This window comes from Lissotriton helveticus, chromosome 3_1 (genome assembly GCF_964261635.1).
Source record: "Lissotriton helveticus chromosome 3_1, aLisHel1.1, whole genome shotgun sequence".
NCBI lineage: Eukaryota > Metazoa > Chordata > Amphibia > Caudata > Salamandridae > Lissotriton > Lissotriton helveticus.
In genome coordinates this window covers 1,297,171,905-1,297,460,262 of record NC_136061.1, presented here as the reverse complement: position 1 = coordinate 1,297,460,262, position 288,358 = coordinate 1,297,171,905, and the positions used below count along the sequence as shown (strand labels likewise).

At 44.1% G+C, this 288,358-nt stretch overlaps 1 protein-coding gene across 1 annotated transcript; it reads right to left on the bottom strand.

The window, feature by feature from the left end:
• Nucleotides 1–92,421: 92,421 nt before the first annotated feature.
• Nucleotides 92,422–247,238, bottom strand: LOC144824244 (uncharacterized). The gene is made up of 5 exons (XM_078683387.1): nucleotides 247,150–247,238; nucleotides 188,697–188,806; nucleotides 167,351–167,466; nucleotides 119,587–119,697; nucleotides 92,422–92,433 (listed from the first exon to the last, which is right to left on the bottom strand). The coding sequence occupies exons 2-5, from the start codon at nucleotides 188,773–188,775 to the stop codon at nucleotides 92,422–92,424; spliced, it is 318 nt and encodes a 105-aa protein (XP_078539513.1). The 5' UTR covers nucleotides 188,776–188,806; nucleotides 247,150–247,238.
• Nucleotides 247,239–288,358: the final 41,120 nt, after the last annotated feature.

Below are 288,358 nucleotides of genomic sequence, written 5' to 3'. Positions count from 1 at the left end.
GTTTCTGGCTATCAGCCTTCATCAGCCTGGATAGCTTGACTCCAGTGGTGTGGAGAGCCTGGGACTCACGTCTGAGCATACCCAGCACACTCGGGGTGAAAATTGCAAAAAACACAGTTGATGGTCAGAATGTAGAACAATGTCATACATTCACCCCAGTACAGAGATCTGGGCGTAAATCCATCATTGTTTTGCACTCCACACCACCCTGGGTTAGACACTGGCTATATGCAAATCAGCTCTGACCCTGTGCCTCATGGGAACAGTCCAGTCCGAACTACCAAGCCATGTCTTTCCCAGACCGGAATCAAGCATCCAAGGACCGGTTTCTGGCTATCAGCCTTCATCAGCCTGGATAGCTTGACTCCAGTGGTGTGGAGAGCCTGGGACTCACGTCTGAGCATACCCAGCACACTCGGGGTGAAAATTGCAAAAAACACAGTTGATGGACAGAATGTAGAACAATGTCATACATTCACCCCAGTACAGAGATCTGGGCCTAAATCCATCATTTGTTTGCACTCCACACCACCCTGGGTTAGACACTGGCTATATGCAAATCAGCTCTGACCCTGTGCCTCATGGGAACAGTCCAGTCTGAACTACCAAGCCATGTCTTTCCCAGACCGGAATCAAGCATCCAAGGACCGGTTTCTGGCTATCAGCCTTCATCAGCCTGGATAGCTTGACTCCAGTGGTGTGGAGAGCCTGGGACTCACGTCTGAGCATACCCAGCACACTCGGGGTGAAAATTGCAAAAAACACAGTTGATGGTCAGAATGTAGAACAATGTCATACAATCACCCCAGTACAAAGATCTGGGCGTAAATCCATCATTGTTTTGCACTCCACACCACCCTGGGTTAGACACTGGCTATATGCAAATCAGCTCTGACCCTGTGCCTCATGGGAACAGTCCAGTCCGAACTACCAAGCCATGTCTTTCCCAGACCGGAATCAAGCATCCAAGGACCGGTTTCTGGCTATCAGCCTTCATCAGCCTGGATAGCTTGACTCCAGCGGTGTGGAGAGCCTGGGACTCACGTCTGAGCATACCCAGCACACTCGGGGTGAAAATTGCAAAAAACACAGTTGATAGACAGAATGTAGAACAATGTCATACATTCTCCCCAGTACAGAGATCTGGGCCTAAATCCATCATTTTTTTGAACTCCACACCACCTTGGGTTAGACACTGGCTATATGCAAATCAGCTCTGACCCTGTGCCTCATGAGAACAGTCCAGTCCGAACTACCAAGCCATGTCTTTCCCAGACCGGAATCAAGCATCCAAGGACCGGTTTCTGGCTATCAGCCTTCATCAGCCTGGATAGCTTGACTCCAGTGGTGTGGAGAACCTGGGACTCACGTCTGAGCATACCCAGCACACTCGGGGTGAAAATTGCAAAAAACACAGTTGATGGTCAGAATGTAGAACAATGTCATACATTCACCCCAGTACAGAGATCTGGGCGTAAATCCATCATTGTTTTGCACTCCACACCACCCTGGGTTAGACACTGGCTATATGCAAATCAGCTCTGACCCTGTGCCTCATGGGAACAGTCCAGTCCGAACTACCAAGCCATGTCTTTCCCAGACCGGAATCAAGCATCCAAGGACCGGTTTCTGGCTATCAGCCTTCATCAGCCTGGATAGCTTGACTCCAGTGGTGTGGAGAGCCTGGGACTCACGTCTGAGCATACCCAGCACACTCGGGGTGAAAATTGCAAAAAACACAGTTGATGGTCAGAATGTAGAACAATGTCATACATTCACCCCAGTACAGAGATCTGGGCCTAAATCCATCATTTTTTTGCACTCCACACCACCCTGGGTTAGACACTGGCTATATGCAAATCAGCTCTGACCCTGTGCCTCATGGGAACAGTCCAGTCCGAACTACCAAGCCATGTCTTTCCCAGACCGGAATCAAGCATCCAAGGACCAGTTTCTGGCTATCAGCCTTCATCAGCCTGGATAGCTTGACTCCAGTGGTGTGGAGAGCCTGGGACTCACGTCTGAGCATACCCAGCACACTCGGGGTGAAAATTGCAAAAAACACAGTTGATGGACAGAATGTAGAACAATGTCATACATTCACCCCAGTACAGAGATCTGGGCCTAAATCCATCATTGTTTTGCACTCCACACCACCCTGGGTTAGACACTGGCTATATGCAAATCAGCTCTGACCCTGTGCCTCATGGGAACAGTCCAGTCCGAACTACCAAGCCATGTCTTTCCCAGACCGGAATCAAGCATCCAAGGACCGGTTTCTGGCTATCAGCCTTCATCAGCCTGGATAGCTTGACTCCAGTGGTGTGGAGAGCCTGGGACTCACGTCTGAGCATACCCAGCACACTCGGGGTGAAAATTGCAAAAAACACAGTTGATGGTCAGAATGTAGAACAATGTCATACATTCACCCCAGTACAGAGATCTGGGCGTAAATCCATCATTGTTTTGCACTCCACACCACCCTGGGTTAGACACTGGCTATATGCAAATCAGCTCTGACCCTGTGCCTCATGGGAACAGTCCAGTCCGAACTACCAAGCCATGTCTTTCCCAGACCGGAATCAAGCATCCAAGGACCGGTTTCTGGCTATCAGCCTTCATCAGCCTGGATAGCTTGACTCCAGTGGTGTGGAGAACCTGGGACTCACGTCTGAGCATACCCAGCACACTCGGGGTGAAAATTGCAAAAAACACAGTTGATGGTCAGAATGTAGAACAATGTCATACATTCACCCCAGTACAGAGATCTGGGCGTAAATCCATCATTGTTTTGCACTCCACACCACCCTGGGTTAGACACGGGCTATATGCAAATCAGCTCTGACCCTGTGCCTCATGGGAACAGTCCAGTCCGAACTACCAAGCCATGTCTTTCCCAGACCGGAATCAAGCATCCAAGGACCGGTTTCTGGCTATCAGCCTTCATCAGCCTGGATCGCTTGACTCCAGTGGTGTGGAGAGCCTGGGACTCACGTCTGAGCATACCCAGCACACTCGGGGTGAAAATTGCAAAAAACACAGTTGATGGACAGAATGTAGAACAATGTCATACATTCACCCCAGTACAGAGATCTGGGCCTAAATCCATCATTTGTTTGCACTCCACACCACCCTGGGTTAGACACTGGCTATATGCAAATCAGCTCTGACCCTGTGCCTCATGGGAACAGTCCAGTCCGAACTACCAAGCCATGTCTTTCCCAGACCGGAATCAAGCATCCAAGGACCGGTTTCTGGCTATCTGCCTTCATCAGCCTGGATAGCTTGACTCCAGTGGTGTGGAGAGCCTGGGACTCACGTCTGAGCATACCCAGCACACTCGGGGTGAAAATTGCAAAAAACACAGTTGATGGACAGAATGTAGAACAATGTCATACATTCACCCCAGTACAGAGATCTGGGCCTAAATCCATCATTTTTGTGCACTCCACATCACCCTGGGTTAGACACTGGCTATATGCAAATCAGCTCTGACCCTGTGCCTCATGGGAACAGTCCAGTCCGAACTACCAAGCCATGTCTTTCCCAGACCGGAATCAAGCATCCAAGGACCGGTTTCTGGCTATCAGCCTTCATCAGCCTGGATAGCTTGACTCCAGTGGTGTGGAGAGCCTGGGACTCACGTCTGAGCATACCCAGCACACTCGGGGTGAAAATTGCAAAAAACACAGTTGATGGACAGAATGTAGAACAATGGCATACATTCACCCCAGTACAGAGATCTGGGCCTAAATCCATCATTGTTTTGCACTCCACGCCACCCTGGGTTAGACACTGGCTATATGCAAATCAGCTCTGACCCTATGCCACATGGGAACAGTCCAGTCCGAACTACCAAGCCATGTCTTTCCCAGACCGGAATCAAGCATCCAAGGAACGGTTTCTGGCTATCAGCCTTCATCAGCCTGGATAGCTTGACTCCAGTGGTGTGGAGAGCCTGGGACTCACGTCTGAGCATACCCAGCACACTCGGGGTGAAAATTGCAAAAAACACAGTTGATGGACAGAATGTAGAACAATGTCATACATTCACCCCAGTACAGAGATCTGGGCCTAAATCCATCATTTTTTTGCACTCCACACCACCCTGGGTTAGACACTGGCTATATGCAAATCAGCTCTGACCCTGTGCCTCATGGGAACAGTCCAGTCCGAACTACCAAGCCATGTCTTTCCCAGACCGGAATCAAGCATCCAAGGACCGGTTTCTGGCTATCAGCCTTCATCAGCCTGGATAGCTTGACTCCAGTGGTGTGGAGAGCCTGGGACTCACGTCTGAGCATACCCAGCACACTCGGGGTGAAAATTGCAAAAAACACAGTTGATGGACAGAATGTAGAACAATGTCATACATTCACCCCAGTACAGAGATCTGGGCCTAAATCCATCATTTTTGTGCACTCCACACCACCCTGGGTTAGACACTGGCTATATGCAAATCAGCTCTGACCCTGTGCCTCATGGGAACAGTCCAGTCCGAACTACCAAGCCATGTCTTTCCCAGACCGGAATCAAGCATCCAAGGACCGGTTTCTGGCTATCAGCCTTCATCAGCCTGGATAGCTTGACTCCAGTGGTGTGGAGAGCCTGGGACTCACGTCTGAGCATACCCAGCACACTCGGGGTGAAAATTGCAAAAAACACAGTTGATGGACAGAATGTAGAACAATGTCATACATTAACCCCAGTACAGAGATCTGGGCCTAAATCCATCATTGTTTTGCACTCCACACCACCCTGGGTTAGACACTGGCTATATGCAAATCAGCTCTGACCCTGTGCCACATGGGAACAGTCCAGTCCGAACTACCAAGCCATGTCTTTCCCAGACCGGAATCAAGCATCCAAGGACCGGTTTCTGGCTATCAGCCTTCATCAGCCTGGATAGCTTGACTCCAGTGGTGTGGAGAGCCTGGGACTCACGTCTGAGCATACCCAGCACACTCGGGGTGAAAATTGCAAAAAACACAGTTGATGGTCAGAATGTAGAACAATGTCATACATTCACCCCAGTACAGAGATCTGGGCCTAAATCCATCATTTTTTTGCACTCCACACCACCCTGGGTTAGACACTGGCTATATGCAAATCAGCTCTGACCCTGTGCCTCATGGGAACAGTCCAGTCCGAACTACCAAGCCATGTCTTTCCCAGACCGGAATCAAGCATCCAAGGACCAGTTTCTGGCTATCAGCCTTCATCAGCCTGGATAGCTTGACTCCAGTGGTGTGGAGAGCCTGGGACTCACGTCTGAGCATACCCAGCACACTCGGGGTGAAAATTGCAAAAAACACAGTTGATGGACAGAATGTAGAACAATGTCATACATTCACCCCAGTACAGAGATCTGGGCCTAAATCCATCATTTTTTTGCACTCCACACCACCCTGGGTTAGACACTGGCTATATGCAAATCAGCTCTGACCCTGTGCCTCATGGGAACAGTCCAGTCCGAACTACCAAGCCATGTCTTTCCCAGACCGGAATCAAGCATCCAAGGACCGGTTTCTGGCTATCAGCCTTTATCAGCCTGGATAGCTTGACTCCAGTGGTGTGGAGAGCCTCGGACTCACGCTTGAGCATACCCAGCACACTCGGGGTGAAAATTGCAAAAAACCCAGTTGATGGACAGAATGTAGAACAATGTCATACATTCACCCCAGTACAGAGATCTGGGCCTAAATCCATCATTTTTGTGCACTCCACACCACCCTGGGTTAGACACTGGCTATATGCAAATCAGCTCTGACCCTGTGCCTCATGGGAACAGTCCAGTCCGAACTACCAAGCCATGTCTTTCCCAGACCGGAATCAAGCATCCAAGGACCGGTTTCTGGCTATCAGCCTTCATCAGCCTGGATAGCTTGACTCCAGTGGTGTGGAGAGCCTGGGACTCACGTCTGAGCATACCCAGCACACTCGGGGTGAAAATTGCAAAAAACACAGTTGATGGACAGAATGTAGAACAATGTCATACATTCACCCCAGTACAGAGATCTGGGCCTAAATCCATCATTGTTTTGCACTCCACACCACCCTGGGTTAGACACTGGCTATATGCAAATCAGCTCTGACCCTGTGCCACATGGGAACAGTCCAGTCCGAACTACCAAGCCATGTCTTTCCCAGACCGGAATCAAGCATCCAAGGACCGGTGTCTGGCTATCAGCCTTCATCAGCCTGGATAGCTTGACTCCAGTGGTGTGGAGAGCCTGGGACTCACGTCTGAGCATACCCAGCACACTCGGGGTGAAAATTGCAAAAAACACAGTTGATGGTCAGAATGTAGAACAATGTCATACATTCACCCCAGTACAGAGATCTGGGCCTAAATCCATCATTTTTTTGCACTCCACACCACCCTGGGTTAGACACTGGCTATATGCAAATCAGCTCTGACCCTGTGCCTCATGGGAACAGTCCAGTCCGAACTACCAAGCCATGTCTTTCCCAGACCGGAATCAAGCATCCAAGGACCAGTTTCTGGCTATCAGCCTTCATCAGCCTGGATAGCTTGACTCCAGTGGTGTGGAGAGCCTGGGACTCACGTCTGAGCATACCCAGCACACTCGGGGTGAAAATTGCAAAAAACACAGTTGATGGACAGAATGTAGAACAATGTCATACATTCACCCCAGTACAGAGATCTGGGCCTAAATCCATCATTGTTTTGCACTCCACACCACCCTGGGTTAGACACTGGCTATATGCAAATCAGCTCTGACCCTGTGCCTCATGGGAACAGTCCAGTCCGAACTACCAAGCCATGTCTTTCCCAGACCGGAATCAAGCATCCAAGGACCGGTTTCTGGCTATCAGCCTTCATCAGCCTGGATAGCTTGACTCCAGTGGTGTGGAGAGCCTGGGACTCACGTCTGAGCATACCCAGCACACTCGGGGTGAAAATTGCAAAAAACACAGTTGATGGTCAGAATGTAGAACAATGTCATACATTCACCCCAGTACAGAGATCTGGGCGTAAATCCATCATTGTTTTGCACTCCACACCACCATGGGTTAGACACTGGCTATATGCAAATCAGCTCTGACCCTGTGCCTCATGGGAACAGTCCAGTCCGAACTACCAAGCCATGTCTTTCCCAGACCGGAATCAAGCATCCAAGGACCGGTTTCCGGCTATCAGCCTTCATCAGCCTGGATAGCTTGACTCCAGTGGTGTGGAGAGCCTGGGACTCACGTCTGAGCATACCCAGCACACTCGGGGTGAAAATTGCAAAAAACACAGTTGATGGACAGAATGTAGAACAATTTCATACATTCACCCCAGTACAGAGATCTGGGCCTAAATCCATCATTTGTTTGCACTCCACACCACCCTGGGTTAGACACTGGCTATATGCAAATCAGCTCTGACCCTGTGCCTCATGGGAACAGTCCAGTCCGAACTACCAAGCCATGTCTTTCCCAGACCGGAATCAAGCATCCAAGGACCGGTTTCTGGCTATCAGCCTTCATCAGCCTGGATAGCTTGACTCCAGTGGTGTGGAGAGCCTGGGACTCACGTCTGAGCATACCCAGCACACTCGGGGTGAAAATTGCAAAAAACACAGTTGATGGTCAGAATGTAGAACAATGTCATACATTCACCCCAGTACAGAGATCTGGGCGTAAATCCATCATTGTTTTGCACTCCACACCACCCTGGGTTAGACACTGGCTATATGCAAATCAGCTCTGACCCTGTGCCTCATGGGAACAGTCCAGTCCGAACTACCAAGCCATGTCTTTCCCAGACCGGAATCAAGCATCCAAGGACCGGTTTCTGGCTATCAGCCTTCATCAGCCTGGATAGCTTGACTCCAGTGGTGTGGAGGGCCAGACGTGAGTCCCAGGCTCTCCACACCACTGGAGTCAAGCTATCCAGGCTGATGAAGGCTGATAGCCAGAAACCGGTCCTTGGATGCTTGATTCCGGTCTGGGAAAGACATGGCTTGGTAGTTCGGACTGGACTGTTCCCATGAGGCACAGGGTCAGAGCTGATTTGCATATAGCCAGTGTCTAACCCAGGGTGGTGTGGAGTGCAAAAAAATGATGGATTTAGGCCCAGATCTCTGTACTGGGGTGAATGTATGACATTGTTCTACATTCTGTCCATCAACTGTGTTTTTTGCAATTTTCACCCCGAGTGGGCTGGGTATGCTCAGACGTGAGTCCCAGGCCCTCCACACCACTGGAGTCAAGCTATCCAGGCTGATGAAGGCTGATAGCCAGAAACCGGTCCTTGGATGCTTGATTCCGGTCTGGGAAAGACATGGCTTGGTAGTTCGGACTGGACTGTTCCCATGAGGCACAGGGTCAGAGCTGATTTGCATATAGCCAGTGTCTAACCCAGGGTGGTGTGGAGTGCAAAAAAACGATGTATTTAGGCCCAGATCCTTGTACTGGGGTGAATGTATGACATTGTTCTACATTCTGTCCATCAACTGTGTTTTTTGCAATTTTCACCCCGAGTGGGCTGGGTATGCTCAGACGTGAGTCCCAGGCCCTCCACACCACTGGAGTCAAGCTATCCAGGCTGATGAAGGCTGATAGCCAGAAACCGGTCCTTGGATGCTTGATTCCGGTCTGGGGAAGACATGGCTTGGTAGTTCGGACTGTACTGTTCCCATGAGGCACAGGGTCAGAGCTGATTTACATATAGCCAGTGTCTAACCCAGGGTGGTGTGGAGTGCAAAAAAACGATGGATTTAGGCCCAGATCCTTGTACTGGGGTGAATGTATGACATTGTTCTACATTCTGTCCATCAACTGTGTTTTTTGCAATTTTCACCCCGAGTGGGCTGGGTATGCTCAGACGTGAGTCCCAGGCCCTCCACACCACTGGAGTCAAGCTATCCAGGCTGATGAAGGCTGATAGCCAGAAACCGGTCCTTGGATGCTTGATTCCGGTCTGGGAAAGACATGGCTTGGTAGTTCGGACTGGACTGTTCCCATGAGGCACAGGGTCAGAGCTGATTTGCATATAGCCAGTGTCTAACCCAGGGTGGTGTGGAGTGCAAAAAAATGATGGATTTAGGCCCAGATCCTTGAACTGGGGTGAATGTATGACATTGTTCTACATTCTGTCCATCAACTGTGTTTTTTGCAATTTTCACCCCGAGTGGGCTGGGTATGCTCAGACGTGAGTCCCAGGCCCTCCACACCACTGGAGTCAAGCTATCCAGGCTGATGAAGGCTGATAGCCAGAAACCGGTCCTTGGATGCTTGATTCCGGTCTGGGAAAGACATGGCTTGGTAGTTCGGACTGGACTGTTCCCATGAGGCACAGGGTCAGAGCTGATTTGCATATAGCCAGTGTCTAACCCAGGGCGGTGTGGAGTGCAAAAAAACGATGGATTTAGGCCCAGATCCTTGTACTGGGGTGAATGTATGACATTGTTCTACATTCTGTCCGTCAACTGAGTTTTTTGCAATTTTCACCCCGAGTGGGCTGGATATGCTCAGACGTGAGTCCCAGGCCCTCCACACCACTGGAGTCAAGCTATCCAGGCTGATGAAGGCTGATAGCCAGAAACCGGTCCTTGAATGCTTGATTCCGGTCTGGGAAAGACATGGCTTGGTAGTTCGGACTGGACTGTTCCCATGAGGCACAGGGTCAGAGCTGATTTGCATATAGCCAGTGTCTAACTTAGGGTGGTGTGGAGTGCAAAGAAACGATGGATTTAGGCCCAGATCCTTGTACTGGGGTGAATGTATGACATTGTTCTACATTCTGTCCATCAACTGTGTTTTTTGCAATTTTCACCCCGAGTGGGCTGGGTATGCTCAGACGTGAGTCCCAGGCCCTCCACACCACTGGAGTCAAGCTATCCAGGCTGATGAAGGCTGATAGCCAGAAACCGGTCCTTGGATGCTTGATTCCGGTCTGGGAAAGACATGGCTTGGTAGTTCGGACTGGACTGTTCCCATGAGGCACAGGGTCAGAGCTGATTTGCATATAGCCAGTGTCTAACCCAGGGTGGTGTGGAGTGCAAAAAAACGATGGATTTAGGCCCAGATCCTTGTACTGGGGTGAATGTATGACATTGTTCTACATTCTGTCCATCAACTGTGTTTTTTGCAATTAAATTCATATTCAGCTTAGAATGATGACACTGACACATGATGGTTGAGGGATGAGGGAGAAGGGATGGCTAATGAGGGTGATCGAAGAGGAGTGATGATTCAGGAAATAACAAATGAGGAAAAGCGGATAATTGATGAGGATATCTTAAAAATGATGCTGTACAATTCTGTCTTTTTTTGTTTCTGACGGGTCAGTCCTTTGCAACCTTTAGATGTGCAGTCATAGGTTTAAACCTGCAGGGGATGCAGTCACATGGTTGCCCCCTGCCTGGCATTTGTATGTTATATGTACTCACAATATGGATACATGTGTACATGGTTTGTAGGCAGTTGTATGTTTACACGCATCACAGCTGCCAGACTGATATTTGGCATGCAGAGATTTGATAGTGCCTATGTGCAACTGGTAACGTGGGCTCCCAGTTAAGAAAAGATGTTGGTTGAAGGCTCTCTGCATCTGCCACAAAGCCATTTATCCAGCATCTCGAACCAATTCCATCTCTGGCATGCTTAAAAGGCACCCCTCTTCTAGACGCTGCGCTCGGCTCCGCCAGAAGATGACAACACACAACTGCCCACAAGAGTGAAGAAAACACACAACTTTCTCAGCAAACGAAAATAATTCTTCCTCTAGTCGAAATAAAACATAAATATCTCCTGAGCAGGTAAAAGCAAGACTGCCTGCTCAGCAGGTGATAGTACATAAATGCGCTCTCATCAGGTTAAAAACACGAATGCCTACTCAGCAGCAGAAAACACCCTACAGTCCCAGTAACAAGTAAAAGAATATGATTACCTCCTCAAAAGGAGAGAACATAGGGGCATATTACCAAGCAATAGCGATAATTATCGCTATTGCTTGGTTAGAGACAAAAATTTACCGCTGAGCTGCGGCGATTTTTATCGCAGATAAACCTTGGTATTACCAAGTTTTATCGCAAATGCGATAAAAATCGGCCGCGATGCATGAATATCGCTGAAAAGTCAGCGATATTCATGCATTACCGAGCTAATGCTCTTAGCTATGTTATCCACCTCCCTTTGGATAACATGGCTAAGAACTGCTCAGGGCAGGTGTTAGCTTTTTTAGATATTCACGCTTAGCGCAAATATCTCCAAAAGTTGGTAATAGGAGATAGCGTTGTTAGCGACTGTTTCCAGTCGCTAACATCTTGGCACGCCCACTTTGCATGTCATTAGTGATAAATATCACTGACATGCAAAGTGGGGCCCAAGATGGTCGCTATCTCCTACTAGCTGTCGCTAACTGGTGTTAGCGACAGCTAGGTAATAGGGAGATAATTTTATCTCCGCTTTCTTGGCTTTTAAAGCCAAAAAAGCAGAGATAAACCCCCTTGATAATATGCCCCATAGATCTGCCTTTCCAGCATGACAAACGCACCGACATGCCCACCAGTACCAGCATGTGGATAACCATAAGCAGACCATAGAGGTGACTTCTGTCTTAGCAAGTAAAAACCTCACTAAGCCTTCACCAAATGGAAAATAACCTCCAGCTCAGGAAGCGAAATGGCATTAATGGCTTCTCAGCAGGTGATACATGCTGCTAGTGTACAGTAGGTAAAACTCAAAACTGCCTCCCCAGTCTCAGCATAAGATAGGCAGGGAGACCAACATACAATGCATTGCAATAGTCCAACCTGATGAGAATCAAGGCTTGTATTAAGAGCTGCTGGAGTATTGAGGAAGGAATGGATGAATCTATAATTTTTTTATGATCAAAAATACAAGTGGCCATTAGCTTTTCATATGGTGTACATATTAAAGTTTCCAGGTAGTAGTTGCCAATTTAGGGCACTCCCCTTATGCCTGGGGCCACCGCAGGGGGCACCAATCTTAAGGATTACCGAAAATCAGCACCTCTGTCTTGTCTGAGATGATCTGCGTGCCATCAGCATAGCCATAAAATTAGAACTTAGACTAGGTGATCTGATACGCTTATGGAGCAACATATATATTAAAGAGAGTTGGACTGAGAACAGATCCCTGAGAGATTCCACAGGGCGTACCTTTAAAATCTGCATGGAATAAAGCCCTCTGAACAGCCTGTGTTCAATTTTACAATAAAGGATTCAAACCATCTTAGAGCGTTGTCCCCCAAACCAATAACGTTTAATGGTTCTAGCAGGACAGCATGTGAGATCTTGTCAAAGGCTGACAACAGATCAAGGACGCGTAGAGACTCAGGGCTCCCTGCTTCAAGATCATACAGATGTCACTGACTGCAGCCACTAGCACTGTTTCTGGGCTAAATGAGGGCCTGAAACTGGACTGAAATGCATTAAGGACACTGTTTTCCTCAATATGAGAAATGAGCTGTGTATTCATCCAAATATTTAAAATGTTAATACAAAAATGAAGAATGGAAATAGGATAGTTGGAAGAGATATTAGGTTCTTAAGTATCCTTTTTGAAGAGTGGGTTACTAAAGTTGTTTTACAAAAGGAGGGAACAATACCATTCGCCAGGGAGTTATTACAGATTGTGATCTCACCAGGCAGTTATTATAGAGCGTGACGCATTTCACCTTTTCAGAAGTCAGTCGTGTTTTGTCTGAAAAGGAAATTGAAAGCCTTTTAGCCTGTTGAGGAGGTAATTTGGTATTTTCACTTACTGATGAGGAAGTTGTGTGTTCCTCTTCGAAGGCAGCGGTTATATTGTTATCCCTCAACATCTGAGTCATCCTGTGTTTTTCTTGCTAAGGTGGCAGTCATGTTCAACCTGCTTCATGGCAGCTAGGACTTCACTCTTGCAGAGGAAGCATTCTGGGGTTTGTCATGCTAAAGAAAATGGGATTACAGGGCAATTACTTTTCACCTAGTAAAAATCAGGCCTGTAGTGATCACCTGTGTAGGTGGCAGTTGTGTGTTTTCACCTAATGTGGGAAGAAGAGTTGTAATTTGCCAAATAATTGGCATTTGTGTGATTTTTCCTATTGAGGGGGTAATATTGTATTTGGCAATACTGTGGAGGCAGACGTCAGTTTTCAGCTGTTGAGGGAGCAGATGTTGTTTTTAGGTCTCGCCCTCGAGACCTATTGTTGCCGAGATGCTTCTCAAGGGAGACAAACCAGGGCACTCGCAGCAATTCGGGTTTGTGGACGCGCACGTCCAGCCCGGCGCCGTGCACATCTCCTGTCCCACATTCACACAGCGCCTCTCGCCTCTCTCAATCACGCGCGCAGCCACACTCACGCATGCACACACATACGCACACACTCCCCTCCTTACCTCACCTCACTTCTAAAGTTCCCTTCTATACCCCCTTCCGTTGAATTAAGAAAACTTTTCATCTCTTCCAAAGAGCTCTACTGTGAACTTAATAGTGCCCTCCCATCTGCCCTTGCAAAGTGCCCTGCCTGCTCAAGTCCCAAGCGTTGGTTGTCTTCCTCAGGGTGAAGCAGTGCAATGGTTTAACTTGGTCCTGAAAAAGAGCCAAGAAATAGGATTTTTCCTATGTCCTACCTCGGCGCTGGGCACTGCGTGTGTGCGTGCGCTCCGCCCCTCCTGGCGTTGGGTTCCTTTCTGTGCGTGCACCGCCCACGTGGTGGGGGCTGCCTCCCAGTGTGCGCGCCGCTGCTCCCTCGCTCAGTGTCTCGCGGTGGTTTGGTCCACTCTGTACCCTCTATTCTCCACTCCCCTGAAGGACTAGAAGTGCAGGAGGTAGAGCTTCCTAGATGCTTGCTCAGCAGCTATATAAGACCATCGATATGGCGCCTCCAAAGCATCCCCAAAAGGCATTCTGATAGCTTCCACCTTCCCTACAAGAATTCCCCTGTTCACACGCGCACACACATCGGTGCTGGGGGCGCTTACCTTAGCATGGCCTCTTCTTTCTCCTCCTCCTGCTTCTGCCGGTCCATGACTGCCATGATGATGCTGCGCTCCTCCTCGGTCAGGTGGCTCAGGTCAGGGATCTCGGGGGCCGGGCGCGGGCCCTAAACCAAGGGGCCCCCAGGGACGAAGACATACTGAGCGCGGCTGCCTCCGCCCTCCCCCAGTGGGAGCTCTGCTCAGGACGCTGGGCTCCCGCTGTGTGGCATCTCTGCCGGGCTGCCTGTCGCCCCTACGCTCATACTGACCCGCCGAGCACAGCCTCTAGGAACGGTAGCCCCTGAAAGTGGGGCACTGGTATAGCCCAGTTCGAGGCCGCGGTGGCTATCCCTTGGCCATCCCTTGGCCTTTAGGGTGCGAGCGGTGGGTTGTGATGCTGTGCGGGGATACTGGCTATGCCGCTTTTCGCATGGGCACCGCCTCCAGCCGCTGCCTCTCAATGGGATCCACCAGCAGCAGCGTTCCATCCGCCCGCCCCACCGGCTCTGACTCGAGACCGCGGCTTTACCGCGCGTGCCAGTTGAACGTTGTCACCCTCACAGAGATAGCGCGCGCGCCGTGTAAGGCAGCCACGGAACGCGAGTTCACGCGCCTTGAATTACAACTGTTCTCGGGCGGGGCAGTGACCTTGCTGCTTTTGTTTATTATTATCACCAAGCATTATGGGGAACCCTGTGTACTTTGTTGAACCCTGTGTAGTACAAGGAGTGTGAGGCTGTGTTTCTGCAGGTCACCATCAACTTCAAACCTTCTCTTAAACTCTGCAAACCCAGGGGAGCGCATCTCCACTTCACAAACATCAAGGCACCAACCAAAACAAGAGACATAGCTTCCAATTCCAGGTATGAACAGTCATGCAAAAAAGTCCAGAATTCACCATTGCCTGACCCACTAAGCATCTCACCATCAAATCACACCTGCTCAATTACCATGCATCCATGGCATATTCTCGCTGCAGCCACGCACACCTCCCTTCTCCCATACACTCATACGTCTCACTCTTTACCAGTAGATAGCACAAGAAAACCTGACAGGTGCCTAATCAAAAGGGTTGTGACCTATTTACCACGAGAGGGAAATTGCGCTCCTATTTCCACAAGTGGTCACAAATCTTGGAGTTGGCACAACAATCCCAGCAGAAGCCTCATTTGTTCGACCCACAGTCTCACATGCTTCTGCTCAATGTTTGCTGAATCTACCATTGACAGCGCTTATCACATGCAATTCGGGGCTTTTCATCAGAGTTGGACTCTTCACTGTATGGGTATTGCCAACATGTCACAAGGATTCACAACCTTAACTATGATAGCAGCTTTAGCTATTTAGTCCTCAGTGACTCCTGGCTAACCACATCTGGTTCTATACTCTCAGCGCTACCACTTTTTAACTAGAATATCGTAAAAAAATATAGAAAAAAAGCTTAATCTTACCCAGTTCAGCTGAAAGATGATGCACAGTTTACATGACACCTTCTGGTAAAATCTGTCACCTGTAAGTCAGTCTATATTCCTTCAACGAAAACGCATTAACCTTTTACCTCTAACCCTGGCAGCCTAGCAGATGATCTCATTCTGCTGTCCCTGCTCAGCAAACTCATCACCTGACCTGACACACAAGAGGCAAACAAAGATATGACAGCACCTTTAGATTTACTCAAGTGGTCAATACGTTCACCAGTGAAGTGGAAGGGCCCTGACATCTTAGAATTCCAGATACCCAATCTTCGCCTCTGGGACTGGCAGCTCTTCGCATGGTCTGTCCATGTCCTCGTTTTCAACATTCATGGTGCACGCGGCAATGAGGCCAACCCTAACTCTGTGAGGCCCGCCTCACTGTGGGCCAAGAGGAAAATACCATCAATGCTGATGCTCTCATGCAAAACGTCTCCAGCCTTAAATTTCACCAAATCCCAAGTGCACACCTTTGCATCTCCGAGACCAAATATAAAATGGTATACACGCAGCGTTGCCCACATTGTTCAATTAATGATACAGAAGGTCAAATTGTCCAATACTCTCAAAAATAGGTCATTAAAAATTGCAACTTACAGAACGATCTCAGTGGCAATACTGGAAATAAAGCAGTTTGGATGGTGTAAAAAACACAAATTACCTCACCCACTGCAGTTGCTGTATGCTTACACTCAGTCCTTCATCTCTGACACTAGCGATCCCTCCCAAAATATGCAGCAAAATAATTTTATTTCTCACAACAATCATCCTCTTCAGTACCCCAACAGTACCAATAAATTCCGCTTGAACCATTCTTCAGCCTCATGTTTGTCATATTCTTAACCAGTCTTGGGTCAATCTGCATCGGGCTCTGAAGCTTTTAGGGGAGGGTTCCAGAGACAAAGCCCTGGTACGGTAGGCAACTAGTAGATTGCACAAGACCACACCTAAGCTATAAGATGGATACTGCTTCATTAGCCCTGGTTCACTGGTCCAAAGAAAGAGGTCCTATTCCTAGGCCCTGCTTATAATTGAGATCCTTCTCCTGGGTCCTGATGACCCTTCCTTCCAATTTTATCTATTGACTTTGGGTTGGCTTCATCCCACTCCATCAAAAAAACAACTCAATCTCTGAGTCTTGTTCTAACCGTAGGATTTACAAAAGCGCCAATTCATTGATAGTGACTCTATTTCATTGCCGACTTTGTGTTTACTCTTTTCGGAATTTTCGACTCCAGTTCCTCTTTAAACCTGCATACTACTAAAGCAAAATATTTCCTTTTTTTACCGTTGGATGAGGTTGGTTTTACAAAAGCGACTGTTCATTGCTGGTGACTCAGGTAAGGGACATTTTTGGTGATAACAAAGATGTCTTAAATGTTACACTATAGTATGTTTAAAAAATACTTGTAAGCGCGATTTAAAATTTCTTGGTGTACGACGCTGCTCATCGCTCACAGGCATGTGCTGCAGTACCTCCTGCTCCTGCTTATTAATCTACTAGGTCTGTACTTTTCACTGTAAACAGCTAGTATTTTTCTTGTCTCTCTCACTACCTTATAATTGTTGCTCCGTACAAACATTGTCACTCAGCACCACCACATTATCACTCAGCGCTACCCCAGCATCACTAAGCACCACTACATTTTCACTCAGCACCAGCACATTATCACTCAGCACCACCACAGCACCACTCAGCACCACCACAGCATCACTCAGCACCACCACATTATCACTCAGCACCACTCAGCACCACCACACCACCACAGCACCACCACAGTACCACTCCGCACCACCACAGCATCACTCAGCACCATCACAGCACCACTCAGCACCACCACAGCATCACTCATCTCACTCTGCAGCACCACAGCATCACTCAGGGGCCACCAACATCACTATGCGCTACCACAGCATCACTGAACGCCACAGCATTACTCGTCGCCACCACAACATCACTCTGCGCCATCACAGCATCAATCTGTGCAACCATTCAACAACAACTAGTTCAAATATGTTCTCTCAATGTTTCAAGCTTTATTACAAATGTCACAGAAAGATGTTAAAATTTCACTTCTGTTCTTGGATTTTCGTCACAATAAAATACACTGAACACAATCTTCACAAACGTTATTTACAAAAGTTTAAGCTATTGCTATTATAAATTACAATAACTTTTATTTAAGTATTAATTATTTAAAAAAATTAAAAGCCATTGTTATTTGTAATATCAATACATCTAAGTCACGTAAATACAACACATATTGCATTACAAATGCTATAGGTGTCACATTTACGAAAGTTAAAACTATTGGCATTGTAAATGACAAAGCTATTAATTTAACTATTTTCAAAACCAATACAGAAATAAAAAAAATTGCCATTTACAATACCAATAGCTCAAACTTTCCTAATGCGAGACCTATTGCATTTCCAATGCTTGTTCACGATGGTGTGGTGGCGATAGGGGCTTTGCCTTATATGCAAGGCAGTGTTAAGCCACTTAACGTGCCTTAACGCTGCCTTGTAAATAAGGCACCCTTTTACACTATACTTAGCATAAAAGGGGAGGGCAATGGGTGTTGCAGCGGGCGTTCCACTGCACCACCCATAGATTTTGACGCTGTCCCATTTTTACAAGGTTGGCATAAATATGGGGCAGCGGCAAAACTAAGAACAGGGGAAACCTGGTTTTACCCTGATGCAACGAGGAGAAATGTTTAATTTCTCCTCGCTTTTACTATTTCTATTTGTGCTGCGTTGTGCAGCACACATAGAACTAGCAAAACGTCATTGATTGTTTATCTGCAGGAAGCTGTCTCTTACTGCATATAAACAATACTCTTTTTTAAATGATGTTTTGTAACTTCTATGTGTGCTGCATTAAGCAACACACATAGAAGTTTCAAAACACCATTTAAAGATTGTTTATGTGCAGGAAGGGAGACCTTCCTGCACATAAATAATCTTCCCCTACAATGCAGGCAGCATTTAGCGCCAGCGCATGGGGAAATGCAGGGCTGCACCATATTGTTGTAAATATGGGGCAGCCTTGTGTTTCAGAAGTGACTTCTATTGTAAATATGCCCCTTAGTTTTCTCTGGCAGTGAGCCATGAGTCAATTGTTCTTGAATCCGCAATATAAAGTTTCCATTTAAGGCATTGCTATACTGCACCATTGTGGAGAAACTAAAAAAAGAAGGATGAAAGAAGGAGAGAAGCATAGAAATATGAAGAGGATAAAAAACCTATAAGACACGTATTAGGTTAAGAAGATCTCGCCAGTATGACTTGCACCAAAAGAAAATGTTTTAACAAGTTATGATTTCTAACAGTGAGATTGTATCTACATCAACTTGGCCACTGAGGCTGGCGAAAAACAGGACTGTGTTCTATGGGGTGAATTTCAAACTGAAGGGTTGAGACTTGAGGAGTCTGAAAATGCAAATATTCTAAAGCGTCTTTTTCTCTTTCCAAACATTCTTCTACAGCACAATGCAGGTGTTACTAGGTACAAGAAAACTTCTACTTTAATTACATCATTCACATTTCGGGTGCAATTGGGCAACGCGTTGTTTAGGGCCTCCCGAGAATTAGAATCCATCTTCTCAACCAAGTCGGCGAAGAAACAGGAGAGCTGTCCCAGACTAGAATAAAATATTAATATCACACTTTGAACCATCCATAGTTATTTCAAAGAGAAACACTTTAAAAGATTCTTCAACCGTCATGGAGTATGATTGGACAATGATTCGTAGTGAGAGGCAGTGTTTAATTTCAGCCTGTGGTTGCAGATGGGGCCCACCAGCACTTATTTGTTTGGGGACCAGAACTTATTTTTCCTCAAAAGAATTTGATCCAGAGCAGGATACAGAAAAACACAATAGATAGAAAGAAGTAAGGAGACAAAGACTGAAAAAGGGTGAGAGTGAGTGTAAGAAGTAGGAAGTGTCTCGTAGTGGATTAAAGAGGCATGAGGAGGTATCGATATTACTCACCTGGCAGTTCGCTATTTCAACCTTTGATAGTGCTGGCCGTGGGCTTCTGAGCAAAACTTTGTGACCTGTTACTTAATCTTCTGCAATTTAACCCCTTCGGCGCTCATGACGAGCCCAGCTCGTCATGAGCATAACGTGCCCTACGCTGATGACCAGCTGGGCTCGTCATGTAACGCGGGGTTTTTAAAATCGCAGCGCGCAGCGGGAAAACCGCTAGCGCGCATGCGGTTAAGCACTGGTGAGGGGGGCCCGCGATCATACACCAACACTTCTCAGTACCTAGCCATGTGTATGTAAAAGGTCTTAGGGCCTTATTCAGAGAGTTACATTTACATGTATAGATTTTCTCACATGTAAATAATCTGCACCTAGTTGGAAGTCTACCGTTTTTGGCTAGTTACTATTTTTCAGTGTAGATTTTCTCCTTAGTGCAAACTTACATGTTGAAATCACGAGGTGGTGACATGTAAGACAGAATTAAAGCTGTTTTCCCACCGACTCGAAACGGGAGAGTCCCACCGACTGAGTGTGATGCATCTAGATGTTTCCAGAGACGATTTGGTTGGACTATCATTGACTTCTATGGGCACCTATGTTCCTAACTGCATCATAATCTGGCTCTCGGTCGGGAAGACACATTTCCATTCCGATTCTGGAGGACCAAATGCCGTTAGGAGGTCTTCCTAACCGCAAATGTAGTGCCAGATTCTGATCTTGCCCGAAAGGGCTCCTTACGGCATCCGTCAGGAGCGAGTCCAAGTCGCGAGTGTGATTTCCAACCGACTCATACTGCCGTACGAGCGAACTAGTACGATATGAATATCGCCTCACGCTCCGGCCGATTCTTACCCATCAGCAAAGCCCTCCAGATGACTACAACATGGTAGACGGTGAACAGACATAATATCGACTTTTTAATTTCGAAGTAAAGAAATATTATGTTGTGAATATCGAAGGGACAGAATATCGACATCAAGAATATTGGTGACCAGAATATCGACCTGAAGGTAAGACATATTGTTTTTGTTAATATTAAAGTCAGTAATATCGTTTGCAAAAATATCGTTGTTAATAATATCAATGTTTATGTTAGTGTTATGTATTTTAGTATATATTTTACATGTATGTGTTTCACATGTTTTGTATTTTTTTTAATATATGTATTACATTTTTCAAAGTTAGTAATTTTTTTTTTAAGTAAATTTTGCGTTTTAGTGCCGTAGAGGGTTGCGGGTTTATAGCAGAATAGGGTAGGAAGTTATTTAATTATAGTAAATTAAATAATACATTTTGGAAATTAATAATTATTTTTTATTAAATTTATCATTTTAGTTCCGTAGTGGGTTTTATTTATTTCTGGAGTTTTCTATAGCGCTAGCCAGACCCGGAGGTATCGGAGCGCTTTACAACATTGATGTGAACAGATTACATTGTTATAAACAGATTGTAACAACAGGAGTGCTCAGGTAAATAGTGAGTCCACGGTCTAAGGGGGTTCGGAAATCCGTTTTGATGTAGTTTCAAGTCTTTTGTTCTGTGGTCGGGAGTTAAAGAGGATCCGTTTTTACTTTGTGAGGATTTGATTGAGGAAGAGCGTTTTGAACTGGCTCTTGAAGGCTCTGTAGGAAGAGTTTGTCCTAATGTGTATGGGAATGGCATTCCAGATTTTGGGTGCATTTCCGGTGAAGGATCTAGATAGAGTCTTTTGTTTGCAGGTTTTCGGAGGGATGAGAAGCAGAGAGTTAGTGCTTCTGAGGTTTCTTGTCTGTCCTGCTTTCTTGAGTTTGGCAGCTAGATAGGTGGGTTTGCCAGTATGTAGAGCTTTGTGTGTGAGGCAGGCGGTTCTGAAATTAGCTCGCATTTCTACTGAGAGCCACTTGAGTTCAGTTAGCGCGGGAGTGAGGTGTTCATATTTCTTCACCCCCGACACCATTCTGGCTGCTGCATTTAGTGTTGTTCTAAGTGGAGCCAGGTGTAGTTTAGCTGTGCCTGTGAGGGTGGCGATCCCGTAGTCTAATCTGGGTAGGACAAGGGATTGCCTGGCTTGTTTGAAGTCCGTTGGTGGGATGAAGGGTTTGAATTTACTTAGTAGCTTTAGGTTGAAGAAGGCACCTTTAGCGGTGCTCTTGATGTGTTTAATCATATCCAAGTTGGGGTCCAGAGTGATACCCAATGACTTCACTGAGTCTGCTGGGATGAGAGTGCAGTCTAGAGCATCAATAGCCTTTAACCATTCCGTGATCTGCGGGGTCTTTTCCTTGCTGGCTAGGAGAAGAATTTCCGTTTTGTTTTGATTTAGTTTCAGATGGTTGCAGGATAGCCACTCTTGTACTTCTCTTAGGGTGATGTTTAGTCTTTGCATGTCTGCTAGGGAGGAGGTTTCTAGGTATATCTGGGTGTTGTCGGCATAGAGATGGAATGGAATGTTGGCTTTTTTAAGGATGATGGTGAGTGGCTACATGTAGATATTGAATAGTGCGGGTGATAGCACTGACCCTTGGGGGACACCTCTAGTTATAGGGTGTAGGTCGGACGTGAAGTTTCCTATTTTTATTCTTTGAGATCGGTTTTGTAGGAAGGAGGCGAACCACTGTGCAACCACTGCTTTGGCACCTACCCTATCTTTGAGAGTGTTGATGAGTAGTTTGTGGTCGATCGTGTCAAAGGCCGCCGAAAGGTCCAGGAGTATGAGTAGGCAACAGCGGTTTTTGTCTAGTGATTTGTGCATGTCATCTATGACATTAAGGATGGCAGTCTCTGTGCTACATCCTTTCCTGAAGCCTGATTGGTGTGGGTCGAGGAGGTTGTTGAAGTCCATGTGTTGGGTGAGTTGACGGAGAACACATTTTTCTAGTAATTGTGCTAGGAAAGGAAGATTGGAAACAGGTCTGTAGTTGCTAAGATCGTTGAGGTCAACACCAGCCTTTTTTATTAGAGGTGTTACCTGGCCTATTTTGAGGCAGTCAGGTATGCTTCCTGTTTCCAGGGAGCTGTTAATGATCCTGGTCCAGGTGGGGGCTAAGGAGTGTTTGAGTTGTTTTGCCAGTTGCGCGGGGATGGGGTCTTCAAGGTGCGATGAGGGTTTGGATCCGGTGGTTAGTTCAGTAATTTCAGTTACAGTGGTGGGAGTGAAGGTTAGCCAATTGTAGGTAGGTTGGCTGGGTGGGTTTGCATCATCTTTACTGAGTAGCGGGCCGGTCTTTGATGGAGGTGGATGGGCCGTTAGTGAGAGCTCAATCTTTAGAATTTTATCATTGAAGAAGTTAGCAAATTTGTTGCAAAGCTCTTTGGAGGCCGGAATAGCAGCCAGAGTTGGTTTAGATGTTTGTTGTCTGATAATGTTGAAGAGTTCTTTGGGGCGGTTTTTTGCATTGTTCAGTGCGTTGCAGAAGAAGGAGGATTTCTCGTGCGCGATGTGCTTGTTATACATCCTACGTTTTGTTTTGAGTAGTTCGAGGTGAGTTGACGAGGGGTTATTGTGCCAGAGTCTTTCAGATGCTCTTAGCTGTCTTCTTTCCACGTTTAGTTCAGAGTTGAACCACGATCTCGATGGGAGGGTCTTGCTCTTTTTTTGTTTCAAGGGTGCTAATTTGTCCAACATGTCGGTTAGGGCCTCGTTATATTGGGTGGTAAGTTCTATAGTGGACCTTTCTTCTTCATTGGGGGAAGAGTGGGTTCAGACTTTCTTCTAGTTCTTCCAAGGGGATCTGTCTCAGGTTTCTTGTCCAATGGAAGTGATCATTACTTTTAGGAGTTTGATGTGGTTTTTGATTGATGTGAAAGAGGATGAGATGATGATCTGACCAGTCAACTGGGAGGGTACGAATGATGGTGATTGCATCCTCATGGGCAATGATGGCATCTAGGATTGAACCTTTGTCGTGGGTTTGTTCAGTGCAGTGTTGAATCAAGTTGTTGTTGTGGAGGAGATCGTTTAATGTTTGTATTAGAGGGTTGTTTGTCTCATTCCAGTGAAGGTTTAGGTCTCCTAGTATCAGGTTTTTCTCATTTGAGAGTGAGCAGTGCAAGATCAGGTCAGCCAGCTGTTCACCAAAAATAGTGTTGTTTCCTGGTGGTCTGTAGATAAGGTGACAGTGAAGTCTCTTGTTGTCAGACATTTTGATGTTGACTGACAGGTAATCCAGATTATTATATTTGAGGGAGTCTATTTCTGTTATAGAGATGTTCTTTTTAAATATGATTGCCGTCCCTCCACCTCTTTGGTTGTTCCTGTCCTGGTTGAGGATAGAGAATCCTGGGGGTACAAGCATGTCGAAGATAGGTGGGGAGGTTTCATTCAGCCAGGTTTCAGTGATGAACAGGATGTCTAAGTCATGTGTTAAGATGGTTTCTGACAGTTCAGTTGAGTGTTTATTCGCAGATCTGCAGTTGATGAGCATGCAGTTGGCCATTTTCTTGTTGTTTAGCTCTAAGCTTGGGGGGGCCCTAGGAATGTTAATGAGGTGCGCTGGATGTCTCAATAATTTTGAGGTTGTGGTTTTTCTCCCAAGACCGATAATTACTGGGATCATAGTACTTGTGAGGGAGGTTGGCTTTGCTTTATAGGATTCAGTAAGGTCCCTTGCTTCTAGCATGGACATTACAGCGCTCGTTCTCTTGGGTCTGTGTGGATGGTTACTAAGGGGGGTTGTCTTTCAACTCAGTCGTGAATTTATGTGGTGGGGTCTAAGTTTGTTGAGGGGGCTAGGGAGTGGAAGGGGTAGGCCTTTAATAGAGGGGAAGTTAAGTTTAGATAAGATTCTGTTAACATTTTGGGTCACTGTTCCTAGCTGGAGTTCTAGTCGAGCCAATCTTTGGGTTATGCTCAAGGAAGGAGGGGTGGGGGGGGTTGAGGCTTTGTGTGTCCTGCGTCCGATCCTTAGTTGTTGGAGGGAGATTTGTTATGGTAGGTGGAGAAAGCGAATCAGTGAGGGAGTTCTTCTCTCTGTCTGTGATCTTATTGTAGTTTATGGGGGTAGTCACTGGTATCAGTGGACTTACTGGGTTTAGAGTGGGCAGGGCATTCAGGACAGTTAGCAGTGGGTCAGTTTCTTTGGTTACTGGGAGGGGGTAAGGGGAGACCCTTGTGCTGGAGAGGGGTTGGGGTGTATTTTCTGGTGAGAGTCTAGAGGTGGATGAGCATAAGCGGGATGAATGTTGCGAGCTCAGGAAGGCGTTGAGGTGAATGGGGGAGCTAGGGGGCGGTAGGTTGGCGGTACCCGCAGGGGGGGGGTTGATAGTGTGCAAGGGATGGGAGGTTATTGTTATGTGTGTGGTTGGAGGCTCGGGAGTCTTTCGTGTTGGTCTGAGGTGAATGGGTGAGGGCAAGGCGTAAAGTGGGGAAGAGTGAGTCAAAGGCCTCTAGGTTGTCGTTGTTGGCTTGGATCAGGATCGTGCCATTGTTGTAGGTTTATAGGGGAATAGGGTGGGAAGTAATTTAATTATAATTAAGTAATTATTAATTTCTATTTTTTAGTATTGATAATTAATTTATTTTTAATAAATTATTAATTGGTCATTTAGTTTTCTTAATTGATTATTTGCTAATGATGTTAATTTAGTTTAGGAGCGGGTTGTGGGTTTATAGGGTAATGGGGGAAGTAAATTATTGATAATAAAGTAATTATAACGTTTTATTTATTGGTATTGATTAATTTATTGTTAATTAATTATTAATCGTTAATTCATTTTTAGTGATTGATTAATTGATAATTATATTAATTCTGTTAATATTTGGGGGAGCGGGTGTGGGTTTATAGGGGAATGGGGTGTGAAGTAAATTAATTATAATAAAGTAATTATTAATTTGTATTTATTGGAATTGATAATTAATTTATTGTTAATTAATTAATAATTGGTAATTATTTTTTATTAATTGTTTATTATATTAATTGTGATAATTTGTTTTAGGAGTGGGTTATGGGTTAATGGGGGATCCATCTCCCTGCTTCCGTTCCCAGCGAAAGTCATTGAAAATACTGTCAACACCCAGCTCACTCGCTACCTAGAAGGTAACAACATCTTGGACCCATCCCAGACGACATCAGAATGCTCCTCGACAATGGCGAAACAGCTGCCCTCATCCTCCTGGACCTCTCCGCCGCTTTCGACACCGTCTGCCACCACACCCTCAGCGCACACCTCTTCGCCGCAGGCATCCGAGATAAGGCCCTGGACTGGACCACCTCCTTCCTCACCGACAGAACCCAGAGAGTCCTCCTCCTCCCGTTCCAATCCGGAACCACTAAGACCATCTGCAGCATCCCTCGGGGATCCTCCCTTAGCCCGACGCTATTCAACGTCTACATGGCTCCCCTCGCAAGCATCGCCAGACTACACAATCTCAAGATAATCTCCTATGCCGACGACCGCCAGGTGATCCACTCCTTCACCAAGGACCCCCTCACCGTCATATCCAAACTGCACCAGGGCATAAAGGCTGTCGCCGCCTGGATGGAGGCAAGCCGGCTCAAGCTGACCATGGACAAGACGGAGATCCTCATCCTGGGGCCCAACCTCTGGGTGTGGGACAACTCCTGGTGGCCCCCCTCCCTGGGAGCCCCCCCCACACTGACCAACCACGCACGCAACCTGGGAATCATACTCGACTCTACGCTCAGCATGACCAACCAAGTCAACGCCGTCTCCTCCGCATGCTTCCACACCCTCCATAGGCTCTGCAAGATCTACAAATGGATCCTGACGAACACTCGGAAAACAGTCACCCACGCCCTCATCAGCACCCGACTCGACTACGGAAACGCTCTCTACCTCGGAGCCCCAACCAAACTCATCAACAGAGAATGCAGAACGCCTCTGCACGCCTGATCCACGACGTCCCTCACAGAAACCACATCACCCCCCACCTGAGAGACCTGCACTGGCTCCCCGTCAACAAAAGGATCACCTTCAAACTCATGATCCACGCACACAAAGCACTACACAAGACTGGCCCCGCCTACCTCAACAGCAGACTATCCTTCTACGCACCCAACAGGAATCTCCGCTCCGCCGACCTGTCCCTGGCCACCGTCCCGCGCATCCACAGAACCACCTCTGGAGGCAGATCCTTCTCCCACCGTGCCGCCAAGACCTGGAACGCCCTCCCCCTCCACCTACACCAAACTGCAGACCTCCTGGCGTTCAGAAGACTGCTCAAGACCTGGCTCTTTGACCACTAGCTTCTTCTCCCCCCCACCAGCGCGCGTGTGTAGCGCGCTATACAAATTTCTTGATTGATTGATTGATTGTAAGTCATTTAATTTTATTGAAATAAATATGAATTTTATTTTATTGGTATTCATAATTATTGTATTGTTAAATAATTATTAATTGGTTATTTAATGAAAAAAATAATGATTGACAAACATGTTAATTTGAACTCTCTGCTATCCAACACTTTCCCTACAGTTGCACTCTCTGTAGTGGGAATAGTCATATTAACCCTTTCGCTATCCAACACTTTCTCTACTGTTGCACTCAGTGGAGTGGGAATAGTAATTTTTACCCCTACGCTGTCCAACACTTTCCCTACTGTTGCACTCTCTGGAGTGGGAATAGTAATTTTAACCTCTACACTATCCAACACTTTTCCTACTGTTGCACTGTCTGGAGTGGGAATAGTAATTTTAACCCCTTCGCTATCCAACACTTTCCCTACTGTTGCACTCTCTGAGTTGGAATAGTAATTTTTACCCCTACGCTATCCAACACTTTTCCTATTGTTGCTCTCTCAGAGTGGGAATAGTAATTTTTACCCCTACGCTATCCAACACTTTCCGTACTGTTACACTATCTGTAGTGGGAATAGTTATTTTAGTCTCTACATTATCCAACACTTTCCCTACTGTTGCACTCACTGGAGTGGGAATAGTAATTTTTACCCCTACGCTATCCAACACTTTCCCTACTGTTACAATCTCTGGAGTGGGAATAGTAATTGTATGCCCTCCGCGATCCAATATTTCATCTACTGTTTTTGTTAATGTAGTGTATAATTTATTTTAAAAAGATAAAAAATATTGTAATTTCTTTATTGTTATATACATTTTTATATTTTTATTTATATTATTGTTGTAGTGTGTATATGTATTTATAATGTATCAAATGTTTTAAACAATTATACGTTAAAATAATTATTTATGAAGATTATTAAGTAAGTATATATATTATATTATATTTTATATGTATATGTTTAATTTATTTTTACAATATGTGGTCGATTCCGATTCGGGAAACAAATCCTTACGACGATTCGTATTCGTAGCCGTTTCCGTCCGAATCGTACGAATCCATCTGAATTGCGTAGTATGATCCGTTGTGAGCAAATACGTACGAATCATTGTGAACTGTACGAAAATGAAGGGTAAATCCGTACGACATCGACCCGCACAGTGAACAGTATGATTCGTAAAAATGCCGTACGACCCGCCAAGTACGATCTGGACCGGGTAATCAGTACACGATTCGTACAGTAAACGTCGCGTATGAGCAATTTGTACAGAAGGCAACACTATCACATATGCACCGTACCCCTAAAACAAGGGGTGTATGCATGGGGTGTATGCACCGTACACATACGACCTTGGGGTGTACGAACTGTACCCCTATGGTCCGTACACCTACGATAATGGGGTGTATGCACGGGGACATACGCACTGAACCCCTGAAATCCAGGGGTGAACGCACCGTACCCCGATGCACCGTACCCCTGCAGTCATGGGGTTTACGCACCGTACCCGGGGGGTCCGTTTCATATGCATTTGGAGGCGAAATCTGCTTTTACGGATGTTTTAAGCTCCCGTAGAAAAAGAGTCATACCGAGTGTTGTCAATCAACCCCATATGTATTAGTTATCATTTTTTAACATTTTAAAATATTTTGTACTATGTTTCTTTTAATTACTTGTATTATTTACTTTATTTTACATTTTTTTTAACATTTAAAAAAAACAAATATTTTTACCTATATTTTTTACATCAATATTTTTTTCCCGATATTGTTGTACTTACCATGATGGAGATAGGACTTTGATATTCTGCACATCGATATTCTTGTGTCGATATTTCTGTACTTCGATATTCTGACTGTCGATATTCTGTCAGTGATCCAAGGCACTCGTGCAGCGCTATGGGTCCAATTTTTGAGTGACCAAGTACGATGCGTGCATCGAGCAGCCGAAGCGACTCTGAGCCTCTGACTCGAAAAAGCTTTGGGAAGGGATTTTTGGGGACCGTAGCGGGCCCCCCCTTTACCCGTAGCCCTATGACCCAGTCGCAGGAGGACCCAAGGGTCCCCTTACACATGCATGTATGGTGCAGGGAGCACTGACGTGTCCCCACGACAGGTGGCACCCTTTTGTGCGGCGTACTTTTTTCTCAAGGTAAGCCTCTGTACGCAACGTACAACAGGCTACCGTTGTCTTCAATGGGGCTTCAAGAGACCCGAGTCCGTTAGCACGTACTTGCATGGTACTTGGGCGTTCAGAGCCCAGGAGCACGAGTCGTTCAGAAAGCTCTATGGGAATGAATGAATGAAACACAACTTATAACGCGCAACTTTGCCCAACGGGCGTCAAGGCGCCTAATCAAACATAGTCCAGAGTCAGAGAGCATGCTACTGATAGGCCTCGATGAAGAGCCGCGTTTTTAAGGCTTTCTTAAAAAGGGCCATAAAGGGTTGAGCTTTTAACTTGGAGGGGAGGTCATTCCACAGTTTGGGGGCCATAGAGGAGAAGGCCCTTCCACCCCATCTGACTCTGTTTGTTCGAGGGACAGATAGGAGATTCTTGGAGGCAGAACGAAGGCTTCTGCTAGGAGTGTAAGGGAAAAAAGGGAGCCAATAGCTCCTGAGCCTCTGCCTGATAGAGCACTGAAAACCAGGCATAGAATTTTGAAAGTGATCCTAAGGTGGATCGGGAGCCAGTGCAGACTCTTCCTGGCGAGAGTGGCAGAGGAGGTGTTAGGGACGCCCAGGACAAATTTGGCAGCCGCGTTCTGAACGGTCTGGAGGCGTAGAATAAGGTTCTTATTTATGTCTGCATACAGTCCGTTGCAGTAATCCAGCCGTGATGCCACTAGGGCAACCACAGTCTGTTTACGGGCTTGGGGGATGAGATAATGGGCTATTTTCCTAAGAATCTTAATGACTCCCCAACAGGTGGACACAGTTCGGTTAACCTGCTGCGTCATGGCCAGTGACGTATCGATAATCACGCCCAGGTTGCGGGCTGATTTTACTGGCACAGGACATGCTCCCAAGGAGGGGGCCACCCGTCATTGGACTATATGTCTTGATCTTTGCCAAAGATCAGGACCTCGGTTTTCTCTCCGTTCAGCTTCAGTGAGTTTAAAATCATCCATTCGGAGACTGCCTGCATGCAGTTCCTGAAGCTGAACGCGGAGGTACTCACCGAGTGGGAGAGGGACACCATGATCTGAGTGTCATCGGTGTATGACACCTCCTCCATCCCGTGCGATCTTACTAACCTGGCAAGTGGGGCCACATAGATGTTAAAAAGGGTCAGACTCAAGGCCGACCCCTGTGGAACCCCACATTGCACAGGCTTAGCAGCGGAGAGGAACTCTCCTAGCTTGACCCTCTGCTCTCTTTGGCTGGGGAAAGAGGACAGGAGGCTCAATGCTGGGCCCTCCACCCCTATCTCCTTTAGCCGAGCTGTTAGAGTCAAAGGAGACAGGGTGTTAAAAGCTGCAGTCAGGTCGAGTAAGACCAGCAAAATAGTCTGGCCTCGGTCAACCTTAGATCGAATGTTGTCGACCACTACAGTGAGTGCTATGGAACTTTCGGAAACCGTGCTGAGATTGATCCAAAAACCCGGAGACCTCAAGAAAGGAAGTCAAATGCTGATTGAGATGGAATTCAAGCATTTTAGCTGGGGCAGGCAGCAGCGATATTGGTCGAAAGTTTTTGAGGGTTTCAGGATCCAGAGTCGGTTTTTGAAGTAGCGGCTTGACTATGGCCTTTTTCCAGACAGCTGGGAAAATGCCCTGAGTCATGGCACAATTCATTATCCCCAAAATAGGGGGCAACAGGGTTTCCCTACATTCTTTCAAGATCTTCAAAGGGCAGGGATCCAGTGGCGAGCCTGACTTGGTTCTATTTAGGAGAGAATCTAATTGCTCAAGGGTAAGGGGAGGGAAGTCGGACAGGATCTTCGAGGGAACTTTTCCCCAACGTTCTAAGGTAGGTTGAGTCGGGAAAGGAAGAGGGCTCATTAGGGCTCTCTGTGCTTCAAGGGTAAGATAGATGTCCGCAATTTTAGTGTGGAAGAACTGCGCGATCCTGTGGCACAACTCTTGGGAACCTATGATGGGATCGGGAGTTTGTAGAGAGCACAGAGAGTCAACAATTTTAAATAAATCCCTAGAGGAAGTAAGGGACGTTGTGAGCTTAGAAAAGTAGGCCTGTTTTTATTTGATGACCCTTGTCTTGTAGTCTACAAGCAGAAGCTTATGTCTTTCTCGATCTTTGGGGTTCCAGGTTGTCCGCCATAACCTCTCCTGTCTCCTACAGCTCTGCCTTAAGAGCCTAAGAGGCTCAGTAAACTAGGGGGCTGATGGTTTCCACCTAGCTGAATAGCGATAGGAGGCAGGTGCCAAAAGATCTACTGCTCTGGAGATAGAGTTTGCAAGCTCCAGCGCAGCATCGCTGGCATCCTTTGCAGATGAAGTGGTGGTCTGCGCTATGAGGGGAGAGAGAGAGTCGTTCGTGATACCCCTATAATTCAGTTTAAGTTCCTTGTTCGTGAACCCATGGCACAGGGAGGGGGAGGGAGAGAGTTTAAGTTCCAGAGGTACCGCCAGATGATCGACCATACCAGGGGGATGGGAGGGCCCGTAGAGAGTCTGGGGTCATTGGAAAACACCCCGTCTAAGATGTGGCCGGCCAGGTGCGTGGAGCTATTTAGCAGCTGGTGAAGGCCACAGGCGGTCATGAGGTCCACTAAAGAGAGGGTATCCTTCGAGCAGAGATCATCTAAATGAAAATTTAGGTCCCCCATAACCGTAAGGTGGGGTTTGCCAAAAATAGGGTTCTAAAATTTTAAGAAGTTTGTGGCTAAAACTGGATCTGGGGCCAGGGGGTCTATAAATGAGGAGACCGGAAAAAGATGCAGAGGGAGAGGAGGATATAGAGAAGTGAATAGCCTGAAAAAGATCTGATTGAGAGGAGAGAGTTTTAATGCGACAGACAGAAGAGACTTTATAAAGAATCGCCAACCCTCCGCCCCTGCGACCTACTCTATCCAGTCTGTTTAACGCCTAGCCCTCAGGGATGGCGTGCAGGAGGTCCGGACCAGAGGATTCAGATGCCCAGGTTTCAGTGATAAAAACCCATGTGGGGTTCCTGGCTGTAACAAAATCGTGGAACGCGATATTGTTTTTAATCAATGACCTAGCATTGATAAAAAAAACTCTTTCCATGTGAGCGGTAAGCGTAGGAGGTGTTTTGACCATAGTGCGTCTTTTAGGGAAGTGAGAGAGAGAGGGCTCAGTGTAGCTAAAGTAGCAACGACATGTGGGTGAATGAAGGAGAGCTTCCGGGGTGAGACTATGGTGGCAGGGTAGGAAGGAATGTATAAGTGTGACTATATCCCTATAAGCATAGGGCCACGTTACCTGGCTGCCCACCGATGTCGTGGTTTCCTCCCTGTGCAGCCCGTCCTGCAGCCCGTCCTCAGCGCGGACAGGCGCAGACGGGCTTAACTTTGGCGCAACTTCGGCGCATATTCGCTGTGCGCATTCGCTGTGCGCGAATAACGTCATCCCAATTATATGAGTTGGGTCACGTGTCTCGGGTCCCACATGACTGACAGCAGCCAATGGGAGCGGGGACCCGATGTCTGCCGACGTGCCCTCCACACAAGCGGGAGAACCCGTGGTGGAACAGGGCACAGGCAGGGAGGAGTACAGTACAAAAGAAAGTTTAAAGTGCAATAGTATTTCTTTAAAACACGCCGCAAAATAAGACAATTAAAATCGCTATGTGGACGGGCAGTTTAGCAGCAATATGGACGGACAGTTTAGCAGCAATTTCATACAGGCCACCAGAACATATCACTCATGCCCTGGGACACGAACTAACCGAGGCTTCAGGATAGCCCGGTTTTGAAGAGTCAGCTCTCGCGTCCCACCTGACTGACGGCAGCCAATGGGAGGGGGGACCCGATGTCTGCCGACGTGCCCTCCACACAAGCGGGAGAACCCGTGGTGGAACGGGGCACAGGCAGGGAGGAGTACAGTACAAAAGAAAGTTTAAAGTGCAATAGTATTTCTTTAAAACACGCCGCAAAATAAGACAATTAAAATCGCTATGCGGGCGGGCAGTTTATGGGACAGAGTCAGCCATAGGGCTTTCCGAGCGAGATCGGAATCTGGCCAGTAATTGGGCCCTAGGTGGGAATGCTTTTCTAACCGCATCATAATCGGGCCCTAGGAGCTACGTACAAATCTGACCTGGATAAAAGGAAGAGAGAGATGAAAGACAGGTTTGGAATGATCTATTGCAGGCTGCAGAGCTAAATAATAATATCATTTTTTGGAAGACAATAAATCAGCCCTTCCTGAAAGATATAGTGGATCCTAGGGTAGACGTTTTTGTACAACAGGGGGACTGGGCAGAGCATTTTGGCACTAGAAGAGGTAATTAACGCCTTAAATAAATCTGTCAACGGAAAAGCTCTGGTCCCCAACGGGTCCCGATAGATACTTTTAAGACACATGATATTTTGTGAGCCCCCTTGCTAACACAAGTGTGCAATGCTATAGTTAAAGGTTTTCTCCCCGGTACTTGGACAGTAAGTACAATTGTTCCGATATTCAAAAAAGGAGACAGAGGGGACCCAAGATGCTACCGCCCAATATCCTTTCTGGATTCCAGTGCCAAGTTAATGGGTAGAATTCTCTTGGCTAGGCTAGAACAGTGGGTAGAGGAGAAACATATCCTCACTGATACCCAGTATGGGCGCAGGAGGGATGTTGGTTCGATAGACAATGTGTTAAACTACATTTGCTTATCAATAAAGATACAGTTGCAAAAGAAGGACACATTTATCTATGCTTTGCAGACTTAAGCAGTGCGTTTTTATTTGGTAAACCATGAAACGCTATGGGAAACTCTCATGGACATGGGCTCCCCGATGGGTATTATCAGCTACCTGTCACAATTGTATTCCCATCTGACTGCACGGGTACATTATGGCCTGAAAGGGGAATGTACCCCACGATTTAAGGTTGCCCGGTGGATATGACAGGGTTGTGTCTTTGCCCTCTGCTCTTCCCACTCCATATAAATGGAGTGGATGAGATGTTACAGAAAGTGAAGGGTGACGCCTCTATGGTTGAATCCCGCCCAGTTCCAATCCTATTATATACAGCTCCTGATTGAAAATGTTGTCACCCTTATGGAAGATACAGACCTGAGAGTAAATCTACAGAAAGCATTTATCATGGTGAGTGGGAAAGGCAGGGCATAAAAGAGAGCACACCAGATTATGAGAGTAAGACTAGCCGAGACCCATTGCTTCTCATATCAAGGAGTCCAAATTACAGCATCAGGGCGATGGGAAACTAAATTAAACACACCTCAAATTAAATTCCTGAGAGCCATAGAATCCATTTTTAGATTTGCAAGCAAAGTAGGCTATTAGGGAAATACTGTTGTTATATAAAAGTAATACCTGCCAAGTGCTAGTTACGGTGCCCCACTGTGGGGGTGGTGGGAGCAAATTGTGACTCTGCAAACCTTAGAGAATTTGTTTTTAGACCAACTCCTGGCTGTTCCAAAAACCAGCTCATCCTACATTACTCATAAGGAAGTAACAGTTCCTTTTTTAGAGGATGACCTACATGCCAGCCCCGGTCTGTTGTGGTATAACATATGTAGCAAAGTAGGGACAAAGTTTGCCAAGGATATAATATCAGAGTGCCTAACCTTAGACACTTGGGGAAAGATAAGTTGGCTGACCTATATAGAAAGCCACCCAAGAAAAGTGGATAATAGTATTGGAGCTAAAGACACAGTTACATTTTTGTAATATAGTAGGACTGAGGTTAAATCTATACTCACAGGAGTTAGAGAGCTAGAAAGACACATTCTTGTGAGCGCAAAAAATGTGTAGATACCTGTCATGCCCGGTACACGCCGACCTGCAAAACTACCTGGTAATGGTGAAGAACACCCATTATAGGTTCTACTTCACTAGACTGATTTTAGGAACATTTCACCCGAGGGTTACCTTCCCAAAAGTGGAGGAGTGGGCTGACACATTACCAAAATGCCCATGTGATGGTAAAACCAGCCAAAGCACAATATACTTTATCTTGTGCTGTAGCTTATAGGGATCTCAGAAAACAATACCTAGCGCCAATTCATAAAGCCGGTAAAATATATTAATTATCAGGATGCTTTTAATCATTTACCTGCATTAGAATATGTGGTCATTTCTCTTGCCAATATATCATTCATTATATTTGCTCTGAGAAGGAAAAATCTTGCACATTTGGAAGCCTTCTCGAATGAGGCCGCACTAGGAATCTCTTGAAGATGCCTATAGCTATACTCATTATGTGCCTCCTGGCATACTTATTTGGTGGGGCCTTTTCAATTCTATTATACATTATACAGTCTTTAAAACATTGTATTATCTTTTTTAATAGGAATGGTCCTATTTAGAGCAAAGAAATGGATACCTTACGTTGCTCTTGACACAAATATAGTTCGCCTATAAACAATTCATCGGCTGTTTGACTAATGAAATGAGAAAGAGTGAAATATTTTTAAGATGAAACAATCTCAACATTTTTAAAGATTTTTATATTGACATTGTTGCTCTTGACTGTAATGACATTTGATTGATTGATTGAATTGATTTGAACATATGAGGGTCGTGCAAGGCGATTATTACTAATAACATGGCGGACCATTCAGTAGGTTTTTGTTCTTTAGGTAAGAAAAGCCTTCACTGCTACACACTAATGTAATAGATTTCTGTCATTGGGAGCTCACATTGAGGCATGAACCCTTGTTTTGTATTTTTTATTCATTAATTATATCTCTTTTTACTGTGTACTTTTGTAGTTTGCAGTATGTAAACCGAATAAAGAAATTTCACAAAATGATTGATATGTATATATATATATATATATATATATATATATATATATATTACCTACTGGCGGTCGCCAGTAGGTATATATAGTTAGGATTTTTTCTCTATGGGTTTTTTGAAAATTCTATGTCTAATAACTTTGGCGTTTGTGGACGGAATTGGCTGAAATTTTCAGGAAAATGGCACATTTTGTTTCTGAGCAGCCCTTGAAAATTTGGGGGGGGGGGGGTTCGTCAAGGGGGGGCCGAGAAAAAAGGGGGGTCCCAAAACGTGTTTTTAACATTGAGTTTTCCATAGGGCGGTTGGCCTCACTTTTAGCCCGAACGGCTGAATGGATTTGCACGAAACTTGGCAAAATTGTAGGGACTGGTAGCCCGATGTGCCTTTTGTAGGTCTCAATATATGTGCTCCAGTGGATTTTGAGAAATTAACGTTTAAAAAAAGATATATATCTGTAACAGCGGACCAGGCAGCGCTCCGGTTCGCGTACTTTACGCGCAACGGAGCTTTGTGAAGCGAAGCTGATTGGTTCTCCGGCGTCTGTCAACATTCCAAAAAGTCCGTAGCGGCCGCCATCTTGTCTCTCGGTAGGATCGAGAGACAAGAGGAGGTCAAAACAAAGGGGGAAATAACTATAAGGGGGCATAGTAGATCCTCGCTGACCCCCTAGGTTTGATGTGGAGGTTTTAAAAGGGCCCCGCGGGGCAAAAAAAAATAATAATAATAATAATCGAACGGCTGAATGGATTTGCACGAAACTTGGCAAAATATTAGGGACTGGTAGCCCGATGTGCCTTTGCTAGGTCTCAATATATGTGCTCCAGTGGATTTTGAGAAATTAACGTTCAAAAAAAGATATATATCTGTAACAGCGCTCCGCTTCGCGTAACGGAGGTTTGCGAAGCTGATTGGTCATTCTGTCACTGGGCTATAGTTGGGCTACATCTGGCTGATATTTGGGCTACATTTGTTTTTTTGTGTGTCTGGCGGCCATCTTTGGGCTACATTGGGCTACATTGGGCTTCATTGGGCTACATTGGGCTACATTTGGGCTCCAACATATATATAGGCCAATGTAGCCCAATATATATTTTTCAAAGTTAATTTTCGTAAAAACCACTGGAGCATATATCTTGAGACATAGCAAAGGCACATCGGGCTACCAGTCCCTACAATTTTGCCAAGTTTCGTGGAAATCCATTCAGCCGTTCGAGCTAAAAGTGAGTCCAACCGCCCTATGGAAATGAAGGAAATGAATGGGTAATTTTTAATTAGCAAATAGCTAATCGCAAACTAGGAATGGTAAAGAATCGCTATTTATTCCTTAAAGTTCGCTATTTAGGAAATGCAAAAAACTTTGATGATACATATGGCGGTTCATCTCTAACAAGATAAGAAGCATAGGGATACATTTATGATGACTGGCGCATCACCAGGGATGTGTTAGTCATTCTGTGCCGCTGTTCCGTCACCTATGGTGTGCTGCATTTACAATGCGGCGCATCATGGGGCAAAAACAGCACAGATGCGTGATGTATCTGTGCCGTAAAGGTGGCGCATTGCTGGAGTTGTATCGCAAGTGTGATGAAGCTCCAGCAAGGGTCGGGGGTGCCCCTGTCGCAGGGTTTCTGTTCTCACACAGAACTGTGGACAGAGGATTGGAACCTCGGCGAATTAGGGTGTCCCAAAACTCACGTTAGTAATCAAAAACTCCTTAGCAAGCTAGGTACAGTGTCACATTGGATATAACAAACTCTCAATGTTTAGACAATCCAGAATATGAACTTATAGTACCTCAGGATACGTGGAACTCATGAACAGTCGGTCGTTATATATTTCTTAGAAACCAGAACATGGAGTTAAGAAGAACACATGTGTATTTGAAATGTTTATTTACTAATGCCGTCTTCTCAGGCGTAGTATCTTAGATAATAGAAGTACACATATTATCAGTAGCAAAATTACCAGCATAGTTACTAGTACATAAAAAGCGAATGGTGACAGTATGTTAACATGCTGTAAATGAATAAGAGTTAGCAACACTTATAAGCAGCCGCGGGCCGTGGAGGGAGTTACGGTGGGGCAGGGAGGCGGGGAGGGGGAGGGGCAAGGTAGAGAGGGCTCCACCCTGCTTCTCCCCCTCCCCGCCTCCCTGCCTCACCGTAACTCCCTCCACGGCCCGCGGCTGCTTATATCTCACCCTCCCTAATACACATATTATATTATTTGCTAAGAAGGTCTCTTTGTGTTGGTTTAGGGCGTGCCCATACTTTAGTGTCTTAGATTTGAAGGAATCACATCAGCATACACCAGCTCTCTCTTCATGTGAACCGCATCAACTGTTGTGTATGTGTGTTCGGCAAAGCAATATAAAACTCGCCTCATGCCCAGAATTGGCAGAAGTTGCACTTATGTTATGAGTATGAAGTCGTGGAGATCAGACCTCATAACAATTCTGTATCGTGTTGTTCTTGAAACTTTAGCACTCGCTGTACAGATATAGTTTAACAAGCAAAGCAGATAGTAGAGCAATAACATATTATTCTCATGTAAACCACGATGAACTACTAGGTGGAAAGCTAAAGCAACAACTAAGTGTCGTGTGCAGAAGTTGCAAAAAAGGAAAAATGGCGTTTAAACCGGTAATGAGCCCATGCTAACTTAACACGGTGTAAAGATATCCAGGACCTAGATGACACCTCCCCATGATCCGGAAACGAACTGAATAAGATAATAGAAGTGCCATCTCATGAGAGCAGATTGCAAGTTTATATGTGGACGGTCCGCAAGGTAAAGCATTAAAAACTAGGAAAATTTAATGCTAAAGAAAAATAAAACAGCCAAGTACTTTATCGAGTCTTAAGCCAATAGGCAAGGTAAATAATAAAAACTTGACAAATAAGTCAATGAATTGTCAATGAAATGCTAGTACTCAGCATATCAAACATGAAAAAGGTCTATGACATAACTGTGTATGCAAAATAAGCTGCAACAGCCTCCAATAGGAAGTCACCGTCTTCATCCGAAAACAGTTCAGCCATCCAATTTAAAAGCGGAAAAGAACATACGTGCTCTCCCAGCACCGGATCCTCTATCACCATCAGAGGACAGCTCGGTGGGTTTTCAAGAAAGCTCTGTTCCAAGAAAGACTGTGCTGCCGCCAGTAAATTCCAGGGACCAAGTAGTCCATGCATCAATGCCACAGCCATAATCCTTTCGCCAGGACAAACCAACTCGTGAGTAATGATAGGAGTCATCAGCTGATTAAAGTCGACGTCAGGAGAAACCGGTCCGCAGAGACACAAATCAATGGCCCAATCGAAATCACAGGTCAGGCAGTGAAATACAGGCTGGACACAGGTGAAGTAGGAGAATCGAAAAGATAATCCATATGCCGTGCTTAATATCGCCAACGGCATTGTGCCATAATATTCTAGCATGCGATTGCGGAACAGTGTCAGCAGCTGCAGGGTGGGAGGTTGCATAGGAGGGACATCCATATTTAAAAATGTAAAAAAGCACAAGAGCGTCCGCTGGTAATGCAAGTAAAAATGCCAATCCACGAACCGGAGTGGAGAAAATGGAATGAAAGGAAGCAGGGATGACTCCAAAGATTTTCTCAAATGAAGTCACGAGACCACTGGTAACAACTTTAAAAAAGTGCGCCAGGGTCTTTGTGGAGGATGCGTTAAAGATAGTCGGAACCATCTTGCTGAAATTGAAAGGCAAATCTGAATTAAAAGTATTCCTTTTATCGTAACAGTAAGTGAACGGGTTATTTGCTGCAGAAATGTTCTATTTCCTCCCACACATGAACATAGGGAGTTTTCAATCTGGCCACAAATACCAACCTTGGGACAGATTTCAACGGCATGGCAAGAATAAGAGCTCTTTTGTCTCAGAGAGAGGTGGCCTTGAGTTCGGCCCGTGAAACTTTCGTGCTTCACATAGCGAACACCCGTACAGAGGTGCAGACCCTTTTCAATTAACTCAGAACAATCTTCATTATTGAGCATCAAATAACTACCATTTTCCAACAACTTGAACGTGGGGATGATAGCAGGAACTGGCGTGCCTTGCAACACGGAAGCCATATTTGGTCGGTGTTTGTTGCATGAACCGTGTAACTGTATGTGCCTACACATTAGTGAATGATCTGGCGTCTCAGTGCATTCCTCTCCATTCAGATAAACTTCTTGATCATCTTTGAAACATCTGTATGTGTATGGAAGCGACCAGACCTCATGAAGAAAAGCACTACCTAAAGGTTCATAACGACCTATTGGTATATATTTCATACAATTTGAAAACTTATATAAAGCAAAAGGCAGCGTTATTAAACCGTGGATAAGGCACGTTGCCAAAAAACCCGCAATCCTCTGCTGATGATGTCACTGAGCATGTCATGAATGATGTAATATGTGACATCATCAGCAGTGGATTACGGGTAATAGTATCTCTAGTTTACTCCCCTATAGCTGTCTTTCTTTTAACATAAGTGTCTGTTTCCTTCCCTTATACTTACTGTTTTTGGTTCGCTTCTAGTTCGCGTACCGGCGAGCGAACTGGGAAGCGAACTAAGAGAAATAGAGGTTGGCACAGTTCCAAATATTGTACCAATTTTTTAATAACGGGGAGGTAGTTCTGAAAAGAACTTTTTTTTTATTGTTTTTGTTGTTTTATATTTTTTTTATTATTTTTCGGAACATTTTTTTACTTTTTTTGAATTTTTCTGAAGTTTTATATTTTTTTGGGTTTTTCTTGGAGGGGGCAATGAAAACGATTCATTGTAAAGGGCTCAACAGGAGCAACAAAACAAAAAAAGAAGTATTTATTATTTTGGGCGTTTCGTACAAACTTGCATATGATAGTCAATAGCTCTGTTGATCAGAGTGATGCTTTTTTCTCCGTAGGAAATGAATCCATCGCAAAATACGCAGGTGTGTTTTACTTCACCAAATTTCATTTGTATATTTGGCACCATCTCCCTGCCCTCTGGTCCCGTTACTTCCGGTACACCAGATCTTCTGGCCATAATAGGGAGATTATCTAGGTCGTTCCGAAACTGTGCAGCACTGTAGTTGTTAGGATGCCACCTAGTCATATGGCGATGCATTGTGTAGTTTCCGAAACTGTATTTTTTCTCGGTTCCTCTGGACAGTCTATCTTGACATATAAGGCAAGTTACGTATCTTGCATTTACTTTTTTCTGACCTTTGGGAATTTTAAAAAATTGCCAAATGAAGTTTTCTTTCCGGTGAGACGTCCTGGGCTGCTCAGGCAAAAACTGCCTCTCTTCGTGCTCGTCGTCCTGTTCCTCTTCTTCTTCTTCTTGTTGAATTATAACTTGAGCAGGTGGTCCACTCTTCCTTGGATGTGGTGGAGGTGGTGGGGAAGCACCAGCTGAAGCTACTAAAGAAGCCATTGCTCAGTGATCACAAAGGGTCTTTCTCTCACAATGATGAAAGTCAGAGTGAGGAAAGAAGGAGGGATTTTCATCATTTGGGAAAAACAAGAGTTCTCAACCAATCAAAAGTGTTCATTTTAGATTATATGACCTAGTCTTACATCATTAGGAAACCAAAAGTGAAATGAACCAATGAAAAGTGTTATTACCAAGTCACATGACTTGCTGTGTTTACGTTAAGCGCTTTGCAGGGCCTCCCGGTTTGCTTCCAGAAACCTGCGCTTTGCGACTCGCTTCGCGTACCAGTTCGCTAACGTAGCACGTCATATGACGTATCACGCGACAACGTGAAACGTCATGCGGACGGGAGGCGTCACGATGTTGTTTTCTAACGCGGCACTTGCGGTAAAGAAACGTTTACCGGCTCGCGGTCTATTTCGCGGCATCAAGGTCAGCTAACGGGAAGCTTCCCGATTCGCGAAGCGGGAACAAAAAAAAAATATTTAAAAAAAAATTATTCATAAACATATAAAATATATTTTGGGATTTAAAGAAGAATACATTTTACAGCTACAGATATTAGCTGTTAAAAAACCAATGAAATTCACAGAAAAAACCATAGGTTATAGACCATATATAGTTAGGAATTAGCATTTACAAAACCTTGAAAATTCACTGAAAAAACCACAGGTTATAGACCATATATAGTTAGGAATTAGCATTTAGAAAACCTTATTTTACTCACACAAAACCATTGAAATTCCATATATAGTTAGTTGCACTAACTATATATCGTGCACCCGCAATCCACATATTACATCATTCATGACATGGTCAGTGACATCACTGATGACATCACTGATGACATCTCAAATGACATCACTGATGACATCACTGATGACATCTCATTTGACATCAATGACCACATCACTGATGATATCATTCATGTGACAATACAATGCATCTCCTCATATTTTAATATAACCTCTGTTTCACCCAGTGTTAAATACAGAGTATAATTTTTGAAACCATTGACACACCAATTCTAGTTACTACATACGCACTCACTGATTCCTATGTCTACACACACATTCACTCATTCACCCATACAATCATTCATACATACAATCACTCATCTTTACAACACTATCATATGCACTCATACACCTATACAGACACTCACAGTCTGCCACTCATCCATGGAGTTACTCACACACCTAGTCAGTCCTGTAAAGAATCAATGACACTTCCATTTTCTTGTCTATACAGTTAAACATAGAGCACCTTACATTTTCAAACATATACTAACACATGATTGCAAAATCTCTTTTATTACAGCAACAGACGCGTTTCGGCGGAAGTGCCTTTTTCGATGTTACCGGCACTGGTACAAAACACCATGTTTTATTGGCATTCACTATGTAAAAATAAAGGAAGGACATGCGTACCACTTCTAACGTGGGCGCCATTTTATAACATATTGTAATATATAAACAATTATGTGACGATTACTCATTTGAGAGTTGTTTCTGGGTTCAACATTCTGTTATATAATGTAATGAATCCAACATTTTAATGTAAATGTGAAACTTTGCTAATAAAGCCGTGGATCGGCTAATATCCTTCCATAAGTCATCCCAATCATACCATAGATTAGAATAGACTATGACTCGTCATAGATATCAAGAATGCGTGAACATATTGCTATGTAATAATACATGAATTCATCAAAGTGCATGTCAAAAAACAAAAAACATAACATAATGTTACGGTCTCAATTTACCTTCATAGGTTTCTCAATTCATTGCTACTATCTACAAGTTGATTAAGTGAATGACACAGGTCTCCTGTACTGTACTTTTGCCACAATTTTCTTCAACCTATGTGGACTGTCAATTCCTCCCCACAATTTAAACCATACGGGTGTTTAGTATGTAAATCAATTATGTAGCGCGATTCTAGTCTGCGCAGCTTCTTCAATCTATCACCACTCCTGGGACATTGAGCTACGTGGTCCAGACCAAAATATTGCAGTTGATTGCGGTCTCTATTGTGGTTTTCTGCGAAGTGACGCGCAACCGGATATGCCTGGTCATTTTTGTCAATGGCCCGCATGTGTTCTAGCACCCGCATTTTTACTGGGTTAACAGTACTCCCGATGTAACGGAGACCGCACGGGCACAGCAGACAATATACAACGAAGGGTGTTGAGCAGGTGATAAACTTCATTATCTTTTTGTTTTTGATTCCTGCATCAGATATATCATATGTTAACACCCTCCTACTGTTGGCGCAGGCCTTGCATTTGCTGCATGGAAAAAAGCCCATCATCTGTTTAAGCCCACTAGGTTTTCCAGGCAGTTTGTCAAGATGACTTTTGACCAAGATGTCACGCAGAGATCTCGCTCTTTTAAAGGTAACCAATGGTTGAGGTGGAACATCCATGCCAATCGTTGTATCTGTAAGGAGGATAGGCCAGTTTTTACGTAGCATTTTCTTGACATAACTTGCCTCAGCTGAGTAGGGAGTTATCAACCGGAACTTACCCATCTCATCTGTGGCTCTCTTACTGCCAGTGAGCAGCTGCTTTCTATCTATGCCTTTCACTTTGTTTAGTGTAGTGTCAAGGGTAGCTGGATCATAACCCCTGACTTTAAATCTGGCAATGCTTGCAGCAGCAGCTTTGTCAAATTCATGAACCGTTGAACAGTTTCTTTTCAGCCTCAGCAATTCCCCATAGGGAATGCTTTGGATGAGTTTTGGTGGATGGCTGCTGCTGGCAAAGAGTATCGAGTTGCCCGCTGTTGCTTTATGGAACAAGGTGGTTTGTAAAGTCTCCTCCTCAACATAGATCCTCAGGTCCAGGTAGTCCACTGCCACTGGACTAACTGTACCCGAGAATCTAAGATTGATTTGATTGTTGTTGAGGAGATCGATATATCGATTGGCTGACTCTGTATTTCCCTGCCAGATAATGAATAAATCGTCGATATATCGATACCACTTGATGACCCATCCTGAATTAAACTCATCATGGTAGGTTCTGGGCACCCGCTCCTCCCACCAACCAACGAACAAGTTTGCATAGCTGGGGGCAAAGCAGGTGCCCATCGCCGTCCCAGTGAGTTGCCTGTAATGTTGATCTTCAAATAGAAGAATATTGCGTGTAAGGCAAAACTCGATATACTCAATGAGCATGGTGGTGTGTGCTGAGTACCTCAATTGACGTCTTTCTAAAAAAGACATTACTGCTGTTATACCATCCTCGTGCCTTATGCACGTATATAGACTAGCAATGTCTAAAACCATTAGTTGGTAACTAGGGTCCCATTCAATGTTTTCTATTTTGTTCAGAAAGTCTTGGGTGTCCCTAATATAAGAGTCAAGTTGAAGTACCCATACAGATAGAAAGTGGTCAATGAACGTAGACAAATGTTCGGTTAATCCATTCATAGAAGAAACAATGGGCCTGCCAGGCGGATGTTTATCATCTTTGTGTAGTTTGGGTATATGATAAAAAGTTGGTGTGACAGGATTCGAACTTCGTAAAAACAAATTTTCTTCCCGACCTAGCATGTTTTTATTGTACCACTTGGCGATTAGATTGTCATATTCCAAGATGCTGGTCTGATACTCCTTGGCTGTAACCTTCAAGTAACAGTTTGTATTCAGTTGACGAAGTGCTTCCTCACAATATGCTTCCCTTGTTTGTACCACTACATTACCCCCCTTATCGGAGGGTTTGATGATGATTTTGTGGTCTTGTAGTAGTTGTTGTAATGCTTGTTTCTCCATGTGTGTTAGATTATCCGAGCGTAGATGATGTTTGGGTCTCCTTCTGAACTTGAGGAGGTCATTCGTCATCGCATCTGAAAAGATGTCAAAGGCATCAGGTGGCATCTGTGGATTGAACAGGGACTTAGGTTTGAATGGACTTTCTTTACTGTCCTGTTCCACACCTATGTTTACCGCTCTTATTGAAAAATCTTGAATGTCATGTTCTGGTTCACTACCAGTTTCAGATCTTAAGTCCTCCAGGCATTCTATTGCAGGCAGATCTTTCCCAGTAAGGGCGTCAGTGGTAGTCAACCGCATAGTGTTTCCCTTACGTTCTTTTAAGTGTGATCTAGTTTTGAAGTATTTATGGAGCTTAAGCTTTCGCACAAAACTGAATAGATCAATGCGTGCTTGTGTGTACTCTAATCGGTTACTCGGGCAGAATGTGAGTCCCATTGTGAGTATCTTATGCTCTACTTCAGTAAGGGTCCTTTCCGTGAGATTGACTACTGTCAAATTCGACGTCATTATTGCCTGTTCATGTTCTTCTTGCGATTCGTCCAGCTGCGTGTTCGACCTCTTCCGCTGCTTGCCTCCCCCACCTCTGCGGGTTTTTCTGCGCTTCCTTCCGGAGGTTTGTTTTTGCCTCCCCGGAGCCACGACTGTCGTATAACTTTGAATTCATCGTGAAAAGGAGTATATATATATATATTCACAGAAAAAACCATAGGTTATAGACCATATATAGTTAGGAATTAGCATTTACAAAACCTTGAAAATTCACTGAAAAAACCATAGGTTATAGACCATATATAGTTAGGAAATAGCATTTAGAAAACCTTATTTTACTCACACAAAACCATTGAAATTCCATATATAGTTAGTTGCACTAACTATATATCGCGCACCTGCAATCCACTGCTGATGATGTCACATATTACATCATTCATGACATGGTCAGTGACATCACTGATGACATCACTGATGACATCTCAAATGACATCACTGATGACATCACTGATGACATCTCATTTGACATTACTGATCACATCACTGATGACATCATTCATGTGATGATACAATGAACCTCTTCAGACTCTAATATAACCTTAGATACACTCAGTGTAAACAGACACTCACAGACTGTCACTCATCCATGGAGTTACTCACACACCTAGTCAGTCTTGCAAAGAATCAATCACACCTCGATTTCCTCAACTATATAGTTATACACACCTTACTTATTGGAACATATAATAACACATATTTACTCTGTTATACAATCCCTGATACAAGTTCACAATAATCCATACAGCCACTCACACATTCACTGGCTCTTATGCACAGTTATTTATATATGTCAACTATCACATGTACTGTGTTTTACATATGTACTTACTTTGACATGTAGCACTGAGATATCCATTCACTCACCAATACACTCATGCACACATTCAACCGCCCATACAGATGTTTCCACATGCACTTTTGAACCCATACATCTAGTGAATCAACTGCTCACACATCTATGCACAGAGTCATACACCTCCCAGACACCCACACACACACTCAGTCTCCCATACAAATACTTGGGCAACTAATCAATAACCCATATAGTTAGTCATATAGCTAATGATCAACACATGCATCAGATTACAAAACAACAGACACAATGATGCACAATTTAAAACAGTTTAGTCACTAACCCATGCACTCAGTGAGACACATTTAATCACCCACTTATACAGTCAGTCATGCACCTACTAAATCCTTCATCCAGACACTTATACATCCACTCATTCTTCAATATGTAAGACATATTTTAACTTTACAGAAGCATACAGTCACTGGATGTTGTCATCAGTGATGTCATCAGTGATGTCATTTGAGATGTCATCAGTGATGTCATCAGTGATGTCACTGACCATGTCATGAATGATGTAATATGTGACATCATCAGCAGTGGATTGCAGGTGCGCGATATATAGTTAGTGCAACTAACTATATATGGAATTTCAATGTTTTTGTGTGAGTAAAATAAGGTTTTCTAAATGCTATTTCCTAACTATATATGGTCTATAACCTATGGTTTTTTCAGTGAATTTTCAAGGTTTTGTAAATGCTAATTCCTAACTATATATGGTCTATAACCTATGGTTTTTTCTGTAAATTTCATTGGTTTTTTAACAGCTAATATCTGTAGCTGTAAAATGTATTCTTCTTTAAATCCAAAAATATATTTTATATGTTTATGAATATTTTTTTTTTTAAATATTTTTTTTTCTTCGTTCCCGCTTCGCGAATCAGGAAGCTTCCCGTTAGCTGACCTTGATGCCGCGAAATAGACCGCGAGCCGGTAAACGTTTCTTTACCGCAAGTGCCGCGTTAGAAAACAACATCGTGACGCCTCCCGTCCGCATGACGTTCCACGTTGTCGCTTGATACGTCATATGACGTGCTACGTTAGCGAACTGGTACGCGAAGCGAGTGCCAAAGCGCAGGTTTCTGGAAGCAAACAGGGAGGCCCTGCAAAGCGCTTAACGTAAACACAGCAAGTCATGTGACTTGGTAATAACACTTTTCATTGGTTCATTTCACTTTTGGTTTCCTAATGATGTAAGACTAGGTCATATAATCTAAAATGAACACTTTTGATTGGTTGAGAACTCTTGTTTTTCCCAAATGATGAAAATCCCTCCTTCTTTCCTCACTCTGACTTTCATCATTGTGAGAGAAAGACCCTTTGTGATCACTGAGCAATGGCTTCTTTAGTAGCTTCAGCTGGTGCTTCCCCACCACCTCCACCACATCCAAGGAAGAGTGGACCACCTGCTCAAGTTGTAATTCAACAAGAAGAAGAAGAAGAGGAACAGGAGGACGAGCACGAAGAGAGGCAGTTTTTGCCTGAGCAGCCCAAGACGTCTCACCGGAAAGAAAACTTCATTTGGCAATTTTTTTAAATTCCCAAAGGTCAGAAAAAAGTAAATGCAAGATACGTAACTTGCCTTATGTGTCAAGATAGACTGTCCAGAGGGACCGACAAAAAATACAGTTTCGGAAACTACACAATGCATCGCCATATGACTAGGTGGCATCCTAACAACTACAGTGCTGCACAGTTTCGGAACGACCTAGATAATCTCCCTATTATGGCCAGAAGATCTGTTGTACCGGAAGTAACGGGACCAGAGGGCAGGGAGATGGTGCCAAATATACAAATGAGATTTGGTGAAGTAAAACACACCTGCGTATTTTGCGATGGATTCATTTCCTACGGAGAAAGAAGCATCACTCTGATCAACAGAGCTATTGACTATCATATGCAAGTTTGTCCGAAACGCCCAAAATAATAAATACTTCTTTTTTTTGTTTTGTTGCTCCTGTTGAGCCCTTTACAATGAATCGTTTTCATTGCCCCCTCCAAGAAAAACCCAAAAAAATATAAAACTGTTCCGAAAAATTCAAAAACAGTAAAAAAATGTTCAGAAAAATAAAAAAAAAAGTTCTTTTCAGAACTACCTCCCCGTTATTAAAAAATTGGTACAATATTTGGAACTGTGCCAACCTCTATTTCTCTTAGTTTGCTTCCTAGTTCGCTCGCTGGTACGCGAACTGGAAGCGAACCAAAAACAGTAAGTATAAGGGAAGGAAACACACACTTATGTTAAAAGAAAGACAGCTATAGGGGAGTAAACTAGAGATACTATTACCCATAATCCACTACTGATGATGTCACATATTACATCATTCATGACATGCTCAGTGACATCATCAGCAGAGGATTGCGGGTTTTTTGGCAACATGCCTTATCCACGGTTTAATAACGCTGCCTTTTGCTTTATATAAGTTTTCAAATTGTATGAAATATATACCAATAGGTCTTTATGAACCTTTAGGTAGTGCTTTTGTTCATGAGGTCTGGTCGCTTCCATACACATACAGATGTTTCAAAGATGATCAAGAAGTTTATCTGAATGGAGAGGAATGCACTGAGACGCCAGATCATTCACTAATGTGTAGGCACATACAGTTACACGATTCATGCAACAAACACCGACCAAATATGGCTTGCGTGTTGCAAGTCACGCCAGTTCCTGCTATCATCCCCACGTTCAAGTTGTTGGAAAATGGTAGTTATTTGATGCTCAATAATGAAGATTGTTCTGAGTTAATTAAAAGTATTCCTTTTATCGTAACAGTAAGTGAACGGGTTATTTGCTGCAGAAATGTTCTATTTCCTCCCACACATGAACATAGGGAGTTTTCAATCTGGCCACAAATACCAACCTTGGGACACGTTTCAACGGCATGACAAGAATAAGAGCTCTTTTGTCTCAGAGAGAGGTGGCCTTGAGTTCGGCCCGTGAAACTTTCGTACTTCACATAGCGAACACCCGTACACAGGTTTGCCTTTCAATTTCAGCAACATGTTTCCAACTATCTTTAACGCATCCTCCACAAAATCCCTGGCACACTTTTTTAAAGTTGTTACCAGTGGTCTCGTGACTTCATTTGAGAAAATCTTTGGAGTCATCCCTGCTCCCTTTCATTCCATTTTCTCCACTCTGGTTCGTGGATTGCATTTTTACTTGCATTACCAGCGGACGCTCTTGTGCTTTTTTACATTTTTAAATATGGATGTCCCTCCTATGCAACCTCCGACCCTGCAGCTGCTGACACTGTTCCGCAATCGCATGCTAGAATATTATGGCACAATGCCGTTGGCGATATTAAGCACGGCATATGGATTATCTTTTCGGTTCTCCTACTTCACCTGTGTCCAGCCTGTATTTCACTGCCTGACCTGTGATTTCGATTGGGCCATTGATTTGTGTCTCTGCGGACCGGTTTCTCCTGACGTCGACTTTAATCAGCTGATGACTCCTATCATTACTCACGAGTTGATTTGTCCTGGCGAAAGGATTATGGCTGTGGCATTGATGCATGGACTACTTGGTCCCTGGAATTTACTGGCGGCAGCACAGTCTTTCTTGGAACACAGCTTTCTTGAAAACCCACCGAGCTGTCCTCTGATGGTGATAGAGGATCCGGTGCTGGGAGAGCACGTATGTTCTTTTCCGCTTTTAAATTGGATGGCTGAACTGTTTTCGGATGAAGACGGTGACTTCCTATTGGAGGCTGTTGCAGCTTATTTTGCATACACAGTTATGTCATAGACCTTTTTCATGTTTCATATGCTGAGTACTAGCATTTCATTGACAATTCATTGACTTATTTGTCAAGTTTTTATTATTTACCTTGCCTATTGGCTTAAGACTCGATAAAGTACTTGGCTGTTTTATTTTTCTTTAGCATTGAATTTTCCTAGTTTTTAATGCTTTACCTTGCGGACCGTCCACATATAAACTTGCAATCTGCTCTCATGAGATGGCACTTCTATTATCTTATTCAGTTCGTTTCCGGATCATGAGGAGGTGTCATCTAGGTCCTGGATATCTTTACACCGTGTTAAGTTAGCATGGGCTCATTACCGGTTTAAACGCCATTTTTCCTTTTTTGCAACTTCTGCACACGACACTTAGTTGTTGCTTTAGCTTTCCACCTAGTAGTTCATCGTGGTTTACATGAGAATAATATGTTATTGGTCTACTATCTGCTTTACTTGTTAAACTATATCTGTACAGCGAGTGCTAAAGTTTCAAGAACAACACGATACAGAATTGTTATGAGGTCTGATCTCCACGACTTCATACTCATAACATAAGTGCAACTTCTGCCAATTCTGGGCATGAGGCGGGTTTTATATTGCTTTGCCGAACACACATACACAACACTTGATGCGGTTCACATGAAGAGAGAGCTGGTGTATGCTGATGTGATTCCTTCAAATCTAAGACACTAAAGTATGGGCACGCCCTAAACCAACACAAAGAGACCTTCTTAGCAAATAATATAATATGTGTATTAGGGAGGGTGAGATATAAGCAGCCGCGGGCCGTGGAGGGAGTTACGGTGAGGCAGGGAGGCGGGGAGGGGGAGAAGCAGGGTGGAGCCCTCTCTACCTTGCCCCTCCCCCTCCCCGCCTCCCTGCCCCACCGTAACTCCCTCCACGGCCCGCGGCTGCTTATAAGTGTTGCTAACTCTTATTCATTTACAGCATGTTAACATACTGTCACCATTCGCTTTTTATGTACTAGTAACTATGCTGGTAATTTTGCTACTGATAATATGTGTACTTGTATTCTCCACCCTGCTTCTCCCCCTCCCCGCCTCCCTGCCTCACCGTAACTCCCTCCACGGCCCGCGGCTGCTTATAAGTGTTGCTAACTCTTATTCATTTACAGCATGTTAACATACTATCACCATTCACTTTTTATGTACTAGTAACTATGCTGGTAATTTTGCTACTGATAATATGTGTACTTTTATTATCTAAGGTACTACGCCTGAGAAGACGGCATTAGTAAATAAACATTTCAAATACACATGTGTTCTTCTTAACTCCATGTTCTGGTTTCTAAGAAATATATAACGACCGACTGTTCATGAGTTCCACGTATCCTGAGGTACTATAAGTTCATATTCTGGATTGTCTAAACATTGAGAGTTTGTTATATCCAATGTGACACTGTACCTAGCTTGCTAAATAGTTTTTGATTACTAACGTGAGTTTTGGGACACCCTAATTCGCCGAGGTTCCAATCCTCTGTCCACAGTTCTGTGTGAGAACAGAAACCCTGCGACAGGGGCACCCCCGACCCTTGCTGGACCTTCATCACACTTGCGATACAACTCCAGCAATGCGCCACCTTTACGGCACAGATACATCACGCATCTGTGCTGTTTTTGCCCCATGATGCGCCGCATTGTAAATGCAGCACACCATAGGTGACGGAACAGCGGCACAGAATGACTAACACATCCCTGGTGATGCGCCAGTCATCATAAATCTATCCCTATGCTTCTTATCTTGTTAGAGATGAACCGCCATATGTATCATCAAAGTTATTTGCATTTCCTAAATAGCGAACTTTAAGGAATAAATAGCGATTCTTTACCATTCCTAGTTTGCGATGAGCTATTTGCTAATTAGCCGAATGTAGCCCAATGAAGCCCAATGTAGCCCAATGTAGCCCAAAGATGGCCGCCAGACACACAAAAAAACAAATGTAGCCCAAATATCAGCCAGATGTAGCCCAACTATAGCCCAGTGACAGAATGACCAATCAGCTTCGCAAACCTCCGTTACGCGAAGCGGAGCGCTGTTACAGATATATATCTTTTTTTGAACGTTAATTTCTCAAAATCCACTGGAGCACATATATTGAGACCTAGCAAAGGCACATCGGGCTACCAGTCCCTAATATTTTGCCAAGTTTCGTGCAAATCCATTCAGCCGTTCAATTATTATTTTTATTATTTTTTTTTGCCCCGCGGGGCCCTTTTAAAACCTCCACATCAAACCTAGGGGGTCAGCGAGGATCTACTATGCCCCCTTATAGTTATTTCCCCCTTTGTTTTGACCTCCTCTTGTCTCTCGATCCTACCGAGAGACAAGATGGCGGCCGCTACGGACTGTTTGGAATGTTGACAGACGCCGGAGAACCAATCAGCTTCGCTTCACAAAGCTCCGTTGCGCGAAAAGTCCGCGAACCAGAGCGCTAACCGGTCCGCTGTTACAGATATATATCTTTTTTTAAACGTTAATTTCTCAAAATCCACTGGAGCACATATATTGAGACCTACAAAAGGCACATCGGGCTACCAGTCCCTACAATTTTGCCAAGTTTCGTGCAAATCCATTCAGCCGTTCGGGCTAAAAGTGAGGCCAACCGCCCTATGGAAAACTCAATGTTAAAAACACGTTTTGGGACCCCCCTTTTTTCTCGGCCCCCACTGGACGAACCCCCCCCAAATTTTCAAGGGCTGCTCAGAAACAAAATGTGCAATTTTCCTGAAAATTTCAGCCAATTCCGTCCACAAACGCCAAAGTTATTAGACATAGAATTTTCAAAAAACCCATAGAGAAAAAATCCTAACTATATATACCTACTGGCGACCGCCAGTAGGTAATATATATTACCTACTGGCGGTCGCCAGTAGGTAGTTATAGTTAGGATTGTTTTCCATAGGGAAATCGCAACATTCTATTGGGAATAACTTTGGTGCCGGTTGAGGAATCTGCCTGAAATTTTCCTCAAATTTGCCTCGTGGTGCTCCGGTCATTCCCTGGAAGTTTGGGGGGGATTCGTCAAGTGGGGGCTGAGATAAAAGGGGGGTCCAAAAACGTGTTTTCCCAATGTTAATTTCCATAGGGCGGTTGGACTCACTTTTAGCTCGAACGGCTGAATGGATTTCCACCAAACTTGGCAAAATTGTAGGGACTGGTAGCCCGATGTGCCTTTGCTATGTCTCAAGATATGTGCTCCAGTGGATTTTGAATAATTTAGGTTCCAAAAAATATATATATCTATAAGCGCGCCCCGGTACGCGCACCGGGGAGCGCACCCGGCGCGTAACGCGAGTTCGCGAGCGGAAAGCTGATTGGCTCTTGGGTGTCTGTAAACATTCCAAACAGTCCGGAGCGGCCGCCATCTTGTGTCTCGGTAGGATCGAGACACAAGAGGTGGCAAAAACAAAGGGGGAAATGACCATAAGGGGGCAGGGTAGACCCCTCCTGACCCCTAGGTTTGATGTGGGGGCCATTTTCGCGGGGGGAGCGCCCGGGACGCGCACCGGGAAGCGTACCGGGGAGCGTACTTTGGTGAAAAATAGTGACAAAAGTTAGTGTAAAATAATTATTTTGAGTGATCAGAGGTAGGGTAGCTGAGAAAAGAGCTTTTGGGTTCTGTGGCTGATTTAGGTACCTATAAGTACATCCCACACACATCCACATGCACACACCCCACACACACACCCACACACACCTCACACACCCACACCTCCACCCACACCCAAACACCCCACACACCCACACACACACCTTACACACCCACACCCACACACCCCACACACCCACTCACACACCTCCCCCCCACACACACACACACCTTACAGACACACCCCACACATCCCCCACACACCCTCCCCCCCACGCATGGGGAAAACTCAGTGAAACTGTAAAATAATAATTTAAAGTGCTTAGAGGTAGGGTAGCTCTGAATAGAGTTGTTGTGTTGTGTGGGTGTTTAAGTATCAGCATGTAGGTACCAATACAGAGTCTTAAATTCAATGTACACCGTCTCCTCTGTAGATATCTTGCATGTTGTTACAGAAGTTATTGTGGTATATGGAATCCATATCATAGTGTGTCAGGAAAGCAGAAACAGATCCTTTAAGCACTCCTTGAGAAAGCCTATGGGATCATGGGTAGTCTACCCTGCTCCCTTATGATATTTTCAAGTATTACATTTTACTCTCTTGTGAATCTACACAAAATTGGTGGTGATATGGTGCATTAGAGACAGACAGTGAGAGAAAGAAGGCTGTAGATCAAAAAGAGATGTCAAATACACATTCGAGATAATATAGTAGGAGAAAGGAAGTAACTATGAGCAAACTTATTATGTAACACAAAAAAGTTGTATAGTATGCACAGTATACTGTAAGTCTCACTTTATATTATAATCATTTTGGTACTTTTTCATGAATTACATATTAAAAATAATAATGTCTAGAGAAATTTTTAATTATTAAATAACAATGTATTGCTCTGATTTTTCAAAATTTAATAACACTTCCAACATTATATCGTCAGGAATGTCCTCATTTTCAGTCCATGATTCCATTTCTTCCACACAATTAACTAACTCTTCGTCTAGAGACTGATCCATAAAGTCCAAGTCTTCCTCAGGATTGTTTTGAACAACTATTTCGAAAGAAATATTTGCTTCTCCTTCCATTTTCTTGCTGTAAATTGCATTAAAAATAAATATATCAGTAGAGTTAGGGCAGTGTTGGGTTTAAGTTGAGACAGGTACTTCTGAGTTTTTAACAGTGAAGTTATCTTTGGGCAGTGTATGGTATCAAGCAGGAAGTAGAAATATCAAAAAAGTGTATGTGAAGAAGCCTAAGTAATTTCATAATTATACCAGAGAAACCTAACTCAATCCATAAATATAACAGAGAAGCCTATCTCAATCTATAACTATAACAGAGGGACAGTAAATAACTATCAGAAAACGTTTTTACAAATTAACTAAAAGTGCCCCTTACAAATTAACAACTTACCTTATTAAAAGGTGATGAAGATAAATGGAGAAAATTGTTTCAAGATGTACCTCAGGAAGGTGTAGTCAAAATGGCCGTGTTTCCCTCTCATTTTTCATTTATATTCATGTACATAATCAATCAAATGTCAGGAAAAAATAGTAGAAAATTAAAGTAACATTTTAATTGGTTGTAAATCCTAAATCTTCATATGTGTTTTTGTCATGTAATTTACCTCAGGATTTAGACAGGGCTACAGGGCAAATGGCTCAATGGAATTCCACCAAATTTGGGAAAATGGTAGGGACTGGTATGTAGTATGGCCTATTCTATATTTGGTGAACATCTCTACAGAGGTTTTTATGTGAATTAACTTTAAAAAAAATTTGGGAGCGCTTACCGGTGAGCGCCCCGGTACGCGTACCGGTAAGCGCAACGGGAGTCCTCCATTTTGTGTTTCGGTAGATTTGAGACAGAAGATGGAGGACAAACAACGTTGGGAATGGGTATAAGGGGGCACGGTAGGCACCCCCTGACCCCCTAGGTTTTCTGAGGGGGGCTTAGGAGGCCCATATAGGCCAAAAAAACAAAAAATTAATTGTCTCGGGGGGAGCGCCCAGTACGCGTACCGGGGAGCGTACCGGGGAGCGTACTTTGGTGAAAAACAGTGAAAAAAGTTAGAGTAAAATAATCATTTTGAGTGATTAGATCTAGGGTAGCCCTGAAAAGAGCTTTTGGGTTCTGGGGCTCATTTAGGTACCTACAAGTAGGTTCCAATGCACAAACTTAAATTCAGGAGGAATATTCTATTCCCCTCATCTGAGAAGTGCACACCATCTCCTCTGTAGATATCTTGCATGTTGTAACGCAAGTTGTTGTTGTATATTGAACCCATTCCATAGTCTCTCATGTAAGCAGAAACAGATTTATTCACATGTTTCTGTGCTTTTTCAAATTGTGGACAAAATTGGTTGGACCACTTCCATTTCTGTCTTTGGCATATATTGGAATATACCAAGGCAGTTTGTGGAAAAAGTGTCATCAATTGCCCAAAGGTGTCCTTTAAAACCATCTCCAGACCTACCCCAGTCAAAGTGCCTAGGTCATTTCCACCACAGAGCAAAATTATGAGGTCAGGGTGTGGCAGATGGTAAAAGGTTTTCACCAATGGTATCAATTGATGACATCTCAATTCTCTTTGGCCAATCCACTTTATATGCACATTTTGTAAATCAAGGTTGTGAAAATTTCTGATAGCTGCATACCTTTGAGCCCAGTGAATTTAGCTACGTCCAATAATCCAGACAGAGTACATGGTGAGAGGAGGTTCTGGTGCAGTCAGATGAAGTGTAGGAATGAAATGGCAGTTGGAACAGTAGGAGTTTGCAAAAAAAAAAACTGTGGAGTTTCAGTGCTCTTGAATCACAAGCAATGATTGGTGGATTCAGATAGTTGAAAACTGAAAGTTAGGGTGCATCGTTCTGTTCTGTGAAAGAAGTAATTTGAATGGTCAAGAAAAAGTCATTAAAAGAAAGACTGCACCTGATAAGCTGTTGTATTGAGAGGTCAAACATCCTTGCTGAGTTCATTTGCAACATTGTAGAATAAACCTTTAACCCTGAGAGCTCAGTGAGGAGGGAGTTGCTATTGTAACAGGTAGAAAGGGCTGAGGGGGGGAAGGGTGTTGATTTGAAAATAGAGAGGGAAGAGTTTTGATTGGTTACCATGAGGAATATGTGTGTAGAATTAGAGGTTTTCTGTGCCATTCATGGTTGCAGTGCCTGGAGTCATACCTTTTGCTCTGCTAAAGAAATATTGGTGTGTGTATCTGACACTGTTCTCAATCTCCCAAAGCATTTGTAAAGGTGAGTTATGATTCATTCAATATAGATAGAGAGTTCAGATTAAGAAGCACATTGAGCTTCTTTGCTGTTGGTTTGTGTGATGCTTTTTGAAAATGCATGGTATCAATATTTGCAATAGAGAGGAAATGTATTTTGTAAAATAGTGAGTTTTCAGTACTGAAATGGAATGCTTGTACATAGGACCTGCGCTCTGTTTCTAAAATGTTATTCAAAAAACGATTTTGGGGCAAATCAATGGCCTTTACATTTTTGAGAAGGAATAAATAGTGTGTGCATGATTACATAAAAATATTTGAACCTTTCACAATCATGTCACCTGTGTTACCTCAGATTAGGAATCAGACTGAGCTTCTTTGCTGTTGGTTTGTGTCATTTTTTTGGTAATGCTTGGTAGGAATGTTTGCAAGAGAGAGGAAATGTATTTTGTAAAATAGTGAGTTTTCAGTACTGAAATGGAATGCTTGTACATAGGACCTGCACTCTGTTTCTAAAATGTTATTCAAAAAACGATTTTGGGGCAAATCAATGGCTTTTACATTTTTTAGAAGGAATAAATAGTGTGTGCGTGATTACATAAAAATATTTGAACCTTTCACAATCATGTCACCTGTGTTACCTCAGATTAGGAAGCAGACTGAGCTTCTTTGCTGTTGGTTTGTGTCATTTTTTTGATAAAGCTTGCTAGGAATGTTTGCAATAGAGAGGAAATGTATTTTGTAAAATAGTGAGTTTTCAGTACTGAAATGGAATGCTTGTACATAGGACCTGCGCTCTCTTTCTAAAATGTTATTCAAAAAACGATTTTGGGGAAAATCAATGGCTTTTACATTTTTGAGAAGGAATAAATAGTGTGTGCAGGATTACATAAAAATATTTGAACCTTTCACAATCATGTCACCTGTGTTACCTCAGATTAGGAAGCAAACTGAGCTTCTTTGCTGTTGGTTTGTGTCATTTTTTTGGTAATGCTTGGTAGGAATGTTTGCAAGAGAGAGGAAATTTATTTTGTAAAATAGTGAGTTTTCAGTACTGAAATGGAATGATTGTACATAGGACCTGCGCTCTGTTTGTAAAATGTTATTCAAAAATCGATTTTGGGGCAAATCAATGGCTTTTACATATTTGAGAAGGAATAAATAGTGTGTGCATGATTACATACAAACATTTGAACCTTTCACAATCATGTTACCTGTGTTACCTCAGATTAGGAAGCACACTGAGAGCCTTATTTATGAAAACAGCGATGCGTCACTTTTCACTGCGCACTCCTTGTGACACCAATGATGTGTGATATGTAATGTATGACGCATCATGGCGCAAGGACTTACAGATACGTCAGTATTTCTGACGTAGCTGTAAGCGCAAAAGTGACGCATTGCTGGAGTGTGTCACAAAAGTGACGCAGCTGCAGCAATGCGTCCTTTCACATGGGGAAAGCCCCATGTGAAAGGCTTGCGTCAGTCTTACCCCTGCTGTGAGGCAGTCGTAAGATTTTGACGTAACAGCGTCCTAAAATTGACGCAGTGAAATTTCATCGATTTTACTGCGTCACTATTACAAGGCTTTTTGCGGGGGAGCGCCCCCTCTGCATACATTATACCTGACGCAGGTATAATGTAGCGCAGGGGTTTACAAAGTGACGCATCTGCTTAGATGCGTCACTTTGTAAATAGTGCGCAACAGGAAGCGCAAAAGTGACGCATTGCAGGAGTGTGTCACAAAAGTGACGCAACTGCAGCAATGCGTCCTTTCACATGGGGAAAGCCCCATGTGAAAAGGCTTGCATCAGTCTTATGCCTGCTGTGAGGCAGTCGTAAAATTTTGACGTAACAGCGTCCTAAAAGTGACGCAGTGAAATCTCATAGATTTTACTGCGTCACTATTACAAGGCTTTTTGCGGGGGAGCTCCCCCTCTGCATACATTATACCTGACGCAGGTATAATGTAGCGCAGGGGTTTACAAAGTGACGCATCTGCTTAGATGCGTCACTTTGAAAATAGTGCGCAACAGGAGGCATGTTTTACGCTGCCAATGCGTCACAAAAAGTGACGCACTGGCGGCGTAAAAGTGACGCACGGCCTCATAAATGTATATAGGACCTGCACTCTGTTTCTAAAATGTTATTACAAAAACGATTTGGGGGTAAATTAATGGTTTTAACATTTTTGAGAAGGAATAAGTAGTGTGTGCATGAATACATACAAATATTTGAACCTTTCACAATCATGTCACCTGTGTTTCCTCAAATTAGGAAGTGGATTGTGCAGATGAGGTGAGGCATGTCCAGGGGTGCAAAGGAGTTGAGGCCTGTGTCCATGAGTGCAATGGAGAGAACTTACCTCCTCTGAACCTTAGACAAGCAATATCTAATCTGTGCCCCTTGGACAGACCTCAATACATTGAGTATAATTGATGGTAACAGGATGCAGATGAGATAAGGCGTGTCCAGGGGTGTAGATGAACTGAAGCCTGTTTCATGGTGCAGATGTGTTGAGGTCTATTCAGGGTTGCAGATGAGTTGAGGATTATCCAGGGGTGCATATGAAGTGATGCCTGTGTTGAAGAGTGTAGTGGAAGAGAGGTCTGTCCAGGGGTGGAAAGAAGGTGAGGGCTGTATCTAAGAGTGTAGTGGGGGATAGGCTTCATAAAGTCCAGTCCAGTGCACTCTTAGACACCGGTCTGACAACCTATGTTCCCATGGACAGGCCTTACCTCATGTGCACAATTTGCTTACTAATCTGAGGAAACACAGGTGATATGATTGTGAAATGTGCAAATATATTTTTTTAATCATGCAGATACTATCTAATCCTTGTCAATAATGTAAAACCAATTCATGTGCCCGAAATATTTTTTTAGAATTATATTTAAAAAACAGAGATAAGGTCATATGTATAAGCATTATAGTGTTTATATTGTTTGCTTATTGCCATTGTTTTGTTGTTTGGTAATAGTGGTCTATAATGAGTTTTTTATTTTTTTTTGTTTACCACAGATTAAAATCAAGATTTCAATAGTAAGGAAATATGCCCTCAAGGGAAAGGAGACGAAAAGATGCTTAGCGGAAAAAAATCAAAAACAGCAACGGAATTAAAGCAGTCTCCTACAACAAATACTTCAAAAAACAGGAAAAAAGCTCCTGGTAAGATAACTAAGTCTTTCTTACGGAACATATGTAGATCAAAAAAAAATGTTGGACAGAATGTAGAAAAAGGGAAGGAGAGAGCAAATTTGAAGAGGAAGGAGAGATCCCTAAAAAATGTTACTACTGCAGCAGGAGACAATAATATGTATAGGAATAGAAGGCAAAATCAATTTAGGGACATTCGTAAACGAATGTTTCGCAATAGGGTGGTTTTAAATTTGTTAAAGAATATTAAAAAAGGTAAACAGAGATCTGCTTTTTATAAGAAAAAGAAAAGTGTAGAGAAGATTGTTGATCAGGCTTTTGAAGTTAAGAAAAAATTATTTATTTTAATAATCAATAGAATTAGGACACTTAACAAGACAATTGATGTTTTCAAATCAAACAGTAAATGGAAAAGAGTAATTAATCGGACTCATTTTTGTAAAGTTTTTTCCGGAGAATGGATGCACAGTTCAAGTTGTGAGCCATTTTTTAATGAGGAGAGTTACTTCCAGGAGAATGATTTAGTGCATGCAGTTGACACCAGTGGTCGAGCATATGAGGTGAAAGACGGTTGTCCGATTGAAAAAGAGAAACTTTTGCCTAGAGAACCAGAAGAGGTGTTAACTGATGAAGTTTTAGAGAGGCGTACTAAGGGTCCAGTGTACACTTGGAAGTGTAGTAGTATTTGTAGTGTGCGACAGTAATCAATCGATTTGTTTTGTAATTTCTTACGTACGCATAGTAAGAAAACTCTAAAACAGAAAATGAAAATGTTGCAAGACTTAGATCCTTGCAGAGTGAGAGAAAACACAGGTTTGCAAGGGCATTCACTGGCTTGTCTTTCTAGAAAAGTCTGTCAGGGTGCTTTTCATCATTTTAGGATGTTAGCAGTGCATCATAACAAAATGAGGACATTAGTGAGAAGGTTGTATTATGCAAAAAGTCCAGCACTTAAGCTTAAACAATTAAACAGTGCTCTTTTGCATGGAACTTATTTAGATGTGAAGAAGATTTGTGAAGAAATTGAGATTTGTTATATTGGTGAAAAAGAGGACAGTGTAGAAATTGATACAGAAATTCAAGGTAATGTGGAAGACAATGTACAGATTTCAAGTACAGAAAAGTTTGACCAGGAAATTACCAGGTTTAAGGTGAAATCAAGTGAAAGGTCGAATGTTACTTGTGTGTGTTGTCGACGAACTCATTATAAGCATCAAACTAGATTAGTTGATTTATACGTAAAAAGTGAAAAGATAAATAATTACGAGTGGAAGGATTTTGCAACTTATTTGTAGGTGGAGAATTCTTTTGATTTGAGTTCTGATCACCGTATTTGTAAATATTGTTATGATAAATTAAATCAAAACAGAATGCCTGCTAGAGCTGTTCATAATAATCTGGAGTTGGTGGACATTCCTCCTGAATTGATGGATTTAAATACATATGAGTCTATTTTGATCCAATGTGTCCATCCTTTTCAGGCAATTGTTCGCATGGAGCCTAAGATAGGGAAATTGCCTCCTTCAGATTTATAGAGAGGATTAAAGGGAAGAGTTGTTTATTTGCCTCTCAATTTCAAGAAAAATAATTGATACAATTGGTGTAGAGAAAGTGGAAGAGGAACCTCTGGTTATTCTAGTTAATGGGGTTCCGACAAAGAGTAAGAAAATCAGGCAAGATTTAGTGGATGTTAGGAAAGTCAAAAAGGCAACGTTGTATTTGGTCAAAAACAATGAGTACTACAAACATGTATGTGTTGGAGCAGAGGAAACAGCTGCAGATGAAGACAGTGATTGTTCAGCTGGCCAAATTGAAAAAGTTGATGTGTCTAGAAGTGAAGAAATATATGAACATTATACTGTTCATCCTTTGCATTCCAAAGAAGTAATGGGGAATGCAATTGAATTGTTTCAAATGAAAGCAGCAAAAGGAAGTCCCATTAGTGTATGGGAAGAAAGTTTGGAAGCTCGTTCTTTTCCACAGCTATTTCCAACAGGTCGAGGTGGACGATATGACGATCGACCACTTCAAATTCCTGCATCTGAATACCGGACTTTAAGATTATATGCTGAAGATCCAAGGTTTCGTTAATGCATTCCATATTTGTTTCATCTACTGTATGAAAGTGACTTGTCTGGGCTTTCTTCTGCAGTAAATCATATACTGAAAAGTGGAGCACATCTGCAAAATGTTTCAGCGAGGGACTTTATGGAGAAAGTTAATCTGCAAGATAATATATTGGAATCTCATCTAATCAATCTCATGGCATGTCAGCGTGGTACAAACGAGTATTGGTACCGTCGTCATGGGGAATTGAAATGTATGCTAAGAAACTTAGGAACTCCTACATGGTTCCTCACTCTTAGCTGTGCCGAGTATGCATGGGACGACTTACTTCAATTTATACGCGAGGCAAATGCAAATATACAAAATATAGAATTCAAAACACTTGGAGAACTGTGGTATTTGGATCCAGTGAATGTATGCAGATATTTTAATCATAGATTTGAAGCTATGATGTCTTTTATTCCCAACAAAAAAAATCCTCCCCTTGGACAGGTTTTGGATTTCTTTTGGAGAAAGGAGTATCAAGCGAGAGGTGCTCCTCACATACATATGTTGTTGTGGATTAAAGATGCACCCAAATTTGGAACAGATTCGGATGAAACAGTGATGAGTTTCATTGAAGAGTATTCAACATGTGCTGTTCCGAAAACTACAGAGGAAAACAGTTTAAGGCAACAAGTTTTACGCTTTCAATCGCATCGTTGTGGGAAGTATTGTCATCGAAAATTCAGAAACAAGGACAAGTTCTACACAAAATGTCATTTCGGCTTTCCACGATCAGTGATTTCTAAAGGAAGAGTAAATAATTTGATGTCTTCTCTACGACATACTGTGACGAGGAAATCACCCAAAAATACATACAATTTAAAAAGAAACGAAGAATCCAAGTACATCAACGACTACAACCCAGTGATTTTGTCCATGTGGAATGCTAACATGGATATTCAATTCGTTGCTGACAACTCTATTGCTGTGGCTCGATATGTGACGTCTTACATCACAAAAAAAGAAAAGACAGAACTGAAGGAAATGTGGGAGGACATTTCACATGAAAAGAGTCTAAGCAAGAAATTATACAGTTACAGTCTGAAGATGTTGTCGCATCGAGAAATTGGAGCATATGAATGTTCTGATCGATTGTCATCAGCAAGTCTCTATGCCAAATCTAGAACCATCATTTGGGTGAGTCTAGGTCTTGCTGCAACACGAAACCCCGTTTTGAAATCTGTACAACAAATAGAGTATTTGGCGGAGAAAGAACCAGAAAGTACAGATATTTTGAAGACAAACATGTTGGATACATACTATCCAAATAGAAGTCCTCACCTTGAGAACGCTTGTCTCTATGAAGTTCTGCAAAGCTATATTTATAAGAGGAACATCAGAGAAGATATCAATAATGGAATATATGCTGTCATTGGATGTGAAGGATGTATAGTGAAACAGAGAAAAGGTAATTTGATTAATCATCAAAAATTGAGTTGCGAAAATCCAGACAAAAGGGAATTTTACTATTTGGCTCTTTTGCAACTCTTTAAACCATGACGTACAGAAGAGGAACTACTTGGAAATTTTCTCTGTTACGAAGATTCTTTTAATGCAACCAAGGATACCATAGAATGTCCTGTTTTTCCAAATTATCTGCAAATGTTGAACGAAGAAATAGAGCAAGAAGCAACAATTGCTGCAGAGATTGCGAGAGACAGTTCTCAAGACAGTCAGAGTTCTACTTCATTGAGTCAGGATCCACTAGGAGGACCAATTATCCAAAATGAAGCTGCCACTGCCATGGATGAGGTGGAAAGAGCTATGGAACAAGCTCAAGATGATGTAGTTAACTTAGAAGTTTGGTGAAACAACTAAACCTTGAGCAGAAGCAGATATATGACGAAGTCACAGAACAGATTGAACATGGATTCACTCATGAGAAAAAAGAGTGCTCATGTACATCATTTAAGCCTGTCCAACTGTACGTGAGTGGAGAAGCGGGAACTGGAAAAAGTTTTCTGATTAAAGCAATTGCAACTTATCTGCAGAAAAGGACTGAATCACAGCTATCTTGTGTTGTTACAGCTCCAACTGGGCTGGCAGCACATAATATTAAAGGGATTACTCTACATCGTTTACTGATGCTGCCAGTGGAGCATGATAACAAATTGCAATACCACAAGCTATCTGGAGATGCGTGTTCCGAAGTTTCGAGAGTCCTGAAGAAAATGAAACTTCTTATCATTGATGAGGTAAGCATGGTCTCAAATCTAATGCTTGCTTTTGTGCATTTGAGAATGCAAGAAATTCTTAGAACAGAGTATGATGTGTTCTTTGGAGGGAAACGCATCATTGTTTTTGGAGATCTACTGCAGTTGACTCCAGTGAAAGGACAACCAGTGTTTAAAATGGTCACGCATGAAGATACCAGGAAGTGCCTAGGAAGCATTGGAAACATTAATATATGGTTAAATTTCAAATATGCAGAACTACTCCAAAATATGCGGCATGTGACTTGGTGCCGTGAGGAGTTTAAAGTGCTGGGTCAACCGCTGCTGCATCTTTCCATCTCCCTACCTCGCCGCACCCGCTCCGGGGGTGCCGCTTCGTGGTTTGGGGCAGAGGCATTCAGAACCGCCAGAAGGAGCTGAGGTCCGTGGGTTCCTGCTTGAAGGCCGCATCAGGGCTGCGAGCGTTGTTGCAGGGACTCCATCTCCCAGGAGTCCCTGCCCGACCAAGAGCCATCACCTCGTCCGCTCTCCCTGTTGCTCCGCCCACAGCCCACCCGAGGGGATTTTAATCATCAGCCTGCACTCCCTACGTGGGATTACTCTCTGTGACTTGGTGCCGTGAGGAGTTTAAAGTGCTGGGTCAACCGCTGCTGCATCTTTCCATCTCCCTACTTCGCCGCACCCGCTCCGCGGGTGCCGCTTCGTGGTTTGGGGCAGAGGCATTCAGAACTGCCAGAAGGAGCTGAGGTCCGTGGGTTCCTGGTTGAAGGCCGCATCAGGGCTGCGAGCGTTGTTGCAGGGACACCATCTGCCAGGAGTCCCTGCCCGACCAAGAGCCATCACCTGGTCCGCTCTCCCTGTTGCTCCGCCTACAGCCCGTAACCCTCCCTACTTATAGGATTCAGCATCCCGCAGCGCGGGAGCGACGCCGGACGAAGCCCGGGCCAAGGGCGGGCCCGTTTGTGCCCGTTCGTGACCGGGCCTGACCGGACCGGGCCCCCCCTCTTGCATCTGTCATCACTGTTAGCAACTTTAGTGTGGGGAGATGTCCTGTCGTGAAACAAGGAGCAAGTCGTTCTCAGCTGGAGGCAACATAGCTGGAGGTATGGAAAAATTTCTGATCAAAGCCAATACCCTAATCGACACTGAAATAAACGTCCTTGAAAAACGCTTATCTAAGGAACTATCGGCTAGAAAGAGATCTTCCCTTGGAACATTAGCTAACGCCAAAACCCCCGAGCGGCCCACTGACACTATTAATAATGATGCGATTGGCCAAACTATAACACTCAAGGAGGCTAATTTGGGGTCCCTTGACCTGGACATTCTGGTTAATGAAATTCTCCCAGAAATTGATATAGTTCTTGACAATAATGTGTCCACTTCTTCGGAGCCAGAAGTCATCTGTAACAATATGTCAAATGTGGTCAATGAAGGGGCCGCAACCAAACGCAAGAGATCCTACCACACGAAATCGGGTAGAAAGTCTAAATCAGCCAAGCACAAACACGATATCCCCTACCCCACATTAGGCCTAACCCAATTGCTGCCCAGTACGGAGTTAACACTAGAAAACCTGGGAGCTCTTTTTAAATCAATTCTGTTCCCTCTAGAGTCCAAAATGGAACGGATAGAACTCCGACTTGCTAACATCGAGAAATGCACAGATGTCATTTTGGCTAAATCCACCAAGCCCAACACCCAGTGTAACCCCCAAATCACCCCTACTATCCCAGGTCCCGCCTTAGTGAAAGACGCCCTAACCCGCCCTGTCCCCCAACAGGCCTTTCAATCCCCATCCCCATCCATCACAACATTAAAAAAACTCCCCCCTTGCTACCTCCAGGGCCAGTTCAATCTATGGCTAATACTAACGGGGTTACAGCTGATGGCCAAATAGTTTCCTCAGCTCCTGACCAGATAGCCCCTAGACCGCGACGGCCTGATCTGCCGCCTGAGGCCAATCGCTTTACGGTAGTTTTGGCTGGAGCTCCACCGCTGGAAGCCGGGGAAGCTGAGAGTTTTCAATCCCTCAAAAGTAAAGTTGTTAGATGGTTGAATTGGAACAGACCCCTCCCGGCCCACCTTCATAACGAAATCATCATGGGTAGAAGGGTACCCTGGCTGGGTAAAACTAGGAAGTCTATAAATGGGGACTGTATAACGGTCAGCTTTAGAGATCCCAGAACTGTCTCACATATCTATGCAGGCTTTAATAGATCCTTGGATTCCACCATCCAGACGCTACCAGTGTTCTTTTTCTTTCCCCCTAACCATCAGCACCATGACCGAGGTAGAGACGACTGGACCAGGGTTGAGCGGAGGGGCACATATAGAAGATTTAATGCAAGACCGGTTAGGATGCCCCCGGATACCCCATTCTGTGATTTTAACCGGTTCAGCTGTCGAGATGGTTTAGATGGAGTCGACTGACTACCTATGACTCATGCTTCAAGCCCCCTCCTCCCTGGTACTGGTATTAGTTTACAAGAGGCTAAGGGTAATGGTATACCAACAGACTCAGTCTCTATAATGTACCCTACCCCTAACCACTCTGTACTCCGGGATTTAGACCCATATGCTACTCATCTCCCACCAACACCTATGGTTACCCCTAATGAAACTTCACCGTTCACTGAGCCCATTAGCGCTCCTAAGTTTATTGATCATACAACGAGTCTCCCTGGCTTTAAACTTGCTAGCTGGAATATCGCAGGCTGGAGTCGGCAAACGTTGTCGCTGGGTTGGAGTGAATCCCTTTCCCAGTTTGACGTTTTATGCTTACAGGAGACCTGGGTAGCGACTGATATCTTTTATGATGGTTTTGTGTCCTATAATATTCCTGCTCAAAGGTCTAATATGGGCAGGGCTAAAGGTGGGCTTGTAATTCTACTCTCTGTGAATTTCCCTATATGTGTGAAATGGCATTTGACTGTGGGTTTTCATTCACAAATTTTAATTTTGGAATATAAAAGGGTTTATGAAACATTGTTGATCAACCATTATAATAACATCTTTGACGTTACAAACACCTCTGTTGTGGATGAGCTCGATTCAGCAGTGAGGAAAATTTGTAAAGATACTCATAAGATTTATAATATCATTTGGGGTGGGGATTTCAACATCCGTACTTGTCCTCACTCCTTCACCAATGCATGTGGGTTTGACGGGGATAACGGGGAAAACCGGGCACATTTTACTCACACACCCTACGGCGACTCACTTAATTCCCTTATGCTTAGCCATGATTTATTGATTCATTACCCGGCCACAGATAATGAGGGTAATATTATCCCAACTTTTGTAGGTAGGAATACGGCGTCCGTTATTGACCACATACTGGTATCTGCATATATTGCCCCATATTGTTCAGTCCCGACCGTTGTAGACTTTGGTAACAGCGACCATAATGCCATCACTATGTTGACCTCTATTTGGGGGCCACCACCCTGCGATCAGCGCATGATAGTAGAAGATATTATCCCCTGCAGGCAAAATGGTATTCGTATCAAATGGTGTGGAGACAATTGGGGGAAGCTGTTGCATAAAATTGTGGAAGCCGGGTCAGAAATGATATTTAAATGTCTGGACTATGATGCTACCGCCCGGTGCATTATTGCTGATTTTGAGGAACTTGGTATTATAATAAAAAGGTCCCTTACCATCACCAAGGGCATATCTAAGAGGGCTACGGTTGGCTGGTTTGACAGTGCTTGCACTAAATCTCTTCATGAACTCAAGCGCGCACTGTCAAAACAACCCAGAGACAGGGAGGTTATTACACACCTTAGGTCGACCTACAAAAAGCAACTTATCTGTAGAAAAAAAGAGTTAAGGGAGCAAGCCTGGGACAACCTGACAAAAGCAGCAGCCTTGAGTGACAGTAAGCTTTTTTGGAGCACGGTCAATAGTCCCTTCCTCCTTAAGGAAGATTTCCCTACACTTACAGCCCAAGTTAGCGAGGAAAACTGGGTACAATATTTTACAGGAATCTTTGACCCGGTTAGGGGGGCCCATGACATCTCTTTTGCCACCCCTACTAATCCTAAGCTATCCTTGGGGATTACCGTTCAAGAAGTTGAAATTGCCATCAGTAAGAGCAAAGGTGGGAAGGCACCGGGACCAGATGGGGTCCCGGTTGACCTGTATAAAACCAACCAGGCACTTTGGAGTCCACTCCTGACCCAGGTGTTTAATGCATCCGTTAGTGATAGTACACCATCCACATGGTGTGAATCCATAATCCTGCCGATCTACAAGAAGGGAGATAGAGGAGAGGCAAAGAACTACCGCCCTATCTCCCTTCTGGATTCCTCACTTAAAATCATGAGCAGGGTCTTACTAGCACGATTGGAGGAATGGGCTGAGGACAACAAAATTAGTGCGGATTCTCAATTTGGCTTCCGTAAGGGCCTTGGGACAATTGAGCAATGCATCAACCTTGATCTCATTATAGGGAAATATACTAAAGCGAAACAGGGCTCTTTATTCCTTTGTTTCGCTGACCTCTCAAGTGCATTTGACCTGGTGGACCATACTTTGTTATGGTCCACTTTACTTGAAATGGGAGCCCCAACAGCAATAATCTACTTCCTGGCCAGACTTTATAACAAGCTTTCAGCCCAGATTCGCTTTGGCCAGGCAGGGGAATGCACCAACAAGATCAGGGTCAAACCTGGCATAAGGCAAGGCTGTGTGCTGGCCCCGTTACTTTTCTCCCTTTTTATAAACTCTATGGAGTCCGAACTTAAAAGGGTTCAAGCTGATTCCCCGCAGATTGACGGCCATCCAGTCCCGGTACTGCTATATGCCGATGATACGGTCCTTCTCTCAAGAACCCCAAACGGTCTCCAAAATCTTATGAATTACTTTTATGATTTTATCCACGGGTGAAAATTAAAAATTAATAATTCTAAGACCTTCATTATGGCCTGTGGGAAAAAGATGAAACAACTTAAACCATTCAAATTTAAAGAACACAGAATAGAGGTTGTGGATACATTTTGTTATCTAGGTGTAACTTTTAATAGTAGTGGGTCATGGGCATCTGAGATTTTAAATGTGAAGGCCAAGATGGGCAAAAGCTCCTCGGAGTATTTCGTTTTGCCTCAAAGCTGGGCAGTCGCCGCATCCCAGATATGTTAAATATCTACAAGCATAGATGCGCATCCTTTGCCCTATATGGTTCAGGTGTATGGGGACACTGTAACCATGGGGATCTGCAAGTTACAGAGAATCAGTTCCTCAAAAGACTCCTGTGCCTTCCCTCTTCAGTATCCTCCGAACTGATTCATACCGAGGTTGGGTTAGACTATCTGACAGATCTAACGGGCATGAGACCTCTTATGGTTTGGAGGTCAATCTGGGCAAAGGACGAATTAGAATTTACCAGGCGCATTATCCTAGACTGCCTTCGGTTGGATAATGTTCGCAAGATCCCCTGGTTAAAATACAATCTCACGTCCTATAAAGAAACATTTAATCTGGACATTCTTGATGACCCCTTAAGTGCCGTTAATATACCCAAACAGGAGGTTAAAAAAGTTTATTTGGGAACTAAATCTAATCTGCGTAGAGTCCAATGTAGTCATTTTACAACCCATGTTTTTTACCATTCTAACAAGGAGGTTGGCAAGGACATGCCTATGTATTTAAAAGAAATCACCAAACAATCCCACCAGTTTGTTCTCACCAGGCTGAGACTAGGTATTGTCCATAACTTGGTGGCATTCCCATGGATGAAAATACATAGTTCAAGCCCTTGCCCGTGTGATGGTACCACTAAGCAAAGCACGTTGCACTTTATGCTAATTTGTCCATTATACTTGCACATCCGACTATGTTATCTTAAACCTGTTTTTAAGAAATATTATGTGTCCACTACTGCCCATGCCATGAATTTACTATTCGCACTTGACACTTTGGATATCTGCTTTTTTACCGCTACTTTTATTCTAAAAGCTGTTTCCCATAGGAAAAGTCTGTTTTTTTATGTCTGACCTATTTGTAAAAATTCCTCTGTATGGTCGAATATTTGTCTCTAATTGAGTTGTCCCATTTATTGTGACCTATGTTTTTGTTGTGTGTATTTTATCTTGTAACTTTTATCGCTGTATGCTTTTATGATTGTTTATAAATAATCGAATAAAGCTTTGAAATTTGAAATTTGGATGAAGATTATAAAAATATTCTACAAGATGTAAGAATCGGAAAAGTAATTCAGCATGGGAAAGAAACTTTACATGGACGATTAATTTCAAATTTGTACCCAAATGAAAACATTCTTCCAGAGAATATTTTTAAGAAAATTAACGAGAAGAAATCTGGCATATGTTTGATGCCAACTCTGAAAGAATGTTCCATGTTCAACAACAAAATTTTAAAGTTAGAAAATGAAGAGATAGTGAAACTGGAAGCTAGAGATAAAATAGAGCATATGGGAGCAACAATTATTTTGTCTGAAAATTTGAAATCAAAATTGGATTCATTAGAGAAGACTATATCTAAAACTGCTGGTTTTGAAAAGACTCTGAATGTGTGTTTAAATTGTCGTATTATTTTGAGAAGGAATTTAAATGTTGAAAGAGGTCTGGTAAATGGAGCAATGGGTCATGTTGTTGGTTTTGTGAATTACAAAAATAGAGATGGAATTGAAATTTTAAAAATTAAATTTGATGGCATTGACGAAATAGAACAAATTTGTCGTTGTTCAGCTAGGTTTTTGCTTGTGAAAGACTTATATGTTCGCCGAAAACAGTTTCCTATTTGTTTGGCATATGCGGTAACAATTTATAAATCTCAAGGTTTAAGTGTAGATAGTGCTTTGGTGAACATTGGAAGTTCTGTGTTTAAAGAGGGTATGGCATATGTGGCATTATCACGAGTCAGAACTTTATCAAGATTGTACTTGATTGAGTGTGATGAAAGAAAGATTTGTGCTGATCTAGATTGTGTTAAAGAATACAATAGGTTAAGAAGAGAGTATGCTCCACATTTGCCTCAATATCTTCTGTTTGAAAAATGTGTGGTACGCAGAAAAAGAAGAAATGAGAATAATTGCAGTGAGGTAGTAGCAAAAAGACAAAAAGTAGATGAAACTGTAATTGTAAGTAGAAAGAAAAAGGATTCTGTTGAAGATGTTGTTGGATTTCAGTTTGAAAACAGTTCTGGTGTCAACTGCTATGCTAATGTAGTGCTTAATGTTGTTTTTGTTCTTCAAAATTTACAAGAACAGATTGTTGAAAATCGAGATCAAACATTCTGCTGTTTATTGAATTCTGTGTTTGAGAAATGTATCAGTGATAGAGCAAAAATAGAAAGCGTTTCAGAAATTAGAAATCTTCTAGACATATGTTCTGGTCAAAATCAATTTTCACAGATTATTCAGCAGGATTGTCAGGAATTTTTAATGTATATGTTTGATGTTTTGGAAGATGAAGGTGTAGATATAAAAAATCTTTTTAGCCTTTCTTATCAATGGCAGCATGACTGCGACAACTGTAGTTTATCAAGTAGTACTAGAATAGACACTGACAGATTTATATATTTGAGTTTACCAGACTGCAAATCAGTGCCTTTTAATAATCTAGTTAAAGCAGCTGATCACAATATGGTGTGTACCCAATGTAAGTCTGCAATGCTGTCCACATTATTTTTACAAACTTATGGTAAATATGTAATAATAATGTTCCAACGATGTAGACCTGATGGAAGTAAATTGTCAACTTCTATTAAAATTTTGTGGCTTCTCAGTTATCAATTTCAGGAAGAACCTTTGCAACTGTAGCTATTATTTATCATGACGGTCCTTTAACAACATCAGGGCATTACACATGCTATTTAAAAAGTCGTAAAGGTTGGACCCACTGTAATGACACTCATTTGACTTTCAAACAACGTTTGCCTTTTGACTTAAAAAATTCATACCTAGTGTGTTTAGAACCAAAATTTAAGTAAAGGTAATTGGCCTTTGAAGACGGGAGCAGTTAATAAAGGTTAGTTTGCTGTTTAAAATTATATTCTGAGTAAAAGTGATCCAGATAATATAAATAATTGACTTGTCATATAGGTACTGTAAGTGGATCTCATAGTAAGTAATATCAGTATTATACAAAATGATGAACATGAGTGAGTCAGAGATGGTTTTACGAATATTTAAATATTGTGAATATGTTGTATGAGCCTTTCTTTCAGAACATCAGAAAAACTGTACATTCAGAGTTTCTTTTAATTAATTTGAAAATATACTCATACATCTGACACTATTTGGCCTTAAGGAAAAGTAAAGGAATGAGCAAAGAGTCATGACTGAAAAAAAGGAGTATATGAAAATAATGAAAATATTTCAGATGTTCTTGGAGCTTTTCTTCTAGAAAGTCGATGAAATGGATTTTTTAATGAACAGCAGAGTACTTTCCAACGAAAAGGACCTTTATGATATACTATTTGGCCTAAAGGAAAAGTAAGTGAATGAAGGATTAGTGTACATTTGTGATTTTTAAGTTACTAAGGTTTTTTTTAAAACACAATCTTTTAGATTGTGTTTTTTTTCCCGCTGTCATATGATGAGTAGTTTGAACTCACTGTTTTAAGTGAAATTCAATATATTCTGAGAACAGCAAAAATAAACTATGTAACATGTATAGTTTGTATTCTGTAATTTAAATTTAAATTGTATTCCCATTGTCTCACACTCACTTTCCTTTTTCCACTCTTTTTTAGCTCTTTTTACTCACTTATAATGTCTTTCTCTCACTCTCTTTCACCCCCGTTCCTTTACTCCACTTCTTTCACAACCCCTCATTCTCATTTCAACTGTCTGCATCCCCTCTCTCCCTTGCATAACTATTCAGCTTTCAGTCTCTTGGCTTTACTTCCCTTTTCCGTCTTTTCCTCCTTTGCTCTTTTAGTAATTCCTCTTTACTCACTCAGCAGTATTGTCGCACTCTGTCACTATAAATCACCCACTCTCCCTCACTTATCTTTGTTTGCTCCTTTCTTTTGACCTCTTCTCTCTATTTTCCGTTCACTACCTCAATGTCCTCAGTCCCTCACTCTCATTGTGTTATGTTCACTTGTGTTTATCTACCTTCTATCATTTCTATTACAACAACTTCACTGCTCCTCTCTCATCGTTCTTCAACCCATTTCTTTTAGTCCGGTTCCATTACTACCCCTCGTTTCCTATCTTTCAGTGTCCTTCTCTTTACTTTCATCACCGAATCACTTTCTCTCAGTACCACTGCTTTAGTCCTCTTCTCCTCTCTTTCCTTCTTTTGCTCCCTTACTCATTTTTCTTTCCTTACTCATTGCACTCCACTTCACTCAGTCCTTCCCTTAGTCTCTCTGTCTAATAACTTCATCACTCCTTTTCCCTCAATCCTTCTATATTATCCTCTCTCCCTTCATCCCTTCACTCTATGACTCTCCTTCACTTACTGTCAGTTATCTTCCATTCCTCATTCTTCTAAATGCATCCTTAATTAGACTCCTTTCCCTCTCAGTCATTATCTTTTTACTTACTCCTGTTTCCTGATTTAGTTTTGCTAACTCACATTCTTTTAGTATCTTTCTTACCTTCAGTTCATTTTTCTCTTCTTCTCTTCCTTTCTGTCAGTGAATCTATATGCCTTACTCTTAGTAATTTAGTCTCCTTCTATTTCTTTTTCCCTCTTTTTGTCCTTCTACCTTACTTTATTTCCCTTTCTGTGTCTTTCACTCTTACTTTATTTCTAAATACACTGTTATGATTTTTAACCTCTTCATTTGTATCTTTTATTTTAAAATACATATTTTACTAATTATAACTTATTTTTTCTTCTCTCTTTCACAGATACAAAATGTAGTAATGAAATGTAATTACAGTTACATTTATTATATGGAAAGTGAGACTAAAAAATGTAGTTTGTCATCACCCTTTGCTTTAACCTCACTACTGTTTTCTCAACCTACCTCACTCCTGTTTCTTTACTCTGCTTCCCTCACGTATTCATATTCTCCATGTTTACTCCACTTTCCCTATTTCCTCTCCCACATTCAACTTCTTTCAGTCCCCATTCTTTACTTCCCTTACCCTCTGTTCCCTTCCTTTGCTCCCTCACTCATTCTCTTTCCCTTAATCATTTACTTCACTCCTACACACACACCTCCCCCCCAACACACACACACACCTCTGACATACACACCACACACACACCTCACACACACAAACACACTGCCACACACACACTCCTCACACACATACACCCACACATCCCACACACACACACACTCCACACACATACCCCCCACACCCACACACCCCCATACATATCTGACACACCCACACCTCCACCCACACCCAAACACCCCACACATCCACACCCACACACACACCTTACACACCCACACCCCCACCTACACCCACTGACTCCCTATAACTCACCCACACTCCCTCACTTACCTTTCTTTGCTGCTTCACTCAGTCCCTTTCAGTCACTCCTTCCTTTACTCTCTCTCTCTTTTCTCTCTGTCACGCCCCATGTCTTACCCTTATTCACTTTTATCCACCCTCTTTCACCTCTCTTTACTTACACTCACTGCTCTTTTCTCACCCTCCCTCACTGTTGTTCATTTATTCCGGTTTCGTCACTACCCCTCAGTCCCCATTCTTTACTGTCCTTCCTTTTACTTTCAACACCCACTCACATTCTACCAGTATCTCTACTTTAGTTTTTTTCCTCTCTCTTCCCTTGTTTTGCTCCCTTATTCATTTTCCTTTTCTCACTTACACCCTATTACACCTTCTCTGTTTTTTACTATGTAATAAACAATCCCTCTGTGTTGCTCCCTCTACCTCTTTTTCTCTTAACATTACTCTTTCTGTGTTCTTCCCTCATGCTCACTCTTTCTTTATTTTTTTATTTTTTTTATTTTGTTGGTGCACGCCCCGGTGCACGTACCGGTACGCGTACCCTGCAGAAAAAAAGATTGACAGAGATTCTTTAAAAATATAGGTTTATTTTTATAAATTAAAGGTAGTTCTAAAAAGAACTGTTTTTTTATTCTTTTTGTTGTTTTATATTTTTTTTATTGTTTTTTTGAACATTTTTTACTTTTTTTGGCTTTTCTGAACAGTTTTATATTTTTTTGTATTTTTTTATGGGGAGAAACAAAAAACAGGGAATTGTAAATGGCTCAACTGGAGCAAAAAAAAAACAGGAAAAATTAGGGTTTTCTCGGGCACTTATGGTTATCACCAGCAACGATGATAAGTTCTATACTTTGCTCACCATAGCAAAGTGTCTTTCCACAATATTTGCACATGATTTTAAAATCGGCAAACTTGGGTTGAATGGTAGGCATTGTGTCTCTTGCCCCCGGACCCGATGGAGTGGGTTGTTTGGATGTTGAGGGTCTAGATGTTGATGGGGGTAGCTTACTGCAGAGGTCCCTTAACTCTGCATTAGAATAGTTGTTTGGATGCAAACGCATCATGTGGCGAATCATGGTATGATTCCCGAAGGAATATTTTTTGTTAGGGTTCCCCCTGGACAGCTCAGCACCACAAATCCGAAAGTCACCTTTGCAGCTTTGACTTTTTTAAAACCCCTTGGGATTTTGTAGAACTCCCATATAAAGTGCTCTTTGGGTTGTAGGGCTGTTTATCTTCAGGCAGGAAATGCCTTGTCTGTTCCTCCTCTTCATCATCCTCCTCCTCTTCCTCTTGAACACCAATGTAATCTTCTGGTGGTCTTTTTGATGGTGGTGGTGGTGGTGGTGGGGCAGATGCTCCACCAGTTATAGTTAGCTGGAAAATTTACTCGCATAAAACCAATGAAATTCCCACGTTATAGTTAGTTGGACTCACTATAACTTGCGCGTGCAATGCACTGCTGATGACGTCACATATTACATCACTCATGACATGGTCAGTGTCAGTGACATCACTCATGACATCACTGATGACACCATCCTTGTGATACAGTGACAGACCTCCTTTCACTATAATGTAACCCTTAAAACACATATTCAAAAATAGAAACTAAAATTTTCAAAAAAATGGAGATACCCATACCAGTTACAACAACCAATTCAATAATTCCACCATCTATATACACATCCACTGATTGACCAACAGTTCTATATAGTCACTCATACATATACTCACTCATCATATGTAGTGATACACCTATACATCCTGTTACACACTGACAGTCATCCAAAAGATACTCTCACACATACTCACACATTCAAATAAACTGTTGAACATCCATTTATTTGCATATACAGCTATACACACACTACCACCTTACTTCTAGAAACCTTACACATACGTACTCTCTTAAACAATCACTTATAGAAACACATACGTATTTAAACAAGAACTCTTACAATCCCTTACTCTCACACATACTCACTTATATACATCAATATTCACATATATTACATTAAAACATATGTAGTTACTGATAAAGACACTAGTGAGACAGTCATTCAGTCAGTAACACACACATATACACAGTCATCCACCCATACAGTCCTGCACATATGCTGTCTTCAAAACACATACAAAGAGAGAGTCAGTCATTCATGCATCTATGTGCTAAGTAATACCCCCACCAAACCATACAAACACTCATACTGATACTAAGAAAAACATCTAATAAACCATATACATACACATGTAGCTACTCACCAACCCATGCAGTCACTTATACACAAAGTGAAACACTAATACATATATTTAAATATTTAAACATTACTCTCTAATAGATGTATTCACTAAGATACACTTAATAAACCAGTTAACCAATCAATTTAAAAAAACAAAAACATCCATGTAAACACTTATTTAAACATTTATTCTTCCATCAACTTTTACATATACATATATAACACATATTTATTTTTCAGAAAGACACACATTCACTGGATGGTGTCATCAGTGATGTCATGAGTGATGTCACTGACCATGTCATGAGTGATGTAATATGTGACGTCATCAGCAGTGCATTGCACGCGCAAGTTATAGTGAGTCCAACTAACTATAACGTGGGAATTTCATTGGTTTTATGCGAGTAAAATTTCCAACTATATCTGGTGTGAAACCTATGTTTTTTTCAGTGAATTTAATAGGTTTTTTAAATGCTAATTCCTAACTATAACTGGTGAGAAACCTATGGTTTTTTCAGTGAATATATATATATATAAAGTTTATTAGTAGTAAAGTTAGGAAACCTGGGCCCAATTCACAAAAGTAATCTGAGACAAAATCCTAAATTTACAACTTTCGGTATGCACAAAAGGCATTTATGAGTAGCAAAGTTAGGATTCCTAACTTTATTACTCCTAAACCGAGGAAAATCCTAACTTTTTGCCTTTCGGTATTTACAAAAGGCATTTAGGAGTAGCAAAGTTAGGATTTCTAACTTTGCTACTCCTAAATGCCTTTTCTGAATACCAAAAGTTGTATAGTTAGGATTTTCCACAGTTTAGGAGTAGTAACGTTAGTAACCTTAACTTTACTACTCCTAATGCCTTTTGTGAAATACCAAAAGTCTTAAAGTTAGGATTTTGCCTCAGATTACTTTTGTGAATTGGGCCCACAGTTTTTAAACTCTTTAAAATGTTTAGTATAAATGCCCACATGCCTATGAAACCATTTTGACTCTCTGCCGTACCCCACTCATAAGTGAGCAATATTCCATCAGGTGCAGTACTGATAAATGAGCATATAAAAGCAACTCTTGAATTAACTGTTACATCTTTAACTAATTACACCACGGATTTGTACACATTTTGGTTGTGTCTAAAACTGTTCAATCTTTTTTAGAATGCATAGAATGGCTTCCAGGGAAGATTCCTGTCCGAAGAAAACAGACTTGGCAGTATTTTCTTTAATAGGGTTTGGGTTAAAATGTTATGTTATGTTATGTTATGTTACCTATATTTATAACGCGCACAATTACTCTTGAGTGTCCCGGCACAATGCCTGAGGGGGGAAGAAGGAAGCTAACAGGTAAAGAGGTGAGTCTTTAATTTCCGCTTAAAAGCCATGGGATCCTGGATAGATCGCAGGACAAGAGGTTAGGCATTCCAGGCCACTGCTGCCTTCACAGCCAAGGAGCTGTCCCCAAGCCTCTGATACTTAAAACAGGGGACCAGGGCAAGGCGTAAGGACATGGATCGGAGGGCTCGCGAAGGAACATAAAAAGAGAACCGAGTCTGCAGATAGCGAGAACCGAGCCTGTGGAGAGGACGATGAGGCAGGACCAAAGATTTGAATTTAACTCTATCCACCACGGGGAGCCAATGGAGAGAGCGCAGCTGATGGTGAATGCTGCTCCTAGCCGAAGTAACCCAGTAGCAATCTAGCTGCCGCATTCTGGACCACCTGAAGTCTTTTCAACAGGTAGCCTGGCACACCCGCAAAAAGGGCATTGACGTAGTGCAACCATGACAGAATTAGACCACCTGTGACCGTTGTCCTCGCAGCCTGCGGCAAAAGTGGAAAGAATTGTCTAAAGGTTTTAAAAAGGGCAAAGCAGCATCCTGCCAACTTCTTAATGTGTATCGTGAAGTAAAGGCCCTCATCGAACCAAACACCCATATTTTTAACTGGCTTTCCGGAAGAGGAAGGCAGCAAAAGTTTGGCAATCACAGCCGCTCTCGAAAATTGGAAGGAAATTTACCAAATAGCAAGATCTCAGACTTCTGATCATAACAGAAATTGCTCTTAGGAAGGACAACTCTAACCAAGAATATGCCTTTGAAGCAGAATATGCTTGTGTATGAAGAAGGTCAGGCAACTGCTGGTTGTTTCAGCTGAAACAGTTTTTCTTTTTTTTTGTCTGAATGATGGACAAGCTACATTTGAATAGGATTTGTATCCTTGTGGTTCCATGGAGCTTACAAGAAACCACCTAGTCCTCCACATTTTAAATTGTAGTCTTGTTTAATTAAGGGCAATTGTAATTGTTTATTACTTCTATACCGAACATGTGGCATTAGGGAGATGCGGCTGGATTGTGTCACTTCGGAAAGCACGACTAATCTGAAATGTGTATTTCTGCGCTATATGGGGTTCAGTACCGTGGCGGTGGGACTGCCACTGCAACCCATCGATGGCGGTTCCACCACCATCCTTTGAAGCAGTACGACAGCTGGATTCTGATCCTGCGATCAGAGAGCATCAGTGTAGGGACAGACCGCTGATTTTCTGACGGGCTCAAGGAGCCCATCGGGACAGCGGTCAGACCATAATCTCTACAATAGCATGGTGCCTACTCAGGCACTGGTGTAGGGATCACAATGACCATTTCCCTCAGCCTGTACATGGCGGTCCAACTGTCAAGTGCCAACAGACAGAAAGGGACTTTGGAGGTTACTAGCAGGGCCCCCGTGCCCCATTGGTCTCCGCTATGGGGCCAGGTGGGCATATGTGGTGGCCCACCAAACATTCATGGTCACTGTGCTGGGCACCTCATGGTGCCTGGCACACAGTGCATGGATTTTTGAAACATGCCTATTTCTATTGTGGCTTGTGCCACAGGCCATTTCCGGGCCGCTGCACAAGCCGCAATAGAAATAGGTATGTTTTCGACCACCTGCATGGTGGTCAGATCGTGATTAGGCGAGTGGAACCGCTGACTACATGTCAGCCGGTATCTATCCTGCAATGATGGCGGTCAGACGTTCATCGGACTGCCATCATAATAAGGCCCTCTATCTCAAATGGCTCAAAAAATCTAGTTATACCCGCACATTGCTCTGAACGAATTTTCAGTTCTGTGCCTCCAAAGCATTATAATATTGTGTGTAAGGGAAAAAATATATCTCTTCTTCATCCTCCTCCTGCTAGGCTCTGGCACCAGGGCCAGACTGGCCATAACAGGCACCGGGCGTTTCCCCAGTGGGCCGCCAGGGTGAGTGCTCGTTTTGGGCAGCTGGGGGGGCACTTTTGCTAACAGGGGCCAGCAATATAGGCCCCCTGTGACAAAATCTGCCAAAACCGGCCCTAGTACCCACCGCTGCTGCACCCCTTCCACCACCCATCCCAGGTGCCAGCCGAGCAGTTTGCCAAGGCTGGTTTCGGTTCCCAGTCCGGCCCTGATTGGCACATGCACACTGCCTCACTTATGTGGAGATAAATACTCCAGGCAATGTCTTCTCTCACCTGGGGATAACCTTGGAGGAAGTCACATTCACGCCACACTTGCTCAGACCATCAGTGAGAATCTTTGCTTGGGCTGCCGTTAAGCATGGGCGGATCTAGCGGATCTCGCGTACGCGAAATTGCGGATTTACGGATTCGCAATCCGCGAAGATACGCGAACTCTCGCGGATTTGCGGATTTTCCCGTTTTTTGTGTTGGCGCGCGTTCGCGACGATTTTGGGACAATTTCGCAATTGCGAACTTACTTTTCGGCACGCAACGGCCGCGACTATGTTGTTTCTACGTCTGGTTTATCATCACAGGTTCACAGCACCCTCTGTTTCACCACTGCCACCCTCTGGGACACCCATGCCACCCTCTGGTACATCCTCACTGCCACCCATTAGGTTTGTTTATCACTGTAGTTTATGGGGGGTGAAAAAAGCAAGCACACCTCCCCTACTTCAACTGCCATGAATTAATTGGGGGTTGATTAATGTGTCAGTTATTTAGAAAGTTCCAGTCTGGCTGGCACCTGCTTCCTTCCTTATCTGTAATTTGCTTTCTGTTGCAGTGAAATTTTTTTTCACAGGACCTTTATGGTCTACTTGTAGCTATTCTATGAGCCTGCTGTTTGGGTCATAGCAGGGTCATAAAATAGTTGCAAACTCTGGAGGGGCCCCTCAGGAAGCACTACAGTGAATGTTACAAATGTTAAGTTTGAACTTTTGCACCTGCTCATTGCTTTCAGTTTAGCAAAAAACGTTTTTTCTGCAATTTCGCACGTTTTTTGGGGCGCGAATCCGTGCGAGATCGATTTCGGGAGCCGCGAATGCTTGCGAATACACTTATTTTTTTTTGCGACGTGTATGTTCGCGTGCTTTTGCGCGTGTTCGCGAGGCGCTTGTAGCTATACGTTTGCAAAGTTACCCTAGCGGTCGTACACGGGCGCGGCCATCTTGTTTGCGTGACGTAATTCCGTTTCCGGCCGCTATGTGTAATCTCGCAAACTGTGCTGCTCGCTAGTACAATTTCGCGCGTGCTCGCGAGGAAAATCTCGCGCAAACTTACCCACGCGGTTGTGAACGGGCGCGGCCATCTTGTTTCTCATTCATTGCTATGGTTCTGGGCATGCTTTCTGTATCCTCTCTGAATCTCTGCCATCCTTTGCTTGTTTGAAGTTTATTTAATCTATTTTACTTATTATCTATCCCTCTATTTTTCTAGCTGTATATTTTTGTGTTTTCTGCTACTTTTAGTTACTTTTAAACTACTTTTTTAAACTCTTTTCTTTTCTTCTTCACTATTCTATTTCTTCTTTATCATTTAAGTTTATTTCTGCCCAGACCATGGTAAAGGGAGCCGGGAAGCACCCTGAGAAGGGGAAGGGTCCCGCACCCCGTGCCAGGCTCCCGTGCGGGCGTTTGAGGGGGGAGCAAGTGGTGCCGCGGGAGATCTTCAGCGCGGAGGAAGTGGCGGCACTCATCTTCCACGTCCAGCGCCGCCTCCCCAAGACGATCCTGGGAGGCGGCAAGATCGCAACTGGCTATGGCATCCGGGAGCGCCGGAAGCGGTGGGAGAAGGTGTGCCGGGCCATGTATAAGCTCTCTGGGGTCCGGCGCACATATAACCAGGCCACCCACCGCTGGACCGATGTCATGGACCGGGAACGGGACTTGCTGGACGTGCTCGGCGTAGAGGTCCCCGGGCTTGGTGAGTAATAGTAGCTATTCATCACTACTCTGTTTTATCCGGCTCTGTTATTTGCAAATCTTTGTTCTTTACCAAGAGCAATAATGCTGCCGATTACATTGTAGGTACATTATATTTCAAAATCTTCTATGCATTTCAGGTGCACTGCTCTCCTTCTCAGTAGCCTTGCTTGCTACTATGCTTATTTGTTTTGTACATTGTGTTCATTTCATTGGCCTGAGAAATTATGTATGAGTGTAGTGTAAAGATAAGAACTGCGTAATGCTAGACACTAAGGGTCATATTTTCAATTACCGGCGCATCCCTGCAAAGTAGCAGGGATGCGGCAGTAATTGTGTGCCATGCCACCACCACCCATTGGCCCAAAACGTCACAGAAGCCTTACGCATCTGTGCCGTAAAGGCGGCGCATTGCTGGAGTTGCGTGCCAACGATGGCGCAGCTCCAGCAATGCTCTGGGGTACCCTATCTCCCCAATGCTGCATCAAGCCGTACGTCGGCTTCAAGCGCGCAGGGTTTGACTCATGCATCATTGTCTTAAAAGTGACTGATTGACATCTTGTAGATTTCCCTCAGCCACTTTTAGGATTCGTCCCTGCGCAGGTACGCCCTCCCTTGCGCCGGAACGCCCCCTGATGGCGCAGGGCTTTACAACGTGATGCATCGCCCATAATTTCTTTTTTTTTAATATATACGCCGCACCAACACCATGGCGAGTCTATTGTTCTGCCGCAGCGTCACAAAAGTCACGCAACAATGGAGGAAAATGAGCCGCAAGGGACTTCTAAATCAGCCCCAACAGACTGAAGTCCACTCCTTCCTTTAGACACATGGCTATAAGAAGAAATAGTGGTGGTGGTGGGTGGATTGATAGTTTGAGTATTCACTGATCTGCAAGCAGTGTGGTAAATAAATAATTAATTACCTGATCTATTTTTGACTATAATCAATAAACGGTTAGCTCAATAAATAAGAGTCAAGATACGAGGTAGCTAGAGTGTACAGGCTTTAATCAGGCATAAAAGGACTGGAACAGGACAGCCTGCATGGGAATGGGATGGCAGGGCCCGGCAGCTGCCGGGGCAGGATCTGGGAATGCCTAGCAAACTTTAATAACAGTGCACAATATTTATAGTTAAACAAATACATTGTATTCAATACAGTAGGCGTAGCAGTAGGCGGAGTTTGTAGCAGTCGCGAAAGATAAGGCATAAAGTGGGTGTAACAAGAGGTGTGTACAGGGCGTATACATAGACATGTGATACAAACGTAACAGAATATGTCATAAACGGGGCGGAAACATGGAGGGGGCTACCTGAGCAGCTGGGACCTCTAACCTAGTGGTGCGCGCAAACTGACAATGACGTGTTACCAGGAGGACTGGGGGCTATGACTTCTGCGCTAGAAGAGGAGACGAAAGTCTGGAGTGTCAGAGCGACATGTACCTAAAGCCTATCTAGTATCTCGTGTTTAGAGAACATGTTGATAGAATCCAAAAGTTATCCGGGTAAAGGCTAACAGACACTAAGACTGGGGCATGCATTATTCTACATGTAGTGTGTGTGCGAGGAATATTCTATGAATATTAATACAGTATTTCTCTTACATGGAGACATAAAGGCTAGACCATGACGGAAACTATTGATGCGATTCAGTAGCTTAGGAATGCAGAGAAGGAGGGCTGGACTGATAACTAGAAACATAACATACTCTTGGCAGACTGGGAGGCAGAGCCAGGCCGAGCCGGGCACTGCGAGGCATGAAAGTAAGCTAAGGGTCAGGGATACAGGTGGGGGCTGTATCGCTCCTCGAGGAGGGTTCAGGAGACAGAGCTGAATCTGAGTCCGGGCCCTTTTGAGGCCTAGAAACGGGGACAATTCAATGAATTAACGTGCACACTGAGAAAACGTGGCAACGTAGCTTTACATAGGCCTGATATTCGTTGTATTCACGATAACTGGAAACTGGCATACTAGAGATGGACACAACTGTAATTGCGTCTTTAATCGATCAGAAGGGAATGCATGCATATCATTCATGCACATATAACATAAGATGGGGAACACGTAGGCACATACAACATGGCAAAATTTACTTTTCCACATTCCCTCCTTGTGCCCTACGTTTCCATCAGGAAACATCTATATTCATGATACCATCTATCATTTCATATAGCATCATTTGCTCGTCTCGAATTGTCTTGGAACGGGACTTAGGACTAGGAATACAAGAGGTAGCGCACATGCCGCAAATCGCAGGGCCACATTGTATACAGAGGCAGCAACTGAAAATGATCATTACTGCAATACCTAGGAATGACAATACTTTCCATCCCCAGGCAGATATGATACTCCAGAGCCAACCGGACCATGTCCAGGTGCCTGGATTCTGGTGTAACTGATGGGCAATTTTATGAAGTCTGGTTATATCTGAATAAACAGACGGCGCGTTATTAGGAATGAAAATGCAACAACTAGATCCGATGATTCTACATGCTCCTCCTCTATCGGCCAGTATGACGTCAAGAACGAGACGATTTTGGAGCACGACAAATCTCATAGCAGATTGCTCTTCGGTTAAGTTACCTAGAGCAGAAGTAGTCTCATTCACTACTGCTTCAAGGGTTCTGGTTAACCTACGTATTAACTTACTATTCTGGAAAGGGCCTATAAAGAAGAAGAAACCTTTATTAAAGTCTTGATACTGTTCTAGAGTAGTTTCAGTTTGATCGACAATTGGGGACTCGATCTCCCTTTTATGTCTGACGTGTACTAGACGTGTGTTTCTGTGATAATCAGATGGGGCTAGAAAAACTGGTGGCAGTAGGAAGGCAATGTAACATGTTCCATCCCAATCGAGGGGCAGACGAACATATGCGGTCTGACCACAAACAAAATAAGAATGACGTGAGGCTTTGAAAATAGATTTCCCACTGTCACTATACTCGACAGTAGTAGTACAATCACTATGTCCTACATGTGCAGAACCATTCTTTCTGACACATAATTCGCCTTTGACTGGTAGTACTGAAATAGCAGGTAAATCTGGAGTAGTATCGACTGAACATTCAGGACCATAAAATTCGAAGAATAATTACCCAAATCATATACTTCATTTTCTAGATCTAACCCTGTTCTATGGGAGAGACCTTGCTTGTCTGGAAAACATGTTCTATTCAGAAGGGACATATCATTTGAAGATGACGTTAACATGGACCATGCTCCACACGAACCATTATGTGAAAACGGATAAGGAAAGAGTGGCAGAACTCCCTTCGGTGTCTGGAAAGGGGGGAGTCGACCACACACCCAACAATTAGTGGCATTGCTGGTCTGGTGTGAATAGTGTAACATTCTTATAAATGTATTATTTCTCATAGCAAGACGATAGGATAACTCGTGAGGAGGCAGATCACTAAATGTGTGCTCAACTGTGGCATTAGAAAACTTATTTACATGAGAAATTGGAAAACATAAATGTAATGCATAACTTGTGCAGGTAACCATCAAACTTAGAAACAATAGAAAACTTAGAAAAATGATACATCGTATAGAGTTTTGACTAACTCTCTCACTATGGGGGTCTATCTCATACATGTCAGATACCTGTCTAACCGTTTCACCCGAGAGGGACTTAGACAATTAAACTGGCTGACTTATTTTACTAGACCGGAGTTTTAACTTATACTCCTGCTGCGGAGTTTTCTCTAACAGAGGAACTTTCAGTTCGGGATTTAGATTAATGTCTGGTTTAGAGTCTGGTTTCAGGCAGTCTTTAAAAATGGAACAGTCTTTGGAATTGTCATTAAAAGTCTTTTTCCGGACTCCATGAAATTTCTTGATATGCGACAGATGGACCCAACCCTTGCGGCCTTCCAACTTCACGGCCGTGCGGGTGGTCAGAAGGACTAGTCTCGGCTCCTTCCAGCGAGGCTCCAGCGGACTTGAACGATCAAAGTTCCTGACCAGTACTAGGTCACCTGGGATGACCTCATGCGGTTTCACTTCGGTATTATCTGGAAATGCAGCGGCAACCTGTGAACGACAAGAGTGTAGGGCAGACATCAAGGAAGCTAGGTAATCTGTCAACATATTACTGGAAACATCTGTAATACTGCGGGGTCTAGGTGTACCCCACATGTTTGGGGGGCGGCCGAATACGACCTCATAAGGGGACAGACCTGATCTGGAATGTGCAACCATGCGCATAAAGAATAAAGCAACTGGCAGGGCAACTAGCCAGTCTACACCTTTCTCTTTACATGTCTTGGCAATACAGACTTTCAGAGTTTGATTATGTCTCTCTACGAGACCGGCTGCTTCAGGATGGCGTACACAATGGAACTTCCACTGGTACCCTAACAAAAGGGAAACATGCTTCATTAACTCAGATGAGAATGGCTGGCCATTATCAGAATACACGACCCTAGGGAGTCCATAACGGGGGAAGAATTCACGAACCAACTGCTTGGCAGTGGTCGCGGCTGTGTAATCTGGAACTGGATATGCTTCTGTCCACCTGGACAAAGCGCATACAACTACAAGAACATACTTGAAACCTCGACATCGCTCCATCTGGATATAATCCATCTGGAGGACTTCAAAAGGGTGGTCAGGAGGCTGGAATCCACCTTGTTCCACCGGGACACTTTTACCTGGATTGAACTGGCAACATATCATACAGGTACGGACTTTCTGCTTGGCTGCAGCTCGTAAGTGCTTGTTGAACCAAAGGTTCTGTATACTGTCTAACATAGCTTTTTCTCCTAGATGTGCTGGACTATGTGCGGTATTGATAATGACTTGAACCATAGAGTCGGGGAGAAACCATGTGGCTTTTCCCTTCGTCACCCATCCTTGATCTGTCTGGACCCCTCCTTGTTCGGACCATTTCTTGATTTCTTCAGGAGTAGCATGTAACTGTATGTCTATGACATCTTGTGTAGGGTCCTTAACTGTCATACAAGTAGTCGGATCTGGAGTGAGTGTCTGTGTCATGTTAACTGGAATGTCTGGGGTCTGAGCTGTAAGCTTGGCTGTTCGGTCTGCTAGATCATTACCTTGGGAAATAATATCAGTGACTTTCGTATGTGCTTTGCACTTCATGATAGCGATAGCTGTTGGTAAATGTATTGCATCTAACAGAGCTTGAATGAGGAGACCATGCTGAATCTTGGTTCCATGAGAAGTCATGAAACCTCTCTCCTGCCAGAGCACTCCGAAGTCGTGTACAACTCCGAATGCGTAACGTGAATCTGTGTATATATTTACTTTCAGGTTCTTGGCACGTATGCAGGCTTGGGTCAGAGCAACTAGCTCTGCTGCTTGAGCAGACAGGGTGTCAATACGGTGTGTTTCTATAACTTCGGTTTCAGTAGTCACTGCATACGCGGCTACTAGTTCTCCTGTACTAGTTCTCATACATGAACCATCCACATAAAGTGTCAGGTCGGGATTAGGTAATGCAATGTCTGTCAGGTCTTGTCTTGGCTTAGTCATAGTGTTAACTACTTCCACGCAGTCATGTGTGGCAGGATTTGAAGTAACTGACGGTAACAGTGTAGCAGGATTTAAAACGTTGCAGCGTCTGATTTCTATGTGTGGCTGGAACAGTGTCAATTCATAACCTGTTAAAAGTGCAATTGTCAAGTGCTGAGTCTGTGTTCGGTTTAAAAGAACTTCCACGGAATGTGGAACTTGTACTGTCAGGGAGTGTCCTAATACTATGGAATCACTTTGTCTGATAGCTAGAGCTGTGGCTGCAACTGACTTGAGGCACGCAGGCAGAGCCTGGGCTACTGGATCTAGTGTGCTCGAAAAATAAGCACAAGGCTTGTATTGTCCTGCTTGATCTTGTGTGAGAACAGATAATGCAGTACCATTACGTTCTGTGACAAAAAGTGTAAAAGGCTTACTGTAGTTCGGTGTAGCTAGAACAGGTGCTTGGCATAAGGCTTTCTTTAATTCATTAAAACTAAGTGTATGTTCAGATGTCCAAGGGAGAACAGTCGATACGGCTGCCTCCTGTGTCGTTAACTGTATCAGTGGCTTTGCTAGAAATGCATACTGAGGAATCCATTGTCTGCAGTAAGAAGTAAGGCCGATAAAAGCACGTACCTCCTTCTGTGTCTTGGGCTGTGGAAGACTCGCTATTAACTGGATACGGTCTGGTGTCAACTGCCTACCCCACTTGGACAGTAAGTGGCCTAAGTAGATCACTTGCTGGACACAGAATTGAAGCTTCGAAGGGGACACCTTGTGCCCCATCTCGGCCAGGAAATACAGAACTGCAAGTGACGCTCGCTCGCAATCAAGTTCAGAACGGGCTGTGATCAGTAGATCATCGACATACTGGAGCAGGGCAGTGTCAGCTGGCATGTGAATATTGTCTAGTTGTCTCTTAAGTGCTTGACTGTAAATACTAGGACTTTCTGTGAAACCTTGAGGAGCTCGTGTGAATTTATAGCTCCTTCCATTTAAACAAAAACCGAAAAGGTACTGGCTGTCTGGATGAATGGGAACACTGAAAAATGCATTCTTGAGGTCTATTACAGTAAAAAATGTAGCTTCGGAATCAATAGCTGTTAATAGGGATGAAATATCTGGGACTACTGGATACTGAGGTATGATACATTTATTAAGTTCTCGAAGGTCAATCACTAATCGATATACTGGAGGTGCATTTGGATCAGTACGTTTCATGACTGGAATGATAGGAGAATTACATACATTGGAGTCAGTTTCTACGACCACTCCTTGAGCAATAAGCTCGTCAATAATTTTGGATAAGGCTGCTACAGCCTCAGGTGGCAATCTGTACTGTCTGATTCGTGGCAAGACTATACCTTGCTTGAGAGTCACACGATGGGGTGTGATTTGCATAAAACCTACATCAGTTGGACCTTGCGCCCATAAATGCTGTGGTACATTGGACAATCTTGGATCAAAATCTCGTAATACATAGTGACCTTTAAAGTCTCTTAAGAACAAACGGATTCCTTCTGGGGAACAGCAAATAACTGCACCTAATTCTTTTAATGTCTTGATGCCTAACAAATTTTCTGGACATGATTTCGTAAGTAACAAATCAGTAGTTCGGGACAATGGACCAACTTCTAGAGAAACTGGCTTTGAAATCTCGTTTACAATAGGCTTTCCTGAAAATCCAAGGGAAACATTTCTAGAGCCTGAGAGCGGAGCCCCTGGAACCTCGTCATGACTGATAGTAGTCCTACTTGCCCCTGTATCAATCAGAAACTTTCTGTCTTTCCCTAATACTTGACTGTGTACATAGGGACCCTCTTGATCTACAGGTATCTCGATGAGAGGCAAGCCTACCTCCCTCTCTAGGCTGTTTCATGAATACGGTTGATACTCTGGATACTCTGTCTGGGCATACTGGTACATCTGCTGTGTAACATGCTGTGTTGCAGCGATAGGCTGCGGTGCTGGAACTGTCTGTTGTGCATTCTGTGGTGACTGAGAAGTCTGCGAAACTTGTTCTTGTCTAGGCGGACGTGGCCTTTCTTTAGTCTTACCAGTGGCTATGTTGTGTTTCAGAACTGCACACTCGTTTATAAAATGACCTGGCTGTTTACAATAATTGCATGTCCCTTTAACGGGAGCTGCAGGATGACTGGCTTGATTCGGACCCCTCTTCTGACTGTCTTGTGGAACAGATTGTGCAACTAGTACCTTCATTTTCGTGTCTTTCATACGTCTCTTTTCGTGTTCTTGTTCTTCCCTGATTCTATTCTGGTGATATTGGAGCATCTGTAACATCTGTGACGGGGTACTAGCTTGCCAGGTACTTTCGACTTTCAAAACTCGATTTTTAACTTGTGGGCTTGAATTCTCGACTAGTTTAGTAACAAAAAGATGAGGGTATGACTCGCTACCTGTCTTCAAACCACTGTTGATAATGAAACATTTCTCAAATCTAGAATAAAAATCACTAGTATCTTCATCCTGTTTCTGTTTGCATGCTGAGATTGCATCCCAATCTTCCTTTTTCGTGGCTAATAATCTTGGCAAAACCTGAATCAATAACTCGGGCAATTCTTTACATTTGTCCCCAAGACCGGTACCTGGTACTCGTATTTTATCTTCAGCTTCTAGTGCTGTCCAATCAATCTTTTTCTCTCCCACCTCCCATTCTTTTTCCTTGAGTTTTTCATATACCCCTGCGGGCAACAGGACCTTTAACATTTTAATAATATCTGGATACGTGTATTCTCCCATACGGAGCATGTCTTTTAATTCTCGATGGAACCCTGCTGGATCTTTGTCGTGACAGGGAATTAATTTCTTCATCTCTAAGAGTTCCATCTTGGTGATAGGGGTGTAAACAAATACTCGTTGCATTTCACCACCCTCTGTCCTAACTGGGTGTACTTCTCGTAACGGATTCTGTCTATCCATGTAGAATGGTTTACTTTCTGGGGGTGAGACGTGAACAAAATGTGGATTCAGAAACGTTCTATATTTGTGGCGTTGTTCTAGAATGACACTAATTAAATCGGTACCTAAACCTTTCCATTTATACTGGAGTAACTCGTTCAGAACATCATGTAACGGACCTGGATCAGAATGTTGACCCTCATACAGTGTAATGAGGTGCTGGATCATATACATACCCACCAGTCGCTGCTCGGCTGGGGGCAGTTTCAGAAACATTTGTGCCACTATTTCGTCTGGAAAAGTGGTAGAATCAGTAGCCCATCGGACTGCTGATCGGGCTAGTTCTTGTTCATGCATGGTACTAAGTTCACTATAACCGATTCGTAATTTCAGAATGTGATCGGTAGCTTGAAATACTTGCTCTAGAGAACCTTGTTCTGGTGCTGGAGGAGGGAAAACTTTCTTATGTTCTAGGCGTGAATGTCGGTAGGGAAGACTAGACCTACCTACATACGCTATTCTGGTGGGATTCTCGTCTTCTACTTCTTCAGTATCAGTGTTGTCTTCTTTCTCGCTTACTTGTGCTGCTTTACGATTGTCGTGTAACCTTATTATTTCCTTACGAATTTTCTTGTACATACTCTCTATACTACTGAGTGTCTTGTGTCTACCCTCTGCTATATTATCACTCCACCTTGTCAGGACTTTCATTTCGGTCGGATCTTTAGTCGGACAATCTTGTTCCCTTACTAAACAATTAATTAGAAATTTTAATAGCATGAGCTGGGTCTCAGCTTTCCTTAGAGACATGATTTCGCCAATACTTTCTGAATCTTCTCCTGTACGGATGAAACGATATATTCTGTCTAGATCTTCTTTCATATTCGGTAGGGTGTCCAAATACTCGGTCACCCGCCTTACACGCAATGAATATATAACCATATTATCATCGCCTGGGACTGGATCATAACGGCATTCGGTAAGAGCTCGCTTGATATCTGCAACGGACTGGTATTTGGGCGTACGCTGTAACGCACGTTCATGTAACTCGACTAACGTTACACGTTTGTGTGGCGGCGGGGTACCAGGAGGACCTCCTCCCGCGGCCCCTAAACTGGAATCGTCGACTGATACTCTTCGTGCTGGCAGAGTGACCGATGTAGCGGGCACTTGTATTATGGGCTGGACCTGGGGTACCGTAACAGGTGCTGTAACAGGTGCCCCGGTGGCTGGAAGAACAGGAATTACATTATTTACAGGAGCTGGCGGAGCAGGATTTGCATATTCTGGGACTGTGTCGTCCAAATAGGACGAGAGAAAAATATCAGCTGCGGTCGGTTTGTGACGTAGCTTAATCGGAACTAATGGCGGCGGAAAATTACATGGTGCTTCCGGGGTTGCTTTCGGCAAGCCCTCAGCAAGAAGAGGATACATACCCTTAATAAGGGCATTTCTCTGTCTGTCTGACTGTTCGGTTTTAACTCGTTCACCTACTTCGATTAATTCCCTTTCTTGGGCTCTTTCTGAGGATTCTCTACTTAACTCAGACTTTCTGATTTCTTTCTCTGTTCTTTTGTGAGATTCTTTGCGCCATAACTCGATGGCATCTTTCTGGGACTGTCTTGATTTCCTTTTCCATAATGCTTCTTCTACTCGCATGATGCACTCGGCATCCCATGTGCCTGATACAGGCCATCTATACTTTTCTTCTAATTCCTTGGTGTACTCTACCCATAAATCTAGATATAATATGGCACTTATGCCATGCTTGTGATACATAAAATGACCTGGACTGTCCCTAGGCGGGACAGGAACTGCTTCCTCGAGCAGACCTTTTCTAGTTTTTAACTGACGTAACTTCGTGAACAGAGGCATGACTAGGCTAGAGTCTGGACACAAATACAATACACAATAAACACAATAATAACTTGAAAACGAATCATTCATACCACGACATTGAAAACACATGGAATAACATTTAAAATAACAGTTCGGAAAAAATACTACCTGGTATACTGAGAACAGAACACATGAATTTCTCGAGAACAGAACTGACTAGAATTACTAGATGCACTGCTGAAACAGTACGAAACTTACCGGTCTCATAAAGAGACACGTCAGGACCCGCATCCACCTAAGTGGACACTTCGTGTTGGATCTGTGTACCCAAACCCACGGACCAGAGACAAATTACTTGACCCTGTCTAGATACTACCCCAGCAACGGTACTCACCGGGCAGCAAGAACGGAAGGCCTCGGACTGGACTGGACTGCTACGACGACGGACGGACGAACTTCGGACTTCAGTTACAGGTGGGCCTCCGGATACCTCGGACCTTGGACTCTCGGCTTGGGCTCTGGTCGGGACTCGCCGCGTTCCTCCACCGCCTCGTCTGGATGCTGGACCGCAACCTCCGTCTCCTCCGTGGGCCTGAGGGATACTTGAAGCAGAAATATCTGCACGTGCACGGTATGGTTCCGTCACGGCTGCAGAGGATCAGGGGGCCTGCGTGGCTTCTCCGGCGCGTGGGGAAAGGGCAAGTCCCTATTCGGGCGCCATTATGTGCTAAATAAATAATTAATTACCTGATCTATTTTTGACTATAATCAATAAACGGTTAGCTCAATAAATAAGAGTCAAGATACGAGGTAGCTAGAGTGTACAGGCTTTAATCAGGCATAAAAGGACTGGAACAGGACAGCCTGCATGGGAATGGGATGGCAGGGCCCGGCAGCTGCCGGGGCAGGATCTGGGAATGGCTAGCAAACTTTAATAACAGTGCACAATATTTATAGTTAAACAAATACATTGTATTCAATACAGTAGGCGTAGCAGTAGGCGGAGTTTGTAGCAGTCGCGAAAGATAAGGCATAAAGTGGGTGTAACAAGAGGTGTGTACAGGGCGTATACATAGACATGTGATACAAACGTAACAGAATATGTCATAAACGGGGCGGAAACATGGAGGGGGCTACCTGAGCAGCTGGGACCTCTAACCTAGTGGTGCGCGCAAACTGACAATGACGTGTTACCAGGAGGACTGGGGGCTATGACTTCTGCGCTAGAAGAGGAGACGAAAGTCTGGAGTGTCAGAGCGACATGTACCTAAAGCCTATCTAGTATCTCGTGTTTAGAGAACATGTTGATAGAATCCAAAAGTTATCCGGGTAAAGGCTAACAGACACTAAGACTGGGGCATGCATTATTCTACATGTAGTGTGTGTGCGAGGAATATTCTATGAATATTAATACAGTATTTCTCTTACATGGAGACATAAAGGCTAGACCATGACGGAAACTATTGATGCGATTCAGTAGCTTAGGAATGCAGAGAAGGAGGGCTGGACTGATAACTAGAAACATAACATACTCTTGGCAGACTGGGAGGCAGAGCCAGGCCGAGCCGGGCACTGCGAGGCATGAAAGTAAGCTAAGGGTCAGGGATACAGGTGGGGGCTGTATCGCTCCTCGAGGAGGGTTCAGGAGACAGGAGCTGAATCTGAGTCCGGGCCCTTTTGAGGCCTAGAAACGGGGACAATTCAATGAATTAACGTGCACACTGAGAAAACGTGGCAACGTAGCTTTACATAGGCCTGATATTCGTTGTATTCACGATAACTGGAAACTGGCATACTAGAGATGGACACAACTGTAATTGGGTCTTTAATCGATCAGAAGGGAATACATGCATATCATTCATGCACATATAACATAAGATGGGGAACACGTAGGCACATACAACATGGCAAAATTTACTTTTCCACAGCAGGATGGACTTTGTCTGTCACTTCGCGTGCTGCGGACTGCTGCCTGCAGTGCCAGGCCTAGGCAAACCTCTTTAGTAGTCTGTTTATTGAGTTACATAGGAACTTTCTAAGTCAACGGTCCGCAAATCAGGCAATACGAATAACGTAGTATACCACATGAGATAGATCCCGTGGAATAGTTGTCTATTTATTTGCTATTTCTCCAAAAAATGTTGTTATTGTTCTTTTGAAATGGTTGATTTGGTTGACAAATCTCATCCATGTTTTCTGGTCTTTCTTTCTTTCATGTTGTACATCAGCTCCCCCCAAGGGCAAGAGGACACAGGAGGAGGAGGGTGCTGTTCAGGATGCAGGCCAGGATCGGGCAGGCGAGGGCTCCTTTGCTGGCCCCAGTAAGTTTTAATTGTAATAAAGAGTACCTATTTTTTCCTAGCGTTCCTCATTCGATTTTTTCTAAATTGTCTTTGATCTTCTTGTAGACTGGATATAAATTCTTATCCTGGCTCTAATATGACTCCCTGTGGTATTACTAGATTATTCTTATTAGTCTGTCTGTGTAGCTAACTAAGATTGGACATTTGGCAATTCCCTTGGACTCCCATTCTATTCAGCAATAGCTCTATGCACTGTCTCCTTACTGACTAGATAGTGTGGCAGAGTCATTCAGCTCCCGAAGTCACCGATTATTGATCCCCAATGATCTCTAGATTATCGTAGGCAGGACAAGAGAGTACGGAGTCACAGCACAGTCAAGAAGTGTCAGAGGCACTCATGCTTGCAAAAATTCCAAAACCTTTAGCTCATCCACTCTAGTCTGGAGGACCAAAAACCACAGAGTCTATTTAAATTTAAAAGCTTTATTAAAAGTAAACACATTTATTAAAATCTACTTTGTCACAAAACTATTTAACTGAAAACGGAAAAGTGGTTAGTGCTGACGATTAATTGGACACATTTCTTGTGGTCGAGCCGAGCTCTCACCTGGTTTGAACTTGATCCTGGTCGTGTTCTTAGGAGTCAAGCTTCTGTCTGTTAGGAGAAAAAGTGGTGCGTGTTAAAAATAAAAAGCAAGCATTCATCAGTTGTGCATAAAAGTGCAGCAAGACAACAGCCTTTCCTGGAAAAAGGGACATTTTTACTTTGGAGTAGACAGTCACAAATTATTACATTGTATTCTGTTTTTTTAACATTTCTCCTAGACCAAATATTATATAGTAGTGAGTGGTGTATTCTAACATTCTTAAATGTACTTTGTAGGTGTAACATCTGGTGACGGGGCCAGCGCGGAGGTGGCTGTGTTGGGCGAGGACTTGGAGGACTCTGGGGAGGAGGCGGTGCAAGAGCCGGCGGACGGTCCTGTGGGGGTTCAAACGGTGGTGGCGGAAACAGGTAAGCTATATATTCCTTACTTATTGAGATTGAAGACTGCATAGTGTGCTTTCTGCACGGGTGTATTACAAATCAACCAGGTAGTAGCCTCCTCGAAATGTACTTCGACTTAGCTGTGAAGTTTTTGGTGAGAAGAATCCCAATAAGTTCTTAGACGAACGTGATGGATGGGATGAACGAAAAGCGAAAGAAGGGTGTAAGTAAGTGGGACGCGAAATTGTATGATGGCTGGCAAAGAAGAACGATATGTGTTTGCTTGGCCCCCGAGGTGGCTGGGAAGGGAGGAATATGGTATGGTGCATGGCTGGGTCAATGATGAAGCAAGGATGGGTGGAAGGACAGCAGCCTGGGTGGGTGAAACAGAAACTGTATGTGTGCATATACTTTGACTGAATGGATGCCTGGAGCATGGTATTCTCTGACTCTTAGATAGCACATGTGTATCTAGAGAGAGTAGATGGTCGCTGGATGAACTAAGTGTTACCTTGAAGAGCATGTACCACCGCACCCGCACGTCCGTTCCAGTGCAGGGAAGGCAAGGAAAAGAAATTGTAAATGTGTCCAATACTACCATGAATAGTAGCAGTACTTTGTATTGCGTCTGCAATCACAGCATATATCTGGTTATTACGGTGGACACTCCGTACCTCTCTTAATAACTTTAGTTTACTTGTAGTACGTCATTCATGTGTGGGTGTATCACTGTTCACTCAATATTAAGCAAAGCACCTAAAGTCATCCCATATGTCATCAAATACGTCCCATGTGAAGTGATAGATAATCAAATTAGTTAGCTTCTTCATTTTCCTTTTCTAGTACTCATTTGCACTGTAGGGTGAAAGGTAAATTAATTAAGCAGTAGCCCTTGTAACAGAGTATTCTCAGTGCCACCCGTAATAGAAAAGTAATAGCTTCACCACCTGCATGTACTGGACCGGTACAGTAACGCAAGTCTGTCTCACTCATCATGGTGTGCAACTTTTTTTCTCGGGTGCAAGTTCACTGTGCTGTCCATGTCATTCTGCCGGCTTGCATAAGATAACGTACCAATTTTCCTAAACAAGAGAGAAGAAGAAGAATAAGACTGGTGTACTGTCATAGTCGACTGTAATGGAAGTCCATAGTGGTCGTAGAATTTGTTCATTAAACTACCACTAATGTTAGAGCAAGGATGCAGAAGTGGGAGGTTACATAGATACTGTCCTCAATAGTTATGTACTGTGCTTTCAATTTGCTACCTGTGACCCAACTTTCGGCTCAATCACTTTGTGTTATTAATGCTAAGGAGCATTGGTTACAGACTATGTCTTTCTTTCTTCATATAGTTGCTCCTTCCAAATCAACAACACGGAGGGAGCAGGCTAGAATGGCCCGGCAACGGAGGCTGGATGCCACTGTCGCCGAATATCGGCGGCTGGTGGCCCTGGAGGAGGAGGAGGACACGCAGTCGAGCGGTGCAACAACAACAACCTCGACTGGGACCGCTGCATCCTCCTCCGTGACCCCACGGGACGCCAGCATGCGCAGTGCTCCAGCGGGACCGAGCCGGGCTAACAAAGCCAACCGCCACCGCCAAGCAACAGAAACACCAGCTGCCCCCCACAGGAGCTGCAAGGAACGCCAACGCCGCCTACGAGTCCAAATGTCCAACCTGGAGCAGGAGGTCCAGAAGTATAAGAACTTGGTGAAGGGCCTCCGCTCCGAGCTTGCCACCCTCCGCAAGGAGTATGATGCCCATGCCGCAAAATGCACCAGCACCCTCCAGTAGTGGAGTGTCCCTTGCCCTTTTTTTATAGACTTTTGGGGGGTGGGATTTGGGAGTTGGGATCGTTTTGGGACGTTTCAAAGACAATCATTGGGGTTAGGGTGGGTCTTGAGGGAGATTATTTTGTTAGGGCTACATAAATATACATTTTTAAACTTTATCTGACCATACCTGTTTTTTACTGCTTTTCAGTCTGGTGGGTGGGGGACGGGGGTGTAACAGTAACTTTGTTTTCCTGAACAGTCGTAGGACTTTAGTAGTACAACCGTCAATCTCTTGTCTACTCCGAAATAATACTCCATTATACTACCTCCCACCAAACGCTTATCTTACCTGTAATTTGTGTTAGAAATTAGGGCTAGGCCCAGGGCTGGCTCCACGTGAAATGGGGATTAACGTTGTCAATCCTGGGCGGGTGACATTTCCTCATTGCGGTGGTACTAGTGGTGTGACACAGTGGCAGTTGCATGCCTATGGAAAAAAAGAAAACGAAACCTTGTTTGTCCTTACTGTAGCATTACAACAGTTACGGTACGATCGAGAATATAGCAGGTGACAGTACACTAGAACAGTGCCATAATGTAGCCTAACAAATGGTAAAGTATTTGCTTGCAAGTATAACTAGTACTTGCGTTGAATTTATTTGACATTGGCTACTACTACTAGAAGATATAGTACTGAAGCTGAGTAAGTCTAGAAGATATCCTCGTATTCCTTCACCAGCCTGTTGCTATGACCTTATCCTCCCCAGCAAGTGTGTGGAATTATTGATGTCATTTAGTCAGACATCAAGCAAAACCACACAGCCCGGGGGAAGAGGGTTAGGGTTTGGAAAATGGATGGGAATGGGGGTTTCTTTTTGGGTAGGTTTTGTTGAGAGAAGAAAAAAAAAGCAGAGCATGGACAAACAATAATTGAAGATAAAGACAATCTTTGGTTACAAACTAAAGCTAAGCACATGCAGTCACACTCATAGAATAAAACAATGGATACTGTATCTGTATTGCGTATGTTGTTGGAGTTGTCCTGTTGAATTTGGTAAGTAAGTTGCATGCAGCAAACAATTCCTCTTATTGGCGGCACTCCTCCATTCCAGCTGACGCTTCGTCCATCAATGTTCGTGACCACTGACAGAAGACACCCTGTCCACTGCCTGCCTGGCGGATGTTGACTGAAACCCGGCCTGTAATTATTGAACGGAAAACAGGAAGTGCTATTACAATACCACTGATAAATAAATAAAAGGTATGTATGCTGTGTGGTTCAAAAAGTGACACTTTGATTTCCCTAATAGACAGTACAATATTTTTGAAATTGCGTGCTCTGTCTGAGTCACCTTTTTAAGGATAAATAAGTATGGCCAAAATATTATAGCGGATCTTTCCCCTCAAGGTAGGTGTACTGTAAACTGTGTTTTAGAACAAAATTTGACCTTCCCAGCAATGCTCCCACCAAGACCCTTACTAAAGCCAGTCGCAAAAATGTAGAAGAACCCCAATCAGATCTCCAAAAACGATGCCTAGCAGAAAAATGGTTACAAAACATACTTTGAAAGTAACAGTAGGCCCAAATACAGACCGTGGATTGTATTCAAACCACTTGCAAGCAAGAAAAAGTATCCATAGCCAGCATCGCTCCAACAGTGCTCTACAACACCAGAACTGCGTTGCAATAGAACCCCCCGAAACACATGCAATCCTGCTGCTAGGGCTAACCCTAACGAACCCTAACTTACAAAAAGTGCCAAAACTGGTGTTTCCTTATGGATTTTGTCCAAAACCCTTCTATCCGGTATTAGACCTTCCCAGGAATGCCCCAGGCAAGACCCGCCAACCCACCCGAAAAAAACCACCCGACAACACCCCCAAACAGCGAAAAAGCTAAATCTCATACTTACAATATCTCTCCGCCTTCGGTCCAAACGCGGCGCTGTGCAGCTAGGTCATCATCATCAATCATCATAACTCCTGTTTTTCCACCACGGATTTCCTGAAAAGCAAATGCAATCAAGATTAGATTGTCGCAGCAGTGCTTCGACAGAGACCCCGGCCGCAACCCACCCACGAACAGCAGGAAGCCCCCCAAAACGCTACATTGAGCAAGATGACAGAAGAAATAGCAAAAAAAAGGCTGTTCCTTAAGGATTTTGTCCAAAACACTTCTATCCGGTATTAGACCTTCCCAGGAATGCCCCAGGCAAGACCCGCCAACCCACCCGGAAAAAAACACCCTGACAACACCCCCAAACAGCGAAAAAGCTAAATCTCATACTTACAATATCTCTCCGCCTTCGGTCCAAACGCGGCGCTGTACAGCTAGGTCATCATCATCAATCATCATAACTCCTGTTTTTCCACCACGGATTTCCTGAAAAGCAAATGCAATCAAGATTAGATTGTCGCAGCAGTGCTTCGACAGAGACCCCGGCCGCAACCCACCCACGAACAGCAGGAAGCCCCCCAAAACGCTACATTGAGCAAGATGACAGAAGAAATAGCAAAAAAAAGGCTGTTCCTTAAGGATTTTGTCCAAAACACTTCTATCCGGTATTAGACCTTCCCAGGAATGCCCCAGGCAAGACCCGCCAACCCACCCGGAAAAAACCACCCTGACAACACCCCCAAACAGCGAAAAAGCTAAATCTCATACTTACAATATCTCTCCGCCTTCGGTCCAAACGCGGCGCTGTGCAGCTAGGTCATCATCATCAATCATCATAACTCCTGTTTTCCACCACGGATTTCCTGAAAAGCAAATGCAATCAAGATTAGATTGTCGCAGCAGTGCTTCGACAGAGACCCCGGCCGCAACCCACCCACGAACAGCAGGAAGCCCCCCAAAACGCTACATTGAGCAAGATAACAGAAGAAATAGCAAAAAAAAGGCTGTTCCTTAAGGATTTTGTCCAAAACACTTCTATCCGGTATTAGACCTTCCCAGGAATGCCCCAGGCAAGACCCGCCAACCCACCCGGAAAAAAACACCCGACAACACCCCCAAACAGCGAAAAAGCTAAATCTCATACTTACAATATCTCTCGGCCTTCGGTCCAAACGCGCCGCTGTGCAGCTAGGTCATCATCATCAATGATCATAACTCCTGTTTTCCACCACGGATTTCCTGAAAAGCAAATGCAATCAAGATTAGACTGTCGCAGCAGTGCTCCCAGACACCAAAAATCACCCACAAACACCCGGAACCCCGCCAAAGAGCACCCCAAAGGCAAGCAAGTCAGCAAAAACGGCAAGAAATTTCCACCTCATATTTGGTCCAAAACACTTTTGTCCATTATTAGAGCTTCACAGCAATGGGCCCAAATCCGTCAACTCATCCGCAAAGAAGTACAACACCCCCACAAGTGCTGAGTCTTTCTTCATTGGGCGTAATCCAGCACTCTGCTTTGAGGGAAATCGCAGTCTGGAGGAGGAGGATAGAGGAGCATGTTCTTCAGAACTTGTGAACCTGAGGAATGTAGACTGCGGCACCTTCAAATCAATAAGCAAACAAGTGAAGACAGTTCTGATGATGGTCTTGTTTTTGGGATTAGGTGATTAAAGTTTGAATTAAATTAACTGTGCAAAACAAAGAAAGAGAGACACACAGCACACAGGAATAAAAGTGAATAAGGACGAAAAAGAAAGTTCTTGATTGATTGTCTCATTTTCAGGGCTCGGTGTCAGGGAATAAGAACAAGATTTCGTCATCATACTCTGCGAATTCAGGCAGGATGAGGTCAGTGCCACCGAACAGAGAACAAATCCCCTCATCTACGTTGCCGTCCTCCTCGTCTTCATGCGGCGTGCTTTCTCGTACTTTGTAATCTGGTGGTATGAGGTGCTGATTCATCTTGATCATTGTCAGCCGCTCCACATTTTTGGGCGAGAGGCGGCTCCGTTTGGGAGTTACAATGCCTCCAGCAGCACTGAAAACACATTCAGAAGACACACTAGCGAGTGGGCAAGACAAATAGTTTATAGCCAGGTTGGAGAGCTGTGGCCACAATTGTTTTTTGCCATGCCAATACTGCAATGGCTCATCATTAAGAAAGACCTCTGTTGAGTCATTCATACAGTCCTGCACCATCGACTCAAGGTCATCAACGGTTCCTCCACTTTGCTTACTTTTTGCTGTGCCTTTGACATTTTTTCGAGAACCATACCCAAGCAAACTTAGCCAATCCTCCTCAGCAGCCACTGTTAGTGTTGTGTGTGGTGCAGAAGATGATACAGTTGCCGGTGTCTTTAACGGCTGAGAGGTCACTTGTGCCCCAGCCACAGGTGCAGAAGTGGATTCTTGTGACTGGGGATGGCCTGCTGATGCTGCTTCTCCTTCAATAACCTGCCGTTCTTTTTCAAACCTCTTGGCTGACAAGGCTAACCAATGTTTGTACTTTTGAACATCTGCATCAGCAAAAGGAAAGAATGCTTCGCCTGCCAGCGCCTTTTTGTAGCGTGGATCCAGAATAGTAGCACAAATGTAATGCTGTTCTGACTTGATTTTTTGAAGACGTTCATCACCACGTAGGCGCTCTAATAATTTCTCAGACAAAATAAAATGGTCTTTTTTTTTCATCTTTTTCAAACTCAGAAGACACCGCCATCAGTTGGTGCTCCAGCATGCACAACAATGGGATAGCTTTTCCCAAATTACAGTCCTCCTGGCTGACTGCACGCGTGAAGAACTCAAAAGGACGAAGCATGTCTGTCAGGCTTTTAACTATGTCCCATTGCGCCGCACCCAACCGCATGTCCTCCTTCTGAGATGTACCCTCTGTGAAGAAATAGTGATCGAGTACCGTATACTGCTCATACAGACGCTCAAGCATGTAGAAGGTTGAGTTCCAACGTGTTGCCACTCCCTGGATGAGTGCTTTCACTGGCATTTGACGTTCAAGTAGCAGTCTCCTCAGATGCTTCCGGGCCTTAAAAGAATGGCTGAAATGGTTGCACATTTTGCGGCAGGTGGCCATTACCTCGAACGCTGGACTGTGTTTATCACTCAAGAATTTTTGAACTACCAGGTTGATACAGTGCGCCAAACACGGCACTCTAAAATAGTCACCCTGCCACATGGCCTTAACTACATTGGCGTCATTATCCGTGGAAACATAACCAATCTTGCGTTTTTGGGGGGATAGCATTTTCAAGACCTTTTTGTCAAACTCTTCCAAAAGGTTTTCTGCTGTGTGACTTTTCTCCAAGCCAAACATGGCTAGTGTTGCATGTTTCCGAGCAGCTTTGAAAACTTTGTCCGGGTCAACACCTGCGTTTAGCTTTGCTTTAACACCTGAAAAAGAGACCCAGTGTGCAGTGATGCACATGTAATCAGCGCCTGCGCCACTGGTCCACATGTCTGTTGTCAGATGTATTGTGTGAACAGCACTCTTCTGCAAAGCTGCCCCAATCGCCTCCAGCACATCTTCATGTAGTGCTGGAACCGCAACTCTGGCAAAATAGAACCGGCTAGGAACCTTCCATTTAGGGCAGAGCGTTGCCACTAATTCTAGAAAACCTACCGCTTCTACAAAAGAAAAAGGGAGAAGGTCCACAGCTAGCATTTTAGCCAGCTTAGTGTTATACAGACGCGTCAGTGGGTGGTTGCGTTCATATGGCACGTCTGAAGTAAGCATTGTTCTAATGTTGCCCTGGACCAAGCATTTACGGGCTGATAATGACTTCGTTGACCCAATTTTGCTCGCTGGTGAACGTTTGTGCGTTGGTGTCTCACTCGCTCCAACACTCTTAGTGTGCCTCACATTGGGTGTGCTGCTGACAGGGGTACTGGGTGTAAGGGAAGTGTTTGACACGTCTTCTTCCTCCTCGTCATCATCAGATGAAACATCAACGTTTCCTTGAATTTGGCCTTTCTTGATCGCATCTAGGTGCGCAAACCATTTGACAGTGTGCTGTCTCCTAAGATGACCTCTCTGGCCTCCGGTACCATAGTTGGTACCTGGCTTACCACGACTAACTGCAACCTTACAAAGGGTACAAATGGCAAACTTTGGATTTTTTTGACAAACAGTAAAGAAGTCCCAAACTGGGGACTTGAAGTGTCTGTGGGACCTGGAGGAGGCGGCGATACTGGTGGTGGTGGTCATGAAGCTAATGCCAGATGAAGTGGAGGATCTGGATTGCCCAACTTTTGTACGTTTTGCACTTTCACCGCCACTAATTAAGGTCGAGGTTGACGGAGGTCTCTTCTTGCCAGAAAGAAATATGGAAGCGGGACGAGTTGGTGTACTACTTAACTCCAATGATTGTGGTGTTTCCACTGCCTCCTCATCGACAACATCATCATCATCATCACGCTCAGCAGCTCTTCGGGCTAGGGTCAAAATGTCTGTTTGCTGCATGCCCGCTGGGGCTGCAGTGACCTTTATGATGACTGGGTCGTCGTTGGCAGAGTCTTCATCAGCAGCAGTATCCGCCACTTCTTGTTGAGCCTCATCACACTCCATAACTCTGAGACTTTGGACGAGCTTCCTTTTACGCTTAACTACCTTTGTTGGATCATGGTGTGCCTCACTCTCAGACGGCTGTGGTGCTGGTTCCCAAGTTTGATCCGTATCATCAGAAGGAGGTGTGCTTGAAGAAGATGTAGACACCACCCTTGATCTCTTCCTTGCTAGGGGTGTGGAAGACAATGAAGGATCATCAGGAGGAGTGGCTTCCTCAAATGATACCTCGCCTTGATTGTCGATTTCCTGATGTGCCCCTACTTCGGGAGGAACAACTATTGTGGGCACTTGTGACCCTCCATGCACCTCTGCTTGCGCATCTCCTTGCGCTGCCTCTACTTCCACATGTACTTGGGCTTGTACTTGCACATGTGATTGTTGTTGCGGCTGTGGTTGTTCAACACTCGTCAGATGAGCTACAACAACCTGTGTTGATTGAGGGACATTGCTGCTGCTTTCTTGCGATGAGCCAACATCACTGGTCGATGGTGATTGAAGAACTATACTGGCTGCCTCTGCAGCACTCAAGGGCTTGGACTGAAGTTGGCGTGGTGGTGGTGGTGGCACTGAGCCCAATGGAGCGGGGGTGCTGCTGCCAGCTTGGTCCCCAGCAGATCCCGCTGCTGCTGCAGGCATACTTTTTTTTTTACTCCCAAAAAAAGGGGCGGGCGGCACACCAGTGTCCTTGGTAACTTGCTTCTTCTGCTCCTTACTGGCACCTTTCTTGCTAGAGGAGCTACGGGTTACTTTTTTTGGGGCCATCTTCTTCAGAGCAGGTCAGCAGGCAGCAGTTGCACGAGTTGCAGAGGGTTCTGTGTCCAGACGTGACGTCGCGTGACGTTATGCTGCACACACACACCGCTGCAGGACTTCTTCCTGGCACTGGTGGTTCTCTTGAGTCTTCTTGTGCACCTAAAAGCAATGGAAGACAGAGGAACATCAGTTCAGTTATACACCCCACAAAATCGACTAAACACAGAAAAATGAGCACAATCCCATGCCATCCATGATGTTTACATTGAAGACACCCCACAGAAAGACTAGGGACATGCAAGTTTGCAACACTCACTACCCCTGGGCATAATGGATGAAAAGTAGGCAAAATAAGTGCAGGCCTCAGACACTGCCTCTCCTCAAAATGGCCCCTTACACCCCAAGCACATGTTGCCTGTACCAGCCAGCACTCAAGATGGCCACCAGCACCACCCATGTCATGTATTCCTATAGGTTCTGAATCGATCCCCCTATTCCTGACCCTATTCTAGTTAAACAAACCAACAAGTTAACTAGCAGTCAGCCCATGAGGCAGAAAATCCCCATGATGCAGATACCGTTATCTGACGCAGTCACACTACGGCACAGGAACGTGTTATCTGATTAGGTCATAACGCTTGCGATCTAATTAGACAAGCGATATTCCTCCAGCCCCTGATAAGGCATACGGAGTTCTCATAACAAATCAAACCTATGACAACCTGGGCAAAACCCTGCGGCCATTGTTTTGATTTCACCGAGAACTTCAGTAAAAGAATGTGCTAACGAGCAAGTCGTATGACATCCTTATTGACGTATCTATGTCCATCCTTACGTCAATCTCGGCACCTTAAAGGTATAAATATTACCGATCTTGCCCTATGCAAAACACACGCGTGGTGATGAGACGGAGCAGCCATACTTGCCGAAGCCAAGAGCAGAGCAGACCCCGCTGGCAGCAGCCCCGCCTTCCTGACGCGCTGAGAGACGCGCTGCTTTCTCCTGCCGAGAATACAGCACCGGCGTTTCCGGGTAGCCCTCGCAGGGAGCCTGGAATATCGAGACCAGAGAGAGAGATACCATTCCTCATTCATCCTAACTTCCAGGTACAGAACTGAATGACCCCTCACAGAGAATTCTTTAGTTATTCACTTGGCAAAAACAAACTTAACTTAAACTGTAACTTTCTATTCCCGCCCACGTATTAGACTTAGGTCAGGTACACGGGGTTGGCGTATCTAGAAACACCAGTTGAGTACGTTTAGTCAAATGTATATGTGTATGTAATATATTTTATTCATTTTAAAACATCTTATGGCTTAGAAACCATATCAATGTTTTTACAGTATTATTTTATACTATTGCTTTTAATGTATGCACTTTACTTAACTATAAGTATTGCAATAATATCGATCCATTTCTCTTGTATGAGAAAAGAGACTGATCAATAAATAACACCTTTTTATTGAACACGCCCGTCTCTTCCTTTTCTCTACATTCTGATGAGACTAAGAATGCACGTACTGACTGAGCAAAATAAATTGCCTTTTGTTCACACGACTCTCGAGATTTACTCTTGATTAGGGGAGAGCAAAGTTGTCATGTTCTATGGTTGTCTGAAACTAAATCCCTTCTTGTCTAATCAGGGAAGTTAAGTCCTCCTTGAACATTCGAGAAAGTTTCTAGTGAACTCTGAGCTAAGCTGGCAAACCCAAAACTTTAAGTCTAGTATCGACAGTAGTAGACCTAGTTAACGTCTGGCCTAGGCCTTTACTGCTGTAGGTATTATTCCAATGCGCAGAGCCTATTGGGATGATAGGAACTACACTACATGGCGCCCAACGCGTTTGGAAAGGGCGATAAAACTAACGTAAGACATTTAGAGTAACTCAGTCGTGCTTTCTCACTCAGACCCCTTTTCCCACAATACTCCAAAGACGTCTGGAGTGGGTGAAAGGTTATATCCGCCAGACCCCGCAGGAGGGAACTCCTATGTATGGTTCTTGGTACAAGTCAACGTTGAAGGATACACTGTTCCAAAATATTGTGCATCTAATCTTTGTTTCCATAAGAAACCTGATCTGCAAACAAAAGAAATAACCTTCAGGACAGTAAAATGTCAGACAATGAAGAAGAAAGAGAGGCAGTTAGATTAGCAGCTGAACTCGCAGCGGCTGATGCTGCAGCACTAGATGCGGACGGGGATATAATACTCATCCCGGTCATCAAAAGGAGATCTATAACCCTGAAACTTATAGAAAATGGACTGACACCTAGAGGTGGCACAGTCATATTCGTAATTGAGGCACACGAATATCGGCAGACAGAGGTATACTATTCATGGATACATTTTCCAGCAGCAAATGCTGTAACAAAGTACTTCCACTATTACAAAATAGAGGAACCTCCTAATGAGTACACTCCTTTCGAGGAGGTGGAAGTACCACTCAAATTTCAAGAGCATTTGCTCTTATTTGATGGCGCCCTAAAACATAACAATCACATCACCAGGCTCGGTCCTTTAGGTAGACCAGGAGCAACGTGGCCGGTCCTAGCCGGATACACACCACATCCAGACATCAATGGGATGTCTGTAGCAGAGCTGTTAACACAGCTAAAACAATTAATAAAAATTCATAGACAATTAGTTCAGTATGTGATGCGGACTTCAACAATTCAGCCAGCGATTAAACTTCCACAGCTGACCCCTCACCAGGGGAACACAAATAAAATTACACCACAGAACATCCAATCCTGCCTAGGTAAAGTACCGGCTAAACGGGAACAAATACCATTCTGGCTAGCGCAGAAAATTACCCAAATAGAGGCGGTGTTTCCTGACACCACCCCGCTAGAAAAGCACAGGATTCTGACTATCTGTCTCCCAATGGGAATCGCACCACACATAGAGGACTGTGACACTTGGGGTACAGTCTTTGCTTCCATCTACACAAAAACGCACGGTGTTCCATCCATTTCGGTAATACCAGATGTGCTAAAACAAATTCAAGATGAATATGGTCCTGAACCCGCTTTAACTCTTGGTATGAAATTACTGAAAGACTTCAAGCAGGTCTCGGCTATATTACTAGCCAACATAAAAGGTGAAGCAGCAAACGTGGCGATCCGCCAGAGGTTAAAAGAGACAGATATAGCAGACCAACCAGCTGAAATTGCCAGAATCATAGAAAAATCCTATGAAGAACTAGGTAGAGATAGTTTAGGTGGAATACCAGTAAAACCACAACTGACTGAAAGTCCAGAAAAAATATTTTTTAATAATAATTCACCAAAAAAGAACTGGGATGGAAACAAACAATCCAATCCTAAAGAAAAGAAATTCCAGTCCAGAGGAAGGTCTCCTAGGCGAAGAGAGAAATCTCCGAACCAAAGACACAGGTCACCCCAGAGTGACCCCTCTGGGAAAAGATATAACCTTAGAAATAGGGATAATATAAAAAAGCCTGATAGATATCAAGACATTGATACACGTCCCTCTCAATCTTTTCAGACTTCCTCGCAGAAATCGGAAAGAAGAGGATGATCAGAACAAAGAGAAGAGCACACCAAGTCCAAAGACAAGGAACCTGCTCAGCTAAAAAAGAAATTACAATTTCCAAAAAAGAAGGTAGCCAGTATCAAGGTAGTTAACAATACCGAGAATCACACAAGGACACAACTGAAAAACAGAGAGTGGGCTCAGACAATGCTAGACAGCGCAGCAGAAGTGAGCATAGCTCGCAAAGTCCTTATGAATCATCTGGAGACAGTGGACACGAATGAATATCTTCAAGTGGAAACTGCGGACACCAGAGTTAGCAAACCTCACAAGATATACGAGATAACATTACGTATAGAGGGAGATAAGACTAGAAAAATAAGGGGACTATTTTGGGATAATCTCTCCAAGGGCTATGATATCCTTCTAGCTGAAAAAGACTGGCCACCAGAGTTTTTTAGGGAGTGCCCTCATGGCGAAGAAGTAATTATGCCTGCCTGCTCAAATCATATCCCAATTCATAAAAAATATACACTTGCTAGAAAGTGGGCAGTGGCTCTAGCTCCTGCCTTATATAAAAATCATGTAGGATGGGATGAGGATTCTCCTCCTCACAAAATCCAGTTAAAATCACAACCAACTGCACAAAGGCAGTACCCAATTAAGCAAGAAGCTAAAAAACAGGTAAATGAAATACTAGATCAGCTAGAATACCAGGGGGTGATTGAAACTTGCACCTCACAAATGAACAACCCTTTGTTTCCGGTCTCCAAACCAGACAATTCATATCGTCTAGTTTTGGATTACCGACACCTTAACACATGTTGCAAAACTTTTGCAGTGCAAAACTCACATAGTGCTGCACTAATGAATAACATAGTGCGCAAAAAATACAAAACAACATTAGACATCTCTAATGGATTCTTTTGTCAAAACATAGCACCAGAGAGCAGATATTTAACTGCGTTCTCAATAAATGGCACTCAAAAACAATTCTGTCGGTTAGCCCAGGGGTACAAGAACAGCCCGGGGGTATTCTCAGCGAGAGTAACAGAATTACTACAACTATATGATGATGAAGCATTATCTTATGTCGATGACATCTACTTAACTGATGATGACTTGGAGACTCACTTGAAGAGAGTGAACACCATAATACTTGGGTTCGCAGCAGAGGGTTACAAATTCAACTTTAAAAAATCCAGAATTGCCCATCTGACAGTCCTATTCTTAGGATATGAGTTATCAAGTGAAGGCAAAAGCCTGGCTGACAATTTCCTAGAGAAATGTGCCGTACTCCAAGCACCTAGAACACTAAAAAACTTACAGTCGATTCTAGGCTTCCTAAATTTCGGAAGAACATACATTGCAAATTACGCAGAAAGGGTCAAACCCCTTTATGATCTGATAAAACCTGATTTTAAAAGATCCAATTGGACTCAAATACACACAGAAATTTTGAGATCCCTACAAACAGACATGCTAATTAAAACAAAATTAGAAATACGTGATAACACACGCAATCTTGTGATTCGAGTCATCCCAGGGAGATGCGGATTCACATACCTGACCTCTAATGAGGGAGAAAAGGTACCAATTGCATTCAAATCACACTTGTACACAGAAGCTGAACAGAAATTCAGCAACAAAGAAAAAATTGTTCATGCAGTTCAAACCGCAATAGCTAGAAAAAAAGATCAAGCAGACGGTAGACATATCACAGTCAGAACAGCTGAATCAGCCTTTGAGGCATTAACAACACCGTGTAATTTACCAACAACAACATTGAATCCGAGATGGATACAATGGGTGAATTCAATCACAACGGACAAAGTATACTACTACTTTGATCCAGAACTAGAAGAAATGGAAAATCTAGAATATGAAAAAACATACCCTCTGCCAATCGACATTCTGCCTTTACGACATTACGCCTGTGTAATATATACAGACGGATCAGCACAACCCGCAGTGGGGGGTAAGCAAGCTTACAGTGCTGCGTGCGCGATCGTTAAAGGTCGCTGGCACGAAGGAAAATTTAAACCAGCAATCACTAAAACACAATCTTTAGGAGATTGTACAGCTCAGCGAGCTGAACTACTGGCGTTCAAGATGGCGCTTGAAAATACCGATCGAGAATTCCCCACACTCATAGTGTGCGATTCGTATTATTGCGTTCAGTCTTACAATGAATACTTGCAGATCTGGCTTCAGAATGGTTTCAAGGATGCGAAAGGTGGCACAATCAAGCATAAAATGCTCTGGGAACAAGTAGTTCTTTTACAAAAAGAACTACCAAAGACTCACGTGATACATACGCTGAGTCATCAACGTGATGGCGTTCACGTTGCAGGGAATTCATTGGCTGATGAGGCCGCGAAGGCAGCTGTGCAAACGGCTTCCGTAGCTGCCATCACCCGGTCAAAAACAAAAATAGACAGCGAAATATTACAAGCTGTCAGCGCTTCAGAAAAGGATCCGATAGAAACACTCCCGAAAGGCTTTCCAGTAAAATACTCATACATAACTGATGCAAACAATGTTCCTTTTGCTCGAATCCCTGGAGTGGGGGATAGGGCAATTCCAAACATGGAACATAGGTTAGGACTAATAATAGCGGCACATGAAGGGCTTGCTTCTATCCATGCTGGCGTCTCAGCCACAGTATCATTATTAAAACAGAGATACTGGTGGCCACAAATGAGAAGACAAACAAGGAACTATGTTCTAGAATGTGAAATATGTCAAAAAATGAAAGTATCAACGGTGAGACGTCCAGCGCAAACACCCCTTCTAATCTCGGATAAACCATTAGCCTGTGTTTATCTAGATCACTGCGGTCCCTTACAAAGGGACGGTAACTATAAATATATCTTGGTCGCAGTAGATTCATGCACGAGATTCATATGGATGTGGCCCCAGCGAACGGCTGATGCCAGAACTGTTATAAAAGATTTGCGAGTCTTTATCGGCACATACGCAATTGGCATGCTGCATTCGGACCACGGTCCTGCTTTTAGCTCTAGAGCTTATAAGGAGGCCATGGTCAGCATGGGCGTGGCATTGCGGTACTCTTGTCCATTTCACCCTGAGGGGAACGGAATTGTTGAAAGAAAAAACCGTGACATAAAGCAATCTATAACGGCAAAGGTATTAGGTTCGGGAGCTGGGTGGGTCAAACATCTAATAAGTGTCCAACGTAGTCTAAATAACTTGCCAAGAAATTCTCTGAAGGGATTCAGTGCGTACGAATTATTATTTGGAACTAGGATGTTGATCTCTGACATTGATAGTCAGACTTCAGTGGTGAAAGAAAAAAGCTTTGATATCAAAGACCGTTTGGCTATTTTGCAGGACTTAAACAAAACAAGAAAAGACCTGAGCAACATAAAGTTGAAACAACAGCCAACAACCACTGAAGAACCACCACCTGTCCCAGCAAGACCTGTCTGGATTCCAAAAGTCGGGGATCTAGTCAGGGAGAAGATCGCGGTAAAGAAGGAATTTGGGCCTTCTTACAGAAAAGCAGTTCCTGTCTTGTCTGTCAACGGGACAAGATCAGTTGTACTACCGCCACTTGCTGGTAAAAAGGAGAACCGAGTTGTATCCATCGACCTGGTAAAACCACAACATGTGGCCGATAACAAACAGTAGGCCAAGTGGACTCCCAATAAGTAGCAGAACACCAAGGTTTGCTACCAGTACAGAGGTCCTAACAAAGAGGCTCATCACATTCGAAACGCCTACAGAAGAACAACATGGACTATGCAACAATGCAATAGAACTAAGACCTCTGAAATCCCAAATAAAAACATTTAGCAGAGACACACCTATCTATAATGAAGTACCAAACGAAAATGCAAGAAACAGAAATCCTGAAGCAATTGGAACAATTGACAGAACTGCATCCGGCTACTTCATAAACTTCGATGATTTCTCTGAAGGCTTCAGTGAATCAAAGACACAGCCATCATCAAAAACCTTTAAAGATAAAGCTAAAGAACTTTTGAAACAACTGAAAGAAACATATCTGATTTCTCCATGGATTGAATTTTGGGTGGGTTTTGGTGTATTTATCCTCATACTTTGGCTCATCATGATACTAACATTGGGACGCTTCATTGAGGGAAAATATGCTAAAATGGACACAGCAAGTCAGAAAATTAACTTGATCCTCAAACCACACACATCTTCACACGTCGAGAAAAGAGAACTTTCTTCAGCCAACTTCACAGCCAATCCGATACCTGGTGGGGTAGCCTGGGACAACACTGACTATGAAATTTATGGTCCGGTCGAGATCCTGAAATATCCACACCAAATTAAGATCTCCTTGAGTGACTTTGTAAAACCAAACTCATTTGCTGATGATTGGGACTTCGAAAGCATTAATAATATGATGTCTGATTTAGTAATGTCTGCTAAATTTACCAAACATGATTATTTGCAGGGTTCTACCAATTATGATAGTATGTACTGTTATAACCACTATGGTAACCATTTTTTACATAGATCTGCACAACCTAGAAATGTTTTAAATTATAATCAATGGGAACATTGTGCAACACCTCCAAAAGGGAGCTCAAGAACCGTTTACGACAAATATTCATATTTTTCAGGTTTTAACACAAGTAATGCTGAAGCATTTTATTTTAAATTGTCAAATAAGACAGGGACCAAGACCATGATAACCAACACAAAATTGTTATATTCAGACTCATTCTTTGAAAAAATGAATACCTTTGGATTTGATTATTGGGACAAAAATGTTGAATTGAAAAGTGTTTGGGGTACAAAAGAATGGCAAGTACGGGTATAGAAGCTTTGTTTAGAGCCTGCATGATGCCAGAACAAATGATATTTTTAAATGACACTGTTCAACAGACCACCTGTCTTGGCTTAGCCAAAATCAAAGATTTAAATAAACCGTCTATTCCAAAGCCAACAATGTTTAGCAATAACTCTGATACAGATGAAGAGAAAGACGTAAACCATATATTAAACCAAAACAGAACACATCCTGATTGGAAACAGTGGTTGATCTGGCCCACAGATACTAATAACTGTCAAGACAGATTCCTGAACAAAACGCAGGGGTTCAAAATGACCAGGCCAGACCCTAGATATCCTCAAAGACATCACCCAGGGATAATAACCACCTACAGTGTGGGCAAATTATGCCTTCAATGGCTACAAACTTCCACACTGGCAGAAATTAAGCAACACCTAACTTTACTTACTGATGGTGCTGACTTGCGTGATTTCACTATGGGACCACGCAAACAGCGTCAAAAGCGTTTCATAGCAGCCTCTGTATATGCAGCATACAATGAGGCCTGGAAGGTTACTCAAATTGAAACAGCAGAGAGAATACGGGAAATTGACCGTATTAATTTGGAAAAATCACTTTCTGTAGTGGACAATGGGTTAATGACTCTGTCCTCCAGAATTTTTTCTTTGGACAGCATTGTGTCTTTAGCAATCGATATATTATCGCAAGACTTACTGTTATTACAACACGGTCAGTCACAATTGCGTTCTATTGTACAGCTTGGCTGGACGTTACAAAATCTGCGTTCAGGCTATGTGCCTTGGCGTCTAATCAACACAACGTCATTATTCCAAATCTTTAACCTTACTGATAGACAAATCAGTATGGCACAGAAGGGTGCTGATTATACAATCTTGAGCATTGAAAAACTCGAAAGATTACCAGTGACAATGTCAGAACGACCTGTCAGTGAATGGATAATACATGGGATAATAAATATTCCAATCTCAACCTTCAGGTTTCAATACTGCCAAAAATATATACAGGCTGGCATGTACGAGAAATTGGGAAAAGGATACCTTAAAACAACATGGAACCTGCCCTATTCACATGCATGTGTCAGTAATAAAGGACAGAAAGTGTTTCTTAGTGGCAACAATTGTGCGATGTCACTAAGTGGCACACTTCTGTGTAACGGAATTAGTTTGCATGGAGCCTGTGAAGGGAATTCATACAACCTTTCATGTCACCAGCAAGGCGCACCTGCAACAGAAATAGAACCATTCTTTCAAAGACTCTATAATGGGAGTTACATTCTAATTGTAGACCGCAGATGTTGTAGTCTTATGCCCGGGACTCCTTATCTAGTAACTACTACTGCGAAGGTCAAGTGCTGTGGACGCTCGTTGTTCCCCAGCTCCTTCCCAGACAGGGAGGCAAGGGCATGGCCCGATTTGAAAATTACTTCTATTCAAATAGATACTTTAAGCAGAATGAAAACAGTGCTTCTTCAGACGCCTACCAGGTTCTCGTCATCAAAAGAAACGTATGATCTACAAGTCGCAAGGACGACTGCAGAGATACATACATTATTATCAACTAATTCCCCCGTACATTTCGCGGAAATCCTGAATGAAATCTTAAATATTTCTGATACCAATGGGGTCTCGAAGGTATTTAAGACAGTATTTTCGATGGCATTAACACCATTCAAAGCCATACTGGGTATTTTTCCAGATTTCGTCCATTCGATTTTTGGCGGACTTCCCCTGATCTTGGGACTAATTGCAGGAATCCTATTCTTAGTCCTTATTTTTCGTTATGGCAACCCATGTCACAGACAAAACTCTTGCGACAAGGGAAGAAACAATCCTAGCCATTGGATACCGAGACCGGATATCAAAAATCCTGGGACTCTCCCGGCTTAGAGACCTGAACATGACTTGGTTTCTATCATTTCGACCAATGTGGCAAAGATGTGTTTTACCTGTATTAAGGTGTCTGCTATGCGGAGAAGAATGCGTGTTAGACACCTGTCTGACGCTACAATCGGATGCACCGATGGATGCAGAAACATTGTTGAGCCCGATCAAGGTTCATGCTTTGTGCTGCCCTCAAAGGCTACCAATCCTGATGACGGCATTCGTGGAAGCTTCACCACTACGATTGATGGGTAGTGAAGTTCAAGATGAAAGCAGCATCGAACAGGTACGACCTTCTGTCAGCAATGCGAATCAGAATGTCAATGGAGACAATCATGCACAAGAATGCATGATTACACCTATTTCCGAGTTAGTGGAACTTTCCCAGGAAGCTGTTGACAGTTTTTTCGAAAGCCTAAATGATATGATGTTCCCACCCGAACAGAAATAGAGACTTTTGAGCAAGCTCGCACACGGGGTTCCCTGAATTCGGCCTTCAACTTTAAATAATAAAGTCACATGAACTATTTTTCACACCAGTTCACGGACAGCAACTCTTTCAGAAGCCCCAATTCATTTTTTCGGTTTTTCGGGACACTTATCTTCTGCTTAAAGTAAGAAACTATTCCTAAAGAAGTAAGATTTCTATTTTTAGATACTTTATAGACTTTAGCTGCCCGCTGGTATGTTCACAAATATTTTATTCTGTGATGGAATGGTCTCGAAACTTTTTTCTGTATTTAAGAAACCATTTCATGTGTAATTCTCATATACCAAATAAGCAATAATGTATACAAATGCGTGATTACTTTAGCATTATTCAATAGCTTGAGTGCATACAATATATATGTCTGCAAATTTTCTGTATATTTGAAGAATTTCAATTTGCATTTATGTATTTTGGGGTGGTAAGGTATACACACTACTCTATAGTATGTTGTACTATGTTATACTATGCCTAGATTAGTAAATATGTCCATAGTTAGCGTGGAGTGGGTGTCATGTATTCCTATAGGTTCTGAATCGATCCCCCTATTCCTGACCCTATTCTAGTTAAACAAACCAACAAGTTAACTAGCAGTCAGCCCATGAGGCAGAAAATCCCCATGATGCAGATACCGTTATCTGACGCAGTCACACTACGGCACAGGAACGTGTTATCTGATTAGGTCATAACGCTTGCGATCTAATTAGACAAGCGATATTCCTCCAGCCCCTGATAAGGCATACGGAGTTCTCATAACAAATCAAACCTATGACAACCTGGGCAAAACCCTGCGGCCATTGTTTTGATTTCACCGAGAACTTCAGTAAAAGAATGTGCTAACGAGCAAGTCGTATGACATCCTTATTGACGTATCTATGTCCATCCTTACGTCAATCTCGGCACCTTAAAGTTATAAATATTACCGATCTTGCCCTATGCAAAACACACGCGTGGTGACGAGACGGAGCAGCCATACTTGCCGAAGCCAAGAGCAGAGCAGACCCCGCTGGCAGCAGCCCCGCCTTCCTGACGCGCTGAGAGACGCGCTGCTTTCTCCTGCCGAGAATACAGCACCGGCGTTTCCGGGTAGCCCTCGCAGGCAGCCTGGAATATCGAGACCAGAGAGAGAGATACCATTCCTCATTCATCCTAACTTCCAGGTACAGAACTGAATGACCCCTCACAGAGAATTCTTTAGTTATTCACTTGGCAAAAACAAACTTAACTTAAACTGTAACTTTCTATTCCCGCCCACGTATTAGACTTAGGTCAGGTACACGGGGTAGGCGTATCTAGAAACACCAGTTGAGTACGTTTAGTCAAATGTATATGTGTATGTAATATATTTTATTCATTTTAAAACATCTTATGGCTTAGAAACCATATCAATGTTTTTACAGTATTATTTTATACTATTGCTTTTAATGTATGCACTTTACTTAACTATAAGTATTGCAATAATATCGATCCATTTCTCTTGTATGAGAAAAGAGACTGATCAATAAATAACACCTTTTTATTGAACACGCCCGTCTCTTCCTTTTCTCTACATTCTGATGAGACTAAGAATGCACGTACTGACTGAGTAAAATAAATTGCCTTTTGTTCACACGACTCTCGAGATTTACTCTTGATTAGGGGAGAGCAAAGTTGTCATGTTCTATGGTTGTCAGAAACTAAATCCCTTCTTGTCTAATCAGGGAAGTTAAGTCCTCCTTGAACATTCGAGAAAGTTTCTAGTGAACTCTGAGCTAAGCTGGCAAACCCAAAACTTTAAGTCTAGTATCGACAGTAGTAGACCTAGTTAACGTCTGGCCTAGGCCTTTACTGCTGTAGGTATTATTCCAATGCGCAGAGCCTATTGGGATGATAGGAACTACACTACACCCACATGGCCAGTCCACATCAACAGTACACCCCCAAAAAACAGAAAAACAGCCAGAAATCACCACAATCCAATGCCATCCATGATGTTTACATTAAAGAGAGTGAGACCAGACCACACCACAGGCACAATCAATCCATGCACCACCACCCCTGGGCAAAAGGCCACACCAGCAGCCCCCAAAAAACGACAAAAAACAATAAAATAAGCACAATCCCAGCCCATCCATGGCCTCAATTATGTTTAAATTCAAGAAGACACCCCACAGAAAGACTAGGCCCATGCAACACTCACCACCCCTGGGCAAAGGGCCCTACCAGCAGGCCCAAAAAAACGACAAAAAACAATAAAATAAGCACAATCCCAGCCCATCCATGGCCTCAATTATGTTTAAATTAAAGAAGACACCCCACAGAAAGACTAGGCCCATGCAACACTCACCACCCCTGGGCAAAGGGCCCCACCAGCAGGCCCAAAAAAACGACAAAAAACAATCAAATCAGCACAATCCCAGCCCATCCATGGCCTCAATGGTGTTTAAATTCAAGAAGACACCCCTCAGAAACACTAGGCCCATGCAACACTCACTACCCCTGGGCATAATGGATGAAAAGTAGGCAAAATAAGTGCAGGCCTCAGACACTGCCTCTCCTCAAAATGGCCCCTTACACCCCAAGCACATGTTGCCTGTACCAGCCAGCACTCAAGATGGCCACCACCACCACCCACATGGCCAGTCCACACCAACAGTACACCCCCAAAAAACAGAAAAACAGCCAGAAATCACCACAATCCAATGCCATCCATGATGTTTACATTAAAGAGAGTGAGACCACACCACAGGCACACTCAGTCCATGCACCACCACCCATGGGCAAAAGGCCACACCAGCAGCCCCCAAAAAACGACAAAAAACAATAAAATAAGCACAATCCCAGCACATCCATGGCCTCAATTATGTTTAAATTCAAGAAGACACCCCACAGAAAGACTAGGCCCATGCAACACTCACCACCCCTGGGCAAAGGGCCCCACCAGCAGGCCCAAAAAAACGACAAAAAACAATCAAATCAGCACAATCCCAGCCCATCCATGGCCTCAATGGTGTTTAAATTCAAGAAGACACCCCTCAGAAACACTAGGCCCATGCAACACTCACTACCCCTGGGCATAATGGATGAAAAGTAGGCAAAATAAGTGGAGGCCTCAGACACTGCCTCTCCTCAAAATGGCCCCTTACACCCCAAGCACATGTTGCCTGTACCGGCCAGCACTCAAGATGGCCACCACCACCACCCACATGGCCAGTCCACATCAACAGTACACCCCCAAAAAACAGAAAAACAGCCAGAAATCACCACAATCCAATGCCATCCATGATGTTTACATTAAAGAGAGTGAGACCACACCACAGGCACACTCAGTCCATGCACCACCACCCCTGGGCAAAAGGCCACACCAGCAGCCCCCAAAAAACGACAAAAAACAATAAAATAAGCACAATCCCAGCCCATCCATGGCCTCAATTATGTTTAAATTCAAGAAGACACCCCACAGAAAGACTAGGCCCATGCAACACTCACCACCCCTGGGCAAAGGGCCCCACCAGCAGGCCCAAAAAAACGACAAAAATCAGCACAATCCCAGCCCATCCATGGCCTCAATGGTGTTTAAATTCAACAAAACAGTTGTATCATGCACCCCTAACCAACCCTGGTCCTACTGGATACTGTGGCTACCCACAATATAATTTATTTAATGTTCTGAAAAAGTTCCAAAATTTTACTTGCAGCAACTGTAATGCCCCAAACAAACTTACTTGTGAAAGTTGATTTCTAATCCAAAAGTGATCCAAAGACAGTCAAAAAGGCCTCAAATCCAAATATCCAGCAGCACCCACAAAAAGTAATCCTTCCAGCTCCAGATCCAAATGAAAGTGACCAGGAGATGGACAAAGCACTGGGAGGAGCCTGCTGGACAGGAACAGGAAGTTGGAGACTGTGGGGCACTTCCTTCCTCCCCCCCCCCAAAAAATGGACTCCTTGCAAAAAAAAAGGCCATGCAAATGTCAACCTGAGGAGTGATTCTGATAAAAATCATAATTTTCTGAAGGTTTATCCTGTTTGCTGGTGATTTTCTTGTGCAGAATTGAAAAAGCTCTATTTCGCGAGTGCGAGATTGTTCCTTTCCGCCGCAACTACGTGTTACCAATTGCGAACTCTCGCGAGGTGTGCTGTGCAAGGTGGCAAGCCGCGATTACGTATTCGCGGGCGCCAAACTCCCGCGGGATCAAGCAGCAAGATCCAAAATGGCGCGGCACTCGCAAAGAAAAACAACTCGGCAAACGCTAAATGACGGAAAGTGAACGCCGTGCACCACACCGCGCGCCGCAACCAAGCAAAAAATCCGCCGCGAGCGGATTCACGGATTTTCGACAAATTCGCGAGAGTTCGTGGATTGCGAATTTGCCGAAAATCCGAAAAATCCGCGATCGGAGCGGATTTTACGCCCATGCTTAGCTGCCGTTAAATCGTAGAGTCTTTTCCACACAGTGCTGTTGGTTTGGTAAAAGCTGCAGAGCTATGAAAAAACCAACAAGATTAGTTAACAAAAGAGGAATGTCACATTTTTAAACTACAGAGCCCTTTTCTGGTTCTATTCAAAATTATGTAAATGATTTTAGTGCCACAAATTGTGCTCCCCTGCTTTGCGGAGCAGTTTAGTGGAGGGGGGCTGACTTAAATTCAGAAACCTGTAACATAGTTTAATTTCTAGAATTGTGTGTAGAGTACCATAAGTTAGGGAATATGTGCTGCATGTTCTCAGAATGGAAGATCTGGGTGGCCAAAGTCAATGATTAAGAGTCTTAATTAGACTTAGGAGGAATAAGTAGATTACTGTTTTGCTGTAAGAAATTGAGATTTTCATTGAAGGGGTGAATACGCTCCTGAAGCAACAACCACAGTCCTTGTCATGGTGAGTCACTAAAGTCACTAAATGAACCTGTGCTTAACCCTCTTGTGGCTTGGTACAAAAGCAGTCAAGCCTAACTTAGAGGCACTGTGTTAAGTTTTTTATGCAGCCCTAAAACAGTAGTAAAGTGAAACATGACACAAGATATATCCGACACCAATTTAAAAAAACAGGGAACATTTTCGTAAATAGAGGCCAAGACGACAAGACTCCAATCAGTAGAACTGAAGATATGAAATTTAAAGATTTTACGTAAGTATAGCGTGTAAAAGCACAAAGCGCCACTTGCGATCATCTAGTCGTGTTAGACCAGTTGAAAGTCACATGGTAAGGCTGACTGCAATGGAGAGCAAGCAGGATACAGGGACCAGATTAGTCCCACTGAAACAGTTGCTTTCTCAAAGACCAGCGCGCAGAATTTAAAACTTCAGGATTTCTCAGGAGTAACTCAACTGATATCAGCCAAGAGTCCATGACCTGGCGAGATACCTCTTGGGGTTGAGGAACTCCAGCAGAGACTATCAGGGCTCCAGCAGATCCATGCTGGTTCAGATGCATGGCTAGGCAGGGCCAGTTGCAGCAGGTCAACAGAGCAGTTGCAGAGAGGCCACTGGAGCTTGTTTTGTCCCTGTAACTCAGAACTGGAGTTCAGCCAACTGATACTTGAAGTACCTCTGGTAGTCCTAGGATTAAGCTGCAAGGCAGGCCTCAAATCAGCAGGGAATTCCTTTAAGGGTACGGGGCAAGCTTAAAGCAACAGGAGTGACAGTCCTCTGGTAGTAGCATGGTAGATGTCTGAGATACAAAGCAGGTCTCAAGTGGCAGGCAGTCCTTTGAAGTACAAGGCAGTCCTTCTGGGTATCCTTTGCAGATCTAGGAGGGCACTGAAGACTTGATCTGAGAGTCCAATATTTATATCTGGTGCCAGCTTTTGAAGTGAGAGAAACCTCTAAACTCCCCCCACCACATCTGGTTCTGGGATTTCCTTCTTTCACTTGCCCAGGCTCCAAGGAATCTGGGGTGACAATAAACAGATGTCAAGTTCTTTGTGAGTGTGGTGGAGACAGGCCCTTTGAAGTATAAGTGGGGAAGGGTACAGCTCCACCATACGCATCTGTGTGTATGGCCCATCATACCAAGACCTAGTACCCATTTAACTCACTGTCTGAGAGAAATGCAAAAATGCCAGATGCCAACTACACCCAGTCATGTGATCTAGGACACAGGCTGCAAGCACCTAATGGTTTGGACGAGAAAAGGCCAACTTTTTAAAAGTGGCATTCTCACAATTGTATACTCAAATCTGACTGTACAACTAAGGAGAGAATATGCCTTAGCAATTAAAAACAGAAAACACGAGATAAAAACTGACCTCTGGGAGTGTCTAAAAAAAAGTACAGAACTCAAAGACAGTGTTGAGTTCTGGAAAATAGTAAGGTCACCATACCTCACAGGGAAGGAGGATATACCCTCTATTGATGTCGCGATTACCAACACTGAATGGGTAAAACACTACTCAAATGTCTTTTGTTTAAGTCCACCAGATAATATGGAAACAACGGACTTGCTGAAGCAAGTTATCTATCCACTAAACCTGCAGTTTACGCACGACGAGGTACAGAAAGCCTTAAAATCCACTAAATTAGGCAAAGCCCCGGGGCCCGACGGGGTTCCCGTTGACATTTACAAATACGAGGAAGAACTCTGGTCCCCGCTCCTGACAAATGTTTTAAACGCATCCCTAGAAGAAGGGCTGATAAAATCATGGAAGACCTCTATATTAGTCCCAATCTTCAAAAAGGGAGACCGATACTCACCAACTTGTTATAGGCCTATCTCCCTCCTGGACTCTCTCGGGAAGGTCGCTGGTCGGATAGTTCTCGAGAGACTCCAGGAGTGGGCAGTCACAAACAATGTCATATCGGACATACAATATGGTTTCCGCGAAGGTCTAGGCACTGTGGACCAAGCACTAAACCTGACCCTATTGGCAGGAAAATACTTAGAGGCCAAGGGGAGTGCCTTTCACATGGTGTATGTGGACTTATCCGCAGCCTTCGATTGTGTCATACATTCAAGGCTGTGGACGATCCTGTTGAACATGGGAGTAGATCCCCCTATTGTAGATTTCCTACGAGAACTCTATACTGGAACAACAGGCAGAGTGCGATTTGGGACAAAGGGTCAACTGTCAGATAGCTTTCGGGTAGAAAAGGGGGTCAGACAAGGATGCGTACTGGCCCCCTTTCTATTCACCCTCTACACAAATGGCCTTGAGACAGCACTGCTTGAGGGAAGTAGAGACCTCCCCTCTGTCGGTCGTCGGCATATACCCGCGCTGCTATATGCCGACGACGCAGTCATTTTAGCGAGAACATCTGTGGAACTGCAACGAGAACTGGATAGATACTGTGAATTTATGTTGAGCTTGAACTTGTTTTTAAATGTTAAAAAAACTTTTACTATGCATGCGGGGAGGAAAAACATGAAACCTAAAACATTATTTGTGAAAGGGGAAGCTCTGGAAAGAACACCCACTTACCAATACCTGGGAATTGTCATTGACGACAAATTTAAGTGGAAAGCGGCAATCTCGGCGAGAAAACTATCATTTCTGAAAACAACAGCGGCCTTGAGAACATTTGTCCAAAAACTGGGTCACAAGCCACCTCTAGAAACCTTAAAAATTTATAAGGCAAAATGTGTTAGTACTGCTATCTATGGGGCAGGGATATGGGGACACGCAAATGTGACTGACTTACAAAAAATAGAAAATGCCTTCTTAAGATACCTATTGGGGCTGCCGAAAAATTCTTCTACATACGCCTGTCACGAAGAGCTGGGCATAGACCATCTAGAGGACATTATAAGAATACAACCTATAATGCTCTGGAGAAGAATTTGGGTCACTGAACAATGCAATTTAACTAGACTGATTATTCAAGACATTCAAACGCTGGAGCACTATGGGCGGATGAAATGGACAGCCTACGTTAATGCCTTTCTTACAGATATGGGACACAGACATTATTTTACAGATCCATTATCTTTATACAGCATTTCCAAAAAAGATCTGAGGAAAGCATGCTTATCACATTTGCACCAAACACGTCTGCTAAAAGAAATCCATAAATCCTCTGTACAACAAAGTTTATTAGTTCAAACAGTATCATCTATTGAACCTTATTTGCTGTATAACATGACCCCATTTGAAAAACTACTTCTGACACGTTTCAGGTTCAACATGTTCCACTTAATGGTCTGCTTTCCCATACAAAATGATTGGACATCAAAAATGTCATTGTGCCCTTGTGACTCCCAATCAAAGCAGTCGACAATACATACAGTCTTATTTTGTAAATTCTTTGAGGCACCCCGCAGACAATGGCTATTGCCCATATTTAAATATTGGGGCCTACGCCAATGTCGCCCAGCCTATCTGGCGCTACAATATCTAGAAAATGAACTGATAGCAAAAGCAACTGTACGTTTTTTGAAATTTTGCATACGTCATAGGTCTAACCTCTGAAAAATCAAATGTATGAAGAGACTATAAGGGTTGGTACTAAGAGTCTATCCCCTTCTTTTAACGATTTTACAAAATGCATTTTAAACTCATGACTTTTTAATAGTCTTTTTAAACTGAATTAATGTATGAAATGTATTTTTATGAACTTTTATGGTCTTCTTTGCAAAACCGAATAAAGTGACTTTTGATTTGATTTGATTTGACTGTACAACTAAAGAAGATTTTAAATCACAATTCATTAGAGTGTAAATATTAAACTCCTACCTGTTCCCAATCCAAAGTTATCACTTAATAAATGCAATAAGGTAACCCAATGTTATCCAATGGGAGAGACAGGCCATACAGCAGTGAAAAATTAATTTAGGACTTTTTCACTACTAGAACATGTAAAACTGAAAAGTACATGGCCATATTTTTAAATACACTGCACCCTGTCCTTTGAGCTTATGGGCCTACCTTAAGGGTAACTTAGGGGTGTTAAGAAGGAGGGTTTAGGCCTGGCAAAAGGTTTATTTTGCCAGTTCAAACTGAAAGTTTAAAACTGCACTACAAGCTGCAGTAGTAGGCCTGAGACATGTTGTAAGAGGCTACTTTAGTGGGTGACATAATGAGTGCGGCAAGCCCACTAGTCGCATTTAATTTACAGGCCCTAGGTACATCTAGAACAAATTTCCTAGAGACATATTTAAATCAAATGTGCCAATTTTACTATGTTTTTGGGTACAGCACAAGTACTTTGGCACTGGTTAGCAGTGGAAAAGTGCACTGAGTACTAAGGCCAACAAAAACGAATTTCAGAAAACAAATGTGGAAAAGGCGACTGAGTACCCAAACTCAAAATGAACTACTAAACCATTTAGACAGGAGTGCCTGTAAAATAGTGGGTCACAAAGAAATCGAAGTACTGTTAGGTGGGGTGTGTCAGTATTGGGACTACTATGGAAATATCCAGGTCATGAGTAGCAGGTGGTGTTGGCAACGCTCTTCGTAGGCTCACGTACTAAATAAAAGAGAGGTGTTAGCAGCCTGTTTTGAGATGCGATGTCAGGCATGTTTAGTTTCATTTAGAAACTAAGCAGAGTAATAAGCAAATGTTATCCATTTACAAGGGTTGCTTCCAGGGGAAGAAACAAAATGGCACTTTGGAAAACATTGTAGACATCAGTGCAACGATACCGACAAGTGCCCACTTTATCTCACTATCCCTGCAACAGAGGCAGTAAAGTCCCATAGATTTTCATTTTACCAGTGTAGGACTTGACCCTTTTGGGCTAAAGTCACAAAACTTTTTGCTTTCTCCCTAGACCTTTTTTCTGACATGGGGTTGCCACCTTAGATACTTTGGACACTTTGCAACTGCTAAACAATATCAAATTGTAAGTGTTTACTGTATAAAGTAATGGTCATTGGTTGTCCATGATTGGTTTGCCTTACTAGTAAAGTCCATAGTTAAGTGAACTAGGTGTGCCAGGGCTGGTAATGCAAATGCTACTAGTGGGCCTGTAGCACTATTTGTGCAACCCACACAAGTAGCCTTAAAAAGGGAACTCAGGTCTGCCATTGCAGGGACTGCACAAAGTTTGTTAAACTGCCAGGTTGGCCTGTCAAGTACATTCACTTGCCAGACCTTACCCTTCCCTTTCTAGGCACATCAGACACCCCTATGGTAGGTCTAGGGTACCCCCTGGACAGGGTGTAGTGCATGTGAAAGGTAGGACATGTACTAAGGTGTGTGACATGTCCTGAGAGTGAAATAATCTCCATTTCGTCTTTCACTGTTGAAAGGCCATCTTGCCCATAGGAAAGAATGGGACGGTTGTGTAATATGTTTTCCAGCCTATCATCCCAAAGGCTTAAGATGGAAAGGTGAAGTTTAGTAAGCCTGAACTCACAATGTAATAACACATCTTTTTATGTAGGTGTTTTTTTGCATTGTGTCTTCAGAAGCCACTCTTTTAGAAGTGGCTGAGTTTTGTGCTCTGACATGTGCCTGGCTGTGGATTGACTGGATTGGAAGCGATAGGATCAGGGGAATGTCTTGACCCAGGGGAAGAGGTTAGACAGCAACAGGCTGACCTGCATCTAGAGTGTAGGGGAGGAGAAACCCCTAGAGGTGAAGAGGCCTTGGTTGCTGCTATAAAACAATTTGCTCATAGTCTGCTGAGTGATTAAGAATCCAGACCCAGACTAATCAAAGGAAGAAAGGTGTCACTGGCAGGAAGGCACCCAGAACTGGTTTGAACAGGGGTCAGTGCCCCCTGGAGCACAAATACTGCAAAGCCATTGAGGGGTATAACTGTGAGAGTTGAAGCCCCAGAGCTTTGGAGAATGGCTTGAACTAAACTGGAGCTACTTCATGGTCAAGAGGACCCTTGCCAAGGAAGAAACAACTGAAGAGAATGAAGGATAGAACTGACCCTTGTGAGGATTTGTCTTGTTATTGTGTACACCAGAGTAAAGTGAGTCTCAGCGACACTGCACGTGTGATCTTCGTGCAGCATAGCACTTGTGTGAGGAGTGCCCAGTGATTGTGCACCCGGAGTGAAGGAAGACTCAGCGACGCTGTGTGCGTGTGCTTTGTGGCAGCCTGAGAACGTAATTGAAGTGGCCCGGACCGGCAGTCCCAGAGGAGCTGAGTTGCCAGCCCGAGCCGCCATTGCCATTTCACAAACCTGCATTGGAGGCCCAGCCGCTGAATGAAGAGAGGAGAGTGAGTAACATGTGTCGACTCCTGGGGCGGGGTGCGGGGTGCGGGCTTGGAGGGAGACGCTCTCGGCCTCTCTATCATGTTGGCAGCGCGAGCCTTTGATTCGGCTCATATTGTGGCCCCTATTGCCAATGGAGTGGCGGTACAGGGGCCAGAGTGCGTAGCTGCACTTTGGGATTACATCATACTGTGTTGGGGGCAACGGTGAGAGGCTGACTGCAGGTCAGACAGAGAGGTGGAGAGACCATCTAAGGCCCGGTGATCGGGGCCTGAGTGTATTACTCAATATTTCATTTCTGCAGAACGGAGTACCTGACTGTCGTATTACACATTGCATCATTTCTGAATAACGGAGTACCTGATTAGAGTATTATGCATTGCATTATTCCTGCAAAACAAACTACCTGATTAGTGTATGACGCATGGCATTTTTATCTGCATAACGAACTACCTGGTTGTCGTTTGACACATTGCCTTGTTGCTGCATAACGAAGTACCTGATTAGCGTATTGCGCATTGCATTATTCCTGCATAACGAATTACCTGATTAGTGTATACGCATTGCCTTCTTTTTGCAGAATGACATATCTGGTGGTTGTATTACGCATTGCATTATTATATCTTGCAAAGTGCCTGATTGTTGCGTTACGCATTGCATTCTTTTCACTGCAGAGTGTCTGATTGCTATGGAACGCATTACAGTATTTTTACATTGCAAAAGTGCCTGATTCTAGCATTATGAACTGTATGATATGATATTAGGAGTACAGGAGAATGTTTAGAAATGCTCATTGACCTCGCCAGAACTTACAAGGGCAGGCTGGCCTAACAACCGTCCAGGAGAAATATTACACAACCTCATATGTTGGTTTTATATCATGTGGTCTTATCATATATCTTTTTACATAAAGTTTAAACTCGTTTTATAAAACTGGTGTGGAGTCTCTTTGTGGTGTCATTATTGGATTATTGTGAGATTGGTTGCAAATACTTTACACATTTGCCTTGACGATAAGCCTGGCTGCTTTTGCCAAGCTACCGAGGGGGTGAGCGGAGCTATCTAAAAAGGTGACCTTCCTTTCCCTGACGTTGGAACACGGGTCCCTACTTGGCCTAAGGTACCTACCTCAGCCAACCAGGGATCCCAGGTGTAACAACCAGTAAAACCACTGTTTCTTTCTGCAGCCTGGGAGAAACCTTATGACGTCACACAGGTCAATGAGATACGTCCTACTCCTACAAAAACAATACAGTGTTCCTTAATCTTGGTGCACACCAGGCTGAAGAACTGGAAAAAACACTTTTAAACTAGCGACTTTTTCAGCTTTTAAACTGTGTCTAATAGATTTTTTGAGCAGGAGGAGCTGTCATCTCTAAATTAATGAAATACTCTCATACAGCAAGCCTTTAGCCTATAGAAACTGATGTGCCATTAGATTAGGTAGTAGCTGCACTAAAAGGGCAATCTACTAAACACGAGACTCCGTTGGTAGTGTTTAAACTAGGGAGCTACTCATCTCTCTTCGGTTGATAACAAAGTGGGCAACAACTCCATTTTATTAATATCCGATCCAAATATGTCAAATCCCTCGAAATCTGCAGTACCCAACTAATTACAAACATGCCTGTCTGCCAACAATATTGAGCTCGGAACGGAAAGTATGGAGAATGGAACTGCTTAGGAGAAGGGCTGAAATCTTTTCTCAGAATCCCTTCAAGATAACAAGGTTCGAGGAACCATCCAGGCAACCGGTGAAAGAGTTGTTGAAGGTTATATGTAACACAATGAAATGCCCAGACAGGAACCTATAGTTGGCAGATGGATGCAACCCTCCAGACACTGGACAACACTAGAAAGGCCAGCATTTGTCCATTACCCAGCAAGTGTCCGAATTAAAAAATATGATTTAGGAAAAACTGAAGAATTTTTAGATCTTTAAAACTGGTGGTCAAACACCAACGGAATTTGGGAAAGCAGTATCCAGTGGCGTTGCTGAATATCTAACATGTAAAAGTGAGTTTTCCCTAACAACTCAATTTTTGAAGAGTCGTCGTTTAACAAGTAGGCAGAGCTCAGAATTGCCCAATAAAACAGTCAACTTTAACGGTAGTTTTGCCCTTGGGTATTTACGTTTTCACTCCTTTGGATGTAATGGAGAAAGATGTCCTGGGATATGCCATTTTGAAAATGGCATAACCCTTGACCTGCCTAGAAATGATCAAAAGCTACAACTTAACAAAGGCCATGACGGTGTACACCTAGCAGAAGGAAACTGCTGGAAGTTGTCAGTAATGGAGAACAGCGTGAACTCAGCTGGTAAAAGTAACACAACTTTTAACAGCGCTATAATCCCCAGGCCACCACTGGAAGACCAATGCTTAACTCTGCGGTGGCGGAGAGATGGAAGTGCACATGTTCCGTTGGGCCTTTCTCAGGTGCAACGGAGGGGATTAAAGAAAGGCAATTACATTGTATTATCTTTATAGATCTGGGGCAGAATTCGTTTTTTTTTAAATCAGGATCGACTGTAAAATTGTTAGGCCTCCTTTTCTCGTTGACATATTTATCATTTGCTGATAGCAGCTGTGAGGTATTCTTGAAGGACACCCTACAAAAATTGTTTCCGGTGACTATCGTTGTATTGTTTTAAATGGAAATAGCAAAGCCAATTGGGAAAGCAGTAAATACTATTTGGGGGATAAAACAAAACCCAACGCCACCAAATACATCCCTTTGCTTTAGTGCTGGTGGTGCAACCTCCAGGTGAGTGTCCATGTAGGAACTGGGCTAGGTACCACGGTCAAAAAGGAATGAATGGGATTATTTCTAACCTCGATTAAGAGCTGCAGTATTAATCAACCCAAAAAGCTGAGCAGGTAAAGATAAAACTACTAACAAGTGAAAATCTGTAGTACCAGCCTGGGTACACAAAATCAACAATTTGACCTTGTTATAAACGACTAGGGATGGCAACTTGGAGCTTTAGCTTACCCAGATGTAAACCCACCAAGTACATATTTAAAAATACGCGTTAATAATAGTCCATCAGCTAATCACATCCCCTTACAACTCTCAAGGTTAGTGAATTCAAATTAATTTTGTGGATTATAGCTGTTTTTACAAAATTAGTGGTGTTTCCAGATTGTAGTCTATGAAGAAGATAATATAATGTGTTTCCAGAAAACGAACGTTTGGCCTTAGAGTTGCTTGTGTTAAACGGGCTATGTTGCTTTAGAGACTCTACCACAGACACAGTTGACAATATCCAGACCTTGGATTCGAAAGCAGAGATTTGGAATCGGTTCTGCAGATGCAAAATGCGGGAGTAGTGAATGGGCGCATTTAGGGTTCACCCACCACTCGCAAAGCAGGAGGCTACTCTTAAACACGCGTTCTTGTGCGATGTTTATAGCCCTGAACTTAATTAAATGTATATCTTCCATTTAGATTATGATTCCTTTTCCGAGAATTTACACCATATTTGCAGATTTACAGGCCCCTTGCGCCACTTTTGCGTCACTTTTCCCATGTTAAAAATGACGCAAAAGTGTCGCAAGGGCCTTGTAAATATTAATCCCCAAAGTGTTTACTATGGTGGTTGGGTAAATCTGTAATGTAATTGGTCGCAATGCGACCGACAGGCGATTGGTGGCTCTGTCTAATGGAGAGAAATAGAGGCCGAGTTGCAATCTTCCTTCTTGATGCAACCATTTCGTTATTTCTTTGAATTCTTGGTAAGCATACATTGAGGCACTTTGCGGTACAATAAGCACTGTGCAACAGGAAGTCGAATAACTTAGAGTTTCATATAGTTTCACAGAATTGGCAATGGCTCCCGAGCTGCGAGAAATCCTGGACCGAATAGGCTTTCAATGAGTGGTGGAGCAGCTACATTTTGGCTCCACCCTTACACGACACATATTTACGTTGATTTGGGCAGATTGCCACTTTTATATTTCATGTGGTCTGACATATGAATAAACAATGAAGTTCCAAATATATTCCTCGAATGTTCCATTGTAGTGTAGCTCCTATTTTCCCAATAGGCTCTGCGCATTGGAATAGTACCTACAGCAGTAAAGGCCTAGACCAGACGTTAACTAGGTCTACTACTGTCGATACTAGACTTAATTTTTGGGTTTGCCAGCTAAGCTCAGAGTTCGCTAGAAACTTTCTCGAATGTTCAAGGAAGGAATTAACTCCCCTGATTAGACAAGAAGGGATTTAGTTTCTGACAACCATAGAACATGACAACTTTGCTCTCCCCTAATCAAGAGTCCATCTCGAGAGTCGTGTGAGCACAAGGCAATTATTTTACTCAGTCAGTACGTGCATTCTTAGTCTCATCAGAATGTAGAGAAAAGGAAGAGACGGGCGTGTTCAATAAAAGATGTTATTTATTGATCAGTCTCTTTTCTCATACATGAGAAATGGATCGATATTATTGCAATACTTATAGTTAAGTAAAGTGCATACATTAAAAGCAATAGTATAAAATAATACTGTAAAAACATTGATATGGTTTCTGAGCCATATGATGTTTAAAATGATTAAAATATATTTACATACACATATACATTTGACTAAACGTACTCAACTGGTGTTTCTAAATACGCCTACCCCGTGTACCTGACCTAAGTCTAATGCGTGGGCGGGAATAGAAAGTTACAGTTTAAGTTAAGTTTGTTTTTGCCAAGTGAATAACTAAAGAATTCTCTGTGAGGGGTTATTCAGTTCTGTACCTGGAATTTAGGATGGATGAGGAATAGTATCTCTTTCTCTGCTCTCGATATTCCAGGCTGCCTGCGAGGGCTGCCCGAAAGCGCCGGTGCTGGGTCTCTCGGCTTGAGATAGCAGCGCATCTCTCAGCGCGTCAGGAAGGCGGGGCTGCTGCCAGCGGGGTCTGCTTCTGCTCTCGGCTTCGGCAAGTATGGCTGCTCCGTCTTGTCACCACGCGTGTGTTTGCATAGGGCAAGATCGGCAATATTTATACCTTAAAGGTGCCGAGATTGACGTAAGGATGGACATAGATACGTCAATAAAGATGTCATACGACTTGCTCGTTAGCACATTCTTTACTAAAGTTCTCTGTGAAATCAAAACAATGGCCGCACGGATTATCCAGGTTGTCATAGGTTTGATTTGTTATGAGAACGTCGTATGCCTTATCAGGGGCTGGAGGAATGTCGCTTGTCTAATTAGATCTCAAGCGTTATGACCTAATCAGATAACACGTTCCTGTGCCGTAGTGTGACTGCGTCAGATAACGGTATCTGCATCATGGGGGCTTTTCTTGCCTCATGGGCTGGCTGTTAGTTAACTTGATAGTTAGTTTAACCAGAATAGGGTCAGGAATAGGGGGATCGATTCAGAACCTATAGAAATACACGACACCCACTCCACGCTAACTATGGTCATATCTACTAATCTATGCATAGTATAACATAGTACAACATACTATAGAGTATAGTGTATACCTTACCACCCCAAAATACATAAATGCATTTCGAAATTTTCAAATATACTGAAAAATTGCAGTCATATATATTGTATGCACTTAAGCTATGAATTAAATGCAAAAGTAAACACGCATTTTTATGCATTATTGCTTATTGGTATATGAGAAATACACATGAAATGGCTCTTAATATAGCTATACAGAAAGGAAGTTCGAGACCATCTCATCACATAATAAAATATTTGTGAACATCCCAGCGGGCAACTAAAGTTTTATAAAGTATCTAAAAATAGAAATCTTAGTTCTCTAGGAATAGTTTCTTACTTTAAGCAGAAGTTAAGTGTCCCGAAAAATTTGTGAAAAATAATTTGGGGCTGCTAAAAAATTGTTGTCCGTGAACTGGTGGGAAGAATTGTTCATGTGACTTTATTTTTAAAGTTGAAGGCCGAATTCAGGGAACGCCGTGTGCGAGCTTGCTCAAAAGTCTCTATTTCTGTTCTGGAGAGAACATCATATCATTCAGGCTTTCGAAAAAACTGTCAACAGCTTCATGGGAAAGTTCCACTAAGTCGGAAATAGGGGTAACCATGCATTCATGCGCATGATTGTCTGCATTGACATTCTGATTCGCATTGCTGACAGAAGGTCGTACCTGTTCGATGCTGCTTTCATCTTGAACTTCACTACTCTTCAATCGCAGTGGTGAAGATTCCAGGAATGCCGTCATCAGGATTGGCAGCCTTTGAGGGCAGCACAAAGCGTGAACCTTGGTAGGAACCAACAGTGTATCTGCATCCACTGGCGCATCCGATTGTAGCGTCAGACAGGTGTCTAACACGCATTCTTCTCCGCATAGCAGACACCTTAGTACAGGTAAAACACACCTTTGCCACATTGGTCGAAATGATAGAAACCAAGTCATGTTCAGGTCTCTAAGCCGGGAGAGTCCCAGGATTTTTGATATCCGGTCCCGGTATCCAATGGCTAGGATCGTCTCTTCCATTGTCGCGAGAGTTTGATCTGTGACATGGGTTGCCATAACGAAAAATAAGGACTAGGAATAGGATTCCTGCAATTAGTCCCAGGATCAGGGGAAATCCGCCAAAAATCGAATGGACGAAATCTGGAAAAATACCCAGTATGGCTTTGAATGGTGTTAATGCCATCGAAAATACTGTCTTAAATACCCCTGAGATCCCATTGGTATCAGAAATATTTAAGATTTCGCTCAGGATTTCCGCGAAATGTACGGGGGAATTAGTTGATAATAATGTATGTATCTCTGCAGTCGTCCTTGCGACTTGTAGATCATACGTTTCTTTTGATGACGTGAGCCTTGTAGGCGTCTGAAGAAGCACTGTTTTCATTCTGCTTAAAGTATCTATTCGAATAGAAGTAATTTTCAAACTGGGCCATGCCCTTGCCTCCCTGTCTGGAAAGGAGCTGGGGAATAAAGAACGTCCACAGCACTTGACCTTCGCCGTTGTAGTTAATAGATAAGGAGTCCCGGGCATAAGACTGCAACATCTGCGGTCTACAATAAGAATGTAACTCCCATTATAGAGTCTTTGAAAGAATGGTTCTATTTCAGTTGCAGGTGCGCCTTGCTGGTGACATGAAAGGTTGTATGAATTCCCTTCACAGGCTCCATGCAAACTAATTCCGTTACACAGAAGCGTGCCGCTTAGTGACATAGCACAATTGTTGCCACCAAGAAACACTTTCTGTCCTTTATTACTGACACATGCATGTGAATAGGGCAGATTCCAAGTTGTTTTAAGGTACCCCTTTCCCAATTTCTCGTACATGCCAGCCTGTATATATTTTTGGCAGTATTGAAACCTGAAGGTTGAGATTGGAATATTTATGATTCCGTGGATTATCCATTCACTGACAGGTCGTTCTGACATTGTCATTGGTAATCTTTCTAGTTTTTCAATGCTCAAGATTGTATAATCAGCACCCTTTTGTGCCATACCGATTTGTCTATCAGTAAGGTTAAAGATTTGGAATAGTGACGTTGTGTTGATTAAACGCCAAGGCACATAGCCTGAACGCAGATTTTGTAACGTCCAGCCAAGCTGTACAATGGAACGCAATTGTGACTGACCATGTTGTAATAATAGTAAGTCTTGCGATAATATATTGATTGCTGAAGACACAATGCTGTCCAATGAAAAAATTCTGGAGGACAGAGTCATTAACCCATTGTCCACTACAGATAGTGATTTTTCCAAATTAATACGGTCAATTTCCCGTATTCTTTCTGCTGTCTCAATTTGAGTAACCTTCCAGGCCTCATTGTATGCTGCATATACAGAGGCTGCTATGAAACGCTTTTGACGCTGTTTGCGTGGTCCCAGTATGAAATCACGCAAGTCAGCACCATCAGTAAGTAAAGTTAGGTGTTGCTTAATTTCAGGCAGTGTGGAAGTTTGTAGCCATTGAAGGCATAATTTGCCCACACTGTAGGTTGTTATTATCCCTGGGTGATGTCTTTGGGGATATCTAGGGTCTGGCCTGGTCATTTTGAAACCCTGTGTTTTATTCAGGAATCTATCTTGACAGTAATTTGTATCTGTGGGCCAGATCAACCATTGTTTCCAATCAGGATGTGTTCTGTTTTGGTTTATTATATGGTTTACGTCTATTTCTTCATCTGTATCAGAACTATTGCTAAATATTGTTGGCTTTGGAATAGACGGTTTAATTAAATCTTTGATTTTGGCTAAGCCAAGACAGGTGGTTTGTTGAACAGTGTCATTTAAAAATATTATTTGTTCTGGGATCATGCAGGCTCTAAACAAAGCTTCTATACCCTGTACTTGCCATTCTTTTGTACCCCAAACACTTTTCAGATCAACATTTTTGTCCCAATAATCAAATCCAAAAGTATTCATTTTTTCAAAGAATGAATCTGAATATATCAATTTTGTGTTGGTTATCATGGTTTTCATCCCTGTCTTGTTTGACAATTTAAAATAAAATGTTTCAGCATTACTTATGTTAAAACCTGAAAAATATGAATATTTGTCGTAAACGGTTCTTGAGCTCCCTTTTGGAGGTGTAGCACAATGTTCCCATTGATTGTAATTCAAAACATTTCTAGGTTGTGCAGATTTATGTAAAAAATGTTTACCATAATGGTTATAGCAATACATACTATCATAATTTGTAGAACCTTGCAAATAATCATGTTTTGTAAATTTAGCAGACATTACTAAGTCAGACATCATGTTGTTAATACTTTCGAAGTCCCAATCATCAGCAAATGAGTTTGGTTTTGCAAAGTCACTCAAGGAGATCTTGATTTGGTGTGGATATTTCAGGATCTCGACCGGACCATAAATTTCATAGTCAGTGTTGTCCCAGGCTACCCCACCAGGTATAGGATTGGCTGTGAAGTTGGCTGAAGAAAGTTCTCTTTTCTCGACGTGTGAAGATGTGTGTGGTTTGAGGACCAAGTTGATGTTCTGACTTGCTGTGTCCATTTTAGCATATTTTCCCTCAATGAAGCGTCCCAAAGTAAATACCATGATGAGCCAAAGTATGAGGATAAATGCACCAAAACCCACCCAAAATTCAATCCATGGAGAAACCAGATATGTTTCTTTCAGTTGTTTCAAAAGTTCCTTCGCTTTGTCTTTAAAGGATTTTGATGATGGCTGTGTCTTTGATTCACTGAAGCCGTCAGAGGAATCATCGAAGTTGATGAAGTAACCGGATGCAGTTCTGTCAATTGTTCCAATTGGTTCAGGATTTCTGTTTTTTGCATTTTCACTTGGTACTTCATTGTAGATTGGTGTGTCTCTGCTAAATATCTTTATTTGGGTTTTCAGAGGTCTGAGTTCTATTGCATTGTTGCATAGTCCTTCTTGTTCTTCTGCAGGCGTTTCGAATGTGATGAGCCTTTTTGATAGGACCTCTGTACTGGTAGCAAACCTTGGTGTACTATTACTTATTGGGAGTCCACTTGGCCTACTGTTTGTTATCGGCCACATGTTGTGGTTTTACCAGGTCGATGGATACAACTCGGTTCTCCTTTTTTTATCAGCAAGTGGCGGTAGTACAACTGATCTTGTCCCGTTGACAGACAAGACAGGAACTGCTTTTCTGTAGGAAGGCCCAAATTCCTTCTTTACCGCGATCTTTTCCCTGACTAGATCCCCGACTTTTGGAATCCAGACAGGTCTTGCTGGGACAGGTGGTGATTCTTCAGTGGTCGTTGGCTGTTGTTTCAACTGTATGTTGCTCAGGTCTTTTCTTGTTTTGTTTAAGTCCTGCAAAATAGCCAAACGGTCTTTGACATCAAAGGTTTTTTCTATTACCACTGAAGTCTGACTATCAAGGTCAGAGATCAACATCCTAGTTCCGAATAATAATTCGTACGGACTGAATCCCTTCAGAGAATTTCTTGGCAAGTTATTTAGACTACGTTGGACACTTATTAGATGTTTGACCCACCCAGCTCCCGAACCTAATACCCTTGCCGTTATAGATTGCTTTATGTCACGGTTTTTTCTTTCAACAATTCCGTTCCCCTCAGGGTGAAATGGACAAGAGTACCGCAATTGCACGCCCATGCTGACCATGGCCTCCTTATAAGCCCAAGAGCTAAAAGCAGGACCATTGTCCGAATGCAGCATGCCAATTGCGTATGTGCCGATAAAGACTCGCAAATCTTTTATAACAGTTCTGGCGTCAGCCGTTCGCTGGGGCCACATCCATATGAATCTCGTGCATGAGTCCACTGCGACCAAGATATATTTATAGTTACCATCCCTTTGTAAGGGACCGCAGTGGTCTAGGTAAACACAGGCTAATGGTTTATCCGAGATTAGAAGGGGCGTCTGCGCTGGACGTCTCACCGTTGATACTTTCATTTTTTGACATATTTCACATGCTAGAACATAGTTCCTCGTTTGTCTTCTCATTTGTGGCCACCAGTATCTCTGTTTTAATAATGATACTGTGGCTGAGACGCCAGCATGGATAGAAGCAAGCCCTTCGTGTGCCGCTATTATTAGTCCTAACCTATTTTCCATGTTTGGAATTGCCCTATCCCCCACTCCAGGGATTCGAGCAAAAGGAACATTGTTTGCATCAGTTATGTATGAGTATTTTACTGGAAAGCCTTTAGGGAGTGGTTCTATCGAATCCTTTTCTGAAGCGCTGACAGCTTGTAATATTTCGCTGTCTATTTTTGTTTTTGACCTGGTGACGACAGCTACGGAAGCCGTTTGTACAGCTGCCTTCGCGGCCTCATCAGCCAATGAATTCCCTGCAACGTGAACGCCATCACGTTGATGACTCAGTGTATGTATCACGTGAGTCTTTGGTAGTTCTTTTTGTAAAAGAGCTACTTGTTCCCAGAGCATTTTATGCTTGATTGTGCCACCTTTCGCATCCTTGAAACCGTTCTGAAGCCAGATCTGCAAGTATTCATTATAAGATTGAACGCAATAATACGAATCGCACACTATGAGTGTGGGGAATTCTCGATTGCTATTTTCAAGCGCCATCTTGAATGCTAGTAGTTCAGCTCGCTGAGCTGTACAATCTCCTAGGGATTGTGTTTTAGTGAGGGTTGGTTTAAATTTCCCTTCGTGCCAACGACCTTTAACAATCGCGCACGCAGCACTGTAAGCTTGTTTACCCCCTACTGCGGGTTGTGCTGATCCGTCTGTATATATTATACAGCCGTAGTGATCTAGAGGCAGAATTTCGGTTGGCGGAGGACATTCAAATTCATATTGGAGAAATTCTTGTGTTTTTAAATAAGGATCAAATTCGTACACCACGTCTGTTGCAGCAAGAGAGTTAGCCCATTGTATCCATCTTGGATGGAGTGCTTTAGCATTTGGAATGCTTGCCTTCGTTACCGCCTCTAAGGCTGGTATTGGTGTCACGATTATTATTCGTTTACCTTGTGCCAGGGCTCGTTCTTTTGCTATAGCTGTCTGTGTTGCTGTAAGAATTTTTTCCGTTGGGCTAAATTTCATTTCAGCCTTAGTGTACAAGTGTGATTTGAATGCAATTGGTACCTTTTCTCCTTCATTAGAGGTCAGGTATGTGAATCCGCATCTCCCTGGGATGACTCGGATCACAAGGTTGCGTGTGTTATCACGTGTTTCTAATTTTGTTTTAATTAGCATGTCTGTTTGTAAGGATCTCAAAATTTCTGTGTGTGTTTGAGTCCAATTGGATCTTTTAAAGTCTGGTTTAATTAGATCATAAAGGGGTTTGACCCTTTCTGCGTAATTTGCAATGTATGTTCTTCCGAAATTTAGGAAACCTAGAATTGACTGTAGGTTTTTTAGTGTTTTAGGAGCTTGGATTACGGCACATTTCTCTAGGAAATTGTCAGCCAGGCTTTTGCCTTCACTTGATAACTCATATCCTAAGAATAGGACCGTCAGATGGGCAATTCTGGACTTTTTAAAGTTGAATTTGTAACCCTCTGCAGCGAACCCAAGTATTATGGTGTTCACCCTTTTCAAGTGAGTCTCCAAGTCATCATCTGTTAAGTAAATGTCATCGACATAAGATAATGCTTCATCATCATATAGTTGTAGTAATTCTGTTACTCTCGCTGAGAATACCCCCGGGCTGTTCTTGTACCCCTGGGCTAACCGACAGAATTGCTTTTGAGTGCCATTTACTGAGAATGCAGTTAAATATCTGCTCTCTGGTGCTATGTTTTGACAAAAGAATCCATTGGAGATGTCCAAGGTTGTTTTGTATTTTTTGGTCACTATGTTATTCATTAGTGCAGCACTGTGTGAGTTTTGCACTGCAAAGGTTTTGCAACATGTGTTAAGGTGTCGGTAATCCAAAACTAGACGATATGAATTGTCTGGTTTGGAGACCGGAAACAAAGGATTGTTCATTTGTGAGGTGCAAGTTTCAATCACCCCCTGGTATTCTAGCTGATCTAGTATTTCATTTACCTGTTTTTTAGCTTCTTGCTTAATTGGGTACTGCCTTTGTGCAGTAGGTTGTGATTTTAACTGGATTTTGTGAGGAGGAGAATCCTCATCCCATCCTACATGATTTTTATATAAAGCAGGTGCTAAGGCCACTGCCCACTTTCTAGCAAGTGTGTATTTTTTATGAATCGGTATTTGATTCGAGAAGGCAGGCATAATTACTTCTTCGCCATGAGGGCACTCCCTGACAAACTCTGGTGGCCAGTCTTTTTCAGCTAGAAGGATGTCATAGCCTTTGGAGAGGTTATCCCAAAATAGTCCCCTAATTTTCCTAGTCTTATCTCCCTCTATACGTAATGTTATCTCGTATATCTTGTGGGGCTTGCTAACTCTGGTGTCTGCAGTTTCCACTTGAAGGTATTCATTCGTGTCCACTGTCTCCAGATGATTCATAAGGACTTTGCAAGCTATGCTCACCTCTGCTGCGCTGTCTAGCATTGTCTGAGCCCATTCTCCGTTTTTCAGTTGTGTCCTCAGTATTCTCGGCATTTTTAACTACCTTGATACTGGCTACCTTCTTTTTTGGAAATTGTAATTTCTTTTTTAGCTGAGCAGGTTCCTTGTCTTTGGACTTGGCGTGCTCTTCTGATCGTCCTCTTCTTTCCGATTTCTGCGAGGAATTCTGAAAAGATTGAGAGGGACGTGTATCAATGTCTTGATATCTATCAGGTTTTTTAATATTATCCCTATTTCTAAGGTTATATCTATTCCCCGAGGGGTCACTCTGCGGTGACCTCTGTCTTTGGTTTGGAGATTTCTCTCTTCGCCTAGGAGACCTTCCTCGGGACTGGAATTTCTTTTCTTTAGGATTGGATTGTTTGTTTCCATCCCAGTTCTTTTTTGGTGAATTATTATTATTAAAAAATATTTTTTCTGGACTTGTAGTCAGTTGCGGTTTTACTGGTATTCCACCTAGACTATCTCTGCCTAGTTCTTCATAGGATTTTTCTATGATTCTGGCAATTTCAGCTGGTTGGTCTGCTATATCTGTCTCTTTTAACCTCTGGCGGATCGCCACATTTGCTGCTTCACCTTTTATGTTGGCTAGTAATATAGCCGAGACCTGCTTGAAGTCTTTCAGTAATTTCATACCAAGAGTTAAAGCAGGTTCTGGACCGTATTCATCTTGAATTTGTTTTAGCACATCTGGTATTACCGAAATGGATGGAACACCGTGCGTTTTTGTGTAGATGGAAGCAAAGACTGTACCCCAAGTGTCACAGTCCTCAATGTGTGGTGCGATTCCCATTGGGAGACATATAGTCAGAATCCTGTGTTTTTCTAATGGGGTGGTGTCAGGAAACACCGCCTCTATTTGGGTAATTTTCTGTGCCAACCAGAATGGTATCTGTTCCCGTTTAGCTGGAACTTTACCTAGGCAGGATTGGATGTTCTGTGGTGTAATTTTATTTGTGTTCCCCTGGTGAGGGGTCAGCTGTGGAAGTTTAATCGCTGGCTGAATTGTTGAAGTCCGCATTACATACTGAACTAATTGTCTATGAATTTTGAGTAGTTGTTTTAGCTGTATTAACAGCTCTGCTGCAGGCATTCTTTCGATGTCTGGATGTGGTGTGTATCCGGCTAAGACCGGCCACGTTGCTCCTGGTCTACCTAAAGGACCGAGCCTGGTAATGTGATTGTTATGTTTTAGGGCGCCATCAAATAAGAGCAAATGCTCTTGGAATTTGAGTGGTACTTCCACCTCCTCGAAAGGAGTGTACGTTTCAGGAGGTTCCTCTACTTTGTAATAGTGGAAGTACTTTGTTACAGCATTTGCTGCCGGAAAATGTATCCATGAATAGTATACCTCTGTCTGCCGATATTCGTGTGCCTCAATTACGAATATGACTGTGCCACCTCTAGGTGTCAGTCCATTTTCTATAAGTTTTAAGGTTATAGATCTCCTTTTAATGACCGGAATGAGTATTATATCCGCGTCTGCTGCTTGCATGGTAGCATCAGCATCTGCGAGTTCAGTTGCTAATCTAACTGCCTCTCTTTCTTCTTCATTTTCTGACATTTTACTGTCCTGAAAGTTATTTTGTTTGTTTGCAGATCAGGTTTCTTTATGGAACAAAGATTAGATGCACAATATTTTGGAACTGTTTATCCTTCAACGTTGACTTGACCAAGAACCATACATAGGAGTTCCCTCCTGCGAGGTTATTGGAGGATATAACCTTTCACCCACTCCAGACGTCTTTGGAGTATTCGGGAAAAGGGGTCTGAGTGAGAAAGCACGACTGAGTTACTCTAAATGTCTTACGTTAGTTTTATCGCCCTTTCCAAACGCGTTGGGCGCCATGTAGTGTAGCTCCTATTTTCCCAATAGGCTCTGCGCATTGGAATAGTACCTACAGCAGTAAAGGCCTAGACCAGACGTTAACTAGGTCTACTACTGTCGATACTAGACTTAATTTTTGGGTTTGCCAGCTAAGCTCAGAGTTCGCTAGAAACTTTCTCGAATGTTCAAGGAAGGAATTAACTCCCCTGATTAGACAAGAAGGGATTTAGTTTCTGACAACCATAGAACATGACAACTTTGCTCTCCCCTAATCAAGAGTCAATCTCGAGAGTCGTGTGAGCACAAGGCAATTATTTTACTCAGTCAGTACGTGCATTCTTAGTCTCATCAGAATGTAGAGAAAAGGAAGAGACGGGCGTGTTCAATAAAAGATGTTATTTATTGATCAGTCTCTTTTCTCATACATGAGAAATGGATCGATATTATTGCAATACTTATAGTTAAGTAAAGTGCATACATTAAAAGCAATAGTATAAAATAATACTGTAAAAACATTGATATGGTTTCTGAGCCATATGATGTTTAAAATGATTAAAATATATTTACATACACATATACATTTGACTAAACGTACTCAACTGGTGTTTCTAAATACGCCTACCCCGTGTACCTGACCTAAGTCTAATGCGTGGGCGGGAATAGAAAGTTACAGTTTAAGTTAAGTTTGTTTTTGCCAAGTGAATAACTAAAGAATTCTCTGTGAGGGGTTATTCAGTTCTGTACCTGGAATTTAGGATGGATGAGGAATAGTATCTCTTTCTCTGCTCTCGATATTCCAGGCTGCCTGCGAGGGCTGCCCGAAAGCGCCGGTGCTGGGTCTCTCGGCTTGAGATAGCAGCGCGTCTCTCAGCGCGTCAGGAAGGCGGGGCTGCTGCCAGCGGGGTCTGCTTCTGCTCTCGGCTTCGGCAAGTATGGCTGCTCCGTCTTGTCACCACGCGTGTGTTTGCATAGGGCAAGATCGGCAATATTTATACCTTAAAGGTGCCGAGATTGACGTAAGGATGGACATAGATACGTCAATAAAGATGTCATACGACTTGCTCGTTAGCACATTCTTTACTAAAGTTCTCTGTGAAATCAAAACAATGGCCGCACGGATTATCCAGGTTGTCATAGGTTTGATTTGTTATGAGAACGTCGTATGCCTTATCAGGGGCTGGAGGAATGTCGCTTGTCTAATTAGATCTCAAGCGTTATGACCTAATCAGATAACACGTTCCTGTGCCGTAGTGTGACTGCGTCAGATAACGGTATCTGCATCATGGGGGCTTTTATTGCCTCATGGGCTGGCTGTTAGTTAACTTGATAGTTAGTTTAACCAGAATAGGGTCAGGAATAGGGGGATCGATTCAGAACCTATAGAAATACACGACACCATGACTTGAACATAGAATTATAAAATGGGTGCATACTAATGTTAAACATTTCTAGTGAAAAATGTACTTCTCGTTCATAGCTATACAAATGTTTCAAAAGGTAACACACAGTTCGATGTAACCATGTTTTTCAATCCACATAATATTCATTTATTGGTGTTAGTTGTAATCATATGTATCAAATGCATTTTAACTGCTGTGCTAACTTAGCATAACTAGGGGAATTAGGTTTTTGAGCTCAGTGTTTAAACTTTCACTGGGAATTGTTTTGCTTGCATGTTCTCTCCTCTGCAGGTGCAGATACAAGGCTTTATGAATTAGTAAAAAGGCAGTGTTTATTTGTAGCCATGGTAAGGTACAGGAAGGAACCTTTGGCGAGAAGGAGACATGCTAAGGAAGCTAGACACGAGTTCTCATGGCAGAGAAAGGTTGCTCAAGGTCGATCAAATGTACCCAATGGAAGGTATTGAAGAAGAGCTGAATGTTTCCAATTTCTACTGAGGAGGGTGGAAATATACTGGAGATGATGATGTTGGTACAATACTTTGTGTGTTAATAGGTGGAGCATTGTTAGTAGGAGAGCAGAGACCCTTAGGATTTCACGAGGTGCAGATCTCTTTGCTATTCTTCTCACTGTATGTCTTCATTCTACACTTTCTTTAGACTTGGAGTACTTTTACAAAAGACTCCATATTGGTGACACCTGTCCTTGTTTTCCTTAGATTAATTAGAATTTTCATATTTAGTTTAGAGTATGATAAGTTAGATATCTTTAGATCCATTAATGACTAGGATGGAGGATCGAATCTTGCAGGTCAATCTTCAGATCCTCTTCCTAATCTTCTGCATAGCCGCCACTGAGTTTCTGGTGTGCTTTTTATTGTTTAGGTTGAATTTCATCAGGAGATTCGGAATTATTCTTTTGATACTATAGTTTTATAATATGTTTCTGGGACTCATCTATATCAGTTTTTTCTGAGTTTGTAATAAAACCCTTTAACTTCATCTAGTAGTCCTGGCTTTATTGCATGACTACCTTTGTTCATGTGGTACGATAATTAAAGATGATGCTAACTTCCTCTTACCTCTCTAGCAACTAATAAAAGATCTACCAACCAAAGGAACAGAAATCAACAGGCTCAGAGATTTCTCATTGGTGTTATTTGAGAAGGAAATTATTTGCACACCCTTTTCTTTGTTCGGTATTTTGAGAAGGTCTGTTTTACGTGCAGCTGTTTTGATGCCGATCGTTGGTTTGCTCTAACCTTAAAACGGTGATAGGCAGAATCCATCAACCTATAGACTTATAGCTCTTTCAAATTCCAATTGCAAATTATTTGCTAGACTACTTTTAAATACTTTAAAAAACATATGTAATGGTCACCAGACTGATCCCCTTTGAGCAAAATGGCTTTGGAAAGGTTCCCACCTGAACTTCCATCAGCCCACCAGACACCTCCGCTCTGCCTCACTTTCTTTAACCCTCAACTCATGCATCCGACATAGATGATGCAGAGGTTGCTCCTTCTCCTACCTAGCAACGACGACATGGCAGAGGTTACCCTTTCATCTAAGGACCTCGCCATCTCTTGCAGATTTCCGAAAGCCCCTGAAGACCAGGCTATTCAGACAATGAACTGGACCCTGCGAGTGCCTGGATACCCTAATGGGTGACAAGTAACAAAAGTAATTGATTGATTGATTTAGTACATGGCAGTGATTTTGGCCTTTATTATGGTGGCTAAGTAGTCAACAGTGCAAAATGATGCAGATTAATGTGCCTTCCATAGCAATGTGGAGGGAATCAGCATTTTCTGCATGTTTAAAGTTGAGTTTTCACTTTTTCTGGGCTATTAGGTAGTATGAGGATTTTGTGTACTGTGACACTTCTGGTAAGTGATGATGTGTGCATGCTCTAGCTGTCAAATGTTAGTGTTAAAATTGGTTTCACCAATTTGGTTTATTTAACTTTCCAGCAAGGCTATAGTAAATGTGCAGAAAATGCAGTAACTTCATAGAAGATGAACGCCATATTGTGGGCTATTGTCATATTTAAACCACCAAACAACTGAAAATAGTATCTGGGAGTCGAATAGGCCAAACCAGAATCTACTTTGAAAACAACCAAAAAACATATTGTGTAGTAATTGTAGTGACGTGACTATGTGTCTTGCTGTGCACTAATTCTCCTTTTTAAACCACCAACATATATAACAAACATATATGACCATTAAAAGCACTGTAAAGACAGATTAAAAGGAAAAGTGCTTTCACCATGTTAGGAAACCTGCTTTAAATAATCACTCCTAAAAGTGTGCCTTGTAAGCGGACAGGACAGGAGGCTTATTATATAAAATGTGGCACACTACAAATTTGAATAGAGTGCTCTCAAAGTGACTGAATGCCCAGATCAAACTGTTTTCACAGAGTAGGTTTAGGATACATTCTTCAGGGACATGCCCAGGTACAATTAAAGTCCTTAATTCATATTACTGGCTGGGTAAATACAGGGAAAATGAATCAAAGTAATTTGCCACTCAGTTATAAGCATCTTATTTAATAGTGAAAGCTGATGTTTCATGATAACTTCAGTGGAAACATGCTGAGTAAAAATTTATTTTTTCTGCCTGAACAAGTACTGGCTCAAGACCAATTTTATCATTCATCTCACCTCATGAAGCTCAACATTATTTCCAGGTTGGAGTTAACAATCCTGTTTTTAGATAAGAAAAGCCGGGTGTCTGGGCTCAGGAAGGCACTGATATGGTTAATAAGTGGCCACTAAGCAGGAATCAGCACTCTGAGAGGAAGAGAAGGACAGGTGGCAGAACGAAGGGGAGCTTTAATATTATCTCTTGTTAGCTTCAGATGCCAAATGCTGTAGACAGTATCTGTTACTTTTCATGCCCAGGGCCCTCCTGGACCATCATGCACCGAACCCAACCAGAGACAGAACAGTTTGAACCCTGAGTCATGTAAGGTTAACTCATCTAAATAGGGGCATGGTTATAGGAAAGCAAAGACTGTCCTGGTTCAAGGAGGGGTTAGCCATTTTGGATTTATGGTTTTGGGTAATTTTTAAAGTAAAGCATAAATTAAGCACTGCACAAGGAGGTGTGTAAAGTGAGAGAAAGAAAACATAACCGGGTGGGCAAAATTCAATAATTTTTTTTTAAAAATCAATGGGTTGTGCACAAGGGAAGACTGATATCTTACCACCACTGCTTCAGAACATTCCTGGATCTCAGGAGAGCACACCTGAAGAAGGCCGTGCTTGAAAGATTAAGATTTAAGGACTACAGAGTCCTGCTGACACCCAGGGGTGAAACTGTTCTCAATGGGCCAGAATACAGTACTTGTATTTGGCTGCTACAGGGAAACAAAAAGTACCCCTGACTCCAAGGCAGCCCAGCTGACCACAGAAGACTGGACCCTGCTGGAACTCTGTCTGGCAGTAAGCATGGGCGTAAAATCCGTTACGCTCGCGGATTTTTCGTATTTTCGGTAAATCCGCAATCCGCGAACTCTCGCGGATGTGGCGAAAATACGCAAATCCGTGCGAAGCGGATTTTTTGCTTGTGTTCGCACTGCTCGCGGGCCGCGGCGCGGGCAGCAACAATCTCGCACTCGCGAAAGTACAAAAATTACAATTGGGGAGGGGTGAAGGAAGTGGCCTAGTCTCCAACTTCCTGTTCCTGTCCAGCAAGCTCCTCCCATAGGGGTGGTGTGAAGGAAGTGCCCCAGTCTCCAACTTCCTGTTCCTGTCCAGCAAGCTCCTCCCATTGCTTAGTCCATTTCCTAGCCACTTTGATTTCGATCTTGACTGGGAAGGATTACTTTTTGTGGATGCTGCTGGATATTTGGATTTGAGGCCTTTTGGATTACTTTTGGATTCGAAATTTTATTTCACAAGGAAGTAAGTTGATGTTGTTTGTTTGTGGTAATTTTTGTGTGTGTTGCTTGTTTTTCGACTTTTTGGGGGGGAAAATCTGCAAGTTCGCGAGCTGAGGATTTTTTTGCTTGTGTTCGCACTGCTCGCGTCCCGCGCAGCAACAATCTCGCACTCGCGAAATTGTAAAAATTACAATTCTGCACATGAATTGAAAACCACCAGGCTTAGTTATGAGTGCATGCCTGCATGCATGTAGAACTGTTTTGTTGAATTTTATTTTTAACATGATTCTGGCCAGGGCATGGATGGCATTGGATTGTGGTGATTTTTGTGTGTTTTACGACTTTTTGGGGTGGTGTTGGGGGCTTGTTATGTGGGTGGGGGCCATTTTATTGCCTGGTCCCGTGTGGGTGGGGGTCTATGGGCCATTTTTAAGCCAGTTTGTGTGCTTTGTGCCATAGGCCTGCACCCAGTGTGCTCTGATTTCATCCATTATGGCCAGGGGGCCCAGAATCGGTCTGTTCGCGGATTTTGCTGGTTTTTCGGCACGTTCGCGCCGTGAAGCAACAATCTCGCACTCGCGAAATTGTAAAAATTGCAATTTTGCACCAGAAAACCACCAGCAGGCAGCATAAGCCTTCTGAAACTTGATGGATGGCATTGGATTGTGGTGATTTGATTTGTGTTGTGTTTTTTGACTTTTTGGAGTAGGGGTTGGGAGCTGGCTATGTTGGTGGTGGCCATTTTGAGGCATGGTCCTGGCCATGTGGATGGGGGTCAAGCGGCCATTTTGAAGGCAGGCAGTGAGCTTTGTGCCATAGGCCTGCACCCATTTTGCCTTGCTTTCACCCATTGTGCCCAGGGGGAGTCAGTGGTACATGAAACTATAACCCTCTCTGTGTGTGCTCTCTTGGATCAATGTTAAATTCCTGTTTCCCAAAAATTTAGCAATTCTTAATTTTGAAATTTCCATATTGTGTGGTGTGCACGAGTGTATTCATAAATGCCTACTTGCAAACTAATTATTGAAGTGCTACATATGCAACATATATTTACTGATGTTCCTCTGTCTTCGTTTGCTTGTAGGTGCATAAAGTCAATAAATCCGCATCATCGTTGAGCATCAGTGCCAGGAAGAAGTCCTGCTGCGGCCTGTTGTTCCGACATCTGAAGAAGATGGCTCCAAAAAGAGGTGCCCGTAGGTCCTCTAGCAAGAAAGATGTCTCTACTAAGGAGAAGAAGAAGAAGCAAGTGGCACCACTTACCAAGGAGACTGGTGGCACCACCACTAAATTTTTGTGGGGAAAACAAAGGCCCCCCATGAGTGCTGCACAGGTAGCCTGTTTAATGGTTAAATCACCAACGACCAGTGATGTTGGCTCATCGCAAGAAAGTAGCAGCACACCATCAACACAGGTTGTAACTCATCTCACAAGTACTATTCAACAACCAAAGCCGCAACAACAACTGTATGGGCTACTAGTACAAGCACAAGTACATGCGCAAGGAGCTGTCCGAGAAGGAGCTGTCCGAGAAGGAGCTGTCCGAGAAGGAGAAGGCCGAGAAGGAGAAGGCCGAGAAGGAGAGGTCCATGGAGAGTTGCAAGTAGCGATCAATGAAGAGGCCCATGTAGCGGCGCATGGAGCGGTGCAAGTGCCCACAATGGTTGTTCTTCCAGAAGTAGGGGCACAGGAGGAAATTGACTTTGGAGCCGGGGTATCATGTCAGGAAGACGAAGGCACTCCTCCTGATGATTCATTTTCTCCCAGCTCCCCACCAAAGAAAAGATCAAGGAGTGTGTGTAGAAGTTCCTCTTCAAGCCCCGCTCCATCAGATGATGATCTGGATCTAGATTGGCAACCATCTCCGACGTCTGAGAGGGAGGCACACCATGAGCTGCGAAAGGTATCAAATGTTAAAAGGAAGGGCCCCGGAAAGCTCATACCTATGGATCCGAACGTCGGACTTGATGAAGTGGTTCATTCTGATGTTGATGAACAGGATGACAGCAATGACCTAGTCATCACACACGTCATTCCAGCCACACCGGCCATGCAGCAGACAGACATTTATACCCTATCCCGACGTCAGGCTGAGCGTGACCCTGGCGACGTGCCACTGGTAGCACCACCAATGCAGTCAAGTAGTACAACAAGTTCAACAAAACCTACAGCTCCCATATTTTCTCCCCAGAGGGGGACTCCATCCAGCTCGACTCCCTCAAGTAGGGTTGCTGAAATAATTGCACAACCCAGTAGATGTCTGCAAGGCTCATCCACCACTGCTTCATCTGGCATTGGCAGTATCATCTCGTGCGCCAAAACCAGAGGTTTCAAGTCCCCAGTTTGGAACTTTTTTAGTGTCCATGCAAAGTATGATAACATAGCCGTTTGTTGCATTTGTAAGACTAGCGTTAGCCGTGGTAAGACTGGTACCAACTATGGAACCGGAGGCCAGATAGGTCATCTTGAAAGAAGGCACGCTGTCGAATGGTTTGCGCACCTAGCAAACATCAAGGGAAAGCAATCCCAAAGGGCAAGTGGCCAAAATATACCCATACTAGGTGTTTCATCTGAAGATGACGGGGAGGTAGAAGAAGCGTCAGACATGTGTCCGGTTGCACCCAGTACCCCTGGCAGCACCACACCCTCCGGAACACATAGGAGGCACACTGAGAGTCTGGGAGACACACCAATGCGGAAAATGTCAACACTGATCATAAGTGGGTCGAAGAAGGCATCAGCATCATCCCGTAAATTTGTCCAGCACACCATTTCAGCCATGTTCTCCTCAGATGTGCAATTTCAACGCAACCACCCAATTGTACGCCTGTATAACACTAAGCTGGCTAAAATGCTAGCGGTGGACCTTCTCCCTTTTTCGTTTGTCGAAGGTGTGGGTTTCCTTGAACTCGTGGCAACACTGGCCCCTAAATGGAAGGTTCCTAGCCGTTTCTATTTTGCCAGGGTTGCTGTTCCAGCACTATATAAAGAGGTGCTTGAGTTGGTTGGGGCAGCTTTGCAGAAGAGTGCAGTTCACACGATACACCTGACAACAGACATGTGGACCAGTTGCCAAGCCCTTGATTACATGTGCATCACTGTACACTGGGTCTCCTTTTCAGGGGTTGCACAACAGATAAATGCAGGTGGTGACTTGGTCGAGATTTTTAAGGGTGCTCGTAAACATGCAACATTAGCCATGTTTGGCATGGAGAAAAGTCATACTGCAGCCAACATTTTGGATGACTTTAACAAAAAGGTCTCGCAATGGCTGCCCCCAAGAAAATGCAAGGTCGGTTATGTTTCTACTGATAATGGCAGCAATGTAGTTAGGGCCATGGAGGACGGTTTCTATTTCAGAGTGCCGTGTTTGGCGCACTGTATGAACCTTGTCGTGCAAAAGTTCTTGAAAAAAGAACTTGCAGTCGACAAAATACTGACCATCTGCAGAAGAATATGCACACATTTTAACCATTCGTTTAAGGCCCGGAAGGAGCTGAGGCGCAAGCAAAATGAACGTAGTATGCCAGTGAAAGCACTTATCCAGGAGGTGGCAACACGTTGGAACTCAACCTTCTACATGCTTGAGCGTCTGCATGAGCTGTTTCCAGTAGTCAATGAGTATTTCTACAACCTGGGTGGTGATACGACAGAAATGATGCTAGCGGTGGAGCAATGGCAGCTAGTTAAAAGCCTGACAGACATGCTTCGTCCTTCTGAGGTCTTCACGCGTGACGTCAGCAGGGAGGACTGTTCTTTGAGCAAAGCTATCCCATTGTTGCTGAAGCTCGAGCACCAAGTCAAGGTGGTGTCTTCACAATTAAAAGATGCTGGAAAGAATGAAGCATATGAGTTGGCGCAGAGATTATTACAACGCCTAGTTAGCAATAAACGGCTTGTAAATATCAAGAAACAACAGCACTACATTTGTGCTACTATTCTGGATCCACGTTACAAAAAGCCATTGTTTGGCAAAGTAATAATTCCTTTTGAAACATCAGATGTTACAGAGTACAAAGGTTGGCTAGCTCAGTCAGCCATTCGTTTTGAAAGAGAGCGGAAGGAAACTGTAGGAGAAGACAGTACTACTAGTGAATCAGCAGGCCATCAGGCGTCCCAAAAAAGCACTTCTGCATCTGTGCCTCTGGCAGAAGTGAGTGACTTTTCCACTAAGCCGTTAACCACACCAGCAACCGTATCATCTGCACCAGGCCCAGGCGATATGTCTGAAGCGGATTGGCTAAGTGAGCTAGGGTTTCCTTGTCCCAGAAAGGACACAGAAGTGCAAAGTACAGGAATGCGGGAGGACATTCTTTCAATGGTGCAGGCCTATCTGGATGACTCCACAGCGGTCAATATTACTGAGGACCCATTGGCGTATTGGCATGGGAAAAGAAAAATATGGCGAGAGCTCACCAACCTGGCTATCAATTACTTGTCTTGCCCACTCGCAAGCGTGTCTTCAGAACGTGTTTTTAGTTCTGTTGGTGGCATTGTGACTTGCAAAAGGTCCCGCCTCTTGCCCGCAAATGTGGAGCGGCTTACCGTGATAAAGATGAACCAGCACTTCATACCACCAGATTACAAAGTACGAGAATGCACGAAGGAAGAAGAGGACACCGACCTACCTGAGGAAAGTTCTCCTCAGTTACCAGAAGTACAACCGACTGATGAATTAGCAGAGTATGAGGACGAGTTCTGCTTCCCTGACAGCGAGTTCTGAAAATGAGTCAATGACTCATTAACTGTAAATTTAGTCCTCCTTATTCACTTTTATTCCTGTGTGTCTGTCTTTCTTTGTTTAGCAAGTGCTTCATCACATTCACAACAAAACTGTAATCACCCCATCACAAGCAACAACAAGCCCATCAGCAGAACTGTCTTGATTTTGATGCCGCAGCATTCCTCATGTTCACAACAGTTAGTTGACAAGAACTCAGTCCTGGTCGTCTATCCTCCTCCTCCACTCATCCTATCCATTTCCCGTAATGCTGATGCCTGGATTCTGCACAATGAAGAAACTTACGTTGAGTCCTCTAAAGAGGGACTGGAAGTAGTGAGTCCTCATTTAAATACATTTTGCTAAGTGTGACTTTTTTTCCCCGATTTGCATTTTTGGCTGTTTGGGGGTGTCAACTGTCAAACTTGTTTGCGCTTGGGTTTACGGGTCTTGGCTGCAGAACGCTTTAGGACTCTGTGAATTCCAGGTGGAGCCAGCCCTCAAACACAAATTACAGGTAAGATAAGCGTTTGGATGGGAGGTAATATAATGGAGTGTTCGGAGAGGCGAGAGAGTGACAGTGGTACTAGTAGTAAAGTCCTAGGGCTCTTGAATTAACAAACTCTGTGACAGACATTTACTTTGGAAAACATTTGGCCTATTGCACGTGAACGTTTAGGCGTTATTATTGCTCGCTTGCCTGTCTTAGGGGTGCTGTCTGTGGGGCTTCTAGGTTTTTGTGGTGTGTGAGCACCGCTGCCACATTTCTAATGTTGATTGCTTTTGTTTTGCAGAAAATCCACGCCGGGAAACTCCAGTTGTGGCCCTGCTGCAGAACGCTTTAGGACTCTGTGAATTCCAGGTGGAGCCAGCCCTCAAACACAAATTACAGGTAAGATAAGCGTTTGGATGGGAGGTAGTATAATGGAGTGTTCGGAGAGGCGAGAGAGTGACAGTGGTACTAGTAGTAAAGTCCTAGGGCTCTTGAATTAACAAACTCTGTGACAGGCATTTACTTTGGAAAACATTTGGCCTATTGCACGTGAACCAACACGATGACAGTGTTCAGTTAAATGAACTTACTGCAAAACCACCACCCACCAAGCTCAAAAGTAGTAAAAAAACAGGTATGCTCAGATAAAGTTTGAAAAAGTATATTTATATCCCTAACAAAATAATCTCCCGCAAGACCCTCCCTAACCCCAACAAATAAATAGTCCTTCAAAAGTCCCCAAAAAACCCAACTCCCAATTCCCACCCCCCAAAAGTCTCTAAAAAAGGGGCAAGGGACACTCTAGGGATGCAAGCTGTTAAGTTTGGCCTCCAGGGCATCATGCCTTAGGGCCAGGGCATCATACTTCTCCTGGAGGGTGGCGTGATCTAGGCGGAGGCCCTCCACCACATTCTGATACTCGTTCCATTTCTGGACCTCCGCCTCTAGGTCGGACACTCTGCGGAGTGCACGGCGCAAGCGAGCCTTAACAGTACTGTGAGGTGCAGCCTTTGCTGCTCGGCGGTGGCGTCTTCCAGCACGGCTCCGGTTCGCTGGAGCACTGCGCTTACCGGCAGAACATGGGGTCACGGAGGAGGATGTAGATGTTAGATTTGATGCACTGGAGTGCGTGTCGTCCCCCTCCAGTTCCACCAGCCGCCGATATTCGGCAACAGTTGCTTCCAGCCTCCGTTGCCGGGCCAGTACAGCCAGCATACTCCTCGTCGGTTTTGAGGTTTTAGTATTGCCAACTATATGAAGAAAGAAAGACATAATATGTAACCAATGCTCTTTAAGAATATGATTAACACAAAATAATTCAGCAGGAAGTTGTGTCAAAGTACAACTAGCAACTAGCCAGCGCAGTACAAAACTATTCAGGCCAGTATCATGGGCGTCCGCAGGGAGGGGCAAGGGGGGGCGCTTGAATCACCATTTCCCTTCCCACAACTCACTTGTATCCTTGGTTTGATGCTCTTTCATATTAAAGAGATCTGGCAGAAGCCCAGGCGATATGTCTGTTTCCCTCTCTCTCTCTCTCTCTCTGTCTCCCTCTTTATGTCTCCCTGTGTCTCCCTCTACCTCGCTGTCTCTCTCTCTCTCTGTCTCCCTCCCTCACCCTCCCTCTGGCTCCCTCCCTCTCTCTCTCTCCTTCTGTCTTCCTCTCTCTCTGTCTCTGCCTCTATCTGTCTGTCGGTCCCAGCCTGCTGTAATTACCATATTGTAATTTGTCACTGGGCCACCACTGGATACACATCATATCCTATCTAAGAGTCAGATAGTACCATGATCCAGCTTACCTGTACTCGCCACCGCCACTGTCTCCTTCCTCACAGTCTGTATTTCTTGGTCCGACTCCTCTAGCGCCGCCTCCTCCCCAGAGTGATCCTCGGACTCAGAGTCAATGATCACCACCACATCCGAGCTGGCCCCGCCACCAGATGTTCCACCTACAAAGTAGATTTAAGAATGTTAGATTACACCACTCACTAGTATTTGGTCTATGAATGAAAAAATGTGAAAACAACAGAAAAATTAATTGACTGTCTACTCTAGTCTAAAGTAAAAATGTCCCTCCTTCCAGGGAAGGCTGTTGTCTTGCTTCATTTTTTTGTCACAATTGTTAAATGCTTGCTTAATTTTAACACACACCATTTTTCTCTGAACAGACAGAAACTGGACTTCTAAGGACAAGAGCAACATCAACTTCAAACCAGGTGAAAGCTCGGCTCGACCACAAGAAATGTGTTCCATTACTCATCAACTCAGCACCAAGCACTTTTCCATTTCCAACTAACTTTATTTTAATATATGTGTTTACTTAAACTTTTAATAAAGCTTTTAAACTTGAATAGACTCTGTGGTTTTTGGTCCTCCAGACTAGAGTGACTGAGAGAAAACTTTTGCAATTTTTGCAAGGAGGAGTCCGTGCTGCTGACACTACCAGGTTTATTTATACAGTGTGCCAAACACGCCACTCTGAAATAATATTACTCTGGTCTTTGGTGTCCATAGTTCGGTTTGTGGAGAATTGTCCCTGCAACAGTAGGATTATTGATTTTGCTCCTATCTAAACACTATTTCGAAACAATTAAATTAGGAACGCTTGGACAACAATAGGTCCTCTATATTTAAATGAAAACTTACTGGGGCCAGCAAAGGAGCACTCGCCGCCCTGGCCTGCATCCTCCTCCTTTGGAGCCACTGCATCTGATTTTTCGGTCCGCTTGCCCCTGGGCGGACCTGACGTACAACATGAAAGAATTAACAGAAAACATTGATGATTGCTGCTTGCCGATGTCCTTGTCAACCAAATCAAACATTTAGAAAGAACAAGAACCAACTATTTCATCCAAAATGAGGGCTACAAAGGAAGGACTGCACCTGAGCCTCTACTCTAGGGGCAGATTTACAAGCCCCTTGCAGCTCTTTTGCTCCATTCTTGCGTCAATTTTGTGACGCAGCGCCACAACAAGAGAGGCGCCATGGTGTGGCGTATATTAACAACGTGACGCATATGGGAGATGCATCCCATTCTAAAGCCCTGCGCCATTAGGGAGCGTTCCAGCGCAAGGGAGGGCGTTCCTGCGCAGGAACACATGCTAAAAGTGGCTATGGGGAATATATAAAATTTCAATCAGTCATTTAGGACAATGATGCGTCACTGAAACCCTGCGCCTGCATGAAGCAGACTTACCGCTTGACGCAGCATTGCTGGAGCTGCGCCATCGTTGCAACGCAACTCCATCAATGAGCCGCCTTTACGGCACCGATGCGTAACGCTTCGGTGACGTTTTGGGACCATGGTGTGCAGCATTGTAAATACGGCGCACCATGGGTGGTGCTGGCGTGCCGCACACTTTGCAGGGATGCACAGGTAATTGCTAATCTGACACTTAGGGGCATACTTACGAGGTCTGAGCTGGACACCTCCAGATGTGCACCAGAACAAATGCGTAACGCAAAACTAACCTTGCGTCACGGCAGATGCGCCGCTATTACAATGCGGCAAACCCTGGCGCAAGGGTAGGCAGATCGTGACGCATCTCGTGACGAAAGAGGGGCGCATCTCTAGAGTCGCGTCGCGGGCGTGATGCAACTATAGCAATGCTCAGGGCTGCCCAATACTCAACATACCGCATCAGTCCTTACGCCTGCTTCAAGCAAGCAGGCATAAAGAATTGACATATGTTATGTTATGTTATGTTAATTAAAATTTATTAAGCGCGCATACGCCCAAAGGCTTCTTGGCGCTGGAAAGAGATAAAAAACATAACAAGGGTGGATCAAACGAAAGTCTCTATTTCAGATATGCCTGTGTGAATAAATGCGTTTTGAATGCCTTTCTAAATGCAAGAAAATCCTTGCACTGCCTAAGAGCTGGCGGCAAAGAATTCCACAGGGTTGCTGCTAAAAAATGAAAACTACTGCCTCCCTGTCGTTTCTTCTTAAAGCGAGGTACCTCAAGTAGGTCTTTGTGGGCTGACCTCAAGCTGCGTGAAGGAACGTATCTGCCAATCAGCTGTTTAATAAAGGAAGGGCCCTTCCCTTGCAGAGCCTTAAAAATAATGCAGCCAGCTTTGAATTCGGCTCTTTGAGCCACAGGAAGCCAATGCAGGGTCTCTAAACCAGATTTGATCGAGACCCATTTGGGAACGTTACAAATCAGTCTCGCGGCTTGGTTCTGCAGGTACTGCAGTCTTCTAAGTTGGCCTATAGGTAGGCCTAGATAGAGACTGTTGGAAAAATCAATATGGGAAAGGATTAGGGCCATGACTACCTGGATTAGGGCAGAGTGGGTGAGGAGGTGTGCGATTTTCCTGATTTTTCTCAATTGGAAAAAACCAGAAGAAACCACCGTACCGATCTGAGATTTTAAGGAGAGGTCCTCACTAATAGTTACCCCAAAGCTCTTTACTGTTTGTGATTTCTTTGGGGGAAGGCCCATGTCCATGGGCCAAAAATTAGGGCTCCAACCGATTTCACTCTTACCGGGCAGAATCAGCTCGGTTTTCCCCGGATTTAATTTAAGATGATTTAGAGACATCCAATTCTGGATTAGGGTCATGGTTACTTGAAAATCCTCCACAGCATTTGGGGAATTGAGTGTGAAGACTAACTGCAGGTCATCTGCATAATTGTATACAGTGACTTTGTGTTTACTTAAAGCAAAAAGAAGGGGCCGCATATACAAATTAAATAATAAAGGGGACAGGGAGGAGCCTTGAGGGACCCCGCAGAAGGAATTAAGTTTAGGAGCTGAAAAAGATCCAAGACAGACAGACTGGGTGCGTTCAAATAAGAACGATTTCAACCAAGCCAAGGCAGAATCTCTAAGGCCTGCCTGTTCGACACGGTTGACCAGAATAGCAGCGTCGCGGAAGTGCCTGCGTTAAATCTTGTAGATTTCACGCAGGCACTTTTGCGAGGCGCACAGCTGCCTGACCGCCACCCCCCCCCCCCTTGCGTGGGAACGCACCCATTGTGGCGCAGGCCCAGGCCTTCACGTGGCGCATCTCCTTAGATGGATCACATTGTACATGACTCGCAGGGATGCGCCACGTTTACGTCGCTGTGCGTCAGGTAAGGCAGCGTAAACGTGGAACAAGGGGCTTGTAAATCTGCCCCTTTGTGTCTAGCATTACGCAGTTCTGTAAAATACACTCATACATTACTCAGCCCAATTAAATGAACACAAAATAGAAAACAAATAAGCAGTGGCACCGCCACAGAGAAGGAGAACAGTGCACCTGAAATGCACAGAAGATTTTGAAATATTAATTTACCTCTCTTATCAATGTAATCAGCAGCATTATTGCTCTTTGTAAAAAAATTAAAGCAAACATTTGCAATATAACACAGTCACACAGAGCAGGAGAAAAAACAGAGTAGTGAGTGATGAAAAAATTGCTACTACTACTCACCAAGCCCGGGGACCTCCACTCCCAGCACATCTAGCAGGTCACGCTCTCGGTCCAGGATATCGGTCCAGCGGTGGGTGACTTGATTGTAGGTGCGCTGGACCCCCGTGATCTTAAAAAGGGCCCGGCACACCTGCCCCCACCGCTTCCGACGCTCCTGGCTGTTGGTGTAACCAGCAGCGATCCTGCCGCCTGCCGCAATGGTCCTGGGGAGACGGCGCTGCACATAAAAAACAAGTGCGCCCACCTCCTCAGGGCTGAAGATCTCCCGGGGCACCACCATTTCCGCCCTCAAGCGACCACACGGGAGCCGGGCACGGGCTGCGGTGCCCGTCTTGGGCAGCTTGACAGCTGTCTTGACCATGTTCTGGGCAGGTGTTAGCAGTAAAGAAGAGACAAAATGAAAAAGAATAAGAGTAGGGAAGAAGGAAATAAAAGTTTAAAAAAGTAGTTGAAAAGTAAACAAAAGTAGCCTAAAACACAAAAATATAGATCTAGAAAAATAGAGGGATAGAAAATAAGTTAAATAGATCAAAAAAATATTAAAACAAGCAAAGGATGGCAGAGATATACAGAGGATAGAAACACCATACCCAGACACATAGGAATGAATGAAAAACAAGATGGCGGCCCGATCACGTGCGCGTAAGTAAGTTCGCACGCGATTTCTCTCGCGAACTCGTGCGAACTTGCATTCGCAAGGCGCTCATTGCGCGAGATTACACATAGCGGGCGGAAACGGAAATACGTCACGCAAACAAAATGGCGACGCCCATACTCAACCTTGGGGTAACTCGCACGAGTTCGCGGCTTCCACGGTCGAGTTCGCACGACGCCGCGCCTCGCGAATAGGGCGAAATTACCTAAAAACCAGTTTTGCAAAAGCAAAACCAACGAGCAGGTGCAAAAGTTCGAGCTCATCATTTGTAACCATTTACCTGTAGTGCTTCCTGAAGGGGCCCTCCAGAATCCGGTTGCCTACTTGCAACTATTGTGTGACCCTGCTCTGACAGTCACAGAATAGTTACAAGTATGCCATTGCATCCTGTTATTGCAACAAAAAGGAAAGGGAGCAGACAAGCAGGTGCCATCCTTCATTAATGTCAGTTGGGGCAGGGCAGGTGGTGTTGTTTGCAAAACTTAGTGCAGGTGTGCTTGGCTTTGCCACAATAATGTACACTCACTAGTCAATCAGAGGGTGCTGTGATGACACCGAGGGTGGCATGGGTGTGCCAGCCAGAGGGTGGCATGGGTGAACCAGAGTGCCAGTGTTGACAGAGGATGGCAGTGCTTTGCTTTGCCCCAATAATGTACACTGGTGAACCAGAGGGTGCTGTGATGACACAGAGGGTGACATGGGTGAGCCAGAGGGTGGCATGGGTGACCAAAGAGAGTGCCAGTGGTGACAGAGGGTGGCAGTGATGAAGAAAGCCTTGCAAACAGGCTGGGCACGTAGAAACAACAAGTTCGCAAAACTGGCGACCCGACAAGTAAGTTCGCAATTTGCGAAATTGTACAAAACCCTCGCGAACTTGCAGAAACCCGTGCGAACACACCCCCCAAAAAAATCCGCAAATCCGCGAGAATTCGCGGATTTTGCGTATTTTCGCAATCCGCAAATACGCAAATACGCAAATTCGCGGATTGCGAATCCGCAAAATCCGCCCATGCTTATCTGGCAGAAGCCTGCCATAAACTCAAGCGGGCTGCAGAAGTGACCAAAAATAACTTTATCAGGAGTTGGAGAAATATGGGATTTAGAAATATTTTTCTAAATCCAGAGACCGGGGCAAAGTGCAAAGACTTTCCATGGGCGGGCCACAAAGGCAGGCAAATATAACAAGTCCTCCCCACTCTAAGTTTAATACTATGTTAAAAACTGATTCTGCTGCACTAAATCGCAAAGTTATCCAGCCTCAAGGGACTTTGCCTGGCTACAGCATCAAGTCTTGCCCCATTGATGGATTTTGAGAACCGAAATAGTGACTGAGTCAGAAGGTAGAATGCTCGAACAGGTTGAAGTGGCAATCTATTCAAGTGGGAAAGCAACCTAAGTGGCTGCAAAATTCAATTTTATTCTGCATGATTTCGGCACTAAACTAGCAGCTTCATTGGAAGCTTGATGATGACTTAGTAACTGTGAGGAAGCCTAACCGACTTCAGCCATGGATCTTGCCTCACTCAAAGGCAGTCTTTAAACTCAAGGAAAAGATTGAGGGCCAGATGTAGGTAAATTTATTTTACCACCTCTTAAATACCGAATCATACCGATTCGGTATTTAAGAAGTGGTAAAATATAAGTACCGAGATGTAGGTAAATACAGATGTGCATTTACCGAATCGGTAAAATTCGGTATTTACCGATTCGGTAAATACCGACCGGTAAATGCCCATTCATTCTTATGTCAATAAAGAGAGGGGGTCCCAGTAGCCATGGAACGTAAAAACACACAAATGTAAAATAATCAAGGAAACATACATTGAAACCACATTGTTTACCGGTCAGTCCGGTAGGGGAGCTCGCACGAGGCGGTCTCCGGGCTTAGAATGAATCAGTCTACGATCGCGGGCTCGCGTCTGAAGACTGATTCATTCTAAGCCCGGAGACCGCCTCGTGCGAGCTCCCCTACCGGACTGACCCCGGTACTCCGCGCCTCTGTGACTTCACATTGCAAACGGAGACGGATTAATTCTAAGTCCGACAGCCACTGTTGAGTTATCTGACTGCCTCATCCTTTTATCCTTGTCGGATTCGTCTCACGTACGACAGCGGGTTAGAATTGCACCCTGAAGACATCCTCAACCCCAAGCTCTATCCGGCACCACCTCACCACGGTTGGTGCATTAACGGTTATGTGTCCCCCAGTCCTGATGAAGACCCCCCAGCAAGATAACCATTGATATCTGCATCTCTGAGGGTCGAAACGTCGACATCCACTTCCGTGTGTCATCTCCAATCCCCACTGTCTACATTTATTGGATAACCTGGAGGATGACTTTGTCGAATTTGCTCATGAACATTTTGTGTCTTAAATGTTTTTTTGTACATAGTGTGTAACTTTGTCAAACGATTGACAATTGTTGATTTTACTGTCACTACTGAATCGCCACTTCTTTCCTCACCAATTCCTCACTTTCACTACACCGTCCTATCCCCTCTCCCTCCTTGGGGCACCACCGAAACGAGTGTTCTATTATTGTATTTGTTTATCCTTGCATATTCGTTAAGCATTCCCATTGTGAAGTAAACAATGTGGTTTCAATGTATGTTTCCTTGATTATTTTACATTTGTGTGTTTTTACGTTCCATGGCTACTGGGACCCCCTCTCTTTATTGACTTAACTACCCAGGTCCCCGTACCTTCTAATGGGTAAAACCCCCCCTATTAACAATTTCCATTCATTCTTATGGGCTTTGAAGCCCATAGGAATGATTGGGCATTTACCGGTCGGTATTTACCGAGTCGGTAAATACCGAATTTCACAAGGGTGCAGGGGGTGTCACTTTGACACCCTCTAGCACCCCCAAAACGGGTTCAGGTGCCATGTGGCAGGCATACCTGCCCTAAGGGCAGGTCTGCCTGTCATATGGCACAGGTGTGCATGCACACATGTGCATGCACACCTGAATCGGTATTTTACCATCAACTTGTATTTGATGGTAAAATACCGATTTTGTAGGGCTTGTGGGACTCAGAAGAGTCCCACCTACATCTCGATTTTACCGATTCTGTAAAAATACCGGTCGGTAAATTTACCGACCGGTATATTTACAGATTCGGTAAAATTACCGAAATGGCCTGTTTTCGGGCACCTACATCTCAAAAGCCAAATACCGGTCGGTAACGGCCGAATTCGGCCGTTACCGACCGGTATTTGGCTACCTACATCTGGCCCTAAGGGCCTAATTACATGTTTGGCTGTCCAACCACCCAAGAACAGTGTCCACATCCGCCAGTAGAACACCACTCTGGCAGTCATCCGACTACCGTATAGCGAGTTGAACCTGGTGTTGGCAGTGCGGATGCGTAGCTATTGCGTTGGAGAAAGCAATGTTTCCTCTAATTTATTTCCTCTGTGTGTGGCAATGTAATGTCTCTGTGCACTACAATGAGGCAATGTGCGCCCACAAACTGGCCATGCATGCAAGAGTTACCTGTATTTTCACTTTAGGCCAAACAGGCATGTACTCACATGTTTCTTTATTGGCATTTGTAATGCCAAACAGGTTTATAAACTCACATTGTGTGTTACTCCTTCTGTGATCCAGCTATTCCCTGGTATTCATGCTGTATGAGAGGTGGAACTATGCAAGACTGGAAATTCAGAGGGACGGTTTAGCCAAATCCGATCCTTTAGAATATCCCACAGGAAAGGATGCAGCAAGTGGCATAGTGTCACAAGAAACTTGTCACAAGTCAATTGGATCACAATTGGGTTGTCAGAAAATGTTAGGTCCTGGCCCTCCACAACACCGGACCAACAAACCTGAACATCCGCCTCTCCTTCCACACATGCAAAAGACACCTCCATTCAGCAGACCTCTCTCTGGCCACTATTCCACGCATCTGCAAGACCAAAACGGGAGGAACATCTTTCTCCTACCTTCCAGCCAAGACCTGGAACAACCTCCACCTCTGGCAAGCCCCCACACGGTCCCAGTTCAGGAAGCACCTCAAGACCTGGCTCTTCGGTTTACCCCAGCACTTAATGGAGCTGCCCCCCTAGTGCCTTGAGACCCTCGCTGGTGAGTATTTGCGCTTTACCAATCCTGATTGATTGATTGAATTATTAAGGAAAGCATGATCAAATAACCCAGCACTTAAAAAGTTATAAAAGCAAAGGACTAAGCTAAATCTAAGGGAGCGATAAATGTGGGGAAGGTCTGTCAGAGGCATATATTCACACTTTTTAATGTGTAATGCGCAGTGTGAAGGTTGGAGACAGCTCTGAATGGAAGATTCTGCTTATGATATCATAGGGGAGGGCAGGGAGCCTTGAGTAAATATTACTTTTCAAGTCACTTCTGCTCTCAAATCTACAACAAGCATCTGATCACCACTCCCCTGCAAGGAAAACTAAGAAAAAAAGGGTCATGGACAAAGGCTGAGTACTCTTTCCCTTGACAGATGGAAACCTATGCAGAGCTAATCCATGTGACTCAATGTGATGCCTTTGCGGACTGTCAGTTGATGTTTACTCGGCCGTCACAATGATGACTATTGTCTTCTAACAGGAGTGTCATAGGACCTTAAGTATTATTGATCTGCAACAGAATAAGCAAGCTACTGCTCTTGTACACTTGCTTCTCCAAAAGTATCTACATTGAGAGGTCAAGGTTTATTTAAAGTAGTGGCGGTAGGTCTGGAACTCAGCGTAATTATGCAATAAAACGAATGTCCATTCTGAATAAGTTCATTGATATAACAGTATGTCTTTATAAATATATAGGAACATGATGGCCTTCCTTAAGATGATGCACGGTGACACAAACCACACAATTCTAGCACTTTCTGCATCTGCCAAAAGACCCTAAATACTTTTATAGCACTTACATGTCAGGTACTACAATTCAAATACACTAGGTGTCTTTGGAAAATCAAATCGTAAGAGAAAGATTAGTGAGTTTTTGCCTACCTTTTCAGGTCTTTGGTCCTCCAAATTTTTGCTATGTATGTATTTCCCTAAACCCCTCCCCAACCCACCCTAACCCCCCTCACTCCTCCCTAAAACCCTCCAATTTAGCAGTAAGGATGCCCCATTTTCCATCCACTCTCCTGGCCCCTCCCATATGTACAACTTAGGGCCTGATTACTATCTCAGACAGAAAGCCTTCCAAACGACTCGGAACTGTCGAGCTTTCTGAATAACTCGTGCTCCGGGAGTCCGTGCGACCGATTCTGATGTGTCCGTATAATGACGGAGTTGGTTCGCTCCGACGCCCCTTGAACTTAATGGGAGCCCCTTTACAAAACGCTTTCACAGGCTCCCATTGCAAAAAATGGGTGGGTGGAGAAAAGCATGTCCCCTGTGGCAGGCACCCCATGTTGCCCATCACATTGTGGATGCATGGAAAGGGGGGACCCATGGGTACCCCCCTGCTACTGATTTGGAGGGCGCCGGGTGAAGGGGGGCCTGCCATGGCCCCGCAAAATTTGTCCTGGCAAAACCAAGTCGGAATTGTGCATCGTACTTGCTCATTCAGATGTCGGCTCCATTGCGTGGCACGATTCAGCTGCGAACGAGTCACACGACAGGAACGGGTTCAGAACTGATTCAGTCTGCTTGAATGAGATCTTCGCATTGTACTTGGTGGTTCGGGGGACGATTCAGTCGGAAACATAGCTTCCGAATCTGAATTGCTTCTTTCGAGATTGTAATCAGCCCCTTAGTGGTAAAGTTAGATATGTGTGGATCTCCCCTAAAGGAAAGATAGGCAAGGTGGAGTTTTACACTAAGAGGTTTACTAACCTTTAAACACATTTCATATATAAGTAACACAATAAATGTAGAAATAATATTAAACTCTTTATATCAAATGTATTAATTAACATAAAATTCATATACATGTAAATAAAAACAAAAAACTATTGACTAATTTACATAATTACTATTCAATAAAATAATTATCAGTCAATAAATAGTTATTATTCAACTATTAATTCATTAACTACCCACCCTATACCCCTGCAAATCTAGCAGCCCCCAGCTAAAATTTCATTTACAGAATAAGTATTCCATAGTTAACATATTTTAAATCAATTAATAATTAGTAAACAAATTATTTATTAATTAATTACCCAGCCTAGAACACTACAAACCTCGCAGCCCCCAACTAAAATATTATTAAAATAAACACATATTCCATAATTTTAATATGTAAAATTAAATAGCTAAATTCCAAATTATTATAAAATATTACTTAATTAACTTGCTGCCATATACCCTTACAAGTCAGATTATCACAACTAAAATATCAGTAAAATATATCAGTATTCAATATTTTACATGATTACAAACTCAATAAATAATTAATAAAAAGTTATTACTAAATTGTCAATTAATTATATACTTTACGTTCTACCCTAGATACCTGCAAACCTAGCAGCCTGCAACTAAATTATAAGGCGGTGGTCCAGAATACTGCGGCCAGATTAATTCTTGATGCTCCCCCCAGGTCCTCTTCACGCCCCCTTCTGCATAAACTCCATTGGCTGCCCATCCGCCAGCGAACTGAGTTTAAAGTGTGTTGTGTAATCCACAGATGTCTTCATGGATCTGGCCCTAAATATCTGGCTGAATTGTTTCGGCTGTATATTCCGACCCGTTCATTGCGCTCCAGCAACCAATTATTGCTGCAGGTCCCTCGTATTAAGAAGGCAAGACAAGGGGGTCGTGCCCTGTCCTGTAAGGGCCCTACTCTGTGGAACAGTCTGCCCCTCATTTTAAGACAAACCACTAACTTTTATGCCTTCAAGAAATCCCTGAAGACTCATCTGTTTCTGGCTGTGTAAGATCTAAGGCACTCTATGACTATGACTATGATTTCGATCTGGCATCTTGGAAGATCATAAGCGCGGAGACACCCTTCAGGGTCGATTCCTGCGCTATAGAAGAACATAAAATAAAATAAAATAAATAAATAAAGGCAAATAAATAAGTATTCCATAAAATTACATAATTAAAATCAAAGAGTGCAGCAGAGAGGTGTAAATCTGAACTTTAAGAAGTGCAGCCTTATTACTCTGGATGATCATAACCTAATTCACAGTTCTGCTATCAAATTGAGAATAATTTAAAGGACAGTGAACAAAATGTTTTGATATTTTGTAATATCCATGGTAGAGTATTTTATAAAAATATTAAACAGCCTCTCACTCATGGCCATAAGATCTTAATTCATAAATATGGATAAAACATGTTATATCAACTTATAATAACATATGAGTAATCATATACATATCTGCTTAAAACACTACCAAAACATTTCCATTTTTGCCCATTAACACACATTTTGAACTTACTACCATTTGTATTTTGCTGCTGTAGACGATGCGCCTGATTTACAAACTGCACTTTGTAGTACTTTTTGTAGTACTGGAAAACATACTACAAAATGCTGTGCACAAACTATTTGCAGAGTTTATGCCTCGACTCAGGAGTGTCTGCACAAATAAGTAAATGCTTTAGTAGTAAATGTAGGTGGGATTGTAGAGAGTGGGTGGGTAAGGGGGCTGACTTACTCCAAAGGGGAATAGATAGGGACATCACCCACCCACACAAGAGTAAGCCAACTGCTGTACTCAGGGTAGTGGAGACATGTAACTTACACTTTTATAGTAAATTTACACTTGAGTTTGTGAATACTGAAAGCAATAAAAGTACTGTAAATTACTCAAACGTGCAAGTTACCTTTGTGAATCAACCCCATATATTTAATCGGCGGTTCAAGTAAACATAGCCTTGTTTCGAATCTGGTGTAGACAAGTGAGAAGGCATGCATTTAGCTAGGTCAGCTTTTTAGCAAACCCTACTACATGTCCTTCTCAAGGACTTTTCACATTCTTCTTAGAAGATGAACTAGGCACCTGCTTGAGTTTCTGTTTGATCACATGTGATATCCTTTATTTACTCCCTTATTGCAATTGCATAAAAGGAGGTGAAAAATAAAGCAATGTAGCTTTGTATACACAGACAGAGCTGCGCTGGTCCTTTGTTTAGCAAAGTTGCACTTTGACTAGCTTTGTGGTTTAAAACAATTTTGGCATTAGACATGTTTTTCACTTCTGAGGGTTTCCTCAAGGGTGTTTTCTTTCTCAATATTAGGAATACTGCTGTTGAGCTGTGATAATCCCCCAATTTTCCAAGCTAGTAATAGAAGTAGTTGTCCATTCATCCACCTGATCATGCTGTTGCAAGACATCCACCATCATGTCTGGTCAAAGCAGTCTACAGTCACCTGATTCTACATTCCCTCACACTTAGGGGCTCATTACGATATCGAGCAGAACCTTTCTGCCCGACAACGTCTCGGATTCAGGATCCAACTGACTCATGGTCTGCGGTTCCACCCTACCAATTATGAGTTAACTGAACACCGTTCTGTCAGAGTACCATTGTTCCCTATGGGAGCCCATGTTCCACCTGACAACACAGGCTGTTATGAGAAAATGGGGTGTGTGCCGAAAACCCTGCACCCTGTCCCGGACACCACATTGTGCCTGACTCACAGTGCAGGGATTTACAGGGGGTCCCTTAGCTACCCCCTTGGCCCTCAACCAGGGTACACAGGATGAAATGGGCCTGCTAGGGGCCCCCAAAATCACTTTCCGACAGCCTCTACAAGTTGGACAGGCCAACTAGGAAAGGCTGTTGGAAATTGACATCGTAATCAGTCGGTCGGAAACGCTGTTCGTAGAGGTGCACAATGCGGTTCCGACAGACACAAATACTCCAAGAGATAGTCGGAACTGATTTGGAATAGTGGTTTTACTTTCCGAACATCGTAATCGTTCAGGCAGATTATAAAGCGACCCAGTCATTCAGAAGGGTTCCGATGCGGTCTAGGAAATTCTGACTGTCGGGCAGAGGTTTTCCGACTGCCGTCGTAATGAGGCCCTACGTCTCTTAATCCATACACTCCCAGGGTCAGGTCTAAAGTAATCCTGGACACCCATCAACATATACTTAAAAATATGGTCACATTTACCAAACAGCATCATGCCCTGTCCAACCTCAACCATGGTCCATTGCAATTATTGTCTATTTACCCATCTCATTGCAAACTTGCCCACATCAGAACGTGTTTGGCTCTGCTCGCCTCTCCTCTCAAGATAGCAACAAACATCCGAATTCTTAATGATCCCCCTCGGGCATACAACACAAATCTCATGTTTCCTTTACTACTGCTCTACTCTCACCATTTTTCACCTTTGTATACAATTTTTAATTCTATCCTAAACTTCGCTATATTGTGTTTTTTCATACCCTGCATTGGAAAAACTCCTTCCAAGGTCTTAAACCCCTGTTCTGCGTCTAACGATGCTTGTCTCCCTCCAGCCTTTAATATTCGAGTTCCCTACTTATCTTTCTGGTTCCGACATTCTCATAAACCTTATTTTTTCTGCTCATACTCTACTGATCTTCTAGCAGAATGTTTGTTTGTTTACCTGCTTACATATACTATCACTGCAGCACCATATTTAATTTGAACATTTAATCCAATTGGTGGAATTGGATAATATAGTTATTAGAAAAACAAGTATTTCTAAAAGAAAATTCCACGTTGGAAATAAGGCTTTCCAGTGGCATGGTGACATCTTGTCCTCCCATCTGATCTACACGTATATGTATTTAAATGATACTCACTGAGCTCTTTTCCATACTTGCTACAGTCGACAAAGTGGATATCGGAGCCTGAAGCATGAAGCGGTCCAGAAAGGTTAGGGCATCAGATGTGATCCAGGAAGCCTTGGCATCTTTCCCTGTGTACAATCAAAATATAGATATTGTAAAAGTAAGAACAGATACGATATAAGAAAAGATATAAGACCTCGGATCACCTTTGCAGCTACCTAAATGCGACATGGCCTGATATTATTTATTACTTTGCTGGTTCCTAGCTGGACGGCTCTCAAAAGTAAAGGCTAAGTACTTCTATTTTCCACGCAGAGGAATCTGAAAATCAATTATATTAAGTTGAAGTTGATATCCTATTAGACCTACTATTGGGGTCAAAGAGGATAGCAGTTTTCACTTAAAATCACAGTTTTCAACTTTCTAGGAAACCAGGAAACATCACAGTTGATTCAAGAAAGACAACGTTTTTTGGGCAGTATGACACATTTCCTGTTGGTCTGAGGCTAAGTTGCCACTGCTTGCCTGCACAGTTTTTAAGGAATGCTTTAACTTTGCTCTGCACGACCCAGGAAGGTCAACTCAAAGCCTTAAAAAATGTATTCAGGTCTCCCTTTAAGATATTTTTCATCCTGACGCGAAACTGATTCTCTAGAGTAAGAACAAAAATGTAATGAACATGGTGACCGACTTGTCTTGTTTAAGCTCATGAGATATCCTGACATGTGAACATGAAACTCTGATGTGATTCAGATGTTCCTGGAATAATACTTCACACAAAGGGGGCCACAGGAAGGCCACAAAAAAGTTTTTATATGTGCTGGATTGTGCAGTTTACATAAAACATCAAATCGCCATGAATGTTTGTTTAAGTGCAGGATGGTGTCCCTCCTGCACATGAACAATCACTACACAAATGATGATTTGCAACTTCTATGTGTGCTGCACAATGCAGCACACATAGGAGTTACAAATCACCAAAAGTGATTGTTTATGTGCAGGAAGGCACACCTTACTGCATATAAACAACAATTCCGTCAATGCAGGTACCCTTGCACTATGGTGTAAGCATGCCTGTGTTGGCACTAGGCAGCCAAATGTAGCACCGGTGCTAGGGAAAATCAGGAGTGCGCAGTATTAAGGGAGCGGCATCAAATGGCTAATCGTGGGTTCACTGAGAAAGTTGTGGCTAAATATCATAAGAATAGAGTCTACCAGTATGAGTATGACGAGAAAATAGGACGCGTATTTGCCCATCAGATAGCAGATAAAAAGGCGCCGAATATCATTCAATGCAACACAGGAGACAATGAAGTCGTACATAAGTGTCTGCAGCTCATCGCTGATCAATTTGCCACTTTCTATCAAAGGATTTATAGCAAACCAGGTATTATCGAAGGTCAGGTTATAGCCAACTATTTGGCCGAGAGCCAGATCCCCGGTTAAATTGCATACACTCTTACGTACTAGCTGCAAAGGTGGAGATAGGCGAAGTGGAGGCAGCAGTGAGTAACAGCATCAGGGAAAGCTGCTGGGGATGATAGTATCCCCCTGGAACTGTATGAAGTATTCATAGCTATTCTAGCCCCTGAATCCCTGGAACTGACAAACTACATATACAGTGGTGGGGAAGCTCCAGTATCACGGGGAGTGATGAATATAGCAGTTTTTTCTTAAGAAGGGTAAATCACCGGAAGACAGAGGGTCCTACCGTCCAATTTCCTTGATAAACGCAGATGCAAAGATATTTTCAAAAATTTGTCTGGCCACTTTTATGCATGAGTTGTCTCTAAACAACAAAATGGGTTTGTGCCTGGAAGAGACACAATGGTGCATTTCAATACTGCCATCTCTTCCTTTGATGTTGCTGGTAAAATACAAGAACGAATAGGAATGATAATGCAAGACACATGGAAGGCCTTCGATAGAGTCACCTGGGAGGCACTCTTGGTGACCATGGGAGCGTTCAGCATTGGTGACCAGTATATAGCCCTATTGCAGAAGTTATATACCAAGCCAAGGGTCAAAATTGTCTCAGATGGTAAAGTCTCCTCTTTATTTTCCATATTTAGGGGGACGCAACAGGGATGTCCGTTATCCCCGTTATTGTTTGCTCTCTACATTGAACCATATATTAAAGATTTGCTACTGAACAAGGACATACAGCCATTAATGCTGCATGGGGTCGAGTTTATAATAACTAATATGTGTAGATGATTTTGCTCTATATGCCACCAACCCATGTACTGCGACGAACTGTAGCTCTAAGGAGGCAGAAGCATTTGGGGTGTAATCCGGATACAAGTTAAATCTATGGAAAATGCAAACAATCCTGATCTATGAAATGTCTACTCCATCTACGGCAGTTATGGGAGTTACTGATACTGCCACCTACTTGGAGGTTCGCTTTAGCAGCAGAGTGGAAAGTATAGTCACCCTCAATTACGAGCCACTACTAAAGTTAATCAGTGCCAAGCTACGGCAATGGCACCGACTTCCTCTGAGTATATGGGGTAGATGTAATATCATAAAAATGAATATTCTACCCAAGTTTCTTAATATGTTTTGCTCCATACCATTGTGGGTACCAGATGTGTTTTTTGGGGTGACATGAAGGAGCTATAGGGATTTTTTATGGGGTTACAGGAAAGCCAGACGGGCCATTAGGTATTTGAAATTGCCATATGAGCAGGGTGGACTCAAACTGCAGGATTTTAAACTTTATTTTTGGGCTGCATTATTTGGCCGAATTCAGGGCTTATTGAATGGGGATAACTTGAGGGAGTGCCCAGCTGGTTATCAATTAGCATTAGGACCAGATATCAGATATGCAATGCATAAGCTTACAGATCCTAATTATTTCAAAATGGTAAGATTTAAGGTGATTCGAGATGTGGATCAAGTCTGGCGTGAAATATGTATTAAGTTTTCTTTGCAATTGCATTTCTTTTCATTCACGCAATTACTCTATTGTGGGGTGATCCAATTCTCTCGAATATCTTTCATGACAATGTGGAGCGAGTCTGGGGAGATAAAGGGCTACAAAAGCTGGGCCATTCATATGATAGTCAGGGTGTACGATCCTTTGCTGCATTACAGGAAACATTTGGTCTACCTCAAAAATCCCTTTTTAAATATCTTCAGGTCAGGGACTATCTTATTCACAAATACGAATTAAATAACTACCAGGAGATTTCCGGGGTTTATACATTACTCTATCAATATTCAAAATGTGGCATAGGTACATTTTATCGGGAGCTTATGTCGCATGGCGAAGATGATAGCGCACTGATAGTGACAAAATGGAGCCTGCGATTAGCAACTACAATAACAGGATTAGAATTACAAAAGGCACGGGAAACACTCGATCAAGCAATAGTTTCTGGGAACCTCAAACTGCAACAATTTAAAACGATATATATATGCTTTATTATACACCGGAACGTATTTCCAAATGGACACCCTCTACGAATTCACCACGTGTACATTGCCCACAATGTAATCTCTATGCCGCAGACATGGTACATATGTTAATTGGATGTCCAACCTTTAAAGAATTTTGGGATAGTATATTCCGATTGCTATCCACACAGATGGGGCTGAACTTTAGCTTAAATAACAAAGCGATATTAATTGGTGTACAGAGTGGGGACAATCACAGTCTTAAATCTCTGACATCAATCATCACAGCTAGTGCGCATTTATGCATTGCGAGGGCATGGGTGGAGGTAATACCACCTAGAGTTGCTGAATTTTGGTCAGTATTCCGACAAACGTATGAGTGTGAAATGGCAATAGCTAAGGCACATGGACCCATGCGATTTATGAAAGTGATTAAGATATGGTCCAAACATCAATGGATGTAAGTTATCCATAATACAAAGGCTTGAGTATGGTACTGTTATTAGCATTGCGAATACCTATTTTCGTCTCTCTCTTTGGCACAGGTGTCTTTTTTTGTGTGTGTTTTTTTCTTGACCTTTTCTCTGGTTTATCTATTGTTAATTATAGAAAGTGATGAGTTGACTTAATCCTGTAAGATGTCAAGATCCCTCTGACACAGATAAAATAAAAAAAGAGATTCATTTGATGCTATGCAGGGGTAACTCTCACCTCATTCATCGAGGTGATATGCGTTTTAAAAAAAGAATCTTCATTTCTCATAGATAAACAAGAAAATTCCACGAGGCAAGATGGCGGCCGCTGCAGTGGCTGTGTGAGTAGGCTGTGGACTACCCCGTTGTAACCTCTCACCTGTGGCCGATTTCGCCCGTCCAGGAGCGGTTGCTGGCTGTTGCCGTGTCATGATTCATGGTGGCTGACATTTGAGGTGCTTTCTGTGCGGAATAAGTTTTGGTGAGAGTCTTGAGCGGAGAGGCTCCTCAGCGTCGGTGGAAAACAGCGTCTTCGGCGGCTTCGCTGGCTCAGCAGAGACTTGGAGGCAGAGCCGCGGAGTGAGTACCGGAAAAGTGTGGAGTGGAGCGGAGCGGAAAGCGTGTGGAGCTGAGTGGAGGGCTGAATCCCGGCTGATCCTTGGGCCGATTTTCAGGCTTTTTTTGGATTTCAAACCTGGATACTGACTTGATTGGAATCAGGGATGGAGCTGGGAAATGGCTCCTAAAGGTAGAGGGGCTAAAACCCGCGGTGCTGCGGCAAATAGTTCATCCTCGACCTCTGTCCCCCGGTGGACTTGACCAGTGGGGCGGGTACTCCTAAGGCCACCCCAAATCTAAAAGATGGTGCCAAAGGGACACCGGCTCGAAGTGAGGGAGAGAATATGTGGGGATCTGTGGTACAGTCTGTGGCTGTGGGTTTGGCGGATATAGCTGGGGGTAGCGACCCTGGCGCTGCGGGTCCAGAGAATGGATCTCTCCGATCACCAAGAAATGGGCAACAAGATATCTCCAAAAAAGACTGTGTAGTGCCTGCTATCTTCCATAAAAAAGTGGCACCTAGTGGCAAGGTGGGGGTCCTAGCCCAAGTTAATCAAGTAAGTCCATCCTTGAATCAAGCAGAGACACTTAATGGTTTGGAGGGTAAGAGAGCCCCTGGTTCGTTGATGGTATCAAGCGAAGTTGCTATGGAGGACGCTGCTGCTGCTAGTACTATATCAAGTAATATGGAGGGGTCATCAATTGCAGACAATGTGGATACTGTTGTCTTAGAAGGGCTGGATATGGGCAACAATGGCCCCAGTGTACAGGAAAAGATGAGCGATGCAGATTCTGCTGGGTCTGGTGGAAAATTTTACTCCATGTCGGACCACTCGACTGTCTCTGGAAATGTTTCAGAGAATGATAACGATGAGAATTGCAATGACAGCCTGAGTGTAGCCGGGGGCCGGGGGGATGAGATAGACTCACACTTAGGTGAGGATGATTCCTCTCTGGAGCAATCTGCAAACCAAGCGACTGTGAAGAAAATACAAGAACATGGGGAACATGATATGAGGATACCTCTGGTCCAGCCTATCTTGGACAGTACACCTGGTATATACTCTGCCCAGTCAAAATCTGCTGTTGGTAACCCTGGTGAGGCCGCTGGTGAGAAACGCTAAACACAATTTATGAAATTATAACGGCCCACAGGGAAGAGACAAAGGCAGAAGGCTTACGCACACAGGGGGCTGTGTGTAAATTACAAAACCCGGTCCGTCGCATTGTAAAATCTTTCGCTGAAATACCTACAAGGGTCGTGGAGGCAGAAGAACGTATTTCCGGGGTAGAAGATTCATTGGGCAAACAACAGTCGACCATCACAGAGCTACAAAAGACTAGAGTGGACATTGATTGGAAGATTACAGATATGGAAAATAGATTAAGACGTAATAATCTCCGTATTTTGGGTGTGCCCGAAAAGCTGGAGGGTGAAGATGTGAGACAATTTGTGGTGGAAATGTTTAAAGAGGCCTTCCCTGATTTAAAAGGCTGGAATTGGGAGGCGGAGGTTATTCGGGTACATAGATTCCCCTTTGTTATACGTACAAGAGTGGGTGGGTCTTCTGGAAAGGTACAGCCTCGCGCAATTCTAATTTGTTTGAACAACTGTTTGTGCGAAGCATTATACGATCTTGCAAGGTCCGATACGCGTCGGTCAGGAAAGGGCTGAGAATTTTTTGTGCGCCCTGATTTTTGCCCTGCTACAGTACAGCAAAGGTGGAGATTATGGCAACTAATAACAGCTTTTCAGGATAAGGGAGGGCAGGCCTTTTTACTAAATCCCGCGAAGTTAAAAGTTATCTTTAAAGGAAATACTAAATACTTTACATTAGAGCTAGCCGCACAAGAATATTTGAAGACAATGACAAACGAGTAAGCGACAGTACAGAACAAGTTAGAGCATCTCTTGTGACTAGTTAATAGGCCAGTTGTTCTTTTCTCTGGGGGGTATCTTATTTTACAGCATGTTGTTAATATGTGTGCAATATTATGATATGTACGAAATGTAGTGGCGTATAGCATTCATGATGTAGTACATACAGTATAGTAGCTGTCAGGTTTTTCTTTTCTTTGGGAATATGAAGTGCTAGGTGTAAGGTGCTGTAATTAATTTAGATAATTAGCTGGCAATATAAAGAAAAAAGGAGGAAAAAAAAAACATGTGGGCACTAGAGATGAAGTGTTTTTGTGACGGGTGGGCCACGGTGAGGGTTATGGGGGGGGCAGCTCACAAACACTCCCCATTACTGAGGACATGGTCCTTGCGCCTCGTTTTGGGTGGGGGGGATCACTCGGGTTTGGGTGTGGGCTGGGGTGGAGTAGGTGGGGGGAGGGGTGGGAGGGGTCTGGGGAGAAAAAGAAAAATAAGTCAAGAGTAATTTTTTTTGATTAAGCAACAGGTGAATGTGGCACAGGGACAAAATGTATGGAGCATAGATGACGGATAAAGGTATCAGACTTGGCTCTGTGAATGTTAGGGGCCTAAACCATCTTAATAAAAGGCAGCGTGTGGCAAGTGAGCTGAAGATGCTTCAGTGTGACTTAATGTGTCGTCAGGAGGCTCATATAGCATGGGCCAAGAGAAAAGTGTTAGCAGAGCTGGGGTATATAAGTTTTGATATGTACTGAACAATCAATTACATCAAGGGGGGTAGTAATTTTGGCAAAAAAAACAGATGGTCAGCTCTGGTAGGACATTAGCTGATAAATATGGAAGATGGGCCATAGCTGAGTGTATTTTTGGAACATCAAACTTTATAATATGTTCTATCTATGGCTCAAATTTTGATGAGACAGCGGTTTTAGAGCTACTTAATGTTGAGCTGGCGCTATGGCCAAAACCACTTATAATTTGCGGTGATTTTAATATCCATCTTGCACCTAACTCTGTTGGCAATTGGAATTATAGGTACATTGGCAGAAAGCCAAAAGTATACAAGTCTCTTGTTGAAGCGCATGGCCTGGTCGATGTCTGGGCTATTTTAAGGGGAGAAAACCAAGGGTACACTTTTTACTCATGCCCGCATCAAAAACTTGTGAGGCTGGATTATTTTTTTGCTCCGGCTCATCCTTTGAAGGATGCCAAGATACAAGTGTATCCAAGGGTTACTTCAGACCATGGCCCCCTTGTATTGACTCTGGCTAGCGTTCAAATAGCCTATAAGCCACGTTGCTTTTCATTTGATAGGAAATTATTATTAGATGAAAAGTTAATTAATCATATGAATAAATGGATTGAAGATTTCTTTCGGATCAACCGTGGGAGTGCAGCTGTAGGATATGTGTGGGACGCTTTTAAAGCGGCCTTTAGGGGTGAAGTTATTAGCTATGGCCTGTATAGGCAAAAGCAACTTAGGAGTATTTTGCAGGAATTGTATCACGCACTGAGGCATGCAGAAGAAAAGCTTATGGGGGCTATACATGATGGTGTAAATATCGGATATTTTGTAACGGAAGTTGCTAGGTGCAAGGCCAAAGTAAATCTGTATTGGAGTCAAGAGGCAGCTAAAAAGCATTTAGTGAATCAACAATTGAACTATGAATATGGAGAGGCAAGTGGTCATTGTCTGGCACAAAAGGTGAGAGTTAAGGAAGCAGCTCAGAAAATTAGTGCAGTTTGTGATTCGAGGGAGAATCGGGTAGAAACTGAGGCGGGGAAACTAGAGGTTTTTAAAGACTTTTATGAAGTGTTATATTCTGGAGTAGAATATGATCAGCAAAAGTCTGAGCCCCTGTTACAGCGTTTTTGTGAGCAGAATTTAGATGAGTTGGAGGCGGAGAAGCTAGAAGCACCCATAACTAGGGGTGAATTAGAAAAGGCCATAAATGAATTAGCAAACGGGAAGGCTGCAGGGCCGGATAAAATTCCGCTGCAGGTGTATAAAACTTTTTTTGGTGTCATGCAGGAAGATTTGCTAGAAATATGTAGAGAGGCTCAGGCGGGCTCATCCCCGGCAAGTTGGGATGAGGCTAACATCGTTGTCTATGCAAAAAAAGATAGGCCTCCGGAGATCCCGGCCTCATATCGCCCCATATCTCTTTTCAATGTGGATGGCAAAATATATTAAAAAATCCTAGCGACTAGACTTGCGGAGGTAGTAACACCACTGGTATCAATTCGACAACATGGTTTTATACCTAAGCGGGGAACAACTAATCACGTCAACAGAGTGATAACACTTTTGGATTACGCGAACTGTTTAGCCTTATTTTATTAGATGCTGAGAAGGCTTTTGATCGAGTTTCTTGGCGGTTTCTGTGGGCGGTGATGCGGCGACGGGGGTTCAAACAGCATTTTCTTTCTGCAGTACAAACACTTTACCGCAAGCCAGTTGCTAGGATTTGTATAATGGGTCTTGAGTCCTAACCATTTTTAATCACGCGTGACACAAGACAGGGGTGTCCTTGCTCCCCTTTATTGTTTTCCCTTTATATTGATCCTTTTTTATGTTGGAAGATAGTCCCAGGATAACTTCAGTCAGATTGCAGCAAGATCCATTTCGTGTCCTTGCCTATGCTGATGACGTGGTACAAAAGGGGGTGGTGATGGACGGAGCATCTGAATCAATCAAACACTCACACCCAGTCAAAAGATCTGGGTTTAATCCATCACCGTTCTTTAGCCCACTCTGCCACCCCAGTTCAGACATGGCTATATGCAAATCAGTCTGACCCTGTGCCTCATGGGAACAGTCCAGCCCGAACTGCCAAGCCATGCCTTCCCTGGACCGGAAACAAGCTTCCGAGGACCGGTTTCTGGCATTCCAGCCGTCTTCAGCCCGGCTTGCTTGAATCCAGTGGCAAAGTGAGCAAGGGACTCACGTCTGAGCATACCCTGCCACACTTATGGCGGCCAAAAGCGGTACAAACGGGGGTGGTGATGGACAGAGCATCTGAATCAATCAAACACTCACACCCAGTCAAAAGATCTGGGTTTAATCCATCACCGTTCTTTAGCCCACTCTGCCACTCCAGTTCAGACATGGCTATATGCAAATCAGTCTGACCCTGTGCCTCATGGGAACAGTCCAGCCCGAACTGCCAAGCCATGCCTTCCCTGGACCGGAAACAAGCTTCCAAGGACCGGTTTCTGGCATTCCAGCCGTCTTCAGCCCGGCTTGCTTGAATCCAGTGGCAAAGTGAGCAAGGGACTCACGTCTGAGCATACCCTGCCACACTTATGGCGGCCAAAAGCAGTACAAAAGGGGGTGGTGATGGACAGAGCATCTGAATCAATCAAACACTCACACCCAGTCAAAAGATCTGGGTTTAATCCATCACCGTTCTTTAGCCCACTCTGCCACCCCAGTTCAGACATGGCTATATGCAAATCAGTCTGACCCTGTGCCTCAGACTGCTGATGACGTAGCAGTAGTAACAACAAATCCAGCAATGGCTATGCCTGAAATAGAGCAATTGGCGATACAGCACGGGGCGGCATCTGGTTACAAACTGAACTCTACAAAGACGCAAATCTTATGTACTAACGTACATGCATTTGTTGACCAACGGGTAGTGGAGGAAGTGGTTTATTTGGGGATTAGGATCCGGGTTTGTCTAAAGGCATTGGTTGAATCTAATTGGGGGCAGCTGGTATTAGAGACTCGCAAACAATTGGATCGTTGTGAATACCTCCATTTGACTATGGTGGGAAGATGCAATGTTCTTAAAATGTTGATCTTGCCTAGAATATTATATTTTTTTAGGGCAGTGCCTTTAGAGATCCCGTGAAGTAGTCTTGCTCAGTTCCAATCGATATGCGGCATATTTGTATGGGCTCAGGGCAAAGCACGCAGAGCAATGTGGTATATGGTCCAACCCAGGGAACAAAGGGGCTGGGCTGTCCCAGATTTTACGTTGTACTATTACGCATGTATGATGCCGCATATGAATATACTTTTGACTGGTGCTGAACCAGCAACTAGGGCGGAATCCCCCTCCATTTATCAAATGTTGCTAGGCAGTGATGCCAAAAACCGACTGTTCATTAACGTGGACGGGAGTTACTATAAGCGCACTCGGTTCAAGGTTATTATTGCTGCTTACAAAGTTTGGACGGTGGTTAAAAAAAGTATGGGGTGGAGAAGATATCTTGGTATAAGCCATTAACAATAACTACTCTTTTTCCATCAGTATTCTGGAACCGGATGATGTGTAAATGGAGGGACAAAGGGGTGTGTACAGTTACCCCCAGATGCATCAAGCACCCATTTTGCTATTCCTTATTAGCGAAAAATAAGGATTCACTAATAAGGAATAGCAAAATGCTATGCATGAAGAAATCACAAAAAATTAGCGATTTCTTAAAATGTCTTAATTGCGACTCGCAAATTGCGAGTCGCAATTAAGGAATACCTCCCCATTTATTCCTATGGGCCTAGAGGCCCATAGGAATGAATGGGATGACAATCTCAATTTGTGATTCTCAATTAGAGAATCGCAAATTGAGATTGCAATTTCAAGGGTGCCAGGGTGTCAAAAGGACACCCTGTTGCACCCCTGAAATCTGCATATGGGTACATTTTGCACACACACATGCCCTAAGGGCATGTCTGTGTGTAAAATGGAACTTTGAAAAATGCACATTAGTGCATTTTTCAAAGTTTTTGCAAATTACCATGAAGTTGAACTTCATGGTAATTTGCGCCCCCTATTAGCGAGATCGCAATTTTTTTTAACTTTAATGCATTGCATTTAAGGAATCTCAATTTGAGATTCCTTAAATGCAATAGCAATTTAAGTAATCGCAATTTTGCGATTTCTTAACTTGCGATTTTTGCATTTGGGATGATGCATCCCAAAAGCAAAAATACCGGTCGCAAAGGGGCAGATTCTGAGAATCTGCCCCTTTGCGAGCGGTTTTTAGCTTCATGCATCTGGGCCTTAGTGATTTATTTTTGTTAAATGACATGAAATCTTTCGATCAATTAAGTGATCAATTTCATTTACCTCGGGCTGACTTCTTTAAATATCTACAAATTTGTGATTACTTTTTAAAAGCCCGATGGAGAATTCAAGCTAATCCTCTTGTTGAGGCAGTCAGGAAAGGTTCACGGATCAGCACACTGTATATTTTAATGTTGGATACATTAGATAATGACTTGGAATCTCAAAATCATAAATGGGACAACCGATTGGGCTGTCAGGGTATCCAACGGGAGACTTCCTTATAGCTGGCTGGCCGATTATTCATGTCAGCAAATCTGCATGCCCAACATTTTAAAACACTGTTCAATTTATATTACACGCCAGCCAAATTGTCCGAGTGGGGTTGTGTAAATGGGACCAAGTGCTTTCGCTGTGGGACCAAAGCTGCTGATATTGTACATGTTTTTTATTCGTGTAGGCACTTAACCATGTTTATAGGACATATAGAGAAATTTTCGGCTGAGATTCTGGGGGTATGTTGGACTTGGCCTTTTCCCCCCAAAATTTTTCGCTTTTGACCCCCTAATCTGGATTGTCTCCCCCATGGGATTAAACCTGTATAGGCCATGAGTGGTGTGAGACCCCTTTTGAAAAATGTAATTACCTGACATAATGTGAGCACTTGTAAAATCCCCCATTTTAAAACTGCACCCCCATTTTGAAAATGTACCTGACTGAAATGTATTGTTTTTAAAATGGATGCCATGGCCATGGGTTTTGCCACTGGACTGACATAGGTCAGCGGTCTAGATAATATTACCCAGCTACCCCTAGTTTTGGAGGGAAAGCCTGGCACCCAGGGTGCTCACCCCCTCCCCTAGAACCAGTTTAGGCTAGATGTGCCAACATTCTAGAAGGTCCTGGCACTGCCTGGGAGGAGGGTATAAATAGGGTGAAGTGTCACCAGAGAGTCAGTCAGCGCTGGGACAAAGAAGAGAGGGGACCTGCTGTGAGGTGCTACCGCCACATGGGCCTGTGAGCTGGGCCCTGCACCCCTATGACCCCCCCCTCTGCTGTCCCCATGGGCCCCTGACCAGGGAGGGCCCCTACCCAGGTCCCTGACACTGTGGGGACCGGGAATTCCGTCAGCGTTGCGCGGAAGAAGCGCCAAGGAGGTGAGGAGTGTGCCCCTGAGGCTGATGATTGGGACTGTCTGTACTCCTAAACGCTATAAATCTAAAGCGCCGTGCTGAACCCAGGGTTGCTGACCTGCCTCAGATAATTTGCCCCTGGAGCGCCTAGCAAGCACTGTGGGAAGAGAAGCACTGGGGCTGTGTGGCCTGAGGAACTGTAGTGAGACTGTCCACCCCCCCATGGGAATTTGTGGCCCTGGACTGTGAAAGAGCTGTGCTGTGCCCCTTTGAGGCCCCAGGGTCCTGGGAGCTGTGGTCCTGAACTGCCTCAACTGCCTTCAAGCGCTCTCAGGCCGTGCCCCCTGATAAGCGCTGTTCTGTACAAGCCTGCTGTGACTCCAGAGACCATGGTTGTGCCTCCGAGCGCTGGGTGTCCTTGAGGGCTATTCTGGCCAAGCGCTGCTGGCCTCTAGGAGCTGTGTGTGACCTGAAAGCGGTGCCCCTTCGAAGCGCTGCTGTTTCCCACTCACCGCCGCAGCCCCGTGAAGCTCTGGGTCCGAAGCGCTGTTGTCTGCCCCGGCGGCCCCCGGTACCAGGAGAGGGCCGCCGCCGTGGTGTCAAGGGCCGCGCCCGGCCCGATTGCGTGGAGTCTTCCGCGGTGGCCCCTGGAGCCCTGAGGAGACCGCCGCGCGTTCCAAGCAGGCCGCACTAGGCCTGAAGCCATCGCGACCTCCACCACGTGACGGGGGCGCCGGCCGCGTCACCGGCCCGCCCCCGCCAACGCCGCACAAGGATTGGACCCCGCGGCTACATCTCTGGAGGCTGCAGCTGATAGGCGGGTGCAGTCGTGCCTTTCCCCAAGCTGGGCCCTGATTGGTCCTTGGCCTGCCGGAGCTTGAGAAGGCCGGTATCGTCGACGAGTGGACCCTGGAGAGAGGGCACGGCCCCCGTCTGGTCCTCAGCCCCGATCTTGCCCAAAAGCCAACGCAAGGGCCCCGGAGGGCCGAAGACAAAAAGGTAATCCCCAGGGGAGGAGGGCGGAAGGCCGGAGAAGGCCTCGAGTTCGCCCCTCCCCCGGGAGAAACTGTGGCTGGGTCCCGTTGGCCCTACTTAGCCAAAGAAAGACCTGAAAGTGGGTAGAACATGGGCAAAAGCCTTTAGTGATGGTCTGGCCATAAAGCTAACCCCTGGCTGGGGGATGGTTCTTCATAGACTACCGCTAGGCCCCGTTTAATGAAGGGTGTGCCTATTTGATGAAATGTTCTACTGATTGGGTTACTGTTATTAAATGCAACGTTTATTCCAGCCTGACCAGTAATGAAATGTTTACCCCCATTTAATGACTGGCTGATTCCTGCAGCTAGGAAATATTGTTGGCTGTGTAGTGCAGCGTTTGTTCTCCTAATGGGATGACACCTGAATGCTAAGGGATTATGACAGCACAAGGTTACATGATTTTCACTAAAGTGTTTAGGCCTGCCTGAAGGAAGCTGTTTACTCAGGCCCTGCAGTTATCTGTGGTTACTGTTTTTATGCTAAAGATGTCCTGCCCTAAGCTGGCCTGACGATTGATTCTAGGCCCCTGCTCATACCCCGAGGTTGTTGGTAGAGGGAGCCTAGCTAATCCCTTACAGGTGTTCCTGAGCTTTAAGGAGGGCCTCTACCTGATGTTAATGCTAGGCGATGTATGTTCCGCCTGATGTTTGATACACCTAGCCAGGTGACATGCCTAATGAAATGCCATAGTTACCTGTGCCAGATGGTCCCTGAGGTTAGGCATGGCTTTTAGGTTACTGTTTATACGGTTATGGTGAGGCCACTTTCCTACCTAATGGTTAATCGCATGCTTTTGTGCCTGTTATTACAGGTGCTCCTATTTATGAGGTACTATGTTGCCCTGATGTTTTCTTTTACAGGGGTTGGGTTGGCGTGATTGTGCATGATATAAATATCTATGCTAAGGTGGTATTTTGCATTTACAGCCTTCCCTGTAGGATGAGAGTCTGAGTTGGCCCCGCCAGATTGGGCTCCAGATCTAATGACATTTTTAACCCATCCTTTTTCCCTTACAGCATGGACTTTGGACTCAACCCTTTTTATCCCATGTAAATAATCCCCCTCTGAAGTACTGGGCTCTGGTGCCAGTTGGTGCCGTGTTATGATGACACTGTTGATGCATTTTTGCCTTGCAGGTTGGAGATACTAAACTGCTTAATTTTCCAACTCAAACTGGTGTCCTGCCTCTTTTGTGGTGTGCCTGGTGTGTTGACTGAGGGTACTGCGTGAGTGCTTCACATGTCCTCCAAGTTTGGCCTGCCCGCTTGATGCCATGCTACCCCCTTTGAGACTTGGGCAACCCCCATTTCCAACATTTGGTGGCAGAGCGGTGGGATAGGACTTGTGTTTGCGCAGTACCACAGCGGCCACAGGTTACACCACAGGTAGAGCCTTGTGGTGGGGATTATTGCTGTTTGGCTGAATATTGTTTTTTGATTGCTTCCTCCTGAAGAGTATTCTGAATTGTCCCCTTGTTCCACTGGGAGGGTGTGTCCCGGGTGTACCTCGCCACGATGGGGTTGATTTACCAGGAAGTGGAACTGATGGAGTACACCGAACAGGAGGTGATAGACTTCCTCCTGGAGAGAGGGATACCCCCAGTAGGGAACATTAGGAGGAATTTGTTTCTCTATGAGGCCCTCAAGAGGGGAGAGCCCTTAGAGGTTAATGGGGACTTGTCTGACTACCCCCCCGAAGTGTTGAAGGGTCAGTGGGTTAGAGACCAGAGTGAGGGCTCCCCATCCAGAACCCTGGGAGGTAAATGCTCCGATGAGGAGGAGGAAGAGTCTAGCAGGGCAGAGACGCCAGTAGCTGTGGAGGACACCGGAGATAGGGAGTCTCGCACTGGGTCCAGTCCCGGGGGCACTGCCCCATCCCTTTCCCTGTCCCCAGAAGAGTGGGTAGATAGGAGGGAGGAAAGGGAGTATCAGCTGGCGCTGGCAAAGCTCAGGCATGCCGAGGGCTTAGCGCAGCTGAGGGTAGAAGAGCAGCGACTAGAGACTGAAAAAGTCCTAGCGCTGGAGAGGATGGCAGAGGCAGAGAGGGCCTTCGCCAGAGAGAGATCAGCTCAGGTGGGTAGGTTGTCCCCTGAGAGTGGTTTCAGGAGTCTGGATTCACCGAAGAGGGTGGGATCCAGTGGTGGCAGCGAGTGTAGGTCCAGTGCAAGGAGTCCCACTCCCGAAGCCCAAGAGACTGTGCCTGATTCCCCGGAAGAGGAGGACGGGTTAGTGTTTAGGGGCAGGGGAAAGCTGTCCCATCAGTCCTGGGGAGAGTTTGAGGAGGAGTGTTGGACTGTACTGGAGGATTGGGTGGTGAGGAGAGCAGTGGAGGATTGGGAAGGGCTGTGCCATGCCGTTATCCGGGAGCACATGCTGAGGAGTTGTTTCCCAAGACTGCGTCACCATCTGTTGCGGTGCGGGTTCTCAGACCCCAGGGAACTTGCACGGGAGGCAGACCTCTGGGTAAGTGCCAGAGCGTCTGGGAAGACATTGGGGAGTGATCCAGAAAGGAGAGGTGCAGGGATCTTCCGACCCAGCGTGGCGGGAGAGGTGAGAAGCCCAGCTAGGTCCCAGGATAGTGGGCGGGTTGTAGGGCCTCACATCCCATCTAAAGGAGGGAGTGAGACGGGGAGGTGTCCCGAGATGCCCCAACTGCAGTCACAGGGACTGGAGAGTTCTTTTAGGGAACCCCAGGTTGGGAGTCTAGGCTGTCCCGGTGTGCCTTCTCGTGGAAAGGATCCCCTCATGTCAGGAGGACCCGGAGCATCATTAATTGGAGCTCCAGTGGTTCGGGGGTTTGACCAGTCACAGGGTTTAGATCCTGGACTGGGGTTCCAGGTTAAGGGGTTGCCTGACCTGGAGGGTGGGGTACCTGTAATTCAGGTCCCTACCAATTTGACTCCTAGGGGTACTACTCCCAGTGGGAGGGTGCGGAACTCTGGGAGGGGGTGCAGAGGGAGGAAGGTCTCTTCTCTGTCACCAGCTCAGCCACAGGGCGCAGATCCTGGGTTGGGTGGCCAGGGACAGGGTTTGCCTGCCCTGGTGGGAGGGACCTCTGTAACCAGAGTCCCCCCGGAGGTGACTCCCAGGGGTACTACTCCAGTTAGGAGGGTGCGGGACTCTGGGAGGGGGTGCAGGGAGAGGGAGGACTCGCCCCTGTCACCGGTTCAGCCTGTGGGTTTCGGCTCCAGGTTGGGGAGAGAGTTGTGTGAGGGTGTCCCCCAGCGTAGGAGATGGAGGAACCCTAGGAGGAGAAGTAGGGGGAGGAGAGCCTCGCCCCTAAGGGCTGGTCAGTCTGAGGGTGTAGACCCCAGATGGGTGGACCAGTGGCAGTTTGGAGAGAAGAGAGTGGTCCAAGGGAATTACAAGCCTGAGGCTAGAGCCTCCCACTCTAGGAAGGAGAGACATCCCACTAGGGAACACCAGTGGGGTGGTGATGTTGGTGAAAGGAGGGATGCGAAAAAGAACCATTGGGTTCCAGAGTGGAGGAGAGACTGCAGGTGCTCCTGTAGTTGCAGGCCTGCGTCCACCTTTTTCCGCCCCAAGCAGGGAAGCCCATCAAGGCATTGATATGTCTACCCTGGCTTTTGGCTGGGGGGGAGTCGTGTTGGACTTGGCCTTTTCCCCCCAAAATTTTTCGCTTTTGACCCCCTAATCTGGATTGTCTCCCCCATGGGATTAAACCTGTATAGGCCATGAGTGGTGTGAGACCCCTTTTGAAAAATGTAATTACCTGACATAATGTGAGCACTTGTAAAATCCCCCATTTTAAAACTGCACCCCCATTTTGAAAATGTACCTGACTGAAATGTATTGTTTTTAAAATGGATGCCATGGCCATGGGTTTTGCCACTGGACTGACATAGGTCAGCGGTCTAGATAATATTACCCAGCTACCCCTAGTTTTGGAGGGAAAGCCTGGCACCCAGGGTGCTCACCCCCTCCCCTAGAACCAGTTTAGGCTAGATGTGCCAACATTCTAGAAGGTCCTGGCACTGCCTGGGAGGAGGGTATAAATAGGGTGAAGTGTCACCAGAGAGTCAGTCAGCGCTGGGACAAAGAAGAGAGGGGACCTGCTGTGAGGTGCTACCGCCACATGGGCCTGTGAGCTGGGCCCTGCACCCCTATGACCCCCCCCTCTGCTGTCCCCATGGGCCCCTGACCAGGGAGGGCCCCTACCCAGGTCCCTGACACTGTGGGGACCGGGAATTCCGTCAGCGTTGCGCGGAAGAAGCGCCAAGGAGGTGAGGAGTGTGCCCCTGAGGCTGATGATTGGGACTGTCTGTACTCCTAAACGCTATAAATCTAAAGCGCCGTGCTGAACCCAGGGTTGCTGACCTGCCTCAGATAATTTGCCCCTGGAGCGCCTAGCAAGCACTGTGGGAAGAGAAGCACTGGGGCTGTGTGGCCTGAGGAACTGTAGTGAGACTGTCCACCCCCCCATGGGAATTTGTGGCCCTGGACTGTGAAAGAGCTGTGCTGTGCCCCTTTGAGGCCCCAGGGTCCTGGGAGCTGTGGTCCTGAACTGCCTCAACTGCCTTCAAGCGCTCTCAGGCCGTGCCCCCTGATAAGCGCTGTTCTGTACAAGCCTGCTGTGACTCCAGAGACCATGGTTGTGCCTCCGAGCGCTGGGTGTCCTTGAGGGCTATTCTGGCCAAGCGCTGCTGGCCTCTAGGAGCTGTGTGTGACCTGAAAGCGGTGCCCCTTCGAAGCGCTGCTGTTTCCCACTCACCGCCGCAGCCCCGTGAAGCTCTGGGTCCGAAGCGCTGTTGTCTGCCCCGGCGGCCCCCGGTACCAGGAGAGGGCCGCCGCCGTGGTGTCAAGGGCCGCGCCCGGCCCGATTGCGTGGAGTCTTCCGCGGTGGCCCCTGGAGCCCTGAGGAGACCGCCGCGCGTTCCAAGCAGGCCGCACTAGGCCTGAAGCCATCGCGACCTCCACCACGTGACGGGGGCGCCGGCCGCGTCACCGGCCCGCCCCCGCCAACGCCGCACAAGGATTGGACCCCGCGGCTACATCTCTGGAGGCTGCAGCTGATAGGCGGGTGCAGTCGTGCCTTTCCCCAAGCTGGGCCCTGATTGGTCCTTGGCCTGCCGGAGCTTGAGAAGGCCGGTATCGTCGACGAGTGGACCCTGGAGAGAGGGCACGGCCCCCGTCTGGTCCTCAGCCCCGATCTTGCCCAAAAGCCAACGCAAGGGCCCCGGAGGGCCGAAGACAAAAAGGTAATCCCCAGGGGAGGAGGGCGGAAGGCCGGAGAAGGCCTCGAGTTCGCCCCTCCCCCGGGAGAAACTGTGGCTGGGTCCCGTTGGCCCTACTTAGCCAAAGAAAGACCTGAAAGTGGGTAGAACATGGGCAAAAGCCTTTAGTGATGGTCTGGCCATAAAGCTAACCCCTGGCTGGGGGATGGTTCTTCATAGACTACCGCTAGGCCCCGTTTAATGAAGGGTGTGCCTATTTGATGAAATGTTCTACTGATTGGGTTACTGTTATTAAATGCAACGTTTATTCCAGCCTGACCAGTAATGAAATGTTTACCCCCATTTAATGACTGGCTGATTCCTGCAGCTAGGAAATATTGTTGGCTGTGTAGTGCAGCGTTTGTTCTCCTAATGGGATGACACCTGAATGCTAAGGGATTATGACAGCACAAGGTTACATGATTTTCACTAAAGTGTTTAGGCCTGCCTGAAGGAAGCTGTTTACTCAGGCCCTGCAGTTATCTGTGGTTACTGTTTTTATGCTAAAGATGTCCTGCCCTAAGCTGGCCTGACGATTGATTCTAGGCCCCTGCTCATACCCCGAGGTTGTTGGTAGAGGGAGCCTAGCTAATCCCTTACAGGTGTTCCTGAGCTTTAAGGAGGGCCTCTACCTGATGTTAATGCTAGGCGATGTATGTTCCGCCTGATGTTTGATACACCTAGCCAGGTGACATGCCTAATGAAATGCCATAGTTACCTGTGCCAGATGGTCCCTGAGGTTAGGCATGGCTTTTAGGTTACTGTTTATACGGTTATGGTGAGGCCACTTTCCTACCTAATGGTTAATCGCATGCTTTTGTGCCTGTTATTACAGGTGCTCCTATTTATGAGGTACTATGTTGCCCTGATGTTTTCTTTTACAGGGGTTGGGTTGGCGTGATTGTGCATGATATAAATATCTATGCTAAGGTGGTATTTTGCATTTACAGCCTTCCCTGTAGGATGAGAGTCTGAGTTGGCCCCGCCAGATTGGGCTCCAGATCTAATGACATTTTTAACCCATCCTTTTTCCCTTACAGCATGGACTTTGGACTCAACCCTTTTTATCCCATGTAAATAATCCCCCTCTGAAGTACTGGGCTCTGGTGCCAGTTGGTGCCGTGTTATGATGACACTGTTGATGCATTTTTGCCTTGCAGGTTGGAGATACTAAACTGCTTAATTTTCCAACTCAAACTGGTGTCCTGCCTCTTTTGTGGTGTGCCTGGTGTGTTGACTGAGGGTACTGCGTGAGTGCTTCACATGTCCTCCAAGTTTGGCCTGCCCGCTTGATGCCATGCTACCCCCTTTGAGACTTGGGCAACCCCCATTTCCAACAGGGTACCTATACAATTATCTGCCACTCAGGTTCTATTGGGGGTTGAAAAGGGATCGACAGTTGAAACTTTACCCATACATTCTGTATATTTGATTTTTCTAGCTACTGCTGTTGCAAGGCTTTGTATCGCATCAATGTGGCTACAAAAGGACCCCCCATCTTTTGAGTTATGGAGGGCAAGATTTCTATCAACTTTTAATTTGGAATATAGCCTTTATGCTGTGAAAGGCAGACGAAAAAGGAAACAAGGTCGCCAGATTTGGGGGGCAGTTATGAATTATATGGAGGTATAAAAGTATTGCCTTGTGTTTTCATTATATTTCTCTCTTTTCGTTAGAATGTTTGTATTTTTGTTTGTCAGACAGTGGCAGCTATAATAAGATCAATTATGATTAGCTATGTAACTATAGTCTTTGGATAGCTGGGACTAATGTGTAATATTGATATGTAATACTGTTTTTTTTCTCTCTTCTCTGCCTTCACTGTGAACTACTTTTTCCTTGAGAGAAATAATGTCATCTCATTTGTTAAATTTATTAAATTAATGAATATATTGTACTCATTGACTTTAATAAAAACAATTTAAAAAAAGATAAATAAGAAAAATCTAAGAAACAAAACACAGTTATCGGTCTTGGTTTCACTGATACATCATTTGAATGCATCAAATGTGCTAGGGATTTCCTCAACATCTAGGTGATATTCGCTGCAGAGATCAAACATTATCTTGGCTTTGAGAACAAAGTCTGCTTGCAATCATAGAGAAAAGTTTTTTATTGAGACCAAAGATTGTATGGACATGCAGAATAAACCTCAGATGAAATGTTTTTGAATCTGACTAGTAATTAGACAGCACAACGATATACCTCCTTTCATGGTCTGAACCAAGATACCCATTTCTTGTAGAACATTGAAATATAAAGTTCAAATCTAACTTTTCTGTAAACAGTTTCCAAAACGCTACTCTATGCAAGACCAGTATATTAGGATCTAACTATCGACCATACTCTAAATGTATGAATCTCTTCCCTTAATACTGTTGCCTTAAGTCCAGATAATGCTAATTATATAATTATAATGGCAGATAATTGCCCCATGGTCTTTCTCTTTCTGTACATTCTAATTTTACATTCATCTCAGTATCAGAAGTGCATTGAAGCTTTTGGATTAGTGTTTGAAAGCTCGGGAAGATCACATCTCATTGTAGCAAGGAGCACCTTTGTGGAGGGTCAATAGCTTACATGCTTACTCCGTCACTCATCTTCTATATAGATATCCGGACTCTTCTTACCCTTGCTGTCTGCCGAGGACTTCACAGTGTGGATCGTTTCAATCCATTTGAAAATGGCAACCCTGGATCCTGGGTTCATTTTGTCATAGATGGGGACAATCAATTTCACCCTGCGCAGAAAAGACATTCTTATTCTTGGTCAAGCTAGAGTGAAATACAAATCACCTTCTCTAAAGTAAAAATACAATGTTTGTGGCGGAGCTTGTGAGCCATTCACCCTGATGAGTCTAGACCAGATGGCATGGAGAGAACAGTGCACTCTGCGTCAACCTCACAGACTTTCTAAAGTGTTTATACTAGTTCAAAACAAAGATACTACACATTACTATGAAATTACTCATCACTGCTAATGAAGACTGTCCAATATCACTATCAATCACAAGCTAATGCCAACCCTCCAATATAATCCTTGATATGGACATAAAAGTAGAAAGAACATTATATCCAATTGTTTGTCCATTGACACACTAGAACATTATGTCCAATTGTTTGTCCATTGACACACTAGTAAGTAGGTAGTAAAATGTAGTGCCTACTCACTAGATGAAAAATTGTGACCACACAAGAGTCCATATAATGGGAAAAAGTTACTATTGTCCCTTGATATGCTACTGAACCACCGAGACCTGTATGTTTTCAGTCAAATCATTCACCCTATTCATATCTGTGTTTTCTAGTGATGTCTATTGTTGGATCAGGCCCTATTTTGCAGAATCACCTCCAGATGTTTACTGTCTGCTGCTGAACCCATTTTTTTTGGTATTAGGACCCTGCAAATCAGTGCCAAACTGCTTGTGCTCTCTCCTTAAAATATGGTACAATTGGCATATACCTGATTGGATCATTTAAATAACGTGTAAGTCCCTAGTAAAGGGCACTACATGTACCCTGGGCCTGTAAATTAATTGGTACAAGTGGGCAGCAACACTCGTGCCACCCAATAAAGTAGCCTTTTAAATCATGTCTCAGGCCTTCCGCTGCAGTCTGTAGTGAATTTTAAACTGTGATTTCAATCAGACAAAATAAGCCTTTTGCCAGGCCTAAGCCTTCCTGTTTAGTACTTATAAGTCACAATTAAGATAGGCTCTAAAGTCTCATAGAGAACGGTGCATTGTGTTTTGAAACGTAGGGTATGTGTAGTTACATTTTACATGTCCTAGAAAAGGAAAACTCCTAAGGTCATGTTTCCAAGTTGTAAGGCTTATCTCTCCCATTAACTAACACTGAGTCACCTTATTACATTTAATAAGTGCTAACTTCAGATAGGGAGCAGAGAGAGATATGCTGTGTATAGTCAAATTACTTGCAATTAAAAAGCCCCTCAAATGATAATTTCGGATTTCTAAAAATGCCACATTCAGAAAGTTACAGAAAAACGGGAATATCTAGCTGACTATTTATTGTGCTGTCAACTATTTAACAGACTGAGACTAAAATCACAAATAAGATGGTCTACATCATTTAATTATTATTTTTTTTCCAAAGATTCTAATGCATTTAAGAACTACACAGAATAGGGATGGACAACACTTCATTTTTTACATAATGTGAAAATTAGGCTAAAAAATAGATCAAAACAAAAAATACAGTTATAACTCAATCAGTAAGTGATTTCACAGGATAACAATTCACAAGTGACAACTAAAGTGAAAACATCAAAATTGAAACACATATAAATAATTATATATTATATATACTACCAGTCAAAAAAAAAGAGAGAGCAATAATGTGGTAACCTATATACTCAGCAACACTGTTTCAATGGAACACATTCGGAATACCATCCAAGGGGGGTATTTACATTTCATGCAATCGAGGGTATAACATTTGGAAAAGGTTTCTCCCTCAATTGCTATACTATTTAAAACACTAGCTAATCCCCTGTTGGTTAAAGTTCTACCAACATGTTTCAAAACCCTATCTATTTTTGCCATGCGGATTAAAGGACAGCTGTTTGAGAAATAAACATAATTACTGCACGCACGTCATGCGCTTGAAAACCGGCTACATTAATTCATCTATGCCGTCGGGTGTAGGTTTCCTAATGTGCACTACTCACTTGCGAAAACTAAACAATTGTTAAAATCACGGCTGACACAGAGAGAAGTTTCTCCACTGCAGCCCGGAAAAAGAAAGAAAATAATGAATGTTTAAGCACTTGTGCCTTTCAAACAACAAAACCTGCCTAATCCAATACTCCCCAAACTCTACCCACATTATCAAGAGCCACAAGCCTATGGTCAACAACGTGAAAAATTGGGCCCTCAACGATCCTGATGTGATTTCTAGAAACAACAACAGAATCCGGTCACTGCCCTGAGAAGAATCCCTTAAAATAGAAAGGGTTTCGAAACGCGTCGGCATAACTTTAACCAACAGGGGATCTGCTAGCGTTTTAAATAGTATAGTAATTGAGGGAAAACGTTTTCCAAACTTTATATCCTCGATTGCATGACATGTAAATACCGTCGTTGGATGCTATCCTGAATGTGTTCCATTGAAACAGTGTTGACGGGTATATGGGTTACCTCATTATTGTTCTCTCTTTTTTTTGACTGGTAGTAGCTGTAGCTGTATAATTGATTTGTATGTGTTTCAGTTTTGATGTTTTCACTTTAGTTGTCATTTGTGAATTGTTATCCTGTGAAATCACTTACTGATTGAGTTATAGTTAGGGCTCCCGGTTTTATGGAATTTTTTTAACATTTCCGTCTGTATTCATCCATATTTATTTTTATGTCATTTTCTCTGTATATATCCACATTTATTTTTGTCTCAAGCAAAAAAAAGATGTTGCAGCTAGTATTTTTCCACATTTATTTAACCCCTTGCGTGCTCGTGACGGAACCGTTCCTTCATGAGCCTCGGGTGGGCTGTGCTGGTGACGGAACGGTTCCGTCACAGCCCGTTCGCTGCGCCTGCGCGAATTCCGCGCCTGCGCTGAGCGTTCTATTAGGCGGAGCGGTTCCGTCACGAGTACGGGAACGCCGCGCGGCCCCCCTCCCCCTTAGCACTGCAGCGGAATAGCCGCCGCAGCTAAGGGGTTAAATAGCCATGCACACGGTTGTTATAGTTTAGCTATATTTTTATATGTGCCAAATTAGGTAAACACAATACTGTCATCTGAAAACTTTGCCGTTGTAATACAAGTCACAGTGGTGTCACAGATTACTTGCAGTAATATTAGTGAGCTGCTGCAGTGTTACAATATTGAAAACACTGTCACTAGCCATGATTATTAGATGTAAACACAATTTGAATTTAGACGAGTGCACCTGTGCACTTTCAGTGACCTGGCCAAAGAGGCATCAAAGAGCTGTCTACTTTTGTGATAAATTACAGATATTGGATGCCTCGTTTTCCTTATTGTCAGTTCCATGCTCCTCCCTGCAGCATGCTCTGTGTTGCGAGTTGACTATCCACAGCTGACCACCTTTTAAGCAGCAAGCTCTTATTTCAGAAATAAATTAATGACCCTTGAATTAGTCATGCCGGGCACTATTTCCCTCACATTTCTGAGGCCTAAAATATCTGAGAGAGCACAAATCTGAAAAATGTAGAAGTGCACCATATTTACAAGCACGTTGTATTAGTCTAGTATATAATATACAAGAGTGTCAAACTTATATGGAGAAAATATATACATGAGTGTTTAATTAGAATAGAGATACATATATCAGTGTGGAAAACTAATGTAGAGATTTGTAGAAATGTTAGAATGATGTTGGAATCTCATGTTATGGGGCTGTGTGAAAAAGAAATGTAATTCTGCAAACCATGGAAATGTGTAGGCCACATGGCATTTCACAAGAAACGAAAGATGCTGTTACACTTTTAGGTAACTTGGATTCTAATGTCATTTTACTATAGAGTATTGTTAATCATAGAATTGAAGTTATGTTTTAAATAGATGTGTTACATTATAGTAATGTGTGTTAGTTAGAATACTGTTTAAACATAGAAATTAAATGTGCATATTGCAGAGGCCCGTTTCATGTAATTCTAGTAGGCCTGAATAGATAAAGTCGCTTCTTTGATCTGCATGTGCTCGTTAAGGAGAGGTCGCACAGAGCACGAATGTAAAGCCTGTTCAAAAATAGTTTACGACCTAAGCTATGGTGGAGGCCGGAATTTGGGGCCTACCGAGAAAGTGTCTGTTTGCAGGTGCGAGGGGGCCTTTATCAGAAAGTGATGAATGGACTCTTGTTCAAGAGAGCCCGGCACATGCCTGTAGGAGTCTTCAGGAATTTTAGGGGGTACCGTCTCGCTGGAGAAGAAGCCTGGGAAGCAAGGTCAACTTTAACGAAGGGCCCAGAAGAGGATCAGACTGGAATTTGCCGCCAGAATCGATACCACGTGAGAGGCGTCTCCAGGGGCGTTCCTATTGGAAATGTGATTTTGTATTAGGGAAAGCACCCCGGGGTGGAGATAGGGCAGATGATCTGAGGAACCTAAGAGAGCGGATGGGTAGGCAGATAGAGAACTGCAAGACTTCGACTTTGAGACAAAGACTAAGGGAAGTGTGTGATCTTCTTTGGAAGTCACCACTGCTGACACCTTTTTAGGTAAAGATCTTGTTAAGTAGGGATGTCACTTAGTCTAGTGTAGGGACAGCCTAACCTGAACTTTTCTTTTCTGTAAATGACTCTCAAGTTGCAACTCATAGCGATTCTTGCAACTCTCATGGTATTCGAGATATTTTTGATAATTTCCTTTTGCCGATTAAGAGCATTTAGAGAATTTCTTTTTATATTGATACCCGTATATCTTTTGAATCTTATTCTGAGATGTTTGTATCTCCAGATATTTTTGGCTTTATAATAAACTCTTAAACCTTTTCCAATGGTAAGTGGTTCTTTAGAGTGGTGTAAGTTCTTTCTTGATTAACCTAGTAGTGGATTGCCTTTTACTCAATGACAGGTACCAACGATTCAGTCGACCTGAGCTGGGATCTGGTAAGGTAACAATAGACCAGAAATCCTGCGTCAGCAGTTGGTAGCAGAGTGAGGATGGTTATCTTCTTGAGGAGGGTAATCTAGGCTAGGTTAGTTTACCCCAAGGTCCCTAGAGTTCGAGAGGTGGCCTGCCGAAGAAGGCACTGACGGAGAGAGAAAAGCAGCAGTTTCGGACGAGAGTGAGTATAAAAAGGGTCATGCGTGAACAGATTGCGGTGTTTTGTGTTGTATTTGTATTGTAATGTCTTGCGGAGTTGAATGCCTGTAGTGTGATTGTGAGAAGGTTGTGAGCGCGCGCAACCTGGTAAAATCTTAAGTTCGGGGTAGAGCTTAAGTGGTTCGGGTGTATCGAACATCCAGAGTAATTGTCGACCAGAGTAAGGAGGTCATGAGGTACCATTGACCGCCGCAGGACCGAGATAGGGGGAGTGTAAGAGTGAGTGTGTGAGTAACGGACGCTGGTCTAAAGTTACTGTGTGTAAGTAACCTATCAGAGAAGGCGATTGTCTGGACGTAAACGGAAAGACATTTCGTCAGTTAAGGTGACAATTACAGTTAGACTGTGGACGGACAGTCAAAGAAAAGTGATCGCTTGGACGGAAGTAATCATTTTTTGGAGTATGAATGGGACGCACGCTTGAACGCGGAGACGAGCTGAGAAAGGAGGGGAACTGCTGCAAAGGGGGACGAGTGATGTCGGCAAGAGCCGCGCTGAGATAGGGCGGTTAGTGAGGAGCCGCGACGTGATAGGGCGGTTGGTGTGACGTCGGCAAGAGCCGCGCTGAGATTGGGCGGCTGGTGTGACATCAGTGAAAAGCCGCGTTCTGATAGGGCAGTTAGCAAGAACCGTGCTGAGATTGATGGATTGTCATCAGGAAGTAAACAGACGCGGAGAAAATTAGAAATTCTGTAGGTTTTGAACATGAAGTGTTTTAAATGTTTGAGAGGGATTTTTAAGAGAAAAAGAAGGGACTCTTATTATGGGCAAGAGGCACCGCCAGAGGGTACACCAGCTTACTATATGGCAACGAATGTTGGCTTGCATACAATACTATGGATTGGGGAATGGAGTAAGATCTCGGAAGGGAATAAGGAACTGACGTTTCCTAAGTATGGAACGTTCAGGTTAGAGGGGTTACATCGGCTGAAATCAATTATGTCCTCATTGAATCCTCCGCCTAGGCCAACACAGTTTGAGGCCCTTAATGCGTGGCTTAGGGCGGCACACGACAGAAATCTGAACAGGCGCCAAGAAAGGTTGAAGCGATCAGTAAGGGCAGTGCGAGATGCCCAATGGGATGCGGACGCCAAGAGATGGAAGGTACAGGCTATTGAGGTGGATAAGTTATACCCAGTGAGAGAGGTGACAGGAGAACAGAGGCTCATGGAAGAGGATGAGGAGAGCGAGTCGGAGGACAACTTGATAAATAGGTTGTTGATAGATAGACCGCCTCCGAACGTTGGGAGAATGGAGGATGGGGGACTCGCAAGGGATGATGGGCCTGCCATAGAGGGGTATGTACCACTCCCTATATCAGAGTGGACACCTACCAAAGGTGAAGAGACACCCCAGCCTAGTACAGTACAGGGTGTAGTCGGAAGGTTTGTGGTGCAGAAGGTACCGGAAACAGAGAGGGTTGAGTCCTATGGGTTGCCAGACGCTCTACAAGTACCCGTTACCATAGGTCCTATAGTATCGATTTACAACCCCGAGAGAGACAGAGAGGAAGAACAGCGGAGGTTAGATAGAGAGAGAGCTGAAATGGAAAGGAGAAATAATACGACAAATGCCTGGAGGCAATTGCCAGGACCAGTGACGTGGAGCACCCCATTCGATTCAGCAGTGGGTCCCGCAGAAGAACAGGGGGGTCAGAAAGGACCGATGGACCTGAGGGGACCACGGCCGAAATCCTTTAAGGAGCTGAGAGCTGACTTGAGAGAATGGGATGGGTCCACAGAAGCACCAGCCCACAGGTCAAGAACAGAGGCTGATTGGGGAAGTCGAGGCAATGGAACATTGTCTCACTGCGGGGCTAGCGCCAGTAGTCAGGAGTGGGATGGTAACAGTCCGGAGAGTAGAGGAGTTATACGTCATACTGACGGTGGAAATGAGCAAGAGAGACGTGAGAGAAGTACAGGATGTGGAGAGACGTCCCGTCTCATAACCAGTGAGGGAGACAGAAGGACACAAGAATACAGGGATAGATTTAGATGTACTCACCATGCACCTAATGATAATGTACAGCACTGGAGTCGTGGGAGCATGGGGAACAGTGAAGGATCTTGCCATGGGTCGAGAGATCAAAGACCACCGGCAAATGATGAAGAAAGGGGGAATGACGGAATGTCTTACCATGCATATAGGGAAACCATGCAGAATGGGACTTGTGGGATTATGAGAAATGGGAAAGTGTTTCACCATACGCCCAGAGAGGATGGAACTGCATGGGACCTGGAGAGATGGGAACATGGGAGGACTCCCCATAACTCGCCTGAGCCTAGACGTAGGACTCGGAGCTGGGATGGGAGAGATGTGAATGGACCCCCTAGAGCTAGCATACTGAAAGCTGCAGTAAAGGCCAAAAGACTCGATGTCACTAGCTTAAAATCTGACCTGGATGAGATAATAGATGGGACGTTGCCTTTAGAAAGGATTGACCTGTACGAACAAGATGAGTTACTGTTTATAGCAAAAGATATTACCAGAAAGGCAAGAGCAATACATGAGAAACTGTCTGGACTGGCAGACAAGTATACGGTAGACTTGTCCAGAACAAGGACATTACAGAGTAACCATAGGTTGCAGTATTCAGACCAAGACTTGGATGAGAAGAGAACTACAGGATTAAAGACACACATAAGGGAACTGATAGCGGGAATAAGAGTGTGGAGAGATCTGGACAAATGGGAAGAGAGGTGGTCCAAAAGGGGTACTGTCAGGCGGAGCACGAGTGCGATGTCTCCGGAAGGAAGGGTAATGCAGATGGAGGCATTTCCTTTGAGAGAAATATCGAATGGGAACTATGTACATGTGCCCTGGAGTAGAGGAGATTTGTCTGCATTTACCAATTCCTTTCCGAAGTTAAGGGACAATCCCGTTGAGTGGTACAAGCAGGTAGAAAGGTTTGTGAAAATCTCCAAGGTATTGTGGATTGATTTGAACACTTTGTTTGACATTGTGGTGCCAGGAGATTTGTGGACAGCATGCAAGACTAGTGTTGAGTGGCCAACTGTAGAACCAGAAAGGAATGCTGCCACAAATGGACCGTCTGAAACTGTAATGTTGAAATATGAAAGAGTAATCACTTGGTTGAAGGAAAAGGTCCCACCACAAGACATAGATTGGGTAAAAATAGACCGAACAAGACAGGAACCCAAGGAGACAGTTCATGAATTTTATGAGAGATTGCTGAAAACATTCAAACAATACAGTGGACTCGATGTAATGGACCCCAAAGACATAGGGCAGTTTGTGTCAAAGTTTGTTTTGGGGTTGAGGCCTGATATTTGTTTGATGATTCAGCAACATTTAATTTGTTGGCAGAACAGACCATTAGATGAGATTTTGAGGTATGCCAGGTACTGCAGTGACGAAATAGATTCCAAAGCAAAGAAGCTAAAAGAGAAGCTGATGGTAGTACAGATGCAGTCAGCTAGAAAGGGTGGACAGCGCCAACAGGGAACAGGGACAATGGGATGAAAACCAAACGGACAGAGTAGAGACAGCGAGGAAAACCCGAGACCTAGAATAGACCTTGCTACGTTGAAGAAAACGACAAAGTGCCACCAGTGTCATCAGGTGGGACATTGGAGACGCGAGTGTCCCTATAACCCTGAAAACGGAAAATTAGAAGTAGAGGAGGAGGTTCCAGAGGTTCCAGTTCAAGGGGTGCCAGTGCCGAGAATCAAGGTGGCCAAAGGGGGGACTTCGTCTCCACGAGCTCAGTTTCCGCAGCCACCAAAGATTTCGACAGGGGGAAAGGTTTTTAGACAAATGCCTCTTTTCGAAGATGAGGAAAAGGGTTACTACATTGATCCCTTGACGGGACAACGTGTAAGCAAAGAAGAGGACTGCACCCTCGGGGCTGTTCTGGAAGTGGATCAAAGAGGACCATTTGTAGAGGCAGAAGTGGCAGGGTGTCCCACAACATTCTTGGTGGATACCGGAGCTACTGGTTCAACTTTGAGATCAGCAGTGGTTCCGGATCTACCAATGTCGGGGGAAACAATTCAGGTGGTAGGAGTCGCAAACAAAAGAATGACTAGCCCTTTGACGGAACCAGTGTCAGTAAAAATCGGAAACTACACGAATGAACATCAGTTTGTGGTGTGCGATTCTAGTCCTGTGTGTCTGTTAGGAAGGGACTTATTGTGCAAGCTGAATTGTACCATATACTGCACACCACAGGGAGTAGAGGTAGAAACGACAGATGATGATGCTACCTTCAAAATTGTGAATTCAAGAACATGCATAGAACTGTATCCCACTCTGACTGTGTAGGACCTTCCTTGGGACTTAAGGGAGGCAGTATCATCAGAAGTATGGGATTTTACAGGAGAAGAGATAGGATTGGCCAAAGGGGTAGAGCCAGTGAAGATTAAGCATGGGCGGATCTAGCGGATCTCGCGTACGCGAAATTGCGGATTTACGGATTCGCAATCCGCGAAGATACGCGAACTCTAGCGGATTTGCGGATTTTCCCGTTTTTTGTGTTGGCGCGCGTTCGCGACGATTTTGGGACAATTTCGCAATTGCGAACTTACTTTTCGGCACGCAACGGCCGCGACTATGTTGTTTCTACGTCTGGTTTATCATCACAGGTTCACAGCACCCTCTGCTTCACCACTGCCACCCTCTGGGACACCCATGCCACCCTCTGGTACATCCTCACTGCCACCCATTAGGTTTGTTTATCACTGTAGTTTATGGGGGGTGAAAAAAGCAAGCACACCTCCCCTACTTCAACTGCCATGAATTAATTGGGGGTTGATTAATGTGTCAGTTATTTAGAAAGTTCCAGTCTGGCTGGCACCTGCTTCCTTCCTTATCTGTAATTTGCTTTCTGTTGCAGTGAAATTTTTTTTCACAGGACCTTTATGGTCTACTTGTAGCTATTCTATGAGCCTGCTGTTTGGGTCATAGCAGGGTCATAGAATAGTTGCAAACTCTGGAGGGGCCCCTCAGGAAGCACTACAGTGAATGTTACAAATGTTAAGTTTGAACTTTTGCACCTGCTCATTGCTTTCAGTTTAGCAAAAACCGTTTTTCTGCAATTTCGCGCGTTTTTTGGGGCGCGAATCCGTGCGAGATCGATTTCGGGAGCCGCGAATGCTTGCGAATACACTTTTTTTTTTTTGCGACGTGTATGTTCGCGGGCTTTTGCGCGTGTTCGCAAGGCGCTTGTAGCTATACGTTTGCCAAGTTACCCTAGCGGTCGTACACGGGGGCGGCCATCTTGTTTGCGTGACGTAATTCCGTTTCCGGCCGCTATGTGTAATCTCGCAAACTGTGCTGCTCGCTAGTACAATTTCGCGCGTGCTCGCGAGGAAAATCTTGCGCGAAGTTACCCACGCGGTTGTGAACGGGCGCGGCCATCTTGTTTCTCATTCATTGCTATGGTTCTGGGCATGCTTTCTGTATCCTCTCTGAATCTCTGCCATCCTTTGCTTGTTTGACGTTTATTTAATCTATTTTACTTATTATCTATCCCTCTATTTTTCTAGCTGTATATTTTTGTGTTTTCTGCTACTTTTAGTTACTTTTAAACTACTTTTTTAAACTCTTTTCTTTTCTTCTTCACTATTCTATTTCTTCTTTATCATTTAAGTTTATTTCTGCCCAGACCATGGTAAAGGGAGCCGGGAAGCACCCTGAGAAGGGGAAGGGTCCCGCACCCCGTGCCCGGCTCCCGTGCGGGCGTTTGAGGGGGGAGCAAGTGGTGCCGCGGGAGATCTTCAGCGCGGAGGAAGTGGCGGCACTCATCTTCCACGTCCAGCGCCGCCTCCCCAAGACGATCCTGGGAGGCGGCAAGATCGTGACTGGCTATGGCATCCGGGAGCGCCGGAAGCGGTGGGAGAAGGTGTGCCGGGCCATGTATAAGCTCTCTGGGGTCCGGCGCACATATAACCAGTCCACCCACCGCTGGACCGATGTCATGGACCGGGAACGGGACTTGCTGGACGCGCTCGGCGTAGAGGTCCCCGGGCTTGGTGAGTAGTAGTAGCTATTCATCACTACTCTGTTTTATCCGGCTCTGTTATTTGCAAATCTTTGTTCTTTACCAAGAGCAATAATGCTGCCGATTACATTGTAGGTAAATTATATTTCAAAATCTTCTATGCATTTCAGGTGCACTGCTCTCCTTCTCAGTAGCCTTGCTTGCTACTATGCTTATTTGTTTTGTACATTGTGTTCATTTCATTGGCCTGAGAAATTATGTATGAGTGTAGTGTAAAGATAAGAACTGCGTAATGCTAGACACTAAGGGTCATATTTTCAATTAGCGGCGCATCCCTGCAAAGTAGCAGGGATGCGGCAGTAATTGTGTGCCATGCCACCACCACCACCCATTGGCCCAAAACGTCACAGAAGCCTTACGCATCTGTGCCGTAAAGGCGGCGCATTGCTGGAGTTGCGTGCCAACGATGGCGCAGCTCCAGCAATGCTCTGGGGTACCCTATCTCCCCAATGCTGCATCAAGCCGTACGTCGGCTTCAAGCGCGCATGGTTTGACTCATGCATCATTGTCTTAAAAGTGACTGATTGACATCTTGTAGATTTCCCTCAGCCACTTTTAGGATTCGTCCCTGCGCAGGTACGCCCTCCCTTGCGCCGGAACGCCCCCTGATGGCGCAGGGCTTTACAACGTGATGCATCGCCCATAATTTCTTTTTTTTTAATATATACGCCGCACCAACACCATGGCGAGTCTTTTGTTCTGCCGCAGCGTCACAAAAGTCACGCAACAATGGAGGAAAATGAGCCGCAAGGGACTTCTAAATCAGCCCCAACAGACTGAAGTCCACTCCTTCCTTTAGACACATGGCTATAAGAAGAAATAGTGGTGGTGGTGGGTGGATTGATAGTTTGAGTATTCACTGATCTGCAAGCAGGATGGACTTTGTCTGTCACTTCGCGTGCTGCGGACTGCTGCCTGCAGTGCCAGGCCTAGGCAAACCTCTTTAGTAGTCTGTTTATTGAGTTACATAGGAACTTTCTAAGTCAACGTTCCGCAAATCAGGCAATACGAATAACGTAGTATACCACATGAGATAGATCCCGTGGAATAGTTGTCTATCTATTTGCTATTTCTCCAAAAAATGTTGTTATTGTTCTTTTGAAATGGTTGATTTGGTTGACAAATCTCATCCATGTTTTCTGGTCTTTCTTTCTTTCATGTTGTACATCAGCTCCCCCCAAGGGCAAGAGGACACAGAAGGAGGAGGGTGCTCAGGATGCAGGCCAGGATCGGGCAGGCGAGGGCTCCTTTGCTGGCCCCAGTAAGTTTTAATTGTAATAAAGAGTACCTATTTTTTCCTAGCGTTCCTCATTCGATTTTTTCTAAATCGTCTTTGATCTTCTTGTACACTGGATATAAATTCTTATCCTGGCTCTAATATGACTCCCTGTGGTATTACTAGATTATTCTTATTAGTCTGTCTGTGTAGCTAACTAAGATTGGACATTTGGCAATTCCATTGGACTCCCATTCTATTCAGCAATAGCTCTATGCACTGTCTCCTTACTGACTAGATAGTGTGGCAGAGTCATTCAGCTCTGTAGTCACCGATTATTGATCCCCAATGATCTCTAGATTATCGTACGCAGGACAAGAGAGTACGGAGTCACAGCACAGTCAAGAAGTGTCAGAGGCACTCATGCTTGCAAAAATTCCAAAACCTTTAGCTCATCCACTCTAGTCTGGAGGACCAAAAACCACAGAGTCTATTTAAGTTTAAAAGCTTTATTAAAAGTAAACACATTTATTAAAATCTACTTTGTCATAAAACTATTTAACTGAAAACGGAAAAGTGGTTAGTGCTGACGATTAATTGGACACATTTCTTGTGGTCGAGCCGAGCTCTCACCTGGTTTGAACTTGATCCTGGTCGTGTTCTTAGGAGTCAAGCTTCTGTCTGTTAGGAGAAAAAGTGGTGCGTGTTAAAAATAAAAAGCAAGCATTCATCAGTTGTGCATAAAAGTGCAGCAAGACAACAGCCTTCCCTGGAAAAAGGGACATTTTTACTTTGGAGTAGACAGTCACAAATTATTACATTGTATTCAGTTTTTTTAACATTTCTCCTAGACCAAATATTATATAGTAGTGAGTGGTGTATTCTAACATTCTTAAATGTACTTTGTAGGTGTAACATCTGGTGACGGGGCCAGCGCGGAGGTGGATGTGTTGGGCGAGGACTCGGAGGACTCTGGGGAGGAGGCGGTGCAAGAGCCGGCGGACGGTCCTGTGGGGGTTCAAACGGTGGTGGCGGAAACAGGTAAGCTATATATTCCTTACTTATTGAGATTGAAGACTGCATAGTGTGCTTTCTGCACGGGTGTATTACAAATCAACCAGGTAGTAGCCTCCTCGAAATGTACTTCGACTTAGCTGTGAAGTTTTTGGTGAGAAGAATCCCAATAAGTTCTTAGACGAACGTGATGGATGGGATGAACGAAAAGCGAAAGAAGGGTGTAAGTAAGTGGGACACGAAATTGTATGATGGCTGGCAAAGAAGAACGATATGTGTTTGCTTGGCCCCCGAGGTGGCTTGGGAGGAAAGAATATGGTATGGTGCATGGCTGGGTCAATGATGAAGCAAGGATGGGTGGAAGGACAGCAGCCTGGGTGGGTGAAACAGAAACTGTATGTGTGCGTATACTTTGACTGAATGGATGCCTGGAGCATGGTATACTCTGACTCTTAGATAGCACATGTGTATCTAGAGAGAGTAGATGGTCGCCAGATGTACTAAGTGTTACCTTGAAGAGCATGTACCACAGCACCCGCACGTCCGTTCCAGTGCAGGGAAGGAAAGGAAAAGGAATTGTAAATGTGTCCAATACTACCATGAATAGTAGCAGTACTTTGTATTGCGTCTGCAATCACAGCATATATCTGGTTATTATGGTGGACACTCCGTACCTCTCTTAATAACTTTAGTTTGCTTGTAGTACGTCATTCATGTGTGGGTGTATCACTGTTCACTCAATATTAAGCAAAGCACCTAAAGTCATCCCATATGTCATCAAATACGTCCCATGTGAAGTGATAGATAATCAAATTAGTTAGCTTCTTCATTGTCCTTTTCTAGTACTCATTTGCACTGTAGGGTGAAAGGTAAATTAATTAAGCAGTAGCCCTTGTAACAGAGTATTCTCACTGCCACCCGTAATAGAAAAGTAATAGCTTCACCACCTGCATGTACTGGACCGGTACAGTAACGCAAGTCTGTCTCACTCATCATGGTGTGCAACTTTTTTTCTCGGGTGCAAGTTCACTGTGCTGTCCATGTCATTCTGCCGGCTTGCCTAAGATAACGTACCAATTTTCCTAAACAAGAGAGAAGAATAAGAATAAGACTGGTGTACTGTCATAGTCGACTGTAATGGAAGTCCATAGTGGTCGTAGAATTTGTTCATTAAAGTACCACTAATGTTAGAGCAAGGATGCAGGAGTGGGAGGTTACATAGATACTGTCCTCAATAGTTATGTACTGTGCTTTCAATTTGCTACTTGTACTGTGACCCAACTTTCGGCTCAATCACTTTGTGTTATTAATGCTAAGGAGCATTGGTTACAGACTATGTCTTTCTTTCTTCATATAGTTGCTCCTTCCAAATCAACAACACGGAGGGAGCAGGCTAGAATGGCCCGGCAACGGAGGCTGGAGGCCACTGTCGCCGAATATCGGCGGCTGGTGGCCCTGGAGGAGGAGGAGGACACGCAGTCGAGCGGTGCAACAACAACATCCTCGGCTGGGACCGCTGCATCCTCCTCCAGGTCCCGCAGTGCTCCAGCGGGACCGAGCCGGGCTAACAAAGCCAACCGCCACCGCCAAGCAACAGAAAAACCAGCTGCCCCCCACAGGAGCTGCAAGGAACGCCAACCCCGCCTACGAGTCCGAATGTCCAACCTGGAGCAGGAGGTCCAGAAGTATAAGAACTTGGTGAAGGGCCTCCGCTCCGAGCTTGCCACCCTCCGCAAGGAGTATGATGCCCATGCGGCAAAATGCACCAGCACCAGCACCCTCCAGTAGTGGAGTGTCCCTTGCCCTTTTTTTATAGACTTTTGGGGGGTGGGATTTGGGAGTTGGGATCGTTTTGGGACGTTTCAAAGACAATCGTTGGGGTTAGGGTGGGTCTTGAGGGAGATTATTTTGTTAGGGCTACATAAATATACATTTTTAAACTTTATCTGACCATACCTGTTTTTTACTGCTTTTCAGTCTGGTGGGTGGGGGACGGGGGTGTAACAGTAACTTTGTTTTCCTGAACAGTCGTAGGACTTTAGTAGTACAACCGTCAATCTCTTGTCTACTCCGAAATAATACTCCATTATACTACCTCCCACCAAACGCTTATCTTACCTGTAATTAGTGTTAGAAATTAGGGCTAGGCCCAGGGCTGGCTCCACGTGAAATGGGGATTAACGTTGTCAATCCTGGGCGGGTGACATTTCCTCATTGCGGTGGTACTAGTGGTGTGACACAGTGGCAGTTGCATGCCTATGGAAAAAAAGAAAACGAAACCTTGTTTGTCCTTACTGTAGCATTACAACGGTTACGGTACGATCGAGAATATAGCAGGTGACAGTACACTAGAACAGTGCCATAATGTAGCCTAACAAATGGTAAAGTATTTGCTTGCAAGTATAACTAGTACTTGCGTTGAATTTATTTGACATTGGCTACTACTACTAGAAGATATAGTACTGAAGCTGAGTAAGTCTAGAAGATATCCTCGTATTCCTTCACCAGCCTGTTGCTATGACCTTATCCTCCCCAGCAAGTGTGTGGAATTATTGATGTCATTTTAGTCAGACATCAAGCAAAACAACACAGCCCGGGGGAAGAGGGTTAGGGTTTGTAAAATGGATGGGAATGGGGGTTTCTTTTTGGGTAGGTTTTGTTGAGAGAAGAAAAAAAAAGCAGAGCATGGACAAACAATAATTGAAGATAAAGACAATCTTTGGTTACAAACTAAAGCTAAGCACATGCAGTCACACTCATAGAATAAAACAATGGATACTGTATCTGTATTGAGTATGTTGTTGGAGTTGTCCTGTTGAATTTGGTAAGTAAGTTGCATGCAGCAAACAATTCCTCTTATTGGCGGCACTCCTCCATTCCAGCTGACGCTTCGTCCATCAATGTTGGTGACCACTGACAGAAGACACCCTGTCCACTGCCTGCCTGGCGGATGTTGACTGAAACCCGGCCTGTAATTATTGAACGGAAAACAGGAAGTGCTATTACAATACCACTGATAAATAAATAAAAGGTATGTACGCTGTGTGGTTCAAAAAGTGACACTTTGATTTCCCTAATAGACAGTACAATATTTTTGAAATTGCGTGCTCTGTCTGAGTCACCTTTTTAAGGATAAATAAGTATGGCCAAAATATTATAGCGTATCTTTCCCCTCAAGGTAGGTGTACTGTAAACTGTGTTTTAGAACAAAATTTGACCTTCCCAGCAATGCTCCCACCAAGACCCTTACTAAAGCCAGTCGCAAAAATGTAGAAGAACCCCAATCAGATCTCCAAAAACGATGCCTAGCAGAAAAATGGTTACAAAACGTACTTTGAAAGTAACAGTAGGCCCAAATACAGACCGTGCATTGTATTCAAACCACTTGCAAGCAAGCAAAAGTATCCATAGCCAGCATCGCTCCAACAGTGCTCTACAACAACAGAACTGCGTTGCAATAGAACCCCCCGAAACACATGCAATCCTGCTGCTAGGGCTAACCCTAACGAACCCTAACTTACAAAAAGTGCCAAAACTGGTGTTTCCTTATGGATTTTGTCCAAAACACTTCTATCCGGTATTAGACCTTCCCAGGAATGCCCCAGGCAAGACCCGCCAACCCACCCGGAAAAAACCACCCGACAACACCCCCAAACAGCGAAAAAGCTAAATCTCATACTTACAATATCTCTCGGCCTTCGGTCCAAACGCGGCGCTGTGCAGCTAGGTCATCATCATCAATCATCATAACTCCTGTTTTCCACCACGGATTTCCTGAAAAGCAAATGCAATCAAGATTAGATTGTCGCAGCAGTGCTTCGACAGAGACCCCGGCCGCAACCCACCCACGAACAGCAGGAAGCCCCCCAAAACGCTACATTGAGCAAGATGACAGAAGAAATAGCAAAAAAAAGGCTGTTCCTTAAGGATTTTGTCCAAAACACTTCTATCCGGTATTAGACCTTCCCAGGAATGCCCCAGGCAAGACCCGCCAACCCACCCGAAAAAAACCACCCGACAACACCCCCAAACAGCGAAAAAGCTAAATCTCATACTTACAATATCTCTCGGCCTTTGGTCCAATCGCGGCGCTGTGCAGCTAGGTCATCATCATCAATCATCATAACTCCTGTTTTCCACCACGGATTTCCTGAAAAGCAAATGCAATCAAGATTAGACTGTCGCAGCAGTGCTCCCAGACACCAAAAATCACCCACAAACACCCGGAACCCCGCCAAAGAGCACCCCAAAGGCAAGCAAGTCAGCAAAAACGGCAAGAAATTTCCACCTCATATTTGGTCCAAAACACTTTTGTCCATTATTAGAGCTTCACAGCAATGGGCCCAAATCCGTCAACTCACCCGCAAAGAAGTACAACACCCCCACAAGTGCTGAGTCTTTCTTCATTGGGCGTAATCCAGCACTCTGCTTTGAGGGAAATCGCAGTCTGGAGGAGGAGGATAGAGGAGCATGTTCTTCAGAACTTGTGAACCTGAGGAATGTAGACTGCGGCACCTTCAAATCAATAAGCAAACAAGTGAAGACAGTTCTGCTGATGGTCTTGTTTTTGGGATTAGGTGATTAAAGTTTGAATTAAATTAACTGTGCAAACCAAAGAAAGAGAGACAAACAGGAATAAAAGTGAATAAGGACGAAAAAGAAAGTTCTTGATTCATTGTCTCATTTTCAGGGCTCGGTGTCAGGGAATAAGAAGAAGATTTCGTCATCATACTCTGCGAATTCAGGCAGGATGAGGTCAGTGCCACCGAACAGAGAACAAATCCCCTCATCTACGTTGCCGTCCTCCTCGTCTTCATGCGGCGTGCTTTCTCGTACTTTGTAATCTGGTGGTATGAGGTGCTGATTCATCTTGATCATTGTCAGCCGCTCCACATTTTTGGGCGAGAGGCGGCTCCGTTTGGGAGTTACAATGCCACCAGCAGCACTGAAAACACGTTCAGAAGACACACTTGCGAGTGGGCAAGACAAATAGTTTATAGCCAGGTTGGAGAGCTGTGGCCACAATTGTTTTTTGCCATGCCAATACTGCAATGGCTCATCATTAAGAAAGACCTCTGTTGAGTCATTCATATAGTCCTGCACCATCGACTCAAGGTCATCAACGGTTCCTCCACTTTGCTTACTTTTTGCTGTGCCTTTGACATTTTTTCGAGAACCATACCCAAGCAAACTTAGCCAATCCTCTACAACAGCCACTGATACTGTTGTGTGTGGTGCAGATGATCCAGTTGCCTTTAACGGCTGAGAGGTCACTTGTGCCCCAGCCACAGGTGCAGAAGTGGATTCTTGTGACTGGGGATGGCCTGCTGATGCTGATGCTGATGTACTGTCTTCTCCTTCAATAACCTGCCGTTCTTTTTCAAACCTCTTGGCTGACAAGGCTAACCAATTTTTGTACTTTTGAACATCTGCATCAGCAAAAGGAAAGAATGCTTCGCCTGCCAGTGCCTTTTTGTAGCGTGGATCCAGAATAGTAGCACAAATGTAATGCTGTTCTGACTTGATGTTTTTAAGACGTTCATCACCACGTAGGCGCTCTAATAATTTCTCAGACAAAATAAAATGGTCTTTTTTTTTCATCTTTTTCAAACTCAGAAGATACCGCCATCAGTTGGTGCTCCAGCATGCACAACAATGGGATAGCTTTTCCCAAATTACAGTCCTCCTGGCTGACTGCACGCGTGAAGAACTCAAAAGGACGAAGCATGTCTGTCAGGCTTTTAACTATGTCCCATTGCGCCGCACCCAACCGCATGTCCTCCTTCTGAGATGTACCCTCTGTGAAGAAATAGTGATTGAGTACCGTATACTGCTCATACAGACGCTCAAGCATGTAGAAGGTTGAGTTCCAACGTGTTGCCACCTCCTGGATGAGTGCTTTCACTGGCATTTGACGTTCAAGTAGCAGTCTCCTCAGATGCTTCCGGGCCTTAAAAGAATGGCTGAAATGGTTGCACATTTTGCGGCAGGTGGCCATTACCTCGAACGCTGGACTGTGTTTATCACTCAAGAATTTTTGAACAACCAGGTTGATACAGTGCGCCAAACACGGCACTCTAAAATAGTCACCCTGCCACATGGCCTTAACTACATTGGCGCCATTATCCGTGGAAACATAACCAATCATGCGTTTTTGGGGGGATAGCATTTTCAAGACCTTTTTGTTAAACTCTTCCAAAAGGTTTTCTGCTGTGTGACTTTTCTCCAAGCCAAACATGGCTAGTGTTGCATGTTTCCGAGCAGCTTTAAAAACTTGGTCCGGGTCAACACCTGCGTTTAGCTTTGCTTTAACACCTGAAAAAGAGACCCAGTGTGCAGTGATGCACATGTAATCAGCGCCTGCGCCACTGGTCCACATGTCTGTTGTCAGATGTATTGTGTGAACAGCACTCTTCTGAAAAGCTGCCCCAATCGCCTCCAGCACATCTTCATGTAGTGCTGGAACCGCAACTCTGGCAAAATAGAGCCGGCTAGGAACCTTCCATTTAGGGCAGAGCGTTGCCACTAATTCTAGAAAACCTACCGCTTCTACAAAAGAAAAAGGGAGAAGGTCCACAGCTAGCATTTTAGCCAGCTTAGTGTTATACAGACGCGTCAGTGGGTGGTTGCGTTCATATGGCACGTCTGAAGTAAGCATTGTTCTAATGTTGCCCTGGACCAAGCATTTACGGGCTGATAATGACTTCGTTGACCCAATTTTGCTCGCTGGTGAACTTTTGTGCGTTGGTGTCTCAGTCGCTCCAACACTCTTAGTGTGCCTCACATTGGGTGTGCTGCTGACAGGGGTACTGGGTGTAAGGGAAGTGTTTGACACGTCTTCTTCCTCCTCGTCATCATCAGATGAAACATCAACGTTTCCTTGAATTCGGCCTTTCTTGATCGCATCTAGGTGCGCAAACCATTTGACAGTGTGCTGTCTCCTAAGATGACCTCTCTGGCCTCCGGTACCATAGTTGGTACCTGGCTTACCACGACTAACTGCTTGCTTACAAATGGTATAAATGGCAAACTTTGGATTTTTTGGACAAACAGTAAAGAAGTCCCAAACTGGGGACTTGAAGTGTCTGTGGGACATGGAGGAGGCGGCGATACTGGTGGTGGTGGTCATGAAGCTAATGCCAGATGAAGTGGAGGATCTGGATTGCCCAACTTTTGTACGTTTTGCACTTTCACCGCCACTAATTAAGGTCGAGGTTGACGGAGGTCTCTTCTTGCCAGAAAGAAATATGGAAGCGGGACGAGTTGGTGTACTACTTAACTCCAATGATTGTGGTGTTTCCACTGCCTCCTCATCGACAACATCATCATCATCATCACGCTCAGCAGCTCTTCGGGCTAGGGTCAAAATGTCTGTTTGCTGCATGCCCGCTGGGGCTGCAGTGACCTTTATGATGACTGGGTCGTCGTTGGCAGAGTCTTCATCAGCAGCAGTATCCGCCACTTCTTGTTGAGCCTCATCACACTCCATAACTCTGAGACTTTGGACGAGCTTCCTTTTACGCTTAACTACCTTTGTCGGATCATGGTGTGCCTCACTCTCAGACGGCTGTGGTGCTGGTTCCCAAGTTTGATCCGTATCATCAGGAGGAGGTGTGCTTGAAGAAGATGTAGACACCACCCTTGATCTCTTCCTTGCTAGGGGTGTGGAAGACAATGAAGGATCATCAGGAGGAGTGGCTTCCTCAAATGATACCTCGCCTTGATTGTCGATTTCCTGATGTGCCCCTACTTCGGGAGGAACAACTATTGTGGCCACTTGTGACCCTCCATGCACCTCTGCTTGCGCATCTCCCTCCATGCACCTCTGCTTGCGCATCTCCTTGCGCTGCCTCTCCTTCCACATGTACTTGGGCTTGTACTTGCACATGTGATTGTTGTTGCGGCTGTGGTTGTTCAACACTCGTCAGATGAGCTACAACAACCTGTGTTGATTGAGGGACATTGCTGCTGCTTTCTTGCGATGAGCCAACATCACTGGTCGATGGTGATTGAAGAACTATACTGGCTGCCTCTGCAGCACTCAAGGGCTTGGACTTAAGTTGGAGTGGTGGTGGTGGTGGCACTGAGCCCAATGGAGCTGGGGTGCTGCTGCCAGCTTGGTCCCCAGCAGATCCCGCTGCTGCTGCAGGCATACTTTTTTTTTACTCCCAAAAAAAGGGGCGGGCGGCACACCAGTGTCCTTGGTAACTTGCTTCTTCTGCTCCTTACTGGCACCTTTCTTGCTAGAGGAGCTACGGGTTACTTTTTTTGGGGCCATCTTCTTCAGAGCAGGTCAGCAGGCAGCAGTTGCACGAGTTGCAGAGGGTTCTGTGTCCAGACGTGACGTCGCGTGACGTTATGCTGCACACACACACCGCTGCAGGACTTCTTCCTGGCACTGGTGGTTCTCTTGAGTCTTCTTGTGCACCTAAAAGCAATGGAAGACAGAGGAACATCAGTTCAGTTATACACCCCAAAAAATGGACAAAACACAGAAAAATGAGCACAATCACATGCCATCCATGATGTTTACATTGAAGACACCCCACAGAAAGACTAGGGACATGCAAGTATGCAACACTCACTACCCCTGGGCATAATGGATGAAAAGTAGGCAAAATAAGTGCATGCCTCAGACACTGCCTCTCTTCAAAATGGCCCCTTACACCCCAAGCACATGTTGCCTGTACCAGCCAGCACTCAAGATGGCCACCACCACCACCCACATGGCCAGTCCACATCAACAGTACACCCCCAATAAACAGAAAAACAGCCAGAAATCACCACAATCCAATGCCATCCATGATGTTTACATTAAAGAGAGTGAGACCAGACCACACCACAGGCACACTCAGTCCATGCACCACCACCCCTGGGCAAAAGGCCACACCAGCAGCCCCCAAAAAACGACAAAAAACAATAAAATAAGCACAATCCCAGCCCATCCATGGCCTCAATTATGTTTACATTCAAGAAGACACCCCTCAGAAACACTAGGCCCATGCAACACTCACTACCCCTGGGCATATTGGATGAAAAGTAGGCAAAATAAGTGCAGGCCTCAGACACTGCCTCTCCTCAAAATGGCCCCTTACACCCCAAGCACATGTTGCCTGTACCAGCCAGCACTCAAGATGGCCACCACCACCACCCACATGGCCAGTCCACATCAACAGTACACCCCCAAAAAACAGAAAAACAGCCAGAAATCACCACAATCCAATGCCATCCATGATGTTTACATTAAAGAGAGTGAGACCACACCACAGGCACACTCAGTCCATGCACCACCACCCCTGGGCAAAAGGCCACACCAGCAGCCCCCAAAAAACGACAAAAAACAATAAAATAAGCACAATCCCAGCCCATCCATGGCCTCAATTATGTTTAAATTCAAGAAGACACCCCACAGAAAGACTAGGCCCATGCAACACTCACCACCCCTGGGCAAAGGGCCCTAGCAGCAGGCCCAAAAAAACGACAAAAAACAATAAACTAAGCACAAGCCCAGCCCATCCATGGCCTCAATTATGTTTAAATTCAAGAAGACACCCCACAGAAAGACTAGGCCCATGCAACACTCACCACCCCTGGGCAAAGGGCCCCACCAGCAGGCCCAAAAAAATGACAAAAAACAATCAAATCAGCACAATCCCAGCCCATCCATGGCCTCAATGGTGTTTAAATTCAAGAAGACACCCCTCAGAAACACTAGGCCCATGCAACACTCACTACCCCTGGGCATAAAGGATGAAAAGTAGGCAAAATAAGTGCAGGCCTCAGACACTGCCTCTCCTCAAAATGGCCCCTTACACCCCAAGCACATGTTGCCTGTACCAGCCAGCACTCAAGATGGCCACCACCACCACCCACATGGCCAGTCCACATCAACAGTACTCCCCAAAAAACAGAAAAACAGCCAGAAATCACCACAATCCAATGCCATCCATGATGTTTACATTAAAGAGAGTGAGACCACACCACAGGCACACTCAGTCCATGCACCACCACCCCTGGGCAAAAGGCCACACCAGCAGCCCCCAAAAAACGACAAAAAACAATAAATAAGCACAATCCCAGCCCATCCATGGCCTCAATTATGTTTAAATTCAAGAAGACACCCCACAGAAAGACTAGGCCCATGCAACACTCACCACCCCTGGGCAAAGGGCCCCACCAGCAGGCCCAAAAAAACGACAAAAATCAGCACAATCCCAGCCCATCCATGGCCTCAATGGTGTTTAAAATCAACAAAACAGTTGTATCATGCACCCCTAACCAACCCTGGTCCTACTGGATACTGTGGCTACCCACAATATAATTTATTTAATGTTCTGAAAAAGTTCCAAAATTTTACTTGCAGCAACTGTAATGCCCCAAACAAACTTACTTGTGAAAGTTGATTTCTAATCCAAAAGTGATCCAAAGACAGTCAAAAAGGCCTCAAATCCAAATATCCAGCAGCACCCACAAAAAGTAATCCTTCCAGCTCCAGATCCAAATGAAAGTGACCAGGAGATGGACAAAGCACTGGGAGGAGCCTGCTGGACAGGAACAGGAAGTTGGAGACTGTGGGGCACTTCCTTCCTCCCCCCCCCCAAAAATGGACTCCTTGCAAAAAAAAAGGCCATGCAAATGTCAATCTGAGGAGTGATTCTGATAAAAATCATAATTTTCTGAAGGTTTATCCTGTTTGCTGGTGATTTTCTTGTGCAGAATTGCAAAAGCTCTATTTCGCGAGTGCGAGATTGTTCCTTTCCGCCTCAACTACGTGTTCGCAATTGCGAACTCTCGCGAGGTGTGCTGTGCAAGGTGGCAAGCCGCGATTACGTATTCGCGGGCGCCAAACTCCCGCGGGATCACGCAGCAAGATCCAAAATGGCGCGTCACTCGCAAAGAAAAACAACTCGGCAAACGCTAAATGACGGAAAGTGAACGCCGTGCACCACGCCGCGCGCCGCAACCAAGCAAAAAATCAGCCGCGAGCGGATTCACGGATTTTCGACAAATTCGCGAGAGTTCGCGGATTGCGAATTTGCCGAAAATCCGAAAAATCCGCGATCGGAGCGGATTTTACGCCCATGCTTAGTGAAGATCATAGTGAAACCAAATGTTGATTATCCAAGAACGCCACAATACAAGCTGTCCCAAGAGACGATTGCAGGAATAAAACCCGTGATCGACTCTATGATTAAACAGGGAATACTGAAGGAAATCGTGGGAAGCCCATGCAATTCCCCGATTATGGGTTTGCAGAAACCTAGTGGGAAATTTAGGATAGTACAGGACCTTCGAAAAATTAATAACATTGTTGTTTCATGTTGTCCAGTGGTACCGAATCCATCAGTGATACTGTTTCAGATACCATTCCAAGCTGAGTGGTTCACAGTGATAGATCTTTGTCAGGCTTTCTTTTCAATCCCATTAGACGAAGAGAGCCAGTATCTCCCGCTTTTAAAATAGAGAGTCGCGTCTTAACATGGTGTAGAATCCCACAAGGGTTCACAGATAGCCCTTCAATCTTCAACCAGCTGTTGAAAAAGAACCTTGAAAGTCTGGTACTGCCCCAGAATTCGGTTCTGGTCCAGTACATAGACGACCTACTTGTTGCGTCAGAAACAGAAGAGGCTTGTAAGACAGATACCATCGCCTTGCTGAACCATTTAGCTGAAAATGGACACAAGGTATCCCCGAGCAAATTGCAGTACTGTCTGACAGAAGTACAGTACTTGGGTCACCGGATAGAAAAAGGAAAACGCAAGGTGTCACCAGATAGAATAGAGGCGATAATGAAGATGAACTCGCCTACAACACAGAGAGAAGTCAGGATGTTTCTAGGAATGCTTGGTTATTGCCGACAGTGGATAGCTAACTTTTCACTGAAAGAAAAACCCTTACAGAAACTGACGCACAAGGAGGTGAGCGATCCGGTACCATGGGACAATGAGTGCTTGATGGCGTTCCTGCAGCTGACAGATGACTTGTGTCGTGCTCCGGCTCTGGGAATGCCGGACTACGAGAAGCCATTTTCCCTCTATTGCTGCGAAAGGGAGGGCTGTGCTTTGTCAGTTTTAGTGCAAGTTCATGGAAATGCCCGTAGACCAGTTGCGTACTTTTCGGCTACTCTAGATCCTGTAGCCGCAGCGTTGCCCGGATGTCTCAAATCCGTTGCTGCAACAGGTGTCAGCATTGAGCGTTGTGAAAGCATAGTGATGGGACACCAGTTAGTGGTGTATGTACCTCATTCTGTGGAACTGTTGATGACCAGGACCAAGACCCAGCACTTGACTAACAGTAGGCTCACGCGCTATGAGCAAGTTATTCTTGCTGTAGAGAACGTGACCCTTAAGAGGTGCTCTGTCTTGAATTCTGCTACACTGATGCCACTCCCTAATGACATTGAAGGCGAAGACTGTGAAGATCACGATTGCCTTGATGTGACTGAACTATGTACGAAGCCAAGACCAGATATTGTGGATGAACCATTGATCGACCCCGATGAAATTTACTTTGTCGATGGTTCATGTTTAAGAGATGATACTGGTCGGTTGAGAGCAGCTTATGCTGTTTGCACCATTACTGGAGTTGTGGAAGCCGCTTGCCTGGAAGGAGTACACTCCGCACAGGTAGCAGAAATCGTTGCATTGACACGTGCCTGTACAGCAGGTAAGAAAATTAGAGTCACCATATATACTGACAGCCAATATGGTTTCGGTGTAGTTCATGATTTCGGGCAATTGTGGTCTCAGAGGGGTTACATGACCTCCTCTGGTTCGCCAATCAGAAATGGAGAATTTGTGCGGCTGTTGTTAGAAGCATTACAGGGTCCAGCTGCAATCGCGGTTGTAAAATGTGTAGCTCATACGAAAAATACAGATTTTGTGTCACAAGGAAATAGATATGCAGACGAAGTTGCCCGCTATTGCGCGGAGCATGGTTATTCTTTCACGGAGGTGGAAGTAGGTGGGGCTCAGGAAAGGACAGAATTAAGCATGATGTTAGAAACGGTCGATACTTGGGAAGATTTGAAACAAATGCAAGACAATGCACCTGAATCTGAGAAGCAGGCATGGGAAACAGCAGGGTGTGTGAGAAGCGAAATGGACTTTTGGGTTTCAGCAGATGGAAGGGCAGTGTTACCTGAGGAGTTAGCGAGCCCAATGGCACGACAGATACATGGTCCAGTGCATTTAGGAAGAGATGCCATGTTGCGGGTGTTCAGGCAGACTTGGTATTGCCCAAAATTTAGAATTGCAGCAGAGGCAGTGTGTAAGCGATGTGTTACCTGTCAGCAGTTGAACATAGGGAAAAGAACACCAGTTACACTGAGTCACATTGGGAGGTCTGGGGGGCCTTTCAACAGAATGCAATTGGATTTTATTGAAATGCCAAAAGTTAACCGCCTTAGGTATGTTCTGGTGGTAGTATGCATATTTTCCAGATGGGTTGAAGCATACCCTACACGCAGGTGCGATACACTCACAGTAGCAAAGTTGTTGCTTAGAGAGTTGATACCGCGCTTCGGGGTGCCTGCCTCTCTGGAATCGGACAGAGGGACACATTTTAACAGCGAAGTTGTGAAGATGCTTTGCTCTGCATTGAACATTGATCAGAAATTGCATTGTAGCTATCGACCAGAGGCTTCAGGTATCGTGGAGCAGATAAATGGGACGTTGAAATGTCGAATGGCTAAAGTGTGTTCATCAACTTCCTTAAGTTGTCCTGATGCTCTTCCTTTGGTCCTTATGAGTATGCGTAGCACACCCGACAGGAGGACAGGTCTCTCTCCACACGAGGTGCTGGTGGGGAGGGCAATGAGACTTCCAACAGTCCCAACCACTGCATTACTGAACATTACAGATGACCTGATCCTGGATTATTGCAAGGGGTTGTCTGATGCCATTCATTCTTTGTCTCTTCAGGTACAGGCCGCAGAAGTTCCACCTTCAAGAAATCAGTGCCACGACCTGTGCCCAGGAGACTGGGTGCTGGTGAAGAAGCACGTCCGGAAGAACTGTTTGGACGTGCGCTGGAATGGTCCTTACCAGATAATCTTAGTTACAAACACCGCCGTGAAGTGTGGAGGTTTGCCAAATTGGATCCACGCTTCCCATACTCGAAGAGTTCCAGCACCTCTTGAAGAAACAGCTCCTCTCACAGACGAAAATCCAGTAGTGGAAGAAGAGTCACAAGAGGGGATCGGTCAAGCTGTGGGGGTGTCTGAAGAAGTAGGGAGGGTCACAGAAGACGAAGAAAGGCAGGACGACAGTGAAACCGAAGTCGCCACTGAAGGAGAAAGCTGTTGTGAAACCAACTCAGAGACAGAACAAATCCAGAGTGATCGAGAACTGAGTAAACGGACAAGAGATAGGAGAACAAGGCGTGGAGCAGCTACCTGGCCTGAAAGAAAAAGGAGGCCAAGCTTGAAGCTAGCTCGAGAGGAAACTCTTGCTCCTATATCCGAAGACTCAGATCAAGAAGAAAGTGCACAAGGACAAGAGCAGGAAGGTCCGAGAAGGTCAAGGAGGGTGCGAGTGCCTTGCAGAAGATACTCTACTCCCGAGTGGACCTACCTCGCTACAGATGTCCTCAGCGGGACGCAGAACTGGGAGGGTAAAGAAAGTGACCCTGACCAGAACTGACCCCTTCATAACAGTGGAAGTAGAGTTGGTGGTACCAGGAGTGGAGGTCGAGAGACTGCTGACACTTAATATCGTCTATCCTCCTCTCCTGAGCGGAATAAGAAAATTGATTCTAGAGACAGTTGAATTTCCATGTTGTTGTTCAAGGTGTCCAATACTTGAGGGAATCCTTCTTCGTATGGAAATATTCGAGCAAGTGGTGGAACTTCTTGGAACACGCATAGTTTCGGATTATTAAAGACTTTGCAAAGAACTTTGTAAATACAGATTGAGAGATAACCTAGTGCCAAGAAGAAGAAGAAGAAATTAGGGATTTCCATTTTAGAGGATGGAGAAGGACTAAAGTTGCCTGTTGCTACAGAACTCAGAGACTGTTTTGCGGAGGGGATTTTTTCAGCTTCCAGGTGTGGTTCGAAAGATTGGAGAAGCAAAGAAAAGAGACTTGTGCTGTGAAAGAAAAACAGAACTACACTGTTTTGAGACCATGGAGGCTGGCAACCCGAACCGCAGGGCAAAATGCATAATAGGCACCCTTTTAGTGGTAGTGATTTCTCTTATAGTTTTAGTGGTTACTGTATCATATGTAGTAGGACATGAAAATGATGCAAAAGCAGAAAAAGAAGCAAAAATTGCATCAACACAGAAGCCTCCTACGATTGGCAAACAGGGGGAAAACACAGAGAAGGAGAAAGCTTTGTTAGATGCTGAAATAAAAAGATTACATGCAGATGAATCACAGGGGAATTTTAAAACAAATGCTTATGCCAAATTGCTTTATGAATATATTGATGTCATGGAGGCGAAGAACTGCTACGTCTGTATGCAGTTGCCAGCTTCTGTAGATGAAGGCATCAGATATCACCATCTTCCATTGACTTATGGAATCTCATGTAGTTTATTGTTGAGCATATTTTATGAACGTGAGGGGTTTGAGTATTACTTCTCAAACTTTGATTCGGTATTGCCAGAGGTGCCGAATTATAAACACCTAAATAAGTGGGATTATTATAAGAGTGAAGACAGGTTACAGAAGTTTTTCCTTCCTTGGAGAACTTTAGATACTTCACATGCCCGAAGAAATAATTTGACTTGTAAAGTATCCGAGATTGAGAAAAAGTTCATAGGGCAGGTGGATGATCGATATAGAAGACAAAAGATCCTAAAGGCTTCAGGACAATGGAAAACAGATTGAACCCAGGAAGAAAGGGAACACCAAAGAAAGGGTAGCAGTGGTCCAATAGCTTTAGACCGAGAGAAAAGGGGAAAGCTGTGTATACATAGAAGTCAAACATATTATGATAATGTGTTTGTGGGAGCAGTCAGTTGTGAACATGCTTTCCAATTAGAGTATTACTCCAAAGACTTTCTAAAGGAAATGCAGATAATTCCAAATGTATATTTTGTCTGTGGAAGAAATGCATACGTGAAACCACCAGATAATTGGTATGGATCATGTTATTTAGCTATAGTCTTCCCCAAAATATACCATGCTGAGGACTTAGAAACCAAAAAGAGAGGAAAACAAACTAGAAGAAGAAGGGATGTAAGCGCTGAGGAGGTAGTTGGAGATGTATTTGGTGCTATGTTCCCTATTTTGGGGATAGCACTAAATGATGTCAAGATAAGAAGATTGGCAACAGTTGTAGATAGACTATCCGCCAGTACTGCTAGATCTCTAATGCTGGTGGAGGGAGAGATGCAATCGATAAGGGCAATGGTTCTTCAAAACCGACTTGCTCTAGACGTTCTGTTGGCCAAAGAGGGCGGAGTCTGTAAGGCTTTGAAGGTCCAGGAATGTTGCACTTACATTCCAGACAATTCAAAACCTCTAGAAAAGTACATTCGAAACATTACTGAAATACACCATGAGATAGAAGATTTGACTAAGGTAACAGTGTGGGAAAAAGTAGGTCAAGGAATGGGTAAGGTTGGAGGTTGGTTTGCCAACCTGGGAAAGAATATAATTTGGTACATATTGAAACCTATCATCATAATAGTGATTTGTGTAATCGCTTTGTGGGGGTTGGTGAAGCTGTACAAATGGTATCGAGCAAACAAATTGCAGAGATCCATGCGAGAGCAGGGGAAGAAACTAGCTGCGATGCAGGAGAATCAGTACAGGAGTCTGAGGGCTCTAGAGGAGATGAAACGAGGGAAGGTTGCAACGACTTCAGTTTGATACTCTATACCTTAGAGGGGGTGTTGTGAGGATGATGACTACTGTAAGTCATCAAAGGGGGGATTGAGAGAGCACAAATCTGAAAAATGTAGAAGTGCACCATATTTACAAGCACGTTGTATTAGTCTAGTCTATAATATACAAGAGTGTCAAACTTATATGGAGAAAATATATACATGAGTGTTTAATTAGAATAGAGATACATATATCAGTGTGGAAAACTAATGTAGAGATTTGTAGAAATGTTAGAATGATGTTGGAATCTCATGTTATGGGGCTGTGTGAAAAAGAAATGTAATTCTGCAAACCATGGAAATGTGCAGGCCACATGGCATTTCACAAGAAACGAAAGATGCTGTTACACTTTTAGGTAACTTGGATTCTAATGTCATTTTACTATAGAGTATTGTTAATCATAGAATTGAAGTTATGTTTTAAATAGATGTGTTACATTATAGTAATGTGTGTTAGTTACAATACTGTTTAAACATAGAAATTAAATGTGCATATTGCAGAGGCCCGTTTCATGTAATTCTAGTAGGCCTGAATAGATAAAGTCGCTTCTTTGATCTGCATGTGCTCGTTAAGGAGAGGTCGCACAGAGCACGAATGTAAAGCCTGTTCAAAAATAGTTTACGACCTAAGATATGGTGGAGGCCGGAATTTGGGGCCTACCGAGAAAGTGTCTGTTTGCAGGTGCGAGGGGGCCTTTATCAGAAAGTGATGAATGGACTCTTGTTCAAGAGAGCCCGGCACATGCCTGTAGGAGTCTTCAGGAATTTTAGGGGGTACCGTCTCGCTGGAGAAGAAGCCTGGGAAGCAAGGTCAACTTTAACGAAGGGCCAAGAAGAGGATCAGACAGGAAATTGCCGCCAGAATCGATACCACGTGAGAGGCGTCTCCAGGGGCGTTCCTATTGGAAATGTGATTTTGTATTAGGGAAAGCACCCCGGGGTGGAGCTAGGGCAGATGATCTGAGGAACCTAAGAGAGCGGATGGGTAGGCAGATAGAGAACTGCAAGACTTCGACTTTGAGACAAAGACTAAGGGAAGTGTGTGATCTTCTTTGGAAGTCACCACTGCTGACACCTTTTTAGGTAAAGATCTTGTTAAGTAGGGATGTCACTTAGTCTAGTGTAGGGACAGCCTAACCTGAACTTTTCTTTTCTGTAAATGACTCTCAAGTTGCAACTCATAGCGATTCTTGCAACTCTCATGGTATTCGAGATATTTTTGATAATTTCCTTTTGCCGATTAAGAGCATTTAGAGAATTTCTTTTTATATTGATACCCGTATATCTTTTGAATCTTATTCTGAGATGTTTGTATCTCCAGATATTTTTGGCTTTATAATAAACTCTTAAACCTTTTCCAATGGTAAGTGGTTCTTTAGAGTGGTGTAAGTTCTTTCTTGATTAACCTAGTAGTGGATTGCCTTTTACTCAATGACAGGTACCAACGATTCAGTCGACCTGAGCTGGGATCTGGTAAGGTAACAATAGACCAGAAATCCCGCGTCAGCATATCCAACAACTCCCATGTGAGCTGGCAGCTTTTAATTCACGTTTTTTAAACTAAGTTCTTCGCTAATGCAAAAACACATTTTCCATACGCTGAAAACATTGGGCGTGTATCTCTTGCCTTATTTTACTTTCTACTAGCTAGTAGAAATTGAACAATTTACTTTAATACAGTAATTCCACACAGTTCCTTGCACTGTGGTGAAAAAACCGATTTAACTTGAAAAAGAGCTTACATGTTTGCCCCGGCTGTCTCTGTCTCTCAGGAATGTTTGTGTTTCTTCATGTGGCACCAAGTCAAGGAGGAACGTTTCCATGTTAAGGCCTTAAAGTATTGGTAATGCGACCTAATTTCTCTATTGTGTTTATGCCACAGGTCTTTCTGATCTTTTTGGGTCACACTAATTTTCCCCCACCTACCAAAGATTAATGGCCCAGCAGGTGTTAAACTGGGCAGGCATAAACAGAATCAGGAAGAGGGGCGAGGCGAGGCAACCCTGGGCTGGAGCACGGATTGCCAAACAATTCTCAGAATCTGAAAATCTGATCTGGTCGTATTTTTCAGTTTTTATTTATAAATACAGACGGAAGAAAAATATTTTTCCGTCTGTATTTATCTGTAAAGATCAGTTTAAACGGAAAACCCGGGAGCCTTAGTTATAATTGTATTTTTTGTTTTGATCTCTTTTTGAGCCTAATTTTCACATTATGCAAATAAAGAAGTGTTGTCCATACCTACTCTGTGCGGTGCTTAAATGCATAAGATTCTTTCAAAAAAAATAATTGAATGATGTAGGCCATCTTATTTGTGAATTTGGCCTCAGTCTGTTAACTAGTTGACAGCACAATTAACTGTCAGCTAGATATTCCTGTGTTTCTGTCATTTACTGGCCCAATCTAGCTGTGTGGTATAGGGCCCACCCCTTCTTTATTGTACATTTAGAAAGTTGACATTTTCTTTCTCAACCTACTAGACCCTTTATACCAGTGTCCTTAGTCACATGACTGTGAATGTCTCTACTGTTTAGATTTGTGTGACAAGGTGGCTTGAGTGTGGGTAGGGTGGGCTATCCTGGCAGGATGACTTAGGAGGGGCTGTACCTAGCACCACTTACACTTCGCTGGGCTTATCCTACATCACGCACAAAGGAACCTGATGCCAGGCTTGCCTTGCCTTTTATCACCCCAGACAGTTTGGGGACTTCTCTAGAGGAAGGAAAAGAACTTTGCCGAACCAGTGTTGGGGGTAGCACAGGGAGTCCCTCACACAAAAGCTGGCACCAGGTGTAAACATTGGACCTATAGAGCCACTCATCAGAACCCTCCTGGACCTATGGAATATTTAGAACCAGGACTGCTCTGCTACCAATAGACTGCACTGCTGCTTGAAGGACTGCCTTGATGTCTGAGAAGGGCACCCTGCTGCTTGCCTCTGCTAGAGTGAGTTGTGGTCCTCTAGAGATGCCCCCAGGTCCTGGACCATTGGCTGGCATCAGTGAAAGCTTCTTCAATAATAAAAAGGGAACATCTTGGAAGTTTGGGCTCCTTGTGGTAGGAGAGAGCCTATTTATGCCAAAACTCTGCTGCCCAAGACAACTGCCAATGCGAAGCTCAGATGAAACTGGCTCTTTGTGCCAATATCAATGGAAGGCCTACTTCGTGCTAAAGCAAACACAGCCCACTATGACTGTCAACACGAAGCTCCAACAATGACTGGACCGGCGCGCTACTGCTACAACTGTCTGTGACACTTGACCTGCTCTTCGTGCTGAAAGCCTCCTCCTCGCGACCTCCTCTAACGTGAACGGAACTCTTTGTGCCGGACTTGAGAAGATACCTTCAGCTGGACAACCTGTTCTCTCTATCCCACTCCCGCTTCATCTCGGTCAGCTGAATTTGTGACTTTCCCCCAGTCTAGAGTTACCAGATGAAAGCGAGTGGCATTTTCTGCTTTTAGGCTCTATTTTCATTTAACACTTTGAAATTGAATACCTCTGGTCCTACTCATTGGATTTTTGCCATTCCAGATTCATGCTATTTGTTCAAATGTACTCTGTGTTTCTAAAATTGACTAGGAATTTTTCTTGTGTTGTGTTTTCACTTTATGACTGTTTGTGTGCTGCATAAAAACATTACACATTCCCTCTAAGTTAAGCCTGACTGCTTTTGTGCCAAGCTACGGGATGGTTATACACAGGTTAATTTAGTGACTTTTGTGGTTCACCCTGACCTGGATTATTGTTGTTACCTGAGTGGGGCTTTTCACTTATCAACCCATAACCCAATTTCTTATATAGATGTATATGTTAAGGTTTGAAACATTTCCTGCATGGCTCTGGAGAGCAGGCACACCTATCTAGAATTCCATAATAACAAGCTGGACATTTTTCAACTTCTACCTCAGCACATATGTTGATCATGAGTGTATATTTTAATGTAGGTTTAAGATACAGATTGAGCCCCAGCGGGGGGCTCTGTGGATTTGAGGCGCACAGCATGTTCTCCCTCTTCACCAAGTGTGATTACTGTCAGCTTGCTAGGCTGTATAGGGCTGACAGTCGAAGCAGCAACATTGTGTATAGTGATCCAACAGGCTTTTATAGCTGCAGTGCTCAATTTAGTCTACATGCCCCCTACAACAGAGACCTTCACCCCTTCATGTTGGACTTAGATGATGCATGTGTGCACCAGGTTTCCGCAGTTTTTCTGAAATTAGATGTAGCCCGACAGTTGAGGTGGAGACTGTTCCAAAGCTGAGATGCCTAGACTGAGAAATCTCAACACCCCCAGCTCGGGATTTGTTAAACTGGGGAACTTTAAGAAGGTTAGCATCAGAGAGGTGGATGGGTCAACAAGAAGTAAAATGTTATTTGCCCAAAAGCGAAGTACGACCCTTTGATACATGCTTTCAGAAGTGCAAAAGGAATTTAATAAAATATGTTTAGGTACTGGGATCAAGTAGATGGGTGAAGGGAATGTAATGCCGCTGTGGTAGAGGCACATTTTGGCAACGACAAGACTATCTTAGCATGAGCGGATTGATTCCAGATTAGCCACTAGATCAGGTTAAGGGGGGCACCTTTAAACAGGGGTTTCCATAATCAAACCTACTCAAAATGACACTCCGCACTGTAATGGGGTGCCAATGACTAGACAGAAGTGGTAGGTCTTTGCATAAGGGTCTCATCAATGAGAAGCAAGAAGTAGTAAACGTATTGACATAGGACGTTAGAGAGAGATCACAGTCCATTTTCACTCCCAGATTCCAGACGAATGTTGCCACTACTAGGGCTGGGCTACCATCTGAGAGCCAAAAGCCCTTGTGAAGAACTTGTCTGAGTTTCCCTATCTGGCATGATTTCAGTTTTTGCACTATTGAATTAAAGAGAATTGCCCTCCCCAGCCAATGCAATCTATCACTCATAAAATTGTGGAAGGGGTTGTGGTCATAGGCGTAGTTTGATCAAAGGTGATATTCAATTGCATATCATGTGCTTAATTGACGAACCGCAGGCAATGCGATCTTATCAAACAAGCTAAATGTCTAATTGTAGACATTGAACAATGTGTGGCTAAGGGCAGATCCCTGAGGCTACCTCCTCGTTTACTTGACTTAAAAGCTGAAAAATAAGGATGCAGATGTAGTGCATCTAGTCTACCCTCAAGATATGATTTACACCACATTAAGGCCAGTCCTTTCACTCCCACCTGCCAGCCTGGAGAGGATGATATTGTGGTTCGCCATATTTAAAGCAGGGGACAGGTCAAGCAACTCCAATGCTATCTGATATCCACTGCCATTCGGAAGTCATCCAGCACTGTAGTGAGAGCCACCTCTGTCCCATGTAATTGACGCAACTCTCATTGTGCCTCATCCAATAAGGAGTTCTCCTCCAGGTGTTCTAATCATTTCCGGTTGAAAAATTGTTACAGAGTTTTTCCTGGATAGGGCAGGAGGGAAATGGGTCTGGAATTACCAAGAGCAGAGGGACCAGTTGTAACTTTCTTCAACAGTGAGACAAATAAAGTTTTTTCCAAACTGCTGAAACTGTAGCTGTTTACAGTGACAGATTGCAGAAAGTCAGGAAAAGGGACCATTAGTTGATCAGCTTTCCCGATTGATCCTTCAGGGAGAATCCAGTCGAACGGAGAGCTGACGTGATAATAAACTTTGTTATCCTAGTGAATTCAGCAATTGCCAGCACTCCTAGATCTTCAAGATTGTTGACTGAGGGGTCTATTTCAAGTTTGATAGCATTATCAGCATTAGATCTACTAATGTGTAGAGAACATGTGCACAGAGTCTTTATGGTACAGGTGACCATAGCCACGCTGGTAACTGTTTTGTATTTATTACATTTAAGTTGTACTTAGGAGGGTTTGAGGTAGAGCCCAGACATCAGATGTGAATTGCACGGTTCCCCAGTACATCAGCATTAGATCTACTAATGTGTAGAGAACATGTGCACAGAGTCTTTATGGTACAGGTGACCATTGCCACGCTGGTAACTGTTTTGTATTTATTACATTTAAGTTGTACTTAGCAGGGTTTGAGGTAGAGCCCAGACATCAGATGTGAATTGCACGGTTCCCCAGTACATTCCAGAGATTCTTTGTAGTGAATCAGACTGATGAATGTTAATCAGAGGACCCAGAAATGTCCTTTGACGCTTGGAAACTACTATTCTCTCTGACCCTTCCTGGCCCATTATTCTCTGTAAAGACTAACACACATGTTAACAGGTTTATAAGTGGTGCAGCTTTCGTTGTCTTTGTGTCCTTGTTTTGGTTTTCTGCTGCTGGAGATTGCCCGCTCCACCCCATCTTCCTACTCTCCCCTTGAGACAAAGACATTGGCAGGATCAGTCTTAGAGGAGTAAGCAAAAGGAAAGAACTGCCCAGGATGGCTGTCAGAATTAAACTTATTGGAAATCACAATGTAAGTATGCCAGTTTGGTATAAAGTTGGGACAGAAACTTCCAATTGGTTAACCAAACATTTTCTACCAGGAATCTGGGGTCTCCACACCAATGACAACTTAGTAACTCTCTGTACTTGAAGGTTGCAGCATCCACCACCAACTCCCCAGCCAGGTTCAGTGCCAAGAACCTCGGGACTTTGCCTAAGAGGTATGTCCTAGACCCTGCTTCAAGGGAGAGAGTTGACTGACTGGTCAGTAGAGGCTGTCAAGAAGCAAAGTGAGAAAAGCCAAAGATACCCACTGCCACATCAGGGAAGTGCATGCACTGATTTGCAAGGACGAGACCCTGCAGCTAGAGCAAAAACATGTACCGCTGAGGATAGAGGGAGGGAGTAACTCTTGTCTTAACAGTTCCAAAGCAGAACCTAAGTGCCAAGAAGCATTGCAGTGGTCAAGAACATCGGACTGTTGTCTCGAGTACTGAAGGAGAATCACATCGTCCAAGATGCTTGCATCCTGCATTTGGTGCTCACCAAGACCACAAGGGTTGGGCACCTTGCTTGTTTGGGTGGTGGATTTTGTGTCTGGAGCCTAGGAAGAATCCAACCCACAAAGTCTGTTGAACACCATGACTCCACAGCCGCCTTCTTGACTGATACTGTGCTGTCTCTGCCAAACTCCCAGTGGTACAAAAGACATTGACTGCGCAGCTGACAGCAGGGCCAGGGTAGAGTCAATGCTCCTCACATTCTGTGGGCCCTGCTGGGTACACCATGTCAAGATGTGCTGCCTCACTGACGAGTGCAGGCGAGGCATGAACCAGCAAAAACTAAATGAGGCAAAAATATGGTACTATGCAAACCCAGAAGAACTGAGGAATAGGGTGGGACAGGACTGCTTCAAAAGTGGAGGGAGTCTTGAAGCATGCTAACCCACTTGCTAGGTAGTATCCCGCTAGAGACTGTCCAGCTACTAAAGTCCTAAACTCCTATGATGCGCCACCAGTCACCTGTCTAGGACAATGATTCTTAACATTTTTACTTCTATCGACCCCTACTTAATCATTACTGGAATCGGGGGACCCCATGAAATCATTAGAAACTGGGGGACACCCACTGCGCCAAAGACCCTGGCCTAAGCATTTTGGATGATTTGAACTGTTAAACAATGCACACAAAAAAAAAAAAACATGCCTTCATCAAGCAAATACACAAATGATTAAATATTGTATTTAATGCAAAAGCGAATATAAAAAAAATGTTAAGAAGGTTGGGGCTTTTCCAAATTCAATTGAGGACACTCATCATTCATACTATATTCTGTCTTATGCATTTACACTGCAACTAAGAAGCAATCTGAGGATACTAAGGGGCCCATCAGGATGTCTGGCGGATCACCACCGCCATGCGGGCGGTTGCAATCCTCCAGACATCCTTACCCGCCCGCCACCCATTTCCCCCCACCATATTACTATGGCGGGGAGACCGCGGCGGACGGAAAGACCGTCCGCCGCTTTTCCGCCCCGCTTGCCTTGTGACCGGGGCGGAAAAGGTTTAATATGGTCGCGGTGTCTATCAGACACCGCCAGCCATATTAGCATGGGCCAAAACAGGTGACTTTCCGTGGCGGCAATGCCGCCACGAAAAGGCAGGCGGTCTTCACTTCGGGGACACCCTGCGGACCCCCATGGTGAAGGCGAGGTGGGGGGTGCACATGGGGGGTTCTGCATTTGCATACGCAAAGCGGCAGGCACCACGCGGTGCCTGCCGCTTTGTGTATGCAAATGCATACATGCATTTTTAGCATTGTGGCGGGCGGTGCTGAGAGCACCGCCCGCCACAATGTTAAAAATGCAGGATGCGCCCGCCACTGTGGCGGGCGCATCCTAATACCCCCCATGGGACCCCACCCTTGTGGCGGGCGGTCCCATTATCCGATAGGATGGCGGGCGTACTAAGTCCGCCCGTCATCCTAATGACCCCCTAAGTTAGGAAAAGATTCACAAAGGGCCTCTGCTCTTGTGGTGAATTCCCAGCAGTCATTGCGCGGTCTCTTCTTTGAAGCTTCTCATTTCAGAGATACCGCCCAGGGTATGGGCCTCCTGCCATGAATGTGAAGACCTTTTGTGAATTGAGCCCGTTATTTTTAGCGTCAGATTTCAAAATCCCTCACATTCACAGGACATTTTTAAGTTGTCAGTTGTACATTCATCCTTTTTGTTTATATACACTTTATTAATATGTTAATATTATTTCATTTTCTTTGCAGTCGTGAACCCCCTGAGTAGGCTTTGCAGACCGCCATGGGGTCCTTGTACCGCATGGTAAGAACCACTGGTGTAGTACAATTGCCTATGAATACTATAAAAGGTTGTCCCCTGAAAACTGCGTAGACTGCATTCCTTCTAACCACTGAGATATAGTAGTACTAGCCCATAAAATTTCCTACCACGGAGAAGTTATGTACTGTATTATTTTGTGTATGTTTTGAGTAAAATAATTATTGTTTGCAAAAAACAAGCATTGGTTGGGCATTGAATTGTTGACTTAAATTAGTTAACTGATTGAGAGCTGACTCTAACCCCATACTTCCCCACTTTTTGACGCTGTCAGAAGCTGTGGCCAATCAATGCTCAATCCATGGTGTATTTCAGACTGTAGACATAGGATTCTAACTCTAGTAGGGAGACAGGAAACAAGAAAAGATAGGTGTGGCGCATTATTGTTAAGTGCATCTTATATTACAACCCTGCATTGCATTTGCATTAAACTGTGTAGTATTTTGTTTGCCTTGAGATCAAAGAGCTTTTATTTAAATAAAGTATGAGCACTGGATTTGTCAATATGTTAGTGCATTTATTGGTTGACTGTTGAGTTCTGAGCTCTTATCCCCTACACTATCTCCCTAATACGTTTTGGACATCTCATCTTCATGATACTGATGGTCAAGTGCTAAAGGGGTGTACTTAGATTTGGGTCAGGAAAGTAGGGTTAAGCAATATGACATTAGTGGTAAACAGATTTTATTGACATAGTTTTAACCCAGTAAGCACTGGCTCGTCTGGCACTCCTATGATTTATGATTATTTGTGGCAAGCGGTGAGCATGGCTATATTCCAGTTTCAATTAGTGCTTTTGGAGATTAATAAGTGTCATCACAATACCCTCTACATTAGAATGGCAAAGAACAAAGACACAAAGGCAAGCATGAGAAATCAGTCCCTAAATGAAAATAATGAGATACGTTGGAAGAGGGGGGGAACTGGTCCAGCGACATGGAGATTATTCTAGATTTTATGATGGACCAATGGGGGAACAGTCCCATACATAATGAAGGATGTAGAAATCTCAGTGGAGGGTACAGTAGAAGATACCTCAGTAGAGAGTGCTCTGGATACCAGCTTTGAGTCCTCAGTGCTGACTTCCCCTGCACTGTCCCACACAAGTGTTCTCTAGAGTGTAACCTAAAATGAATTCCTCTCCCCATCTCTATGGTACCCATATCCATGTACCAGCAATTAGAAGAATGATTCAGTAGATGGGGTGAAGCTTGCTCCTGACCTGACTTCTGAACAACAGATGGAGAGTAAAGTGGTGTTTGGGCTGTTTGCCCAACTCTTCTCACTCACCACCGAGGTAACGTTATTCTTTGTCCATGACAAACACACTGGGGAGCAGTTTGCTTATGAAAATCAAACTTCAAAGGATGCTATATTGAGGCCTGGAGTCCACAACGCAGAGGTGGCCAAAATGATGGACCTTGGAGTGACGGAATGCTCACTAAGCCTATGGCCTAGTCTAATGGTACTAGTTCCTAAACGAAGGTCCACATATATGTGCTTTTGTATAGACTTTTGGACCCTCAATATTTTTATTACGATATATGCCCTTTTTATCCTCTATGCTGGTGAGCTAGTGGATATTCATGCACCTCAGTATTTTTGATCCAACCAGTGGCAAGTGGAAGATTGCACAGAAGACACTGGCGAAGAGAACACTGCATTCTCCACCCCCAAGGACCTTTTTCAATTCAAGGTTAGGGTCTTTTGGATTAAAGAAACCTCCTGCCACTTTTAAGTGCCTTGACAATGGTGTAGCCAGATCTGGAAGAGCTCTGTGTAGCCTGCATGAATAACATTGCTTACTTCAACAGTTCATGGAATGACTACATTAAGCACCTAGACAGCCGTTGCAGAGGATGAAGGGGGACAAACTTACTACCAAACTATGAAGGGCCAAGTGAATCAGTCGTCTGTGGTTTATTCTGCACCTCAGATGAGGAATTGGAAGATATGTCTGTTGGAAAAAAAAGTACAAGCTGTTCTTAATTGGAAAGTTCCTACAACTCAAATAGAGGTGAGAGTGTTCCTAGTCCTCACTGGATATACAGCAACATTGCGGCTACTTGCGCACTTCTCTCTGGAACTATTGGTCCTGATTTGTGCTGTACTCAATCGGAGATTAGTGCATTGCAGAGCATCCAAACTGCCTCGATTCATTTACCAGCTTGCTGTATATTATTTAGAGGTACTATCGCCCAAACCAGTAAGTTACCACCACCCTATTTATTAGACCCAGAAATTTCCAGCCGGCTGGGATGCATGAAAGTAAGTCAGAATCCACCTTCCTAGATAGGATAAGTACGAGGCACATGTCCGATAACCCGTGCTCACCCTTGGTAGCTTGGCACAGAGTTGTCAGGCTTTCCGTTAGAGCCCAAGTGTGAAGTCTTGGCAGAACACCACACTCACTGCATACGCTACCAAAAAGACTCCACACCGCATGTTTAAAACACTGGTCTTTGTATTACACACATATTAAAATCAAAACAATACACATTGTATATACACTTTACAATGATATGCAATTGTCGAACTTTCCCATTAGCAGCAGAGCAGCTTAAGCATATATGCTCTATTCAGAGGTATTCATCAACTACAACATTCCCCGATATTGCATAAGCCAACAGTTGGAATGATCAAGAAATCACAGACCTTTGACTATGCCCCATGACCCAGCCCCTCTGTCACTCAACTACACCAGCCAACGATACACATTGCCCCTGCGAGCGACGTGATTAGATTGTCAGAACCACCTAAAGCAGAAAGAAACAGTTACTTTGTTTCATCCATTCAGATTAGACTTCCAGGCACCCAGCAGCACCTACATGAGTGCAGGGTCGCTATCCCTACCCATAGGTAAAAGATGGAGATCCAGTAAGCTGATGCGCTTCCAGGTCTAGAGAAATGATTCCCCTCAAGTGAAGGTGAAAACTGCTGTAGCTCTCTGCGGCCAGCTGTAGATGCCCACAAGACACAACAAAATCGCTTGGGTCCCATCACAATGTTCTCCACAACACAGCACCTTGTTGCATAGGTCTGGGGAGAGGGAGACTTTGACCCCAGATGGAGGCTGCAATGTCAGGCACTTTTGTACTCCCAATCTGGAGGTCGGAGCGAGTCTCAGCTACCAGCTTAGGTTCCCCAACACCCCTCAGACACCACATGCTCCGGAGTGCAAGCTAGCACAAGTATCCAGTTGCAAACATGGGTCCCTCAGACTCTGCAAGCTTCCCCATACTCTCGAGCTTATCATGCCACGACATCTTGGGTGGGCAGCTTATCTTTATGAGCACACTACTCTACAGAGTGTGATGACGGTGTACGTCTGGATGGTCTTTGTCCCAACTGACGATGACTTCACCCTATTTCTGCCACACCCTGCTCAGTCCTTAAGAGCTTGTGGAAACAAGGAGAACTTTTGTGTCCCTGGGATCTTGTGTACTGGAGGCCAGTCAACCAGCCCTTGGAGAGTTCTTAGGGACACAGGCCATGAAAGTTGGCATTTAGCTGCAGGCCAGCAACGTCCAGGCAAAATCCCCTTCCTGGAGCACAAGACCCAGGTCCCTACAAGTCTGTGGATAATCCTGTTGCAGTCCATCCTGCCATCACGATTCATCTTGCCGATGCCCCAACATATAACCTGTGTAGTATGGTTCTAAATCCAGAAGCGTCTCTAACTACTGAGGCCAGATCCCCAGTGATTATACCCACAATGGACTTTGAAGATTCGATCAGGTTAAAAGGCCACCTTTGAAATGCACAGACCCTCACTAAATTCTGTTCAGTCTGGCATCCGCCCCGGGAGGTTTGATCTCTATCTTTAGTGGGGCCAAAGTCCTGACCATTGGAATGCAGGTGCCAATTCCATCCACCACGTAACCATCACAGAAAGGCCCCTCAAAGTCAGAGATCTGCAGTTTCCCTTGAACCCCTAGTTTATGGGCTTCTATCAGGAATGTAGAGATGTATCTGTCCCCACAGCACCAAGATATCAATTAGAGACGGTCTGGCAGGCACAGTGAGTCATATTAATCAAAATTCACCACTTTTCCCAATGTAATATTTTCGCACACTTAATGTCGAATCAGCTAGCACTACCAGAGATTATTTGCCATTACGAACTTATTGATACCAAACACTATGCTTCTACTATTCTGCATGTAGGAAATACTGCTCAATAGCCTTTCCCTATATTCCACTCAGGATAATCCAATGAGAGAAGCAGGCCTCATCGTACCCAACACAGCATTCACGGCCCTTGCATGTAATGCACATGCCCTACCTCTTTCAGACACCATACTTTATTCCCCAGGGAGAACTCCAATATAGTAAGAGACATGCAGAATCTTACCACATAGCTTTTTAAATGCCAAGCTGAGTAACAGTAGCCTCTGCACACAGGCCCCACTAAGACAAACCTGTGGCACAATTGATGAGCTACCTCCGTGGATGCCACAACCAGTGCTGCAGGCCCACGGAGGAGCATTCAAGTTACATCCCCTGGGTGTATGTCTTAACCTTAGTCCAGGGACTTACCACTAACTCAAATAAGCCAATCTTGTATACACCAGTTACCAGTATGTATATGAGAAGCACAGAGCTTTGGCACTGAATTGCAAATGTACTCAAAGTCCTAAGCCAGCAAACCAAGGTCCAAACATGAGATCGGCAGTCAAAAAGGTCCGGGGAGACCATGCCGAAAGATGCCAAGTCTAACACTTTTGGATACTACTTCTGTACGTCCTGATTCAAGGCACGCTCTTATCCATAGATGGCCGTCACATTCTAATTTTTTTCAGAGGCTTTTGCTCTTTGCCCCTTTCTTGTTCTTCTTGACTAAGGGCAGTTTATCCTGAGAGTCCTGATGAAGGCCCCACCTATCTTTGTAGGGGATCGAAGCACTAACAATTACTTTGGACCCCTTTTTAGGAAGGTATATAGAAATGGTCGGTGTTTTTCTTCTTTTACGATACGCATCTTTTGATCACTGATTTTCATTTGTGTGCATCACATTAATAGGTGCACGGAGCAAGTTTCTCACCCACCCAATGCACTTTCTTTGATGTTTTTTCTTATGATTTGATATATGACTTAAAGTAACAATTTGCTACTTCTGAATGTATGGTGATATGATTTCCCGTGGGAGCAGTATTTTTGTACATAAATGTACCCAATGCCCCAGGTGAGTTTTGAGTTCCCTTGTTATTTGTAAATCCATGGGCTAGGCAAGGCACACCACATTGAGCTGCATGGACCCACCGATGATTCCATGCGAGGTATGCATCAGCAAATAACCAAGTGAGACAATGATAAGGTATTGCGTAACCCCAGAAAGCCTAACAAGGTAAGAGACTACTACCAACAGGAAAGGAATCTTGAAACCCACTGACCTATACAACACAATGTATACCCCCTAGGAACTCTCTAGCTACCAGAACCCTATGAGGGACCCCAAAAGAAATGTATCAAGGACTATAGGAAATAAATACTCAAGGAGATTGTCCTCCGAAACCTTCATAGGCTGCCTCCCTCTTAATCACTGACCTATAGTGATATTAGACAGTATAATTTGCTAGAGCTGAGATCATATGTGCTGTATTGCATAATGTGTGTTTTGAGTAAAATATTTCTTATTTTCCAAAGTACAATAATTAGCTGGACATTGAATTACTGACTGGTGCTGGTTAGCTTATTGAGTATAGAGGCTCTCTAACCCCCCACCACCTCCCTGAGTAAGCCTTGGATAACTTGACTTTACTACCCTGAGCGTCAAGGTCTAAAGGGTGTACTCTGTGCTTAAATGTGGGTCCAATATAACCTGCGAGCAGCAGTGGAAAACACTCTGGCAAATCTAGTTTGGATCGAAATTAACTTGCAGAGGTGCAATGGGGATTATAAGACTTTTTTAGAAAACAGTATTACGATGCTTGATCTGGGTGACCTTTGGAATTCTAATATCTCTGGGCAAATCTTTAAGGAGCTTGTAAATAAATCTACTAAACTGCAAAGTTGGATGGCAGACAAAGAAACCCTGTCAAAACGTCGCCATGGGTGGCTGGTGTTAAAATCATATTCACTCTAAGAGAATCAGCCCTGCTAGCTGCACCTTACCACCAGAAGATCAAACTGTTGTTTTTTCGGCCCCGAGATTTGGAGAAATACCCACACTAGACCTCATGCCAAAATGGAGGATGTCCGGTCAAAGTGAAGACCGTTCCTGCCGTCTATGCCACCAGGGGCCTGAATCTCTGCTTCACATTGTCTGTGTTTGTCCTGCTTTGATGGTTCAACGAAGATTTCCATTAAAGCGGGAGTTCCTTAAACAGGGAATTAGGTCCTACAGGCATGCTCTGGTGGAGTCCATGGACTCAAACAAGACCATGCTCAGCATTAGATTGACTCAGTTATTGATCTGTTTTAAGAAAATGATCAGCTAATAGGATACACGATGTGTAATCTGGAGGGGGTCCCTGAAATGTAATTCCAAATTGTAATAACTCGGAAACCTCTGATGTTAACCTAGCACACACAGAAACTGTGAAGGACGGGCTGCTAGTGACTGAAACTAGTAGTTCCCTATCCCGTCAGACTCAGATAACTATGTTTATCTATTTCTGTATTGTTAAAAATGTGAGTTCTTGCATAATTGCTTTTAATAGTGGGTCTCATAATCCATCTAGCACCGTATTTATCCTTGCCTCAGTCCCTCTTATGGGCATTTTAACTACATATATTAATGTACTTAATGGACATTTCAGCTATCTGTGTGGAAAGCTAGCTTTTTTAGACAACAGGGTAACGATCGACTCCTGTTTAGTCACTTTTTATCTAACATAGATTAGTGTTTGGTATCCCGACTGAAATCTTTAGGAGGGAAAGTTGAAGAAAGCAAAGGGTATGTAGTGTGAAGAGTCGAGGTTGTACTAGTTGTATGGCATACCCGCTCTTTATCTATTTTATTTCTTATGTACTTTTTAACTGTGTGATTTTGTTTATGGTTTTAATTAACTAATAAGCTAATATTAAATAAAAAAACTAGTAGAGTTAATCCTCAGGAACCCAGAAGTAAAGGGCTCTGATTGATACAAACATTAACCTCCAGCTACCTTGGGACTCCTGAAAAAGTTCCCAAAATCAATATACGTGTATGTAAATAGTTTGCGCTGAAAAGATTCAGAAAAACAAATTTGTTAAAGGGAAGCTCTTTCAAGACACGTATTACATTTACAATATACTTAAACATCCCCATAAGGGTAACTGCATTTAAAAGTCACTTAAATACATCCTTTTACTTCCAGATCCCATGCCAATACAAGTCTATTCAAGTTTCTGCATCTCCATTTTTTCCTTTTTGCAACAAATCTTGACTGGGGTGAGCATATATAGTAACCTGTTCCTTATGGTGACCATGCGGAGTGACAGAATCATAGACGTTCATTCCAGAAAATGTGTGTAACTTACCAAGACACGCTTATGAGTATGTGTAATATGATGCATGTATTATCGAGCGCTCTCGTGCTTTCGGAGTGAGAGTGACTCGTGCGTAATGTTTTCATTTGAAGTCAGTTCCACGGCCGGGCGCTCCCGCTGCGTACCAGGATCTCAACCAACTGATTAACATTGGTAGAATCCTGGCACACATCGTCCAGCACCCGACTTTGGAACAGACTTCAAATGAAAACATTAAGCACGAGTCACTCTCGTGCCGAAAGTACGAGAGCACTCGATAATAAATGCATCATTTTACACAAAATAAGTGAAAAACAAATATAATGAAAAATAAAGAAGAACCTGAGAAGAAATACAAATTATAACTAAAATAAAATAATATAATAGTGAGAAGGAAAATAATTTTCTTAAGCCAATACATAGTCATTAAATTTGATTGGCAATCTTCTTTGACGAGTACTCAAATCAAGAGATGAAGAAGATGCAAGCCTAGTTATATTACAAGTAGCAGTATTATGCAAAGCAGTATGTGTCCTACAATTTTGCTCACCAGTAGACTTGACAGAATCCTCTCGAGATACAGATGAAGAAATAACAGTTCAAGTTCAAGAATTTGTATAGCCCGCTACTCACCCAGAGGGTCTCAAGGCGCTTGAAGGGAGGGTGGGTGCAATACTTATCGAAAAGCCAGGTTTTTAGTTGCTTTCTGAAGGAGGGGTGGTTCTGTGTAAGGCGGAGGTGAGTGGGGAGAGAGTTCCAGGTTTTGGCCGCTAAGTAGGAGAAGGATCTTCCTCCCATGGTGGATCTGTGGATGCGCGGAATTGCGGCGAGGGCTTGATTGGATGATCGTAGTTGGCGGGTGGGTGTGTAGAAGGACAGTCGTGTGTTGAGGCATTCGGGTCCTAGGTCGTAGAGGGCTTTGTGTGCGTAGGTGAGGAGACGGAACATTATTCTCTTGTTGACGGGGAGCCAGTGGAGGTCTTTCAGGTGACCGGAAATGTGAGGTTGACGGGGGATGTCCAGTATGAGTCTGGCTGAGGCGTTTTGGATGCGTTGGAGTTTTTTCTGTAGTTTGGCTGTGGTTCCGGTGTAAAGGGTGTTTCCGTAGTCCAGTCGGCTTGTGACCAGTGTGTGGGTGACTGTCTTTCTTGTTTCGGTGGGGATCCAACTGAAGATTTTTTTGAGCATGCGTAGGATGTTGAAGCATGAAGATGAGACGGCGTTGACTTGTCTGGTCATCGAGAGGGAGGAGTCTAGGATGAAGCCCAGGTTACGTGCATGATCTGTAGGTATGGGTGCTGTACCCAGGGCCGGTGGCCACCATGAGTAGTCCCAGGCAGAGGGGGATGATCCTAGGATGAGGACTTCCGTTTTGTCTGAAATTAGTTTTAAACGGCTGTTCTTCATCCATTCGGCTACTTCTTTCATTCCTTCGTGTAGATTGGTTTTGGCGGTGTTTGGGTCTTTGGTGAAGGAGAGGATCAGCTGGGTGTCGTCTGCGTAGGAGATGATGTTGAGGTTGTGTTGTCGCGCGATGGATGCGAGGGGACTCATGTAAACGTTGAAGAGGGTGGGACTGAGTGATGATCCTTGTGGTACGCCGCAGATGACTTCGGTGGCCTCTGACCTGAATGGGGGGCGGCGGACTCTCTGGGTTCTTCCGGCGAGGAACGAGATGATCCAGTCCAAACAGAAGAAGGATCATGCAACCAGTTTGTCCAGTCACATTGCTCCACCTCCTGTTTAGATAACTTAAGTAAAGAAGTGACTTGCGAGTCAGAAAGTCGCACCAGTGATCTCTTGTTCCACCATCCCCTAGTCTCTAGTAGTGCTGAACCTGTGCTGACATCTGTAACTTGTACAGGAGAGGAACATTTAGACAACCCCTTTGTCACCCTTTTTGGTTTTTTAATGAGAACCCAATCATTGAGTTGCAAATCAGTATTGTTAAAAAAAATTGTTGATCATGCACAGATTTAATGTAACTTTGTCTTTTTAAAACTCGAGATGCAAGATTTTTATCAACAAGTGTATCATTGAGATGTTTATCTTGCAACCAATTAGGACATAAAGTAGTATGAACATTTCTACCTCTTAAAAGAGAAAAAGGCGGAAGACCAGTGGTGCAATGTGGTGAAATATTATGTGACCATAATGAATTATTGGACATCTTTTCCTGAGGAAAGGGCTGCTTGAATGGCATCCTTAACTAATCTGTTTACCCTTTCAACCAAACCATTAGATGATGGTGAATATAAGGCAACCTTGAAATGATTGACATCCTTCTCCGCTAAAAATGCAGAACATTTCTGAGAAATAAAATATGTGCCAGCGTCAGTGACCATAACGGAAGGTGAACCTTCAATGGAGAACATTTTTCTCAAAGATTTGATGGCATTGATGGAGGTGGGTGAATCACAAAGCATATGATAGATCCATTTGGAATGATAATCAATTAACAAAATTAAAAACTTTAAATCATGAGAAAAAAGATCATAAGGACCCGAAAAATCTACTCCAACCTTGTCCCAGGGTTTGTTCGGAAATGGAACAGGATGCAATGGTGTGTTCATGGGCTTCCATTTCTTCTCTGACAAGATGCTTTCCGAACATGAATCAATATGAAACTTCACCTGTGAATCTTGGGATGGCCACCAATAATACAATTTAATGTGTTGCAATGTTTTGGAAATGCCTAAATGACCATGATGTGCACATTTAATTATATCTTCCCTTAAAATTGACGGGGGAGCAAAAGAATCATGTCTCATAACCATGCCATTGACCAAGGAAAGTTCAGAGGCAACCAGGTAAAAAGCTTTTAACTCATTGGAAAGTTTCCTGCATTCAGGCCAACCTTTTACAATATATTCCATGACAAGTTTAAGAATATCATCCTTGCTATAAGCCTCTAACCAGACTTGTTCAGTAATGCTTGGGAATTCTCTGACAGTATCAAGTGCCGCAACAACACACTCTGTATATTCAATACTCTCTGAAACATCATGAAACGCCATGCGTGAAAGGCAATCAGCCCTGAAATTCTTCCCACCAGAAATATGCTTAATGGAAAAATGAAATTCTTGCAAATTTGAAAGTAGTCTAACCAATCTGGCTGATACCCTCCCAAGTCCATTACTAATGAGTAAATCTGTAAGGGGTTTGTGATCAGTGAATAGTTCAAATTCGCGCCCCCCAATGTAATTTCTAAGTTTCTCAATCCTCCAACGCAAGCGGGCCCTTCACGTTCAATTGTACTTTGATGAGTCTCAGAAGACTTAAGCATTCTTGATGAAAACGCTATAGTGTGTTCCTTTCCAGCAACCCACTGACCAAGAACTGCACTAAACCCTGTAAGGCTAGCATCCACTATAATGAAACATTTAGAATCATCTTGAAAAGCATGAAGTGCGGGTGCTTCAACAATGAGTTTTTTGGTTTGATCAAATGAAGATGATACTTCATAAGACGAGAGAAACCTTGATCCTTTGCGCAATAAAGCACACAAAGGCTCAACAATTTGAGAATATCCTTTGACAAAGTGGGCATTGTACTCTGCCAATCCCAAAAAGTATGACCTAGGTAATCCAACTGTTGTGTGCCAAATTTACATTTGTTTGATCTGATGGTCATTTCTGCATCATTCAATTTGCTTAAAACACAAGTAAGATTTTTCAAATGTGTTTCCCAATCATTGGCAAAAACTTGAATGTCATCTTGATAGGCCTGGACGTCCGGCATGTCTTGAAAAAGATTTTCAAAAAATACTGGCTGCGTAGGCCAGGCCAAAAGGAAGTCTGAGATATTTGTAGACCACTAAAGGTGTGACGAAAGTGGTGAAGTCTTGTGACTCTTTTGTCAACTGAATCTGGTGATAAGCTGAACGAAGGTCTATTATGGAAAAGAATTTGGCACCCCCTAAGCTGGCCGGAAGTTCATGTATTTTGAGAAGGGGATGACAATCAATTAAAATTATTTAAGGTGCGTATGTCCGCACATAGTCTGACCTCACCAGATATTTTCCAGACAATAACGATGGGAGAAACCCATTCTGAACAGTCACATGGTGGAATGACCCCTTCATCACATAATTTCTTTAGTACTGACTTAAGCTCATCCCTGGCACTAAGGGGTAAAGGGCGAACCTTATGTACAAAAGATTGAGCATGAGGCTTAAGTTTTATTTGATGTTGAAATCCTTTGACAGTGCCTAACTTGTTGGAGAACAAATTGGGAAACAGGTCCAAAATCTTTTTAACATCGCTTGAATGATCAGTGATATTGATACAATCTAATGTGCTTTCTTCGTTTTCTGACCAACAAGCTGGGGAATAACCTGGGTAAGATCACCAAGCACAGTGGGATTATCTGAACCAGGAACAAGGTGCAAACCCATTCTAGCAAGATCCTGCCAGCCAACTATATTGCGTCCTTTATCTGCGACCTACACTTTTCTAAATATTGACCTTCCTAGACATTCTAACCTTAAATTGAAGTAACCCTTCATTTCTATGTCAAATTCCCCAAATGCTTTTGGATTGATGTCGGTTTTGGTCAACCCAATGGAACCTTGTCATTTCTCGAGAAACATGACATCGGATAAGATAGTTATAGGTGAACCAGAATCTGCCATAATTGGAATCTCAATTTTTCCAAATAATGCAATACCAAATGGACCTTTGACATAGTGGGGATTGAAAACCGATATACATTCAATTGAAACAATCATGCCATGAAATTGATCTGTACAATTTTCGAGGGATTCTGAAAAATTCCACACTATTGACTCTGGTGAGTCTACAAAGAGCTTGAAAATGGCCAATTTTTTTGCACAAAACACATTTTTTTACTGAGGCGGGACACATAGGATAGTTGCCAAGATGTGATCTGGAACCACATTTGTAGCAAATTGTGTTCCCTTTTTTAAAAGGCTGTTTAAATGATTTGTTCACGTTAACAGCATTAATGGAATTTCCAGGATCATATGACATTTACGTGGAAGAGTTGATGGATTGATCTTGTTGAAGAACTTTGGAGGTAATAATCAACCTCTCGATGATCATGCCATGAAATTGATCTGTACAATTTTCGAGGGATTCTGAAAAATTCCACACTATTGACTCTGGTGAGTCTCTTGGCAGATCTACAAAGAGCTTGAAAATGGCCAATTTTTTTGCACAAAACACATTTTTTTACTGAGGCGGGACACATAGGATAGTTGCCAAGATGTGATCTGGAACCACATTTGTAGCAAATTGTGTTCCCTTTTTTAAAAGGCTGTTTAAATGATTTGTTCACGTTAACAGCATTAATGGAATTTCCAGGATCATATGACATTTACGTGGAAGAGTTGATGGATTGATCTTGTTGAAGAACTTTGGAGGTAATAATCAACCTCTCGATGCTCTTTGCGATATCAATAGTGTCTTGTGAAGATGGTTTTCTGCAGCTGAGAAGGTGCTCTCAGATCACAGATATAAATCTCAGGATCTGCCTCAAACTCGCAGGTTGATCCAAGAACTCGTAATACAGCAATGTATTCATCCACTGTTTCATCCTCGCATTGTTTTCTTCTGTGGAAACTATGTCTTTCAAGCATAATGTTTTATTCCTGGTCATAATGTCTTGCCAAGTGAGATAAAGCTTCTTTGTAGGGATTCCAATGTTTGCATACCCAGCTTCACCAGGAAGAGTGGGAAACTTAGGTAGGTTTTCAAACACATGCTGTGCTGCAAGTCCTAAACAGCCATAAAGAATTGCAACCTTGCGATCACAAGAACATTTTACAGCATCTATGGCAACAATATGGTTTTCAAAAGCTTTAACCCATTGATGCCAAGGAATACTGGGTTTGCCAGAGTGTTGCAAAAAAGCAGTAGGTTGGGCAAATTGCTGCGAAGTAGCCATGACTTTTAGTAAGTAAGCAATAAATAACAATAAAAAGCAAGTAAAATAAGTTTGTACTCTTAAATTGTTGTAAATGTTTTAGTCATTTAGCAATTTTACTAATAAGTTGTATGTAATATATAGCAATAAAGGTGAGCCTATCACTGAATATGAAGGCTCCAAGGTGAGTAAACAGTGGTAAGTAATAATGGATGAACAAGGTGAGCCTATAACCGTGTATGAAGGCTCAATAATTGAAGTAACTTTGTAAAAAATAAATAAGGTGAGCCTATCACCGCGTATGAAGGCTCAATAAGTTAAGTAACTTTGTAAATAATGAGGATTAAAAGGTGTGCCTGTCACCGTGCAAGTACACAGGCTGGATCATACCTGCGTGTGGATCAGCTGCTCAAAATTGTCGTGGAGTGTTGAACTCCAATCCAGATCCAAAATGCCTGTAATTCTGATGACATCTTGGATTGAAGACGTGAAGTGTAGCCCAATCAAAGATGGCCACCAGCGTGATGACGCTGGAGGGGTGGAGCGTTGGTGACATCACACAGCAAGTAGGAGTCTCCTGATTTTCACCTAAATTGATGTGGGAAACAGCAGAGGTCTGTCAGCTGCTGCATTGGTGACCCTCTGTATCGGTGGCTTTCTTGAGTGAGGAGGAATGAGGCATAGAGCGGAGGTGCTTCAGAAATGCCTTCTGAACATTTTTCAATGGGCTGGTGGGTGCCGGATGCGTGGAATAAACTCCCGATCGTCGCCAAATTAAGTGCTGAGTAATCCAAGGAGGCAATCCGGTGAGTAAAAGTGGTTTATTTCCGATTTCCAGAATCCCACTGCCAGGCGCTCCCGCTGCGTACCAGGATCTCAACCAACTGATTAACATTTACTCACCGGATTGCCTCCTTGGATTACACAACACTTCAGTATGAGAAGCAAGGGGATTACCTGGAAGAAAGTGGCTGTGTCCCATGAGTCCATGCCAAGATAGAACCAGATACCTTCCTAGTACATTAGGCCAAATAAAAACAAACAGGCAGTGAGCCAACTAGATAACTAATTGAGTTCACAGTAAGGTCCATAATTTCGCTTTTTCTTTAAATATATATTGAAGACCCCCTTCCTGTTACAAGCTGAAGGGGAGAACCAATGACGTAAGAACTTAAATAGAGTAGCATCAGGGGCTTCCTCGGAATTAAAAGGCGGCACCAAAGTAGATGCAGTTATCCATACAGAGAGGTTTGAGTAATATCTGAAGGCAAATGGACTTCAGAGACATGTGAAGGCATAAATGAACTGCGTCACAAACAGGAAACTTGATGTAGCAGATAGGTGTTATTTGGAAAAGCGGTGTTTCATGCAGTGAAACATACGTCCTTTGTTTCCTATAATTATATAAACATACACGAGTCTGCTCTGTAGAAAGTGGATAACATTATATCATATTTTTTAAAGGAAGAGTGCTCTGCAAAACCATCCTGGTAATTTAATGAATGCACTATCTTGCTGTCTCTTGTGATCCATATTAGATGGAACTATTGCCATTTTCATGCGCTATCAGTTTTAAGGATGAGGGCTCACACCCACCAATAGAGGGCGTGCTTCATCATACTACCCCCTCCTCATTCATGTAGGACTGTCCCAACACAAGCGGGCACATCCCGATGGGGGAGCTCTTAAGTCCCCAAGTGTCAATGGATGGTAAAATGACGTCATGTTGTTTTAATTGTCCTAGTGTTTTCTAGTGGTTGAGGACAGAGGAAAAAGGAGCGTAGGGGATCTGTTAAAAATATCTCTTAGCTGATTTCCACTGATTTATTGTTGATGCCTATTGTTAGCATTAACATGATGAATGCAGGTTGATAATTCGGCCCTACTATGAGGTTGACTTGTTTCAGCCCAGAACCAAATGCCCTTACTTAGGTCCAGGGCTTTCTTTAGAACTAAATTCCCTATTCCAGTACTCCTCTATTAACTACCTATTGCTACCCAGTGTGTTGGAGCTCAATGTTTGAAGATAAAAAGTGCTGAAGACAGTAATGAATGAACAAAGTCATAAGAAAGTATTGTATACGGAACCAGGAATGCTCAGCTAAAGAGTGATCTGTTGTACCACAACCTATAGTGCCCTTTTCTTAGTGGGTATATATGGTTTCTGGGAAGAGGAGAGGGATGCTGAGCTGGAATCCGCTAAAGAGGACAAGATCCCTGCATATTCACGCAGATGTGGCTGCCTTCGTCCCAGAACAACACTTCTCACCTTTGCACACTTGCCTCAGGGATACCTGCATAGTAAAAGAGCGTCAACAGAGTTAATGTTGGCATAAGGGTTTGGTCCTGAAGAAGGCTCTGGACCCATGTTAAGAGAATTTGATTGTGGGCTATAACATGTTGACCCCATAGCAGGGTCGAATCATTACATTCAATTCTCATATTATTTGTCCTAGCTAGTGATGAAAATACTGTTCTGGGCGTCAGTTACAGGTTAGTTTTCTCTCTCTGTCCCAATCCAACAGAAAACATCAAAACACGTAAAAACAATGTAGCCTCATTTTACCATACATCATAGTTGGGGGCTTAATGGTTTCTCTACTGGAGGGGTTCCTGTTTGTGTTTGAACAATCCCATATGGACAAGGAGGTGATCCTGTGAGGAAGCATGCCAACTTTTGCAGGGTGAGGGCGATTCGTCTGTATAACTGATTTGTGGCTGAAAATGACAATTGTTCCAACATGGATAGCAAGAAAGTGCATTAAGTGAATAATATCTAAACTGCCATTGGGTAAAGCCCCCGGGCTAGATAAAATCCAGGGAGATCTATTTAAGCACCAACCTCGGGTTTGGGCCCCCTACCTGTTGGTAGTTTTTAATGCAATCCTTGGGGGAATGGCGGTCCCTAGTACTTGGCTGGGAGCAGAGATTGTACCTATCTTCAAGAAGGGCTCTCCTCTGCTCCCAGCCAATTACAGGCCAATCAGCCTCATTGATGTTTCACAAAAAATCTTCGCGAGGCTGACACTTGACCGCCTGCAGGAATGGATGACGGACCACTCAATTTTAAGCACGTTCCAGGCTGGGTTTAGGAGTAAGTTGTCAATTACGGACCAAATCTTACGTTTTGCCCTCCTTTTTTGGAAGACGGTGCGGGTGGAGGTGGGTACGCTGTACACCGTCTTTGTTGATCTCCGCGCAGCCTTTGATTTGGTTCAGCGGAGTAAACTATGGACGGTACTCGCCAAACTCGGCATCCCCGCCACTCTTTTAGACATCATTGTTCGCCTACATACACATAATTATGCACAGGTGCGGTGCGGGAGGATGGGTAGCCTCTCAAAAAGATTTCCCGTTGGCAGAGGGGTAAGGCAGGGTTGTGTCCTTGCACCGACCCTGTTTTGCCTCTTTGTCAACTGGGTAATCGATTATCTAAATAATGTCCCCAACACAGATGCACCTAGGCTCGGCGCAGCAGGGTGCCCGCAATTATGTTTGCGGACGACACCCTGCTGCTGTCAAAATCCCCAATGGGGATTCAACGTATTCTGGCGGGTTTTGAGTCATTCTGTGGAGAGCATGGTCTCAAAATAAATGCCCTGAAGAGCAAGTACATGATTTTTAGTCCCCCTAAAAAAACACGCCCCAACCCTTCTATAGGCCTGAATAGGCTAGAAAGAGTTTTTACGTTTGAGTACCTGGGTGTGACCATGAATGATAAATTGGAATGGGGCGATCATCAAGTTAAGTCCCAGCTCAGACTGGCTCAAATAGCAGGGGGAATAATTAGGCTAGTTAATTCTAATAAATCATCTGTTAGACCGTTAGCCCCCCGTTGGAGATCTATAGACTCCAGGCAGAGGTGCGATTCTCTTTGGCAGTGAACTCTGGGGACATGCTTGCAAAAAAGAATTGGTCACTGTAGAAAACAAGTTCCTTAGACAACTCCTAAAGCTACCAGCGAGCACCCCCCTACTGCACATCAGGTTGGAACTGCAGGAAATTCTCGCTCTTCCTGCTATAGAGAACATCCCGTGGTTTAAATATCTAAAAACTGAGTTTACCCGGCTGGGCCTTCCGACCCTGTGGAGTGACCCTGAAGTGGCCTGTCAGGGATTGTCCCGCAAACATCTGGTGGCAACTTTTCATGCATGTAACCTTGCATCTCAAACACAGGGTATACGCCCAGATTCTTTGGCTAACACTTTTCTTGGAGTGAAAGATTCCTATAAGTTTGAGTCAGTTCTTGATGACATCTTCCCGAATCAGCCAGAAACTTATATCTGCAGTGGCGGTACGGCACTCTCCCGCTAAGAGCATTTACCAGTAAATGGAAGCAGCACTCCATGGGAAACTGCCCTGGCTGCAATTGTAGGCTTGAAGATGAATTGCATTTAGTCTTCTTTTGTCCTGCCTACATTGCGGCTAGAAGGTTCTGGATAATTCCTTTATGTAAAAATCTAGGGTTTGCTAAATGCTCTGAGGCCTTTAGAATTCTTAAGACTGACCTCTCAAAAGCAACTGTTTTTGCAATGGCCAAATTTCTCGAAGCAGCATGGCACAAGAGATTGCTTCTAATTCCTAGGGTGCTTCATCCCTGATCCAGTTTACGTATCAGTTAGTCTATAAACTTCATGTATCAGGTCATTTTATGTAAGATTTTAGTTATATTGTTAAATCGCCTTATTTTTAAATTGCAACACGATAGATTGTTTTAATTAATCAGTACTGGTCTATTTGATTGTTTTTAAAGTATAAGTTGATATGTACTGGGGCATTCTTGTTTTTTATCCGTTTGCTATCCCGCTATTGCTGTAACACTGATGTCTGACTTTTGTTTGCACTATTTCTATGTTTATCTTTTATGGCAAAAATGCCGAAATAAAGATTAATGAAATGAAATGAATAACCAGTGTAGAGAGGCTCCCATTCTAAAGCTTCTCGCTTTTGCAGGATATTCTTTGTTTAAGCAATGTTATTTAGGCAGCTGTCTGCCTCTGTTCTCTCCCCTTTGATTTGGTAATATTTGTAAAACTATATAGTTTGTTAAAATGCGTTTAGAACATGAACTGGTAACTACAGTGGAACAGTCCAGATATGAGGGACAATTGAGCCTCTGGGCTGTTTGTCAGCCATGTAGGCTCTTCTGGGTGCTCTCCGCTTGTTTGTTTTTGCACCTCCTAAGAGTATGTGTGCGCCGTACCACTGTGGGGTATTTATCCACTTTGGAGTAGGCCTCCAATGCAACTGTACTATATCCACATCACTCCTATTAATTGTTGTCGCTGTCCTACACAATTCCCACGGTGTAGCATTCTCTCTCTTAAGGCAGAATAATAATTTCCTTCAAGGCATACAAAGAGCTTTCTTTAGTCTTTACATTAGATATTCCGTTTTAATTAACCCTGGGCGTAGTTTGCGAAGCTACGTGTAGCTACGCGAAGTGCACTTCGCACTAAGCAAGCTACGCGAACTGAGTAGTGCGGTAGGGAAAATGTGTTCGCACTGATTGCACAGTGCCAGATGCTTGTCCACACTGTACAATCATTGCAAACGGCATCCTGCACAGTGCAAGCGGTTGTTTTCTGCCCCTCGAGTAGATTTGTACTCGAGCAGCAGTTTTCTCAACGCAGACTGGTAGTTTCTCATCGCGAGCGGTCGCGACCACTCACAATGAGAAACCTGACATCCCTGCGTTGAGAATCGTGCCCGGAAGTTTTATTTTCCATGCTCGAAAATGTTGATGTTGCTGATCGCGAACGAGGAGAAAGTCTTGCCGGGATGTTATTTTGCTCGCTCGCAGTTGCCAACTTGATGTTGAGGACCGCGAGCAAGCAAAAAATACGCGTTTTTGCACTGTGCTACGTGCAATTCACGTAGCGCGTAGTTGCGCAAACTTCGCAAACTACGCGACCATAGCATAGTTCTACGCCCAGGGTTAGTTTTAATAGCTCTTCCTTCCACATTTGAATATGCTCATACCTCTGGCTGTGGGATACTGGTAGGCCTTGCATTGTGCACAAACAGCTGCTGTGATGCACGTGTGGTACCTCCCACCTCACTCGCAGTGCACGCTCCCAGGTATACTTACAGATTTCTCGACTGCGTGAGGTTGGACAACTGGCTGAAAGTGGCTATACATTTCTCTGAAACCGTGTGGAGATCTGGACGGTTGAAGGCCGCGATGGTCGCAGAGTTATTAGCGAGTTCCTGCCGCAAAATTCCTTCCCAGACATTGCAGGCATCCTGGAGTAATAGGGGAAAAAACGACACGGCTTCTGTGAGAAGCATAGAGAAGAGACGAAGCCATGTGCGAGATTTCATTTTTCACTTATATGCACGCCGCGGTGTCAGGGAGGGGCTTAAGGTGCTCCCTTCCCATAGTGAGTGTCATGACGCCCTATCTTACTCACTTGATACACAGGGGGCTGAGCGCAAACGTTTTGTTAGAAAATAGGAGAAAACTGCAATACAGGTTTGACGTTTCCAGTTTCAATACAATTAAAAAATAAATCATTGAAAAAGAAACGCGTAATGCTCAAGATTACGTTTCAGTTACTGTATAAGGCTTCGTTTTATTGTAATATATTTGAAAATGTAAAATGAAGTTTATCTTGTTTAATTTCCATATCTGTTAACGCACTATTCTTTCTGGGGAAGTTTTGATGACGTTTTGGAAAATATTTAAATTGTCTGTTATTGTTTAAAGTATATTTTAATACTTTATTTTATTCTTCCTCTGCAATTGCCTAAACATGTTTTATGTGTATTTAATTTCTTTAGATTGAAAAGTCATGCGTGTCTTTTGAGGCGGTGTTTTCTGTTTTCTTAATTTTTTGGGAGGTTTACTTATTATGACCTGAAGGAATTAATTTCTGATAAATGTCTGAATATTTCCTTTTACTGGATTGGTCGGTCAGGCAAGTGTAGTAATAACAGTCATTGGTTCGAAAAGATCTGAATTTGGCTATGTGACTCTCTGGTCCTAGTTACAATGACAATCAATGCATGAGGTAAGTCATCAACTCTTGGAGCTCTCACTGATAATCTCAGCGTTTTAAATGGCCGCTCCCAGAATACACACAAAAGCTGACGCACAGTCAGTGAGATCAAAACTAAATAGTGCAACTTCCAGCAAGGGGCGCTAGAAAGGCTGTTCCCTGGTAGTCCTTTACAAATGAAAGTAAATAACAAACGCTAACAATAAAACTGCAGTACCTTCGCATTGGTATATTCTGCCTTCTGACCTGCAGGATGAGAACAAGAGTTCGTCATTAGGTAGCAGTGAAACACATAAGGCCCTACAAGGCGTTTACCAAGAGTAACAACATATTTTTTTCACATTCACTAAGGATTCAACAAACTCTCTCTTTGGCAACACAGCCGAATGCTAGGAAATACAGCATTGGCAAAGCCAACAGGTCTAGATGTAATGTGCTAAAGCATGCGGTGTTAGCACAAGAGGGATACACGTCGGAGGGAGTGTATAGAGAGGGCCATAGTTGTAAAGTAATCCCTCATGCAGTTGAATGCAAACACTTGGAGTGGAGGCAGAAGGAGACACCCAAACAGACAATAGTATTAGGTAAAAGACAAATACTCTACTGGGCTGAGCAAAGATATGGTTGACAAAATTACAACCCAGGAGCTAAAAAAAGGTCCGGTTGAAGGAACCCAATGTTTGAAAGGGGCGAACCCAAAGCCCACTAACTATATATGGTGAGCAATAGTGAGATCGAAGACCTGTCTGAAAAAGTGTCCAGATTAAGACAATGTGCATAGTGCTGCATTAATGTTAGAAAGAGCACCACACATGCCAACATGAAATAACATATATGGAAGTCACACATAACGTGTATACTCTTACAGTCCAGTTTCTCTCTGTGTGGCTCAGACCACCCTTTAAAAGGGTGATACAATCTCAGGGGGTGAAGGACTGGGTTCTTTAAGGCCCAGCGGTGCCAGGGAACAACACCTGAAACCTTCGTGGGTTACCTGCTCTGGCGTACAAGTGACAGAGACACGGGACACTTCCTTCGGCGTCAAAGATCAGCGTTTATTACTGCAGGGATACAGAAATCGCAAGAAGTACAACATAGTGTAGGTTCTGAGAGTCTGCTTCAAATTGCAAAAGGGAATCGCTCCTTTTATACACATTTTCGTCATTGCTCGACATAACGAACAAAAGGTTACAACTCAGTTCCCACAGTAAACTTCAAAAGGATTGCATTCATGTTTTCAGAAGCCCAGAACATGATTATAGTAACATTGCCGGTTCCCAACTGTAAAAGCACATCATCTCGCCATAAGGCACATTCCACTCTAGTTGTAAACAGGCGAAAGAAAGAGACAGGAACAGGTGTAAGAAAGACAGACAACCGTAACAGAAGAGTGTGGGGGCAATATCGGAAGCGTGATCACAGGATCAAAGGACTCAAACCTAACATGTGTAAAGCTGAAACAATAGACCAACACGGCAGAATAAGCCTCAAGCTGAGCCATCTGCCTTTGCCGTGTCATTCCCTCGGTCGTAAAGACGACCCCAAAGAATATTCATCTTCCGCCAGAGCTTGGGAATCCCAGGGTCACGAAGCGGACATTGTCCCTTCGCTGGCTACGTGAGGGCAAGAAACAAAATGGATGCCGTATCTAAAATGGAACCCGAGGGTTCAGATGGAAAAACCAGTAAAGGAGACAAACCCGTCTAAGTAGTGTAGCGTAAACGCATACACCTACTAATCTCGTCATTTACGGTTCATAGATACCAAACTCGTCCATATCCGAGAATGCCCAAAATGTCGTAATGATTTTCACGGAACCTCAGACGCTCCTTTTGCCCTCAGGTAGGCAAGCACTAGTCGAAATCAGAATCAATTTCGATATTCATCAGATCATTCAGGTGTTGTTGAAACATCATCCTATCCATCAATGTCTCTTCGGTCACAGATGGCCTTCTTATACACGTTGTAGCACAAAGGCCACATAAGGCAGGACCACACTGCACACAAAGACAACACGTGAACAGAAACGCTACAACGACTCCTAGGATCATCAGAAGCTTCCAACCCCAAGTCGACATCAGACCCCAAAACCATCCTAGAAGCGTCCAATCTCCCTCGTCCACGTGTATGGACTCCGAGATTTTATGCAACTTTGAGATGGCTTGATAAACAGTTGGAGCATTATCAGGGATGAAAATGCAGCAGCTCGAATGGATTACCTTGCACACACCACCTCTATCTGCAAGTACAACGTCTAGAACCATACGGTTCTGTAGCGTCATAAGTCTATCCGCTTGAAGCTCTGCTGTCAGGTTACCAAGGGCACTTGCAGTGATATTAGCAGTCAATTCCACCACACGAGTCAACTGTCTCAAGTTCCTACTATTAACCATAGGACCCCAAAACGGTAGGAAACCCTTAAAGAAGTCCCCTGCCTCTTGACTGGCAGTGTCCTCTTTACTAACTACGCCTCTCACAACTCTAGTCTTGTGATAGTTTGAGGCAACCATAAAAGTTGGTGGTAAAAGATTCGCGATATAGCAGGTGCCTGAAAAGTCACGAGGCAACCACGTATAAGCACGATCGTAACACACAAAATAAGTACCCTTGGCAGTCAGGAAGACAGGGGAAGAGAGCATCGGTAAGACATACGTCTCAGTACAAGCACTCTTCCCAAGCTGAGCTCTTGGATTTCAACCAAGGCCTTGCAGACAGAAATGGCCGAGATGAGGTACGATCCAAATCGGAGATGAGCTTTTAAGCTGTCTATCACTTACTAACATACTATACTCAACCTCACTCAGATCCTTGTAAGCTCGCACCTCTTCCTCTGGGATAATTGTTGCATCAAAAATATCTTTATCTAAATCAGCAATCGCTATCGCCAAAGGCTTGTGGTACGGGCCGAGACTAAGGTCTGTGGAGCGAGGCTCTCGACGGGGGTAGGAATCTAGTGCACTACGGAACATAGTTTGGAATGCTCGAGCTGACCCCTGGGTGCTGTAAGGAAGAACCAAATACGGAATACCTTTATCCATAGTATGTGGCATTAACCCACACACCCAACAATTGGTAGTATTCATCACCAACTGATGCTGATGCAGGAGTTGGACAAAGGAATTGTTCATAAATTCCGCACGTCTGGCCTGTTCATGTTGAGGCAGAAGATGAAAGGAATGTGGTGAAATAGTGGAAACAGAATTTAGGTCAAGTGAGAAGGAAACGGGTGAAATGGAAGGCAATAATAATTGAATCCCAAAGTACACTCCACCCACTAGTAGCATAGAAACAGTCAAGAACAACATAAAAACCTGAAACAGAAAACATTTTGTTCGAAACATCTTATGCAATTTGGATCTTTGTACCGCCATTTTGTCTATGTCCGACAGCTTAGAAAACTCCATCCTCTAAAAACCGTCCGTGACGTTCTTGACGCACTTCGTTCTGAGTAGCGATTATCAATTCCCAGGAGTTCCCAGAAATTGACAAAAGGCAATCGACCTAGTGTCAGAAACCTGCTAAACAGAAGGAGGTACCCGCACGGCCCTACGGTCAACCCAGATGGTAGGTCTAATCAATTTATCTTTTAATTAGCATAAGTCTCCTAGCTGCAAGGAAAAAAGTACACACACAATATGCAAAATCATAACATTCATGGCAACTGTAAGGGGTAACGTGAATTCAAAAATAAACAAATGCATTAGTCTTTATTGCGCGATCGAAGAAAATATCGAGTCTTTCCAGGTCGAGTTTGCTCTTCAAATAACGGTTCTGATGGCAAAACAGTGTTCGATTGTTCAGGTAACAGTTCAGAACTTGAACTCTCCAATGCTGATGATAACGGTATCGTTTTCGATGATTCGACAGGGATATCTGATTGAACTAAATCGTTCCCTACAGGCTGGGCATCACTAAATGGTACATAGTACAAAGGGGTCTCTGTTTCAGTCGAGGCGACTCCTTTCTTCATCCATGTGTCTACTGGCAAAGGAAGCGGAACCTTCTTGGTGTGGGTGGCATGCACCCAGTGCTTTCTTCCTTCCAGTCGAACTGCAGTCCTCGTCGCCAGTAACACCTGGTGGGGTCCCATGAATCTAGGCTCAAGATTGCGTTTTCGTCCAAAATTTCTGGTAACGACCCAATCGCCAGGTTGGAGCCGATGGCCAGGACCTTCTGTTTGTGCCGGTAGAGCCTCGTAAACCTGTTGGTGAATCAAACTCAATTTAGCAGTCAGATCATGAAGATAGTCAATCAACATTGGATATTCAAGTCTGTTAAATTCCTTAGGCCTTGGGACTCCCCAAATGTTCGCAGGATGGCCGAACACAATCTCATATGGGCTAAGCCCTGCTCGAGAGTGCACAGTCGCTCTGGTCGATAAGAGGGCTAGAGGCAAAGCATCTGGCCATGATAAACCAGTCATGGCCTGGATTTTGGCAAGTTTCAGTTTCAGGGTACCATTGTATCCTTCCACTAAACCCGCCGACTGAGGATGATTAGCACTATGGTATTTTTGATGAATACCAAGGCCACTGCATACACTTTTCATCACACTTCCCACAAACTCCCTTCCGTTATCCGACCATACGATCCGTGGCATGCCATACCTAGGGAAATACTCTTTGAGCAACACTTTTGCTGTAGATAGGGCAGTATTATCTTTAAGGGGGTAAGCCTCAATCCATCTAGAGAATGCACAAACTACAACCAAGACATACTTCAGGTTGTTGCATCTCTCCATATGGATGAAATCCAACTGAATAATTTCAAAGGGACATGTAGGAGGGGCAAAATGACCAGGTGGAGTAGGAGTGCCCTTGCCAGGATTGTACATCAAACATATCATGCAATTCTTAACCACTCTCTCCGCACACTTAGTAATTCCCTCATTCTTCCATACTGGGGACAACAACTTACATATGCCTTTTGCGCTAATATGTGACGTGCCATGAGCCATGATAACAACGGCAAGCACATATGCATCCGGTAACATCCATCTCTGCCTTTCTGACAAATCAACCCAACATCCATTCTCATCTAACTTCCCCGTGCTTTCTTTCCACTGAGTCTTTTCCATCTCTGTAGCCTCATTCTGTATCTCTTTCACACTCTCAACTGTGTCTTCACACATACCAGTCTCCGCTGGCCATCTTACTGAACTTGTAACGTACATTCGATTTGTCAGATCTCTAGCTGTCTCCTTAGCAATCTCATCCGCAAACGCATTACCGCGGCCAACATCATCTGTCACTTTCCGATGCGCACTGCATTTGATTATTGCCACCTGTTTAGGCAATGTAAGTGCATCCAAAAGGTCATTCACAAGTTGTCCATGCTGTATCTTCGTGCCATGCAACGTGAAAAACCCTCGTTCTCTCCACAATCGACCAAATCTGTGCGCTACGCCAAATGCATACTGACTATCGGTAAACACATTCACCCGCTTTCCTCTAGACAACACACACGCTCTCGTCAACGCGATCAATTCAGCTGCTTGGGCCGAATTCTGACTCAATCTCGCAGTTTCCACAACCGTACTCAACGTCACTACAGCATACGCAGTCGTCGTATCACCATTCGGCAACTTGAAGCACGAGCCATCAACATACAAAGTACCATCGGGATCTATCAATGGAGTGTTTTTCAGGTCAATGTGACCCTTCGTCTCTTCTTCAGTTCTCAAGTAACAATCATGTGGTGCTACATCATCTGATTCCATGTTGATCGGCAACAATGTTGCTGGGTTCAACACATTACAACGCTTTATCCGTATATGACTTGCCAAAAGTGTCAGCTCATACCCAGACAACCTTGCGCTCGTCAGGTGTTGAGTTTTCGTTCGGTTCAGAAGAGTGTCAACTGCATGCGGAACCATCACCGTAAGCATATTATCCATGACCAAACCTGCGGACTGTCGAATGGACACCGCAGCTGCTGCTGTTGCTTTCAGACAACTCGGTAATGCTCTAGCTACTGGGTCTAAGGTTGAGGAAAAATACGCACATGGGCGTTGTTTGTCGCCAAATTGTTGCGTCAAGACACTCAACGCACAACCATCCCTCTCGTGAACGTACAGTGTGAACGGCTTACTGTAATTGGGAGTACCTAACACAGGAGCCGAACACAACGCATCACGTAATTCCGAAAAACTTTGCTGACATTCTTCAGTCCAAGGCAAAGGAGTCGAAACATCCTTGCACGTGAGAGCTAACAATGGCTTCGCTAATAATGAAAAATTTGGAATCCATTGTCTGCAGTATGACGTAATACCTAGAAAGGCACGCACATCTCTCTGAGTTTTTGGCACAGTCATTCGAGCAATCGCTGCAATTCTTTCTGGGGTCAACCTTCTCCCTTCTTTTGACAATAAGTGACCCAAATAGGTTACTTCTTGACAACAATATTGCAGCTTAGAAGGTGACACCTTGTGATGTAAATCACATAAATGCTGCAACAACGACACTGTAGTGGTTCTGCAAATAACCTCGGTATCAGCAGCCACTAATAAGTCATCAACGTACTGAATCAAAGCTGCACCCGTCGGTAATACAAATGCATCCAGTTGACTTTTAAGGGCTTGACTGTAGATCGATGGACTCTCACAATAGCCCTGTGGTGCGCGTTTAAATCTAAAACTGCGACCACCTAGTGAGAATCCGAATAGATCTCTGCTTTCCTCAGCAACCGGAATGCTAAAGAAAGCATTCTTTAGATCAATCACCGTGAACCAGGAGGCAGAAGCTGGAATTAAGGTCAACAAGGCCGTGATATCTGGCACCACAGGAAATTGTGGGACCACGATCTTATTCACCTCTCTTAAATCAATTACAAAACGGTACACAGGAGGTTTAGATGGATCAGTTTGTTTCAGGATGGGTAACACAGGACTATTACACACATTTCCCCAAGTTTCTTCAATGACATCCTTTTCGATCAGGTCATAAACGATCGCTAATAGCGCTCGCTCACCATCAAGAGAAATACGATACTGAGGTATACGTGGTAATCGCACATTTGATTTCAACTGAACCACATAAGGTGGAATGTCCAACAAACCCACATCATTGGGGCCTGTGGCCCATAGTGACGCAGGAAGGGAACTCAGTTCCGGTGGGAACTTATCAATCGATAAGTACATAGGAGAGATTATTCTCTGACCTAATGTAAGCTCCACTCCCGCAGGAGAGCAGTACAAAGTCGCATATAACCGTTTTAACAAATCCAAACCCAAAAGATTCTCGCGACAACCAGTGGAGAGAATCAAGGGAGCCTCCAGCTCACGAGGACCAATCGTAAGGGGCAAAGGGCTGGAGACAGGATTGCTAACAGGGGCGCCAGAGAATCCAACGGAAACATTCGTTAAGCCGGACAAAGGTGCGCCAGGGAGTTTTGAATGCATGATGGAACTTTTTGCTGCACCAGTGTCCAACAGAAAAGGCTCAACTACGCCAGATGTAGCAACTGCGACGTAAGGCCCTCTCTGATCAACCGGAACTGACACTACTCCCTCTCTTTGTCGGTGGCTGTCCTAGTAACGATCACCTGCCTCAATCTCATGTCCAATGTAATAATCGTCCACATGGTACTGTGCCGATCTATCGGACCTCGCATTCCGCTGATCAAAACAATTATTCGTATCCAACGAAGTAGGAGAGCGCTCATTCTGATTCTGAGAGTTACCACGACCTCTACCTCGAAATGCCTGTTGGGGACCACCACGTCCCCCTCGAGCCAAAACATGATTATAGCGATCACGTAAAGTGGGACAATTAAATTTGATATGTCCCTCTCCCCTACAATATGCACACTGATTATATCCAAGCATAGATCTAAAGTCAGAGGAGTCAGAGCGTGACTGCATCCTGGAAGACTGTGCCTGTGGCCGATACTGCTGTTGCGAATCATTTTGATTCGAACGCGGAGGATACGCTTGTTGCAACAAAACCTTCGTTTTAAGCTCCTTCGTTTTCTTATCTGAACGATCACTTTCTTCTTTTTACCTATTTTCGTAGTATTGAGCCATCGCTAGTATTTGAGCAGTGGTTGAAACGGCCCATGCACTTTCTGAATTTTTCAATTTGTTGCCTAATTCAGGCAACAAATTTAACACAAACTTATCAACAAATAACCGCTGTCCTCCCTCCGTACTCATGTCCTGACCACTATGATCAATGAATGCTTCCTCAAATCTAGTAAAGAAATCGGAGACACTTTCGTCTTTCTTTTGCTTACAAGCCGACAATTTGTCCCAATTCACCCTCATCGCTGGCATAAGCGTTTTCATGAACGTAATGATTCTTTGGGGCAAATCCGTAATTAACTGCTCGGGCTTAGCCCCACCAATTTGTCGTCCATCAGCCGCTAATAGCGTAGCCCAATCACCACCCAACTCAGCCAAATGATTCTCTTGGCGGATTTTTGCCCAAATCGGTTGTGGTACAATATTACCAAACAACATGTCGATGTCAGCAAGGTTCATAATAGAAGCATCTACCAGTTGGGATAACTCCTTATAATAACCTGCCGGATTTTTGCGTGGATCAGGCAAGGATTGCTTCACCTGTAAGACTTCTGATCGCTTCCATGGGAGGTGTATCCAAACCCTTTGGAAATACGGCAGAACCACAGGATTAGCGTTCGGATCCCCTGGCATCCAAACTGGCGGAACCTCTCTCATAGGATACTGACCGGAGTTCGCTTTTGGAGTATCGGAATCGTCATCAAACGATACCCGAGAAGGCACTGTAGACCTAAAGGCTAATATTCGCTCTAATGCACGTCGTACATCTGCACCTACGATCATACCATTCAAAAAACGACTCTGAAGTTCGGTCATTTCGGGCGGTACATCATCTAAGTCATCATTATCCCACTCTTCCCTCAAGGAGTTGCACATTTCTTCAAACACAAATCTCTGTGTTGGCTCATTGAACTGAGAAAATGTGTCGAAAACTATGCGTGAGGTGTATTTAGCAGGGTGTCTAATCCATCTACGCGCCATAGTTTCTAACGTCGCTCTCTCTCTTCCACCAGGGATTTGACTTCGTCTCTGGGGAGTTTCAGAGACATCGGATTGAAGTAACGATCCGGAAAGTGGGGAGTAGAGGGTAGCAACAGAGTTAGGGATACGATAACGAACGGAAGGAGAAGAGGAAAAAAGAACAGGAGCAACAGCATTAGAAGCGGTTGTAGGATCAGTGGGGGTAGCAGGAACAATAGACTGAGAAGGTACAGGCAAAGAAGCAGTAGGAAGAGGAACAGGTAGAGGAGCAAGAACAGGACCAACAACAGGCTGACCAGCAGCCGCCAAAACGACAGGAGGGGGAATAGGAGGAACTACAGGAGCCGTAGCACCCTGTGCATAAGGAGGTGGTGATTTCATTAAATACGCTAACAAAGGATCCTCTTTCGAGTCTTCTTCCTTTTTATCGAGATTTGACGATAACACCGGATAACATTTATCCGCCCACATGTGATGCAGTCTAACTGAAACTTCCGTTTCTTTGTCTGCTTTATCTTGATGGTGACGTTCTGCATCTTGCATTATCGTAATGATACTACTTTCTTTCTTATTTTTCTTAAGCTGTTTGATTTCTTTCTGCCTGGCCTCTTTGCGCCATAACCGAAAGGAATCGAACATAGCCGGCCTAGATTTTCTTTTAAACAGTTTCGCTTCGAGATTATCTAAAATTTTAGTGTCGAAACTTCCATGTGATGGCCAACTAAGGTCACCGTCATTTTTCGTATAACGAATCCAATATTCATTATATATAATAGGGCCCACACCATGTTGACTATAGAGCTCATATATCGGAGTTCCAACTGGAGGTATCGGACACGAGTCCTCCAACCGGGAGTCCATACTGTGACATTTAAAGAAACCAAGGAAACCACTATGGCCAGGCATCTTGCACGCTAACCTAGTATCAAACTTCAAGGGTTATCGAAGTACAAAATCTTCGTGAAATACAAAACCCTCGGCTTTTGGCAATTGCAACTGTCAAATAACAACTAAGAACCAACAACTAAGAACCACAAATGCAATGGAACCATGCAAAACGACTAAGCACCAACAACAACCAAGGATACTGGGAGCGACCCACAAATACTTAACTGAGAGCTCAATGGCGTCACCAGGAAGGCCCGTCTGTCGTCTCGCCGTACAAAGGACTACGCCAGGCGCCAAAACAGGTCGACAGTCAGAGCATCGGTCCCTCGCAACCGTCAGGAGGCGGGGATCTTCGCAGGAAAAGTCTTCGGACCACTTATTTTGACAACAGGATCGATGAAGCGGGGTGCACCTTTCCTCGGAGATTTCACACGAAGTTCCTCACGATCGTCAGGTTTTGGCCCGGTACCGCTGATGTCGCCCCATGTTGGGCGCCAACTGAAGGACTGGGTTCTTTAAGGCCCAGCGGTGCCAGGGAACAACACCTGAAACCTTCGTGGGTTACCTGCTCTGGCGTACAAGTGACAGAGACACGGGACACTTCCTTCGGCGTCAAAGATCAGCGTTTATTACTGCAGGGATACAGAAATCGCAAGAAGTACAACATAGTGTAGGTTCTGAGAGTCTGCTTCAAATTGCAAAAGGGAATCGCTCCTTTTATACACATTTTCGTCATTGCTCGACATAACGAACAAAAGGTTACAACTCAGTTCCCACAGTAAACTTCAAAAGGATTGCATTTTTGTTTTCAGAAGCCCGGAACATGATTATAGTAACATTGCCGGTTCCCAACTGTAAAAGCACATCATCTCGCCATAAGGCACATTCCACTCTAGTTGTAAACAGGCGAAAGAAAGAGACAGGAACAGGTGTAAGAAAGACAGACAACCGTAACAGAAGAGTGTGGGGGCAATATCGGAAGCGTGATCACAGGATCAAAGGACTCAAACCTAACATGTGTAAAGCTGAAACAATAGACCAACATGGCAGAATAAGCCTCAAGCTGAGCCATCTGCCTTTGCCGTGTCATTCCCTCGGTCGTAAAGACGACCCCAAAGAATATTCATCTTCCGCCAGAGCTTGGGAATCCCAGGGTCACGAAGCGGACATTGTCCCTTCGCTGGCTACGTGAGGGCAAGAAACAAAATGGATGCCGCATCTAAAATGGAACCCGAGGGTTCAGATGGAAAAACCAGTAAAGGAGACGAACCCGTCTAAGTAGTGTAGCGTAAACGCATACACCTACTAATCTCGTCATTTACGGTTCATAGATACCAAACTCGTCCATATCCGAGAATGCCCAAAACGTCGTAATGATTCTCACGGAACCTCAGGGGGAAAGCAGGGGATCTGAGACAATGGTCATTGGATCAGGGCACAGATGGAGGCCATTGATTGAGTTTTGGGCATCGAAGAGGAGTGGTTGTAATAAATCAGAAAGATCACAAATAGGGAAGAGTTAGTGTACCAGAGTTGATGATCAAGACAATTACAGAACAGTGATGGGGGGTAATAGGAGCCCAGGAAAGGCCTTTGACCCCATGGAGGGCAAAGAGATTAATGGTTAATGTGTGGAGGGAGAGAACGAGATTAATGGTTACAGTGCCTAGGGAGGGGTCACAAATTAAAAGTTTCTGGGCCCAGGGAGAGAGTAGGAATTACCAATCAGTAGACCGAAGAATAGACAGAAAGTAAGGGTTCTAGGATTTAGGGAGACACATAGAATAAATGTACCGGGTCTAGAGAGAGCGCAGAGATACTGGACCTATAGGGTGCGGAGATGAATGGTTATGAGGTTTATCGAACGTGCAGAGATGGAGGGTACTGGGGCTTTGCAAAGTTCAGACATTTGGGGTTGCTGGGTCAGTGCTTAATTTGAGCTGGTAGTTGCAAGTGGGGGCCCACCAACACTCATTTGTGGGGACTGGAACCTATTTTTCCTTGACAAACTTTGATCGGAGCGAGAGGTAAATGATAAGAGGGGCAAAATAGGAGGAAGAGAAAGACGGAAAACAATGACAAAGGGAGCAATGAGGGAGGTGAAATTAACCTGGAAGACTGAGATGAAGGGGCAGAGAGTGTTTGTGGGTGGATGAAAGAGGCATGAGGTGGAATCAAGACTAGGAAACCTTGGTACTGAGCACACAACAATAAGGGGCGGCTGCGGGCTTCTGGACAAAACTTTGGGACTCTGCACTTATCAATATATATATATTTCTTTTTTTACAAATTAAACACTAACTCTACCTCTGGGGAGTGGAGACGGGAAAGCTACTGTGCCCATAGTGAGTGCAATGAGGATAAGTGGCTAAAATGAGGGAAGGGCAGAGTGACATGATTACTGAGCCAAATGAGAGTGCTGCTGTATTGATATAACACAAGTGGCTTAAATGAGGGAAGGGCAGAGTGACAAGATTACTGAATCAAATGAGAGTGCTGCTGTATTGATATAACAAACATTGAAGAAGGGTAACTATGGTGCACAATACATCAATTTGCAGATTTACTCGTGCATTTCACGATCACACTACATTTCCATATTTACAATGTCATTACATTTCCTACACATTTATAATGCCCTGAATACATATCACCCAATTTACAGTTAAGTGCCAGAGGGTTTTAGGCACTAGAATATATCTACTCCCTGAGCCCCTGCAGAGTGCAAGAGCTAATGGGAACATGGACAGTACCCAAAAAATGGGTACTGGTCCTGGAGCCTTGGAGATAGGAAATACATTACTACTAGGCCGAGAGGGTTCACCGGGGAGCACAGAGGTTAAGAGTACTGAACCTTAGGGTAGGACAGTGAGGGAGGCACAGGACCCGGGGACAGTCAGTCAGGAAGGATACTGAAACCACTGAGAGTGCAGTGAGGAAGGCACTCGGCTCAGAGACAGTGTAGAATGGCAGGGTACTGGAAACACTGAGAGTGTAGTGGTAAGGGCACTGGGCCTATGGAAAACGGCACAGAAGAAGGGCACTGGACCAATGGGGGAGTGCACCCGGGAAGGGTATTGGACCAAGGGGGATGCAGAGAGAACCGAGTTCCAGACCCCAGAAGAGCTCCTAAGCATTGCGCATTGGAGCACCTGTCTAGCAAGCTGTGTTCAATGAGGCACATACAAAGTGCAGTGAGGGACACTTACAATAATTCAGGGGAGGTCACAGGACTCAGGAAGCAGGGCGGAGAGACTACTGGAGTCAGGCAGTGCAGTGAGGAGTAGTGATCATCTCTCAGGAGCTGTGAGAAAAGGTGACTAACTTTATGTAACATGTGCGTTACTGGAAGCACAGAGAGTGCAGTGGAGAAGGGTAATGTTGTTGTTGTTTTAACTTTATTTCAGCTATCTTTAGCCATAAAAGCACAAAGTAAAACATTACATACTATTATCTCCATAGGCCGGTTACAAAAATTTGGGGCAGAATCAATGTACAATTTATCAGCTTTGTAAATTATGTCCTAAAACATGCGAGCTACTTTCATAAATATAATAAAAATTTGTCTAAAAGCCAGTAGTTAACACATATTACACAACAATTAATATATACAGAGCAAAAGTCAATAATATCAGATTAATTGCACTATAATTTTACCCCAACCTTCTTTCTGATCAGGAAAAAGTTATATAAAAACCTAGATGTACAGAACACCACAACCTGTGAGGTATTTGACCTCAGTATACGTTCGGCTTCATTGCATGACCTAACACCCATGTTCCTGCATAGAGGTCTGATCCAGCGAACCCTGGGCAGCTTGTATAACGGGCAAAAGAAGAGTAGATGGACGTCATCCTCTTTCGCCTTCTGCGTACAAGAAGTACATAGGTCATTGCCCGTGTTTCCCCCCCACCTGGATGTGTTTGCATTTATCTGTAGGACCCGTATCTAAACTGCAAGAATAAAGTTTTTGCTATCGGGGGTCCAATCTCATCCATAAAGGGTTCAAAGGAAACAGTATCTTTAAAGGTTAGAAACTTCTGGGTTAGTGAACCAGTGGATGAACTATGTAGTAATGAGTTGCTGATGTGAGACCAAAATGCAGACTTTAAAAGCTTTTTACAAGAGGGTGTCAGACTCAAGGGCTCATCCCAATAGTGGGATAACCCTAGTCTGTTTGCCCAGAGAGAGATATGATTTAGCCAGGCAATATTTATGTGCCCCTCAATCTACATGATTTCTGTCAGGCCACGTCTATAGTTAACCAACTCAGGGGTGGTCCATATCCTGATCCAATAGAGTATGGGCCTTAAAATAGCTTGATGGTCTGTACGTTTAATGGTAACATCCAAAAACACAGGAACTAGGGGGTTCTAGACGGAATTTTTAACAGTCTCCGTATGAAATTATTTTCATCCCGTTCAAAGTTCTTTTTACAGGATGGCCCCCAGATCTCAGCCCCATAAGGTCCGGCTGATTGGGCCTTAGCTTTAAATACTTCCAATGCTGGAGTGATGGCCTTAGATTGACTGGGAATTAGATTGAGAAGGGTAATGAGAATCCATGCAGTGCAAGCGCACTATGGTTATCAGCACCAGGGAGGGTGCAATGAGGAAAGGATCTTGGTACCGAGCCTTGCACACGAAGTGTGAACCTGAGTACAGTGAGGGAGGTTTACCAAGGCCCCATGACCAGTGCTGCGCACGAGCTTTACTAGACCTCGACGGTGCAGTGATGACATGTAACAATGACGAGGGCAGAGTGCAATGGGCCAGTGTTTGCTCGTTGTCTGAAAGAGTTCAGTGGGGGGTGGTTACGGCAGTAGTGGCTAAATGCCGCGCAGAGGTGTATCAGGACCAAGGAGAGCGCAGTAAGCTGGTGTCTCAGAGCCCCATCGACACCGTGCAGTAAAGAGGGTTTGTGCAGTCATACAAAAGTGAGCAGGGTTGTTCGGCACGTGCAGCGAGGAACAACTACAAGCACCCGCCCCGGATGAAGCAGCGAGGTAAGTACATCGAAGAGGAAAATCAGGATTGAGTATTACAGTCTAGAAAGGAAGGACTTCTGGAATCAGTCACAATGGTTGGAAGGCCCGCGGAGCATTGAGAGAAGAAGGGGTACAAGGCATTCATGGCCTGCACTTGAGGAACAGTTGTAAGCAGGCATGGGATTGAGGAATGGTTACTGGACACTGGAGTGAGGAAGGGCTACTGCGTCACGCAGCATGACGAGTGTTTTGTGTAGAGTAAAGTGAGGATGAATACCTGAACCCAGGTGAAGTGCGCTGAGGCATTATTAACGGCACTGAGGTGTAAAGAGGAAGAGTTATCAGCACCAGTAAGATGAAGTGGGTGTCTAAAAACCTTGAGCAATACAATGTAAAGGGTTACTAAGACTAGGCAAAGGGCAGTAAGTCTGGGTTATTGGTTAATCTCTTACCTTCTGTGAAGTACACCCAACAACAGCAGAGCAGGCCAGCAAGAATGACGATTTTACCGGCTCTTCCCATGGCTTCCTCTCAGAGGAGTGTCTGCAAGTGAGAATACAAAATGGCATTGTCTAGCATCAGTGAAGTCTTGAATTTCCACACGAGTGACCTGCTTCTTGTAGATTTTCTCTCATTTACATTAGGGGTGGGTGGAATTTGCGTAGTCGCGCTACGCAAAGCTCCGCGAAACTGTAAAACATCTGTGCGAGCATGTGGTAAATAAATAAATAATACCCTATTTTTGACTAGACATATATCATAACAGATAGCTCAATAAATAAGAGTCAAGATTCGAGGTAGTAGGAGTTTTGCAGGTTTAATACAGCATAAGGACAGGAACAGGACAACCTGCATAGGAATAGGATGACAGGGCCCAGCAGCTGCTGGGGCTCGGTCTGGGATGAGCGCGCTGACTTTTAATAACAATACATGAGCATATATACATAACGCAAACACATAGCATTACATTGCAGTAGGCGTAGCAGTGGGTGGAGCAGAAGGTGTGACGCGTAGCAGTCGCGAAAGATAAGGGGGAAAAGAGGTGTAACAGGGCGTATACATAGACATGTGATGCAAACGTAACAGAATATGTCATGAATGGGGCGGAAACCATGGAGGGGGCTACCTAAGGAGCCGGGACCTCTAACCTGATGGTGCGCGCAAACTGGCAATGACGTATCACTAGGAGAAGCTGGGGGCTATGAACTCTGTGCTAGGAGCAGAGACTGAAGTCTGGAGGGTCAGGGCGACATGTACCTAAACAGTATCTAGTATCTGATGTTTAGAGAACATGTTGATATAAACTAGAAGTCAGGGGGGGAAAGGTTAACTTGATTCTAAGACTGGACCATGCATTATTCTACATGTAGTGCGTGATGAAGAATATTAAATGACCATTAAATGCAGTATTTCTCTAACGTGGAGACGTGAAGGCTAGACAATGACGGAAACTATTGATGCAGTTCAGTAGCTTAGGAATGCAGAGAAGGAGGACTGAACTGATAACTGGAACTATAACATACTTTTGGCAGACTCAGAGACTGAGCCAGGCTGAGCCGGGCACTGCAAGGCAGGAAGTAAGTGAAGGGTCGAGGATACAGGTGGGGGCTGTATCGCTCCTCAGCGAGGCTTCAGGAGACAGGAGCTGAATCTGGTGTCCAGGCCCTTTTGAGGCCTAGAAACGGGGACTTTATAATAGAATAACGTGCACACTGAGAAACGTGGCAACGTAGCTTTACATAGGCCTGATATTCGTAGTATTCACGAGGACTGGAAACTGGCATACTAGAGGTGGACACAACTGTAATTGCGTCATTAATCGAACATGGGGAATGCATATGCATATTTAATCATGCATACATAACATATGATGGATGACACGTAGGGACACAGAACATGGCAAAATTTACTTTTCCACATTCCCTCCTTGTCACTACGTTTCCATCAGGAAACATCAATATTCATGATACCATCTATCATTTCATACAGTATCATTTGCTCGTCTCGAATTATCCTGGAACGGGATTTAGAACGGGGCTTGGGACTAGGAATACAAGAGGTAGCACAAATGCCGCAAATCGCAGGGCCACATTGTATACAGAGGCAGCAGCTGAATATGATCGCTACTGCAATACCTAGGAAGGACAATATTTTCCATCCCCATGCGGAAATTATATTCCAGAACCAACCGGACCATGTCCAGGTGCCTGGATCTTGGTGTATCAGATGGGCAATTTTATGGAGTCTGGTTATAGCTGAATAAACAGACGGCGCGTTATTTGGAATGAAAATGCAGCAACTAGATCCGATGACTCTACAGGCCCCGCCCCTATCGGCCAGTATGACGTCAAGGACGAGACGATTCTGTAAAACGACAAATCTCATAGCAGATTGCTCTTCGGTTAAGTTACCTAGAGCAGAGGCAGTCTCATTTACTACAGCTTCGAGAGTTCTGGTTAACCTACGGATCAGTTTACTATTCTGGATAGGTCCTATAAAGAAAAAGAAACCTCTGTTGAAATCTGTATACTGTTCTAGAGCAGTTTCAGTATAATCGACAATTGGGGACTCCCTTCTATGTCTAATGTGTACTAGATGTGTATTTCTATGATAATCAGGTGGGGCTAGAAAAACTGGTGGCAGTAGGAAGGCAATGTAACAGGTTCCCTCCCAATCGAGGGGCAAACGAACATATGCGGTTTGACCACAAATAAAATAAGAATGACGTGAAGCTTTGAAGATAGATTTCCCACTGTCACTATACTTGACAATAGTAGTACAATCACTATGTCCTACATGTACGGAACCATTATTTCGGACACATAATTCGCCTTTGACTGGTAGTACTGAAATAGCAGGTAAGTCTGGAGTAGTATCAGACTGAACATTCAGGACCATGAAATTCGACGAATAATTACCTAAATTATACACTTCATTTTCTAGATCTAACCCGGTTCTGTGGGAGAGACCTTGCTTGTCTGGAAAACATGTACTGTTAAGAAAAGACATATCTGTTGAGGATGACGTTAACGTGGACCATGCTCCACACGAACCATTATGTGAAAATGGATAAGGAAAAAGTGGCAGAACTCCCTTCGGTGTCTGGAAAGGGGGGAGTCGACCACACACCCAACAATTAGTGGCATTGCTGGTCTGGTGTGAGTAATGTAACATGCGGATAAATGAGTTATTTCGCATGGCGAGGCGGTAAGAGAGTTCATGAGGGGGCAGGTCACTAAACGTGTGCTCTACTGTAGCATTAGCAGACTTATTTACATGAAGAACTGGGAAATACAAGAAAAATGCATAACTGGTGCAGGAAATCATAATGCTGAGAAACAATATGAAACATAGAAAAACTATACATCGGATTGAGTTTTGACTAACTCTCTCACTATGGGGGTCTATTTTATACATGTCAGAAACAGTCTAACCGTTTCACCTAGGGGAGGACTTAGACAATTAAACTGGCTGACTTAATTTACTAGACCGTAGTTTTAGTTTGTACTCCTGTTGTGGAGTTTTCTCTAACAGGGGAGGGGTTGTAGCAATGTCTTTTGCGGGACAGTCCTTGAGAACAATGCTTTGGCAATCCTTCAAATCCTGGGAAATGTTCTTTAAGACGGGTTTTAGTCCATTAAAAAGTTTGACATGAGAAAGGTGTACCCAGCCTTTGCGTCCTTCCAACTTCACGGCTGTACGGGTGGTGAGGAGGACCTGTCGGGGCTCTTTCCAACGAGGCTCCAGCGGACTTGATCTGTCAAAGTTGCGGACCATCACCATGGATCCTGGAACGATTTCATGCGGTGCCACCTCGGTATTGTCTGGAAATGCGGCAGCAACCTGTGAACGACATGAGTTGAGGGCAGACATCAAGGAAGCTAGGTAATCTGTCAGCATATTACTTGAAACATCGGTAATACTTCGGGGTCTAGGAGTACCCCACATATTAGGGGGGCGGCCGAAAACGACCTCATACGGGGACAGACCTGATCTGGAATGTGCGACCATGCGCATATAAAATAAAGCGACTGGCAGAGCTACTAGCCAGTCCACACCTTTTTCTTTACACACTTTTGCAATACGGATTTTCAGGGTCTGGTTATGTCTCTCTACGAGACCGGCTGCTTCAGGGTGGCGTACACAATGGAACTTCCACTGGTACCCTAGCAAAAGGGAAACATGTTTCATGAGTTCAGATGAGAATGGCTGGCCGTTGTCAGAATATACGACTCTAGGGAGTCCATAACGGGGGAAGAACTCACGAACCAACTGCTTGGCAGTGGTCGCGGCTGTGTAATCTGGGACTGGATATGCTTCTGTCCACCTGGACAAAGCGCATACAACTACAAGGACATACTTGAAACCTCGACATCGCTCCATCTGAATATAATCCATCTGGAGGACTTCAAAAGGGTGGTCAGGAGGCTGGAATCCACCTTTTTCCACCGGGACACTTTTACCTGGATTAAACTGACAACATATCATACAGGTACGGACTTTCTGCTTGGCTGCAGCTCGTAAATGCTTGTTGAACCAAATGTTCTGGATACTGTCTAACATAGCTTTTTCTCCTAAATGTGCTGGACTATGTGCGGTATTGATAATGACTTGAACCATAGAGTCGGGGAGAAACCATGTGGCTCTACCCTTTGTTAACCATCCTTGATCTGTCTGGACCCCTCCTTGTTCGGACCATTTCTTGATTTCTTCGGGAGTAGCATGTAACTGGATATCTATGACATCTTGTGTAGGGTCCTTAACTGTCATACATGTAGTCGGATCTGGAGTATGTGTCATGTTAACTGGAATGTCTAGAGTCTGTGCTGTAAGCTTGGCTGTGCGATCTGCTAGATCATTACCTTGGGAAATAATGTCAGTAACTTTCGTATGTGCTTTGCACTTCATGATAGCAATAGATGTCGGCAAGTGTATGGCATCTAACAGAGCTTGAATAAGGAGACCATGCTGAATCTTGGTTCCATGAGAAGTCATGAAACCTCTCTCCTGCCAGAGCACTCCGAAGTCGTGTACGACTCCGAATGCGTAGCGTGAATCTGTGTAAACATTAACTCTCTGGTTCTTGGCATGTATACAGGCTTGTGTCAGAGCAACTAGCTCTGCTGCTTGAGCGGACAGGGTATCAATACGGTGTGTCTCTATAACTTTAGTGTCAGTAGTCACTGCATACGCAGCGACTAGTTCTCCTGTACTTGTTCTCATACATGAACCATCCACATAAAGTGTCAGGTCGGGGTCTGGTAACGGAGTATCTGTCAGATCTTGTCTTGGCTTTGTCGTAATGTTAACTACTTCCACGCAATCATGTGTGGCTGGATTTGAATTAACTGATGGTAACAATGTAGCAGGATTTAAAATGTTGCAGCGTCTGATTTCTATGTGTGGCGGAACAGTGTCAATTCATAACCTGTTAAACGTGCAATTGTCAAGTGCTGAGTTTGTGTTCGGTTTAAAAGAACTTCCACGGAATGTGGAACTTGTACTGTCAAGGAGTGTCCTAAGACTATGGAATCACTTTGTCTGATAGCTAGTGCTGTGGCTGCAACTGACTTGAGGCACGCAGGCAGAGCCTGGGCTACAGGATCTAATGTGCTCGAAAAATAAGCACAGGGCTTGTATTGTCCTGCTTGATCTTGTGTGAGAACAGATAATGCTGTACCTTCGCGTTCAGTGACGAAAAGTGTAAAAGGCTTACTGTAGTTCGGTGTTGCTAGAACTGGTGCTTGGCATAGGGCTTTCTTTAACTCATTGAAACTAAGTGTATGTTCAGATGTCCAAGGGAGGACAGTCGATACGGCTGCCTCCTGTGTCGTTAACTGTATCAGTGGTTTGGCTAGAAATGCATACTGGGGAATCCATTGTCTGCAGTAAGAAGTAAGGCCGATAAAAGCACGTACCTCCTTCTGGGTCTTGGGCTGAGGAAGACTCGCTATTAACTGGATACGGTCTGGTGTCAACTGCCTACCCCTCTTGGACAGTAAGTGTCCTAAGTAGACCCCTTGCTGGACACAGAATTGAAGCTTAGAAGGGGATACCTTGTGCCCCATCTCGGCAAGGAAATACAAGACTGTAAGGGATGCTCGCTCGCAAGCACGTTCAGAACGGGCTGTGATCAGTAGATCATCGACATACTGGAGCAGGGCAGTGTCAGTTGGCATGTGAATGTTGTCTAGTTGTCTCTTGAGTGCTTGACTGTAAATACTAGGACTTTCTGTGAAACCTTGAGGAGCTCGTGTAAACATATAGCTCCTTCCATTTAAACAAAATCCGAAAAGGAACTGGCTGTCTGGATGAATAGGAACACTGAAAAATGCGTTCTTGAGGTCTATGACAGTGAAGAACGTGGCTTCGGAATCAATGGCCGTTAATAGGGAAGAGATGTCTGGGACAACTGGGTACTGAGGAATAATACATTTATTAAGCTCTCGTAGGTCAATCACTAATCGATATACTGGGGGTGCATTTGGATCAGTACGTTTCATGACTGGAATGATCGGAGAATTACATACATTGGAGTCAGTTTCTACAACCACTCCTTGAGCCATGAGCTCGTCAATAATTTTGGATAAGGCTGCTACAGCCTCAGGTGGCAATCTGTACTGTCTGATTCGTGGTAACACTACACCTGGCTTGAGAGTCACACGATAGGGTGTGATTTGCATGTAACCTACATCAGTTGGACCTTGCGCCCATAGATGCTGCGGAACATTAGACAGTCTTGAATCAAAATCTCGTAATACATAGTGACCCTTGAAGTCACGTAGGAACAATCGTATTCCCTCTGGGGAACAGCATATAACTGCACCTAACTCTTTCAGTGTCTTAATGCCTAATAGATTTTCTGGACATGACTCAGTAAGTAACAGATCAGTAGTGCGGGACAATGGACCTACTTCTAGAGTAACTGGCTTTGAAATCTCATTTACGATAGGTTTTCCTGAAAATCCAAGGGAAACATTTCTTGAGCCTGAGAGCGGAGCCCCTGGAACTTCGGCATGACTAATTGTGGTCCTACTTGCCCCTGTATCGATCAAAAACTTTCTGTCTTTCCCTAATACTTGACTGTGAACATAGGGACCTTCTTGATCTACAGGTATCTCGATGAGAGGCAAGCCTACCTCCCTCTCTAGGCTGTTTCATGAATACTGCTGGTACTCTGGATACTCAGACTGTGCATACTGGTACATCTGCGATGTAACATGCTGTGTTGCAGCAATAGGCTGCGGTGCGGTAACTGTCTGTGGCGCATTCTGTGGCTGAGGAATCTGTGAAACTTGTTCTTGTCTAGGCGGACGTGGTCTTTCTTTAGTCTTACCAGTAGCTATGTTGTGTTTCAGAACTGCACACTCATTTATAAAATGACCTGGCTGTTTACAATAATTGCAGTTCCCTTTAACGGGAGCTGCAGGATGACTGGCTTGATTCGGACCCCTCTTCTGACTGTCTTGAGGAACAGATTGTGCAACTAGTACTTTCATTTTCGTGTCTTTCATACGTTTTCTCTCGTGTTCTTGTTCTTCCCTGATTCTATTCTGGTGGTATTGAAGCATTTGCAACATCTGGGACGGGGTATTAGCTTGCCAGGTACTTTCGATTTTCAAAACTCGATTCTTAATTGGTGGGCTTGAATTCTCGACTAATTTAGTAACAAAAAGGTGAGGGTATGACTCACTACTTGTCTTGAGGCCACTGTTGATGCTGAAACATTTTTCAAATCTAGAATAAAAATCACTAATATCCTCATCTTGCTTCTGTTTACAGGCTGAGATTGCATCCCAGTCTTCTTTTCTAGTTGTCAATAATCTGGGTAAAACTTGTATCAATAATTCTGGTAATTCTCTACATTTATGTACCTGGTACTCGTGCCTTGTCTTCGGCTTCTAGAACTGCCCAATCGATCTTTTTCTCTCCCACCTCCCATTCTTTTTCCTTTAGCTTTTCATACACCCCTGCGGGCAACAGGACCTTTAACATTTTAATGATATCTGGGTAAGTGTATTCTCCCATACGGAGCATGTCTTTTAATTCTCTATGGAACCCTGCTGGATCTTTGTCATGACAGGGAATTAATTTCTTCATCTCGAGGAGTTCCATCTTTGTTATTGGAGTGTAAACAAACACTCGCTGCATTTCGCCACCCGCTCCTTTAACTGGGTGGACTTCTCGTAACGGATTCTGTCTTTCCATGTAAAATGGTTTACCTTCTGGGGGTGAGGCATGAACAAAATGCGGGTTCAGAAACGTTCTATATTTGTGACGCTGTTCTAGAATGACACTAATTAAATCGGTACCTAGACCTTTCCATCTATACTGGAGTAACTCGTTCAGGATATCATGTAACGGACCTGGATCAGAGTGCTGACCCTCATACAATGTAATGAGGTGCTGAATCATATACATACCCGCCAGTCGTTGTTCGGCTGGGGGCATTTTCAGAAACATTTGTGCCACTATTTCGTCTGGAAAAGTGGTAGAATCAGTAATCCATCGGACTGCTGATCGGGCTAGTTCTTGTTCATGCATGGTACTTAACTCACTGTAACCGATTCGTGATTTCAGAATGTGATCGGTAGCTTGGAATACTTGTTCTAGAGAACCTTGTTCTGGTGCTGGAGAATGAGAAATAGACTTGTGTTCTAGGCGTAAATGGCGATCTGGAAATCTAGATTTTCCTACATACGCTATTCTGGCGGGATTCTCGTCCTCTACCTCTTCAGTATCAGAGTTACTTTCTTTCTCGCTTACTTGTGCTGCTTTACGTTGTTCGTGTATCTTTATTATTTCTCTACGGATTTTCTTGTACATACTCTCCATAGCACAGACGGTCTTGTGCTTACCCTCGGCTATATTATCACTCCACCTTGTCAGGATTTTCATTTCGGCTTGATCTTTAGACGGGTAGTCTTGTTCTCTTATTAGACAATTGATCAGAAACTTTAATATCATGAGCTGGATCTCGGCTTTCCTTTGAGACATGGCCTCGCTAATACTTTCTGGATCATCCCCTGTACGGATGAAACGATATATTCTGTCTAGATCTTCTTTCATATTCGGTAAGGTGACTAGATACTCGGCCACCTTTCTTACGCGGAATGAATATAAAACCATATTATCCTCGCCTGGGACTGGATCATAGCCGCATTCGGCAAGGGATTTTCTTATTTCTGCTACAGTCTGATGTCTGGGCGTACGCTGTGACGCTTGTGCATGTAATTCGGCTGTCGTTAAACGCTTGTGTGGCGGCTGGGTTTGAGGAGTACCTCCCCCTGCGGCCCCTAAACTGGAGTCTAGGTCTACTGAGGCTCTTCGTCCTGGCAGAGTGGGAAATGGAAATGTAGGCTGGACTTGTATGGCGGGCTGGACCGGGGGTACCGTAACGGGTACTCCGGTGTCTGGAGGAGCGGGAAGTGCCTGATTTACAGGGACTGGCGGAGCGCGAACAGGATTTGCATATTCTGGGACTGTGTCGTCCAAATAGGACGAAATAAAAATATCAGCTGCGGTCTGTTTGTGACGTAGCTTGGTCGGAACTAATGGTGGCGGGAAATTACTGGATGCCTCTGGGGTCGCTTTTGGCAAGCCCTCGGCAAGGAGAGGATACATACCCCTAATAAGGGCATGCCTCTGTCTGTCTGACTGTTCGACTTTGACTTGTTCACCTATCTCGATTAGTTCTTTTTCTTGTGCTCGTTCTAAGGATTCTCTACTTAATTCTGACTTTCTGATTTCCTTTTCAGTTCTTTTATGAGCTTCTTTACGCCATAACTCGATGGCATCTTTCTGTGACTGTCTGGCTTTCTTTTTCCATAATGCCTCTTCTACTCGCATGATGCACTCGGCATCCCATGTACCCGATACGGGCCATCTATACTTTTCTTCTAACTGTTTGGTATACTCTACCCATAAATCTAGATACAATATGGCGCTTATGCCATGCTTCTGATACATAAAATGACCTGGACTGTCCCTCGGCGGAACAGGAACTGCTTCTTCTAACAAACCCTTTCTAGTTTTTAGCTGACGTAATCTCGAAAAGAGAGACATTGTAAACTTGAATCGGAACACAACACAATACAATACACGAGAAACAATAACAATTTGGAGAACAATTCAGGCATACCACGACATTGGAAATACATTGAACAACATCATAACATAACAGTTCGGACAGAATATTACCTGAAATACTGAGAACAGAAACACAAGAATTTCTCGAGAACGGAACAGACTAGAGTTACTGGATGCACTGCTGAAACAGTACGGAACATACCGGTCCCATAAAGGGACGCATCAAGACCCGTATCCACCTAGGTGAACACTTCGTTTGTGAGTCTGTGTACCACCAACCCACGGACCAGAGTCAATTTAGATTGACCCTGTCTAGATACTACCCCAGTAATGGTACTCACCGGGCAGCAAGAACGGAAGGCCTCGGACTGGACTGGACTGCTACGACGACGGACGACGAACTTCGGACTTCAGTTACGGGTGGGCCTCCGGATACCTCGGACCTTGGACTCTTGGCTTGGGCTCTGGTTGGGACTCGCCGCGTTCCTCCACCGTCTCGTTTGGATGCTGGACCGCCTCCTCCGTCTCCTCCGTGGGCCTGAGGGATACTTGAAGCAGAAATATCTGCCGGTGCACAGAAGAGTTCCGTCACGACTGCAGAGGGTCAGGGGGTCGGCGTGGCTTCACCGACGCGTGGGGAAAGGGCAAGTCCCTGTTCGGGCGCCATTATGTGGTAAATAAATAAATAATACCCTATTTTTGACTAGACATATATCATAACAGATAGCTCAATAAATAAGAGTCAAGATTCGAGGTAGTAGGAGTTTTGCAGGTTTAATACAGCATAAGGACAAGAACAGGACAACCTGCATAGGAATAGGATGACAGGGCCCAGCAGCTGCTGGGGCTCGGTCTGGGATGAGCGCGCTGACTTTTAATAACAATACATGAGCATATATACATAACGCAAACACATAGCATTACATTGCAGTAGGCGTAGCAGTGGGTGGAGCAGAAGGTGTGATGCGTAGCAGTCGCGAAAGATAAGGGGGAAAAGAGGTGTAACAGGGCGTATACATAGACATGTGATGCAAACGTAACAGAATATGTCATGAATGGGGCGGAAACCATGGAGGGGGCTACCTAAGGAGCCGGGACCTCTAACCTGATGGTGCGCGCAAACTGGCAATGACGTATCACTAGGAGAAGCTGGGGGCTATGAACTCTGTGCTAGGAGCAGAGACTGAAGTCTGGAGGGTCAGGGCGACATGTACCTAAACAGTATCTAGTATCTGATGTTTAGAGAACATGTTGATATAAACTAGAAGTCAGGGGGGGAAAGGTTAACTTGATTCTAAGACTGGACCATGCATTATTCTACATGTAGTGCGTGATGAAGAATATTAAATGACCATTAAATGCAGTATTTCTCTAACGTGGAGACGTGAAGGCTAGACAATGACGGAAACTATTGATGCAGTTCAGTAGCTTAGGAATGCAGAGAAGGAGGACTGAACTGATAACTGGAACTATAACATACTTTTGGCAGACTCAGAGACTGAGCCAGGCTGAGCCGGGCACTGCAAGGCAGGAAGTAAGTGAAGGGTCGAGGATACAGGTGGGGGCTGTATCGCTCCTCAGCGAGGCTTCAGGAGACAGGAGCTGAATCTGGTGTCCAGGCCCTTTTGAGGCCTAGAAACGGGGACTTTATAATAGAATAACGTGCACACTGAGAAACGTGGCAACGTAGCTTTACATAGGCCTGATATTCGTAGTATTCACGAGGACTGGAAACTGGCATACTAGAGGTGGACACAACTGTAATTGCGTCATTAATCGAACATGGGGAATGCATATGCATATTTAATCATGCATACATAACATATGATGGATGACACGTAGGGACACAGAACATGGCAAAATTTACTTTTCCACAAGCACACAGAATTACGCGAACATGCGGAATTTCTGTTTGCGTGCTCGGGGGGGGAAATACCTTGCGAACATGCATTTTGAAAGCGCGAACAAGCAAAAAATTCAGCGAAGCCGTGGATGCGGAATTTTTGGGAATTCCGCGTTTTCCGCGGAACGCGAAATTTCCCCAAATTCTGCAAATTTAGTGAGCGGAACAGAATTTATCGCCCAGGCTTAATTTCCATATAACAAACCCCTTAGATTCCAGTGACTCTGTATGCATTTCCCCCTCATGGGTCCTCCTCGTCCCAGTCCTAACATAGTGAGGCAGTTCTGCCTCCAACAGCCAATCAAAACACTTTAAACTTTAAGTCAAAGGTCACATAAGCCCCTCCCACCCACCAACATGCCTGGTTTTCTTTTCCTGTCCGATGGCGGTCGGAACGCTTATATGCTCTGTGTCTCCTGTTGCCGGTTCTTAGTAGGGCGGACTGTGTATGCGGTGCTGTGAGTTTTTACTTACTTTTTTGTGTGAAATGTTTACTTTCCTGCATTTTCTGTACGCGGCCGCACCGGGATTCCGGTCGGCTGCACTCCTGCTCCTTGGCCAGAACGCGCTGGCGTGGGGAGCTTTCACTCGTGTTCTGGTCTTGGGTTGTTCTTGCGCTGGGGTCTTTCAGCAGCGTCCGGCTGCCACGGCCATGGCGTTTTGTTCTATGGCTGGGGGGAGATTGCAGAGCTGTCTTTTGAGGTTTGCAATTCTTGTGTTTCATTGCTTGATTGGGGACAGTGTTTATGGGAGTAGGTGGGCACTTCCTGTTGTGTGTTGGGCTTCCTGTGTGGTTTGCTCTTCCTACTTGTAGCCATGAGTGATGGGGCTTCCTCTCTGGTGCCTGCAAAATCTTTATTCAAGCAGAATAATGTTCAGAAGTTGCAGGAGGATGACCTTTTGCAGATTTCCAGAGCTGATTTGCAGGATTTAATCAATTCTGCTGTGCATACTGCACTGCTCTAACCTGCAGCAAAAAAGTCTAAAGAGGATGATGAGCACATGGACAATTCCCCTAAGGGAATATATGTACATGCAAGGTTTTTTCGGGTATGTTGTTCCATATTCGGGAGGTGCTGGATTTTGACCCTAAGTCCTCATCTGATGAAGGGTTTTATTCCCAGTATAGTTCCTCTGTGGTGGATGACTTGCCCTTTCATGATGTACTAAAGGATATTCTGGCTAAGGAATGGCTCGAAGTGGACAAGCACGGAATTCCTCGCTTTCTGGAGAAGCAGTATCGCCTGGCGGGCTTTCACACCCAGTCCCCTCCGGTTCCTAAAGTCAATTCTATTTTGTCCTCCATGGCTTCTTCTTCCTCTTTGTCTCCGGAGGAGGCTTGCGTAGCGGACTGAGTTGAGCGGAAGGTGGAATCCGCTCTCAAGCGTTCTTATGCTGCTTCTCATTTTGGGGTGCGGGCTAGCACTTATTTGGCCTATGCTTCGCAGGTCCTTCTCAAGGATTTTGAGAAATTGTTTGACTGTTTACAGAATCAAGGGGACCCTACTCCTATCGTGGTGCAGATAGAGGGCTTGGTTCAGTTTCTCTCTGATGTGACTTTTGATTCTTTGTGGACCTTCTCCTCCGCTGCTGAGGTAGCGGTGGCAGGTAGGAGGTCCTTCTGGACCAAGCCTTGACGTCTTGATGCTGCTCAGAAGGCCTTGGTCCATAAGATTTTTTTTGATTATCCACGTCTCTTTGGGGATGATTTGAATGTGATGGTGCAACGGTCTGCGGAGAAGAAGATGTTGAAATCTTTTCAGCCTGTGCCGAAGAAGAAATCCTTTTTCCATAGACGGGGGTTTAAGTTAAGGGAGCTTTGTCTTCTCATCCCTTTCGTAGTCAGGCCCGAGGTCAAGGAGCTGCGTTCCCTTATAAGTCTGGCCTCAGGAGCAGCAGCAGCAGCTGCAGTCTCCCCTGGGTGCTGGCCAAAAGTGACTATGCCGTGGTAGGGGCTCAGCTCTGAGTGTTTCTGGCCGGTTGGTCAGGTTTGATCTGCCCAATGGGTCTTCTCTGTCATCAGGATGGGTTACAAGATTCCCTTCTGGGGCCTCCCCCTCTGGCTATTGTTGGGTTACCCTGTTGTCAAGAGACCCTGTGCGGTTGTTTGCCATGTTGTTAGGCGTCGCCCTATTGTGAAACGGGGCTAATGTGCCGGTTTAGGTGGAGGAGAGGGGCCTGTAGATCTATTCCACTCTGTTTCTGGTCCCAAAACCCGATAGTTCCTTCGGCTGATTCTGAATCTTTGGGCTTTGAACAAGTTGGTGCGGCTGGATCATTTTTGGATAGTCACCTTGCAGTAAGTCATTCCCCTAATCCAGGAGGGCGATTTTTTGGCTTCTCTGGATTTGGAAGACGCCTATTTTCACTTTCCTGTCCATCCAGCCAGTCAGCGTTTCCTACGGTTTGCGGTCCAAGGGATGCATTTCTAGTTTCAGGTTTTGCCTTTCGGCCTCTCCACTGGGCCCAGAACTTTTACCACGGTATTGGCTCCTGCTGTGGGTTTTTTTCAACATCAGGGTTTCTCTTTGTTTCCCTATATTGATGATTGTCTGATGTCCGCTTCCTTCCTTCCTAAGGCTCTTCTGGCTGTTGAAGCTACGTTAGCCTTGCTCCAGGATCTGGGGTTCAAGCTGAATCTGGTCAAGTCTCATCTGGTTCCTGTTCAGAGACTTCAGTTCATTGGGGTCTGTTTGACACCATTCTCGGGGCGGTGTTTCTCCCTCCTGTTCGGATCCTTTCCCTGCAGATTCTGTTGAGGGATTTGTTGAGTGGCCCTTCAGCCCCGGCTCGGGTTTGGATTTGGGTCCAGGAGTTGATGGCTCCGCTTCAGTTTCCACACCTGTCTCTGCACTGTCTTTGTCACTTGCATCTGACGGCCTGGCACTTGAGCGGCTGACGTTTGAGTCTTTGGGCTGTTCTTCTGTGGTGGCCTGTGGGATAAAGCTGTTGCATAAGCCTTCAACCCTTAAGTGTTATGGTAGACATTGGGCCTCTTTTGTCTCTTGGTGCTCTTTGCATGGTGTGGATCCTGTGCTTGGGAATCTGGCTTCTGTTCTTGACTTTCTCCGGTATGGGTTTTTGAAGGCCCTTTTACCTTCCACGTTGACAGCTCCATGGGCTGCGGTTCGTGATGTCGTGGTCCCGGGGCTCCCTTGGAGGTTGTTGCGTCTTTGGTGAGTCGACTTCTTCTGAGATTTTGGCTTCATTGTCCGGTCTCTCCTGTGATTGTGCCTTCTTGGGACAAGCCTACTGTTTTGCGGGGTCTGCAGTTGCCCCATTTTGAGCCCTTATTGGAGGCAAATGTATTATGGTTGTCTGCTAAGGTGGCTTTTTTGTTGGAATTCACTTCCGCTCAGCGGTTGGGTGAGTTGGGTGCTTTGCTTATATCTTTCCCTTAATTGCAGTTCCTGCAAGATAGGATTGTTTTGCGGCTTGATCCGGCCTTTCTGCCTAAAGTTTCCTCCAAGTTCCATTTACAGAAGGAGGTGATTCTTCCTGATTTACCTATGAAGGGGGATTCCATTGTTCCTTCTTCTTTGGATGTTCGCAGGGCTCTTCAGATTAACCTCCAGCGTTATCTGGGGTTTCGGTTTCTCCTGTCATGTTCATCTCCCGTGGGGCTGTGGCTAAAGGAAAAAAGGCTTCTATTTCTAGCATCAGTCGATGGGTGCATTTGGCGGTATGCCAGTCCTATAATTCTGTGGTTCTGCTCATCCGTCTCACGGACAGGGTCGTTCGACATGTTCTGTGTCCGCTTTCTGAACTGAGGCGGCGGGGGTCTCTATCCAGGAGATTTGTAGAGCGGCCACTTGGCAGCGCCATCACACGTTTGTTCGGCATTATCACCTTGATGTTTTACATGCCTTTGTTGTCAGTTTTGCTGTTGTGGTTTTGAACGCTGCTGTTCATTAATCATTTGTTTGATTACATTTTGTACTTCTGCATGGATCCCTGGTGTCCTGCATTTTTTATTCTTGGTTCTCTGCTTGTGAGTTCCTCGCTATGTCAGGACTGGGACAAGGAGGACATTACCCCATAAGGGGGTAATGTCTTGTTACTTATCAGTAATCATCATTACGCCGATTAGGGTCCTCCTTGTCCCAGCCCTCTTCCCTCCCTCCATCCCATTGTGTTTGGTTCTGGACTTGATAACAGGCATGACGGTGGGTAAGAGTGGCTTATGTGATGTTTGAGTTTAAAGCGTTTTGATTAACTGTGGGAGGCAGGACTGCCTCACTATGTTAGGACTGGGACAAGGAGGACCCTAATCGGGGTAATGAAGATTACCGGTAAGCAACAAGACATTGTAGGCTCCCCAAGGTCAGAATTTCACAAAGGTCGTTTCTGCTGAAAATAGGACCTGCCAATAAGGTCACCTCCCTCTGATCTCACTGCCCAGCAGAAACAGGCGGGTTATGTTAAATGTCTAAACTCTCAAGATCCTTTCCACTCATTTTAACAAGGGTACCATTTCCAAGAATGGGAATTGGAGCTATCCATGGATAGAAGCTGCTACCCCTAGATTGTCCTTTAGTGCTCTTGCTACTCCTTGTCTTAGGGGTTAAGGAGACATTGGCAGGAACAGAAAGGAAACAGAGCTCTGACAGAGCTCTCTCCTTTCTGTAGTTTCAAATTCTGGCCTTGTCTAGTAACAGCAGGTAGGAAGTTGTTGAGGAACTTAGGATGGGACAATTGGTCATCTCTGTGACATCATCAAGGGTCAACCAGTGCATGGCTCTCAAACTCCCCAGTCATTTTGTAAACCAACATCCTAACAATTTCTGCTTAGCGCAACAATGCAATTGTACCTCAATGATAGAAGCGGTGACATATATTGAGGAATATGTGACGTTTTTCCGCCAACAATTACCCCGCATACCATCACTCCGCAATTTTAATTCCGCAAAGACAAACACCCCGTAAAAAAACACAACGCAAACTTTTACAACGAATATGTCTTTACCACGCATGCCATTACATCGCAAAGGCATGCATGTTAAAGGTGTACTCATTGTAAAAGTTTTAAAGGTAAGTATGAGTACCGTAACCTACCCTACCCTACCCTACACCCTAATGTAGTACCCCTGCACAACCCACCCTCGACACAGTCCTTTGCCTACATTTACACTACCCAGCACGACCCCCAACCCTACCATATACCACTTTTCTTCCCTACACAAACACTACAACACTACTTTAATACACTACCCCTTCACGACCCTACACTACACAAACACCACATCACTACCCTACACTATACAAACACTACCCTAAACCCTAAAACACTATCCTACACTACACAAACACTACAACACTACCCTAAAACACTACCCCCAGCATGACCCTACACTACACAAACACTACAACACTACCTTAAACCCTAAAACACTACCCCTGCATGATCCTACACTACACAAACACTACAACACTACCCTAAACCCTAAAACACTAACCCCTGCATGACCCTACACTACACAAACACTACAACACTACCCTAAACCCTAAAACACTACCCCCTGCATGACCCTACACTAAACAAACACTACAACACTACCCTAAACCCTAAAACACTACCCCCATCATGACCCTACACTACACAAACACTACAACACTACCCTAAACCCTAAAACACTACCCCCAGCATAACCCTACACTACACAAACACTACACCACTACCCTAAACCCTAAAACACTACCCCCAGCATGACCCTACACTACACAAACACTACAACACTACCCTAAACCCTGAAACACTACCCCCAGCATGACCCTACACTAAACAAACAATACAACACTTCCCTAAACCCTAAAACACTACCCCCAGCATGACCCTACACTACACAAACACTACAACACTACCCTGAACCCTAAAACACTACCCCCTGCTTGACCCTACACTATACAAACACTACAACACTACCCTAAACCCTGAAACACTACCCCCAGCATAACCCTACACTACACAAACACTACAACACCGCCCTGAACCCTAAAACACTACCCTTGCATGACCCTACACTACACAAACACTACAACACTACCCTAAACCCTAAAACAATACCCCCTGCATGACCCTATACTAAACAAACACTACAACACTACCCTAAACCCTAAAACACTACCCCCAGCATGACCCTACACTACACAAACACTACAACACTGCCCTGAACCCTAAAACACTACCCCCGCATGACCCTACACTACACAAACACTACAACACTGCCCTGAACCCTAAAACACTACCACCGCATGACCCTACACTGCACAAACACTACAACACTACCCTAAACCCTAAAACAATAACCCCTGCATGACCCTACACTACACAAACACTGCAACACTACCCTAAACCCTAAAGCACTACCCCCAGCATGACCCTACAATACAAAAACACTACAACACTTCCCTAAACCCTAAAACACTACCCCTGCATGATCCTACACTACACAAACACTACAACACTACCCTAAACCCTATAACACTACCCCAGCACGACCCTACACTACACAACCACCACAACACTACACAATCACTACCCCAGCACGACCCCCCACCCCTAAAAAATTTACCCAAACCCCTTTACCTCTCTCGTCATCGTGGTTCCACACTCCTCCTGGTTCCATCTTCTTGAAGTTTATTTTTTTTCACAACGCATGTGCATTTACCATACATGCCTTTACAACGTAATTCGTTGTAAAGGCATGGGTGGTAAATGCACACGCATTGTGAAAAAATGCGGAGTGATGGTCAAAGACCTCGCGGAGTAATGGTATACGGACTGAAAGTCCACGGAAAAAAAGATTCGCTGAAAGTCCGCGGAAAAAAAGATTCGGAGTAAACGTGCCGCACCATATTGAGAGGCTCAGTTAGAGAGATATGACATGGAGGAAGGTCTGATCGGCTGACACGCAGTGCACATTTGCCAATGTCTGACAGAATACCTGAAGTCTTCAAATTTAATGTCATACAAAATTCATCAGCGTTATTTTGCTTTGTTGCCATAATTAAGGGGCCAGACACGCCCACCTGCTATGTAAAATATGACTAGGGGAGTGGCCACACAACGCAGATGCTTTGTGAGACAGATTCTATGACGATATTCACGTAGGCTTGTATAATACAAATTGTACAAATGTAATTCCTCAGACTTGTGATAAAAGGAAGTTCGTCAAGACGACCGCTATGAAAAACAAGTCTGAACAGGCTATTCAGCAAAAAGGCTCACAAACTCCTCCCCTCAAAGCTTCTCATACCAGGGTTTTACAATGGATGAGTAATAAAGGGGTCCTAAAGTGTCAAAAAGCACTATAATTGTGTGTGAGGTGCAGCCTAACAAATGTGGATCATCAATCGCTGTGCTTGTTTGTAATGCCCTTCTTAAATATTAACTCATTCCTACTCTATACTTGAACTTAGCAACGCAACAAGTTATCTAATTACTTCGATAAATTCCACCATTTACCGGGATCATTATCGGCCGTGAAATAGCACGTGGAAACCCTACAATCCTTGGCTTATACACACATAATTCTTCCCACCTCAGGTAGCAATGTTGACCCACAAGTAAGTGCTCCGAGCTTGCAATAGTCGAGCACCTTCAGAGAGAAATCCATGTTCCACTCTTACACCAGGCCCCTCCCAAACTCAAACAGACAAAAAAATGATATATCTAGCAGGTTCCTACTTATCGATGATATGGGAGTTTAACGCCATCCCCAATGTGACCACAAGCCTTTAGTCTTGTATTTAGATGACTGCCTGTTTTGAAACTCAGGCAGCAAGTAAAACAAACTGCCAGCTGTGCTCATTTTTTTAAATCTTTTTTTTTTAAAGGCAATTTGTTTTTATTTTTCTAGTGATTGAGGCCTTGTATTTTTTTTTTTACAACAAATTTGATAGAATTTTCCATCCAAAGGGGGAGAGCCCCCAACAATTCGTATTCATGCAAGGCAATAAACATACATATGGTAGGTATTGCCGTGGGAGGCCTTGTATTTTAACACAATTGTTAAGATTTCAAAAGAAACGTTTTTTTTTTTTTTATTGAGATCCAAAAATGTGCAATATAAATGCATCAATTCTAAAAAAAGAAAACATTATTGAGGCACCAAATTATACCTACATTAATAAGGGCACATTTCATAACACAGTACATCCAGGATCAATTAAAAAGATAAAAAATATTTTAAAAAATAATTCTGCATAACATAAATATCAAGGCCAGAAAACAGCTACAATTAAAACCAGACCAATAAGAGTACATAAAGTGCATGAAGAGCCAATTGTGCAAAACACAGCAAAAGAGAATAATCCAGTCTCCTAATCAACACCTCACTTTTAGTCAACGAACTGCCCCCAAACCCGTGCTCATTCTATAGTAATAAATCTACGCCTGTGGTACAGTCAACAATGCAGACTAGCTAAGGCAGGTCTGTTGATAGCATTTAAATTCAGACCAATGGAATATACAAGGGGACAAAAGAAGATGCATTAAACTGGGATCCAATACAATTCCAGCTGACCTTTACAAGCCAGAAGAGTGGTTCTATGGACAATGCATTTCCACACTAGTTAATGCTGAACTGAAAGGAGCTCAAATTCCATTGTCTTGGCTCTGGGTTGAGATGCTCCTGATATTTTTGCCAGAACAACACAAAGAGGTATTGCCAAAGTAGATTAATTGATAATACGCAGAAGATCTTTGGGACATTGGTCATTTTGAGACTAGATACCTGGGAATCAGAGCACACTAGTCATGCTGTCTTCAGGGGGCGGGGGCGGGGAGGACAACATAATCGACCAGGTGTTCGGGTTTTATCTATTAGTGAAGAAGAATATTACTCAGAAAATGTCACTGTATGTGGCAGTCGTAAACCCAATGTTCGAGCATGTCAGCAGCACCACACCCTATTCTTGGGTGCTCATAGGTCCTTAGATGTGTCTGCATGATTACAACTAGGCCTGCCCACATGGGGGCAGAAACAGAGGTCAGAGAACACTTTCCCATAAACAAGGAGGTGTTGAAGTGCTGTTCTCGGGTCACAACTCTTTTCTCTCCATACATTTACCAAGCAGCTGAGCTTCTCGAGAATTTTCTGGCGGAAGAGGGAGAGGATGTAGTCTAAACGCTAAGGCTTCCAATCTCTGGGACCCGGGTTCGAGTCTCGGCAACGACGCTCAGCATCCTTTTATTCTGGGCAAATCACTTAATCCAAGAAATGCCTAAGGAAAAAATAATTCATGTGTCCTCGGGTAAGGCAACTGGTGCTCAGGTAAACCGCTCTGATTCCCTAGGGTCAAGTTCCCGCTATGTAAAACTCCGAGAAAGAAGCACCAACGTTAGGCGGTGCTAAGACAACAAATCTTCTGTTTGCAAAAGATACACTGTTAGTATCCCGTATACCACAAAACTACAAGCGTGATCAAGTTTCCAGATTTTTGCAGACTAAAGAGATTGCTGGTTAATGCAGGTAAGACGGAATGTATGGTATTCAGAACCCACAAGAAAGTAAAGGCCCCAATGGAGTCAGTTGATGCCATCCTGGACATAGCACCAGATGTTGACTATCTCTGGATAAGTTTAAGCTGTGAAAGGAAACAGACGAAGCAAAAGTAATCTGCTCTTGCCACTGTGAATTTTACAAAGAGGTTGCCAGACACTCCGCGCCACAGGGTCAAGAAACAATGAAGGCTGTCCTATGTAGGGTAGACTAAACATTTCTCTTTGCTGACTATCTGTAAGAGCTGTTTCATAACATATCTGTTAAGGTCCCTCACCAACACTCCCAATGTTCCCCTGTATGTGGACCTGGAGCTTGAAGATATCACAGCTGTGGCAAGGCTGACACAGCTTCTTTATTGGGCCAGAATCTTGAGTGCACCCGAACTGAAATGTTACAAGGAAACTGAGTGATGTTCTGCACCAGAAAACCGGAAGTACTTAAACACATAAGCGATCTTCTAGGGCCATAACAAACACCTTGCGAATCTTTGCGTGGCACCAGAAGGGATCAAGCCAGAGACCTAGGCATTACAATATCTATTTATTAGATCTGGGTTCATTTGTTATGAAGGAGCAACCCGGCCATAGGTAGAATTATGGAGTGTTTAATGATGTTCAAATATGTTCCGTTGATAACTGCTATAGTACATCAGATGGCAAAAGCACATTGTAATAAAGTTCCTCTAAATATTCTCCCTTTAGCTTCATTCACTCAGATATGGGGGGATCCTGCTAAAAGGCTGGTAACCGCTTTGTAAGCATCGCATCAGAAATCCTTTTCTGGTTCTCCTGTCCTTAGTACAATATTCCATGAAAAAAGTGGGCATTTCCACTAATAATGGAAAGGGAAATAACTCACCAGAATATGCTGAGAATTTGTGAATCTGATACTTCTATCCTGATTACCTCCGCCATTTCATATTTTTACTTACCCCTTGGAGGATATATTGTTTGCTTAAATTTGCATTTTAAAGATAACAATAATGCTGAACTCTTGGCTTAGGCTGATAAAGGATTTGTATGTGTCTGTATTTTTATTCAACTAAAATGTTATTTCTTATGTTCAGATTTTTATATTCTGACAGGCAGACCAATGCGAATAGCACGATACATGCAGAATACCCACCTCTTTACAGGTAGACATATCTCAGCACACAATACAACTACTATTTCCTGTATCTCAGCAACGAAATAGCACCTCAATAGGCAAAAAACACAACATATCCATCCCTAAACTGACCTTCCTCCATGCCACTGCCAGCCATATAAGGTTCAACCTTTAAAGTTGTTTTCAATGCCCTCTCATCTGAAAAACAAATTATAGTTCTACTCAAGCATTGCATGGATGAGATGATGCAGAGGCCCAGTGGTATAATGTTTGTTGCACCCTTAAAATGAGGGACACGTTAAAATGTGTTTATAATGTTGATCAGACCCTCCAAAAGAGAGTCGCTTGATTCTCTTGGCCAGCAAACTATATCAATTCCAAAGTGCAATTTCCCTAGTCTTATCATGCTCCATTTGAGGCTGCTGCTGACACTGTCCACCTGTTAAATCCCATAAAATGGTTGGTGTGAGTATCTCTATCAAACAAAAACAAAAAAAGATATAAATGACCTACAGGCAGTGACCAGTTGGTAGTGTTAGTTAACACCATGATTCCATCGGAAAAGCATTTTTTGACCTGCCTATATCTTTGGTGCTGGATGTTGAATCTTCACGAAATGTTCCTGAAAAATTAACTTACGACTCTGCAATGCACTGCTTATGTCCTCACATATTGCTTCACTCATGACATGGTCAGTGACATCACGTTTTTCTCCCTAAATGACATCATTGATGACATCATCCACATAACCACTCACACACCCACTCACACCGGCAGAGAACCTTTCATACAACCACTCCCACTCTCTCACAACCCTCCCATGCCTATTCCCAGACCATTACCAGTACTCACACAACCAATAGATCATCCATATAGCCACTCACATATCCACTAACTCACCTATACAGCAACTCATGCACCCATTCACTCACCAATACAGCCACTCACACATCCAGTCATACAGACATACAGACACTTACACACCCAATCAAGCACCCTTACGGCCACTCATTCACCCATTCAATCACCCCTACAGAAACTCACACAGCCACTCACTCACTCATACAGGTACTCACACATCCACACACTCCCCTCACACTCACCCACACAGCCACTCACACTGCCACTCACTCACAATACAACTAATCACACAGACTCACTTACCCATACAGCCACTGGCACAGCCACCAGCCACCAACTTGCCCATACAACCACTTACGCACCCACTCACTCACCCTTACGGCCACTCACACAGTCTTTCACTCTCCAGTACAGCCACTCACATCCACTCGCTTACCTATACACACACTCAAACTGCTGCTCACTCACCCAGCCACTGACACACCCACTCCCTTACCCAAACAGCCACTCACACAGCCACTCAGTCACCAATACAGCTACTCACACACCTATGCAGCCACTCACACAGACTCCAACTCAGCCATAAGCCGCTCCCTCTTTCTGAACTATAACTTATCTTAAAAAGAATTTTGATTTTTTGTACCTGATTCTAATCAATTAATGCTGTTTATTTGTTGTTTATTATAGAATTAATTATTTAAATGTTTTGTTTTGGTGCCACTGTACTTTCACGGTAGGTCGAAGTTCATAATAAATGTCAGCCTTCTCTGTGTGATAGTTGTGCTTTCAATAGTGCTTCTTCAATAGTAGGGTTTGTGAACTATACAGATACTGCAATAGTGATACAGTCGTATGGAGATACTTCTGCAATATATTTGCTTTTCAAAACCAGCATTTAAGTGGCTTACAACTCTGCTGATTGTAGTGTTGGAAAGTGGGTTATTAGTAGTTGTAAATATCTATCTATCACAGACACTAAGGCCACAAACACAATATAGGGCTCAGTATAGGTCTTAGAAAATGATTCCCCTGCTCAACCCTTGGTAGCTTGGCTGTGAGCAGACAAGCTCAACTTGAAAGACAGGTATGTAGAGCATTCAAAAACACAAATGCAGAAATTAATTAAGACACAACCACAATAAAAATCCAACATCAATTTATAAAAATAGGAAATATTTTTTTATTAAAATGACACCAGAAATGAAAAAAAATCCAATGTAGGGAATCGGAGATATTATTTTTTTGCCTACCTCTTGTGGTAGGTCTCGGTCAAAGTTTTCACCTTCTGACTTAGAAACTTTTCTGGAGCTTTTCTTCCTGGAGTCTCTCGAAGCTCTCGGCCAGTCTGGATTCAGTGAGGGTTCGCTGACTTGCCTTGCGTCGAGCTACCGATAAAACTTATGGAAGTCTAACCTCCGGCGCTTACCAGTGAGACAAACCAGAGATCCAGGCCGTCGCATGGTTGAAGGTGGGCAGCTTGACTCCCACGGTTGGTCCCGGTCACCTGTCCCACGTTGGGACTTAGAATCCTTTACGGAGCTTTTTCTTGCGTGGTCCCTTAATGCTCTTCACCAGGCTAGAATTGGTGAGGGTTCACTGGCTTAGGTTTAAGCTTATTACCAGTCAAACTCTGGAAGTCGGACCTCCGGAGCCTTTCAGCTGGACGAACCTGGACGGCAGGCCGGCTCGCGGTTGTGGGTCGCTGGCTTGGCTGGCCAGCTCAAGTTGGTCCACTTCTGAAGTTTGTTTTCAAAGATGCTCGAAACATCTCCAAACTTCTGGAATTTCTTCCTGAAGTTCATTTGAGGGAAGGAATAGGACTGCAAAAGTCCATGGAAATTCATCTTACAGTGACAAAGTTATTAGAAAGCAAAAATCTGAGGAATTCCTATCTCTCTGAATCCAAACTATAACTACAGAGCGACTACCACTGCTCTGTAAAATATATATATATATT

Coding starts and splice junctions, on each gene's coding strand:
- LOC144824244 (XM_078683387.1), bottom strand. CDS start 188,775: ATGAACCCAGGATCCAGGGTTGCCATTTTCAAATGGATTGAAACGATC. Junction 167,467..188,696: donor GTCCTCGGCAGACAGCAAGG/GTAAGAAGAGTC, acceptor GATTGTACACAG/GGAAAGATGCCAAGGCTTCC. Junction 119,698..167,350: donor CAAGTATGGAAAAGAGCTCA/GTGAGTATCATT, acceptor GTTTTTTCATAG/CTCTGCAGCTTTTACCAAAC.